Here is a 288,358-nt window from a genome sequence, read left to right as displayed (position 1 = left end):
AAAGGTTACAGGCAGTCAATCAACAAAGGTTATAGGCCGTCAATTAGCGCAATTCACAGCTCTGATGGTGCCACTAAAACATCTGCACATGGTGCCACGTAGCAGCAAATGCTCCACGACACACAGCTGGCAAATAATACGCATGCAAATGGCTCCACATAGTAGCACAAGCTGAAGGATCCACGGATGACATCGTCACTACACGACAGTCCCAGGCCACTAGACAACAGGCAGCAGGTGCCATTTCATTACAATACAAACAATAGCATTTCGTGCAATCAATCCACTCCAACAATCCTTTGGCAAGCCAACAAGCTGCTATCCTTGCGAAAATCAGATCTCAATCTGATACTCTCAATCGCCCACAATTTGAAAATTCCCAAGAACATCTATATAATGGTCAAGCTTCCATTCAACAAACCTCATTTCCTCATGAACACTTGCCTCCTCTCCATGCCTCTACTCCCAACTTAGCTACATCCACTAATGAACATAAACCTCGAAGGTCTGCTCATATAGCCGCAATGTCATCGACATCAAGCAATACTTCTCCTATGGCTCTCATTGTTACGACTCTATGGCCTCCATCTCCAGCTTCTCCATCAATGCCGATTACTCTATTCAGTACATCCGACTCCGACACTGAAGAGGTACAATCACAATCAACTCCGTGCTTCAAGAACTTACATGATCTTCATCTTCAAGCCAACATTGCTGTTGGCCAAGCTCGAGATTCACCTCCAATCACTATTCTCGAAGCTCCAATTTGTCCTATTGTTACTCAAGCACTTCAAAGTACTAAAGCCTCTCAATGGCAAGCTGCAATGCTTGAAGAATACAAAGCTTTACTTTTCACAATAACACTTGGAAATTGGTACCCCTTCCTCTTGGAGAATTTGCAATAAGCTGCAAATGGGTACTTCGCAAAAAGCTCAAACTAGATGGCTCCATCGATAAGTACAAAGATGGACTGGTGGCTCGTGGTTTTGAAGAAATTGAAGGCCTCCATTACGGACGTACATTCTCTCCTGTACTTTCTTTGTCCTCTTTACGGGTATTACTCTCCATGGTAGCTCATTTTAAATTAATTCTTCATCACATTGATGTTAATACTGCCTTCTTGCATGGTCACTTAGAAGAAAAAATCTATATGTCTCAACCATCAAACTTTGTTGATCCCAAACATCCTACACACGTTTGCCTACTGCATAAAGCTCTTTATGGTCTAAAACAGGCACCTAGGCAGTGGTACACTCGTATTCATTCTCACTTACTACACCATGGCTTTCAGAGGCTACAAATAGATCACAGCATTTATACTCTTCTTCAAGGTAACATTGTCATTATCTTAGGTCTCTATGTTGATGACATTCCTATTCTTGTCAACACTCCTCATGCAATGTCCAAAGCCAAATCTATCTTATCTTCATAGTTTGCTATAACAGACTATGGTCCTATGCATTACTGTCTTGGCATAGAATTTGAACAATCAACCATATCCATCAAAATGCATCAACATACCTACATTATGTCTATTCTCTCCCGTTATTCCATGCTAAAATGTAATCCCATGGTCACTCCACTTGCCCAAAATCTACAATTGAATCCATCCTCCTCCCATTCTCTTTCGATTGATTAGGATCATGAAATGGAGACCATTCCTTACATGGAAGCACTTGGATATCTCCCATATCTAATTACTTGTACCTGTTCAGATTTATCTTATGCAGGACACATTCTCTCCAAGGCCATGCATCAATCCACTTATGAACATTGGAAGCAACTCAAACGGGTCTTCGATATCTAAAAGCAACATCAAATGTGGGAATTTGTTTTACAAAAGACAGCAATGATTTTCTCTTATGAGCCTATTCTGATGCAGATTGGGGTGGTGATCTTGCTACCCAAAAATCTCTCACTGGTTTTATCATTACTTTAGCAGGAGGTCCCATCGCTTGGAGTACCAAACAGCAACACTCCATTGCACTTTCTATCATTGAAGCCGAATATGTGGCATGCAGCATGGCCACCCAGGAAATAATTTATCTGAAGAAACTCTAGGAAGACATCAGTTTTGGGTATCAACCTCAGCAAATTCCAATCTTCACCGATAATAAAGCATCAATCTCTGTCATTCAAGGACCAAAATTGAGCATTAGACTATGCCATATTGATATGAGATATCATTTTGTACGAGAATTAGTTGAAAGTTCCCATATCATCCTTCAATATGTACCATCATGTGACAATGCTGTTGATTTCCTCACCAAATCAGTTCCTCACTTAAATCACAAAATTGCAATGCAAATCCTTTGCATGATCTGATCGGGACGGGAAAACATTTAGCTGAATTGATGAATTGAATGTAATCCTTTTTTTATTTCTCTACAGATACCTATGGAATCCTTTTGAGGGGGGATGTTAAGATAAAGTTGTGGATAATGATAAAAGTTGGATAAGATAAGTATAAGTCAGTATGTGGACTAAAGGATCTCATAGATATCCACTTTATCAATATCTTAGATATTTAGAGATAAGGCTCACCTACCTCATTTAATGTACCTTGTATATATACAACCACTAGCAATGAAATGCACAACTGTAGTTCACTACCTTTTCTATATTGTCTCTATCTCTATCTCTTATTGTGCACATTATCCTCTTATCTTCAAGTTCTTGGTTTTCACTACACATCGATTGGAGTCTTAAAGCATTAACAAATCATGACTGAGCGCAAGGAATAGCAAAGAACCCTATGAACCAGCGGGGATGGCAAAAAATCGAGTGTACAAGCCCATCAGGCTAAACCCACGACGAGAGTGCTAGAGTCGTCTAGGCACTTGTTTTCTCACTCACTCAGATTTCCAGCCCTTAAAGTACAATTCAAAAGAGCTAAGAGCCTGATTTCGCATAGTGCATAGAAAAGTGCACATACATGCACACATGCACAAAGTGAGGGTAAGTTGAGGACTGGTTGTAATTAACAAGGAACATGCCCAGACTTAATAACTTGAAGGAACCCACCAGTAAGAGAAGACCCATAGACACTGAAGGTGATCGAATCCCCAAAAGTAGGACTAAGCAAAGAACACAGCCAAAAATCCAAAGGCAACAAGGACAAACAATATCATGGAAGTGGATCTACCGGGCCTTATCAACTTGATTGACAACTAGGTAGAACAGGAAGTCCTAGACATGGAAGAGGGTAGCTCAAGCCATAGAAGCAATGAGAAGCTTAACCTAGGAGACTTTCCTGAGGCTGTTCAACAGTTAGTGAACAAATACAATGCTCAAACCCGGCTAGAGTATTGCAATAGACCTGTAGAGGACATCAAAGCAAATCTTGAGAAGGAGAAGAAGCTAGCACGTATGGCACTGCAAGGCCTAGCCATGTACAACCAAGACCAATAAACTAGGAGTTTGTGCAAGAGCTTAGAAATGCGAGAGATTCAGAGAGTGCTAGCAGCAGGGAGAAACCAGTCGGAGAGCAAGAAAGCATTGGAAGGAGACCTCACACTGAGCGAGTTATTGATGAAGCGATTGCTAAATAACACGACAATAGAGAAAAGTGCTGCAGCATTAACAACGTCATTGCTAGCAAGGTTAGGGGTTAACCAAGGCTCTAAGAGCTAATCGAAAATTGATATGGTGGTGAAGCAACTTGACAAATACCAAGCTAATGACGACCTGTATAGCTTTGTGGAATATTTCAAGCAGGTTTTCGAGGCCAATGGCCTCACCGATATCCTACTCAATGCTCCCAAGCTTTCCGACTGTGCTTAGGCGACAAGGGTCGAATAATGTGGTACACGAGTCTACATGCTGCAGAGCGTGTCAATTTCAGTGGCTTGGAAAATCTATTCATTAAGAGATTTTCTAAACCAGATTACTCTGACAACCTACTAGTGTGACTTATGAATGTCAAGCAGAGAGAGAAAGAGGATATTTGAGATTATGAGACCCAGGTGAGGAGCCTCTTCAAGAGAATCCCAATGGGCGAGAGACCAACCCAAAGAGTGGTATCCACTAGTTTATGTCCTCTGACAAGGACCGTCAAGCCAAAATACAAAAAGCAAAATGTGCTGAGAGGGCTAGACAGTAGTTGGAGATTGTAAGTCCTTATTCTCCTCAAAGGACCAGCCCGTTGCGCATAAAACCACTATTATCTTGGACCCATAAGTTGATTCGATGACATGTTATGCGTACACCTCTTGTTGTATATGCAAGAGGTATGGGTCATAACTTGATGCATTTAGTTTAGGGCTAAGCGCCTTGTCTTTCCCCTTGGAGTGGAGCGTCTGTTTGTATATCTACCTTCTTCCAAGGAGAGATCTATATAAACAGGTTTACTTGATTTCTTTAGGCCAAGAGGGCCAGTTGTTTTGAGGTTTTAATGATCTATTTCCTTAGGCCAAGAGGGCCAGCTACTTTAAAGTTGGTAATGTTTGCTTTCTTTAGGCCAAGAGGGCCATTCATCTATTTGGTGAGGGTACAGTTAATGGTTTTCTGTTGTAGTGATTGTATCATATAGGTTAACGAAGTCATTGGAGGGAGCGTTTGTTGTGAAGGAGCTTCTTATGGCCATTCCAGGTGGTTTCGTCCCCTTTCCGAGTCTTTTCCCTTAAGCAATTAATGATATATGTGCGTGTAAGGGTTACTTTTTTTGGGGGGGACCGGCACTCGAGACATGAAGTCCCAGGATTAGGCTCTGTATGTTTGGGGGAGATCTGAGTAGTCATTGCCTCCTGCAAGGCATTGTCAAGCATTGTAAAACCTGTTTTAGATGGGAATTCTAGTGACCCTGTTCTATTGACCTGCTAGGCAGCCATTCTAGGAGTTCCTGTTAGTTGTGAGGCAGTTAGAGAAGCCTACTAAAATAATGATGGAAAGAGACAAAACCCTAAATATTTGAAAGACAATATATGAATATACAAAGGTGTGTAAAAATGGGTTCTAACCCCTATAAAAATAGAAATGGAAAAAAAAGAAAAATCATTGAGCTGTTGTTTATTGCCTTGCGAAGGCCTAGTAGGTTCTTGGGGACAGACAAGACCCAGGGCCGATGCCTTGTCTTCCAAGGGGTGGCATCTAGCTGAAAAACAAAGAGTATAAGAAGGTTGTAGTGAAAATAAAAATGAGCGTTAGAAAAGGATTAAGTGTCACCTTGCGTGGGCTTGGTAGGTTCTTGGGTACCGAGACAGGACCTAAGGCTGATGCCTTGCTCTCCTTGGGTCACTATGCTCAGCTCCCTCCTTTTTACACGCTCGAGAATGGAAAATAAGAGGCTAAAGACCCAATGTGTTAAAAGAAACTATTTTTTTATCAGGCTATAGGAGTCCTCGCCTAGTAGGAGCTCCTAGTTGCGTTGTCCTTAGTTAGGTAGGTAGACAACCACTTAGGATGACCTCTTTGATGGTTCTTTTTAGTTTGACTGTGTTGGAGTAGTTGATTAGTGACTAGCTTTTGACTTTCTGTCAAATTATGCTAGGCCTACTCCTCGTGGATTTCATGCCTTGGTTTTGATAAGGGGGTAGGGTGAGAGCTATGATGTGTTTTGTTGTGTATCTATTTTGTATCAGCTTGATGCTCTTTGTGGTTGTGTTTATGTGCAGATCTGTTTGTGAGATTCGACGAGCTGAGTCGCCCTATCCCGAGTCACCAATGACACATGATTTTTTATGCCGAGAAGTTCTTAAAAATAGCCAAAAATTTTAAATTTTAGGGAAAAAATAGACTTCATCGAAGGCGGCGGTGGCAATCAGTACGATTTTAAGCGGCAATGCTCGGAAATTCTTAAAAGACCCACTAGACGGCAATTGGTGAATTTTCATAATTATTTGGTGTATCAGACGAGACCCTGGGAGATGCCTGGCTGTGGAGGACTTCAAAACGGACACCCAAGATTTTTTGGACTGCGAATTGGATACCGGACGTGGGAGATAGGATGTCCAGGAGGCCAAGAACCAAAGGCAAGTGGCAATGGGACTTAATAAGTCCAAAAGTTATGACCTTTGGGGGGAGCCCCAACCAAAAAAAAAGATTTTAGGAGGGGGGGGCCGATTTTCACATGGACGTGCAAGGAAGGCGCCATCATTCCAATCATTGAGGAGGGCCTATGGGGGCTGTAAGCAACCCCCCCAACTGACTAGATGCCTGAGATGCACTTGATCTTCGCTCCCCATCACTCCGTCTCAGCACAATACCAGATTGCTTTCAAACCGAAGGTGGGCTAAAGATGGCAATGTGGAGGCGGGCTGAGCATCAAACGGGGCCTGGTTTGCAGACCCGCAACAAGTTTCAAAACCCGAAATAATAAAAAAATACACGATAATGGCATTTTTACAAAGGAAATGGCTCTTTTTTCGCATTTGATGGGGTTAACAATGTTCTTATGGGCTGAAAATTGATGGGCATGTTGTTTACTACTGGTTTTAGTCTTTCATAATAAAAAAACTCAAAAAATATACACTTAAAATGTGGGAAATAAATGGAAAAAACCTGAAAAGCATGGTTTTTAGAGGAAAATTGGGATTTTTGGGCTTAAAATGGAAAAAGCATGAAACAAAACACCAATAAAATTTACATGTTTGCTGTTCAAACAATCAAGAGCCATAGCTCTAAAATAATGCTACTTTTTTTCTATTTTAATTGATAATAAATAAGGAAAAATAGAAAAAAATGCTTTTTAAAAGGGAGAAAAATAGGGAATGGACGAGGAAAATTATGTATGTGTCTGTGAGTATTTAATGAGGATAAAGCATGAGGGTTTGCCTCAGGTTATCCACATTTATATGTTTTTGTGAGTATTTATTGCTTATTTCATGCAAAATACATATGAAATCGCCCCTTTACCTATGCAAGGAGGCAAAACCTTAAACGGTAGGGGAGGAGGGAAGTCTGAGTGTTGAAATATAATGTAAAATCCAATGTATTTGTTGCATTATTCATATAGGATGACGTTAAGTTAAATAAAGGGAAGTACAACACGAGTGTAAGGCTCGGTGTCCTCTCTCATCACACTAATTACACGTTAGTGTATGGAAACATGAAAAGAATGGATTTGCACAATGCACGAGGTTGTTTTCAATTGTTTGAGCACTTAATCAAGCATTTGCACAATACACATTTGCATCAAGCATTGTTAAATGGTATCAATTACAAGCTCCTGGATGCATAGCACTTGGTTTCTTTAGGACTTGACCCACGTAGAGAGAGTGAGCAACCCGGGTGTAGGTTTAGACGGTGGGTCCAAGGGGATGGATAGGTGAGGATCAGTGCATTCCTGGAACGATAAATATATTGGCACTAAGAGGGGAGTTTGTTTCAAATGTGTATTTATGTGGAAGTAGTATATCGAGGGGCCAATCCCCGAGATGTAGGAGAGCTGCAGTAGGGCCACGACAATCAGCCGATGGGGTGCCCTTGTGTCTGTGATATGTGGCATTTATTGCCGGTATATGTATAATCTCCCTCTGAGGAGATGGGAAAGGGAAAATTCATTGGATTACAGACTATAAATGCACAGTGATTAGTGTTTAGGATAGTGTATCCCTCGACAGATGCTCTTGGCCCACGAGGCCGTGTGGTGGGGTTGTCTGTTGAGTGCACGAGGTCCGGCTAGTGCCTTAGCCAGTGCCGGACCATTTTAGGTCCCATCAACAAGCAATGTGTAAAATTAGATGGTGGACGTTTTTTAAGCTGCCTTGGGTATTGTGTAACCACCCTAATGGCCCCCACATGAGGATTGTCCCATATAAATTAGTGAGAAAAGGGGATTTACAAGTAAACAAGTAACATGCACATGTAAACAAGTAAGTAGATGCACACAAGAACTACCCTTGACCTACTCTTAGTGAACGGAAGAGGAATGCATCAAGGTTACAACAGAAAACACATAAATCCAAGGCAAACTTACAAAGAATTCATCACATAATAATTTGTAGCCTTAAATCTATTATCCGCATATGGGATATCTATTTTGTAAACATCAATCCACAAAGGTACAACATAGCAAATCTCATCTATACGATGACAAGAGTTTGAACTCATCCTTCATGCATGTGGGCTTGAGAAAGGGGAGGAAGGAGGGAGTAAGATTTGCTCAACCTATGTCTTTTTGCAAGCTTGTGAGGATACATTGAGAGAGAGAGGCCAACCCACCATCCTCACTTTCACCTATGTCTTTTTGCAAGCTCGCAAGGAGACATTGAGAGAGAGGCTAACCCACCATCCTCACTTTCACCATTGCTCCTCATCTCATTTGTCTTCTAGTTGTATCTTCAATATAGGAAAGCTCCTTTCTCACCATATTCTATTTTCATCTTTTACACATGTCAAGGCCCGCTACAAAATGTGGCACATGTAAGTTGCACCTCCCAATCAACATCCAAATTGTCAATAAAAGTTTTTCAAATTTTTAAATCTACCTTTTTTGGAGATATTATTGGCCTGTGGTATGTCATAATAAAGAGTGTTAGTGGCATTTTTCCTCACCGCATAAATTTAAAAAAATGAATAGAAAAGGTTGCAAAATTGTTACAACAATTGAATAGTGAGATTACACCATACAATCTCAAGATCTTTCTCTATTTTTATTTATTAGCATTGCCTTTTAGGGCATATGCTTATACAATGGTGTGGTGATAAGATGGTGTAGGTCCCAAAAAAATTACCCAATATTAACTTTAGTTAAGTGGTTCACTTGGCCTTGAAATGTGTGGACATCTTGATTTTTGAGAAAGAAGAGTTTATTTTAAAAAATTAAAGAAAAAGAGTTATCTCTCTCTCTCTCTCTCTCTCTCTCTCTCTCTCTCTCTCTCTCTCTCTCTCTCTCTCTCTCTCTCTCTCTCTCTCTCTCTCTCTCTCTCTCTCTCTCTCTCTCTCTCTCTCGTAGAAAAAAAGGGCAATGCTGATGTGCATAATAATGTGCCCTTGTTTATTCATCTATCCACTTATATTTGCTATTTTTCCATTAGGAAATCTCCATGTGCGCGCGCGTGTGTGTGTATGTGTACGCGCGCATGGGTGCGTGCATGCGTGCGCACGCGCATGTGTGTCCCCACTTACAACAATGTGTTCCTCCATTATTTGCACTCTCTCCATCAACATGGCAACAAAAATTCAAAGCTAGCACAATAGCCTTGTTACATAACAACCTTCATCTCTCCTTGACCTCAACAAATGGCCATAGTTGCCAACCATGCTTCATAAATAGCATTATCACTCACCTTCGTCCCTCCATCTAGTGTTGTGCTTGGCAAGCTCTACATCACACAAATTAGGACTCTACCACACGTGAATTTGAGCCTCATCAAGTTTATCTTACAAAATTTCTACATCATTATCGTTATTTCAATATAGCAGCACCCATGGACTAAGGTACTTGCTTGTTCTGGAGGTGATTGCCTATGCAACTACATTGAGATAGTGTATCAACCTTCAATCAAGAAGTTCCATCCTAATGTTTGTCATAAGCTTTTGTGAACCACCATATTCAAACAATGGTAGTTGACTGCATATTGCCACAAGGCTTTTCTAAGAATGCTTATAGCCATGCCTATTAGTCCTCAACAATATTATTGATCCTAAGAACTGAGATCAACCTCACATGATTAATATCACCAAATGAGAACCCAAATACATGATCGCAACCAACGACATTGCTAATCAACTATCTAAAATATCCTCCATTGTAACACATCAATATATAATTTGGCTACAACAACCCACTGGTACAACATTAGTATATAAATATGCTAAAACAACTCTATATCTCGAATAAACTTAGACAATCTCCTCAATCTCAACTTAATGGGCCTCTCTAGAAAATTGTTAGATTCAAATGACAACAAGGGATATTATGCTTAATGTCTCACTTGTATATGGAGTATAATCTTTGCAAATGTGGTGTTTAAACTCTCTTCCACTGAGGTGTCCCACATAGGCCTTTACTACTTCGTGTTACTTTTGGTAATTCTTCAAGGGAACAATAGTCTTTGGTGGCTTCGAGCATTGGATCTCCAACTTAATGACTTGCGTTATCCTACATTCACTTAATAAAAATACGAGAGTGCATGCAATTGACATGCTTTAAACTCAATTAATAGGGCTTTGTCAGAAGAAGAAGTACCACTCACTTGAGTTTTGTTGTATTGATCTTGCTTGTGATTACCTCTATTTGACAGTCATCACTTGTAGGGTGTGTATGATTTTTACTTGTTTATTTTGATCTGTACACAATTATTGAAAGCAAGATTACACTCTAGTGCAGTGCAAGCATTGAGAAGCCATGGAAATTTTACTAGGAAGGATAAGTAGTGTGCAATGTCAAAAGTAGTATCATTCCTTGTCTTAGTCTACTAGCAACATGTAGCTCTTCTTCCGCTAGAATTTTGTTGAGCAAGGGATAGCCTAGCATAGTCCCACTAAGTTACTAGTACATGAGAGAATGTGGGGGCTACATAGGTTGGGTCTCTTTGAGACTGCCATATGGCTCATTGCTCCTCCAAGGAGAAGCTAGCTTCTAAGTTCAACCATTGAAGCTCAATTATTAAATCAATGTTTCTTGAATTGACTTCTTCCCGCTGTTTGTTGTTTTAACTCCTCTACCTTGGACAAGTCATATTGATAAACTACTTCATTACATGTAATTATTAAGCGGTGCTCTTTGGCTTTCTCATATAAGATATGTCATAGAAGATTGTCTAGAAGCCCATCATAGTGCTCGCCAAGATGTTCTTGATCCTCCCAAGTTAGTAGATATCCTAGGTATTTCTCATGTTCTTTAGGCAACGTGCACATGAAAGAGTGGATGTAGATTGTGTGAGCAACTTCAACCTAGCATCCAATTAGTGGTGTCCTATTTGCTAAGCAAGCTTGCTCTACTACCATTTCTTCTAGTGTTCTGACCATTTCTTTGGGCTTTAACCTGGTAGGAGGTTTAGGATGAGACATGCAAGATTGAAGGAGCATAGGATTGCTTTGTTGGGGATAAAGGCACGTGCCTAGTCACTCGTGTATTAGTTACACACTGACAGTACCCACATACTTGCACACCTATACACTATAGGTGGCAGGCACCCATCACTATCACTTATTCTTTATTCTTTCACTAACATTTGAATAAAGGGCAGGTCAGTCATACATTGTGACTATTAGAGTTCCCACATTGTGTGTGTGTGTCTCTCTCTCTTGCTCTTGCTCCTTCCACCATAGCTCTTGCTACTACTCCGTACTTCCACTTTAGGGCTCACTCCCTTCAACTGGTATCAAAGCCATCTTCCTCAAAAGCTTGAGCCTGACCCTGCATTACTTTAACTTGTGGAGAATAGCTTCATAGTTTCGATGGTAGCCACGGCTCAACTTAATGTTGTACGTATCGGTGCCTCTTCCTTTCCAAGCTTATCAGAGCTTATTGAGAACTCTTCCTGGAGCTCAGTAAAGATTATTTGGAGCTCTAAAAGTGCCTTATCATAGGCCACATCATCATCATACTTAGCAGCAACTAGCGTGCTATTTGCACTTGCATTTTTAGGGCATATATCAAATTCATTTTCATCTATAACAGCTTTTAATTACCTCTGTATTGTTCTTGCTCATTGCCTCTTGCCATTGGCAACCCTCTTGGGCATTATACACTCAGTTTGTGAGCACTTATTTTTGTGTGATCTACCTCAAAGTGATGTTGGCATCATGCTGAAATTTACAGGGCAGCACCTATAACTAGTATCTATTAATCCCTTGGACATGCTCATTTGATGCCTATCCATGCTTATGTGATGCTACCACATTAGTACATGATATGATTTTGATGTGAGATGACTTTGGGCTGATTAGAAAACTTCCTTTCCTCAATCTGGATAGAAATTTGCATGTTGTTTATAACAGGATTGAAACCTATTTTATCAGTGAAAGTATATGCTTATTGCTTTTGGGTGCTTACCAATTATTCCAGGTGATGTAGCAATGCTTAAGGTTCATCTTACATACTTTGCTATGCTTCCAGATTGCCTTTGAGCTGAGATTGGATCTTTAAAAGTTGACCTTGATTGTCATTCACCCTTATGTATGATTATTTTATGCTCCAGTAAAAGTGCTATGCAAGTTACTTGGGTTAGATGCTTTCATATATATGATACTTGGAACTTGGATGTATAGATGCCTTACACATGATGATTTGAGCTTTGTTTGCTCATCTGGCATTCAACTTTTTTGTTCCAATGGGATCCACTTATTGACATCTGGATATTACATTAAGCTTTTGGTTACATAGTTAAGCTTGAGGATTTTACACAGTGAGACCATGGGACTTGGTGACATGTACATGCTCATGTCATGCTTTATGTATGTAATTGATGCTTACTAGGCTAATGTGGCATTACTTTTGGGCCAGCACCCATCTCTACCATGATGTTGTCAGTGATGTATGCATATTGGTTGGTTATGTATTGAGCTTCCATTACATTACTCAATCTGTTGTGCCTCTAGTAGGTCTCTTCTATTACCTATGAGACCCACTCTATGCATGATGGTTATGCCTATGGAATGTATCTTAGTCTAACACACTTATTCTTTGACAGTTCTTGGTGCCATTTGCATATTCACTCACTATTATTTGAAGTTGTTCCCTAGCAGTTGTAGTTTGTCTTATATCAGTGATTGCCTCTCTTCATATTGATTTCTTACTAATATACTTCATCTTTAGTATGTTGTAATTGCAGTTTACTACATTGTTTATGCAAGGAGTCACCTTCATTGGATAGTTATTTGCATTGAGTTTGCGGATAGTTCATTACTTGGCTAGTACCCCTTTGTTTTCAGTTTGATCTGGTAGTGGATTTAGGACTATTTGCAGTACTTATTACAATAGCCTACTTTGACAATTTTGCACTTATTTTCCTTCATTATAGATGGTGGCTCGATTGATAGTGATATCTTTAATATTGACAAGTTGGATGGCACCAACTATAGCTATTAGAAGGCCCAAATCTAGCAAGTCTTAGTGCTAAAAATGTAGATCAGGCCCTTGAAACATAAGGGTGTCAAGCCCAAACTTATTGATGTAGATAATTGGGCTAAATTAGATGACCTATATAAGTCCACCATCATATTATCCCTCCTCTAAGTAGTTGTTCTATAATGTTGTCTCTGATGGGCAATCCACATGGGAATTATGGAAAAAGATTTGTAATGTCTATGACAAACAGATCCCTACTTCTCAGAGATATATTGGCTAGCAATTCATGGACCTTCGCATGAAGGAGGACACTTCTATGTTAGGATACTTAAATGAGTTTCATTCCATTATCAGTAATTTGTCTTCATAGGGAATTGAATTCAAGGGTACTCTTCTTCCCTTGTTTCTCTTGTTACACTACCTAAATCATGGGATATATTTCATACTACTATGTGTACCAACATACCTATTGATGGATTATAGTTGGAAAGATATAGAGGGTATACTCTTGACTGAAGAGGTTAACAATAAGAATATTGATACTTCCCGCACCTCTCATGCTTTGATAGTGTAGGAGCTCTCACTTAACTGCCAAGACCCATGGATTGCTTACTGTTTCGAGTGTTTCAAGCTAAGTGCAATGGCTTCCTCTCATATAGCTTTGTGCACTCTCACACCTACAAGTGTAGTGAGCTTACATTCATGCCCAATTGAGTTTTCCTCCTCCCATGAGCTCTCTGGTAGCTCCATGATCCAAGGTGCAAGCTCAAGCAAGCTTGATCCTCAAGCTCCAAGCTCCAAGCTCCAAGCTCCAAGCTCCAAGCTCCAAGCTCCAAGCTCCAAGCTCCATCGCCACATGTAATATAAGAGAAAATATGAAAATAGAAAAAGAAGAGAGTAGAAGATGGAGAGCTTCTCCACCATGGTCTCTCACCCTCACACACTCACTCCCTCACTCCCTCTCTCAAGCACAAGCACAAGCAACAACAAGAAGAAGAAGAAGAAGAAGAGAGCTAGTTTTGTCCACACACAATAACATGAGCTTCTTCATTCACTTTTTTCCTTTTATATATGTCGTACTCCTCTTTGGACACCCATCCCTTTTTTACATGACCGACCATTTTAGCCTAGGTCCTCTTTCACTATTCCCTTCCTATTTACATTGTTTCTTCACCTATGACCGTCTACATTTACAAATTATACTGGCCCTAGACTTTTAAATTTGCTCATTGTGCTTTTGGCCCTTTTTCCTCCTGTTTTTCCATTGGGCCACCTTTTTTTGCTTTGTCTTCATCATCGATCTGCATGGAAAACCTTCAACATCGATCCACCTTTTTGTTATCGCTCATATATTCAAGGATAGCCATACAAAAGAAAGGATGGAGCACGGCCCTCATTATGAGATGGGACAATACACAACTCTCGATTGTTATTCTCCTAGAAAACTAGTTCCTAGGCCCAGTTTACAGGATATTATTCTTTTCTTTGTAGGATCTAGACCTCACAAACTTTCTATGGCTTTGCTTGGAGTCTCCTTTGTGCTAACTCCACCTACTCTCTTTGCTCGCACTTCCTTTCCACAACTCTCTCAGTGGCTTGCTTAAAGTTTGGCCCTTCTTCTCTTGATGGTTTTGTTGGGGTTGCATTGGATGGTTGATCTTGTTGTTCTGGCTCTCCAAATCCTAATACCTCTAGCTCCTTGTCAAGAGCCCAACCTACCTTACGTACTGCCATTGTTGCTCTGTGCTACGTAGGCTAGTTTGTCATGTTTTTTCAAGTTGCTAAGCCAAGAATGCATCTCTTTCCATTTCCAAATCTACCAACATTGCCTTCCTCTCTTCTTTCACCTTTTCTAGTTGGCCTAGTAGCTCTTAGAAGTATTCATCATAGTTTGTCGACCCTAGCATGGCTAAGGGTATGGACATAGTTGAGGCTTCTACCCTAGCCTTCTTCAGGTCTTTTCTTGACTCTGCATCTACAGCAGCATGCCTGTTCATCCCTAGTAATGGGGTTCCTCCACTTGGTGTTGGGGCAAGTTGCTACATGGGGCTTAATGGGATACTACACCCATGCCACCACATTGCTTTGGTTCACCATTGTATCCATGGTTTCTTGTGTGGTGGTAGTGGTGGCAACCATGACGGGAGGTGGTGGGTCTAATGGAGCCTTCCCTTTGCCTGCCCCACTACAAGTCCTTGAGCTGCTTCTATTGCTATGGCACTGGTGCCTGGTGCATCTTCTAGACTCATCCTTCCCAATTCTTCCGATCGAGAGGTTTGCTCCGCTGACAATCTAAGGGAAAGAGCCATCTTCTCTCTTTAGTCTTTCCTCCTCCTCTTGTTGCTTTCTCCTTCATTCTTCTTCCAACCGTCTCAACTCTTCTTCTACCTTTCATAGGCGTTCCTCCTCTTCTTCCTGCTTCTTCTTCCATTCCTCCTCTAGCTTTCTTGATTTTTTCTGCCCAATTTCTAAGGCTTTGTCCTCTTCTGTTGTAGTTTTCTTCTTCTTGCTTGGGATTTTCAATATGATTTTTCCCTTCTCTCCCTGGCTCGATGTGACAAAACCCTCCTCACCTTGCTAGTTAATGGCCCTTTCTCTTGAACCCTTCTCTTGCCACCACTCCGCTTGGAGTTGAGCTTCTTTTTTCCTTATAGCTTGCTTTGCTTCTTCTTTCTGTAGCTTGATAGCTTCTTCATCTCCCATATTTCTACTTGTGGAGACATTGATGGGCTTTTTGTGACTGGGGAATGGTGCTACTCTTGAATGGGACATCTCTCTGGTGTCTCCCCTACTTGTTTTTTCCATTCCATCTCTCTCATGGCTTCTCAAATGATGGCCATCAGCAGCCACTGTAAACATCCCTCTTTGGTCTCTTTCCCTGTGTGTTTTCTAGACCTAATGCCTTCTCCACTATTTCAGGGCTAAGTGCAACTTCTATCCTTTTGGGTGAGCCTCCTTGCTTGAGGGTACCACTATTCTTTCTTGTATCAAAAGATCTCAAGAATTGAGTGCATTTGTTGTGGTCAATTTTTTTAGTAACCTTCTCTATGTATTTGTGGAGATTACATTGATCAACTATTTGCTTCACTACGTCTTCCTTGGTCACCATCTCTTCCAAATTGCTAACACGCTATAGTTTTTTAGCTAGTTGTAGACTTGTGTCTCAGTGGCCAATCGGTACTTATTGTGTTCTTCCTCTAAGAACGTAAGTTGTCCTTTCATCTTGAGTTTCTATTATGGCACAACAACTTACAATTAGCTCATTTGGGAGTGCCTTTTGCATAAAGAAAAAAAAAAATATGAACAAACACTATGAAATGGTGTGATATTCCAATATGGAATGGAATTTTTTTAAATTTCAAGCAGTCCACACATTCCAAACATGGATTCCATTAAAAAATTTCCTTAAGTACAAGTTCACTTTATCCCTCCTTTTTTTCTTTTGAAGTTTGGTTTGAAGTTTCGAAGTTCAAGACATGTTTTCTTTTCCACCTTACCCCCTCCCTCCTAGGATTGATGAAGATCCCTCCTAGAATTAGAGGATGAAGGGTGAAGGGCATTAATCACCTACTTGTTGTGCTTTATTTCTTCATGAGGAGCCAAGCATACAACTATGGGTTATACTCTAAGTTGGTGTGATGGTCCACATTTTGAGGCCTAATGCCTACATATGTAATGTAGGTCAGGACATTGGTTAGGAAGTCACCATAGTTCATCCTGCTAATGATGTGCAGTTCTTTGTCAGTCGGGAGTCAATCCAAATAGGGATGGGCCATAACATGCTCTTCTAAAGGTCAATTGTACGTAATGGCCAATACTCTGAAGGTAGGAGCCACATAGGTTGGTGGATCGTAATTAGAGGTTTTGATTGCACATCTCTACTCGACGTTGGTCATAATTTGGTAGCCATCTAGTTCCCATTGGAGACAGAGAGCATACCATTTTTGCATAAAGAAAGAGTTATAGTCGATTAACTGTTTTAGCTCTTCTAGTTCATGGATTGTTGTAGAGACTTTTCTCTTGCTATAGGAGATGAGCAACCGTTGTTTGAGAGCTTGCTCTTGAGAAATCTCGTTGGCAATCAAGTCCTCGGCCACCTCAGGAAACTTGATAAACATGAATTCATATTCCTCCCAAGTGCATGGCAAGGATCATTCATCCATTGCTAATGGCTTGTTTAGGAGACCTAAATCCAACCATTCATAGCTTTTAGTAAGCATGGTAAAGGTGGCATCCAAGTATCTCATGCAAGTGACTAGGTCATCCCTTGTATTTGCGACTAGGTCCGAGGCCAAAGTAAGGATAGATCTCCGCTCATAGGAGGGTCTAAGGCCTGCAGAAGGTTGGATTAGATAACTTAGCACTAATGTTTGACTCATGGGCCGGTCAGTGGGGTGTCTATTGGCCACTTGTGCGATGGTTTGGTTTTGCAGTGTAGTTGATGTGCTACTTTCTGCTAATGAAGTAGTTGGAACAATAGAAGTATCATGTTGAGTCAGTTCAGATGCAGTGGGATGCAATTTTGGTTGATAGACCTATTGAGGCGGCTCAATAGGTTTGGTTCCTTTTGGGTCAGTTTGTTTCTCAAATCTAATTAACTTATAATTTTGTGGAGATGGGCTGGCAAGCAATGGTTGAGGGACACGCGTGCCACTCATGGTGTTAGACAACCAAATCCAATTGTTGCCTTTGTAGTAGCCTTGAGCGTACAATAGGGCTTTCAGCACCCATCACGACTTGACCATTCATCAACTTCTGTAGTGCCAAATTTGTCTCCTAGGCCTAGGGCATGAGGTTCTAGGATTATGAGCTTGTGCGGGTCGGCTCTCCTAGACGATGGCGATCATCATTTGGGTACCCATTTGACCTGCAAGTTAGTGGTCTTAGGTGTGTTTACAAGGGGTTGCAGCAGGTTTTTTGTGGTGTGGTGGGATATATCACAATCCCCTCCTTAAGTTGGCATTAAGTTGCCCTATTGGTGGCACTACAGGCCTAGATGGACCTGCTTTGCCCTTGCTAAAAGCCGCCACTATATATCTGAACATTGTCAATGGTAAGGTGAATACGCTCTAAGTCGTAGTCGACATTGCAGTATGCTTGTTTCTTAAATGTATGTCTTAGCAGCGATTCCTTATCAATGGACTTAGTGTTAGGCAACACATAGAAGATCATTTGGTAGCCTTTTAGTCTCGAAAGAGACCACTACCCTGCACTTTTCTAGTAGTGTATAAGACTACCCTCCAAATGGGCTGAGTTTAGCATTAGTAGGTTGCAACTGGGGCTGACCAATGAGGGTCCAATGATCATGTGTGAGGATATTAAAGTCAACCTCCTCACTCGTCAATGAGCACATCAGAGGCATGTTGAGAGTGGAAAAAGACTGAATTTTTTATTGATTTTTGTTATTTTTGAGGTCTGAATGGTTGATTTTTTATGGATTTAGAGTGATGTATGATTGTTAATGGAAGTTTTTGAGAGTGTTTTGGATTATATTTATTATTTTTTTGAAGTTCATGATGATTTTTAGTAGAAATATGAAGTTCTGTAATGTTCTGATAGGTTCTATTGAGGTTCTTTTTGGTTTTGATACCTTCAGTATAGCCTCTGTTTTGTTCTGATTTTCTTCTGTATGAAGCATGGATTGATGATTGATGAAGGTTGAAATATTTTAAAAGCTTATTGAATATTTTTTGATAGTTTTGAATGGTTTTAGTATGAGTTATGAGGATTTGATGTTCTCTGATGACTTTCTGTAACCCTCTCTAAACCTTCTGTAGAGCCTTGTCTCTGTTCTGTCTCTGTTATGTTCCTGTTCTATTCTGTTCTGTAGATCTTCTATAAGTGTTCTGTAGAATGTATGTATGAATTTGGAAATTTTTTCTAACTTTTGAAAAGGATTAATCTAAGTTCAAACGAGCTAAAATAAATGGAAGAAGCAACTGGTGAAGACTGAAAAGAATACTGGAGTGACAGTGGCAGTAGTGAGATATAAAGGGTTACTGTAGTGGCTCTAGTGCCCTTTCATACCTCCCATACCTCTTGGGAGGTGCAACCAAGACCTAAGAAGGATTATTGAGAGCCATTATTGAGTATTGTATTGAGGAGATGATGTATTATTGATAGAGAGAAAGAGAGAGAGAGAGAGAGCCAGAGCCAATTCTATCAAAACAATATATCTGTATATGAGAGATTGAGAGAGAGAACTATGAAGACATTGAAGATGAATACTATGTGATTGATTTCCATTCAAAAATGGTGTATTCTTTTATTTTCTTTGTTCTATTTATGGATTCTATGAAGATGTTGAAGATTATGGTTGATTCTATCAAATCCGTGGAGATATCTACTATGATGCTGCGTGAAGGTTTGGTGTTCTTCTTTGTTTCAATCATCAAAAGAATGAAATAAAATCTTGTTGATGTTACAAGATAGATTTTCTTGCAATAGAATCCCCTTTTCCTTGGTGTCTCTCTTGGGGCTCCATGTTTTTGGTGCGCAGCCGAGGAAGCTTGCCATCAACAAGCATCAAAAGAGGCTGAAAATGAAGGAAATGACATTGCCAAGAAGAGAAGAATTCAATGGATGTTTGCAAAGTTCCTTCTTCCACTGAAGAGTTGGAGATTCTTATTATCAAAGCCACTTTCCACAATAAGTTCATCCCACATTAGCGAAAACATATTACCATCATGATGCAAACTTTATGCGGTTGACTATTTCCTCTTCCTGTTGAAGCAACAGAAACGTGCATCTTGGTGGCAAATTGTTTGGAAACAAACTGAAGAGCAGAAGCAGAGAGAATGACTATCCATGGAAGATTTGGTATTCATTGAGAATTTTCCAGACATCAACAAGTAGGAGATCATGAAGAAGCTTTAGGAGTCATGGTCTGTGGAGGTTCACGAAAACAAGAAGAAAAAGAGTTGAAATTTGTTCGTGGATGCTCAACAGCAAGATACGTGGGATGCTTGGTGTTCTGACAATCTTCTGTTTGTCCAATTAGCAACCCACTGAAAGTTGATAGACATAGTGTTTTTCACAACATACACTGTTGAAACCCTTAGAAGCTGGCATTATTATAATGATAGCATAACAACGATCCTAAGAAGAATGAGTTTTGATACTTTCAGAATGGAATATCTCCCCCTCTGTAGTGGTTTGAAAGCCGAATTCAGAGATGTTGAAAAGAAGGAAGTAGAGGAGATGTTAGCCAGAGAATCCCCCAGAGACTGAAGCCCTCTCTGATTCTATTCTGTTGAGTATTGAACAACTGGTTGGAGCCAAGCCCCTAATGAATGATACAATCAAGAGGCAAGCATTAGAACGAGTCCAGAGGTACGTGAGAAGAGAGAAGGCAAGAATCAAGGCTGAGAATGAGCTCACAGCGGAAGCCTCATTTGACGTCCTAAAAGCACTCTTTATAGAAGTCCCCATGGTGACTCAAGGTCCCCTTCCTAGTCATATTCGTCTTGTAAATATTGATGACATGCTAGCAAATGTAGTCCTATTGCCAATTTTTAAGGGAGAGTACAATGAAGACCCTGATCTTCATATAGCAGAGTTTATGGTAGCATGTGTGGCTAACAATGCCAAAACCCCTAAGCATTGGTTAGTAATATTCTCCGCCACTTTCAAGGGCGCAGCATTTCAGTGGTATGAGAGACAAGCAGCATGAACTTTTGGCACATGGGACGACACTTGAAGTTGGCCTTCCTCACTAAATTCAAGCGTGAAGGTTTTGAAGAGCGGATGCAAGAGAAGTTCATGAACCTAAGTCAGTCCTCTAGAGAAAGAGTAGAAGCTTATGTCTCGCGAATGGAATCCATCCTGACGAAATGGACTAACCATCATTTAGACGAAGGCATTCAGAAAGGAGTCTTCCTTAGAGGCCTACAACCAGAAGTTTGCAAGTTCGTGGAATTGAGAAGACCTGTCAATTTGCAAGCTGCAGTGGAAGGTGTAAGATTGTATGACGAAGTTGAAGCAAGGCTGTCAATGACTCTAGGAAGAGGAGTCTTACCTTCTCCCATTCCAGGAATGGTATACCCACCAAATGCAATTCCAGGGATAGTTTCCTACCCCTATCCCCAGATGCAAATACTACCGCAGTATAATGCACCTAAACCACTATGGTCGCCATAGACAATAGTGCCTCAAATGATGGTTCAACCACAACAACACTGGCCTCAAACAATTCCTCCAATGGCAACTCAACAACAGTGGAACCCTACCAACTGGAATCAACAACCCCAAGTCTCAATAGGAGCTCTGAATCAGAACCAGAACAAAGGACCCTCTGGATCGACCTAACCAGTGTATGCAGTAATTACCTAAGAGTGGACCTCAATCTTTCAGAAGAAGAACTAGTGGTCCTTCGAGACCTACTGAAAGAGAACTTAGATGTGTTTGCTTGGTAGTACAAAGACCTAAAGGGGATTGATCCCACAGTATGCAAACATCACATTGAGCTAGAGCTTGATGCCAAACCAGTGAGACAGAGACAAAGGCATATGAATCCTAATTATTCTGCTCTGGTGAAGGCTGAATTATTGAAACTTCTTGAAGCCGAGTTCATTTATCCCGTGGCTAATAGTTTCACCCATTATGGTAGTACCCAAGAAGAACAGGAAACTTCGAATATGTATGGACTTTCGAAATCTCAATTCGAAGATGAAGAAGGATCATTTCCCTATCCCTGTTACAGACCAACTATTGGGCACAATGGCAGGCCATGAGCCCCCTTGGATGGATTCAGCGAATATAACCAAGTCCAAATTGCAGAAGAGAGCCAATCCAAAACAACCTTCACCACAGAATGGGGGACCTATGCCTATAGAGTGATGCCATTTGGGCTCTGTAATGCTCCTGCCACCTTCCAACGAGCAATGATGGTTGTCTTTTAGAATCATTTGCATGATTTCATTGAGGTGTATCTTGATGACTTCTGTGTCTATAGCTTAATCTGTGAGCATTGGGGACACCTAGAGCAATGTTTTGATAGATGCTGAGAGTATGGGATTTCTCTTAACCCTGACAAATGTGTCTTTGGCGTCTCATCGAGAGTTCTTTTGGGCCATATTGTCTCTGCACAAGGGATTGCAACAGACCCGGCGAAGATTGAGAAGATTGCCGCCTTGACAGCACCAACAAACCTCAAGCAATTGAGAGGATTTCTTGGCCATGTGGGCTACTACAGAAGATTTATTGCACATTTTGCAACCAAGGCAGCCCCTCTGCACAAGCTCCTAAGGAAAGATACAGATTTTCTTTGGATTGATGACTGCGAAGGAGCCTTTAATACCCTAAAACAATGCCTTATCCAAGCACCTATCTTGCAGCCTCCTGATTAGACGAAGGAGTTTCATGTGCACACAGATGCATCAATTGAAGGGCTAGGTGCTGTCCTATGTCAAAAGGGCCCCTCTAAATTAGATCAACCAATATATTATGCAAGTCGAAAGGTCATTGATACGGAACAGAACTACACAGTGGATCTTGAGTGCTTAGCAATGGTGTTTGCACTAGAGAAGTTTAGACATTATCTATTGTCAACGCATTTCAAGTTTTACATGGATCATGGAGCCTTGTCCTTCCTAATGAACAAAGCAGATGTTAAAAAATGACTGATGAGATGGTTGCTCCTATTCCAGGAGTTTGATTTTGAAGTGGTCACTAAGCCTGGCCGTTCCCATGTCATGTCCGATCATCTATCACGGATCCCTCAAACTGCAGAAGAGGAACAGAATGATCCAAACCTTCCTGATGCTTCCTTATTTCTAGTTGAAACAGTTACTCCCTGGTATGCAGACATAGCCAACCTCTTGGCAACTCAATAGTATCCTCCTGGCATCTCAAGCCATGAGAAGAAGAAACTTCTGTTAGAATCAGTCCCCTACACCTTGCTAGGCGGTGCCCTGTACAAGAGAGGCAAAGATGAAGTTCTGGGAAGATGTGTTGCAGGGGATGAAATCGGCATAGTATTGAAAGCATGCCATGACAAACCATGTGGTGGACACTTCACAGGAGAAGCAACAACCAAGAAGGCTCTGTTAGCAAGATACTGGTGGCCGAACCTCCACAAGGATGCACATGACTACTATAAAAGATGTGATGCTTGTCAGCGAATGCGAAAACCCATCAAAACAAGTGCCATGCCACTGCAACCTGTTCTTCCCCTAAAGCCGTTCGAGAAGTGGGGGATTGATTTTGTGGGTCCCATTGATCCACCCACCAAATGGAAGCAGAACAGATACATCTTAGTATGTATGGATTATGTCACAAAGTGGTGTGAAGCTAAAGCCCTGAAACGAGACGATGGTAATAGCGTAGCTCTGTTCATGTACGAAAATATTATCACCCGTTTTGGCAGTCCCCTCGAGCTGGTAAGTGATAGAGGTACTCATTTCCTTAACAAAATCATGGAGGAGCTAACAAAGCTGTATAAGATCCGCCATCGCAAGTCCACTCCTTACTACCCCAGAGCTAATGGCCAAGTTGAAGTCACCAATCGCATCCTCTACTCGATCTGAAAAGAATGATTACCGCACATCGTCGCGACCGGGACGATTGACTTACAAAGGCCCTTTGGGCATACAGAACCTCTCATAAGGCAGGTACAGGACAAACCCCTTTTCAGTTAGTGTATGATACAGAAGCCGTCTTCCATGTCGAATTGGAATTGCCCCCACATGACCGTTATCTTGATGGTAATATGGTGAGGATTTCTTATGGATGATCAAGAAGGTGGATACTAAATGGGTAATCACTTCATTAATAAAGTATGTGCCTTGATCACTAACTAGTTTGATGGGGCAGCCGAATCGTGAAATCACCTGCTCCCAAAGAAACTTGGTCGTGGTCCTAGCATCATTCTTTCTAGTGGCATGAGCTTCAGCCCATTTCATGAGATAATCCGTGTTAAACCTCAAACAAACAAGGTGAAAAATCTAGGAAATCTAAAGCAAAAGACAAGGCTAAGGTGAAAGTGAAATGGAAGGCAAAGGCGCACCAAAGAAGAATCTGGAAACACACAAAGTGCAAAATGATTTACTTTAAGAGCGCCGAGCTCTCACCTGTGCAATTTGTAAAGGTAGATGGGTTGTAGGAAGGAAGCTAGGAAGATAGAAGGACAATGGAAAAAGGGCCTAGGCTACGATTGGCCATGTAAAAAAGGGGATAAGGGGATGACCGCCCAAAAGGGATTTAGGGTTTTGTATATAAAGTTGAAAAGTGAATGAGAAGCTTATTCTTGTGTGTGGCCAAAGGTAGCTCTCTTCTTCTTGCTCTTACTTGCTTGAGCTTGTGCTTGAGAGAGGGAGTGTGAGAGTGTGAGGGAGTGAGTGTGTGAGGGTGAGGGACCATGGTGGAGAAGCTCTCCATCCACTCCTCTTTTCTTTCCTTCTCTTCTCTTCTCTTCTCTTGCTCATGGCAATGGGCTTGAAGCGTGTAGCTTGAGGATGGAGCTTGCTTGAAGCTTACACTTGGATCGTTGAGCTATTGGAGTGCTCGGGAGAGGAGGTAACTCAATCGAGCATGGAGGTAAGCTCACTACACCCATAGAGATGGATAGTGCATCGACTATGTGAGAGGTAGCCATTAGTGCTCGGCTTGGAACGCTTGAAGCAATAAGTGGTCCATGGGTCCTAGTAGTTAATCACCTCTACATTTTGGTTTCGTTTTGCCAGGACCAATGGATTCAAGCCTTGAGCACTTGCACGCTTCAAATCGAGCATTGAAGTAGGGTTTTTCCTGAACGGGTGCTTGAGGTAGATAGGTAGGAAGTGAGGGAGTTTGAAGAGGTATTCGATCTCCTTAGCAAGTAGATTTATGGTTTTTTAGATTTGGAAAAGTAGGTTAGAGTAGTGTAGGTATTTTCTTTATGATTTTTTCTTGTATTTAGGTAGGATAGGAGCAAAACATTAAAGCACGCAGTAGCGTTTTATATTGTTGCAAAATAGGCTGAAACATGGAAAAGAAGGGTAAAAAATGAAATTTTGGGTTAAATATTGGTAAGGGGAGCAAGACTAAGGTAAATGCAGGCTAGGCAGGGTAATAACAGGCCAAGAGTGGCAGGAGAGACCTCAGTTTGCATTTCAGGGATTCAGGGAGCTAGAGAGAGAGCGAGAGCTTCATTGCATGGACCTGCTTCAATCTTTCTGTCGATGAGTTTTTTACCCACTAAAGATACTCCCACACACCTTCTCCTGCATTAGTAGCTAGGATTTGGAGATGCTCGACCAGTAGGAAGGCCTCGATCATTCGGCGTGACAAATTCTGTGCAAGTCTGGTGAAAAACGCGTCTCATTTGGCCCGCTGTCCAAGCAATGGTGATTCTGGGCCAAGTCCCAGAATCAGCCCTCAACCCACCTGACTAAGACCACTTAACTCGACTCTCAACTGTTCGGCCACTTGGCCCGCTTGACTCAGCCTTGAGCCATTCGGCCACTCGGCCCACTTGACTTGGACACTCATCCTCGATCCCCATCCGAGTCAACCGTTTGGACCAATTTTGCACTCGGCCCACCCAACTTGACCATTCATTCGGATGAACCATTCTGCCCTCGGCCATGATGACTCAACCCACCTGATTCAGTCCTTGAACAGTTATACTCAGACTGTTTGAGTTTGACACTCAGACCAATTGCATTCGGACCTGGCCATTCGGACGGGCTGAATCGGACATTCGACCCCTGCAATTCGGACCTATTGGGCCGAGTTTGGATTTTTCCAAATTTTAACCTGTAGACCCCGAAACTAACCCAGAGACCATACAGAACCAAAAGAACACCATAGATCTATCACTAGATTGAAATCTAGAGTAAGTAGTTCAAAACTTGACTACGAATGGTCCTTCAAATAGCACATGGCATTTACCATGACGGCCCTGCGGGCCGAGGGGGACTACCTCCTAGGACCCCTGCAAAGGGGGCTCTCCGCATCTCCCCCAAGTAGGTTGGAGAGAAAGCGCGCGTCATGATAGGTCCTCCAAATTAGATCCTAGTGTAGTAAGGGCTCTGCATAAGCATGGATTCTCACTTACTAAACAGCAACCAAATGCCCATACCCGAACAAAGACAAACAAAGACCCTAGAATCTCAATGGGCCAATCTAGCCAACAATGGCAAAAAGGTCATGCCACAAAAACATATATAGGTTGCATTTGGATTGCATCTAGTCAAAGTGGGATGCAACAACATCAAGCTACAACTGCGAGGATGACTAGAAATGACAGTCCTAATGATATATGCACCTTGAATGGCACTATACAGATGACCCAAGACATCAGTGGAGAATCCACGTGTGGTTGTGCAGTTGGGGACTCAAAGGTATGCATCAAAAGGCTTAAATTTATAAGCCAAGATCCGAAAGATGAAGACATAGTATCGCCTGCTTATCTTAGGGTCAAACTCACCGCAAAAAGAGAGCATAATGTTGATGTTCTCATTGATGAAGGAGCTGATTTTAATATCCTGACCTATGAAGCATAGACCCTACTAGGCCAACCAGAGCTCACACCGACTAATGCAACTCTTAGTCCTTTACGGGAGACACCCACAAGCACTTATAGGGAGTGCAAAATCCTTGTAACTATTGAAACAAAAAGCTTGCCCATCCTATTCCATGTTCCTCCAAATAATGCTAATTGTGGAAAGGAAACCCTCCTAGGAAGACCCTTTAAAAGGGCGACAAAGTGTGAGGCCGACTATGTAGCACACATGATACACTTGACACTATTGGGTGTAAGGATAATCACAATTTTTAGCAAGGGTGACATCATTAAACCTCGAGGGAAAGACAAGGAATGCTTTGACATACCAAGAAATCCTAATAACGAGAGCAAGGACTTGTTGGAAGAGTTGATACAAGTGCATGTTGTGAACAGAGAGAACCAATGAGTGAGGCCATGCTTGAAACCAGAAGGTTAGGAGACAATGCCAAGGATAGGCTTTGGACTTCCAAATATTGTAGAAGGCCACAAAAGAAGCCCAAGCTGTATAGACGGAGGTATAGATGGAGAACCAGCACAACGCCGCGATGGATATCCAAAGCAATGCTACATGCTCAAGGGTATTACACTAGTAACCGATGGATTTGGGTGCCAAAACCCCTAGCTAAACCACCTCTGTCAGATGAAGGCAGATCGTCTCAAGAGCAAAGAAGCACAAGAGGAAATCTAAATGAAAATCCAAGTCTTCACTCAACAAGGTTGGAATGATTGAGCCCCTCATGATTGAAATCAAGAAACCAAATGGACTATTCGAAAGGTAGATCCTCAGCCTAGCGTGCTTAACAAGCAGATATTAGATGTAATCATTGAAGGTGCACAAAAGCCACTAGTACCCAAGGAGCCTTTGATTTCCCAAGAGGATAACGAGCATCATAGGCGCAACATTTCTCATGGTAAGGTTGATTTCTCAACAAAGCAAATGGTAGAATCATCTAACAACCACGAGCAAATCTTCCAGCCAGTGTCAAGTCCACCTAGGAGTCCCAAGTCTCCTACACTCTCTTTCCCAAAACAGACACAGGAAGCACAACAGTAGTCATCAAATGCGGCTACTCAATTCCAAACTCTATCTCTATCAAAGTTTTCAAATGTCCAAGAGGGACACGACACCACCCTTAGCTCTCAGCCTAAGGATATGTCTGTGCAATCCATTGTGACTAGCTCACAACCTGCACAAGTGAATGCTCAAAGGGCAACAAAAGACATGACCACTTCCAATCTGCCTAAGGACTTGACACTGCAATCCACCAACAGTAGCCAGCCCACTGAACTAGCTGCTACTAGTTCCAATTAGGAACCATAGCACTCACAACCTTTGGCCGTGACAACGCCTTGCGAAATGTGTCCTTAGCAATTCACATGTGAAAGAGGTGTCGCAACCAACATCCTTGACGCCTCCAGCATTACTGAAGCACCTCAAGCCTAGGCTTAAGGAGAAATCTCTTGAAGGCCAAGGAGATGGCGCATCTGACCAATGAACTAGACATGAAGTGTTTGATGAAGCTTAATCACAAGCTGATCACATGTGCATACGTCCATGTGGACATGGGGAGGCCAACACTAGAGCACACAAAGCTCATAGCCGAACCCCTAACTTGGGATGAGCAACAACAAGTTTGCTCCCGTTATGAAACTATTGATAAGGAAGTCATAAAGGACATCCCAAAGGCCACAGCTAGAGAATTGTGCTTGATACCCTCACTCTATATTGCCCAATGTGAGATAAACAAGGAAAAGCTCGAAGCAATCAAGAAAAAAGGAAAAGGACAAGGCAACTTTGTGTAGAAACAGTACTCCAATCAAAGTTTAGAAGCCATAATTGGCCACTGACTAATGACACTCGCTGAGCAAAGGAAGCCCTTTGGACATCGATACACGATCCCACATACGTTGCCCCAACCTCATTTAGAGTGTTGAAAATGGTCCATGAGGTCTAGATTTCTGCCACTGTCCAAAAACATCCCTTGTACGATAAACTACTTCTAGAAGAAGATTTACATGTAGCTAGCAGGCTAGGAGTAGGGAGCATGGTACTTGATATTAGCGCATATGTATTTTGCCTCACTCAAGACCCTGCAATCCTAGATCTCTATGCTTCCTATCAATACAACCCTAACTTCTTCAACTGGTTCCATCCAAGCTTACATGACAGGAATCCTAAACTGTCTCTTAGTTCTACACTAGCGCTTCCCAAACCTCCTGTGAGCAAGAGAAAAACAGCTCTAAACCCAACACTTACACTAATAAGAAGCAATGGAGGCATGTTGCTATGGGTAAGGATAAGAGTCTAGAGCAAACACTCGATGAGGAGCAGTTGCCAATGCAATCAAATGAGGGGCTAAACAAAGGGGAATCAGCTGAAGAGCTAGATTCTCCAAAAAGAGAGGCAGTTGTACCCTCACAACCTAGTGAGGCTATTCAACAAGCTGCAGCTATGTTCCATGAGGACACACAAGAGAAAGAGAATGCTAAGGCCCAACCAAGCACATCAATGAATGACCTAGTTTAGGGTCATGAGTCCTTAAGGGATACATCGCAATTTCCCAAGAAAAAGAGGAGAAAACAACGAAAACAACGGCAATTGCTGGTGGTTGTAGACACCAAGAAGACTGAGACCAAGAGCACTGAAGAGCTGAGGAATAAAGCATCAAGTCCATCCACCAATGAATCCATTGCCATCTCTCCTAATGGCAGTGAAACCTCAAACACATCAGTGTTTTCTGAAAAATCAAAGCAACCATTACCATTAACGATTGCTTGCAATACTCAATCCACCGACAAAACAGAGATCGCATTGACCAATCAAGAGTGGATACAACACTGTCACAACAAGGTGACAAGACTATACCAGTCACATCCAAGAAGAACCATGACACAATAGTAGCAAAGCCTCAGGAGAAACATGAAAACCCTAAGGATATAGGCAATCCTAGCATTGACCAATCTTGCTCATCTAGGCCCGATCCCCCAACTATGCTAAAGCCTAGAGAAACTCTTAGAACCTTGCATGAGATAGCAACCGAGCAAACCTTCATAGAACATAGAAGTGTCACAGAGTGCTTGACTGAGTTGGACGCTAAACTTAAATTATTCATACACATCTATATCATTGCAGACAAGGGCACATTCCCTACAGAGCAATTTGAAGAATTCTTGTTGTCTTGGGAAGAGCAAGAATATCTTAACGGCCACTATGACACGCTCCTACATAAGTGCATACAACTCATCTCTAATGAGGAGGCCGGTAAACTATGCCTAACTGTGACATTCAACGAAGCACTTTGCCAATCAAATCTCTTAGTGATAGAGCAACTAAAGCGACAATCAAAGGGTCAAAGTCAAATTGAAAAACGTTGGTTTGAAAACCATGTTACATTGGACAAACTAGGAGCCTAGATTATGATGGCCAGGTCTTGGAGGAGTGATTGGCCAAATGGCGGTCTCAAAGAGACCCAACCTATGTGGCACCAACTTTCCTTCGAGTATTGACTGCCATTCAGGATATGGACTTAACCAAAACTAGCCATGAAAACTCTATGGTTGATAAGAGTCTCACGGAGGAGGAGTTACATGTTGCAAGTAGACTCGGACAAGGCACCATGCTACTTGATGCCGCAAAATATCTGTTGTTATTAAATAGCGAGTACTCGATGCATGTGCCACACTCCAGTATAGTCCCAAGTTCTACAATTGGTTCTTATCCTCACGAAGTGACATGGGTTCATAAATATGTAGATAAATAAACAATGAGTTTTGTAATAGTGTATAGATAATACCAACACACACAAGCAATGGTAGTCAACGCAGGGAGAAAATTTTGGGTTTGACAGGCTGAGCCCCTAGGGTCCTCCCCTCACCACACGGCACCGTCCCTCTACAGCAAATACTGCATGCCTCACCTCACCCCTGCTCATCATATATGCTTGATAATGCACTATTTAATCCCTTTCGTGCGAATGGTTCTATCCTACCTCAGGGCCTAACCCTTCGTTCACATTTTGCAGGTTCCCCCAGAGTAGCCGTCATGGAGTACACAATGCAACTAGCCTACAAGGAAGCTCTTTGCCATCGAAGGGAGCATACGGCACAAGCTTCTCCACCAGAATGCTATGTGCCTACCCTGAAGAGGTATGTGCTGAGACAAGGCCCAAAACGACACCTCCCAGGATGCAAGTCAAAAACTCCCTAGGCCAAGAAGAGGAAGGCACAAGGAAATGCCCAGGGGGTTGTGACCCCAGCCGTGCAGGCCCTCCCTAGACGCTTGGGCACCAGGTGCTCAATAGAGGAAAAGGCAGCTAGAAACAAGAAGGAATTTGTTGAGTTATTCTAGAGCATTCTTGATACCGCAGCGGCTAGGGACTATACCATTTGGGTCACATCCAATGTCTTCCCTACCCAACTTGATAGGAGCCCTCCGCCAGCATTGCCCCAGTCGCCTAATTACCTGAACTCACCCCACCTCATACAAATAGAATAGTCCCTATGTTGTATAAGCTTCTTACCAAATGCCATCTTGCCATAACTTTTTGTCCTTAAGTGGTTAAAGGGGCAGGCTCCTCAACTGTACAAACTTTCCTTACCTACTACTAATACATGTCGCGTCTTTAACAAGCACCAGTGATATGCATTGTAGTCAACACCATAGGATTTAGATAAATTAATGTCTTTTTGAGTTGCATCTGTCATTAAATTTGACGCATGTGACTTGCATATACTCTCACGAAGTTTCAAGTGGATGCAGGACGACACAGGTCTTTGTACGAAAGTGTTCAATGTCCAAATCACCTCCAGACCACCAACCTCACAAAGAGACATGATGGAAGCCTCATTGCCGAAAGAGAAAAGCACCCTTGCAGAACGCCCACACTGCATTTGATCATGGCCCAAAGCATAGTTATTGGCTACTCTCTCTTTCTGAGTCAGACTCTACATTCGGCTCACGACAGTTGTTACCTCAATTGTATCGACATCGCATGTCACAAGAGGTTTTGCAAAATCTCAAGTGTATCTCCCCATCCTCACAGTTGTTCCCCCAACAACGAGGCTAATAACACAATCGTCGTTGTAATATCCATTTTCACAGCCTTTGACTCTTTATATTTGTAGTAATGAAAGACTAATGGCCTCAACGTATCACAAGGGTTTATTTTTTAAAAAATTAAAAAAAAAAAGAAACATCAATAAAAGAGAAGAAAGAAAGAAACAACGACAGAAAAAGGAAAAAGCACTCACAATCACAGCACAACACCTAGGGGTCCTCAAATTAGGTGTGTCCAGTAACCTTGGTCGACTGGCTCCGTCCCTAGTCCCCTAGCCCTTTTCCACATCTCCCACAATTGTTTAAGGCACATCAAGGCCAGGACACACCTAGGAAGCTTGTCTCGCCTATGGTTAGACCTATCACCCTGACCCACCCGCACGATTACTTTTTTGCACTCTACTTCAGTACCATTGCAATCGATCGTGGTAAGCAACGCAGAAACGACCATGGAAAGTACACCGTACTTGTTGAGCAAGACAAGTAGCTACCAGCTACCAAAAGTTCAGATGTTGATGAGTTCAATTATGCTACATCATATTGTCACATCGCAAATGATGTCTCATGCACCTTCATGTGTACTTCTCAACATTGACAACTTTGCTACCAACTACCAAAAGTTAAGATGTCGATGAGTTCAATTATACTATATCATGTTGTCACAGTGCAAATGATGTCTCATGCATCTTCAGGTATACTTCTCCTCAACATTGACAACTTTGCTTCATCCAAAATTGCTACGAGGCACCAGACTAGTAGTCTTCTACCTACGTAATATCTAAGTATCCATGTGCATTCACATAATATATGCACCACAATCTCTACACAGTTTGGGTCCTCAAGTGCAGGACATTACTCTCGGCTCGCCTAGAGTTCATCGACCTATCTCCCAAACTAATCAAACTACATCATGTGCACGATAATAAGACTAGCACTAACCCCTAGGGAGCGACTATATGAGAGGTTTCCAATTGCAAGTATTAACAACTCCAATGAAAGTACCATCAGCTCTTCATCAACACTCAACTCTAAACTCTTATCTATTATCATCATGCAAGCCCACCAACGAATTGTCATGTGTAGAACCCCCAAAAACCAACACATGTGCCAGCCATTAGTGCGATTCCCAACAAAGAATTACCCTATCACCAACTCCAACAATCCTACCACCAGCCACCCCGGCCAAACAACGTGCCCCCAACAACCATTATCTGCACCACCACCAAAACTTCTCCAAGGCAAACCACAGATGTCCCTTCCACCCACGTCTTCAGTGCATGCCAAAGCCTACTACCTACGATGGTGAGTGCCATGGGATTGGCACTCATCTAAGAGGGGGTAATGTTAACCCCCTCAAATGAATAAGGTGGAAAATCTAGAAAATCTAAAGAAGAAGACAAAGCTAAGGCAAAAGTGAAATGGAAGGTGAAGGTGCACCAAAGAAGAATCTGGAAACACACAAAGTGCAAAATAGTCCTAAATCAAGGAGAAAGGCATACAAGAAAAGCACAAGTCAATACTTTTGTAAAAGAGCGCAAGGCACATTATGATTTAATTTAAGAGTGCCAGCGAGCTCTCACCCGTGCAATTTGTAAAGGTAGATGGGTGGTAGGAAGGAAGTTAGGAAGATAGGAGGACAATGGAAAAAGGGCCTAGGCCACGGTCGGCCATGTAAAAAAGGGGATAAGGGGATGACCGCCCAAAAGGGATTTAGGGTTTTGTATATAAAGTTGAAAAGTGAATGAGAAGCTTATTCTTGTGTGTGGCCAAAGGTAGCTCTCTTCTTCTTCTTCTTCTTGCTCTTACTTGCTTGAGCTTGTGCTTGAGAGAGGGAGTGTGAGAGTATGAGGGAGTGTGTGTGTGAGGGTGAGAGACCGTGGTGGAGAAGCTCTCCATCATCTCCTCTCTTCTTCTCTTCTCTTATCTTCTCTTCTCTTACTTATGGTAATGAAGCTTGGAGCGTGAAGCTTGAGGATGGAGCTTGCTTGAAGCTTGCACTCGAATCATGGAGCTACCGGAGTGCTCGGGAGAGGAGGTAAGCTCACTACACCTGTAGAGATGGATAGCGCGTCGACTATGTAAGAGGTAGCCATTAGTGCTCGGCTTAGAATGCTTGAAGCAATAAGCGGTCTGTGGGTCTTGCCGGTTGATCGCCTCCACATTTTGTCCTCCACCATCGAGCTCCATCCACCACAGTCGCATGTGCGCAAGAAAAGAGAAGAGAAGAGAAGAGGAGAGGAGAGGAGATGGTGAAGAGCTTCACCATCTCCTCTCCTCATGATCCCTCACTCCCACACACTCACACTCTCACACTCCTCTCTCAAGAGCACACACACAAGCAAGGTGAAGAGAAGAAGAGAAAAAGAGAGGACTCTTGTTAGCCACACACCCAAGAATGAGCTTCTCATTCACTTTTCAACTTTATATACAAAACCCTAAATCCCTTTTGGGCGGTCATCGCCTTATCCCCTTTTTTACATGGCTGGCCATGGCCTAGGCCCTTTTTCCATTGTCCTCCTATCTTCCTAACTTCCTTCCTATCGCCCATCTACCTTTACAAATTACATGGTTGAGAGCCTGTCGCTCTTAAATTAAATCATGATACGCCTTATGCTCTTTTACAAAAGTATTGACTTGTGCACTTCGTGTGTTTTCAGATTCTTCTTTGGTGTGCCTTCACCTTCCATTTCACTTTCGCCTTAGCCTTGTCTTTTGCTTTAGATTTCCCAAATTTTCCACCTTGTTTATTTGAGGGTTAATAATTTGTCACCACAATTCTGTACTTTGCCTATGAGTTTTGTGCTATGGGATTGATCGGCCCACTGAAGTTGATTTCCCACTTTTCAAAGGGTTGTCTTGCTATTAGCAAGGTCAAATCCATCATGTATCTCATGCTCACACATGCAACTTCATAATAATTTATTTTGCCCTAGTCTATAGAGTTGGCCGGCTATTAACTGATAGGGCTGAACCTTGAGGATAAGGCACTTTAGCTTAGCCTTCTCAATCAGTCTCTCAGGCAATCCATGCTCTAGGATTTGGCCTAGATCATCTAATACGGTGTTAGATCGGTCCCCCGAATAGGTCTCTCTTATCGGACATGCTAAAAAGGTGTGCATCTGGTAAGTCATATATGATGCCCTATTCAATTGCTTCTCTTGTGGGTATTCGAGACATATGGTCTACCATGTAGTGCTCCTTACCCTTGCGTACAACCATGTAGCCCATAGCTAGGCCTTCCCTCTCCTTTGTGGAGTAATTCATATTCGTGAGTTGTCTGCTAGCAAAAGCTCATAGGATAATCAAGATTATATTCATGAGGCTGGCACAAAACATCTCCCACAGCGAACTTTGATGCATCAATGTGCACATGGAATGTTATGTTCCAATTTGGGGCTTGTAGGAGATTGGTGCAGTCGTAAGAGTCTTCTTTAGTTCCTCCTAAGCGCATTGACATTCCTCGATCCACTCAAATGCAATCAACAATTTGTAAAGGGGTCTAGCAATCAATGCATAGTTTAGAATGAATCCCCGACAATATCCTATGTGTCCTAGGAAGAAGCAATGAACTCCCTTGTAGTTCATGGGTAGTGGTAAATCAATAATGACCTTGACTTTGAAGAAGTCAGTGGCAATGCCATTCTTAGATACTGTGTGCCCTACGATACATCCATGTTTTATCCATAAGTGGTACTTCAAGGGGTTCAAGGAGAGATTATACAGCCTACACCACTCAAAGACTGTGTAAATTTTATCTAGGTGTTCCCTACAACTGGAGTGGACACATAGATCATCAACAAATACCTCCGATTATCACCTAAGCATGTCTTTGAAGATGGTGCACATGAGGCGTTGAAAGATAAATGGTGTATTCATTGTCAATCCAAATGGCATGACTATGTAGGCAAATATGTCCCATTCTATCACAAATGTTGTCTTATGTCTAACATCAAGGTATACCTACAGTATTTGAGAAGCCATCCAAGAAACTATAGGCTTCCTTACCCGCTACTCTTTCGAGCATGTGCTCCATGTAGGGTAGTGGATAGTTATCACACACACTCAAATCTTCACATTCTTCTTTAGGACAATCACAATAGGTGACACCCAGTCTGTGTGCTCAATTTTGTAGATGAATCCGACCTTCAACAACTTATTTATCTCCTCCTTAATGGCATGTGCATGCTTTAGATTCATCAAGTATGGTCGCTACTTAATTGGCATTGCATCAGGAGTCATAGGGATGTTATGAGTCATGACCCTCAGATCTACTCCTTTTAGTAAGGACCAAGACAACACATCTATGTAGTCTTGCAAGAGAATGGTAAGATTAGCCTCCTCTTGCCTAGCTAGATCCTCAGCTATGAATGTGGGTTGAAGCTTTTCACCTTCCCTTGCTAAGTTGACCTCCTTGACCATAGCGGGCCCTTCTATTGGTTTGCTTGCCTATCCTTGCCTCTTAGCCCCCAGTAAGATCACCACCTTGTTTCCCTTTTGAACTTCGTGAAGTGCTTTGGTAGATCCTAGGGCTTCCTATGCTCTTTGACTTCTGACCCCTTTGATTGCCTCCTCTTTTCCTCCTTCAACCGCATGCGGCTTAGGTAGACTTGTGTTTGGTCTTAGGTGGTTGGGGTATCTCTAGATCGCTTTGGGAGCTCACTTTCAATTCAGAGTTAAGATTGAGAGTTAAACTCACAACTCTCACTAGAAGAAGGAGTCTCCCATGGTGGTGGTCGTCGTAGCTCTGAGGCCAATTCGGTTCTAAAGAGTAGTGCGGTACCTAGTTGAACTAATCTAGTTTACTCATAGTCTATTATACCTAGGTGGTCCAACCAAGTACACTCACATTCCATCCTGATAGCTCCTCTTTCAATCCTAAAGGCGTTGGCTTCCCATGGCTTGGAGTCCACTCGTATCTGTTTGATCACTTGACTATTCGTATCATACTCTATTGTTTTAGCCTCTTTCTCACTTTCCTCATCTGTAGGAGCAATAGTCTTCATACTCGTCATCCAAATCATCATATTCTGACTGCTGATCATCTCGGGGCTCCTCCTGAAAGATAACCTTGCATATCTTAACAACTTTCTCAGGCTGCATATGCATTTTGTCCTCATGGAACACAACATCATGGCTACGGATCACTTTTTCGAGCTTGTGGATCCCAAAGACGATATCCCATGTCACCTACATCTCCATAGCCAAGGAAAATACATTTCACACTTTTAGGATCCAGCTTATTGCATTTGTCCTTGGGCACATGGCAGAAGGCCTCACATCCAAAGACACGCAAATGAGCATATGAGGGAGGCTTTCCTGTCCATACCTCCTCTGTAACCTGGAATCAATACCATTGCAAGGTGACCTATTAATGAGATGCATGGTAGTAGAGAGTGCCTTAGCGCAAAAATGTAGTGGTAAGCATGCTTGGCTAAGCATATTGCGGACCCTCTCTTGGATAGTTCTATTCATACGCTCAGCCATACCATTTTGGGGAGGGGTGTAAGGGGCAGTCAATCGATGCTTAATACCCTGCTCATCAGAAAACTGCTCTGAGGCATGTGAGACATACTCACCCCCGTTATCGATCCTAAGGCATTTTAGCCTATGCTCAGTGAGAGCAAGCCAACGCTAAAAGACAACCGAGACATTAGATTTCTACTTTATGGGTAAGCCCAAACCTTACATGAATAATCATCAATAAATGTGACAAAGTACTTTGCACCCCCTAATGACTAACAAGCCATACATCTGAATGCACAAGAGCCAAACGATCATCCATGCACGCAATACCGGACTTTTTATGCAAATTCCTAGTATGCCTACCATATAAACAATAATCACATGACTCAAAATGCGAGTAGTCAAAAGGTGGAAGATACTGCAAAGTACTAAGAATTTTCATTCCCTTAAGCGACATATGCCCAAGACGAGCACGCTAGAGAGATACATGTGGGATAGAATCCACTAAGAAACCATGGTCAATAGTACCAAATACAACCAAGGGATAGAGGCTGCTAGATTTGACACCTCTTGCAAGAACAAGCCTGCCACCACTAGTTATCTTCCATGTAGAATCACCAAAGCATTTATGATAACCTACATCATCAAGTTGCCTAGTAGACATAAGGCTTTTAGTCAGTGCAGATACATGACATACATTATGCATAACAAAAGTGCTACCAGAGGAAAACTGTAGAGTGACATCACCAATGCCAACAATAGCAAGAGACTGATCATCACCTAAGCGCACAGTACCAGATACACTACGATAGGTATGAAATCACTCACGGTAGGGTGTCACATGAAAAGACACACCTGAATCCAAAAGCCAACACTGTGCATGCATAGATTGAGCCTCGGCCATCCTGAGAGGCATCACTTGAAGAGGCTGCTAAGATGTAGTCACCATTGGAATCCTTAGGTTGCATGACATTTATCTCCTCAATCTTTACGTTGGACTTTGCAGGTATAATATTGTGTTCATTGGATTTCTCCTACACTTTTTCTTTCCTCTTTTCTTTGCACTTGTCATCGCGCATCTTATGGCATTGCGGGTGTATGTGTTCTGCTTTCCCAAAATAATGGCATGAAAGATCAGACTTACATCCACACGACTTCTAAGATTCCTTCTCGTGATGATCATTATCTTTCTTGCCACTTCTGCCACCTCTAACGGATAAAGCATGTGAATTGTGGGAAGCATCATTGTTTTTCCTGTTAATTTCTTCGGTCAAAAGAGCACTCTCTACATCTTTCAATTTCAGCCCATCAAGTTTGTTGTTGGTACATATCGCAGAGTGCGAAATACATTCCAAGACTCAGATAAAGTGCCAACAAGCAGAAACAAAGGATGCAAATTATCCTGGAACTCAATTGATGCAGATTCTTCATGATAGAATAAAATTGGCTAAAGTGAGTAGATAATGGGGTCCCCTCCTTCATGCGGAGATCCATCAACTGTTTAAGCCAATACATCTGTGAAGTAGGGCTTTGCTTTGCATAAAGTTCCTGAATCTTTTCGCATGGATTCCATGTACTCTGATCTTCATCTTCAACAACATTATTATGGACCTCTTCAGAGAGTGATAAAATGATAGTGGACTTGCATAGTGCATCTAAATCAGCCCAGTGATCATCATCCATATTCTCGGGTTCAATATCTTTTTTTCTTAGTGGCTCAATTTGCAATGTTTGCACCAAAACCTGCCATATTTGAGACTTCCAATAGCCACAATTGGTGCCATTCAACTTGGCAATGTTGAACAAAGTCGTATCTTTGAGATGACTAGTCATAATGATTCAAATAGAGGCAGACTATGCAGAAAATAACATGCTATAATTAGCAGTAAACATACCAAAACCATTGTCAAAACAAGCTAAAAATAGGAGAAATTGCTAAAATGACCAACTATCCACCAAATAGTACTAAAAGTACATCAAAATGACATGATTATGCTCAATAAATATATCACAGTACGCATAAAATAGCTTGCTATAATAAATCATAGTTGTGAGAAAAAAAGAGTAAACAATGAGCTAACAATGATCCAAATTCAAGTATGATTTCCAAGTCAAATCCTGCATGAAGTGGGGATGTAACAAACATTGTAGCAGCCAAGAACCATAAGCCAAACACCCAAATACCTAACAAAGGTTGGTGTATGCTCAAACAGAAGACGGATCAAATCATCCCAAAAGCATCCAATGCAGACAAGTATCTATCAAGAGCATAGATATGTAAGGGATCCCAATCTCATCTACTCAAGAAGCTCAACTACATAAACCACAAGCTCTATAATATCCAAAGATAGCATGAAGCTTCCAATGGCACAACAAGATCGATGTCAATCGAGCAACCAAGCTCAAAGATAGCATGTGAATGCATAAGGCATCATGGAGCCAAGACCGTATATCAATGGAGCATCCATAGCAAGGTATCAGTCAATCACCCCCTATTATAACATCCAGTACATATGTAACAGTCAATGTCAAATCTGTAACAACCCAAATAAGCATCCAAGAGCTCCAAAAGTATGCAAATGAACACCCAACTAAAGCTCCAAGTGGCAATCAAACATAGACAATGTAAGGAGCATGCATTTTTGACACATGCATCAAAGCATGTATCGAAGTGTGAAGCATAGACCATAGGCATAATGACTGTCACAAAGCATGCCATTGTAGACTAATGTCAATCAAATGCTAACCAAGACGGAGCTCGATCAAAGCTCAAAAGGCATTCTGGAGCAATACAAGATATGTGCCAACCTTTGTATACATCCGTGTAGTCATATGAGTCACCCGGGAAGCACCCATGAACCCGGCTCCTCCATGAGATCCTTGAGGGTTTTGAGATTGGCATCTGGGTTACCAGCTAGCTCTCTTGTCAAATATTCAAGAATCCCTTGGATTTTGAGTCTGTTAGATGGGATAAGGGGACAAGTGTTGATCGATTGTTAGAGCTCCTTGCCATCGTGTAAAGAGTGGTAGTGATGGCAGGATCCTACTCTTCAACAACTGAGATGGTGTGACTTCAACATGTTGAGATGGTGTGACTTTGTGGGACTCACCAGCTACCCTGGCAGCCTGCTTATAATCTTTCTCATCATCTAAGAATAACTAATTGATGGTAGCTAGCACATTTATCCAATCCCACTCCTCCTCGAGAGGCAAGGGATATACTTAGTGCCACGTAGAAATTTCTAACTTGTACGTCTCCTTTCAAGATGGTAGTAAAGCAATGGTATCTAGGTCGACCAGTGTGGTCTTCCAGGTGTCCATCTCGACTCTCACAACTTTCGATTTGTTGCCTAAGAATATTAGACTGTTACCCCAATCTTCTATCACTCATGCATTTTGCATCTAGGGTCGGCCTAGTAGGATGTCATAGTCCACTCCCTTCATGATTGTGAAGATAATTGAGAACTGGACTCTAGCTATCCTCAAGGGCCAGTCTTTCAATACTTCGAATGGTCTAATGTTCATTCTGCTAGCCAGTGTGATATTAAACGTGATTGTCTCCACAGGTGGGTTACCTCTCAAGTGGCCTATAGGACCATATGGCTGAGCACACTGACTCCTACTTCCATATCTATTATTCACTTTCTCATGGTGTCTCCTAATGCTACAACAAGTAAGACTGTGTGCATTTGTGTACCTTTCCAAAAAGCATTTACGTGCAAAGACTCAGTCCCAAAGTTTAGGGTCAAGCTTGATATGTAAGTTACTGCGTCATGGTCAGGCAAGTCAGTTGCTCCAAGCTTGTCGGGTCTTTCTACCCACTACTTTAACACTTGCCATAATGTTGGGTATTGCCTAAGTAGCTCTCCCAGAGGTAGAGTCAAGGGGGGCTGATATCAATGTCATAAGGAGGTTTCCAACTGCTTGCTTTTTGTTAGGCTCTACACTCTTTTACCAGTGATCTTAACTAGTCTCCCTACCTGTGGCATGTAGGCTTTGTCTATGCGATGCTACATGGGGTGCGAATGCGTCTCTCAATCTTAAATGCATAGGCAAGACTAGAGTGCTCATGTTAGAGAGCTCATGGATCTCATTTTCTATATAGGTTCAACATCTTTTAGGTTCTCTTTGGCTTCTCTCACCCGCTCCTTGATCTTATCCACTGCTTCCAATTAGTGCCTTGGGTCGAGATACTCCCCAATCTTGGCACTCCCATTTTCTACCATTTTAGGAGTAGATGTCGACTTGCTTCCCCTTGGGTAATGTTGTGGCACTATCTGTCTTAAGTAGTGTAACCTTCATCTCAATCCTCTTTCTCCTTCTCCTTCGACTCTCCTTCACTATTGAAGCTGTGTCAAGGTTGCTAAGTCTAGGTAATGAGATACCGGTCTGCTTCATTTGTGCTTGGGTCATGATATTCAATGACATCATGATGGCCTCACCATCAAGTGTCACGACTCCAAACAACCTCAAGGGTACATATGGCACAATTGTTGAACTAGTGGAAGGTTTTCGCCCAAGGCACTCAATGGACAAGTGTGTGATCCCGCACTCTGGACATCTCAAGTTGGCTTTGTTTCAATTGGCTTGCTCCCTTTCGGGGCAGTGTGATGAGATATGCCCTGGGTGACCACAAGTTCTAGCATGCAATGGGTTCTTGGTTTTGTCCTTCTAAACCTCTACCTCTTCCCTTGCCTAACGCCATCACTAGCATTGGTCTAAAATCCATCAAGTTGGGGCTACCCTCTTCATTGAGTGAGGTATAAGGGTTCGTGCATGCTTCATCCTCGTTTGGTTCCTCTACGTAATATATCGGAGTGTCGTGGTGGATGGGTCATGATGGGTTTATGTGGTCTAGGTATTACTATAGGATCGATGTCCATCGTAGGGATGGATGGCTTTGAGTCGTTGGATACTGAGAGAGCTAATGGAGCCCCCCTCTTGAAGTGCGGCGGCATATTCCCTAGGTAATAAGGCTAATTGTACAGTTGCGGGTATGGAAATCGTCTTGGCAATTTGTAATGCATCATGTCGTGGCCAAACCTACATGGTCTTCACCTAGGATCCAAGCACTCAGCTGGGAGGCAATTTCCTCCACAATGTACATATTGCATGTAAGGTCGTGTGGGCCTTCTCATCATCTCTTGAAGCTTAGCCAACTCTAGCTTCATGTCCGTCAGCTCCCAGCTCTGGTCGATGGCTCTGATCTCGACACCCTTTTCCTTGTCTTGTGTGCTCTGGCTAGATCTCTCGCTAATGGACGTAGCTCTCTCTATGGATCTAGAGGCAATGCCATCTTGGGTCATGGTTTTGGAGCTTCTCTCATTGAGCAAGTCATCCATGTGTATGGCTTCTTCAAAGACCCTAGCTAGCACATCCCTTTGTAGGTTTGAGTTGCTCACCAAGGCCTTGTAGAGCTCTTTGCTTCGGATTCTACTTATAAATACAGTGGAGACCACTTGTTCGTTACATTATTATGCTATTGGGATTTTCTTAAAGAGACTTGCACATGGGTGATGTAGTCTTGGATATCCTCCTTATCCTCTTGGCTGACATTCATTAACTTGACGATGAGGTTGTCGGAGTATCCCACTTCAAAGAACCTCTTGATGAAGAGACTCTTGAGGTTATTAAAATTCTTATGTTTAGCATTGTCTAGGCTAGTAAATCACGTTTTGTCTCCTATAGGAAAAGTACAAAAGCTTATGCTCATTGAGCAAGGTCCGTGAGGCCGTTCGCCTTGTATACTTGCCTGAATTGATCCAAAAAAGTTGTATGTTAGGCTACTACTTGTCGAGTTGCTTAGAAACCACATGTATTTTAGTCTAGCTCTTAGAGTTTGGCGTGATTCCTAACCCTACTAGTAATGTAGTCGCTAAGGCTACTCCGCTTTTCTCTACAGCTGTATTGTCTAAGAGTCACTTGGTAAGAAGCTCTCTCAATGTAAGATCAGCTTCTAGAGCACTCTCCCTCTCAACATTTGGTCTTGTCCTCATTCTATTTTGGTGAGAGCTAAGACATGTTGGACCTTGTGCATTTCTATATCTTGTCTCAATTTCTGAGCATGCTGCTCTTAGTTACAGGCAGCTATGCTTTGCAGTGCTTTCCTTACCAACTTTCTCTCTTTCTCAAGAGCGGCTATGATGTCCTCGATTGGTCTAGCATGATGCACCATTTTGGTTCACAAGTCATACTAATTTACCATTTTATTGAATGTCAACTGGGAACTCTCCCAAGTCAAGCTCGTCTTCTGCAGGGTTGGTGCTAGCTCTCGACATGTTGGCAGTTTCCTAAGCAACTAGGATATCATTTAGATTAATTAGATAGGATAAAGTTACATCCCTAATCGTGTCAGTTCTCTTTCCCTTCTCCGTTACTTGACAGTTTGCAGTTGTTCGTTTCAGGTTCAAGTTCTCAAGTTGTATCTAGCTTCTCAAGGTTTGCTCCTATTAGTGGGTTTATTTCTTACTTAGATCCGGTTAGTGTGTCCTTGTTATACAAATGAATTTGTAATATTACATAAATTGGACACATGAGTGGTAGTGTAGACTTGTGCCAAATCAAGCTTTCTATCTTTCCTTATGCACTTCAAGTGTCTATGTGATGAAGTGTGTGAGTTCAATCATAATCAACACAAATAACACTTTCTTTGGTTAATTTTGGCTAGTTGCTATTCTCTTGTACAAGTGGCAACCACTCGTAGCAGTCCACTCTAGGTCCCTACTACATATTTGATGCGTGGTTTGAAGGATAGCAGGTTCATGTTGTCAGTTCAAACCTCTATTGGGATATGGTCAGTGACCGCAGTCGCTCCTTGAAAGGTGAGATGAATCAAAGCTTGCACGAGAGAGCTATGGCGGGAGAGCAAGAGCAAGAGAGAGAGAGACTCCCAATGTGGGAACTCCAACAATCACAATGTGTGACCGGCCTTCCCTTTATTCATTTGTCACTAAAAGAATAAAGTGATGATGGTGGGCGCCCGCCGCCTACAGTGTACAGGCGTGTGTATTGTCAGTGTAGTAATACACGGGTGGCTTGGCAAAGGTGCCTTTACCCCCAACAACCTCCCATTTAAAGGCAAATCTCCCCCACTAAGGAGTGAAAAGAAAAAGAAAAGACAGTACAACATGTACACATGTACAACATGATGAGGAAAGACGTCATCTCATCTTACGCCCATCAATCTCTTAAGGAAGGCAATATCTGGACGAGTGGCTATCATGGCATACATCAAACTACCCACGGCTAATGCATAAGGGATCTTGGCCATCTCAGCCCTCTGCTCATTTGTTTGTGGACAATCGGCGTGTGAGACCTTCACATAAGAAGGTAATGGACAACCAATAGGCTTCATGTCCTGCATGCGAAAACACTCAAGGACTTTATGAATGTACTCCCTCTATGAGAGATAGAGTAGTCCTTAATGCCTCTCGCTTAATGTGCATACCAAGAATGTGAGAGGCCTGTCCCAAATCCTTCATCTCAAAGCTCTTCTTTAGCTGAGATTTAAGAGCATCCAAATCATCATGAGCTTTCCCTGCAATCGTCGTATCATCCATATAAAGTACCATAATAAGCAATGAACCATCACGGGCTTTCTTCATGTAAAGAACGGATCCATAGCACTCTTGCTATAGTCCTATGATTGCATAAAGGCATCAAACTTATGATACCACTCCCTAGGTGCTTGCTTCAAGCCATAAAGACTTTTCTTCAACTTGCACACTAGGTGCTCCCTACCAGGTTCTACAAAGCCCTTAGGCTGCTTCATGTAAATCTCATCATGCAAATCCCCATGCAAGAATGCGGTCTTGACATCCATCTGGTATAAATCCAAGTCAAGTTGTGCGACTAAGACCAAAACCAAGTGTAGGGTGTGGTCATCTTGATCACAAGAGAAAAGATTTCATCAAAGTCAACTCCATGGTCCTATTTAAAACCCTTAGGAACAAGTCTTGCCTTATAAGCCAACTTGAGGTTTCCAGGGATACTTTTCAGCTTGTACACCCATTTGCATGGCAAATCCTTCTTGCCCTTAGGCAATGCAATCAAATCCCAAGTCACATTCTTATGCAAGGAGTCCATCTTGGATAGCATAGCCCTCTCCCAGGAGTGACTGTCACCCTTGCACATATCCTCATCATAGATGAGAGGCTCTCCTACATCTGTAACCAAGACATAATGCATGGAGGGCTCAAATCTATCAGGTGGACGTCTATCTCTAGTAGGCTGTGTCACTATAGGCTCTATGGCATGTTCAACATCCTGGCCATGTGTACCAAACTGCCACAGGCTGCTAACCATCTGGCTATGCAGGTTGTACTTGAGCATGTGGCTCCTCCTGGAATATAACGTGCGTATCTCTACTACCTTCTCAGGCTGCCTATGCATCTTGTCCTCGTGGAAGACTACATCATGGTTGTGGATGACTTTCCGTGCATGTGGATCCCAGAGACGGTAACCCATCTCATCTACATCTCCATAGCCAAGGAAAATGCATTTGACACTCTTAGGATCCAACTTACTATGCTTGTCCTTGGGCACATGGCAGAATGCCTCACATACAAAGACACGTAGATGCACATAAGACCGCGGTTTCCTAGTCCATACCTCCTCTACAACCTAGAAATCCAAACCACTGGAAGGTGATCTATTTATGATATGCACAGCTGTATTGACTGCCTCAACCCAAAAGCTTTGTGGTAGGCCTGCATGGCTAAGCATACTACGTACACACTCCTGGATGGTTCTATTCATCTACTCAACCAAACCATTCTGGGTTGAGGTGTAAGGGGCGGTCAACTGATGCTTAATACCCCTCTTGTCACATAGCTGCTCAAAGGCACGTGACACATATTCTCCCTAATTGTTAGTCCTAAGGCATTTCGGCCTATGTCCAGTTTGGTTCTCAACCAATGCAAGCCGTCTCTGAAACATAGCCAAGACATTTGACTTAAGCTTAATGGGATAAGCTTAGACTTTACGCGAAAAATCATCAATAAATGTCACAAAATACTTTGCACCACCCATAAACTAACAAGGCATGGGCCCATAGACATCCAAATGTACAAATGCCAAGGGCTCACTCATGCGTGTCTTACCAGACTTCTTATGCGTATTCCTAGTCTGTTTGCCATAAAGACAATGCTCACATGAATCAAAACATGCATACTCAAGGGGCGGTAAGTACTGCAAATCAAAAAGCATTTTCATTCCCTTCAAAGACATATGGCCCAAACAGGCATGCCAAAGAGATACATGTGGGATGGAACCCATAGACAAAACATGGTCAACAGAGGACCCATCAACTACAAGAGGATAGAGGCTACCAGTCTTGGCACTTCTAACAAGCACAAGTCTTCCACATGTGATCTTCCAGACAAAATCCCCAAAAGAGACATGAAACCCAACATCATCAAGCTGCCCTGCAAACATAAGACTGCGTGTAAGTGCAGGTACATGATGGACATCCTATAACAGAAAAGTACTACCGGTAGAGAAGTGCAGCTGTACATTCCCAATGCCAACAATAGTAAGTGACATGTCATCACCCAAGCGAACTGAACCAGAGACAATGCAATATGAGTGGAACCACTTATGGCATGGTGTAACATGAAATGAAGCACCAGAATCCAAAAGCCAGCACTACGCATACATAGAGTGAACCTCGCTCAATGACGTAGTATCACAAGAACAAGCTGCAAGTATGTACTTCCCATCGGAGTCCTCAGTCTGCATGACATTTATTTTCTCCATTTTCACACTAGATTTTGCAAGTACCATGTTGCGATCACAGGACTTTCCTGTACTTTGTCTTTCCCCTTCTCTTTGCGCTTCTTATTGTGCAACTCATGACACTATGGGCGTATATGACCCTTCTTGCCGCAATGATGGCATGCCACATTAGCATTTCTCCCACGAGACTTGTTGTGCGACTTACCACGTGACTTAGACCTAGACTTCTGCAAGTCTTTGCCACGACCATTCCCACAGTCATTCTTTTCATTACCATCTCTGCCTCTAACAGTCAAAGCATGCAACACATGAGAGGTATCCAAGTTCTTATGGTTGATCTCTTCCTACAGAAGAGCACTTTCTACATTAAACAAGTTCAAAGTAGTAGCAGAAGCACATAAGGCAGTGCGGAATACATCCCATGACTCACTCACAGTCCCAAGCAAAAACAATGGAGCAACTTCATCATTAAAAGTAATGCCCTGCAAAGTCAAGTTCTTGAGAATAGCATGGAACTAGCTCAAATGAGCAGACATCGTCACATTCTCCTTTATACACAGGTCCATAAGCTACTTCAGCCAATACATCTGACTTGCTGGACTTTTCTTGTCATAGAGGTTCTTGATCTTATCTCAAAGCTACTAAGCACTCTGTGCTTCCTCACCACATTGTAATGCACATGTTCAGTGAGAGACAAGATGAGGGTGGACTTGCATAACTCATCAAGCTCCATCCATTCGTCATCAGTCATAGTTTCATGCTGCTCTTCATTCAACCTTAGTGGCTTTATCTGCGATTTCTGCACCAATACCTGCCAAACTTGGCTCTTCCAATAGACATAATTCGTACCATCAAGCTTAGTGATGTTGAAGATAGCACAGTTAGTGGAAGAAGATGCCATACTGCAAGCTGAAACAGTGCAGACAGTTCAAAATTGCTTGCTGTAAATTGCTATAAACAACCAAAATACTACCAAAACCAAGGTAAAATGACCTCAAACTGATAGCTAATGATGCTGCCCACCAAGTACCATCAAAAGTACATAAAATCAAGATGATTCAGCATGAAAAATGAGTCACAGTCCATGCATAACTGCTTGCTATAATAAATTACAGCCAGGTACAATGAGAGTAAACAATAGACAAAATGAATGCACCAAGTCAACCATTGACTCTCAAAGCATAACCAACATCAAGCGGGCATAAATCAACATGTGATAGTCATACGGGCATCGAGCACACAACCAAGCATGTCGAATGAATTCGTCAGTAAGCCGGCACACCCCCTGTATAATAGGGCAAACTGTACACAATGTTGGTAAGACCTGACACAATTAGGTGTATGCTCAAGGAGTGCAAAGCCCAAATCTGCCCAAGTACATCTGTGAGGACCACTACATATCAACCATGCAACATCCAAGTGAAGATTCCAGTCTCAAGTATCCGAATGCTCAAGTAGTATAAACCCACCTACTCTATGTCTGTCAAGCATATCAAGACTCTCCCATTGACACAAAAACCATAAATGTCAAGCAAGAAAGCTCGAACAAAGCATGTAAGAGTGCACCAGTGACAAATGTCCAAGATCAAGCATCAATGAGACATCCCAAGCTTGTAGGCTATGTAGTATCCATACATAGCATCCATAGATATCAAGTACATTCAAAGTGTAACTCTGGCAAGCCAAGAAGTAGCCAAAGTAAGCCCCAAGTGATCAAATGCCAAGCCAAAGCAAGGCTCAGTAGCATCCATCTCCAAACAATGTAACTAGCATGTATATGATCCGAGAGCAAATCCAAGCTCTATGTCGATCCCTGAGAGTCATTACATCAATGCATACATCCGAGACATAGCCCGAATCCAATAGGCATTAAATATCGACTGAGAAGTATGATCAACCCTATTGTAAATAGCATGAAATCACTGTCCAAAATTGAGCTAAACAGTGCTCGATCCAAGCTCAAATCAATATCCAAGGCATAGGCAATATGTGGCATACTCCACACATATGGGTACATCATGAAGCTCCCAAACCATAGTCGTAGGCATTAGGCATAAACTTCCCTATAAATGCTTATTGTCCAGAACTGTATACAACCATAAACCCTGTGAAAAAATGAGCTATCAAGGCTCAAAGCATCCCACAAATTCTCCAAAGCATCAACATAAGGTCCAGGCACAATAATATCATCCCCGTAGCATAATACAAGCCATAGGCATAACAAAACATTATGTCCTGGAAGTATAATAGCAATCTGCCCTGTTTTCACAGTCAAGGGCTGAAGCTCAACATGTCAAAACCGAGCTCAAATCCAAAGGATGAATGCCGGGGTGGTTAGCAATCATTGCCAAGGTGCCAAAGACCATTACCAAGTTGTAGAGAAGCCTGGGAGTGAGGAGATTTGATTGGGGAGACATGAGTCCAAATAGGCGCAATCACACCTGCTGCTATTGGGTTTGCTGCTTCCTATGCTGAGGGTTATGGGGCATATGGGGGGCACCAATGGTGCTTAAAGAAGCCCACACAAGTGACCAACCAAGCCTCTTCAAGGCTAGTGCAAGCAGAGAAGCAATGGAAGCATACGAACATACATAAGTGGAAGAAGCCATGGCTATCGGGAAGGAGACCCAATGAGTGTAGGGATTCGATAGGAAGGTGAAGACGCCATGAACCAAGCTCGAGCAGTCATAAATCCATGATTTGATACCAGTTGAAAGGTGAGAAGGATCAAAGCTTGCATGGGAGAGCTATGGAGGGAGAGCAAGAGCAAGAGAGAGAGAGACTCACAATGTGGAAACTCCAACAATCACAATGTGTGATCAGCCTTCCCTTTATTCATCTATTACTAAAAGAATAAAGAATAAAGTGACGGTGATGGGCACTCGCCGCCTACAGTGTGTAGGCGCGGGTATTATCAATGTAGTAATACATGGGCAGCTAGGTGAAGGCGCCTTTACCCCAACACTCCTAGACTATCAAATCTCAACCCCTTGAGTCGGTTGACTATATTTCCCTATCTCTCACCTGGGGATCTCCTGGGATGTACTACATCTAGGGTTTGGCCCCTACAGGGTCTGGGGGAAGGTTAAAAACTGCCAGAAACTAATGCTTTATTCTCTTGTCCGATTTGTAGGTTTCAGTTTGATTCCCAGAATCAGGCGTTCGATTATGTGTTGTCTAATTCCTACGTCTGATTCTGGACTGTTCGAGTCCGATTGTCTGAATCAGATGATCAGAGCTATCCAATTTTGGCGGGCCAAGTGTTGTTTGATGATCGGATGATGCAATTATGACTTATCCAAATATGAAGATCGGTGACTTACCCAAGGGAAAAAAAATCAAACACTAACACCATAATCATTTACCCCTATACTTCCTTTCATTCATTAGCCAATGTGGAATATGTACATCACTCAACACATAGACTTACCCAATGGAAAAAAAATTAGACACTTATGCCATCATCACTTACCAAATGGAGAAAACATAGACACTGATACCATTGTCACCATCCTCCTTTTGCCAAGTGAAGCCTTAGCTACTAATACCACATCCATAGACCCATTGCACCGGGCCCTTATCTAGACCCATGTCCAACACCTCCTAGCTAATCATACTCCTCCACTATCCATCTTTACCAATTTTTGAGCTATGATCTTTTTGGTCGTCATCGTCCCCGCCAACCCCCCCCCCCCCCCCCCACCAAAAGAAAAAAAATAACCTCTTAGAGTTGCCCAATCCCAAGAGACCTTTTATAATTCATCAAAAGGGAAAAACCTATCCTTGGACAGAGGCTTCGTTAACTTGCGTCCTTCTTTGTACATGTTAAAACATCATTGCATAATTCAAATTTTAAAACTATGAGCTTTGGATAATTGTAACCATTCATAATGGTTAAATATGTAAAGAAAATTAACTTGATGCATATTCAACAAGATAGTAAATTACAGAAATTAAAACTAGCTCATGCTAATTCTACTTATGTAGCATTATTGAAAAATATGAATTTTCTTCATATTGGCTAACAATTATTTTTGGGTTCTATATTAAAATATACATTGTTAAGACGATCCATTTCTATGCTCGTTGGCATTGGGTGGTAAAATCATCTCCATATGTAGAAGTTTGTAACTAGCTAACATTGTACAAAGTCATTGAATGAAACAATCATGATATTATTACCATCGCTAGTGACATGAGTGTAGGTTTATCAACCCAATGGATCCTTGGTATTTATTGGATGTGCTTTAGTAATGAGCACATGTCTTGGTAGTTCATGTCATTTTATACATTTTCAATTACTTAAGCATAGTTGTACAAGTGCAACAAGAAGTTATAAGTGTGCCTAGAAAAATGTCTAAATATATTTAAAAATAAATTACATATAAATAATGTGTATATTCACATTCTCAACTTCTTTTGAGCTAGTAAACTTTTTAGGTGTATATGGGTGGAGACACAATATCCACTCTTGAGAAATAAAAAAACATACGTAATAAACATTCTAAAATCAATTTAGACAGTTTAGGTCAGCTTGATTTTTGTTCACAAATTTTGAACAATGCACTTGAAAACTATGGTCCTTATCTAAAGAGCAAGTCTTCCTTTTTAGTGTCTTTAATTTATATTAGAAATTTTTTAAACGTTTTGTAATGCGAGATATATATTATTAAAAGGTAAAGGGAAATACAACATCCCTAGGATGCAGCGTGGCCACTTAGGCCATAGAACTAAGTTTCCTATGAAATAGTCTGAAAGTCCAATGCTTGGATTTTAGAGACCTGAGAATAGCTAATAACTCAGACTTGAGATGAGCTAACATAGAGTCAGGGTTAACCTTATCCTGGGGTCTAAACAGAGCAGAATTCCTCCTGTACCATATGAACTTGATTACAGTCACTGAGACCAAGTTGATCAGTTTCCACAAACTTTTGTCCAGCCCTCCTCGGTCTGCAAAGAAGACAGTTGACATGCTAAATGAGCCTACCAGATTGGCCCCTTTAAGCCACTTTTTGACCTTCCTCCAAATCGGAGATACAAAAAGACAATCCCAAAACAAATGCTTTTCCATCTCTAGTAGTTTCGGGGCCCATCTTCAAGGGAGAGTACAATGGATACTATGATCTTCATGTAGCAAAGTTCATGGTAGCGTATGTAGCTAATAATGCTAGAACCCTTAAGCATTGGTTGGCAATATTCCCTACCACTTTCAAAGGCACAGCGTTTCAGTGGTATGAAAGACAAGTAGCAAGAACTTTTGGCACATGGGATGAAGTTGGCCTTTCTCATTAAATTTAGGTGTAAAGGTTTTGAAGAGAAAATGCAAGAGGAGTTCATGAACTTAAGTCAGTCCTCTGGTGAACGGGTGGAACCTTTTGCCTCTAGAATGGAATCCATAGTGAATATCTCTTGCTTGAACCCAAATTGACTTCTGAAATCACCTGTGATAGTGAGATAGAAGCATGGATGTATTGTATTCCCTATTGCATGGCCGTAGCAGAGACAAAAGAAGATACATATATAGAAGCAGAAGTAGAGGATATAACAAAGAGTCTATTCTTCTCCTACAAAGTCCCCACATAGACAGTAACATAGTCTAAAGAGGACAAATATGACAACGAGGAAGAAAACTATGAAAGTGGGATGGAAGAATCTATCCCACTCGTAAAAGGCACAAATGAGGAAGAAGTTCCAAAAGCCTCGGATGTAGAAAATACCATATTGTTAGATAGAATGACTCTTGTACCCTTTGGACTAGCTAATGAGCCACATCATATGCAAAACATCCATAAGAAATGGATTAGGTAGAATAAGCTTTCCTTCAGTAGTGGCTTTTGCCACCCTAATCCACCCTTCTCAAGAGAAGATGATGAGAATGCACCTTGCCAACCACCAGTTTGGTAGCTCAAACAGAACCTAGAAGGTTCATGTTCTACCATAGAATGCACACAATGGAGAAACATTCATTCTCTTGGCGAGACGAGCCCGCAAGGGGAGCTTCTTCAGAGCAAGCTGCTATCTGAAGGAGTTTAGTTTGAAGGATGGGGTAGCGTCCCAAATTTTTTTAAACATTAACCTTGCCGGTGCGACTGCCATGGAATGGACACAAATGAGTATCCGTGTTGCCCCAGCGTCCTTATCGCTGCGACAATTGGGCTCTAAGCTCCATATTCAAATTTCGTGTCTAAAAAAGTACTAGCTTTTAAAGTGAACGTTATAAGGTTGTCAACAAAGATCGTAGAATTAAAGCTGAGCTTCAACGGCCAAGTGAAGGTTCACATGAACACGACAGGCCTTTGAGTATGTAAGACCAAGAATGCCAATTTCGCGGCAAAAACAATCAATAGCTCTCTGATTTCTCAGAGTCGCTCTACCTATCATGATCCTGCCCGTCGGATGCAGCTAGCTTTACGGGAAAACTGATCACTAACTATGGAACCGCCCGTTCCTGACATCGAGGTTCATGTAAGATCGGCTTTCCTTTTACTTCTAGCTTTGTTTCTTTTCCTGATGAATTGTCTGCCATGGTCAGAATTCTTGGTCTAAGTTGAAACTAGCTTGGTTTGGCCAGAAAACATAGGAGCAGGTAAGCATCCTTAGCCCCGTGGGAGCTCGAATCTACCTAATGTTTATAGATCAGTTCCTGATTCTCATCGATAGTTATGGCCATTCTTAAAACAGGTCTAAATGCACAGAAAATAACTGTTGCATCTCTCAAGAAAGGATGGTTGACATTGTGACATCAAGTACCTCGAGTTACATAAAATAGGATGATTTTGCCGCTTTGAGCTCACATTGCATTGTGCATATGTTGGGACTGTTACTGTTTTAGCCATATCAATGTTCAATTTCATCCTTGATGCTTAAAATTGTGACATCTAGTACTTCGAATTAAATAAAACAGGGTGATTTTACTTTTTTGAGCTCACATTGCTTTGTGCGTGTGTTGGGGCTGTTACAGTTTTGGCCATAGCAAATGTACAATGTCATCCTTGATGTGGTAAAAAACACACTCATGTTTCTGTGGGTGTGTGATTGGAGGATTGCCAGGGGAAAATTGCTCAAGTTTGGGAAAGTGTATATCCATGCCATGCAGTAGAACAAGCCACACCTTAATACTGTCGATACTATGCATATTCTTTTCATTAAAAATTTTATTGGCTTTGGTCTGTTTTTGTTGACCAGCAGAATGTGAAGCATAGAGCATTGGCTTGGTGGCAACAATACATTTAACCATGCAAGCTATGATCTCATAGATGATCTCCCAAACATTATCTCCAAATTGATGTGTTGAAGTTTGGAATAGGTGTTTATGAGGCTTTGAGTACTTACACATGAATGTGGGAAAGAAATGTTGTCTTCAAATTGATGCATTGAAGTTTGAATAGGGATTTGTGAAGCTTTGGGTATTTTCTCCTGAAGTGTCTATCATGATATCAAATGTGACAAGGAACAAAACAATAATTCTATTTGGATGTGCTATCAAGCTGTTTCAAAATATAGTGACAGGGATGCACAACTAGATCCAACGGGCCAGTGACCCATCTGAGCCCCATGTTGTTACATGTGGAGATGGGGCTATAAGCTACTTCTCTCAAGATGATGGAACAAGAAACTCGATCATCATATACCGCACATTGAGGGTCATAAAAAATGATGTGAAACCTTGAAGTTGCAATGGTTAAGATAGAAATAAGATTCTTCTGGATGTCTGGCACATAGAGAATATTGTGCAATGTCAAAGGGGTGCCCAGAACATAGACAAATTGCACATGCTTGATGCCTTTAGTTTTATAAGAGGCATTGTTGGCACATGATTGTGCCCCTTGTAGGTACATGAGAGAGAGAGAGAAAAAAAAATAATGCTTTGCAAGACATGATGTGCTTGGATGCACCATTGTCGAGACTCGAAATAGCAAGTAGAAGCCACATTAGTGATAGAAAAACAAGTATCATGAATAGAAGGATCATATTGACATTGAATGAGAAAATTATAATCCTTAAAGTAAGTATAGTTCACGATCTCATGTGTGAGAGCAAGATCGGATTCTCTCTCATGCAATGCGCTTATGACATTCAATAATGTTGTGCCTTGTCTTTTGGCAATAATTATATCTCTTGGGTTTGTTGACAGGTTGGAAGAGGATGGACAAGCATGAAAGGATGTCTTCGATGGAAAATGAGTGGAAGCAGAAGGATGACCAGCATGGAAGTTTACTGATTTTGGACCACTAGACTTGTTTTTTTACTTTAGGTTTGGCCTTTCCACAATGATGGGTGGAGAAGGCACGTTTGGTCGCCAAAGTAGCATAGGAGTTGAGATGGCTTTGTTCTTTTTGCAACAAAAGAGACACAAGCTAATTGAAGATGTAGGTAACTTGGTTGCCCATAGTTAGCAACTGCAAAGTGGTGGCAAAACCTTGATATGATTCTACTAGACTATTAAGAGTGATGGAAACAAGCTAATTATTTGAGACCACTTCATCAATATTTAATAACTACTCATGTAGGCCTTTGATGTTGATGAGATAAGCGTCCATGTTACCCCTTTCTTCCATGCGAATATCTTCCAACTACTTATGAAGGTAAGCAATACACGCTTCATTGCTCACTTGATACAACAATGCAAGCTGATCCCATGCATCCTTGGTTGTCTTGTATGATTGGATATGTGGAATGATACCTCTCTTTACAGATAAAGCGATCAAGGCATGTGCTTTAGTGTCACGGCCATCCCATCGAATTTGCTCTTGAGTAGGAGGTGATGTGAAAGAGGGAGATGATTCAGCATCATGAGAGCCACCTCTCCATGTGGAGGTACAAGACAGTACCAGTGTTGGAAAAGGTGGCCTTTGCTTGGTGCCATTCACGATGTTCCATAAGTTATTTGTGACAAGAACATGTCATATCATGTAAGCCCATATTGGGTGATTGGTGTTGTCAAGCTTGCCAGCGGCACCAAGCACACCCAACAAATCATTATTATTATTGGCCATGAGTGGAAATCAACATTAAAACAATAATTTTCAAGTGAAGAGAGAATATAAATGCTTGAATAATGATGAACCATTGATAGATGAGATGTTGGCCACTATAATGGAGTCGAATAATATGAAGAGTAATAATATTCTATTGCTGTTTTCTTGCTGATTGAGGAGAGAGAAAAATATGCTGAAAATGATAATTTTCAGAAATAAAATATTACTTGAATGAGGTAGCAATTTGCAATATGTTGAAATCGGATATTAATGGCTGAAAATGCTCCGATAATGTGAACATACCTTCCAAGGATTGGCAACATCATTGCTGATTAGGTAACAACATTTTGGAGATGCATGGCAATAGGTGACTGCATTAAATGCAGGCTAGAGCAGGCAATAGGCAGATTTTAGGGTTTCCTCGCAAAGAAAATCAAACTTATCTTTGATATTCACTTTCTCTTACCTTCTCCAACCCATTCTTAAGAGATCTCAACATTTCTCAGCCATTTTGAGCAGATCTCAGCCATGGACAGTAGAGGAATCTCTGTTGTAAACCCTAAATTCATGTAGAAATTAGGGTTTAGCAGCCACCTCGGGACCCATATCAACAAGATAAGGCATTGTACACTGAAATTAACACTTGCAATTTGTTGTATTGTCAGGGATTTCAGATGCCTTGCCATCGATTGTAAATCTAGGGCAGTATTTGGCCAGTTGGGGTCTAGTTTTAAGCCTTGGGTAAAAATCAAGGGGCAAATTGCCCAATGTATTTGCTTATTGTTGAATCAGCAGGGGCTTTTGGATCAGCCAAGGCGATTATGAAATCTGAGCTTGCAATTCATCCATTGGCAATAAAGTTCAAGAAATACCGAAAAGGGGTGCCAGTTTTGGGGCCAATAGGGTGTCTACTATCCAAGATTGTTAAGGTAAATTGTGCATTTCAATTTATGTTTATTTGCTTATTGTTGTAATAAGTACTTGATCAGGGAATTACCACCCTTTCCAAGAAGCAAGGCTAGTTTCACTTGCATGAACTCAACATTAGCTGTGGCATTTCGAGCTCTTCATAGATGGATGTGATGAGGGTGAGCCAGCCAACATAGGCTTGAGACCAATAACTAGATTCCAAAGACCGTGAGAATTAAGCACTTATATAAGTTAAACCAAGTACTGATTTTCGACTTGTTAAAACAAGTCTTATCCATGAAGGGTGCGTAGAGTGGTGGAGTACACTTGGGGATTAACCCTAGAGTGCCCACCATGCATGTTGGATGTGTGCATAGTGGATCCAAAAATGGGTATGGGCTGATTGTGAATGGGCATGGTAGCCTCATGTGTAGCCCAAGAGGAGGGATGGAGACACGATAGGCAAAAGATGAAAATCCTTGTGCGGGAGTAATCTATGGAATGAGTGACAATGCACCATAGATAGAGAATGGAAATCCCTATGCTTGAGAGGCCGATGGATTCGGGGAGGAGGGGGAGAATGTTAATGTTTTGGGGGTAGTGAGGGGGATTCCCATCATGGTTGTCCTAGGATAAATAGATGTTCTCACTTGCAGGTGTGGGTAAGGCAAAGCATTAAAAGGGTGGTATTCCCGTTAACAATGTATTGGGGTTCAGAATGGCATTCACCTGTGGATAGGTGATATGTGGTGTAGAGAAAGAAAAGGAACTAGGAGCAAAGATAGATTATCCCAACCCTAGTGTGTTGGATGTAGATGTGGAGTGCAATCCTGAATTGTGGAAAGAAGAAGAAAGGAAATCTATGTTTTGATTAGAAGATGGAGGGATGGAAGGAGTTTGAGAAAGAGAACTACCAATACCAATGCTCAAATGAAATAGAAGTGTTAGATGTACCTGTGGAAGTTTATCTGTTTTGAGAGCCTCCTTAATTTACATTTACATACTCAACTTTTTTGTCATTATCCGGATCGTACATACCAAAAGAAAAAAATAGGGGAGGGCTTCAATTCAAATAACTCAAAAGGGTTAGATGAACTTGACACTAGGCTTGGATGTGATGAAGAAGATGGATTGCTAGTCGTCCTAGATGCCATATGCTCTCCTTGATTTTTAGGAGCAACTAACCTGGATGGATTAGGAGCAAGATTTTTAGGAGTTTGGAGGTGCGACTATACCTAATGCATGAGTATTCTTGGAACTCCTCATGTGCCATAAATTGTGTATTTAGCCAATAAGAAGAAGGTGAAGGTGGAGCATTGTCTTCCTCATCAAGTTCATAATGCCTCCTTAGGGTCTCCAATGATGGAGAAGCTTAATAAGACCTAGTATGATTCCAAGGAGTTTGGGACATTGTGAATTGGTTACGTGTTGTTGGTGTATCTCGCACAAAACCAAGCTCTCCACTATAGCTATATGATACTCTTTATAAGACACTAACTGTGATACCATGTGAAGATTAGCTAGGATTTGCACTGAGAAAACATAGAATGCACGAATGTGTGAGGGAGGACAGGATCAAAGCTTAGCACAGAAAACCAGTAGAGAGTAGAGAGTGAAGCACGACACCCAATGCGATAGACTGAAAGAGTATAAACTCAAAGTACAAGGTACAACCCTTAAACCTTAGGGTTGTAGGGGGGTGTTCACACTTGAACACGGTAAGTGCCCGTAAGTGTGTGTCATAATCACATACGAAATAATACCATATAAGTATGGGGGAAAAAACTTCTCCTATTACCGAGAGTAAAAAGTGCCCTAGTGTCCTACTGATCACCGACACTCCTACGTGAGCGTAGGCGTAGGTGAGGCGTGAGTGAAATACCTAACAAACCCCCCTGGAGTGAAGAGTGATCAAGAGTACAAGGATCATCCGCCACCAAAGGAGATCAAATTTAAAGCATGGCGAAATGCTTCAAATTTTTCATGAGAAAGAGCTTTGGTGAAGATGTCTGCCACATTACTGGTGGTAGGACAATAGACAAGGCTGATATCACCTGCATGTAGCCTCTCTCTGACAAAGTGATAATGCATCTCAATGTGTTTCGTGCGTGCATGAAACACTGGGTTCCGTGCCATTGCAATGGCACTGTGACTGTCAGTGAACAAAGGAGTAGGCTCTGTAACAGATACATCTAGATCAGCAAGCAAGCGTCTAATCCATACGTATTCAACTGTGGTAGTGAAAGCTGCCTTGTATTCAGCTTCACATGACGATGTGGCAACAGTGGACTATTTCTTGCTAAGCCAAGATAAGCAAGACGAGTCAAGAAAGAAACAATTGCCACTAGTGGAGTGATGTGAATCATAATCACCAGCCCAATCAGAATCACTGTAAGCATGTAATTGCAGTGGTTCCCCCTTGGCATAAAGCAATCCAAGAGATCTAGTATCCTGCAAGTAATGGAAGACACGCTTAAATCTTGCCAATGTGACATGCGTGGCTGATGCATATATCTGCTTAGGGCTTAAACTGCAAATTGTATGTCTAGCCTAGTGTTGCATAAGTAAATAAGGCATCCAACTGTTGGAGCATATGTGTGTATATCAAACAAATCACTCTCATCATGTAATGACAGTTTAAGTCTAGGTTCTATTTGTGTACAAATTGGCTTGTAATCTTGTAAGCCAAACTTCTCAAGAAGTTTACCAATGTATCTTGATTATGATAACCCAGTACCTCTAGCATCATGTATAAACTGAATGCCCAAGTAATAATGCAAAGACCCCAAGTCTGACATGTCAAAAGTTTGCTGCAAATTTTGTTTAAATGCTGAAATCTGATCAGCATGTGTCCCTGTAAGCAAGAGATCATCAACATAAAGACAAATGATCAGCATGGATCCCCCCTCTTTACATACGTAAAGGGTAGACTCAAATGAGCTGTTTATGAACCCTTGGCTAAGCAAGAAAACATCTATCTTTGCATACCAAGCTCTAGGAGCTTGTTTCAAACCATACAAAGCTTTTTTCATCTTGCAGACCAAGTGTTCCTAGCCCTCAACTGCAAAACCAATGGGCTGCTGCACATATACTTCCTCATGAAGTTCCCCATGTAAAAATGCAGTTTTAATATCCAATTGATGCACAATCCATCCATAATGAGCAGCCAAAGCAACCATAGACCTGATGGTCGTCATATGGGAAGTAGGAGCAAATGTCTCCTCATAGTCAATGCCTTTTTTCTGTGCATAGCCTTTAGCTACAAAGCCTTGCCTTGTATGTCAATGGATCCATCTGCATTCCGTTTCAGCTTGTAGATCCATTTTGTTCCGATGGCATTCTTCCCAAATGGCAAAGACACCTAATTCCATGTTTGATTCTTAGTGATAGAATCCAATTCAGCTTTCATTTCTGCCATCCAATGCACACTCTGTTGTGCATCCTCAAAACATTCAGGCTCTTCTTCATCAAGGGTGCTTGCTGCCATAACAAACTCCATGGTGTGTGCAATATCATGCATATGAGCTTGCCTTCTAGTACGACCAACCATGGGTGCATCCAGATGACTATCTTTCATAGTGTGTAAATACCATCTAGGCATTTGTCTTGCCTCTTGACTGTGCATAAGCTCTTGTTGAATTTCAGTTTCAGCACTTTGCTGAATATTCAGATCAGCCAATGGCTGATTTTTTGCATTTTCCAAAGGAGTAGCTGGCTGAACATTGAGTTCACTCGCTGAAACTCTAGTTGAATCTGTTGGGTGGAGTGGACAACGGAAGCAACAGGAGACGGAGGCAAGAAGCAAAGCGTGCTGCTGAAGTTTTTATTACTGAAGTGATGAAGAACACAAAAGATACACCTAATATAATGAAACCCTAACCTAACATGATGAAAAGCTAACTGGGTGTCATACATATACTAGGTGTCCCAACTGGAACTAGTACTAAGTGTACCATAGGTCCTAACTGATAATATCTAGGCCTACAAGGCACATACCAAGGAATGAGTGAGACCTATGGATAGCCCATAGAGTGGCCTACAAACCCCCCTCGACGGTATGAGCTGAAGTATCCTGGAAACGTCTCAAGATACCTAAAAGACTAAGTCATGGTTGCACAAATTCATCCAATGTGGATATAGCAACCTATGACTGTACAGAGAAGGCAGATCACGTAACAAAAGGGACCAAGTGTAAGGCTTGTCGAAAAGCTTCAAACTTAGGCCGCGGAAGAGCCTTAGTGAATAGATCTGCCAAGTTGTCCTCAGTGGGAACATAAGACAACTTGATGTCACCATCTGACCATCTCTCTCTGACATAATGATAATGAACCTCAATGTGCTTTGTGCGAGCATGAAACACTGGATTTCCTGCTATAGCCAAAGCACTCTGACTGTCAATATGGATGACGGTAGGAGCTGTCTGACCAACCAGAAGATCTGCAAGTAATTTCCGTAGCCAAACACACTCTACTGTAGCTGTGAAAGCTGCTCTGTACTCAGCTTCACAACTAGATGTGGCAACTGTAGCCTGCTTCTTGCTGAACCATGAGATGCATGAAGAACCAAGCATAAAACAATTGCCACTGTGGGATCTGCATGTATCCTGGCAACCAGCCCAATCACTATCAGTGAACTTATGCATGATAAGTGAAGTATCAGCCCTGTAGAGAAGGCCCAAGTATTGCGTGCCTTTGATGTACCTGAAGACACGTTTCACTGCATGCCAATGGTGATGAGTGGGACTCTGCATGTCTGGCCGAGTATGACATAGATAAAGCAAACAACCAATTGCCTGCTGATAGGAGGTAGCATCACATGGATCACTGCCATCTTCAGCAGAGAAATGAAAACCAGTCTCTAATGGGGTGGAGACAGGCTTACAATCCTCCATCTGAAATCTATGTAGAAGCTGCCCAATGTACTTCGATTGTGACATCACAATTCCCCCCTTAGATCAAGCAAATTGAATGCCCAAATAGTAGTGCAACTGGCCAAGATCAGTCATGGGAAAAGACTGCTGTAATCCCCGCTTGAAATCTGCAATTTTCTCGGGATGTGTGTCAGAGTGCAGCGGTGCGGAAGCGTAGGATTGAGAGAGAGAGAACGCAAAGAGAGAGAAGAGAGAGAAAGAGACAGTGGAAGATGAAGATCTGCTGTATAAAGTGTGCTGTATACAAAGATATGCAGATATGTACACGGGCGCAGTGCGCTGGACTGCGTGTCTCCACCTCGACGATGCAACCTGCTGTTCACCTCGAAGTCCGCTGCAGTCTACACTGTCTCCTGTCAGAAATCTGCGAACAGAGACGGAATCTGCGCGTGCCACCAGTCTGTAATTTGCGAGCAGAAAAGTGTACAGAAGACTGAAAAACTCGGCTATAAATAGCCAAGATTTGGGCGCCACAAATAAACCTGTCGGCTGCATTAAATGCATTAAATGCAGCCGACTGACAGGAACAGGTCGGACTGCCACGTGGCAGTCCGATTGTGCAGTCCGACTGCACCTGGACAGAATCTGTCCGACTGCACCTGGACAGGATATGACTGCTAACACCCCCTCTCAAAGCCTGGGCGGGGCAGAAGCCTGAGGGATTTGGAATGTCTCCGAAGTAGAGCTTGGAGAAGTGCCTTCATAAACAAATCTGCAAGATTGTCCTCCGTCTTGCAGTACTCCACAGTGATGGTCTCATCCAGAAGCTTCTCTCTGATGAAGTGGTACTGGATCTCTATATGCTTCGTCCAGGCATGAAAAACAGGATTCCGTGCCAAGGCAATGCAACTCTCATTGTCGCATTGCAGCAAAGTAGGACGAGTCTGGGGGCAGCCAAGCTCCTCCAACAATCGCCGAAGCCACACAGCCTCACATGTGGTGGAAGACGCGGCCGATACTCCACCTCAGTAGATGAAAGGGCTACCGTGGTGGGTTGCTTCTTGCTACTCCATGAGATAACACCGGCACCCAAGGTAAAACAGTAACCTGTAGTAGACCGCCTGTGGTCCACATCACCGGCCCAAACAGAGTCACTCCAACCTGCAAGTACAAGATCTGAACCATCTGTGCCTGCTGGATAATGAATCCCTAAATCAGACGTCCCCCTCAAATACCGAAGTATCTTCTGAGCAGCCTGCCAATGCACCATCTGAGGGTCACTCATAAACCTTGCCAAGAGCCCAACAACAAAACAAAGATCAACACGAGTGTTGAGGAGCCAAATCAATGATCCAATCAACTGACGATAGCGGGAAGCATCTGCCATGGGAGAAGCTGAATGGGAAGTGGCCTTCCAGTTTGGATCCATAGGAGTAGAAAGGGGCTGACAATCCTCCATCGCAAAAGAAACCAAGAGCTCCTGTACATATCTCTGCTTAGAGATGAAAATCCCCCTCTGAGATTGATAAATCTCATGGCCCAAAAAGAAATGGAGTAGACCCAAGTCCGTCATCTCGAACGTCCGATGTAAAGCTGCCTTTGTCTCTTGGACCTTCTGTGCATGATCACCTGTGACAATCAAATCATCAACATACAACATAAAAAGCACACAACCATCCTCGGAAGTGTGAACATAAAGCTGCGGATCGGCCTTAGAACGCCGATATCCCAACTGTGTGATTGAAGGAACGAATCAATCTTCTCGTTCCATGCACGCGGAGCCTGCTTGAGGCCATACAAGGCCTTCTTCAACCTGTAGACTTTCCCATCTGAAGATCCAAAGCCAGGAGGCTGCTCGACATAGATCTCCTCCTTCAAGTCACCATTGAGGAAGGCCGACTTCACATCCAACTGGTAGACAGGCCATCGCCTATGGCCAACCAGGGCAAGAACAGCTCGAATAGTCGCCATACGAGCAGTGGGGGCAAAAGTATCATGACAATCAATCCCTGGGCGCTGTGCAAAACCTTTAGCAACAAGGCGAGCCTTGTGCTTGTCCAAAGAACCATCGCTAAGGTACTTGGTCTTGAAGACCCAGTTGACGCCAATCACCTTCTTATTCGGGGGGTGTGGCACGAGTGACCAAGTGCCATTCCTCTCAATAGCCTTCAACTCGGCATCCATAGCTTTTTTCCATGGTGCGAACTGTAAAGCCTCCTTCAAGGAGGTGGGCTCTCGATCCTGCATAACACGGGTCATCAAACAATAGTTAGAGCAAACAAGCTCCGTAGAATGTGCCTGGTGCCTCCGTGACCGCCGCGGACCATCCTGCGGTTCCCACTCCTCAGGAACCCCCTCGATCCCTGAATCACGGAGTGTGTCACGGGCCCAACGAGGAGGAGGCCGGACCTCCCCTCGTCTCTCTCCATCAGCTGAAGACTCTGGGATATCCACCAGTGGTAACTCCTCGGGGGTGATCGGTGGAACAGTAGACTCTGTGCCAGAAACAGAATCAAAATCAAAAGGCGCGGGCTCCAAAGGAACTGTAGCGGGAGCCCAACTCTCCCCTGGATCTCCAAGAACGGGATGCTTTTCACTCGCTGGTATGGCCGGAACCTCCACAAACCGCACATGACTGGTGTACACATCCCGCTTGACGGGATCATACAAACGATAGCCTTGGGACTGGGAGCTGTAGCCAACAAATACCTGTCTTCGGGAAGCTGCTTCAAATTTATCACGATGAGCCTTGGGAATGTGAACATAGGCATCACACCCAAAGACCCTAAAATAAGAAACATCGGGCTTAGTTTCCAAGTAAGCCTCAAAAGGTGTCATCCCATCAACGGCCGAAGTGGGGGATCGGTTAAGGATGTGGACTGCAGTAGCCACAGCCTCGGCCCACAGAAACTGAGGTGTCTGTCAGTGCACACTGCGGTTCTTCCGTTCAAGAATGCCATTTTCTTGAGAAGTGTTGGTATTAGCAAACTCCTGGTGAATACCTTTATCTGCACAAAAACGAGCAAACTCATTAGAGACAAATTCACCACCCTTGTCGGATCGCAAGGTCTTCAATCGCCGGCCCGATCGGTTTTCCTCAAAGAGAAGCCAATCCTTGAAGTGAGAGAAAGCTTCTGACTTTAATGCCAAGAAATAGGCCCATGTCAACCTGCTGTAGTCATCTACGATCAACATGAAGTACGAGCTCCCTTGCAAGGACTCGTTCCTCATAGGGCCACATAGATCCATAGATACAAGCTCCATTGGTGAAGTAGACTGCCGCGAAGCGTTGTGGGGAATGGCATCCCTATGTTGCTTCCCACGAATGCAGGAGACACATGGTTGTTGGCTCACCACTATATCCGGCAACCCGTTCTCCTCATATCCGGATGATAGAACCTTCCTTGACCCACGATCAAGGACTCGCACCGAATCACTGTCAAACTCCACCAAAAGTCCAAGGGAGCAAATCTTATGAACTGACAGTAGATGATACCCTAAACCTGGTACATGCAAGACCTCTGAGATATGGGTACCACCACGTCCATCTGGAATAAGCTGCATCTCACCCCGGTCTGCAATAGACATTGAAGAGCTATCTCCAATGAGAATCTGCCCACGCGAGGGTCGCAACTGGGCAACACCATCTGATGAAGGAGTCATGTGCCGGGAGGCACGACTGTCAACGATCCACTCTCGAGCCTGGGGATCCGTCATCGCAGCATCAGAAGCATTCGATGTAGAGTCCTCAATGACAGCTAGATGAAGAAATGCAGCTGATGAGGGTGCAGCCACCGCTCCAGAATCCTTCGTGTCCTTCTTGTTGGTGTCCTTCTTGTCTTTGTTAGGGCAATTCTTCTTCCAATGGCCAGTCTTTCCACAAATATGGCATGTGGATTCTTTGTCCTTGTCCTTCTTTGACTTGTTACCCCCCTTCTTCTTCTTTTGCAGCTGATGAGGGTGCAGCCACCGCTCCAGAATCCTTCGTGTCCTTCTTGTTGGTGTCCTTCTTGTCTTTGTTAGGGCAATCCTTCTTCCAATGGCCAGTCTTTCCACAAATATGGCATGTGGATTCTTTGTCCTTGTCCTTCTTTGACTTGTTACCCCCCTTCTTCTTCTTTTGGTCCTTCCCCTTCTTCTGAGAGGCTTGACCTGTCAATGCCTCCGACTTGGAAGCATTCTGTCCCTTTAGCTGTTCCTCTTGGTCCAAGACCATAGGAACCAACTCTTCCCACCGAAGAGTGGACTCTCGCCCCGAAGCAATAAGGGCGGAGTAGAAAGCACCGAATCGTGGTGGCAACTGGGACAAGAGTGTGATCGCCATGTCTTCGGAGGAAATCGGCTTCCCCGCATTTTGAACCTGCATCTGAAGCTGTCTAAGCTTGTTGATGTGCTCCCGCAACGAAGAAGACTTGTTCACGGACAAGGTCCGCATTTGAACCTCCAAAGAAACCCGCTTCATTAGGGTCATCTGGTTATACATCTGATCAAGCTCCAGCCAGATCTCCCGAGCCACTGTCAAGTGCTCGATGTGAGCTATCACGGCTGTAGTACAAGATAGAAAAAGAAAGGAACGAATCTTGGCATTCAGTTTGTCCCAGTGAGACTGTGCCCTGGCCAACTCCGCACGACCATCGGAAGAGAGTTTGGACTCGTCTCTCACCGAGGGCCGGTCGATTTCCTCCTGTACAAGCTCCGCCAAATCATAGGACTCAAGGATGGCCAACATCATGACGCGCCAAATGCGGTAGTTGTCGCCATCGAGCTTCTGATCTGCGGGAAGAGCCGGTAAGACAGGCACCTTCCGGTCTAATCGTCTGGAACTCCAAGTCAATCTCAATAGACATCTTCACCTGTAATGCCTTCACAAACGCAAAAGCAGCCCCCTTTGACTGTGATAACTCAGCCTGCTAGGGCTCTTCCGCGTCCTGAAACTTCTTCACCTGCCGGAGGCGATGAAAAAACAAAACCTGCACTTGAAAGCTGAAAAACTCAAACTTTCTCCTCGTCAAACAGCAGTAAACAGCAGCAAATCCACCACCTGGACTCCTTTCCTGCGCGCCCACGCTCACTTCAACCTTGTTCCGAGGCGCAACCCTCCTGTCTGCCCTCAAACGCTGAAAACGCAGCCTTGTGTCGCAATAGAAACTCCTCTTCAGGTTGGTTCTGCACGCAGTCAGCCCTTTAACACTGCTTTGATACCATGTCAGAGTGCAGCGGTGCGGAAGCGTAGGACTAAGAGAGAGAGAACGCAGAGAGAGAGAAGAGAGAGAAAGAGACAGTGGAAGATGAAGATCTGCTGTATAAAGTGTGCTGTATACAAAGATATGCAGATATGTACATGGGTGCAGTGCGCTGGACTGCGTGTCTCCACCTCGATGATGCAACCTGCTGTTCACCTCGAAGTCCGCTGCAGTCTGCACTGTCTCCTGTCAGAAATCTGCGAACAGAGACGGAATCTGCGCGTGCCACCAGTCTGTAATCTGCGAGCAGAAAAGTGTACAGAAGACTGAAAAACTCGGCTATAAATAGCCAAGATCTGGGCGCCAGAAATAAACCTGTCGGCTGCATTAAATGCAGCCAACCGACTGTGCAGTCCGACTGCACCTGGACAGAATCTGTCCGACTGCACCTGGACAGGATCTGACTGCTAACAATGTGGCCCAGTGAGAATCATATCATCCACATAGAGGATCAAAATCAGCAAATCTGCCCCCCTCTTGCGGATATATAAAGTCACTTCTCTAGGACTATTCTGAAAGCCAAGGCTGAGCAAATGAGTGTGTATCCTGTCATACCAAGCCCTGGGTGCATGTTTCAATCCATATAAGGCTTTCTTAAACCGGCATACCTTGCGTTCAGACCCTTCAACCTCAGAGCCTGGAGGTTGAGCAACATAGACTTCCTCTGCCAAAAGACCATTGAGAAATGCTGTCTTTATATCCAACTGATGTACCTCCCAATTATTATGGGCAGCCAGGGCAATAACACATCTAATGGTGGTGATGCGTGAAGTGGGGGCAAAGGTCTCTTCATAATCAATGCCCTCCTGAGCATAGCCTTTGGCCACAAGACGGGCTTTGTACCTGTCAACTGAACCATCAGCTTTTCTTTTTACCTTGTATACCCACTTAGTCCCTACTGCATGTTTGCCTGCAGGCAAGTAACATAACTCCCATGTTTTGTTTGCATGAATGGAGTCCAATTCATCCTGCATGGCTTTCATCCACAATTCATTTGAGAAGGCATCTTTGTGACAAACAGGCTCCTCATCAAATGCTATAGCAATCAATGCATGAGCAACTGAGTTTGCCAAATCTCTTTTGGCTGCAGCTCTCGTACGGGCCTGCAAAGGAGCAACTAACTTGTTGTCCTTCAAAGTTTCAAAGAGCCAATGAGGAGCTCTTTTAGGCTGTCTAATATCAGCCAATTCTTGCTCTACTGCCTCTTCCACAATGTCTTCAGTAGCACGTGGCATCTGTGTCAAAACAGGTGGCTGGCCGGACTGTGTAGTAGGCTGTAAATGAGCATTAGGTGGAGGAGCATAACCCTGTGGTGCATCATCTGAGGCATCGGATCCAAGCAATGGCACAAGACTATCAAAAATATCTGAGACACCAAGTGTAGACTGCACTTTGCAGTCCCGCAAGGGCATGGAAGATGTTGTCAGAAGTGGAGCAGCGGTGGAAGCATAAACATGTGCTGAAATAAACTGCTGAAACACAAGACAAAAAGAGAAAAGAAAAGAACACGATACAGATGAGAACTCAGATGTATGCACGGGAAATGGAATCCATATATCTGAACACGAGACAGTCGCATACAACAGTGAGTCACTGGCTGCGTGGGCACTGGCACTGGCACTGGCTCTTCTCTACACAGAGTCTGCAGATGGTGAAGATGATGATACTGACTAAGGAGGAGCACTGAGTATAAATAGGCTGAAAAAGTGGGGAGCAATAATGCTGGTCGGACAGCATTAATGCTGGCCGACTGGTGCATAAAAATGCTCCACTGGCATAAAATGCCACACCAGAAAAAAACCTAAAATACCTAATAAAAATGCCTAGCCCACATTAAGCTCAGACTCACACATGAGCTGACAAATACTCTGCTAACACCCTCTCTCAGATCATGAGTGATTTGATACAATACAATAGTACAATGAAAAGGGATCAGAAACTATACAACATAGAACCACCAAGTAGAACCATGGATAACCAAGCAGTGGGTGATCAAGCCACCACCAAGGTGCCTCGGAGAGAACCTGATGTCGATGTCGATCGTACCAAACACTTGAAAATAGAGAAGATCATAGCATGTCTCTGTGTCCATCACCAATGTCTTGCAGTAGCATACAAGACCATCTTGTCAAAAATGCCTCTGAACAGATGTGACCATGGAGTCCCCGCCTTTGGCCAGACCGCCAAAGTGTCCCCTCATGTGAGCTCCAGACGAAAGTCTCCCGCTCTCTGTCAGATAACCAGCTCAGCATGAACCTGGATGTCAATCCCAGCTCCAGGATTTGATTCCGCCAGGTTGAAGTTGAAGCGTCAGGGACGTCCCTCTCTGGAACCTGTGCACCTGTATAAAAGTATAGATGAGGCGCGGCTGCCCCATCTGAACACCCGCTCACACTCCCTCTCTGGCACAAGAGAGTCGTGAGGGATGACCTCATCACCACCACTAGAAAGTAGCCGAGGAAGGGGCAACCAAGCCCTTCCCGCGATCCGAAGAAGAGGATCCCTTCCGAGCCTTGGACTTCACCTTGGTCGGAGGATTGGAGTTGGAGTCTGTCGAAGGAGAGGACTCATCGGTAGAGTCAACATCCCGCTTCGTCTTCTGCTCCTTCTTCCTGGAAGCCGCTAACTTCTTGCAGTCCTTCCGCAAATGTCTCTTCTTGCCACAGTGGTAACACTGGGCCTTCGACTTCTGCTTCCCGTCACCCCTCTCTGAAGCTACATAAGCCTCGCCTCCATAATGTGCCGGAAGCCGCCCCTGTAATCTCAAGGATGTCTCATGCTCAAGAAGCATCGAGGTCATATATGTAAAACTGATAGGAGTCGATGATGTCTGCGCCCGCAAAGCATTGGCCACTCCATCAAACTCCGGGGGGAGCTTGTAGAGGACTGTCCCGATGAGATGCGCCTCGAGGAGAGCAAATTGCATGTGCTGAAGTTGGTCCTGTACCTGCATAACACGAAGAAGAAAAGACTGAATAGTATCTTTCGGCTCAAACTTCATCTGCTGGAGCTGGCCATAAAGTGTGACTGCCCGCATGGTGGAAGGTGCCTCGTACATCTGCTGCAACTTCTGCCATACTTCAGGAGATGTCCTACAGGAGGTAACCGCCGGTAAGACCGCTTTAGAAATACACCGAAGCAACGCTGAGTAAGCACGGGCATCGTCCGAGTCCCATGTGAGCACCGCTTCCTCATGGTTGTCCTCATCAAAGTCTTCAGGAAGAGGAAAAGGACGGAGAGGTCGAGGAACAGCGCCACAGACGATGTACCATAACCGCTTCTGCACAAACCAAGCTTTCATGACAGCACTCCATGTGAGATAATCAGGTCCATGTAACTTATTATCAGTGAAAATGCACGGAGGAGCCATATGGAGAGGATAAGAAGAGAAGTAGAGAAGAGATGGAATGTAGAGAGGAAACACAGCCAAAACACAAGCACAGACTTCAAGAAAATGAGAGTTCACATGCAAGATAACCCAAAATCTGATCAATAGAAGACAAAATCTGCTGCAGAAAGTCAAAAAATCAGTCAAAAACTGCCAAAAACAGCAAAAACGGCCTGAAGTAACAGTCAGCCAGCCACGAGAGACGCCGAATCAGCAAAAACGCAGGCTGGAAACTGGAGAAAAACAGGTAGAAAACTGTCGCCAGCAGCTGCAGATGAAAAACGCAGGCAGCAGAGGGTGCGTAGGCAGCAGGCGATGGCAAAACTGCAAAAAACGCAGGTTGAAAACAGCCCCAAAACAGGTCGCCTGGCTGCGACAGCAGTCGTCTGATCAGCAGGGGTACAAAACAGTCCTGAAATCAGCAATAAAACACAGCAGAAACACACATCCTGAAAACTGATACCATGTCAGAAAAGGAGCAGCGGTGGAAGCATAAACATGTGCTGAAATAAACTGCTGAAACACAAGACAAAAAGAGAAAAGAAAAGAACACGATACAGATGAGAACTCAGATGTATGCACGGGAAATGGAATCCATATATCTGAACACGAGACAGTCGCATACAACAGTGAGTCACTGGCTGCGTGGGCACTGGCACTGGCACTGGCTCCTCTCTCCATAGAGTCTGCAGATGGTGAAGATGATGATACTGACTGAGGAGGAGCACTGAGTATAAATAGGCTGAAAAAGTGGGGAGCAATAATGCTGGTCGGACAGCATTAATGCTGGCCGACTGGTGCATAAAAATGCTCCACTGGCATAAAATGCCACACCAGAAAAAAACCTAAAATACCTAATAAAAATGCCTAGCCCACATCAAGCTCAGACTCACACATGAGCTGACAAATACTCTGCTAACAGATGTCTCATCAAAGATGACGCCTCAAAAGGTGTAATTTTCTTCAAAGCTTTGGTGGGGCATCTATTCAAAACATGGCAAGCACACATGACGGCTTCCATCAAGAAACTGTGAGGCAAGCTCTTTGCCTTCAGTATACATCTGGCTATCTCCATGAGTGACCGATTCTTTCTCTCTGCAACCCCATCTGCTGTGGAGTATAAGCAGTAGTGTACTGATGGACAATGCCCTTTTGCTTTAAAAAGGAATTCAGCATAGAGGACATGTATTCCCCCCCTCGGTCCGAACGGAGAGTCTTAATTTTACAACCAGACTAGTTTTCAACAAGAAGTGCAATAAAAGCCAAGAATGCATCATACATTTCTGACTTTTTGCCCAAAGAGTAGACCCAGCAAAATCGAGTAAAGTCATCAATAAAAGTCACAAAATAGTAACATCCTCCCAATGATTTTATCTGCATAGGCCCACAAACATCTGAATGCACTAATTGCAACTTGGCTGTTGCTCGAAAAGCAACATCATGGGGAAACGAAAAACGATGCATTTTCCCCAAAATACATCCTTCTCACAAGTGCTCAGGAGGTCTCTCCAATAGAGGTAATCCATCTAGCATCTGCTGACGCTGTAATAGCATCAAGCTGCCAAAGTTCACATGCCCCATCCTAGCATGCCATAACTCTGCCTGTATCATAGCAGGAGTAAGAGTGGATGTTAAATACGTTGATTGATCAACTAAAAGAGCATCCAACTCGTATAACCCATGACATAAGTGCCTGTCAAGACAAAAGTCATGTGTTCTTTGTCTCTTACTATGTATCGGTCATCATCAAATGTGACCTGCAATCCACAACGTGCCAAAGAAGAGATAGAGAGCAAATTCTTCTTTATGCCTGGCACAAATAAAGCATCCTGTAGGCGGAGAATAGAGCCATCAATGGCTGTGAGCACAATCTCCCCAATACCTCTAATAGGGTATGATGCATTGTTGGCACACTGTACAGACTTGCCAACTGGAGCTGCATGAACAGATGCAAATAAATCTCTGCGAGATGTAATATGTCTAGAAGCACCATTGTAAAAAAACCAAGTGCCTGCAGCCTCAGTAGAGCTGAATGCTCGATCTGCCCAAGAGGTGTCATAACTGCATGTGTAAAAACAATAGTCCGTGTTTGCAACAAAGGACGCGGACTCGGTAGCAGTGGAAGGAGCATTAGAAATAGACATTCCTGACTCCTTTTTCTTCCCTTTGGCAATGCACTTTCTACACTCAGTGATATAGTGGCTTAGCTTCTTGCAATAGTGGCATTTGTCCTTTTTGGCTTTCGTGCCCCCTTGTTTTTTGTTTGCCTGTGATGTGCCAGAAGTCCGAGAACTCTGTGGAGCATTCTTCACTTGGCTGCCTTTGCCCTTCTGTCTAGCCATAAAAGCCTGTTGAGATGTTGAGAGGCTATAGCATCCACACCACTATTCCTCCGTGTTTGCTTCTTCTCTAGAAGCAAACTGACTAACTGAAGAAAAGTGATTGGCTGCGCGGCAATCCTCATGGTAAGGTTTAAGGCCATATGATAAGCCAAGTACGGAGGAGGCAATGAGTTCAAAGTGGTAGATATCATCTGTGCATCCGAATAGTACTCATCAACATTCATGAGTTGCTCTCGCAAGTCCTGAATTTTGTTCAAGTGATCGTGAATAGAATCACCTTCATCCATTTTCAATGTCTCTAGCTCTTTCTTTAAGAAAGAGATGCGAGTCTCATTCTTGCTTGCAAACATATACTCCAAAGTTAGCCAAGCTTCTCGTGAAGAAGCTGCTGATCGAATGTGGGGGATGATTGATCGCTGAATTGCCAATGCAATCAGCGACAAAGCTTGTGCATCCCGTGTATCCCATGCTTTTTGAGCTGCTGTTCTTTGGGGAAGTGGCTGAAGTGGAGCAGGCTGAGGTGCCCGTGGTGCATGTCCTCCTGGAGGAGGAGTAGCTGGAGCCACAACTCTAGGTCGAGCTTCTTCTCCACTGACATAATCCCAAAGATTTTTGGCCACAAGTACATTCTTCATCATGAAGGACCAAAATGAATAGTTATTTTCATCCAATTTGTCCTCCTTGGATACATAGGTGAAAACATCTCCTCCCTGATTTGCCATGATTTTCAATTACCAAAAAATGCAAAAGAGCAATGTCGAAGCAGGACTACAGTGGAAATCTGAAAATTTCTAGAAATTGTAGGAAATAACTTTCTGCAATTAGTGTAGGTGCCCATGGTGCACGTCCTCCTGGAGGAGGAGTAGTTGGAGCCACAACTCCAGGTCGAGCTTCTTCTCCACTGACATAATCCCAAAGATTTTTGGCCACAAGTACATTCTTCATCATGAAGGACCAAAATGAATAGTTATTTCCATCCAATTTGTCCTCCTTGGATATATAGGTAAAAACATCTTCTCCGTGATTTGCCATGATTTTCAATTACCAAAAAATGCAAAAGAGCAATGTCAAAGCAGGACTACACTGGAAATCTGAAAATTTTCAGAAATTGCAGGAAATAACTTTCTGCAATTAGTGTACAGAGGTGCTCAAAACTGTCTGTTATGCACGCAGTCCAATGTGCAGTCAGTGTTCAACAACACTGTACTAGCAGGATCCCCAAAATTTCTTGCCTCCGGTTTGTCAAAACAGTCTGTTAGTGACTGTAACTCTAGTGCCTATGCGAATGTTCCCAAAAAACATAAAAGCCCCAAATTATTTTGATGAATGTTTCCAGAAATTGCATTTTATGTGTCCCAGACACGTTTGTTGACTTCTGTGTTTGTGGCGTGGGAACCCCTGCTTCCAAGAATTGCAGGAAATTAAAAATAAAAAAAAACCATAAAAATTGCACAAAGACGAGTTGACTGGAGGCGTTTCAGTCGGGCGAGACTGGCAGCGTTTCAGTCGGGCGCTTCAGGAGCTGGCGACGTTAGAGGCGGTGCTTCAGAGCAACGGGCGGGCAACACTCAGCAGGCGGGTGTCGCTGGTGAGGGGTGGCGGGAGTATAGACGGGCTGCAGGAGTGGGCAGCATTGTTGCTGGCGAGCAGGAGTTGCAAGAGATATGATGGACGTTGCAGGCAGCGTGACTGACAGGCGGCGCAACCAGGACAGGGGTGACTCATGCAGAGGCCTGCGTATCGCAGCTGTTAGAGCTATCGTTGCAGCTGGTGTTTAAGAGGCCTGGCGGGTGTAGGGCTACCTGCTGACGGACTGGTGGCTGCTGTGGCAAACCTGAAGGTCTGTGTCGGGACTAAGCAAGAAGCTCCACGGAGGCTGAGTGGAGCTGAGGAGAACTTGAGCTTCAGCTGAATAGAACCTGAGCTGAATAGAGCCAATGCTCTGATACCAAATGTGAGGGAGGTCAGGATCGAAGCTCAGCACAGAAAACCAATAGATAGTAGAGAGTGAAGCACGACACCCAATGCGATAGACTAAAAGAGTGTAAACTCAAAGTACAAGGTACAACCCTTAAACCTTAGGGTTGTACGGGGGTGTTCACACTCGAACACGGTAAGTGTCGGTAAGTGTGTCATAAGCACATACGAAATAATACCATAAGTCTGGGGGAAAAAACCTCTCCTACTGAGAGTAAAAAGTGCCCCAGTGTCCTATTGATCACCGACACTCCTATGTGAGCGTAGGTGTAGGTGAGGCGTGAGTGAAATACCCAACAGAATGCGACTAAATCATAATAACTCAAACATTAGTCCAAAAAACCCTAAATGCAAAACACAAAACTCAAAAATGCAAAAATAAAAACACAAATAGAGGAAGAAAGAGAACTCTGAAGTGAATGAATCAATGCTGTAATTGAAGTAAAGTGTGTACAAAAAACTCAAAGGCAGAGCAATGAATGTAGTCGGACTGTGACGTCCACCGGAGATGGATCTTGAATAATGCAACCTGTCAAAGGTTAGAGAGTGCTGAATGTGGAAGGGCAGTTGGTAGTGTCACCAAATTGCAGCAGTCCGGAGGCTGAAATCTGGTGTATGCAGCAATGTACCAGCTGTCAAAGGCTGAAAAGTGGTCACTAGAGCTGTAGACCACAGGAGTGATGTGTGCTGATGCAGGGCGGCCTGCAAAACAGCAAGATAGAGGCTGTTGACTAATGCTTGAATGCTGTACACGATTGGTTGCCTCACGATGCACTAAATTTGCTCATGATAACGATAATGGCTGTAGGACAGTTAAAAGAAACCACCACAATAGATGGGACTCTCTTGACCATGATAATCCTCTTTCACAATATCAACCTCTCCAAATCAGCATTGTTGCTGCAACAAAAGGCATGTCACCTCTTACAAGAAGGCCATGCCCTTTACAATATCATGAATTGATGTAGTTTCTAATTTGATGATCAGGCAAGCTTCTTCTATAGTCCACGAGCTCCACTCTAAAGTTTAATCAGCTGCACAACATCTTCAGCTATGAAGAAATGCTCTAAACGCAAAAAGCACAAAACCAATCAAGCACAGATTGATAAACACAAAACATAGTTAGGGTTGGGGTGAGGGTAACTCAAAGACACTGAACACAATGAATTAAAGAGAATGAATATCTAAATGCAAAAAGCACAAAACCAATCAAGCACAGATTGATAAACACAAAACATAGTTAGGGTTGGGGTTAGGGTAATTCAAAGACATTGAATACAATGAATTAAAGAGAACGAATAATGAATATACAGTGCTCATGCAACAAACACACTATGCAGTGAATAGTGAACCTTGAACTCCCGTATCTCTGGGATCAAGGTAGAGGTTATGAGTTGTAGAGTGTGCTGTACTTTGAATGGTTCCTGAATCGCAGCAAAGGCAGCCTTGGAGTGTCGAATAGCAGCAAATATAGATAAGGAAGGTTGGATTTGATGCATACGGCAGTGTAGGGGAGAGAAAGACTAAAAACGCAGGTACTTGAGGAGAGAGAAAATTGGCGACTGTGTAGAATAGGTAAACGCAAGTTGGCAGTGCTGGGTGGCAGGTGGAAATTGATGGTGATAGTGTAGATGCTGATGGTGAGAGTTGGAGGAGAGAGACTGACTGCAAACACAAGCTGGATGATGATGGTGATAGCTCCTACTAATGGCAACTGATGCAGATGATGGCGACTGGCCTTGGCAGTAGCAAACACAAATTTCCTAATGTTGGTGACAGCTCCAGGAGGTAGGTGATAGGTACAGAGGCTGAAAATAAATGCCAAATAATAGCAAATTGCGGTGGAAGGCTTTGACTACGATGTTCTCTGCAAACAGAGTGTGGACAGTAGAGATACGGCTCTTGAAACCTGCAAAAACGAGATTGAGGGCATCCAAATTAGGGTTTTATATATGGGACATAGTAACTCTTTAGGATTGCGTTTCTTTTTAAAATAAGAGGTTTTTTCATTAATTAAGCATACTTTTATGGAGAATATATGGAGAGAAAGGTAAAATGGGTAAGCGAGCAAGACAATTTGAGCCAGCATGCAAGCATAAGAAAAGAAGTGCCTTCAGAGACTGCTATATGAAATGCTACGAGTATAGTGGATCCAAAGTTGACCACTCCAAGGGTGACCGAAAAGGGATAAATGCGCACAGATGCATGTTTATATGAGTAGAATGCCAGTGCATGGGGTAATGCAAAGGAGGATGCAAGTATTCATGCTCATGTAGAATGGGATACAACGGTGCCACTTGGATAGTGCCCTCGTAGCGAAATTGTTAACTTGTCCAAGCGCCCTTTTATATTCATGTTATCTTGACATTGCGGATGAAGTTACTAATGTCCATAATACACACTACAAAATAAATAAATGTTTGAAAGTGAAAAGCTGCAAATATCATCACTGTCATTATCAAGAGAAGGAAACCGCCCCTCTTAAACTGGAAGGAGAAGTAAGAGGGAAGCGCTGGAGAAGTAAGAGGGAAGCACCTTCTCCCCGTCAATCGAAAGAAGTAAAGGAGAGTGTACCCAAGCCAATCCACAGTAGAAGATATTAGAGAATTGGTGGGTTGTTTGCCTTGGTCAAAAGATCTCCAAAATTGTCACTTGATCTCGGTCTTCAGATGACTTGTCAGTCCATTACGAAGTGCAACAATCATTCTAGGCCTCATGGTATGATTGTTAGAATATCAAGCTCCTGTTACTCTTTAGTCAGTCTTTCTTTACGTGTGTGACCGACATTAGCTGGATACAACTGTACACGTGTGTGACATTCAATAAGTCGGGGTATTTAGTGACTTAACCATAGTTAGTCTTGGTTAGTTATACCTATGTATGTAAGTCTCTTTCAGTGAGTATGATGGAAAAATAATAGAAGAAGAACAACAATGAGTTGAGGCTCATCTTTCACTCCACTCTGTCTCTGTATTAGAGCCTGAACGCCTGAAGCTTGAAGGCTTGGCAGTGGCCATTTGACATCAAGACATCAGATGTGAAGAAAACGTCATCAAAGGAGATTGTGCCTGCAGTCTGTTTTTTTGCAAAAGCTATATCTTGCTATAGAAATGGTTTTTGGAGAAACGGCCCGATGTACGTGACTGTTTCGATGTGGTCTACAACTTTGTAGAAGAAAGTTTTTTCTAATTCTTTACAGATTTTGAGATATTCAGCACAGACCTGAGCAGACTGGCTGTTTACTGCAGTAATTAGCAGGTGATTCTAGGGCACTAGTGGCTTTCATTCTAACAATGTATATGTCCTTATTATCATGCATTTGAGCATGATATTGGAGTGTTAAATGCTCAGTTTTGGAGCTTATTTGCAGGTTGAAAACAGTGAATTGGTTGCTGGAAACAATATACCTACATGATTGAAGTATTTGTGATGCTTATTTGCTAGTGACAAATGCTTGAATCATACCACTTGAGTGGTAGATGCTTTTAGGGATATTGTGAGTACTGAAAGTCCAAATTTTGGATTGATTTATTGCTGGTTATACCACGTATTGACTGCTATAGCAGTGGGCTGGCTGTATTTGGTACTGCTACTTGCATACAGTACAAACATTGATACTTGTATGGATATAATTTGTTGCTGGGATATTTTGCCACTACCATAGAATGTTTTGAACTGATTTGAGCTTGGTTTATGCTTAGTTGACTGTGTTTTTTCATTGTTGGAATACAGTTTACAGCAAGCACGTTGTCAAGAAAACTGTCCCGAATTGCAGGAAACTGTCCTAAATAGCAAGAAACTAGTCCTGAACTATAGGAAAAGGAGTCAGATACTTACAGGTTGTATACATCACTGAATACCTAAGCTGCAACTATGGCAAATGCTCAAGGTACTGACAATATCACTCAAATTGTGGGAGAAAAGCTGGACAACAAAAATTTTGCTTTATGGAAGTTCCATATGAAGAATTTTTTGGTTGGCAGAGGTTATTGGGACTTATGTACGGGTGATGAGTCTGAATCTAAAGGAGTTAGATACTTACAGGTTGTATACATCACTGAATACCTAAGCTGCAACTATGGCAAATGCTCAAGGCACTAACAATATTACTCAAATTGTGGGAGAAAAGCCAACAAAAATTTTGCTTTATGGAAGTCTCGTATGAAGAATTTTTTGGTTGGCAGAGGTTATTGGGACTTATGTATAGGTGATTAGGCTGAACCTGAAATGCATGCATGAAAGGAATCCGACAAATGATCAGAAAAGGCCTTATAAGTTATGGACTGAGAGAGCATGCAAGGTGTTACATTGGTTTTCCTTATGTATATCAGATACTATGGTTATATAGATTATTGGATATAGTTCTCCAAAGGATGCATGGGACATACTCATGAAGAATTATGGAAATGTAACATATGCAAGAAGGATCAAGCTAAAGCAATAGTTTAATAACATGTCTAGGAATGATAGAAGCATTCAGGCCTATACTACAGAGATCAAGAACATAACGGATCAGCTTGCCACCATTGGATCTTCAATGTCTGAGGATGATATGATTGTAGTGACATTGAATGGACTTGGCAAAGAGTATAAAGCATTTGATATGTCTATTTCTGTGAGAGCTGAATCCCTTGATTGGGATGAGCTGATTGCTTTGCTGCTGCATGAGGAAGTTAAGCTTGGACTGAATATAGGTTTTAGTACGTCTCAAAGCAGTCCAACTGACAAAAGATTCTTGATTATTGTAGGTACATGTAGTATATCATGCAGGCTCTTTTTCTTGTCATCAGGCATCAACAACGGAACAATTCCTGTGTGCTGAATGCCATGTTGGGTATCATCCCCAGTACACACATAACCATTTGAACCTACGACAGACATGTACGGAATAGCTCACGACCCTTGTAGTTGGTACATTCAGATATGTGTGGGGTCCGTCTCATAATGCTTCATTTGGTGGTGCTCGTTACTATGTATCCTTCATTGATGATTTCAACAGGTATACTTGGCTTTACATATTGAAACATAAGGTGATTTCAACAGGTATACTTGGCTTTACATATTGAAACATAAGGATGATGTGTTTGATGCATTCAAGGACTTCAAGAAGCATGCTGAAAATGAGTTGAGCTGTAAAATTTCATGTCTTAGATCAGATGGAGGTGGAGAATATGTCTCTAATTACTTTGACAGGTACCTTGCTAAACATGGGATCAGAAGATAGTTAACTTGCAGCTATACATCGTAGCAAAATGGTGTAGCAGAAAGGAAAAATAGGGTACTGATTGAATCGGCAAAGAGCTATGCTGAATGAGAAGAGTTTGCTAAATGGTTATTGGGCTGAAGCAGTAGTGATTGTTGTCTATGTGCTAAATAGAACCCCTACAACAGGGATTCATGATGTAATTTGATATGAGAGGTTGTATGGTCATAAGCCTGACATTTCACACTTCAAGGTATTTGGCAACATTGCACATATGCATGTTCCTGATGAAAAGAGGAAGAAATTGGATCTTAAAGCTATCAAGAGTGTGTTCCTTGGTTATGCACAAGACCGGAAAGCTTACAAGTGTTATGTACCGTCTACACACTACTGATGGATCAGCCAGCACTAGTAATGCTAAAAATACACCTATAGTGAGTACATCTATGAGTGGTCCTACAGGTGATGGGTCACCTACAGTAAGTCCTTGGTCAGGACGCTTGCGGAGTCGTACTTCTACATCCACTGACACGGATATGTCAGTGAGGGGGAGATTGGATAAGGGAAAAGAAAAGATGCTTGAGAATGTGACAGGTCCACTTACAGCAGGTTATGAGTCATCTAACAGCAACAGTTTGGATAGTGAGTTGGGCATTCTGTCTATTATGACACTTGGAGCAAGGCAAAGTCGTTATGTACTGCCTCATGAGAGGCAAGCTCAGAGTGAGCCACAGTTACGGAGATCTGAGAGAGTCAGAAAACCAGTTGACAGGTTTACATACATTGGTTATTCAGCCCGCCATTATGCATATATGGCTAGTGTGACAGGTTACAAAGAACCTACAAAGTTTAATGATGCAGTTACAGATGATAATTGGTGTGCTGCCATGAATGAGGAGTATGCAGCCCTGGCTGAAAATGAGACATGGGAATTGGTTGAATTGCCTGAAGGCAAAGTCCAAGGTTAAGTGCAAGTCAAATGGTTCGTTAGAACGCTATAAGGCCAGGCTGGTTGCAAAAGGGTATGCACAACAATATGGCCTTGACTATGAGGAGACTTTCAGTCTGGTGGCTAAAATGGCAATAGTCAGAACTGTCATTGCTTTGGCAGTATGCAAAGGCTGGAAATTATGGCAAATGGACGTCAAGAATGCTTTCTTGAACGGTGATTTGGTTGAGAAAGTATATATGGAGCAGCCTGAAGGCTATGTTCACACGGACTTTTCTACACGTGTATGTAAGCTGAAAAAGGCTTTATATTGACTGAAACAAGCACCTAGAGCATGGAATGCTCGGATCAACAATTATTTACAGCTACATGGATTTAGATTGGGTGATGCAGATCACAGTCTGTTCACGAAGAAGACAGATCATGGATATGTGTTTCTAGTGGTTTATGTAAATGATCTTATCATCACTGGAGATGATGAAGAGGGCATTGCTAAAATTAAATCATGTTTACAGGCTGAATTCAAAGTCAAAGACCTTGGTGAACTAAAGTATTTCCTTGGGATTGAGGTAGTCTCTACGCCTCAAGGTATATGGCTGCTACAGAAGCAGTATGCTCATGACATGTTACAGAAGTATGGTATGGCTGAATGCAAGCCTATGAAGACACCTCTTGATCAGAATGTCAAGCTGCAGATTGATGTTGGGAATGACATAGAGAATGTGACCATGTATTGACAGATGGTGGGCAACTTGATATACTTGGCTATTACTCGTCCTGACTTATGTTATGCAGTGGGGCTGATTAGTCAGTTCATGCACAAGCCTCGCAAACCACATTTAGATGCAGTCAGAAGGATCATGAGATATGTAAAGTGTATTACAAATTATGGGCTGTTTTATGCATATGGAAAATCCCTTGACTTGACAGGGTTTATTGATGCTGATTGGGCTGGTTGTGCCTATGACAGGAGGTCAACCAGTGGTTATGCATTTGGATTGGGCAGCAGTATGATCATTTGGCAGAGTAAGAAATAGCCTAATGTTGCATTGTCTAGTACAGAAGTTGAGTACTGAGGAGCTACCTTAGCGGCTGAAACTGCTGAAAGACTTGGGAATAGAGCTGGAAAGCAGAGTGAGATTGCATTGTGATAAGTTATAACCTTAGTAGTGTTATGTTGGTTAGCAATCCTGTCTACCATGCTAGGTCAAAATATATTGAGATTCACTACCATTTCATCAGAGAAATGGTTCTTACAAGGCAGATTGACTTGATTCATGTGAAGATTGAAGACTAGATAGCAGATATATTTACCAAGTCTCTTGGTAAAGAAAAGTTCATATACTTCAGACAACTACTTGAAGTTTATTAGATGGTTTGAGCTTGAGGGGGAGTGTTAGTATATTAAGCTCCCGTTACTTTTCAGTCAGTCTATCTTTATGTGTGTGACCGACATTAGCTGGATATAGCTGTACACGTGTGTGACATTCAATAAGGCGGGGAAGTCAGTGACTTAACCACAGTTAGTCTTGGCTAGTCATACCTATGTGTGTAAGTCTCTTTCAGTGAGTATGATGGAAGAATAATGGAAGAAGAACAACAATGAGCTGAGGGTCATCTTCTGCTCCACTCTGTTTCTCTCCCTCTCTTCCAACAATGACCAACAGCCTAGACATGTAGCCTAACTCACTGCAGAAGATGACCCTCTTGATCTCCACAAAGACATGAATTGCAAAGCTTATCTCTCTCTTGACGATGTTCTCCCACAAAGTTCAAATAGTTCCCCAGCAATCACAGCTCCAACTCTTCAAGCACATTGATTGTCAGCTTCTTAGCCTCACCAGAATATCTGCCAATATGTGGGTTACAACATGGCCCTCCTCAAAGCATGTCAATCCCTCCACACACGTAGGCAGCCTTGGCACGGATATCTCCCCTTAGAAATGCAAGCAAGCTCCCTTACCTTTGCCATTGAATACATGGGCAGAGTTGCCCCTCTGAAATGTGCTAGACCGATTTTCACACAAAGCCACCATCCGAATCATGCTGCTGACTTTTCCCCTAAATCAATGTTATAGTTCCTCTTCCAACCGGTGCCACCCCCTACCATCAAAACTTGATGATCCCTGTACCATAATAGCCTTCTCTAAGGCTTTTTTTATCTCCTCCCCAACATTTTTTCAAAACATAATATTTTTTTCAACAAAAGATATATATAGATTTCAAGGTAAAGTCCTCATCAAAATTTGCATGATGTTCAATATCCAGTACCTTCATAGTAATGACTACTATATTTCATAATTGATCTCATGGTTGCTAAAGTTGTTGGGCCATGCCAATGCGAATTAGCACCACTCACTAGGGGCAAATTTTCTTGCTCATTTGGGGTAGATAGAGACTACCAAAAAATTCATGACATATTTAGCTCTTCCCCAAGGTTTCCCACGAGTGAACATGCAGCATCATGACACTGTTGTATCCCTATATGAGTACTATTTTTTTTTGTACATCACCTTAGCTTCTTTTCACATATCAACGACCATCTTTTAGCGTGCCACACTTTGATATTTAGTGACGACCAGCATTGTACATGGTTTTGTGTTGTCATAGATCGATTTGGGCCTTAGAAGATGTTAATCTCTCTCTCTCTCTCTCTCTCTCTCTCTCTCTCTCTTCCCGTAAAAGGTAATTGTATTAATTAAGAAAAAAAGTACAAGAATACAAGATATAGGATGGCTCTAGGCCATCGTGTGTAAAATTAGAGACATCACAACGAAGGTACAAAGAAAGCAGAGTGAGTAAAGGAGGGCAGAAGAAACTACAATATGCCAAGTAAGCAAATCCTGTCTAGGAAGTATATCAGTTAACTCAATCAAGTCTAGCTGCCAATGAAAAAGCCCTTTCAAGTGGGCTATATGGCTCTGCATGCTTGATGAGGCATTAAAGATGAATGCATTCCTCATGGTCCATACATGCCAACAATCCTAGAAGCGCAGGAAAGGAAAAAGCACATTCATATTTGTCTATATGTGGTCTATAAAATTGGGATGTCCAAAGACCCAGTCCTTTGGAAGCATCGGTAGGCCAACCACTCGTAACCAAATGGCCAATAGTAGTGACCAAACCTTCCTCACGACCAAGCAGGTAAGGACCCGATGGCGGGAGGTTTCATGACAAAAAAAAGCAGCAACCATTGGAAATCCTTAGTGCGAAGAGTACCGAGGCAAGGGGAAGTGCACCAATCACCAAATGAAAACCTTGGATTGGAAAGGCGTTTTGTTAAGCCAGCATGTCATTGCCATAGATTTCCACCACGTTTAACCTTTTTGGAGACCCTAGGTAGTATTGCCTTTTTGGGCAAGCTAGTTCTTATCATGAATAAGCAAATGATATATTTGATTTGTAGAGGCACGATCCAAAAGGAGTCTACCATTAATCAACCAATCTTGCCAAGGGGCCTCTTGATTCAAAGAGGGGAGAGGCTGCATGGCCCGTAAAGAGTTGGATATGGCATTCTACAAATTGTGGTAGCCTCGGCGGACATGAAAGTGGCATCGGGGTGATCCGAAGGACATAACAGCCCCACTAATAGGTAGAAGAGCATCAACAATAGTGACAAGTCCCGGGCGCGCCATCTTATTCAACATCGGCCTTTGTTCCTCTTTGCCTACAAGAGAGCAGCTTCAAAATTGCTAGCAGTTCAGCTCTCAGGGAGTTAGCTGTCTCCCGATCCGGAGTTAGCTGAAGTGCTAGCTTCAAAACTGCTAGCACTTCAGCTCTCAGGGAGTTAGCTGTCTCCTGATCCGGAGTTAGCTGAAGTGCTAGCTTCAAAACTGCTAGCACTTCAGCTCTCAGGGAGTCAGCTGTCTCCCAATCCGGAGGTGGGTACCAAGAAGATTTAGCAAGGACAGATCTCTAGGTTTGGACCAAATGATTCTACATCATAGAAGACTTAAAATGGATAGGCTGTTTGGCATTAAGCACATGCACCATGAGGTAGAAATCTTGGTGTTCCCATGCTTGATACCCTAAGTCTCAAGGAAAAACTTGGCAATCAAGGACTAGAGCTGCCTACCCTCATACATGGTCTAGAATAATGACCAATGAAGAGCAATCATATGAGTCTCCAGATCCAAAACAGCCCCACAACACATTCTTTTGGGAGTGCGAACATGATGCCAAGAGATCCAAGAGATACCCATTCGAGTAGAATATTTTTTCCAAAGAAAAAACCGGACGGGTTGAGCGATTTGCTGTAAATGAGACTTCAACCAAGGAAGCAAGGGAAGGTAATATAAAATCATCAGTATCACGATCATCTGCGCTATTTTTAATATTGTGTGGAAAGGCCAATCTTGAGATTTCCAATACACAAACTAAACCATAATGCGTGAGGAGATCCAATCTATTAACATTTTGGGCGAAGCGTGCATTCCCAAAGGATAGCCCAAGTGCTTGAAAATAGAGTCTTTAAGCACTCCTTGACTTGCCAAACCAAGGCTTGGAGATCACTCTTAGTGCAACTTATAAGGGCTGACTTAGATGCATTAATGTGTAGTCCTAAGGCAGGGGCGAGTAAGTCCCACGTGGCCATTGCTGTTTACATGTTATCCGGATCAGCCTTAAGAAACATGAAGGTGTCGTTCGTCAAGGCGTGACACATCAATTGTTCATGTGAAGGGAGAAAGAGTCCGACACCTCACCACTAGCCGCTAGACGAGACAGAATTGCTAGAATAGGGTGAGTGACCAAGGTGAAGAACAAAGGACTATAGCGGGCAACCCAGCCTAATTGATTGATGAAGGGGGAAGGATATTGTGGAACTACCATTGATTAGTACAGAACTCTTGATGAGGAATCCATGCTAATAGTATTGATAAGTGCAGACATTCTTGGATCAAAACCCATGCCTTGCATCAATTGACCCAGGAAAAACCATTCCAAATGATCGAAGGCTTTTTCCAGGTCTAGCTGAACGGGCACCATTTCTTGCTTCCGTGTATTGAGCATAATCTATTCCGATTTGGACATTCAAGATGTGGTGTAGAATATTTCACCCTTTGATAAATCCATACTAGGTAGGGCAAATAATTTCCAAAAGATATTTGTGTAGTTTGTTAGCTAGGACTTTGGTAAATATATTATATACAGAGCCCATCAAGGAGATTGGCTGCCAATGCTTCAAGGCTGAGGGGGACGGCACTTTGGGAATCAATTTAATTAGACCGTACCTCCAAGAGGGCGGCATGTGTCCAGTTGTCCAAATCTGCTGGTATAAGGCTGTCAAAGGTGTGGCCAAGTGAGTGGCATAGGTCTCAAAAAACTCATGGGTGATACCATCAGACCTTGGGCTCTTGTCTGTAGGCAAATGCAAGAGGACATCTATGACCTCATCTTGTGTAATGTCCATATCCAAAGTGTTAGCAACCTTTGATGTAACTTGATCTTTAACCAGATCACAAAATAATGAAGGGGCTGCACCGATTGCATGAGAAATAGAGGACTGCGAACCAAGCAAGTCCAGGAAATTGGTTTTGCACATTTGCAGTGATCATTTCACCGTTGGAAGTGCTTAGATGGTGGATCGCATTCTCTCTAGCAAAGGAGGCATGAAGGCTGTGATAAAACTTATGCAACTGACAATTATTATCTTGCAGACCCTCTCATAGTGCAGCAAGTTTGGCCTAGTGGTATGATCTCTTTTGAAAAGTATCAACAAGTTGTGCCAATCTTGTGGAGATGGAAAGAAAAAGGGGATCTCGACGCGAATCCATCAAAATAGAAAGTGTCAAAACTAGGATTTGCTTAGCAGCTTGCAATCTTTGCTTGCGTAGAGTGGCATGATGTATTCCATATTGCCTGCGACCATTTGCACATTGCATATCAACTGATTGAGGGAAGCCGCCCCTTCGGATGGAAGGTCCAATAAAAATTGGTGTAGCAACTATTGCATATAGCCATCAAAGATCTCATGGCAAACGAAGGAGTTGGAATGCAACGGGACCTTGCTTAGAAGGGCTCAAAAAGGATCTACTAAATGCATGTGCCTCTCAAATACCATGGGGAAGTGATCAGAGAGAACATAGCCCTACAATACCCTGATTTCTAAAACCTCTGGTAAAAAGGAATCATTGTGCATAATGTAGAGCTCATCCGGGCGGCTCTAGGTTTCCAGATGTTGCGCCGAATGGAAAGCTTAGCTGTGGTCTAGAGGAGATAGCCAAGACTAGAGATCCTGTTTCCAAATTGCTGAAGCAAAGGCATTCTAGTCTTGGCATTCTAGGTCATCCATGAGTCCATGTCTTGAAGTTAAATGCGATGGGTCCACAGACATATTAAAATCTCCCATGATGAATCTAGGCCTTCCAAGGGAGAGGCATCCTATAGGCGGAGAATAGAGCCATCAATGACTGTGAGCACAATCTCCCCAATACCTCGAATAAGGTATCATGCATTGTTGGCACACTTTACAGACTTGCCAGTTGGAGTTGCACTAACAAAAGCAAATAAATCTCTGCGAGATGTGATGTGCCTAAGCACCATTGTCAAAAAACCAAGTGCCTACATCCTCAGTAGAGCTAAATGCTCTATCAGCCCAGGAAGAGTCATAACTGCATGTGTAAAAGCAATAGTCCCTGTCTACAACAAAGGACGCTGACTCAGTAGTAGTGGAAGGAGCATAAGAAACGGACATCCCTGACTCCTTTTTCTTCCCATTACAACATGGTTTTGAGGTCAAGGGCTGATTCACATCAATTGTGCTACTGTGCGAGTAGTTGCGGTCCCATGGAGTAATGAACTTATTGCGCTTGTCAAAGGCCAAAAACATCTGGGGGGCACACGTAATGACTCCTATTAGAGGTTGCCTTGAAGCTCGAAGGTGCACCACCAACACCTTGGGACAAAGGTGTGTCCTTATGGCACGCATAAGTACATAGGGCATTCTATGTGTCCTCCAAAGATCCAATTTTCTGAATATCATTTGAACTTTTTTTTACCTTTGCTGAGATTTCTCTCCATGGGCTGAGCATCTATATGCATAGCAGTACTATCCTGTTGAGCATTAGGAACCTCATTTTCCTGTGTTTTCCTCTCTTTTGGCTTCGGTACATTCTACCTTAAAGTGACCCACTTTTCCACAGTTGAAGCAATGTCTTGCAAAAACTCCCCATGAGCACCTATATGTATAGCAGTACTATCCTGTGGAGCATTAGGAACCTCATTTGCCTGTGTCTTCCTCTCTTTAGCTTCGGTACATTCTACCATACAGTGATCCAATTTTCCACAGTTGAAGCAATGTCTTGCAAAAACTCCCCATTTGAGATGGAATTGTAGTATGTGCAACTCCCCATTTGAGATGGAATTGTAGTATGTGCATACTAGGGGAATTGACCCATAGCTAGGCTGGGTGCTTGTGAGAGGTGTTCCAAAGCATGCACATTCTGTTTCTATTGCTAGCTTGAGTACTAGGAGGTACCAAAAATTTGACAATCCTCGACATGGCATCAAGCAGAAGGGAGTACACGGCCCGGAAGCCCTCCATTTCCACCCAAACGGGACATTCTTGCTTTATTGGGAAGCCCTCCACTTCCACCCAAACGGGACATTTTTACTTTAACAATTTTGTGAAGTCTACCATGGGTTGCCATGGGACAACATGCACCAGTTTACAGTCATAAAACAATGGGAGCTTACTTAAAAGAACCTCTTGTTGATGAGGGGATCGGAATAGGACCTCGTAAAACCCCCTTGTGCCCACAAAGATGTCCTCCACATAGTCTTCTTCCGCGACACTCATTAGCCTTGAACGTACCGAAAACATTGTCAGAATTCTGGCAGTAAAGAATAAGATGACAACTTTTTCATGGAAGGAGGAGAACAAGCTCAGCACATTTTTGTTTCCACGGTAGTAATGATGACATCACTCTCTTCAAAGGTACTGCAAGTATCCTAATTATGTTGCACATACTCCCCAAGCAAGGTGTTGGCAAATTCTAGAAGATGCTCCCAATCCAAGTCTTGAGATTCATCTGATTGCCATGCTGCTTGAGCATAAGACAAAGTGTGACCCATCTCTGAAGCATGCAGCATTGTTTGCGATTTCCCACAAGGCAACGCATTTGCCCCTTCCATCGGAGATGCATTTACGCACTTGGAACGCTTGACAAGGGGCTCAGCATGCTCAATGTCAGCATTTGGGGTCATTTCATCCTCCTCCATGCCTTGGGTCTGCAGATCTTGTATCTCTATGTGAGGACTCTCTCTCTCTCACTCTCTCTCCTCCCCCCCCCCCCGCCCCGCCGCCCCAAGGGTATGCACAGCACAGTAGCCTGCAAGAAGAAGTGCAATCCGAGAGTCCGGTCCAGCACTCCACACAGCCCACAGTCCCCTGGACAGATTGTATGGGTCTGCACCCAGCGTGTGCCACTCCCAGTTCCAAACCTGACCTGCACGAGCACTCAGCACTGCTGCGCATGTCTGCTACCCCGTGCCAGCAGTTGGAACCTGGACATGTGACCTCTTGAATTGGCAGTCAAAGTGGTTGCTGCTGCACGTACCTGTCCTGTGCTCACCTGCCCTATGCAATCTAGACTGCTGCGTGTGACTGTTCTTTTCCGGGAGTTGGGTCTGCCCTAATCTGCCTGATGGGGGACTGACGAACGTGCTGGTCTGCAGAAGGATTGGCGCCTCTGGCTCTGTGTCCTGCTTGTCTTGAACCCGTGCACAGGTATCTGGCAGCCTGCAGGGTATTCCAGCAACAGTCCTGCTGGTCTTCAACCCGTGCACAGGTATCTGGCAGCCTGCAGGGTATTCCAGCAACAGTCCCAGGCCCCAGGGCAGCGCAATCTCAAAGTGCTTCAGATGGGGACGCCAGGCAGGAGTGCTTCAGGTGGGGGGCACCGAGCTGTTGGTCTCTTTCTCCCTTGCTGAGTGGCTGTCAGGCGCTGCTACAGCCCAGTCCTGCATGACCAGGCAATAGGCAAAACACAGGAAAGGGGGGCGTAGGTCAGCTTGTGGAAGCATAGGTCAGATGGCAGTGATGGGGGGCCAGTGCACAGGCAACTCCATCACGGTTTGTCCTCCCTCTGTGTGTGTGTGTGTGTCCTTCCCCCCAGAATGCGTGATTATATTATATCAAATGAGTACAAAAGTCACATGGGTAAAAGAGCACAAGAGGTACAAAAGTCAGGGCAGGGTAACTGAATAGACAGCTCGATGCGAAGGTACTAAATCATCTTTCGTCAAGATATCAGCATGTTGAATAAGATCAAGCTGCCACTGAAGAAGTCCCTTAAGTTTCACAACATGAATCTGGATGCCTGAGGCAACATTAACAAATGAAGGCACTGCAAGTGACCCAAAGATGCCAACAACCCTAGAATCTGAGAAGATGAAAGAGAATCTTCATATGGGGTTGTGCTGGACCATGATATTTAGCCTATCCAAAGGCCCACTCAAATGGGCACACCCTAGTTCCCACCACAACATGCCAAATGTCAAAAGGACCCAAATTTTCCGATCAAAAGGATAGGAGGTGGCTCTGTGATGACGGGAGGACTCAATTGTAGTGGTACAAAAGAAACAATTTCCATTGGAAATGCCCTTGTGGTGAAGAGTTGATGCGAGGGGAAGACCACCGGCCACTATTTTCTAAATGAATACCTTACATTTGTATGGCATCTTGTTGAGCCATGCTTCATGCACACACACACACACACACACACACACATTCTGTATCCAACTAACACTTGTGTAACTGATTATCATTAAGTTTTCCTCATTTTTCTCATGTTTCACTTAGTTTCTTGTCACTACTTCGGGCACTTTAGGCACTAGCATGATCCAACACTCCCTTTGCTTTGCACTCTTTGCATCAGCACCTTCTTGCACTCTCTACACTTGCTTATCTCACCCCCGAACTAGCTTTGCTATAGCCTTCCTCAAATTCTGCTCTAGCAAGGCTCCAATGACAAAGAAGAGAGCATACTGTTTGGTGTGAACCCAATACTCTCATAGCCACTATGTATAAATGCAGAGAAACTAGGCTTTCTCTTCATGCAAATAAGTGTCACTTTCTTGTCACTAAGGGGACTTTGAGTACAGGCAACTTTAGCAGAGTTTTGGACCTCCATCATCCACTCCCTCCACGGCCAATGGGACCAGGTGCAGGGCGAGTCTCAAGCTCGTCAGGAGCTCCATTTTCATTTCATGCGCACTTGGGGTGGCCATAACCTGTTTTTCGCGATGCAGGCAGGCAGCCCCAGATGGTGATACACCCCTCCTCCATGGCTTCTTGCCCCCATCCCCCCTAGACCGCCCTGAGAGGCTTATACACTTGATATATCTGTCACTCTGCATCAGCTCTAGCTAGTCTGTTGAGAGCATGAGCACTTCCTTGTATTCAGGTTTTCTCTGAAGTAATATAATTAGCCACACTTTATTTGCAAAAAGAAAAAGAAATCATTCCTTAGGACACACAGGATATTACTATCACTTTCTTAGCTTGTATGCCCACATTACCCATCCTCTTTCATAACTCCTCGATCCCTCTACACCCTTTCATTGGTCCATAGATGCCAATACATCTTTCCAATGCTTTATGTAGATTGATATGCTGCTCATAGGCACCAATGAACAAAAAGTTGTAGAATTCAAGGCTGATCTGAGAGTGACATTTGAGATGTCAAATGGGGTATTGCATTTCCGTTTAGCCACTCAATTTGTGTAAAGTGCAAAGGGCATTTATATGCAACATCCAAGTATGTACAAAGCCTATTGAAATGGTTTCAGGTTGCACAATTGCAAGCCTATCACGACTCCCATGGAGCTAAGGCTAAAATTGTCTATGCATGATGACAGTCAACTGTGTGATGCCTTCATTTACAGCTAGGGTGTTGGATGCCTTATCTAATAATGCAATACAAGGCCTGATATTCAATATATAGTATCATAGTTGAGTAGGCCCGTGGATAGCCTATGGATGCAATATTGGCAAGCTGTTAAGTCTATCTTCTGTTTCTTGCAAGGCATTAAGAATTTTTGTTTGATGGTCCAAAGGGGGTGACTTGGATTTACATGTTTAAGAAGCATCTATGGTTGGCTCATAATCTTGGAAGTTGAGTACAAGGCAGTTTTCACAATGGCAATGGACCGTGTTTGTCTTCACCATTGATTGGGAGAGCTTCATGCACTGAAGGAGGGTTCTACTACTGTACTTGCTATTTCTGTATCGAGGAACCTTGTCTTTCATGCCCACATTAATACATTGAGGTACACTATCACTATGCTAGGGAGAAGTTGATCTATTGCCTGACACATGAAAATATGACTGATATATTTGCCAAGGCACTAACTTCAGAAGTTTGAAGCTTGTCACAAAGCTGTGAACTAAATGCCCCTTCGGTGATTGACAATAGTCCTTGTACACCATGACATTGGCACTACAGGGGTGTTAGAATCAGTAATGCAGTACTTAAGGCAATGACTGATGTATAAGTTAGTTAACAATGTTAGGGGCACTTTTTATCCTTATTTTCCTCCCTGATCACATTTAATGGTTAAGTGTGTGTGTGTGCACTCTAACCCTAGTTAGGTTGAGCGAGGGTTTCAGGACCCTCACTCTTGTTTACAATCTTCATCTTCCACATGAGGAACTTAGCTTCTTTACACTTCCTTCAGCTTCCATCTTGCTTCCATTTTGTCACACCGTTGTCAGCTGGCTATGGTTCTGCTACTCGGTTATTGACATCTATGAAATAAATATAATGTCATTTGTGTACAGAAAAATGAAAATGCAAACACTTCCTAATTGAAGTTACGTACTCTAGATCTTCCTAATGTCATTTGTAAAATCAGAAGTTACGTATTCTAGATCTTCCTAATTGAAGATAGTTAGATTGATTGTAGTATCACACTTCCTATGAGAAACATTGTTACTTACCCAATGTTTCATCTGCATCATAAGTATCTTTTCTGCTCTCGCAATTTATGGAGAAGTTGCTGCTTAATTTACTGCTATTAATAGCAGCATAAATTTTGAAGAAACTATTGGAGGATTTTTAACCACAAACCACTATTGTTTACAGTCATCCAGTCCCCCTAGCAGATTGCTATCACCAGAGCCATCAGGAACACCCGATCTGAGACGGCTTTCTGCACACAGGTATCTATGAGAAATGTATGATTAGGCATGATTCTGTTTGTGTTTGACTGAATGCTCAGCTATCTGATTTGCATTGTTGTTGTAAATCTGTTGCAGAAGTACAGCAGCATTTGGATTTGACCATAGGATGTTTGGCACAACTGCTGAAACTGAAATGGGCTTCAGAGATCAAGAACAAGCAGATCTTCAGTATACAGCTACAAGTTTTTTCCCTCTTAATGGTAAATCTGTGACATGTATGTTGTGTTACTATGTACTTCATGGAAGGTGGTTTGAGAAGTCACGAAAACTTGTGGTTATATATTATTCTGAACATACTCTTCTTAGTGTTTTGTCATCATACATGCCCCTGTAGCAGGATCAAGTCGATTAACATTGATGGAGGACAGTAAACGAACAGAACATAGACTCTTCGCAAACAGATCTAATCAAGACTGGTAGACCTAATCCTCCAATTTGCTGAATCCCCTCTATATGATTAAGTTCCTAATTTTCCTAGAGAAGCATTTTTTGTTCTGAATATTGGTGAGGTTGAGTAAACAATGGTATAAGATAGTTGGTGGATCTATGAATATTGTGCTTGTGTAGGTGCTAGATTTTAGATATATTGGAATACTCAATTTTAGGAGAATATTTCAGAGAAAATTATCACACGGTCTGTGTTGTCTTGAAAGTATGTAACCGCATTGTGTAACATTACTATGTTGATATACTTGTACTTGTTTTACCTGGAGTCTTATGAACAGGATCTTGCAGGGAATCTGACATGGGAGATTTTGATAACATATTAAATCCTGGACAGCCTGATTTTGCTACATCATCTATAAATGGTATCCGACAAAGATGCAGGTTATCTACTTTCTTCTATCTTGTTTTGTCCCTATAGTTACAAGGCTAATCAGCACTAGGTATGCCCTTTTGTCTCCAGGAGAAGAAGTTTCTATTGTTTCAACCTCAGCTCTGAGTCCATGGAACTAAAATACAACAGAACCTAATGCCTTGATAATGAATGAGTCTAGGAATTAACTGTTTCCCATTTGCTTTTGTATGTTATTTCACCTTCTACACACTTGTACAGTTTGAGAGTTGGGCATATAAGCTTCCTGGAAGTAACTGTTATGAGAACATTTCATGTGTACAATCAATCTATGCGCATGTGCACAAACAAATTCAAGATGTTACAAAAGTGTGCTGTTTGAGAAACTCCATATAGGTAGGGATGAAGCCTTCTGAAATAGGATCTTCAAGAGCTTTCATGAGAGGATCAATGGACTGCATCGTGCTGTGTAGCATCATCTTTCAGTAGGGAGGATATCCCATGGCCAGTAGCTGCTGCCTGGATACCATAACTTCCGGCCTCGGGATATCCTCCCTGCTGAAAGATTGGAAGTCCTTGGAGGGCACCATGCAAGGGACATGATTTCCAGAGCAATGGTTTAGAGGAGTTGCAGCTCTAGGATAGGTAAAAAAAGTTCAAACAATATTGTGAGTGTACAATGGAAGAGAAACACAAACACGGAGAGGAAAGAGGGGAGAGAGAGAACAAGAAGAGAAGAAATAATGCAACATAACAGAGACTTGTGATCAGGAAAAATTATACAAGCTAGTGTCAATTTACCAATACAGTATGGTGGAACCGTTGAACAGCACCCACTAAGTGGTAAGTTACACTGGTGCACTGCAGAGGTTGCAGGATCATCTGAACAAGGATGATGTTTTGGCTGATAAATCTGAAATGAATGCTGAATACAATGGCATACTGGTCAGTCCCTGTGTGCAGTGCAAAGCACCATTGAGGGCACAGGATCAGGATGATGATGATGATGATGGTAGCATTGGAGATGGAGAAGATAGGTTGGAGTCAGAGTGTGCAACCTCCAACATAGAAGAATGATCTGCCCCAACTGTGTGGCTGCCTATAAATAGCCATAAGTGACCAAAACTGGCTGACCAGCAAACAGGGGCATAAAATAATGCGGTCGGGGAAAATAGGGGCATGAAATAATGCAGTCAGCCGACCAGCTTGACTGGAGCGAAAAGTGCTGATGCGGACATCTAAGCAGGCCAGCTTGATCAAAATTGTTAGTATGGAGCTGCCTGATCACTGACAAGGCTGAATAAATTACTCCACCCATAGTGAACACACTTTCCACTCACGAAGAAAGAAATGCACACATTGAATGATAGAGAATAGTCAGAGCTCCAATGTCTTTGTCAAACTCTTAACGGAGCTCACAACTAGGAGATGGATGGCTGAAAAAATAGCAAGCTACCACCCCCTCTCAGATTCTTGGAGTGTCTAAAGACCCAATGACCTCATGTAATGAAGCATAGAAGTTTGTGGTAAAGGCTTTGTGAAGAGATCTGCTGCATTGTCATTCGTGGGACAATAGGCCACCACTAACTCAGAATCCATGAAACTTTCTCTGTACAAAATGATACCAAATGTTTGTGTGCTTTGTGCAAGTATGAAACATAGGGTTCTTTGCTAGAGCTAAGGCATTCTGGTTATCCATGTGCAATTGTGTGGGTTCTATGGAAAGCCAATCTCCGGCAACAAGCGACAGAGCCAAACTGCCTCTTGAAGAGTAGAAAAGTGCTCGGTACTCAATATTTGTAGAAGATAAGGCCACGATAGGCTACCTCTTAGTACTCCATGAGATAGCTCCCGATCCAAGGGAGAGAGCAAAACCTAGAGTGGAGCGTTGAGATTCCATGTCACTGCCCAATTTGAGTCACTCTATCTAGTGTTGAGCTAAAACATGCTTTACATCTGATTAGCATTTTTAAACAGCTCCAAAGACACGCTTAATTGATGAAAAATACAAATTTGGTGTGTAGTTCGAGAGAGTTTCAATGATCTCCCAAAACCTTAAATCTTGGGACACCCTTCAACATCTATAAATAGATAGGCTGCCCACCATTCAGTTTCATTCTTTTAGTGTAGATTTCAGCCAATCAGCCTTCACCCACATGGTGGTCTACCCTTCGCGATTGCTGCCACTCCTCCACTAGCCCTTGCAGTGTCTGGCACCTTCCTCCGTGGTTGTCACCCATTGTCTGGATTCCTCCTCCCTGTTGCATTCGGACTCCTTTACCATCGCCGGCACACAGTTTTCCTCCTTCAGCTTGCGTTTGGACATTCCTCTGCCAAGCAATAGTTGCCAATGGTCTCCCACACCTTTCGACAGTCTTCTGATGCTTGTGGTTGACATTCACCCTACCTGGTGGTAGCTGGCGACCTTCATCCTCATGGCGGCTCTCCTACTACTGCATTTGCAGCTTTTTGCTGCCACCCACATCATCAGGCATCATCTATAGTTGTTGCCTCAGTTCCCTCACACACTGGTGATTAGCCTTTGGTGTTTCCCCTACTCCACACTCAGATTGGTGGTCACAACACCTAGGATCCGTCTTTGGTGGACATCACTCTCCGACACTGCATTGCTCTACTGCCCTTGGGCATTCTATACACTCTTATATTCATTTACAACATTCATTCACTTCAGAGTTTCTTCTCTTTGTGTTTGAGTTTTGAGTGTTTGTGTTTTGCGTTTTTGGGTTTGAGTCTTGCTTGTCTTTATTTGAGTGTCTGTGTTTCAGTCTTGGTTGTATATGTTGTGTTTCCTCAGTGCAAACCCTAGCATATCTTCATGTCCAGCACAAGTGGCTCCTCCATATATGATCCCATAAGATCAATCCTCTATACATAGTGCAAAGCATGCAAAGCAGCTCTCTAGTGAGCTTGAGTAGGAGTTTTTATAAAATAAGACAATAATGCCACCACAAAAAGAGATGTCTGGTTGAGTATGGATGAGCCAGATCAAAGATCCAACAAGACACTTGTACTGAGTAGCATCTGGAAGGGGATTGCTGGTAGTCACCATCTTGGACTTTGGGTCCATGGGGCGTAAAATGGGCTTACAATCAGCCATACCAAGCTCCGAAAGAAGCTTGGAGATATACTTGTGCTAGGAAATCATATCAAAGTCTTGTCACAAAATCTATTGCATCCAATCCACCTATTTTGAGTTACTTCCTATAACAATAAAGTCATCCACATATAAGATGACCAAAGTACATCATCACACTCAACCTTGTAATAAAGTTTAGGGTCATGATTGGAACGATGGAAGTTGCTCTGTAGAAAGAACCGATCAATCCGTTGATACCGAGCCCTAGGAGCTTGCTTAATCTCCTCCTCTAAGATGTTGAAGAAGGTAGACTTTTATCTCCATTAGATAATCTGGCCAACAGTAATGGGCTACAAGAGCAAAAACAACCCAAATAGTAGACATATGGGTTGTAGATAAAAATGTCTCGAAGTAGTTAAGCCTGATCTTTGTGCAAATCCCTTGGCAACAACCCTAGCTTTGTGCTTGTCCAAGGTGCCATAAGCTAGATATTTGTCTTATAGACCCTCTTCACACCTATCAACTTTTGCTTCTATCGATGTGGAACCAAATCCGAAGTCTAATTATGCTCGATGGAATCAAGCTCCTCCTGCATAGCACAACGCCTTGCATTGTGCACAAGAGCCTCATCAATAATGGTAGGCTCATGATCTTGTAAAATCCGAGGTTAGTGCAGCCCTCCACTAGGTTCTCTTGGTAGTTGTGCTAGCTTTGCCAACATGTTGCCTTTACAGGACAGTCTTCTTGCTTGCCCTACTACTTCCCCATCTGCCTCATTCTCTCACTTTTCCCTTCTCTTCTCCCCTTTAATCTTCCATTAGGTGCTCCCTTCTATCTAGACATGGAAGCATCCTTAGACTCCTCTTCCAACATAGTAGCCTTTGTCCACTTTCTCCCCCAAGTTGCTTTTATCTCCCCCCTCTTCTACTCTCACTAGAATGAGAGATGAACTTAATGATTTAATTAAACTTTACCAATATTTTAAACTAAAATGAATTTTAAATTTGGTGCTTGTAGCTCTTGGCATGGTGACCATTGCATCAATAATGAAGGATTTGACACTAGGCATGCAATGAACAAGTGTATAGGCTATGTGGTACAAGGCAAAATGAATGAGGTGGGTGCAATGTGAAACTTATTAGAAATAGGGTGGAGGACCCTACACCTCCTATTCCCCGGAGGTCACCCATCCCCATATTTTCACACCAGTGGGCACTTAACTAGAAGATTCCCACAATTGGGAATGCTTTGTGAAATTTAGCTCAAATGTTGGTTGTCATGTTTAGGGTTTGGTAGGCCGAAGTGTAATGTGCATTTACAAACACTTCATAGTTGGTTGGAGACTAACACCAAGGTGACAGGATCATTGTGCACCAGTGTGGATGATTATTAGGTAAGGCTCATAGAGATAAGGGAATTTGAACATGGGTAAGGAAAGTAGATTATCTTGAGGTTGCAAAAGGCATCGTTCATTTGTAACTACAAAGCTCAGTTTGTTGCCTTGATCAATTGGTATGTTCGGCTAACCAATGCGCCACTAATCATGTGCAGAACTTAGTAAGCCCCACATGCATACTCTTAGAATATGGCTATGCCATAAGTGCCCAAACATATCAGAGACCATGCCAATGACACTGGCTGAAGTGTAACCGGAGGTAATAAGTTCTGAAGAACTTAATGTGTTTGCATTTAAGATAGAGCTTATTTTGCAGCCAATAAGTGATGATGGTGCCAAGTCTCATTTGAATAGGGAGTTATCACTGGACTTTTAACAATGGTTGGCTGGGTTATTATGATATGGAGGTTTTCCATACCTGCAGGTCTCATCCACAAATCTGACATTTATAGTTCACTGGTCTATTTTCCCAGTTGAGACTGGCTGATTGCCACTGCTGTGCTTTTCTTGCTGATTGATGACCTGACCTTTTCTCACTAAGCATTAAGCCAGAACCAGTGAGTGCTTACTAGATATTCTCCACTAAGCTCCTTTTCCTGCTGATTTGCTACTTGGCCCTTTTCTCAATGAGCATTAGGCAATGCCAGTTAAGCATGGCTTAGTGCAAATGGTGCTTCTGTGATGCTTTTCATCATGATAACCTTTGTATATTTTTTTGTGAAATTATTCTCTGGAAAAAGGTTATTGAGAGATTAAGCAATATGGCCATAACATCCCTTTATTGTGCCGGCAGTGCTCATCTATATCCCCTTTGAATGTGATTTTAATGATTTTGGTTCATTTTAACCTTGCTAAGCTCCATATGCTTCCACTTGGAAGTCAATCATCCAATGCAGTTCTTTATTTCCTTGTATTTTGTTTCCTTTCTTCAGTGTACACGAGCACATATGCTCGTAAATTAAGGGCTAGATGGAGGGAAGAGTAGTCCAAACCACCAAAAGAGGTGCCTATTGTGGAACAAAGAAAGTTTTTAGTAGTAACCAGAAAAACTACCATAATTATCTTAGTTTTTAGAGAATCTTTCTTCAGATTGAGACGAGGTAAAATACCGCTCATAGCATACATGACAAAATATGAATTTGCTATACCATCACCTTTTCATTGATATTTAATAGCTTAAGAATATCATGATTTTTGAAGTCCTGAAATAGATGGCAGATGCAATGGAAATCATCAGCTAAATTTTGACACACTTGATAAAGTTACATTTGTGTGGCTTATAGTGAATGAGTACATGTCTGATACATATTGAATGCATAAATAGAATTTCTGTCCTTACAGCACTGAGATTCAGAATCAAAGAGGTGACCATCACCAGCCAAAAACAATTGCTCAGTCTTGTGCTTCTGTGACTATGGGAATGGAAGATAAAGCCTTGAAACTTGAGACACCAAAAACAAATGACTGGGAGCTCCTGGCTACAGGTCTGAATTCCAATTAAAACATATAATAAAATAACCATGGGTCAAAGAAATGGCTATGTGAAGAAAACTTGTTGTACTGATTATCGATTGTTTCCTTTGCAAAATTGCATGGAAGCTTCTGGAATGGTTTCATGTGTCATGGCTAGGTTTAAAGGCTAAGTGACAAGAGGGGAGAAAAAGGGAAATGTAAAAAAAAAGTTGCAATTAGTGTAAAATGACATTCTTGTTAGAGAATGTAGTTGTGGTACCACCCAAAAAAAAAGGTGAATTCAATTCCCTAAACCACTCCTTCTGAACTGCATGCAGGTTTTGGGAGTACAGTACTTCCTAAAGAGGAAGAGCTAGCTGGTGAAATGCACACTAAATTTGTTGAACTTGTCGAGAAGGCTAGTAGCCAAGATAATATTGATGATTTTGTTCTCTTTTTCCTTTTAACATGAGATGTTTTCCTAGTTTCCAATAATCAAACCATAGATTGCACATACTTGTCATAAGGGGCTTATTGTTGTGGCAAGTGGCTTCCATGAAATTTGCAGGTGTTGTTATCTGAGACACATCTGCTCCGATTTTAGATTGATTCTTATAATATATGGCATTTTCTATGTTTTGAATCAGGATTGCATACTGGCCAGAAGGCCAACTGCATTCTTAGTCTTTTGTAGGAAAGGCTTCTAGTACTGGTACTACTGCTGCTATAGATGCTTCATTGTCCATGCTGCTGTTCTTGCTCCAGCTCCCCCTCCTCCTCCTCCTGCTGCTGCTGCTTTGCTACTGTTGATGAAAAAGTGAAACAGAAGTACCAAAGAGGTATGACAAAATGCACAATAAAGGGGTACAAGAAAAAATGAGGTGTGCAGCAATAGCTTTCAGCTGATGAACTCCCTCGTAGGTCTCTCCTACATGCAGTCAATCTCCTCTGAAGCAAAATATTTGGGAGATCTCTGCTGATGTCTAGCAATTATATCTCAGATTCTCCTGTGCAGTTTGGATCATCGGGTGGGGTCTTTCAGCCTTACTCATCTGTGTTTAGGTAAAGGCCAATGGCCAATAACTGGGTTGGCACCCCTTGTTTAGGTACACATTGTACAGTCATATATAAGTGAAGATAACGAAGAATAAGGGTACCATTTATTTTTGTACCCACATAACTCTCTTGTGTTCCTCTCTCTCTTTCAACCCTCTTGCACTCCATAGCTTCTACCACGCATTCAACCATTGATTTCCTCGCAATTGATATCAAAGTAGCATTTGGTGTTTGTGGGATCTCATGCTTGGAGTGAGGAGTACAAGGAGTGTGTTTGTTGCGAAGGTCGAGGATTCAAGCTTCTTCTTTGACATTGGTGCTTGCTGTTTGCACATTATAAAGGTATTATTCTCATCATCGGGCTCCAGATTTAAGTGAAGTAGGTGATTGAGCCATTGATTTGGGCAGCCATTAGTGGCTTGGATTGAAGCAAAACATGGACCACTGCGCACGACCCTACCTCGATAATGAATATCGTGTCCTCCATCCCGGCCTCATATAGAAGGTGGCAGCCTTGGCTGACTGCCTCCTAGTAGAAAGCTCCCCATGAGATACATCCAAGGTTGGGTGCTATACGGTGAAGGATGCGGCATGCACCTCTCCACTCGAGCTGCACCGCCTCACACGACCAAAGGTAGTGCTTTGGTGTTTCCAAAGGCTCTGGTGTGCAGTTCATACAACCTCCCTCCTGCATCTGGACAAGCTAACTTCCCACCGCCAAGCCTCCATGTGCCACGAGCCATATGAAATATGATACCCTCCTTAGCTTCCAACTATCCCAAAGGCGGCACCAGAAGGTCCGTCAGAAAGGCTCTGTGATGCTGTGCTCTGCCCAGTGCCTGGTACGAGATGGCGCCCAATCCATATCCTTCTGCATTAGTATGTGTCCGCCAATCTTGGCTCAGTACTCCAGGAACCTTGGTGGCTTCTTGGCGACCACTGTGGCCGGCCATAGCCACTCTCCTGGGTCCCACTCCAGCTCATCAAGTGGCCTGCCCTTCCAGATCCAGAGGCACCACTCCTTGAGAGCTCTTGCTAGAAGACAAAAGGGTCGAGCCACCATGTCTTCTCCTGAAGGCCAATCACCTGGATTCTCCTCCATGAAAGGACAACTATCCCCTTCTCCTGCTGCCCTCTGTCAAGGGCCAGACGCCCCCCCCCTTTACGGTGAAGAGGGTCCCAGGTGAAGTGCCGCCCACTGTACCTGCCACTTGTAGGGGGATGCCTACTAGTGAAAACCTAGCGGCCCATATCTCCTCGGGCTCTATCGGCTCTCGTCTCGGGGGAGCAAGCCACTCTTGAGAGGTATTGTTGCATCTATCGCCCTTCTCCTCAGCTCCACTCCTCTCTAGCAGCTAGATACTCGCTGCAGCAGCACCTCCTCGTCCACCATCCTGTACACCTCCCGCCATGTCCTGATGGTACGAGCTGGACCGGCCTCCCAGCCAGCCCATTGGATGTGGGGGGCGCTTGCCAATCTGTGCCCCTTCTCGATCTTTGACCTGGGGATTCTAGATTATCGGCTGACGATCTATCTCCTTCTGGAAGCTTGGGGGGCTCTGGATTAGGGCTGTATGGAGGCCCTGCCATACGTGGAGCAAACTGTGCAGGAAAGGTGATCTGGGCGGGGTAATCTGGGCTGACGTGAAGATCCATCTTAGGGACGGCCTCCACTCACCGCCAAGCCTTGGTCTATAGTCTTGAAGACCTTCCTGCAATAGGACCTTCCATGTCTGCCCTCGTGGTGTGAGGCCGCGAAGAACTAGCTTGCCCAGGCCTCCCTCTGACGGATGCCGTACGATGGTCGCCCAAGCCACCTTGGTCCTGGAATCCCTTGAGCCGTCTGACTTGGACCAAAGGAAATTCCGTACTAGGCGGTGAAGCTGCACTACACAGGACGAGGAGAAGCACCAACACGAGGCTATGTACCAGGCCGTCGCTAGGAGGACCTGGTTAACCACCAAGGCTCGGCCTGCTATTGAGAGGTGAGAGCCGTACTCTAGTAGGTCAGCTTTCTCCAAATAGAATCGAGGACTGGAAGAAACTGGTGGGCAGGAGTGATGTCAAGTCCCACCTGGAACCCTAGGTAACAGACGGTCTGCCCTTTGCTCAGCCATCTAAATCCTAGGTGGACGCCTCACTCCGTGCTAGAGTCCGGGTCTGTGAGAAAACCAACCGACTTTCACCAGTTGATTTTTGCTCCCGCTGCAGAACAGAACAACTCAAGAGCCAACCTCACTCTCTCTAGCATCAACTCATCGTCCTCTATGTAGAGTGCTGTATCATTTGCATACTCTGAGTCTAACAACTAAGTCTCCTCTCTCACGAGAAGTCGGAGGCCGCGTAATCCACTCACACGTGACTTGAGGAAATGAGACATCGCCTCTGCAAAGAGTAGGAATAGGTATGGGGCCAGGGGGCAGCCTTGCTGGACCAATCTCTCCAGTTGAAACTCCACCCCTCACCTACCACCTATGAGAACGGTGCTGGTGGCCGATCTGTAAAGCCTGGGGCAAACCCAACCTCACCATGGTGCCCTCCAAAAAATCCCAGTCCACCCTGTCCTAAGCTTTCTCGAAATCCAAGAGTAGTACGGCTAGTCTCTGCCCACTGTGTTGCACCCACTCTGTCGCCTCAAAGAAGGTGAATACATTGTATAGGATGCTCCTATCTTGGACAAAGCCTGTCTGTGTGTCATGGATGATATCTGGAAGCACGGGGCGTAATTGCCTACCAATCATCTTTGCCAGTGCCTTATAGGCCACTGACAATAAGGTGATCGATCTCCACTAGGAGAGCTCCAACCAGTCTCCCCCTTTGGGGAGAAGACTGTTGGGTATTTCACTTACGCCTCACTTATGCCTATGCTCACATAGGAGTGTCGGTGATCTGTAGGACACTGGGGCACTTTTTACTCTCAGTAGGAGGTTTTTTCCCCCAGACTTATGGTATTATTTCGTATGTGCTTATGACACACACTTACGGGCACTTACTGTGTTCGGTTGTGAACACCCCCCTACAACCCCAAGGTTTAAGGATTGTACCTTGTACTTTCAGTTTACACTCTTTCAGTCTATCACATTGGGTGTCGTGCTTTACTCTCTACTGTCTACTAGTTTTCTGTTCTGAGTTTCGATCTTGTCCTCCCTCACATTTGGTATCAGAGCATTGGCTCTGTTCAGCTCACGTTCTACCCAGCTCTGCTCAGCCTCTGGGAGCTTATTGCTCAGTCCAACAAGCTCCTCGCCTTGACAGTGCTTCGCCACCAGTCGTGTTGCGACCAACGCCCTGTCCTTCAGCATTTCGTTCAACAAGTCCACCAGCGCCAGTTCCACCTCCAACGAACCAGCCCAAGTTGTGCAGCCCCTGTCTGGCGCCCTTCCGCCTAGGCTTTGCCTTCCTGTCCGCCCCTTGTGCTGCTTCCACCAGGTTGCTCTGAAGCCCTAGCCCTTCCAGTGCAGCCCTTGTCTGCGCTCTCCTGCCTGCATGTGAGAAAGGCCGCCGGTCAGATTGCAACGATCAACCTCCCTCATGTCAATCATAGTCAAGCGCTAGCCCGCCAGTCGTCATTCGCCCACCAGCTTGCCTACGACGCCTGCCGCCAATCAACCCGTCGAACACGAGCTTGACGGCTCTGCGCCAGTAAACCATAAAAATTTTTGGGTTTTTTTTTAAATTTTTAATCTCTTGTAATTCCTGGAAGTAGGGGTTTCCACGCCATAGACACAGAAGTCAGCAAACGTGTCTGGGACACATTAAATGCAATTTCTAGACACATTCATTAAAATTTTTTGGGGCTTTTATGTTTTCTGGGAACATTGGCATACGCACTGCAATTACAGTCACTAACAGACTGTTTTGACAAACCTGAGGCAAGAAATTTCGGGGATTTTGCAAGTACAGTGTTGCTGAATACTGATTGCACGTTGAACTGCGTGCATAACAGACAGTTTTGACAGAGTGCACCTCTGTACACTAATTGCAGAAAGTTATTTCCTACAATTTTTGAAAATTTTTTAGATTTCCAGTGTAGTCTTGCTTCGACATAGCTCTTTTGCATTTTTTTGGTAATTGAAAATCATGGCAAATCAGGGAGGAGATGTTTTCACCTATGTATCCAAGGAGGACAGATTGGATGGAAATAACTATTCACCTTGGTCCTTCATGATGAAGAATGTACTTGTGGCCAAAAATCTATGGGATTATGTTAGTGGAGAAGAAGCTCGACCTGGAGTTGTGGCTCCAGTTACTCCTCCAGGAGGACATGCACCATGGGCACCTCAACCTGCTCCACTTCAGTCACTTCCCCAAAGAACAGCAGCTCAAAAAGCATGGGATACATGGGATGCACAGGCTTTGTCGCCGATTGCATTGGCAGTTCAGCGACCAATCATCCTCCACATTTGTTCAACAGCTTCTTCACGAGAAGCTTGGCTAACCTTGGAGCAGATGTTTGCAGGCAAGAATGAGACTCACATCTCTTTCTTAAAGAAAGAGCTAGAGACATTGAAAATGGATGAAGGTGACTCTATTCAGGATCACTCGAACAAAATTCAAGACTTGTGAGAGCAACTCATGAATGTTGATGAGTACTACTCGGATGCACATATGATATCTACCACTTTGAACTCATTACCTCCTTCATACTTGGCTTTTCATACGGCCTTAAACCTCACCATGAGGATTGCCGTGCAGCCAATCACTTTTCTTCGGTTAGTTAGTTTACTTCTAGAGGAGGAGCAAACACGGAGGAATAGTGGTGTGGATGCTATAGCCTCTGAGCAGGCTTTTATGGCTAAATAAAAGGGCAAAGGCAGCCAAGTGAAAAATGCTCCGTAGAGTTCTGGGACTTTTGACACATCACAAGTAAACAAAAAACAAGGGGACATGCAAGCCAAAAAGGACAAATTCCATTATTGCAAGAAGCCAGGCCACTACATCACTGAGTGTAGAAAGCGCATTGCCAAAGAGAAGAAAAAAGAGTTTGGAATGTCTGTTTTTGATGCTCCTTCCACTGCTACCGAGTCCGCGTTCTTTGTTGCAGACAGGGACTATTGTTTTTACACATGCAGTTATGACACCTCTTTGGCAGATCGAGCATTCAGCTCTATTGAGGATGCAGACACTTGGTTTTTTGACAGTGGTGCTTCTAGGCATATTACATCTCGCTGAGATTTATTTGCATGTGTTCATGCAGTTCCAGTTGGCAAGTCTGTATAGTGTGCCAACAATGCATCGTACCCTATTGGAGATATTGGGGAGATTGTGCTCATAGCCATTGATGGCTCTATTCTCCGCCTACAGGATGCTTTATTTGTGCCAGGCATAAATAAGAATTTGCTCTCTATCTCTTCTTTGGCATGCTGTGGATTGCAGGTCATCATCTATTTTATGATGATCGATGCATGGTGAGAGACAAAGAACACATGACTTTGGTTTTAACATGCACTTTATGTCATGGGTTATACGAGTTGGATGCTCTTTCAGTTGATCAGTCAGCGTATTTGACATCCACTCTTACTCTTGCTATGATACAGGCAAAGTTATGGCATGCTAGGATGGTGCATGTGAAATTTGGCAGCTTGATGCTCTTATGGCGTATGTAGATGCTAGATGGATTACCTCTATTGGAGAGACCTCCTGAGCACTTGTGCGAAGGACGTATTTTGGAGAAAATGCATCATTTTTCGTTTCCCCATGATGTTACTTTTCGAGCAATAGCCAGGTTGTAGTTAGTGCATTCAGATGTATGTGGGCCTATGCAAACAAAGTCATTGGGAGGATGTTACTATTTTGTGACTTTTATTGATGACTTAACTTGATTTTGCTGGGTCTACTCTTTGGTCAAAAAGTCAGAAGTGTATGATGCATTCTTGGCTTTTATTGCACTTGTTGAAAACCAATCTGGTTGTAAAATTAAGACTCTCCGTTTGGACCGAGGGGGGGAATACATGTCCTCTATGCTGAATTTCTTTTTGAAGCAGAAGGGCATTGTCCATTAGTACACTACTACTTATAGTCCACAGCAAAATGGGGTTGCAGAGAGAAAGAATCGTTCACTCATGGAGATGGCCAGATGTATGCTGAAGGCAAAGAGCTTGCCTCACAGTTTTTGGATGGAAGCCGTCATGTGTGCTTGCCATGTTTTGAACAGATGCCCCACCAAAGCTTTGGAGAAAATTACACCTTTTGAGGCTCGGAACAGCCGGAAACCTTCTGTTGGACACTTTTGTACCTTTGGGTGCCTTGCATATGCACATATTCCAAAGGTACTCAGGAAAAAGTTGATAAGAAGGTTGTTAAGGGCATTTTTATGGGATATAGCAGTGAGAGCAAGGCTACAGACTCTATGATCCTGTTTCTAAAAAGGTGTTTGTCAGTAGGGATGTACTATTTGATGAAAAATCAGAATTGTTCTAGTTGGTTTAGACACATATCAGGCTGCTTGTGATGTATTTGAAGGGCTGTTGCCTGCTGATCATTTGTCTTTATGTTGATGATCTCTTGCTTACAAGGATACATGCTGATCAAATTTCAGCATTTAAACAAAATTTGCAGCAAAATTTTGACATGCCAGACTTGGGGTCTTTGCATTATTACTTGGGCATTCAGTTTATACATGATGCTAGAGGTATTGGGTTATCACAGTCAAGATACATTGGTAAACTTCTTGAGAAGTTTGGCTTAGAAGATTGCAAACCAGTTTGTACACCAATGGAACCTGGACTTAAACTGTCATTATATGATGACAGTGATTTGCTTGATATACAGACATATGCTCTAGCAGTCGGATGTCTTATTTACTTATGCAACTCTAGGATAGACATACAGTTTGTAGTTTCAGCCCTGAGCAGATATATGTATCAGCCACGCATGTCACATTGGCAAGCTGTTAAGTATGTATTCCGTTACTTGCACGGTACTAGATCTCTTGGATTGCTTTATGCCAAGGGGGGACCACTACAGTTACATGCTTACAGTGTTTTTGATTGGGTTAGTGATTATGATTCACGTCACTCCACTAGTGGCAATTGTTTCTTTCTTGGCTCATCTTGCATATCTTGGCTTAGTAAGAAACAGTCTATTGTTGCCACATCGTCATGCGAAGCTGAATACAATGCAGCTTTCACTACCACAGTTGAATGCGTATGGATTAGATGCTTGGTAGCTGATCTGGATATATCTGTTACGGAGCCTACTCCTTTGTTCACTGATAGTCAGAGTGCCATTGCAGTGGTACGGAACCCAGTGTTTCATGCACGCACGAAACACATTGAGATACATTATCACTTTGTCAGAGAGAGGCTACATGCAGGTGATATCAGCCTTGTCTATTGTCTTACCACCAGTAATGTGGCAGACATCTTCACCAAAGATCTTTCTCGTGAGAAATTTGAAGCATTTCGCCATGCTTTAAATTTGATCTCCTTTGGTGGCAGATGATCTGTGTATTCTTGATCATTCTTCACTCCAGGGGGTTTGTTGGGTATTTCACTCACGCCTCACTTACGCCTACGCTTACATAGGAGTGTTGGTGATCAGTAGGACAGTGGGGCACTTTTTACTCTCGGTAGGAGAGGTTTTTTCCCCTAGACTTATGGTATTATTTCGTATGTGCTTATGACACATATTTACGAGAACTTACCGTGTTCGGGTGTGAACACGCCCCTACAACCCTAAGGTTTAAGGGTTGTACCTTGTACACTCTTTCAGTTTATCACATTGGGTGTCGTGCTTCACGCTCTACTGTCTACTGGTTTTCTGTGCTGAGCTTCAATCCTGTTCTCCCTCACAAAGAGTGATAAGGCCTGCTGAGAGACTCCTTGGCATCTGTCTTGAAGTGAAAATCTCTTGGAAGGCCATCAATGGGGGGTCCTTCACCATCTCCCAGTAGGTGGTGAAGAAAGCCTTAGAGAGGCCATCCTGTCCCGGGCATTTCTGCCTGTCCTGTGTATGGAAAGCCTCCTCTAGTTCCTTCTTTGTGAAGGGGGTTGGAAGGGAGCGTCCCATCTCCTTTGTGACGAGGGACGGGATGTGATCCTAGACTTGTTGTCTGCATCGCTGCCCTCTAGTTGAGGCTGTCTCTTGTTGGAAAAGGCGTTTATAGTAGTCGGTTGCAATCTCCATCACCTTGTCTGGGCTAGAAAGAGTCCTCCCATACTGATCTTGAAGGCTGGGTATCTGCTCTCTTAAGGTGTGAGGCTGGTGCACCTGGAAAAACTCCCTGCACATCGTATCTCCCTTTCGTGCCTAAAACGTTGCTGAGGTGCGGAAAGAGAACTTCGAGCACCTATCCTCTAAGCTAGCAATGGCTGCTCACGCGCACTCCTCCTATGCGTGGAGAGTGGTGCCAACTGCCCAATCTGGCTTCTACGAGAGCCTCCCCACTCTCCCACATAAAACCTGTCCAACCACTCCAGCATGACTCCACCTAGTCGCCTGTATCCCCAAGAGAAGTCCAATGACCTTTCCCTCCTGTGGAAGGCATGGTCTCTCCAGGCATTGCGTGCTCCTATTGCTAGTAGAAAGACCTCCCATGCCTCCTGCTCCTCCCCAGCCATTCCCTGGTAGTTTCTGCCTCTGCCTTGCTAGTCCTCCAAAGCCTCCAGGTTGTTGAAGTCTCCTCTAATGATCCAGGAGTCCACCTTTGGGAGAGCCTCCGCGATCTCCACCCAGAACGTATTGTGTGCCTTGACCTCTGTAGGGGCATAGACCTTGAGGACTCCAAGGCATGAGTCCTCAATATCCAGTCTAATCCATAGAATCCTCCTTGCTACTATCGTCTTGTGGTCTCGTACACAAGCAGTGAGACTCGGGCTGATAGAGGTGCATACGCCTCCACTCCTGCCGTGGGCACCTATGGTGTGCTCCCAGAAAGTGCGTGAGCTACCCTGGAGTATCTTCCCTATCCGTTGGGCCTGGGTGGGCGTGAGCTTGTGCTCTTGGAGAAGTAGAATGTTGATCCGTCCTGCAAGGGCAGGCTGCAACTCGTGCCGAACAATCAACTTCCTGGACCCACGTGCCCCACTGTAGTGGAGACCGTTCACATTCCAGGATGCAAGGTGTAAGCTCATGGGGAAACCTTTGATTGACCGAACAGACACTTGTTCTGTGTGGAGGCTGTTGATGAGGAGGAGAAACTATGGTGCATGCCAATACGCTTTGCCGCAGGTTTGGACGGTGAACTCCAATCCCCCATGGTGGCCCTCGGCCCAGACCGTAGGGGTGTTAGATGCTCCAGGTGGTGGTACTATCAATGCATCTATCAGCCATGCTGAGAGTTGTGACTCTGTACACTGCTAGAAACGGGCCGCCTGTGCCAGGGGCCACTCGATCACATTCTGCGGAGCTCTCTACTGTGGAGGGCCTCGAAAGATAATGCTCAAGTGTGGGACCTCTGCACCAGCTCACCAGTTAATGTCCTTCTCATCAACTGGGAGATGTGGTCCTCCACTTGACTCTTTAACTCGTCCTCTATCTGTGTCGTCGTCCAATCCCCTGAGTGAGAGGACTGAAAGAATAAAGCGTAGTTTGGTCCATCTGGTGGTGCTAGTAGATGGACCTTGCCCCTCCTTGACTTATGAACCATGAAGTTCCCCACCTCTAGAGGTAGTGGGAACTCTCCGCGCTCCGCAACTCTTAGATAGGACCATGGGCCACTGTCGAAGAACTCTTGTGGCAACAGCTGTGCCTGTCTCGGGAAGGTGTGACGGGCGGCAGGAGCAAATGAGCCGGTGGCTGTGTGGGAGTGGAAAACAGCTGGTGCGAGGAGGATGTAGGCATGAGTGGCTCATCACCTCCTGTGGGAGGAGGGGGGGTGGGTCTGGGGGGATCACCTGAATCGGGGGGAAGTTGGGGGGAGGGGTGTGTGCTCAGCAGGGGAAGTGGTGGGGGGGGAAGAAGATCGAGGGATGGTGGGGTGGTCGGAGATATGTGTGGCGGGTGTGTGGGGGTGGGGGGGGGGCTGGTGGCCCTGGTAGGGGGGGCCGTGGGCCTGGGTCAGTGTAGGGGGGGCATGGGAGGTGGGGGCTGTGGGCTCTCAGGTGGGGTAGCCGGTGGCGTGGGCGGTGGATGTGGGCGCTGCGGTCATGTCGGGTGGGGCAGGCAGGGGGGGCTACGGAGTGGTTTGCCGGGGGGGGGGGGGGGTTCGCTTGCCCTTCTTCTCCCTACTGTCGAGGTTGCGTCTGAGCTCGCTGCGGTCCCCCCCGCTGTTTCCCTCTCTGTCGTCTCTGGACCCGTGTGAAGCCGTCAGTGTCCACTTGCGGGCCTGTCGACGGAGCGGCCTTGGCTCCGAAGCGCGTACAGTCTGCGGCCTAATGCCCAAAGTCATGGTAGCACAGGCACTGCCCTGGTTGCCCAGTCACAGTGACCTGCTCCCTAAAGGAGTGACCTCTTGCCTCAATCTCCAAGAACTTGGGTATACTCTTTGTGTCTTTCACGGCCACTTGTACCTTGGGGACTCTTGTAGCTGTCACTGCATTCGCGAAGGAGGCAGGAAGAACTATGCCGAAGAGCCGTCCAAAGTCCTCCACTAACTGGTGGTACTCTACCGCCAGTCCGGGGAAAAGTAAAGTGACTAGGTGTTTGAGAAATCTGTTGTGGAGCTCAAATGATTCCACTATGAAGCCGGTGTACTAGGGAACCATGTGAATGACCCCCTTCGTGGAGGCATAGGGCGAGCTCTCCCCTAACTCACGAGCTGGGTCCGTAGAGGTGAGACGAACCATGAAGATCCCTTGGCCCACGAGGACTGCCTCCACGATCTGCACTGTGCCAATGCATAGCGTAGAGTGAAGCCCATCCTGAAGCTAGGCCCTGGAAAGAGTGTCCTATTACTTGTCCAAAAATCACCGTTTCTTTAAGCTCTAGCTCTATGGCACGGACGGCCAAGAGTTGTTCCTCTAAGAGGATAACGTGCAAGGTGTTTGATTGGGGGGCACTCGCAGAATGCACAGGCGTCTGACCAAGGGTTTCCATTGCGCAACCCTGTTGAGGACCTACCAATCCTATTGAAAAAGGGGGGGGGGGGGGGGTGTTGCTACAAGTGGAGAGAGCAACGGTATGGGGGTGGGGGGTGGTCGATGGCGGGGGGGGAGATTACTCTCTTCGGGCCGCGCAGTAAGTCCTGGTGGCCAGCCGGGGGGGAGGGGGGTGGCCACAACGCGCTTGCTGCCAAGCTGCGCAGGGTGGAGGGAGAGGGATGGCTAGGTGGCGGGAGGAGGAGGGGGCGAATGCTGAGGAAGGCCCGGGGGGGGGGGGGGGGGCTCTGGGTGAGCGCAATGGAGGGGGGGTAGAGGAGGTGTTGGTGAAAGGGGGGGGGGGGGGGAGCTGATGAGAGCTGGTGGGAGGGGGGTGGGCGCAGCGCACCTGCTGCAAATAGCAGCGCAGGGTGGAGGGAGAGGGATGACTGGGTGGCGAGAGGAGGAGGGGGCGAATGCTGAGGAAGGCGGGGGGGAGCTCTGGATGAGCGCGATGGAGGCGCAGGGTGGGCACGATGGCAGCGGAGGCGTGATGCGAGGGCAGCGTTCGTGATGCGACGGGTGGCTCTTCTCTGTACTTTCTATGCTGTAGGATAGTCCCATAGACAATGTCTCTACGTCTCCTCTAGCTCACCACCTCTTGTGCATATAGCCACATCACATGGCATATTAAGGAATGGGTCCCTCCAAACCTAGTGTCATTGATCCTTCTGTAACCTCTAAAGGGGTATTCTCCAATAAGTCTAGTGTTTATGCCTATTTATCAAGTAGGTGGTTGGGTGTGGGTCAATGTATCACCTCCTCTCGCAATGTGTCACTACTCTCCATCCTTTGTGGCTACAACACCATGTGAACTTTATTTGGTACAAGTCCTCTCTCTAAAGGTGACCGTTCTTCACTATGAGTGTGAAAGTCATGTATCGACTAATTGCAATGACCCCAAGGAGCATGTCTCCTTTGGAGAAGAAACTGATCTTGATCTAAGAAGTGTCTATATATGTCCTCCATTCGCAAAGTACTCCCTTTGTCATAGCCTCAACCATAATTTTGCCACCTTTGAGGCCCTATAGACTCTGTCTCTGAATCTCCTACTATGGCTCATAAATGCAAACGAATCTCCCACTGAGAAAGCAACTTGCATGCAAAATCTTCTCCAAGATAGATAAGTTCTGTTTCCAAGAGTGTGATCCAACTTTGATTGCAAATAGTGATTGAAGAGAGAGGCTACCTCCTCTTCTCTTCCACTGTGGTTGATGGTAGCTGATGAAGGCCAAATGAAACTGATCTCCAAGTTTTGATGATGGCAATTGTGAAATTGAACTCAAAGCTCCTCCCTAGGTCTGTGGTCTTAATGTCTTGAAAGATCTAGTGAATGCTAGGCTCTCATGGTCTTGTGTAGGTAGGTGCAGCAGTTTGAAGATTCCATTGCAAACGTTTCTTCCAAGGCTTCTCCCCTAGAAGAATGGTTGGGATGGGGCTTGAGTGAGTGGGCTGAGCAGCTTGTTAGAGCTAGAGTTAGAAGGCTTAACTTGTGTTCCATTGGTATAGTACAATTAATTAGGTTGGGAATGTCAGATTCATTTCACAAAACTAGAACTTCAGCACACACCTCATTCTCGAGTGGACCATACAACTTGCCTTTCCATCTAAGACATTCTGCTCAATACTAATTAATCATTCCAATACTGTGAAAGAGCACAACTGATGTCAAGGCAGATCCAAACAAAATGTAACCACTAGGCCTTATTTACAAACAAATAATGTCATTGTGATTGTTGTTAGTTTAACAATGAGTTATGACAAAAAATATGGTTAACTTAGAGTCATTAGATAAATAGAATACAGAAAGGAAATCAATAGGTGGGGAAGTAATACCAAGGCCTACTGATCCCAAAACTTCCGTTAAAGAAAGGATATATCAGCTCACTAGATTCTGTAGAAAGTTGAGTAGCCATTGCAACATGAAAGCTATCGTATTTGTGTGTTTGCAATGAAGCTGGGGAAAGGGGATGCTTGTTGAAGAGTTTAAATGGGTTTCTCTTATAATATGTCACCATAAGGGAAGCAAAGCTTGTCTTCTACATGCTTTGTGTTCTACTATATTACCACAGGGGAGGCAATATTTTGGGGTCGCAAGCTCGTTACCTACATGCCTTGTGTTCTAATATGTCTCCATGAACAAGTAGCTCAAATGAAAACGCTAGTGTCATGTTGCGAACCAACATTTTGATGTTTGATTTGCGAGATGCTAATTGTGTGACTATAATAAATGCCAGAATAATCTTTGTATAATGCAGTGTTATGGAGGACAGAGGGCTCTGTTCTTTTATAAATGATTCCTTTAATGATAAATTAAGAAACCATACTGCTTTAAGAACATCACTGCAAACAATAATATGTTCATATTGAATAATAAATGATAGCAGCATCTCTTAGGTGCCTTGATTGTTTAAACATTTTTTGACTGGTTAAAGGACGTGTTTCAAAATAACACTGTTTCTTGCTAACAGGTCACATCTTGGCATGGAAATTCACCGTTAAACGTCTCAAGCTCTGTATCTATACCACTGAAAGGGTGTAAAGCCACTCCAACTAAAGTAGAGCTTCAGAGAAAGGTTGAAATTCCTATGTTTTCCATCATTATATGTCAAAGAAAAGTAGTTCAATGTAGAAATGCTAGCTTGAATTTCCGTACGTGACATTTTGCTAAATCTACATTGTATGTGCTTCCTTGACTGATCCCTTTTTGCTCTAATATTGACATCCTCGCTGTGGGCATTAAAAGGTCCTAGAATGCATTTTCAACCTTTTGCCATGGATGCATCTCTCTATTCTAAAAAGCACTAGAATCCTTCCTTGATGAGTTTGACCATAACTTTTGTAAATTGGTTTGTGCAACTTTTCTTGTTGGCTGAGACCTAGAAAAACTTTTCAAGTTGACCAGTAGATACTGGCATGTCCAGTTGTTTGCATGTATCTACCTCTTTGCATATTACATAACTCTAGCTATGTGAGTAATCTAGTTTGAAATTGGGCAACTTCAGTCAAGAAAGAAATCTGATCTTTTCAGAGAAAAGAAAATTCTATTAATGAATGCAGGGAAAATGTCCCAAGGCAAAGTACAAAATAACCCTGTAAAAGATTCTCAAAACATTAAAGTGAATCTTCGTTGTGAAGGTTGAGGACTCTAGCTTCTTCTTCGACATTGCTACTTCTTGTCCGCATCTTGATATAGGTATTATTCTTATCACTGAGCTCTACATCTAAGGCAAATAGGTGCTTCATCTGGAGGAGCAATTGAGGCTCCATTTGGGGGTTTCCATAGCCCAATTATCTTGCATCTGAGCAGCCATTAATAGTGATAATTAATGCAAAATAGCTTCAGCCATCTATCCATTTTGAATGGATATAGAGCATACTATAAAAATCGTAGATAGCTATGGTAGCTTGACAACACTTCAATATTTTTTGCCATAACTTTTGCATATGATATCGGATTGAGGTGGTCAATAGCTCAAAATGAAGGACATGATGAGAGCTATGGATTTGAGCAATCACAGAGTTGGTGCTGTGTAGTTTTCAGTTCTCTGTTTCACACAGATGCAGTTTGCATGTACTTGGAAGTGGCTATTTTATACTTAGAAGATAGCCAAAAGATGTGGAAAAGCTTGCAAAAAATTTATATGCCTTTGTCTTGCATTTGTTTTATGCTGGTTTGATATATGGATAACTATAGCTTGACTTTGGAGGTACTCTGTTTGTAGTCCATTGGTCTATTTTGAGCTTGTACTTAGGTATATCTTGTTGTTTTTGGTGTGCATACATACTTTTGTCATTATGGTTTCTTCAACAAGTTCAAAAAATGCATTGTTCAATATTGAAAGGCTTGATGGTACGAACTTTTCATATTGGAAAGAGCAAATATACAATGTATTAGTTTAGAAAAAGTAGGTGAAGTTGATCAAATTTATTGGGGTTAAGCTTGAGGACTTGGATACAAATGTATAGGAGGAATTGGATAAGTTGATATGCTTCACAATTACTTTGACACTAAAGCTTTGTGACATGTATTAAAAAGAAAGTGCAGTCTCATAGGTTGATTGATATTGAAATGGTAGGTGTGTCCTCTGGAGCTAGTGTTCCAAATTTTTTCCACGAGAATGAAGAATTTTTCTTTGTTGTTTGTGAAATGCCAACTTTAGAAGTTCCCCAAGCTTTCAATGGAATGCACTTGACAATGATCTTAGGGCTGATATAAATACAAGTAATATTAATGTTGAGATGGTGGATGGGCAACGCAGGAAAAACCACCCTGTGTTTTTTCTTGAAAATGATGGATATTGTTTTATTCTTCGTGAAATGCAAATCTTGGAAGTTCGTCCATTAACAACTATTCTTCTTTATCAAGAACCACTTGTACATACCATTGGAACATTGTGTGAGATTTGTGAGCATTACATAGGCAAGTTATGGTACTCTGAAACGAAGAGCGTACACTCTCTTTTGATGGGGTAACATTATTCTAGAGGTGGAAAGGTACTTTTACCATCTTTATCCAAAGCATTGACTCTAGCCTTGTGAAGCAGTGTAGCTACTGTGCAGAGAGGCATGCAATATTTTCTGCTGAGTGATGCCTAGCGTGGGATTTATATCTTGAGGGGCCCTCCATTGGCATGTAGTTAGCCAGGGCCGCCACTTATTACTGTATGAGGTTGAGATGCATGATATTATTTTTCTTATTGAGGTAGGCTCTTGTGCTATAGTTGGCTTGGAGGCACTACCCATCCATTAGATATTAGAATTGACAGTAGAGCGTTTGGAGTTGTGGAGGATTATTGGGAGCCTCACAGTTTGGCACAAATGGAAGGCATGTTGTTAGTTGGTTTTGGGAGGCGAGAGTATCTGTCCAACTTCTCTCCTTATGTTTCTTTTTTTTGTGAAGATAATTGAATCAAGTAGCAATATTTACATCAGACCATGAGGTTAGCTAAGAAAACAGAACATACACAAATCAAGCCGAAAGGATAACACATAAATATCACACAAAAAGGGCAGCTGGAGTGGAGTGAACAATATCCAGCCAGGGGGCAGCAATGTCAAGAAGAACCAGATCAGCTGAAACCATAGAGGAGATCTTTCATAACAACAAACCACGAATACGAGCCACATGATCATGGATGCCCGAGGTAGAATAAAAAGTAAAGGCATTACGAGTACGCCAAATATGCGAGAGTGCTATCCATCGAAGGAAATGAAAAAGGCAAGAATAATTTGATTGCAAGACGGACATATAAGGCATCCTTCCCATAATCCACACACGAGCTGAAATTTGCTGCTTAGTTGTTGAAGACCACACATGGAAAACAAAACTCCAAATCTGTTGAGCAACAGGGCAAGAGATGATGCAATGTCTCTTTGCATGTAGTGCAAAATACATAGCGAGCATGGGAGATCTTGCGATCACGCAACACATACCTAGCTGGAAGACCCCTAATAAGCAACCTCCACATGAACACTTTGCCTTGATAAGGAACCTTAGGCTTCCAGAGTTGGAGGAATCTTTCATGTCATGTCCTTTAGTTGTCCCAAATATGCCATATTTTATTGGTCTTTCTAGTGACCCATCTCTTGGCCTTGACCATTTGATGATAGATTTGATTAGCCGACCTTTTCTCAAAACCATCAGGAAGCACAAACATCCAATCCTGCCAAGGAGACGATGGCTGTAATGCAGGCAATGGATAGAACCTTAGAAGCTTCTCCTGTAAAGACGACCAAATATCATGCATCTGAAAGTGCTAATGAATGTATTAGAAAGAATAAAGATGGGGCTGCCCAGGAATGACACCATCATGGACTGTTTGCAACCCCAAGCGAGCCATCCGATTAAACGTATCTCGCTGCAGTCTTTATTAAGCTAATCCAACAACCTAGAGGTAGTCAACACTTCTCCTTGCAGAGCAAATTCTCCTCATGAAGATCAGGAGGGCACCAAATTGTTAAACACAAAATCTCCTGCCAGGATGCAATCAAATGAGAAAGGAGAAAAGACTGGGAGACCTTCATAGGCCTCATGGAGTTCAGCATATGAAGTGCCAATCTCAAAGAAACCATATGGAAATTAACATCCAATAAAGCTGCTCCCTACATCCTTTTAGGAGTAGTCACATGCTGCAAAGAAATCCACACCTGTCGCGAATGATTTCCTTTCTTTTTCCACAACATGAAGTGGATAGGCTGAACCAGTTCCAAAAGAGATTTCTTAGTCCAAGGAAGTAAGGGCAAAAAAAACGAGACCATACTAATCATAATGCATTGAGCAACTTTAAGTCTGACCTGAAGAGGCCAGCCTGGAGATTTCCAGTACATGAACTGACTATGTATATGGGATGATATCCAATCAAGCAAGGCATGGGGAGCTACATCCACACCAATAGGATAACCTAAGTATCAGGTAATATCTCCTTTAGAAATCACTGCTCCTTGCCAACCAAAAGCTTGCAAATCACTTTTCGTACAAGAAATCAGGGTAGATTTCTGAGCATTAGTACGAAGCTCGACGCTAAAGCAAAAAGATTCCACGTAATCATTGCCCGATTAACATTAGTGTGATCAGCCTTAAGAAACATAAAAGAATCATCAGCCAAAGATTGACCCTAAAGTTGGGCCCCACTGTGGGAAGAGACAAACCAACAATCTCACCTTGATCAACCAACTTATCCAACAATGAGAGCATTGGGTGAGTGACCAAGACAAATAGCAAAGGACTGAGAGGGCAGCCTTGCCGAGGAGAACGGGACAAGGCAATTTCATCTATGATCCCCCCATTAAGTGCTATATGAGCCACAACACCTTGACTAATGGTATCAACAAGAGAGGTCATGAGAGGACCAAATCCCATGGTAGACATCATCTGCCGCAAAGAAAGATCAGTTGACATGGTCAAAAGCCTTTCAAGATCAAGTTGAAGCATCACAACTTGCTGGCTTGAGGCTTTGGCATAATCAATCCCCAGTTGAACGTTCAAAATGTTATGCATTATATTCTGTCCCTTAATGAGACCATATTGATGTGGATGAACCAAGTGCAGGAATACTTTCTGCAATCTATTGGCAATGATTTTTGAAAAGATTTTATACAAAGAACCCATAACAGAAATGGGTCTCCACTGTTTCAAAGAAGTCGGAGAAGGAACCTTAGGCAACAACCGAATCACAACAATCTTCTAGTTTGAAGGCATCCTACCAGAATTCGAGACTTCCTAACATAGGCGAGTAATGGGTCCTTAAGTTGTTCGACATGGGCTAAAAATAGCTCATTAGGAAGCCCATCCCAGCTAGGGATTTTCCTACGTGGTAAATGGGACAGCACATCCTCCACTTTAGCCTCTGAGATATCAGCCTCCATCAAATCAACCCATTCAGGCTTAACGTGATTACTTACCAAGTCACGAATGTATCGACAAGCAGAGTGAACAACATCAGAAAGAATCTCCTGTGGACCCAACAAAGATTTATAATAGTCGATGCACATTTGAATGATGGAGGCACGTTCAATAACCATAGAGCTTGCTCATCCAACAAACACATAGTATTTTCCCGAGCGTATTTCTGATGTAAATAAGCAAAGAATTGATGAGAGTGACAGTTATTATCATGCAAAGCTTCACTCGGGACAGCAATTTGTATTTTGCATATTTCTCTTCCTCAAGAGATTGAACTCTACATTTCAACCATTCAATGCATGTTTCCAAGTCATTAGTAGTATCCCCTGACTGATATAGAGACAATGAATGAGCCAACAAAGTTTGGGAATGCTGCAATCATCCCTAAAAAAAAGCCAATGCTTCCATACCTCTAGATAGGACCCTCAAGCTAAAAGAAGCAATCAATTGCTAGATACATTCCAATAATTGATTTTGCATAAGAAAAGATTGATTGAAATGTAGAGGCAAACGAGCAAGCAGAGCCTTAAAGGCATGAATTGGCCTATGAGTAAAATCCAAAACCAAGGGATAGTGATTTGATAAGACATGCTGTCGCTCCACCCATCTATCAATCATTGCGTGAAGAAAAGAATCGCTCCATCCACCTATCAATCATTGCGTGAAGGATGCATCTAAGACCACATGTCTTGTTTCAAAGACACAATTGCCGGTACATCCCAAGCCCGCTGCTCAGGGCCATCCATGACCGAGTGTGGTGAAGTCGCGTGATCTGCTAATACACATACATTAAAATCACCCATAACAAAACCTTGACGAGCCATGAAAAGGCAGTGCAAGTCCTCCTGTAATTGACGGCGTTCCCGAGCAGTAGAAGGAGCATACACACCCACCAGCCACAAAACCTCACCGCAATGATTGCAAGGAAGATGTAACAACCAACATAACTCCAGATTTATGAGAAAATTGATCACTAAAAAACACTGTATAATTCCTTGTATACATAAGAAGAACATGCCAAAGCATGTTGTTTGTGCTCCACAGTATGAAAAACATCCCAATTACCAGCCAACACAATTTTCCACAACCAATACTGCTTATTGCCCAAAGAGATGCCTTTAACATTCCATAAAGTGAGTGTCATGATAAATCACAAGAGAGAAAACTATTGAATCACCACTTTCCCTTTCTCTTTAGCATCCATTGCTTTAGCAGCTTGAAAACTCTCCATCTCACTACGCATCACATCTACAAGATCTACCCTCTACAAACAAGCAATCGAAGCACGAGAAGGGAATTGCTGTTGCTAAGAAGAGGAGGCAGATTCCGACCAACCGAATGCGATACACGCTTAATACCAACTTGGGAAACATCCTTATTTCCATCATCATGTCCATGTTGGGCGAGAGGCACAGGAGCAACATCTTGTTGCTGAGTCATCGGCTGGGGATCATGCTCTTGCATATCTATATCAGGGTCCAAAGAACGTTGCAATATCTCAAGGCTTCTATCACATTCAGAAATAAAATGGCCCAGTTGGCTAGATCAAAAGCAATGTCCAGCAAATGTGCCCCATTTGAGCTCAAAAACCAACATCTGTAACCCAAGACCCTCAAAGAGAATTTTGATTGGCCGAGGTTTCCCTGTGTCCCAAACCATACAAGCCCTGTTCCTATTGCAGGCGGCAAAATGGGGCTCCACCAACACCTCACCGAGGGATCTCAAAACCAAAGGAAGGAGTCGCCAAAGACGCACATGAAAATTAACCACCTGCACCCATATTGGGCATGCCTGCCTAAGCACCTCCTAAAACACAGCCATAGGCCTCCATGGGACCATATGTACCAGCCGACCAACTATGAACAAAAGAAATATGTTGCATAATGCGAGCATGCACAATGCACATCCGGAGCACAAAAAAGAACCTCAAGAAACCCCTTGGGTCCATCATAAATCTCTTGCATGAGAGGGGCTTGCACTTGCCTTGAAACATCATCATGATGTGCATCACCACTCACAAGCATGGACTGTAGCCAAGTGCGAATCCTAGAAATCAAAGGAATCCTTCCTGTAAAATAAAGGATGGCTGCCCTCTCATGAAAGGCAGCGATCTGCTGTAAAAGTAGGTCAGTTCCCATGACAGCAACCACCGGTAAAGAGCTCACTTTACCCTCATTGGTATGAACATAATCCGACATAAGATTGTTGGCAGTGGCAAGCATAAATTGGAAAGACACATCAGTCTGTGAGCAAGAAACAAGGACATCTTGCTGAGGAAAATTCGGAGCACCTAGAGCGAGTTCATCAACCGTCATCTTATGGCATTTTCCCGTCTAATCCCCTTCCATCAACTGCCCAAAATCAATCATCAAAGAGTCACCATCCGACTCCACTGATCCTTTCTCATCCCCATGCCCAATATGCTGGTCAAGAAAAGCCACATCAATACCATTTGATGCCTGCATATTCGCCATATCAAAGCTTAACCTTTGGGTGCTGTGCAGAATGTGTGTGTGTGTGTGTGTGTGTGCGTACAAAGGTGGGTCTGCTCTTTGTGTCTGTGTGTAGGGGCAGGTTGCACACGCAGCAAGAGGAGGTACAGTCTGCAGTCTCTGCACCAATAGCCTGCTGTCCTGGGCACAGATCTGTCCTTGTTGATATCTGTCTATCTGTCTGAATCTTTTGCTGCCTTTTCCTAGCCTGTGTAGGGTCGCAGTCTGCAAGCACACCCTTTGATCCTGACAATTCAGGGTTACTCTGTGTGTGTGTGTGTGCGCACGCAAGTCTGTGGCATGATGGTCAGGGATTCTGTCTGCTGGGAGATTGCAGGGCTGGTACGGTGTGCTGCCAGGCAAGTCCTGCTGATCACTGTTTGACCTGCAGAAGGGCGGCACAGTAGGAGAGGAGGGTTGGTGTCACAGGCCTGCAGCAGGGCGCCGCTGGGCTGGCAGACAGTTAGGCACAGGGAGGGGGGCAGTCAGACTTCGCAGATCAGCAGGGCAGAAGCCCCACATGGTATTAGGGCAGAGGTAGAACTTCTGCGCAAGCAGGTCGAGACAAGGGCACCAGTCATCGCACTTCTCCCTGTGTTTCTCTCTCTCTCTCTCTCTCTGTGCTGTATTTGGTGGCTTGTCTCCTTTGCTACTCTTTCTTTCCTATGAAGCAAGGGTTTTCCGGAGTCCTCCTTCATCTTGAAAGGAGGGTGGAAGAGGCCTAATAACACGTCTCCTCTGATGTGTTTCGGGGTAGTTTGCTACAATGGTAGTGTACCATATTTTATCTAGAACTTTACCATGGGAGGCCATTGTGTTTTTAGAGCATAAATCACCCTTGCACCAATGGGATCCTGATGGCCCAAGGAAGAGAATCAAGTGAAGAGGTGGAGACTGTAACCCTAATTGACAAGTGCCAAAGGTGCCTCTTTGCTACTGCATCCACAAAGGTCATGTCCCTTTGAATAACACACCCAAAAGATTGTCCCATCTGGGCAATGTGGGTTATGGATTACTTGTTGTGACTTGTGATAGCTGTGCTAACCCTGAGCATGGAAAATTATTGCCCTCTATCCACCTATCCAACAAAGCCAATGGTCTGAACATCCAACAAGCCAGTGGCCAGGGGTGCCCTGGACTGCTATGGTGTGCTCAAGCCGACCCTAAAACACTCCTTCCCAAGTGGAACTACTTTTGTGACCCTTGCAAGGGTGCCTATGAGAGCTGTTTGTATCTTGTCCTTCAATAAGTGCAGTGGTGGTTTGTCACCTACCAGTTGGCACGTTGGAGATGATGTTGCCACTCTACCTCTGATGTCCAGCTCTACATCAGGATCAAACCTGATCTACAGGAAAGCATTGAGCGTGGAAGCTGCATAGCCTGCACTGGAGTCCCCTGGGAAAGAAGAGGGATTGACTACTATCTAGCGAATCATGTTTTCTCCTTCTTTCTGCTGCTTTGTGGATGCCTGCAATCCATGGGTCTTTGAGCCTTGCCGAAGGGGGGGAGGGGTGGGTGGGGGTTTTGGGTTTGAGGAGGAAAGGGTGGAGGCAACTGCATGAGGGGAGGGGAGGATCAAGAAGAAGAGGGCAGCCACTGCTTGATACAGGGCTGCCAATGAAGAGCCACCTGCCCAGGGGTTTTGGGGTGGGGGAAGGACTGAGGCCGGAAGGGTGGAGGCAACTGCATGAGAGGAGGGGAAGATCAAAGATGAGAGGGCGGCCACTGCTTGATATAGGGCTGCAATGAAGAGGGTGTGGAAGCCTTTGGTAGGCTACAGGAGAATAATAAGAAAGGGGCAGGCAGGGGTGAAATTGAGGTGGCGGAAGTTGACAGCATTGTTGTACAGGTCCCAGGCAGGAGCTAGCAGGTGGGGCAGGGGCTGGCAGGTGGTAGAACTGCCACAAGCTGTGCATGAGCAGATGGCAAGTGAACTGGCAGGTGGTGTGGGAGGATCTGGCAGGTGGCGGGATGGGCTGGAGAGAGGTGAAGGCTATTGCAGGGATGGCGGGAAGGCTGGAGAAAGGGGCTGGGAGCAGGAAGGTTTGGCATCACCCAGGAGCTGCAGGCACTTCACAGCAGCAACAGGGAGCTTCAAGAGCTAATCAACAGAGAAATGTGATTGAATGTGTTTTTGTTCCATAACATAAGTTCAATGGGTTATCAAGTCCTTCAAAATGATTGTGGGAAAACTCATCTTTCGGATCAATAACTTGTTCTGGGTAACTTCAAGAAGTTTTGATTTAATAGAGTATAAGTTCAATCTTTCTCCGTAACGATGGTTTTTGAGTAAACTGCAGCTTGTTAATGCAGAAACCCCAGCTATTTTGAAATCTTATTTACCTGTCAGAACATCCTTTTTGTGATAGGTGCAAGATTTAAAAGGGCAGCTTATTTATGAAAGAACCCAAAGGCATGCTGTAGGTCAAAAACTGAAAGAGTTACGACATGAACATGAAAAAGTTTTGCAACAAAAGCAAAAGCTTTGGGAAAATAAGTTCCGAGAAATTCAGAAGGAGAAGAACATGTTATCTATGCGGCTGCAGGTTATATCTGCTCTTATCTGTAGTGTACGAGTCATTCAAAGTAGATTGATCTGAGAGATTTCTGCTGCTTGGTGATAAGCTCATTATTTTCTTTTTCACGATATAAAATAAATGTTACCCTGTTACTAGTTCAACCTGCAAAATATATTAATTTGGATCCTATAAACCCTTAATTCTTTTGAGTGTTTTACTTTTTTTTTCTTCCTTTGGGCGTACAGTTCCTTTCAGCTTTCTATGTGAGACAGAATGTTACCTCTGGTTATGTTGCTTAAATGAGATGAGGGCCTAAACTTGATAATTTGTGCATATACATAGACATAGATGCATCTTCTCAGACCTCATCTCAGATCAATCTGGATAGCTGAATACCTCCAGTAAATGACATCATATTTTATACAAAATGCCTTTTAATCTCCAAGAAAGATAAATCTATTAATAACTACCTTAGCCATAGAAATTCAGGATAAAAATACAATATAAGCCCTCTAGATGGCAAGACGAGATATCTAAGCTATTCGCTCACAGGAGTGTGTCTAGTACATGGGATGTGCAAAAAGCCCAATCTGGTAGCCTGTAATGTCAGACCATATGCAGATCCGAGCAGAACAAGGTGCCTAAATTCCAAAGAGCAGAAAATGCATCTCTCCTCATACATGCATACTCTCCATGTATCCTCTTACATCTATGTTGGAGTGTTAATTATCTCCATCCAAATGGTGGAAAGATGTAGAAAGCTCTTCCTGTGTAAATGGCTTGACTGCACCTCACTGTCTGGATGTATCAAGGTATGAACATAGCGATCAGCTCCCATTTTGAAAATGATCTAGTCCAGGCTGTCAGAGTGAAGTCTACCGTAGGATTGATTGGCATATGCTGACCATATGATCCAAGTGGAACAGGTGTGCAAATCCCAAATAGCAAGAAATGCCTCTCTCCTTCTCATATGCCCACGTTCACCCTTTATCCAGTGTGAAAAGTCTCCTCTTACAGGTCCGTTGCTCTAACTGGCTAAAGTTTCTTTTGTGAAAGAATAAATTCCAATGTTGTAGACTTAGATGCAATGGTAGGCTGCTCCAATGGTGGACCAGAGGTTGCCATTCCATGCGCTTGAGATGTAATGCTGTGCCAAGAGTCTGCAAGTAACAGGCCTAAGGAAGGCTGCTACAAGGTGAGGGAAATACGAGGAAGGCATAGCAACACAGGATGAGAAGGTTAGGAGGGGTACAAGAAGGAGAAGAAGGGGAAGGGGGTCGACAGCAAGGGTTAGCTGCCACCACTGCTGAAGGGAATGACATGCAAAGATGGCAGCAGATTTGGCAGTGTATGGTACATATAGCAGCCATGAGAGGCAGGTGGAGGTGGCAATAGTATCAAGGAGGGGAGGTGTTCTGGGAAGTACAATGTGAAATGGAGAAGGGGTGGCATGATAGGGGTGAGGAGGAGGAGAATAACATGAAGGCGAAGGGAGGTGGTGTGATAGTGCAAAGGCAGTGCATAATATTTTTGAGATGTTTTGTGGGATCTTTGCTAGTGGGAAAGTTCTTGCAAGAAATAAAAATTGCCACCTCAAAGATTAACAGATGTAGAGTAAATTTTGAAGATGTCATCACTTTATAGCTGTCATGATTCTTGATCATAATGTGAAATTTGGCAAATACTTTTGGCTGTTTGGCAGATGCTCTTCTCATCATTATAGTTATCTTACTTTGCATGGACCAAATTTTGGTCCTTTGGACAATATGGACAGGATGCAACCATGCCCAGTTCAGGCCTTCATCTTTTGAATCTCTCATTTTCCCTTGATTCTTTGATTTTTGCATTGTTTTGTATTTGCTCTATAGAAATAAGAAAGGAATGGCTCCCTTAAATCTCCTTGTACTTGCATGCTAGATGCCTATTCATGATTCGAAGTACTGTCTCCGAAGTCGTTATCATACTCTTAGCTAGGACATTAGAAGACCATCAGATTGTTGGAAAATGACAGCCAGCTATGGAGGAGAGAAAAGAGAGACAATGAGAGTGTGCTGAAGCAAAAGAGTTGAGTGTACTTGCTGAACTGAAAGAATGAGAATATAAGGTACAAGATAGGTCTAAGATAGACCTAGCTCCTCTATCTCTAAGAGTGGTGACACAACTTATAACTTTAAGTTGTGTTCACACTAAGAACTGAAAAAGAACTAAAGATTAAAAGATTGGGTATTGCCCATGGAATTGGCAAATTCTAACACTCCCCTCTAGTGCCAATGTGGTAAATTACAGGAATGATCGATTACCAAAGGCTAGCAAGTTTAAAGACTTGCAAAAAGCCTCAAACTTCTCATGAGGTAGTGCCTGGTGAAAATGTCTGCAACGTTTTCTTGTGTAGGAACATACATCAAGCTGATCTCTTGTGTATAGCATCTCTCTTTGACATAATGGTAATGCATCTCAATATGTTTCGTGCTAGCATGAAACAAAGGATTTTGTGCCACTGTAATAGGACTCTGACTATTAGTAAATATAGATTAACCAACAGTGTGTGCGACCATACACATTCCACTATTGCCGTGATGGCTGCCCTGTACTCAGCCTCATAGAACGAGGTAGCCACTGTAGGCTATTTCTTGTTTAGCCATGCAATGCATGAACAACTTAGAAAGAAACAATGTCCACTAGTGTGCTGCCTAGTGTCTGCATCACCAGCCTAATTTGAATCACTGTAAGTGTGCAATTGCAAGTTTGCCATCTTGGAAAATAATAATGTATGTGATTGAGTACCTTGTAAGTATATGAAGATCCGTTGAACAGTAGTTTGCCAATGAATATGCATATACCTGCTCACCTAAGATACTACATATCGAATGTTAGGGTGTGTGTTGCAAAGATAAATAAGATAGCCAAGAGCCTGGCTATGAACTGCAACATCATACATCTCTTCACCATCATGCATAGATAGCTTTAGGCCTAGCTCCATAGGAGTGCCCATAGGTTTGCAATCTTGCATATTAAACCTACGTAACAACTTATCCATATACAATGACTATGACATGATGATACCATGCTGATTTTGGGTGAACTAAATCGCCAAATAATAGTGTAGACAACCCATATTTGACATGGCAAATGCATGTTTTAATTCAACCTTGAAATCTGCAATTTTTGCTTTGAAGGTCCAATGAGCATCATGTTATCTACATAAAGAATGATAATTAGCAAGTCCCCCCCTTCATTCTTAATGTATAGAGTGGGAGCAGTTGGATTGTTTTTGAACCCTTTGCTAGCCAGATATGCATAAATTTTACAGTACCATGCATGAGGAGCTTGTTTGGGACCATAAAAAGCTTTGTTTAGCTTGCATACCATATGCTCTTTCCCCTTAACCACAAACCTTGGATGTTGTGACACATAAACATGCTCATGCTTTCATACTGTACTGCATCTTCCACTGCATGTGGCAAACCATCATCAATACCCTATTGTTTAGGCCTATATGGTGCAACACAACTTGTTGTATTATGTCAGTGTGAAAGCATGAACATGTTTATGTGTCAAACCATCATCAATACCATGTTGTTTAGACCCATATGGTGCAACACAACTTGCTGTATTATGTCTATCTGGCCATTTACTACAAGCACGAACTCCAAAGAAAGTGGCAAGAGACCCTCAAAGACATCACCAATGTCATGGCTGACACATTTGAAACTGATCATATGAAAATGTCTTTAGTGCCTTACTGGGTGCACAATTCAACACATGATTTGCACGTTGGAGGCCTTTTAATCAAAATTTATGAGGTAGCCCCTTGCTTTTGAGCATACAACAAGTCATCTCCATAAGAGTGTGATTCTTCCTTTCAGCAAGACCATTCTGCGGAGGAGTCATTCTAGTAGTGGCTTGACGATTCCGACATGCTGTAAAATCCGACCGAAGAGCTCTATCTGACACGTTGCTGCCCACGCCCCCGCCATTGGAACCGTCCCCCACACCATCCCCCATCCATCCCCCCCCGGTCCCTCTCACTTGATGTTGCCCCCATTGCGCTGTTTTCCCCCCCTCTCTGCACATCGCTGTCCCCCATCCTCCGTACCACCATGTTGGGCCTGCGTCCCTCTCATCCTCACCTATACGTTGCCCCCCCGCCCCCCTGCCTACAGCCTATTTGCAGGGTGACCCCCGCCTGCCTGTATCCATCCGCGCTGCCCCCTTCCCTCCCCGCCCTGGGTTTCTTCTCCCTCGCCACCCCAAGCAGACGTTCTAACCCCTCCACATTTAGTGACGCCACTTTGACCCCCAGGCACGCTTGGCCTTCACCTTGTGGCGCTAGGCCTCCCAACCGTGCGGCTCCAGCCTGACGCAATCACCCGTGGTGCCTGGTGCCTCCACCGCCGGAAAAATAGAAACCCCCCCCCCCCCCCCCCATTGCTCCCTCCACTTGCAGCAACAACACCCCCTCCTCTGGTAGTATAGTAGTGTGCTTAGTAGGTTTTTAGAAGGGACACGCAATGGAAACCTCTGGCCAGACGCCGGCTCATTCTGTGAGTGCCCCCTAGTCAAACACCTTGCGCGTAGTCCTCTTTGAGGAGCAGCTCTTAGCAGTTCGTGCCATAGAGTTGGAGCTAAAAGAAATAACAATCTTTGGTCAAGTCATAGGACACTCCCCCTCCAAGGCTCAGCTTCGGGACTGGCTTCACTCCATGTTGCACATCAGCACGGCGTAGATCATGGAGGCGATTCTCATGGGGCAAGGGATCTTCATGGTACGACTCACCTCGGCAGACGCATCCCAGGAGTTAGTGGCCAGTTCACCCTATGCCTCCTCGAAGGGAGTCATTTATATGGTCCCTTGGTACAGTGGTTTTTACAGTGGAGGCATTCGCACTCCACAACAGTTTCCTTAGACACCTGGTCACCCTACTCTTTCCCGGACTGGCGATAGAGTATCGTCACCTTGTGGAAGACTTTGGACGGCTCTTCCGCACTGTCCTTCCCGCCTCTTTTGCGGATGCAGTGACAGCCGCAGAAGTCCCAAAGGTACGGGTGGCAGTGAAAGAGACAAGGAACATACCACAGTTTTTAGAGATTGAGGCAAGCGCACACTCCTTTAGGCAGTAGGTTATTGTGACAGGGCAGCCTGGGCAAGCAGTGCCTGCGTTGCCATGATTTTGGGCATCTGGTAACAGAGTGCACATGCTTTGGAGCCAAGGCAGCTTCACCGATAGGCCGATAGGTGGATGCGGACGGCTTCACACGGGTCCAGAGACAGCAGAGATGGAAACGACAGGGGGGCCGCAGCTAGCCCCTCAGACACAACCACGGTAGTAGGGAGGAGAAGGGCGAGCGTCCCCCCCCCCCCCCCCCCCCCCCCCCCCCCCGCCCCGCGCAGAACACCACGTGCCGCCCCACCCTTCTTCTCGCCCCACCTGGCAGGACCACAGGCCTACACATCCACCCTCTGCAGAGGCATCACAGGCGACCTCACCTGAGGGCCCCACATCCCCCATACCCACACAGAAGGTGAGGACCCCCGTACACCGATATCCTCCACCCACTGGTAGTCTAGCCTCCCCCCCCTCCCCACACAGCCACGAGCTCCTCTGTCCATCCCGCCCGTCACACTTTCTTGAGACAGGTGCAGATGCTACCACAGGAGTTCTTTTGCAGTGGGCCGTGGTCGTACCTGAGAGTTGTGGAGCGCGGAGAGTTCCCGCTACCCCTGGAGGTGGGAAACTTTGTGGTATGGAAGTTAAGGAGTGCCAAGGTCCATCTACTAGCACCATCGGATGGATCAAACTACACTATTTTCCTTCAGATGTCTCACACAGGAGATTGGACGTGGACCCAGATAGAGGAGATGAAGAGCAAGGTGGCAGATCACATCTCCCAGTGGATAGGAGAAGGTGGATTGGCACTTTTCTCCCAACAGTGGACAGGCTGCATGATGGACATTAACTGGTGGGCTAGGGCTGAGGTCCCACATTTGAGCATTATCTTTCGAGCCCCTTCGCAGTGGAGAGCCCCGATGGATGTGATCGAGTGGCCCCTGGCACAGGCAGCCCGTTTCTACTAGTGCACAGAGTCTTGCCTCTCAGCTTGGCCGATAGATGCCCTCGTGGTACCACTAGGTGCATCCATCACCCCCATGGTCCCGCCCGAGGGCTACCATGGGGGAATGGAGCTCACCATCCAGGCCGGGAGCGAAATGTATTCGCATGCCTCATAGCTCCTCTTCCTTGTCAGTAGCTTCGACACCGAACAGATCTCTGTTCGGTGAATCACAGGTATCCCCATGAGTTTACATCTTGCATCCTGGAATGTGAACAGCCTCCACTATAGTGGAGCACGTGGTTCGAGGAAGTTGATTGTTCGGCAGGAGCTGTAGCCTGCTGCCCTTGCCAGACGGATCGACATCTTACTTATACAAGAGCACAAGTTCACTCTTGCCCAGGCCCAACGGGTAGGGAAGGTACTCCCGGGCAGTTCACACACTTATTGGGAGTACGCCATCGGTGCCCATGGCAGGAGTGGATGCATATGCACCACTATTGGCCCGAGCCTCACCACCTGTGTACGAGACCATGGGACGATCGTGGCAGGGAGGGTTCTATGGATCAGATTGGATATTGGGGACTCGAGCCTTGGAATCCTCAATGTCTATGTCCGTACTGAGGTTAGGGCACACACCAGGTTCTGGGTGGAGATTGCAGCAGGACTCCCAAAGGTGGACTCGTGGATCGTTGGAGGAGACTTCAACAATTTGGAGGCCTTAGAGGACAAGCAGGGTAGAGGCAGAAACTACCATGGCATGGCTGGGGAGGAGCAGGAGGCATGGGAGGTCTTCCTACTGGCAGTAGAAACACTTGATGCTTGGAGAGACCTAGCTTTCCACAGGAGGGAGAGATCGTTGGATTTCTCTTGGGGATATAGGCAGCTAGGTGGAGTCTTACTAGAGCGGCTGGATAGGTTCTATGTGGGAGAGAGGGGATGCTCTCGCGGAGGCCAGGTAGGGCAGTTGGTGGGCACCACTTTGTCCGATCACTGCCCAGTTTTCCTCACACTTGACCCCCCACCATGTGCTCTAGATATGCGATCCTATCGTATCCCTAACTCGATCTATAGGAGGGAGGAGGTGAAGAGAGAGATTGAGCAGATTTGGACTAGGGAATGGGGCAGGAGGGATCGGATCGCAGAAGTTGTAGAGGTCCTAGCCGAGTCGAGCAGTATTTGCTAGGAGACAACCTTATAGGCTAGGCAGTAGAGCAGGGAGGAGGAGTGAGCAGTCCGATGGGACCTAGCAGCCACGTAGAGATTACTATAGGAGGCACCAGGGGATCCCATCCTCCATGCACAGGAGGTGCGCGCACGAGCAGCCATTGCCGGCCTAGAGGACAGGCGCTCGGAGTTCTCATTCCATACCTCAGCAGCATTCTGGGCGCGGAAAGGAGACACAATATGCAAGGAATTTCTCCAGGTGCATAAGGCCCGTACTTCAAGAGAGGAGATACGCAGTCTTCGTGATTAGTATGGGAGGACTCGTTCTAGCCCAGACGAGGCGATGGAGATTGCCACCGACTACTATAGGCACCTGTTCCAGTTGGAGATAGCTTCAGCTAGAGGCCTTTTTCACTACCTACTGGGAGGTGGTGAAGGACCCCTTACTGCTCGCCTTCCAGGAGATTTTGACTCCTTGACGGATTCCAGGTAGTCTTTTGGCAAGTCTTATCAGTCTCCTCCCCAAAGGAGGAGACCGGTTGGAGCTATCTCAGTGGAGACCGATCACCTTGTTTTCAGTGGCAAATAAGGCACTAGCAAAGATCATTGGTAGGCGATTCCGCCATGTGCTTCCAGACATGATTCATGACACACAGATAGGCTTTGTCCAGGATAGGAGCATCCTTGACAATGTCTTCACTTTCTTTGAGGCGACAGAGTGGGCCCAACATAGTGGTCAAGCATTGGCTATACTACTCTTGGATATCGAGAAGGCCTATGACAAGGTGGACTAGGACTTCTTAGAGGGCACTATGGTGAGGTTGGGCTTCCCCCAAGCATGGATCCGCGGGGTCTCAGCACTTTACAGATCGGCTACCAGCAGGGTTCTCATAGGTGGCAGGTGAGGGGAGGAGTTCCGATTGGAGAGATCGTTTCGACAGGGCTGCCCCCTGGCCCCGTTCCTGTTCCTTCTCTTTGCAGAGGCGATGTCTCACTTCCTAAGGTCACGTGTGAGCGGGTTACGCGGCCTTCGACTTCCAGTGAGAGAGGAGACGGAGTTGTTAGACTCAGAGTATTTAGATGATACAGCACTCTACGTAGAGGATGATGAGTTGATCCTAGAGAGAGTGAGACAAGCTGTCGAGGTGTTCTGTATTGTAGCGGGAGCGAAAATCAATTGGCGAAAGTCGGTTGGTTTTCTTACAGACCCAGACTCTAGCATAGAGTGGGGCGTTCACTTGGGATTTCGATGGGTGTACAAAGGACAGACCGTCCGTTATCTAGGGTTCTAGGTGGGACTCGACATAACTCCTGCCGAATAGTTTCTTCTAGTCCTTGACTCTATTCATAGGAAGCTAACCTACTCGAGTACCGCTCGCCTTTCCCTAGCAGGCCGAGCCTTGGTGGTTAATAAGGTCCTCCTAGCGATGGCTTGGTACATTGCCTCGTGTTGGTGCTTTGCCTTGTCCTGTGTAGTATAGCTTGGCCACCTAGTGCAAAACTTCCTGTGGGCTAGGTCAGACGGCTATACTACACAGGACAAGGCGATTAGTCTCAGGCTGGCACCATTGATGTCAGATATTATACACCCCATTCAGACATGATTTTTTCGAGAGCACAGCATCTTGGACAACATCTTCACCTTCTGGGAGACCACAACTTTGGCTAGATCTAGGAGGCAAGACCTTATTGTGCTCCTTCTCAACTTTGACAAGGCATATGATCGTGTGGATTGGGAGTTCCTGGAGGGCACAATGCTGAGGATGGGCTTTCCGGAGCAGTGGGTCAAGGGTGTAGCGGCTCTCTATTCTTCAGCAAATAGCCAGGTCATGACTAAAGGGGCAAGAGGAGATAGATTCAGCATCCATAGATCAGTTAGACAGGGATGTCCACTTGCTCCGTTCTTGTTTCTATTTGTAGTAGCAGAGGCCATGAGTTCCTTCTTAAGAGACAAATTTACAGGTATCACAGGCATCAGGCTACCCATCCTTGAATTTGAGGAGCTTCTTGATGTGGAGTTTAGTGATGATACAGCAGTTTACTTGGATGGAAATGAGGGAAACTTTAGAGCGTTTGTAACAGCCATGGAGACATTTTGCAGAGCATCAGGAGCACTAATTAATTGGCACAAATCCTTTGGATTTTGGATATGCGACACTAGACAACGAGAGTGGCGATCAAATGAGGATTTCATATGGGTTCCCCGTGGGACCACTGTGAGATATCTCGGATGCCATGTGGGGATTGACATTACCTCAGAGCAACAGCTGGCACCCCTCCTTTTGAGCATCAAACAGAAGTTTTTATATTGGAGCTCGGCGAGAATGTCGTTGGCAAGAAGAGTAGTTGTTGCCAACCAAGTTCTTCTTGTGACCATGTGGTACATCACTTCTTGTTGGGCATTCTCTAGGTCGTGTACGAGCTAGGTGAAACACCTCATCAGGAACTTCATTTGGTCAGGAGGAGATGGGAGTCCTGCCAGAGTGAAGGTGGCTTGGGATGATATCATACAACCTAGATCCAGAGGAGGATTGGGGATCATAGACCTAGATAGTCAGAGCAAAGCCTTATTGGTCAAGCTCATTGTTAGGTATCTGCTTCCAGGAGAGGAGCCCTAGAAGAAACTTCTGATGGGGAGGCTAGAGGACTTGACACCTATACATGGAGGACCATGGCAGCCCAGCATTCATTGGATATTTCATGAGATCAGCACCAGAGATTTAGGGAGGAGCTTTGAGGTCAGATTTGCAGCTGGCATTATTAGAGCTTGGAGATTTGTATCTCCAGGGCTGCACCAGCTCCCCCCGACTACTATTGAAGAGAAGAGGAGACAGCCTCTTCTCTTTAATCATTATTTGAGATCAAAGTCGGGCCACACCATTGGGCAACGGACACACTTATCATGGGGGAGATTCTCTTTACAGGTCACTACATCAGTGGGGGACTGGTTTGAATTTTAGGAGTTACCACACGAGACCCAAAGGTAGAGATTACATGGTCTTAGGGGAGCCATGGCTATGATTGAGTGGGATCCAGCGAAGTGGGTGTGGAGAGATCCGGAAAGGAAGTGAAGAGCCATAATCTCTTGAAAGGCTGAGTGAAGGCCTTTTTTGATAAGATCCCAGTAGCTCACAAAGAAGGATTTATCTAGTCCATCTTCCCCCTGGACACTTGCCTGAGGGTAGTGCCCGAAGTGCCTCCTCGATTTCTGCTCATCCTATCTGTAACCACCCTCTACGTGCTCTGCCAAACTGCTTCTCTATCTCTCTCATATCTAGGGGGTCTAGTGGTGGATCCTAGTAGGGATGTATAGAATTGTGTGGCCACTTGCCTCGCCTCCCTGTGCAATGGATCCATCACCTCTCCTGAGTCCCTGAACACCCTGTCTAAAGCGTTCAGGCCTTGTAGTGCGGAAAAAATCCCTATTAACCCTGTCCCCAGATTGGGTCCAAAAAGAGGCTCTTGCATGAAATATGTACTCTGATCTAGCTTCCTTCATGGAATCAATCTCTGCCCTAGCGGTATGCATCCTCCCAGCTATCCATTTGCATCCTGGCCGTCTCTCCTCGTCCCTCTGTAAGGCAACCAAAGATGCCCTAGCAGCTCTTTCCTTGTCCCTCTGACGCGTCTCAGGTCTACCACCTCCCTCATCCTTGAAGGAGGTCTTTGGCGTGTCTTGGGGAATTCAGCTGCGAGATGTCCAATCATCCTGTAGGCAAAGCACTGACCAGGGAGGCCTGTATAAGAGATTGGCTGGATAAGAAAGCCCCTGTGAATGGAGGGAATTCTAATATTCTGGGGAAGGCATTGCAAGGATTTTGTGGGTATTATCACTCGAATTGATGGGTATCTATGTGGGCCTTTTGAGACTGCATCAGCAAAAGTCCTATCCCTTTGTATGATGTGGCCGAATGCACTGCCAATCTCAGAAAGGTATGGCATAAAATACTCATCAAGGCCAAGAAAAGAGATGGTGATGGTAGTTCCATCTGCAAGCAATGAACAGTACGGGCCCTTGATCTATCTGTCAAAGTATGCTACTGAGGTCCTGACATCAAGCGGGCTGGTAGCAAGCGCTATCTCCATGTGCTCGGGTGAACTGAACTGGAGTCTGAAGCATCGCTTTCCAAGGGGCACCACTCGCATGATCCTTGCTGGGGTGCCGGTAAGAGCAAACAGGATGGAGTCCTTAAGACTGTGGATAGGCGGACGATCTCCAACCATTCTACAGGCCAAGGATGATGCTTCTAGGACTGTCACTCTCTCCGTGAGTGCCAACTCTGTGTCAAAGCGGATCAGTGGGAAGGCATCGGCTGAGTGTATGTGGGGGGCTACACTGGAACCCGCTGGGGATGGTGGAGGACCGGCTGCAATCTTGGGCGATACGCTAGCTCCGTGTGTCAGTCATGCGGGTGCTTCCTGGTCTGTTGGCACAAGGTATAGCCGCTGGTCTGCCTGTTGGGGTTGTGCAGGGGAAGGGGAGATGGATGTTGGTTGTGCAAGGAATCTTACGAAGGCTGCAAGGGTGGATGAGAAGGCTGAGGAAGTGTCCATGGTTGCGAAGTGAGTGGTTGCTGCCAGCAAATAGCTGATGAATTGATGATGGTTCTTGTCGGATCTAGCCCTCTTGCAATTCTACACAAAAAAAGTCGTTTGCTTGGCCTAGGGCGGTGTGCGCCTTGGCAGGGCAACCAGATAGGAGGGGCGCAGGGCAAATAGGACATGTGCAGCAGGAAGGGCGCAAGCACAACAATGTCAGGGTAGTTCCTGCAGGCTGCGCCTTGTCACTGATGTCTTGCTCTCACGTGTGTGCTTTGTCTCTGATGTGGGCGAATGTCTTGGACAACCTTATTTGATGGCTGTCCAGTATCACCCTTTTGCTGATTTTTTGCATTTTGTTTGACCTTTGTAACGCGTACCCTTAAAAGTACAAATTATAGCAACTTAATGCCGATTTTTACCAAAGTTTATTGAATTTCTCCAAAATGTTTTGCTCAATTTGACAGTAACAGCAATTAAATGCTGTTGTAGCACTTATTTACTATCTTGGAATGCGTGTCGGACAAAAGCCCCAAATTTCTTCCTAAAATTTCAAAGAAATTGAAAAAAATTCTACCTTACAGCTTGAATATCTACAGTAATGTCACCTTGGGATGTGTGCAAACAGGGAATAGCAGCTAGAATCTGCCTCTGATGCGTGCCATAGCCTCTAGGATAAAAGTCCCAAATTTCTTAAACAAATGTCCATGAATTTGTGCAATGTCGGTGTTTCCAATGAAGATTCACACGTGGGATGAAAAAACCCCAAATCTTAAAATTAGGGTTTCTGCATTTTTTTAGGGTTTGCAGAAAATGGCAGGCAGGGATGAGAATATGGTGGGAAGAGGTGAGAAAATAAGGAGTAGAGCTGAAAATAGCTGCAGCTCCTCCAAAATAGTAGCTCCTCGGGTTGCGTGCAGGTTGCATACAAGACTGCACGTAGGATTGTGCGTAGGGTTGCATGCAAGCTGAAAACAGCAGCAGCTTGTCCTTTTGTTCCTCGGGCACAGAGGTGTTTGACAGCAATAGGACCTTAGGCAGGGTGGCATTGGCTGATGCTGGCTGAATTGAATCCGCGCGTAGAACTTGCATTGAGAGCAAATGTTGGAAAATGACAGCTAGCTATGGAGGGAGAAAAGAGAGACAATGAGATTGTGCTGAAGCAAAAGAGTAGAGTGTACTTGTTGAACTGAAAGAATGAGAATGAAAGGTATAGGATAGGTCTAAGATAGACCTAGGTCTAGCTCAACTAGAGTTAACTGACTGTAACTCTAACTCTAAGAGTCGTGACACAAGTTATAACTTTAGTTGTGTTCACACTAAGAACTGAAAAAGAACTAAAGACTAAAACATTGGGCAGTACCCATAGAATTGGCAAATTCTAACACATGTGGGCTCTCCTCTGTACCTCCTGGCCCTTGGAGTGATTGCATAAGCAGTGCCTTCCTATCTCCTAATGCAAAGAATAGTTGGCAAAAGCTATCTGGACGTTGGCATAGCCAAAAGCATGTGCCAACTACCAAACTCTTGAGTACTGTTTACTATAAGAAAATAAGGTCTTCCTAAAAGTGCACTTTCAGGTGACTTAAGGGCATGTGAGCTCAACTGATCTAGCTGCTGTTGCACCAACGCTGCTTGATCTGTGAAGCCTGTTCACCCTTGCAGACTTATTTCCTGTTAGTGCCTTCTGCCGTTTGACCTTTCACCTCCTGCTTGTCTCTTGTATGGACGCCTTCTGTCATCTGCCCCTCTCCCTGCCTCTTCTGCCATCTGCCCTCTACCTCAAGCTCCTGTGATCATTTTGGTGACTGGTCACTCCAACCACCTGTCCCTTACCTGCAAGCCTACCTGCCACCCTCCATACTCTTGCCACCATCCTGGTCACTTCCATCATCTGCCCCTTGCTTGATCGTGAGCATCATGCCTTTGCTCGCTAGCCTTTTCCCACTTTCTTTCAATGGCTGCCACACCTCCATTGGCAGCCCTCATCCAAGCAGTGGTTTCTGCCTTGCTTCCTTCCCCTCAGGTGATGCCACAAGATTAGCAAGCTTAGATACACAAAATGCACAAGAACCCATACAGCAACAAGATGGAGGGCACACGGCCCTCACAGCTGCTACAGTTGATACTTTCTTGCACATCAGGTTGATATAGAGCTGGACATAGGGTGGTGGCCTTGGAGGCCTAATCTCTAGTATGTTGACTGGTATGTGACTAACCATGAGCGTAGTCCTTGAAGGACGTGAAAGAGGTAGCTCTCACAAGCATGCCTGCTGGGGTTATCAAAGTAGCCCTTTTAGGGAAGGGGTGCTTTAGGGTCAGCTTTAGCACACCGGAGCAGTTTGAGGTGGCGAATGCCACCACTTTGTTCAATGTTTAGACCATAATGGCTTTCTTTAATAGCGGAGTACAGGGAAGGCGTTATTTCATGCTTTAAATTGGCACTGCAGTCAACTCACTTTCTTGGCCTAGACAATTTCTTCCTACCTCACATAGCCTAGATTGGTTGATCTTTTGGAAGTGTCATTCAAGGGATAGCACCTTTACACATCCAACAGCGAAGGGGTGCCCTTACTACCCATAAATTAAGGTCATGGTTTCCACTTCCTCCACTGGTTCCCTCTCTTGGGCCATTTGGATCCCCTTGATGTATAGAGGTTCCTTTTCTCGAACAATATACTAGTGTTTGACCTGCAAGATGGTAGGCCACCTTGTAGTAGCTTGTCCCGTCACACATTAGAGGAGACATGTTATTAGGTGTCATCCAGCCTCCTTTTAGGATGAGGGGGGAGGACCTTTGCCTTGTAGGAGTGTGAGAGCACCACATAGGAGATGAGCTGTGAAATAGTGGAAATCATGTCATCATCCTCAACCTTTGATCCAATAGAAGCAAGCTGATGTGTAATGGTTTTAATTTCTGTGGTATAAGCTTGTATGCTTATGCCATTTCTTGATATGTTATTGAACTATTGCTTCAGCCAAATTTTTCGTGCATGAGTGACATTGCCATAGTTTATCGTAAGAATCTCCCATGCATCCTTTGGAGTCTGACAATTAGTGATTTGCATGGCCATAGCATCTAATATGGATAAGGAGAACCAATGCAGAACTTTATTAGCTCTTTTCATCCATTGCTGATGAGCAATAACATCTATGTCAAGCTTAGTGCTAGCTCGCTGCTGTAGGATGTCGAGAAAACTGGACAATAGAAACTTTGCTCTTTGGAAGTTTAGAATGCAAAACTTCCTGGTTCGAAGAGGTTATTAGGATTTATGTACTGGAGATGAAGCTGAAATGAGATTGCCCAATAGAAGCCCTACTCCACTCTCGAAGCAACATTCTTCCTCAATCAAATGTGCGGATTCCAATTGAGTTGTGTGGCAAACTTGTAGTGAGCTCTTCGATACTCATAGCAAGCTCTAAACGAATGATAATTTGGTTAGGGTAGTCAATGCCATGGTGAGGTCCATCTCATAGATGGTCTCAACTTTTCCCCCAAGGCATGGCCAACATTCTTGAAAGCCCTCATAAAAGAGGAGCTTCCAAGTCTATTTGCCTAGTGTGAGCCCTTTGATCCCTAGCTTGCTTTAAAGGCTGTGGCTTTGGTACTCTAGATGAATAATCCCCAAGCCTCCCTCTAAACAATGCTTGATGATGATCTACCAAGCCACCTTAGCACAGGAATTCCTAGAACAATCTAGACCAAACAAGAGGAAGTTCGAGACTAACAACATAATTGAGCAACACATAAGGGAGAGAAACAACCATGAAGCTATATAGCAAGTCATTGTTAACACGACCTAGGTGACCACTAGAGCTCAGGCTCATAAGGAGAGGCAAGCTGTACTCTAGTTGGTTAGCTCCAACTGGATAGAGTCTAACATAGGCATAAATTGCTAGGCTAATGTGATGTTGAGTCCCACCTAGAACCTAAAATATTTAGCTATTTGTCCCTTCCTCATCCATCTAACACCCCTTTCAACTATCCAATCAGTGCTAGAGCCAAGATCTATAAGAAAACCAACTCACCTTTGCCACTTGATTTTTGTACATGCTACCATGAAAAGCACCTCCAATGCCTTCCTCTCTCCACACCAACAGCTTGGGGCGTCTCAATCTAGTAGCTCTCCTGAGGAAGTAGGACATCGCCTCTGCAAAGAGCAAGAAGAAGTAAGGAGCTAAAGGGTAAGCCCTATTTGCCACATCACACTTGATAGAACTCTGCACCTTGTCTCCCACTCACAATCACTCAACTACTACTAGCCCACATAAGTGCTAAGACCCCATTAATCCATTGTCGAGAAAGCCTAGCCAGGCAATTGTAGCGTCCAAGAAGTCCAAATCAACCCTATCATAGGCCTTCTCAAAATCCAAGAGAAGCGCCACAATCCTCTTTCCACTTCACTTTTTAGTCTTATAGGCATGTTTTACATATTTTCTCATTCTAGATGAGAGACACACTGTCATTGTATGTATTGCTTTGGTCTCATAGGCCACATTGGCCTTTTAGAGACATTAATATATATATATTTTTTTGGTGTGAAGATAATTGAATTAAGTAGCAATATTTACATCAAAACATTAGGTTAGCTGAGAAAAACTGAACAAACACAAATCAAGCCGAAAGGCCTCTAAGACCATAATACACAAATATCACACTGAAAGGAATGTTGGAGTGGAGCGAACAATATCGAGTCAAGGAGCAGCAATGTTAGGAAGAACCAAGTCAGCTGAAACCATAGAGGAGATTTGTCATAACAATAAACCATGAACATGGGCCACATGACCATGGATGCCAGAGGCGTAATAAAAAATGAAGGCATTCAGAGTACACCAAATATGCATAAAGCTGTCCATCAAAGGCAATGGAAAAGGCAAGAATAATCAGATTGCAAGGTGGATATAGAAGACATCCTTCCCATAATCCACGAACGAGCTAATATCCGCACTGTTGAGTCACGGAGGACCACACATGGAAAACAAAACTACAAATTTGTCGCGAGAGCGAGCGAGAGAGAGAGAGAGAGAGAGAGAGAGAGAGCGATGGATCGTCGGCAGCCTGAGCCCCCGTCCCCGTCGCCTGAGCCCCCGTCGTTGGCCTGCGTCCCCGTCCTCCGTGCCCTCGTCGCCTGAGCCTCTCGGCCCCCGTCGCTTGGGCCCCCGTCGTTTTGGTCTGCGTTCCCGTCGTCCGTGCCCTCGTCGCTTGAGCTCCTCAGCCCGCGTCGCCTAGGTCCCCGTCGTCCGTCAGAGCCCCCGTCGTCTGCGCCTCCATCGCCTGAGCTCCCGTCCTCTGCCCGCGTTCCGTCAGTTGCTGTCGGCTGCTGCTCGTCTGAGACCGCAGTTGTCCTGTCCGCCCCCTGCCCTACGCCTGCTGCCCGCGGGTGCCTGCCCCCTCCATCTTGCGGTGCCGTGACAGGGAAAGGGAACCCTAATCTGGCTGCACGTGCCTGCAACCCTGCTCGCCTCCGAGATCTGATCTGCTCTTGTACAGAGAGAGAGAGTGAGAGAGGGAGAGAGAGAGAGAAGAGAGAGAGAGAGAGAGAGAGAGAGAGAGAGAGCCCTTCGGGACTTGCACAGAGCGAAAAAGAGAGAGAGTGAGGGAGCGAGCGAAAGCGAGAAGACAGCAGTATGGCTGGCCTGGATATGGATTTTCTCGACCGGACGGTGGGAGCCCTTGGCCCTGATTCCGATACAGAGGAGCCGGAGGATATGGTGCCATGCACGGAGGAGCCGCCTCCAGGTTCTGAACTGCCGCCTGCAGGCAAACGCTCCAAGCACACTTCAGACGAGCCAATGGGTCCTCAGGACCGTTCCTATGCGCAGGTTGCCTCTGAACCTGTGGATTCGCAGGAAATTGACTGGGAACATCTGCTGGACTTTGCCAATACTCTGCTTGGCGATTATGTCCAGCATAACAATGATACTTTCTCTGCTGCGGCTGCGGATGATGTGCTGGAAGCCACGGTGGACCCAAAATCAGTCTTGCGGTCCTTTTCGGTGTTTTATGACCGTGCAGTTATACTTTTTTTCACCGGCAGGATCCCAGTGCTCTCACATATTCGCCAATGGATGCACCATTTACTGCAAGGGGAGTGTGTTGAGGAGATATTCCTTGGACCTCGCGGTTTTTATGAGGTGCTGTTGAAATCGGAATCGCATCGAGCTGAGCTCCTGTCCAAGTTGCCACTATTCTTTGATCGCTGCTTAGTCCATGTGGTACCATGGCGCCCTATGGCTGACTTCCAGCGTCTGCTTCAACGAGAATGCCCGGTGTGGGTGGAAGTGGAAAACTGTCCAGCGGTATACTGGCCATTGTTGAAGGACGCGATGGCGGTTGTGGGCACAGTGCTGGTTCCCCCGAGCCTCAGGGCTATGAACCGAAACCGTTTATGCATGCTATGGGATACGGCCAGGAAAAGGCCTGCGTGGCTTCGCCTCAATTGTTCAGGCATGCATCCTTTGCATTTTCGCCTGAAATGGGGCAATTTTGCCGGACACTGCTTTTCATGTGGTAAACTAGGACATTTTGTGGCCGAATGCCCGGAACGGCAACCGTCTTCTGAGGAGGCGCAGGTTGTGCAGCCCAAGGATGACATGGTGCTCGATGCCCCGGCACAGGAGACCCTTCAGCCACCTACTGTCATGGATAAAGGCAAACAACAGGTCCGGGGTTTGGATTCTCCTAACACTGACTGGATTGAGGCACGACAAAAAAAAGGTAAACAGTTGGACGCAGGCCTGGCAGATGCTGGGCCTAATGCTTCTCTGGATTCTGTGCGCACGTACACGCGCAGGAAAGACATGGTCACCTCACAGCAGGATGCGCGTGCTATGGCCTCGTCTGCCCCCCGTTATCCGTCTTCAAGGAAAGGCTATTCAGCAGGCCCCAAGGGCCCACCTGCTAAGCTGGCATTTGATGCAAAAGGTAATGTGATTACACCTTGGGATAGGCGTTATCCCCGCCCTACTCCCAAGGCAGTGGATTTCCCTTCTACCTCTAAAGCAGGTCGCCCGAATTTGTTTGCAGTATTGGCTGATTTTCTGGATGAGGGTGTCCTGGATGCCCTCGCGGAAAAGGTGCAATCGAGGCAACAGGCGCCTCGTTCGTGACTTCCTTTTTTGAAAATATATGAAGATTGCCACGTGGAATGTGCGAGGCATTTGCTCTCGCCATAAGCAACATACCATGTGGTCTGTCTTGCATGAGAACCAGTGGGATGTATTGTGTGCAGTGGAGCACAAAAGTCACGGTGAGGCAGGAAAAGTTGTGGATTGCCATGGATTCCGTCTGTTTTATGCAGGGACACCTGCTAAGCACTACTCGGGCGTGCTGATGATTGTCCATGAGAAATACCAGCCTGTTCTTGTTAAAAACGATGTGCACGGCCGATTTCTGGTGATCGAAGTCTTATTTGAAGGAGAGATTTTATGGTTGCTGGGGCTCTATGCTCCGAATGATCCCGCATCCCGACGGGATCTATGGTCGACTTTGCAGGGCTCCATGGCACTTGGTCGCAGGGGATTTTTGATGGGAGATTTCAATATGTGTATTGACTCTTCTCAGTCCACCTCAGGGCATTCGGTCATGGATACGCCAGAAAGCCGGGTGTGGAACTCCTTTGCTTTGCACGTACTTAAGCAAGATCTTTGGTCGTGGCTTCACCCTTCTGTTTCAGGTTTTACTTTTCATTCCGCACAATATGCGACCACCTGGTCGCGACTGGACAGAATGTATATCATGCAGGGGGATGATTTTCTTCCCGAGATGCTGGAGATGAAGGTCTTGCAGCAATATGCGTTGTCAGATAATTTCCCCCTCCAGCTTGAGATGCGGGCACAACCCATTGCACCTTTTAGGCAGTTGCTGAATAAGCTCCCTTTACGCTTCAATTCCTCTTATTTGAAGCATCCAATTTTTCAGGGTTATATGCAGCAATTGATTGAGAGGTTCTTATTGGACTTCGCCTCTGAGGGCTTGGCTTCGTTCGCACGCCTGCTCTCTAATGTGCAGCGGGTTGCTCGGCAGTATGGGATTCATAATGCCTCTCTTTGTCGCCGTCGTCGACATGCAGCAGAGGACTTATTGGCCTTGGTCCGTTCCTTGCTCCTGGGCTCCCCAGATGATGATTTTCTACTGTCCCTGGAGAGGCGTTTGGCCCATCTTATTCAAGTATTTAGCTTGAAATCTTATCAGCAAGCCAAGCTGCAAAACTTGACTGACACATTGCAAGATAGTGCCTGCCAGTCTCATAAGTTCTTTCGCGCCTTGCATGCTTCTCCGGCCCGCGAAAATATGACGCGACTCCAGGATTCGGAAGGTCGCATGGTCACTGATCCGCAGACCATTATCGATATGTGCAGAAATTATTTTATGGATCTTTTTGGTTCCTCTTCCTTGCCGTCCAGCCAGGTCATGCATGCCCGCTCGGTCTTCTATCATCTGGTCCACCAGCAGGTTCCATTTGATATGCAAGCCACTTTGGAGGCGGATATTTGCGAAGAGGAGGTTATGGATGTCTTGTTGCACCTGCCTAAGGATAAAAGTCCTGGTTGGGATGGTCTCACTAATGAATTTTTTGAGCACTCGGCCACGCAGTTGGTAAAGCCTTTGGTGGTCATGTTTCAGCAGGTTTGGGAAACAGGGGTCATGCCTTCTTCATGGAAAGAAGGCCTTATCAAACTGATTCCCAAGGTCCCTTCGCCGTCAAAGCTGCAACACTGGAGACCAATTTCGTTGATGGGCGCGATGTATAAAATCTTTTCCAAAGTGCTGGCAAATAGGCTTCACAAGCACCTTCCAGCTATTGTGCACCCTCTCCAGTACGGTTTCATTAAGGGCCGCAACATTTTGCATAATATCTTAAATGTGCAAATGGCTATTGACTATGCGCGGCACTCCAATCAACAAGTGGTCTTGATTCAATTGGACCTGGAAAAGGCGTTTGATTGTGTGGACTGGTCTTTCCTTGCCGATCTTATGTCTGCTATGGGCTTTGGTATCCGGATGTCTCGATTGATTTACACCATCAGTACTGAGGCTTCTTCAAGAGTTATGCTTAATGGTGGGGTTACAGAGCCATTTGTCCTTGCACACTCGGTCAGACAGGGTTGCCCTTTGAGCCCTCTCTTCTTTGCCCTGGCGACTCACCCGGTCCTTTCAATGTTATCCTCCATGGCGGCTTCTGCCCAGCTGGCAGGGTTATCTCTTCCTTTGGGGCAGCACTTCATTAGCCAATCTTTGGCTGATGACTCCTTTATGATTTTGCAGGCGGACAGGGACAACATTCGCAAGGCATTAGATGTTTGGACGCTCTTTGGTCAAGCCTCTGGTCTTCGCATCAATGCCTTTAAGTCGGCCATTCTCAGTTGCACGGAGCCGGATTTACAGTCGTTAGGCTGGCAGGGCCAGGTGGTTTCCCGTGGCTCCATTGTCAGGCATCTTGGATACCCATTGGGGGTGGATGTACCGCCAAAGGACCTGCTGGAGTGGATTTCACAAAAACTGGCCGCGAAGTTTATGTATTGGAAGTCGCAAGCCTGGCCGTTCCATGTCCGCCTCAAAGTGGCTCAGACAATTATGCTACCAATGCTGACGTATTTCCTGCCATTACTGCCATGGACGCCCACTACTTTGAAGGCTCTCACCCATCCCATTCGTTTCATGCTATGGAAGAAAGATTCACTACAGGCAGGCATTTCCTGGATTTCATGGTCACATGCATGTACCCCTAAGCGCATGGGTGGTGGAGCTATTTTGGATGCAGAAACTCATATGCTGGCTCTTCGTTGGTCTCTTTTTCGTGCCATGTGTGCGGATCATCACCCGTGGACCATCATAGCCCGTTATTTTCTTGAGGATAGCGGGCTCCGCCAGGGCAATACACGGCTTCGGGCCTCATGGTGGCATGTCCTTAATGTTGACTCTCGATTTTCCAGTCCCTCTTCCTCTTTGTTACTGCACTTGGTCGGATCTTGGAAAGTGGTGCTCCAAAAGACCCGTTGGCATCCTGTAGGGGATCGCTTGCAGACTAATTCTTTCCAGCTGGAATTGTTGGCAGTATCCAGATTACTTTCATGGGAAGATAAACATCAGCTCAGACCAAGATTTAATCGCATGGCCCGTTTGGGTGTGACTTCGATTGCGGATGCTACCCTTGCTACTCGCAATGTCCTCGCATCGTTTCGGACTGCTAGGAGACTTTTCAGGATCCCGCGCGGATACCGTGATTTATGGGAGAAGCTTTCGTCGGAACTTCAAGGTAGGCAACCCTTTCCTGCCCTGGCTATGGATCGCCCTTGGCAGGATTGGGACCTTGCCGGCCGGTTGACTCTGGAAAAGGCCTCTACTAATCAGGTGTATCATCTTCTTATTAAAGATCACCAATGGCTGGGTGTGAAAGCTAATACTGTTTGGGGCCTGCGGAAATCCTTGTCATGGTAGCAGGCAACGCTGATGGAGGGGTGGCAGAATAGGGCACCTTTCAAATGCAAGGTCTTTCTGTGGCGGGTAATGATTGGTGGTCTTCCTCTTGCCTCGGCCCTTTCCAAGCGTCGAATCTCGAATGGCAATTGTTTCTTCTGTACCACTACGGCGGAATCGGCCCGACATCGTTTTCTTTCTTGCCCGCTCGCCAAGAATATCTGGTCTCTCCTGTCCCAAATCTGGCGCACAGTGGTGGGGTCCTCACTGACTCCTTTTGATTGGGTTTTTGTGCGCCCAAAGTATCCCACGCCGCCACAGTTACATATGAAGATCTTATTTTCCTTTTTCAGATACTGGGGATGCTGGCACATTTGGACCACCCGAAATGCTTTTCTCTTTGATTCGGCCTCTAATGTACCGCGACATATTGCAAGGCTTAAAGGGCTCTTGCATTGGCAGCTAGATCTCATCAGGCACTCTGACTTGCTCCCTCGGGAGGATTTGCATTCCTGGCATTTGGCAATTGCCTCTGGGTCCTTGCCATGATTGGTGTAGCTTTTCTAGTATACTAGTCTGGGGATTTCCCACACGTTGGCCTACGGCCCTCGTGTCTCTTGTATTCGTGTAATCATGGAATCTTGTACTTTTTCGTAATTAATACAATTACCTTTTACGAAAAAGAGAGAGAGAGAGAGAGAGAGAGAGAGAGAGAGAGAGAGAGAGAGAGAGAGAGAGAGAGAGAGAGAGAGAGAGAGAGAGAGAGAGAGAGAGAGAGAACGATGGCGGGAGCGGGAGATGTCGCCGCCTGTGCGTGCCGTTCGACCGACCTGCGCCCGTCGCCACGTCTGCTCGTCGCGCTTTGTCGTTGGCAGTCACGCCTGACCAGCCCGCCGTCGCACCCTGCGCCTGTCGCCCGTCCGTGTCACCCCTGTGCCCCTCGTCAGCCGTCCTTTTCAGACCTGTGCCTGTCATCCCTCGCCGTCTACCCTGTGCGCCAGTCCCGTGCCCGTCGCCCATCCGCCATCCGCGTCAGCCCTGCGCCCCTCGTTAGCCGTGCCCCCCTCCTCAGCCGTGCGTCCCTCGTCAGCCCTGCGCCCGTCTTCTTCAGACCTGCCCCCGTCGTCCCTCGTCGTCGGCCCTGCGCCTGTCGTCAGACCTGCGCCTGTCGTCGGCCATCGTCAGTCGTCATCAGACTTGCCCGCTACCAGACACTGCCGATGGACCCGGTCGCACTCAGACTCGCCCGCCTGAGAGACAGAGAGGAAGAGAGAGAGCGCGCCCTCTGCCTGGACGTTCCGTCGCCCTTTGCCTGCTGCCCGCCCTGATCTGCCCGTTTTTTCCACCAAGGGGCAGCAGCTAGTCACACCCAGGTTGCCACACAGAGCACGCGACACAGTGAGCCAGCAAAGGGAACGAGCCCTTCTCTGCCTGCGGACGTGCCTTCTCTGCACAGCGGCCATCTGTTTCTGCGCACGCGCTTCCCAAGCTTCTTCGTCAATCCAGTGCCGGGTCCGTTTTGCCTAAGAAAGAGAGAGAGCGGCCTGGGCATTCCTACCTCCCGTGAGATCTTCATTCGGCCTCTGACCGGTATACGCAGTGATACAACATGGCTGGTGTGGTCCTGGATTTTATAGACCAAACGGTGGCAGCGCTTGGTCCGGACTCTGATACCGAGGAACCCGACGATATGGTTCCGTGCAATGAAGACATGCCCACTGCTCCTGACTTTCAGCCTGCAGGCAAACGCACCAAGCACACTTCGGAAGAGATAATGGATCATCAGGATCGTTCCTATGCTCAGGGTGCTTCGGATTCTGCGGACTCTCAGGATGTTGACTGGGAGCATTTGCTTGAGTTTGCCAACACTCTACTTGGCGATTATGTTCAACATAATCAGGAAGTCTTTTCTGACTCTGCACCGGAAGATGTTTTGGAAGCCACTGTCGACCCCAAATCTGTCTTGCGCTCCTTTTCAGTATTCTATGATCGCGCTGTGATACTCTTCTTCACTGGTAGAATCCCCCAGCTTTCCCGTATTCGCCAGTGGTTGCACAGTCTGCTACAAGGGGAATGTGTTGAAGAGATTTTTGTGGGGCCCCGAGGTTTTTTTGAGGTGCTGTTAAAATCTGAGACGCACCGTGCTGCTCTCCTGTCTAAACTGCCTCTGTTCTTTGATCGCCGTTTGGTCCATGTTGTACCATGGCGCCCAATGGCAGATTTTCAGTGCCTGCTGCAACGGGAGTGCCCTGTATGGGTTGAAGTGGAAAATTGCCCGGCTGTTTACCCTAAGCCAGCAGATATGCCGTCTATCTCCAAATTTGGTCCGCAAAACTCTTTTGCCGTGTTGGCAGATTTCTTGGATGAGGGAGTCCTGGACATTCTCACAGAAAAGGTCAAATTGAGGCAAGCTGTGCCTCGTACCTGATTTTCTTTTAAAAACACATGAAAATAGCCACGTGGAATGTGTGAGGAATCTGTTCTCGCCACAAGCAACATGCCATGTGGACTGTATTGCATGAGAATCAGTGGGATGTCTTGTGTGCTGTTGAACACAAGAGTCACGGTGAAGCCGGAAAAGTTGTGGATTGCCATGGCTTTCGTTTGTTCTATGCAGGGACACAGGCCATGAGTTATTCTGGTGTGCTCATGATTGTACATGAAAAATATCAGCCTCTTCTTATTAAATATGATGTGCATGGCCGCTTTGTGGTGATTGAAATTTTATTCGACGGAGAGATTTTATGGTTACTTGGCCTCTATGCTCCGAATGATCCCTTATCTCGCCGGGAGCTTTGGCATACTTTGCAGACTTCCTTGTCACTTGGCAGACGGGGCCTCTTCATGGGGGATTTCAATATGTGTGTTGATTCTTCGCAGTCCACATCGGAGCATTCGGTAATGGACGCGCCGGAAAGCCGCAGGTGGCATGAGTTGGCTCTTTCTGTTCTTAAGCAAGATCTCTGGTCCTAGCTGCACCCGTCTTCTACAGGGTTTACTTTCCATTCCGCTCAGTATGCAACAACATGGTCGCGGTTGGACCGCATATACATCATGCAGAATGATGATTTCCTCCTTGAGATGCTTGAAATGAAAGTGTTGCAGCAATATGCCTTGTCGGACCATTTTCCTCTGCAGCTTGAGATGCTCGCACAAACCATTGCACCTTGTAAGCAATTTCTGGAGAGGCTCCCTTTGCGTTTTAACTCGTCTTATTTGAAGCATGCAATCTTTCAGGGTTATATGCAGCAATTGATTGATAGATTCTTAATGGACTTCTCCTCTCAGGGCACTGCTTCGTTTGAACGATTGCTCTCTAATGTGCAGCGGGTTGCTCGGTAGTATGGAATCCATCATGCCTCTCTTTGTCGACAGCGTTGGCAAGCAGCGGAGGACTCGCTGGCTTTGGTTCGTTCTCTGCTGGTGGACACTCCAGATGATGCATTTCTATTAGCACTGGCAATGCGTGTGGCTCATCTTATTCAAGAGTTTCAGTTGAAATCGTATCAGCAGGCCAAATTGCAGCATCTGACGGAGACTTTGCAAGATAATGCGTGTCAGAATCATAAGTTCTTTCGAGTCCTCCATGCCTCTCCTGCTAGAGAGAATATGACTAGACTCCTGGATGTAGAAGGCCACCTGGTCCTTGATATGCAGACTATTGTGCATATGTGTAGGAATTATTTCATCAACCTTCTTGGTTCCACTTCTCCACCTTCAGCCCAAACTACTCAGGCCTGTTCAATTTTTTATGACCTGGTCTGCAATCAGGTTCCGCAGGACATGCAAGCTACTATGGAGTCAGATATTTGTGAGGCGTAGGTTTTGTTACACTTGCCCAAGGACAAAAGTCCTGGCTGGGATGGTCTTACCAATGAGTTCTTTGAGGTTTTTGCTACCCAACTGGCGAAACCATTGACGGTTTTGTTTCAGCAGGTGTGGGAAATGGGGATTATGCCTTCCTCATGGAAAGAAGGACTTATTAAACTGCTTCCAAAGGTTCCTTCGCCATCTATGTTGAAACATTGGCGCCCAATTTCTTTAATGGGTTCTATGTATAAAATCTTTTCCAAAGTAATGGCGAATCGGCTCCACAAGCATCTCCCTGCCATTGTGCATCCTCTTCAATATGGTTTCATTAAGGGCCGAAACATTCTGCACAATGTATTAAATGCGCAACTGGCGATTGATTATGCAAGGCATTCTAATCAAGAGGTCGTACTGATTCAATTGGACCTGGAAAAGGCTTTCGACTATCTGGACTGGTCTTTTGTTGCAGAGCTTATGTCTGCTATGGGCTTTGGTGATTGGATGTCTCGAGTGATCTACATCATCAGTGCAGCGGCGTCTTCGCGAGTCATGTTGAATGGAGGCGTTACCGAACCATTTGTCTTGCCTACTCTGTCAGACAGGGGTGCCCTTTGAGCCCTCTCTTCTTTGCCCTTGCGACTCATCCGGTTCTTTCTTCTGGACAGCATTTCATTAGTCAATCCTTGGCTGATGACAGCTTTATGATTCTGCGTGCGGACAAGGATAACCTTCGCAAAGCATTGGATGTTTGGGCTCTCTTTGGTCAGGCTTCCGGTCTTCGCATCAATGCGTTGAAATCAGCCATTCTCAGCTGCACGGAGTCGGATTTGCAGTCATTGAACTGTTAGGGTATCGTTGTGCCTCGTGGCTCCATTGTCAGGCATCTTGGCTACCCCTTGGGTGTTGATGTTCCCCCAAAGCAGCTTTTACAGTGGATTTCTTAGAAACTGGGGGCTAAGTTCCTGTATTGGAAGTCTCAGGCTTGGCCATTCCATGTTCGCCTCAAAGTAGCCCAGACAATTATGTTGCCGATGCTCACATATTTCTTGCCCTTGCTGCCCTGGACTACTACTACTCTGAATGCTCTGACTCAGTCTATTCGTTTTATGTTATGGAAGAAGGATTCCTTGCATGTAGGCATTTCCTGGATTTCTTGGTCACATGCGTGCACCCCCAAACGCATGGGTGGAGGAGCTATTTTGAATGCCCAAACTCACATGCTGGCCCTCCGTTGGTCTCTTTTCGCGCCATGTGCTCAAATCATCATCTGTGGGTCGTTATAGCCCATTATTTCCTTAAGGAGCATGGGCTTCGGCATGGCAATACCCAAATCGAGAGTTCTTGGTGGCATGTTCTTCATGCCGATTCTCGGTTCTCCAGTTCCTCTTCGTCACTGCTTGCCCATTTGGTATGTTCCTGGAAACTGGTCCTCTGGAAGGCTCAGTGGCATCCGGCGGAGGATCGCTTAGCTGCTAATTCTTTTCAACTGGAATTGCTGGCAGTCTCGCGGTTACTTTCATGGGAAGGTAAACAAGAGCTTCGACCACAATTCAACCATATGGCACGTTTGGGCTTAACTTCAGTCGCGGATGCCACTTAGCAGCTAAGCAATCCTCTGCCGGATGCGACTGGCAAGGGCTCAGTGGCATCCGGCGGAGGATCGCTTAGCTGCTAATTCTTTTCAACTGGAATTGCTGGCAGTCTCGCGGTTATTTTCATGGGAAGGTAAACAAGAGCTTCAACCACAATTCAACCGTATGGCACGTTTGGGCTTAACTTCAGTCGCGGATGCCACCCTTGCCAGTCGCAATGTGTTAATATCGTTTCGTACAGCCAGGAGGATTTTCAGGATCCCTCGTGGATACAGGGATTTATGGGAACAGCTTTTGATGGTGCTCAAGAGCAGACAACCCTTTCCTGCCCTTGCTTCAGATCGTCCTTGGCAGGATTGGGACTTTGAAGGCCGGCTGAGTTTAGGCAAAGCTTCCGCTAACCAGGTCTATCATCTTTTGATTAAAGATCATCAATGGCTGGTTACTAAAGCTAATGCTCTATGGGGATTGCGTAAATCCCGGTCATGGTGGAGGGCAACTGTGATGGAAGGGTGGTTGAACAAGACACCCTTCAAATATAAGGTCTTTCTTTGGAGGGTGATGATTGGGGGTCTTCCAGTTGCTTCGGCTCTTTCCAAGCGACGAATATCCAACGGCAACTGTTTCTTTTGCACCACCAGTGTGGAATCCGCCCATCACCGATTTATTTCTTGCCCTATCGCTAAGAAAATATGGTCGTTCTTGTCAGCCGTTTGGCGAGCGGTGGTTGGTTTCTCGCCAAGGCCCTTTGATTGGGTCTTTGTGCAGCCCAAATACCCCACTCCGGCACAACCACATATGAAGCTTGTGTTTCACTTTCTTCGATATTGGGGCTGTTGGCATAACTGGACCATTCGGAATGCTTTTCTTTTTGATTCCGCCTGTAATGTTCAGCGGCATATTGCTAGGCTTAAGGGTCTCTTGTATTGGCAGATAGATCTTCTTCAGCATTCTGACTTACTCTCCCGGGAGGACTTACGTCCCTGGCATATGGCAATTTCCTCTACGTCTTTGCCATGACTTTGTAACTCTTAGTACTGGAACCTATTCACATGATGGCTTAGTGCCATCATGTATCTTGTAATCAAGTAAACTTGTACTTTTTTTCGTAATTAATACAATTACCTTTTACGAGAGAGAGAGAGAGAGAGAGAGAGAGAGAGAGAGAGAGAGAGAGAGAGAGAGAGAGAGAGAGAGAGAGAGAGAAGCGGGCGATGGCGGATCTGGTGCCCCCCTGACCACGCGACGCGATTCCGGTGTTGTGGGAGACTTCTGACCTGCGCGTGATTCCGTCTGCTTCGTCGTCCACCTCGTGCCTGTCATCTTTTGACCTGCTGCCCCGTCTGCAGATGCCGCCTATTGTTCTGTTCCTTTCCGCCTGTCTTTCACGAGCAGTGGGGCACAGCGCAGGGAGCGACGAATTGTTCCGTCGACAGAGCGGACGGGGTCCACGCCACAGTCTGCCAGGCCACGGCGTTTGCAGCAACAGCCTGTGTATCGCGCCCTCTGCCGTTGCCCTCATCAGCGCCAGCCTGTGTATCGTGCCCCCTGCCGTCGCCCTAATCTGCGTCAGATCCGCCGCTGGTCGGCTGCTCTGCGTCAGCGTGGAAGTTGTGGTCGGCTGCTCTGCGTCAGCGTGGAAGCCTGTTGCAGCCGCGTTGAAGCCTCACTGTCCTGTCGCTGCAGCCGGGTGGTTCCCTGCTTTTGCAGGTCTGCGGGACTTGCACAGAGAGAGAAAGAGAGGGAGTGAGGGAGCGAGCGAAAGCGAGAAGACAGCAGTATGGCTGGCCTGGATATGGATTTTCTCGACCGGACGGTGGCAGCCCTTGGCCCTGATTCCGATACAGAGGAGCCGGAGGATATGGTGCCATGCACGGAGGAGCCGCCTCCGGGTTCTGAACTGCCGCCTGCAGGCAAACGCTCCAAGCATACTTCAGACGAGCCAATGGGTCCTCAGTACCGTTCCTATGCGCAGGTTGCCTCTGAACCTGTGGATTCGCAGGAAATTGACTGGGAGCATTTGCTGGACTTTGCCAATACTCTGCTTGACGATTATGTCCAGCATAATATTGAAACTTTCTCTGCTGCGGCTGCGGATGATGTGCTGGAAGCCACGGTGGACCCAAAATCAGTATTGCGGTCTTCTCGGTGTTTTACGACCGTGCAGTTATACTTTTTTTCACCGGCAGGATCCCAGTGCTCTCACATATTCGCCAGTGGATGCACCATTTATTGCAAGGGGAGTATGTTGAGGAGATCTTCCTTGGACCTCGCGGCTTTTATGAGGTGCTGTTGAAATCGGAATCGCATCGAGTTGAGCTTCTGTCCAAGTTGCCACTATTCTTTGATCGCCGCTTGGTCCATGTGGTACCATGGCGCCCTATGGCTGACTTCCAGCGTCTGCTTCAACGAGAATGCCCGGTGTGGGTGGAAGTGGAAAATTGTCCAGCGGTATATTGGCCATTGTTGAAGGACGCGATGGCGGTTGTGGGCACAGTGCTGGTTCCCCCAAGCCTGAGGGCTATGAACAGAAACCGTTTATGCATGTTATGGGATACGGCCAGGAAAAGGCCTGCGTGGCTTCGCCTCAATTGTTCTGGCATGCATCCTTTGCATTTTCGCCTGAAATGGGGCAATTTTGCCGGACACTGCTTTTCATGTGGTAAATTAGGGCATTTTATGGCTGAATGCCCGGAATGGCAGCTCCTGGTGGCATGTTCTTAATGCAGATTCTCTGTTTTCTAGCCCTTCATTATCTTTGCTTGCTCATCTGGTATGTTTCTGGAAATTGGTTCTCCAGAAGGCTCAGTGGCATCTTGCGGAGGACCGGTTGGCTACTAACTCTTTTCAACTCGAATTGTTAGCAGCCTTGCGATTACTTTCTTGGGAAGGCAAACATGAGCTCAGACCAAAATTTAACCGTATGGCACGCTTGGGCTTGACTTCAGTTGTAGATGCCACCCTTGCTAGTCGCAATGTGTTGATATTGTTTCGTATAGCCAGGAGGCTTTTCAGGATCCCTCGTGGATACCGTGATTTATGGGGACAGCTTTTGATGGTGCTCCAGAGCAGACAACCCTTTCCTGCCCTTGCTTCGGATCATCCTTGGTAGGACTGGGACCTTGCAGGCCGGCTGAATTTGGAAAAGGCCTCAGCTAACCAGGTGTATCATCTTCTGATTAAAGATCATCAATGGCTGGTTACTAAAGCTAATATTGTATGGGGATTGCGTAAATCTCAGTCATGGTGGAAGGTAATTGTTATAAGGGGCTGGTTGAACAAGACACCTTTCAAATGCAAGGTCTTTCTTTAGAGGGTGATGATTGGTGGTCATCCTCTTGCTTCAGCCCTTTCCAAGCGTCGAATCTCCAATGGCAATTGTTTCTTTTGCACCACCAATGTGGAATCGGCCCGTCATCGATTTATTTCTTGCCCTCACGCTAAGAAAATTTGGTCACTCTTGTTAGCGGTTTGGCGAGTAGTGGTTGGTTTCTCGCTAAGCCCTTTTGATTGGGTTTTTGTGCGGCCCAAATATCCCACACCGGCACAGTCACATATGAAGATCTTGTTTCACTTTCTTAGATACTGGGGCTGTTGGCACAATTGGACCATTCGGAATGCTTTTCTTTTTGATTCAGCCTCTAATGTTCAGGGACATATTGCTAGGCTTAAAGGTCTCTTGCATTGGCAGGTACATCTCATTTGGCACTCTGACTTACTCCCTTGGGAGGACTTACTTCCTAGCATATGGCAATTTTCTCTGCTTCTTTGCCATGACTTTTGTAACTCTTTTGTTGTTTAGTACTTTATAAATATAACATCCATTAAGAGAGAGAGAGAGAGAGAGAGAGAGAGAGAGAGAGAGAGAGAGAGAGAGAGAGAGAGAGAGAGAGAGAGAGAGACTCATGGATTCTTGGTCGCATGTATGTACCCCTAAATGCATGGGTGGTGGGGCTATTTTGGATGCCCAAACTCATATGCTGGCACTCTGTTGGTCTCTTTTTCGTGCCGTGTGCTTGGATCATCACCTGTGGGTCTTTATAGCCTGTTATTTTCTTGAGGATCACGGGCTTGTGCATGGTAATACCCAAATTCGGAGCTCCTGGTGGCATGTTCTTAATGCAGACTCTCGGTTTTCTAGTCCTTCATCGTCCCTGCTTGCTCATTTGGTATGTTCCTGGAAATTGGTTCTCCAGAAGGCTCAATGGCATCCAGCGGAGGACCGCTTAGCTACTAATGCTTTTCAAGTGGAATTGTTGGAAGTCTCACGATTACTTTCTTGGGAAGGCAAACATGAGCTCAGACCAAAATTTAACCGCATGGCACGTTTGGGCTTGACTTCAGTTTTGCAGATGCCACCCTTGCCAGTTGCAATGTGTTGATATCGTTTCGTATAGCCAGGAGGCTTTTCAGGATCCCTCGTGGATACCATGATTTATGGGAACAGCTTTTGATGGTGCTCCAGAGCAGACAACCCTTTCCTGCCCTTGCTTCGGATCATCCCTGGCAGGACTGGGACCTTGCAGGCCGGCTGAATTTGGAAAAGGCCTTAGCTAACCAGGTGTATCATCTTCTGATTAAAGATCATCAATGGCTGGTTACTAAAGCTAATACTGTATGGGGATTGCGTAAATCTCAGTCATGGTGGAAGGTAACTGTGATGGAGGGTTGGTTGAACAAGACACCTTTCAAATGCAAGGTCTTTCTTTGGAGGGTGATGATTGGTGGTCTTCCTCTTGCTTCAGCCCTTTCCAAGCGTCGAATCTCCAACGGCAATTGTTTCTTTTGCACCACCAGTGTGGAATCGGCCCGTCATCGATTTATTTCTTGCCCTCTCGCTAAGAAAATCTGGTCACACTTGTTAGCGGTTTGGCGAGTAGTGGTTGGTTCTTGCTAAGCCCTTTTGATTGGGTTTTTGTGCGGTCCAAATACCCCACACCGGCACAGTCGCATATGAAGATCTTGTTTCACTTTCTTAGATACTGGGGCTGTTGGCACAATTGGACCATTCAGAATGCTTTTCTTTTTGACTCAGCCTCTAATGTTCAGGGACATATTGCTAGGCATAAAGGTCTCTTGCATTGGCAGATAGATCTCATTCGGCACTCTGACTTACTCCCTCGGGAGGACTTACTTCCTTGGCATATGGCAATTTCCTCTTCGTCTTTGCCATGACTTTTGTAACTCTTTTGTCATTTAGTACTTTATGAATATAACATCCATTACGAGAGAGAGAGAGAGAGAGAGAGAGAGAGAGAGAGAGAGAGAGAGAGAGAGAGAGAGAGAGAGAGAGAGAGAGCGTGTGAAGCGATGGCAGATCTGGCCCCCCCCTTGACCTAGTGACGAGCTTTTGCCCTATGCCCTTGCGGGAGATCTCCCTGTAGACGAGCGTGGGGCTGGTTCTACCGCCCTGACGTCAACATCAAGCCTTGCCTCGACATCTCACCTTGGCGACCTGTCGCACTGCTGCTTCATCGGATTTAATCGCATCTGCCCCAGCGCCATCGTCTTCTGCCTGTCGTTAAACAGGTAAAGCCTATTTGTCCTGCAGCTCTGCATCCTCTGTGTTTCCACAGGCTTGCGCCTTGGATCAGCAGCGTCGCTGTCTGAGGAGGGTCACGCGCAGTCTTCTTGGTCCTCTCCCCCTTTTCTGATACGCAGTGGGTCACGCCTACCTGCCTTGTTAAAGCCCTGTGCATCGACCTACTCCTGCATTCCGTGCACATACTCTCTTTTGCTCGACCTACATATTTGGCATCCCTTCTGCCTGTGGCGTCTGTGTGAACGACTAAAGGAGAGAGAACTCCTTTTGCACCTACTATTCTGGCGGAGAGGGTTTCCACACAGGGCCTGCAGAAGTCGCTCTCAGCCCAGATCTGGTGGGACGCAGCCTGTTTAGTGTACAGTGACACGCCTTGTGATCACCATCTACTTCTATAATGGTGAATTTACAGGAATCCAATGGTATCGATATGGCCCTTGTCGATCAGCAGATTGGGCAAGGGAATGACAAAGACTTCGTCGATCCGGATGGTGATTCCTCGGCTGATGAACTCGGGCCGTTGCAGGGAAGCAAAGAGATGGGCAAACGTCGTAGAATGTCGGATGAAGAACCAATCTTGGGCTCGAATTCGTCCCAGCCAGAGGTTCATGTTTCCTGTTCACAACCCAATGGTTCTTTACAGTTTATGCTGGCCACTTCCAATCATCTTATGTTAGATTATGTCCATTGTAATGAGGATAAAGCTAATGCACTACCGGATGGGGAACAAGTAGTTGCAGTCATGGGAACTGACCCGGTTTTACAACGGATAGCTGCTTTCCATGAGAGGGCAGCCGTATTTTATTTCACTGGAAGGACTCCTTTGATCACCCGAATTCGTGCTTGGCTACAGTCTATGCTTGCCAATTTTGAACAGTGCTCCGTAGATGTTTTGGGGCGTATGCAGGTCCCCCTGGTGGAAGAGATATATGATGGCCCAAAGGGGTTCTTTGAGGTTCTTTTTCATTCTGCAGAAGTACGGGCTCTTATTATGCAACACATTCCGCTGTTTATGGATGGGCAATTAGTTCATGTAGTCCCTTGGAGACCCTTGGCTCAGTTTCAAGAGGTGTTGAGACAAGCATGTCCTATTTGGATAGAGGTGGTGGATTTCCCTGCCCATCTCTGGAGACTCCTCCCTCTGGTTTTGAGATCCATTGGGGAGGTTTTGGTAGAACCTTGGTTGGCTTCCTGCAATCGGAATAGGGCATGTATGCTTTGGGATATAGGGAAACCCTACCCGATGAAGATTCGCTTTGAGGTTCCAGGTTTACAAACATTGGTCTATGAGCTGAAATGGGGTACTTTTGCAGGACACTGTTTTCGATGCGACCAGTTAGGCCATTTTATTTCAAAATGCAACAAAAATATGGAGGTAGGGCAATGTCCCATGGACCCAGATATGGAAATGCAAGACCATCTCCCTCAAGAGATCTTTCAAAAGCCCGTGGCTGATCATGAGCAGCTTTCCCAACAAGGCCGGGATGATGGCCAGAAGGTTGTTTCCCATGGTGGTGGGGAGTGTGCTTCACATGCAGATGGGCGGGATTTGCCTCTTTAGGAGGATTCCTTGGTTACTCTGGTTCGTCTTAATGCAAGACAGGATTCTCGCCCCATGCCTGCCCATCTTCCGCCGCCCCCTATTACTCAAACCTTTCAACGTAGAGGAAAGGGGCTTTATATGAAACCCCAATCTTCGCGTACTTTGGCAGTAGAAGATAAAAGGCCTTCTGATTTTGCCTTGTGATTCGATTCGCGTGGGAGGCTTGTGCCTCCTCGGGATGGTTTCCGCTCCCAGCACCAACACTTCCCTTCCCGTGCTTCCATTGCCGGTTTGCAGAAGGCATATCTTGTTGATGTTATCTGAGGTGAAATGGAGAGATTCCAGGCTGCCAAAGCTATCGATGTAAAAGGGAAAGGAAAAGCGGCAGCTCAGTAGTTCTTTTCAATTGTGATTCATCATGAAAATTGCTGTGTGGAATATGAAAGGCATTTCTTCGAGCAGAAAACAGTATCGGTTGTGGAAAGTGGTGCGAGTTGGAAAATGGGATGTTTTCTGTGCTGTGGAGCATAAACGAGATGCTTTGGCTGGATCTTCATATGTATATAAGGATTATGGAGTTTTCTTTAGTGGTCGTCCTCCGCACAGATCGGGAGTTATGTTGGCTGTCAAATCTTCCCTACAATCATTGTTGGTCTCTCGAGACCCACGTGTCCGATTTTTGATTCTCGAAATAACTTTTGAGGGTGAGGTTTTGTGGGTGGTGGGCGTGTATGCTCCTTCTAATGTAAGGGAATGTCGTCAGCTTTGGGAAGACCTGCACTGCCTTGCCATGGCTCCGTCCAGGCTTTGTTTGGGGGACTTTAATGCATGTGTTTTTGAAGAGCAGTCGACCTCTCCGCATTCAGTTATGGATGGTCCTGAGCGACAGGCTTGGGACGCTCTTGCAGCAACATCTTTGAAACAGGACATGTGGTCCTGGATGTATCCATCACAAGTTGGATACACTTATCGTTCTTGTTAGCATCCAAACGCTTGGGCCCAATTGGATAGGATATACATCAGTCAAAGTGACTCTTTTCTTCCTGCAATCATCGATTTGCGCATGGAAAAACAACATGTTTTGTCAGATCATTACCCTTCGGTCTTGGAAATGAGCCACAGACCTGTTCATGCATTTAAGGCTCTCCTTGTCCAGCTCCCTCTTCGGTTTAATCAATCTTTTTTGCAGCACAATCAGTTTTTGGAAGGTGTTCAGCAACTGATAGCCTCTTTTAGCTCCAAGGTCCTCTCTACAGGGATGGAAGCATGGGCGGTTTTCAGGGATAATGTGGGAGTGTTATCCCGACAATATGGTATTCAACATGCTTCCTTCGTTCGAGCTGAATTGCAGCATGCTCAATCCTTTTTAGCTCATTCCTTGGCTCTGTGTCAGACTAGGGACTCTAGCGATGACTTACTCACATGCATTGAATGGCTGAAAGGCAGGGTCCAATCTCTTCAGGAAGAGGAATATGCAAAATATAAACTGTTGGCCAAAGCTGAAGCTGTACATGACAACAACTGTCAAACTCATCAAATTTTTGCTCGTCTGCATGAGAAATATGCCCAAGAAAATATTGTGCACTTAACAGATGGTTAGGGTGATATGGTGACTGATCCTACCTCCATTATTCAGATGACTGTTGACTTTTATAGGGCCTTGTTGGGTCCACAAGAGATTCTTTCCGATGTTGTTCTCTTGGCTCGAACATATATTTGTGACCTGGTTAGTAATCAGGTCAAACCAGAATGGGTGAATCTAATGGAGGCTGATATTTTTGAAGATGAAGTGGAAGAGGTATTGTCTCACTTGTCTAGAAGGAAAAGTCCAGGTTGGGATGGGCTTCCTAATGAGCTGTTTTCAGCCCATGTGCAACAGCTTAAGGACCCATTAACACGCTTGTGTCAGCAGGTGTGGAACTCTGGTATGATGCCTATGGATTGGAAGAAAGCTGTCATCAGATTGTTGCCCAAGGTTCCGTCTCTGACCTCTTTTGAAACAATGGAGTTCCATTTCTGTTATGGGATGGTTATATAAAATCTTCTCTAAAATTATTGCCAACAGATTGCAAAAAGTTTTTCCGCTCCTCATTCATCCACGGCAATACAATTTTATTAAAGGTCGGAATATTATGCACAACATTTTGAATGTTCAGCTCAGAATTGACTATGCCAAAGCATCTAGCCAGCAGGTTGTTATGCTTCAGCTGGATATTGAGAAGGCTTTTGATCATGTCAGCTGGTCTTTCTTGCGGCAATTAATGTCTACAATGGGTTTTGGGCCCCATATGATTTCTCTAGTTGATACTATCAGTCAGGGTGCTGTGGCCCATATTTCTCTTAATGGAGGGATTACTGAGGAAATTGCCTTATCCCGGTCTCTTCGGCAAGGCTGTCCTCTTAGCCCTTTGCTGTTTGCTTTGGTTACTCACCCCATGCTCTCATTACTAGATAAGTTGGTAGGTCAAGGTGAGATAGTTGGCTTAACTCTTCCTGGCGGTGACCAGCTTGTGGGTCAATCTTTGGCGGATGATTCTTTTATGTTCCTTAAGGCGGATGGTATTAATGTTAATCGGGCAATGGTGGCCTGGAATCATTTTGCTTTGGCATCGGGTCTTCACATTAATACTTAGAAATCTATCCTTCTCTTCTGTACGGAGAATGATCTGCTGGCCTTGGGCTGGAATGGAATTACGGTCACAAGGGGCAATATAACCAGACACTTGGGATACGCTATTGGTGTGGAGGTTGCTCCTTGAGCCTTGTTGGATTGGATGGCCTCCCGAATTCATGACAGTTTCATGTACTGGAAATCCCAGAGTCGGCCATTACATGTTAAACTAAAAGTGGCTCAATGTATAATGATCAGTATGATCTCATTCTTTCTGCTACTACTTCCTTGGACAAAGAAGTCTATTTTGGATATGGTTCAGCCTATCAGATTTATGCTCTGGAAAAAGAAAGGCAATCGTTTGGGACAGGTATGGATCTCCTGGCCACATGTGACCACTCCGAAAAGGATGGGGGGTGCAGCTTTGTTAATTGTCAATTTGCATATGGCCGCTTTGAGGCTTTCCTTGTTACAAACTCTATGTACTCAGTGTCATCCTTGGTCAGATATTGCTAAATTCTTCATAGAAAAAACGGGCATCTCTCATGGTAGCACGGTTATTCATGCTTCCTGGTGGCATGTTCTTAACTCTATGAGGCCTTTAAAGGTCTCCCAGTCTTTTCTTCTTTCTCATTTGATAGCTTCCTGGTAGGAGATGCTTCGTCTCGCACTTTGGCATCCCCCGGATATTCGTAAAGATGAAAATTCGCTACAAGGAGAAATACTGGCTTGCTCAAGGTTATTGGATTGGCCACAAAAAGATTTGCAGCGTGACAAGTTCAATCGGATGGCTAGGTTGGGGTTGAAGACAGTCAGTGATGGTGTTATTCCTGAGTAGGCCTGTCTTTATTCCTTTAGGCGTATTTGTCAGTACTTTTGGGTGCGCGTGGATACGGGAACATTTGGTCGTCTATACAGGACACTCTTTAGAGGTTTTTTCCTTTGCCTGTATTACAGCCTTCGGATCCTTGGCGTGACTGGATGTTTGTGCTTCCCGATGATTTTGGGAAACGGCCAGCTAATCAGATATATCATCAGATGGTGGAAGCCAAGAAATGGGTCATGGGGAAAGTGAATAGATTATGGCATCGTAAGGACAGTAATAAGAAGTGGCGGGAAAGATTTATCCAGCTTTGGAAGTCTAAGGTCCCGTATCAGGGAAAAGTGTTCATGTGGCAGCAGCTGCTCATTGGGGGGCTTCCAATGGGTGAAGTGCTTTGCGCCCGAAAGATCTCCGCTGGGCGTTGTGTTTTCTGCACTACGTGTGATGAGACATTGCTTCACCTCTTTGTCTCCTGCCCTATTGAGTGACAGATCTGGAATTTCATTTCCTGTGACTGGTTTTCAGTGACTCAGCACCGCCTATTAGTTCGTTCGTGGATTATGGGAGATATGTCCTCTATGCCCTCTTTAAGTTCAGATTGGTCCTGCCTATTTCATTTCCTCAGATGGACAGCCCTGTGGCATATATGGCGTACTTGCAATGCCTTTATTTTTGACTCAACATCGGGCATCCATGGGCATGTGGCCCGTGTGCGAGGAATAGTCTTATGGCAAATCTCCTCTATGATGTCAGCAGACCTGGTTCTTCCGGATATTGCTGCTCCCTGGATGGCGATTGTTCGCTCCACTCCAACTACTCCTGTGTGATTTGATAGTACTGTTCATGTAATAGGTTCTGAGAGAGTGAGAGAGTGTGTGTGTGTGTATGTGTGTGTGGGAGAGTTTCCCGGATGACCTGATGGTCTGATGTAATGGAAAGTAAGAGATACACAGTGAGAATGCTGACTTGATGGTCTGATGTAAATATTTACTACTTAATTCAATTATCTTCACGAAAAGAGAGACTCAACATCGGGCATCCATGGGCATGTGGCCCGTGTGCGAGGAATAGTCTTATGGCAAATCTCCTCTATGATGTCAGCAGACCTGGTTCTTCCGGATATTGCTGCTCCCTGGATGGCGATTGTTCGCTCCACTCCAACTACTCCTGTGTGATTTGATAGTACTATTCATGTAATAGGTTCTGAGAGAGTGAGTGTGTGTGTGTGTGTATGTGTGTGTGGGAGAGTTTCTCGGATGACGTGATGTTCTGATGTAATGGAAAGTAAGAGATACACAGTGAGAATGCTGACTTGATGGTCTGATGTAAATATTTACTACTTAATTCAATTATCTTCACGAAAAGAAAGAGAGAGAGAGAGAGAGAGAGAGAGAGAGAGAGAGAGAGAGAGAGAGAGACGGGCGAGAGCGTGGGCGATGGCGGATCTGGTGCCCCCTGTCTACGACGCGTTTCCAGTTTGGTGGGCAGGAGTTCTGTCCTGCGCGCGCTTCTGTCTGCTGCGACCTTCTTCTTCCTGCGCCCGTTTTTCCTTTCGACTTGCTGCCCTGTCTGCAGGCGCAGCCTGCAGTCTGCCCCTATCGTGCTTGTATCTCGACCTGCCGCCCTGCCTGCAAGCGCCGCCTGCAGTCTGCGTCCCTCTCGCCTGCAGCCTGCCTCACGTTCGCCTGTACCTCGTCTTGCTGCCCTGTCTGCAGGCGCTGCCTGCAGTCTGCTTCACTTTCGCCTATCTTTTGTGACCACGGGGGTGCAGCGCAAGGAGTGCCGGGCGTCCACAGAGCGGACGGGGTCCACAGGACAGTCTGACAGGCCGGGATATTTGCAGAATCAGAGACAGGGAGCCCTTACCTGGCAGTGCGTGTCTGCACCTCTGGGCAGATCAGTGAGCTGATCTGCTCCTGTGCACACAGAGAGAGGGAGAGAGAGCGAAAGAGAGAGAGAGAAAGCGAGAGCGTTGCTCTTGGCTGTGCCCCCTTGACAGAGAGAGAAGACAGCAGTATGGCTAGCCTGGATATGGATTTTCTAGACTGGACGGTGGCAGCCCTTGGCCCTGATTCTGATACAGAGGAGCCGGAGGATATGGTGCCGTGCACGGAGATGCCTTCAAGTTCTGAACTGCCGCCTGCGGGCAAACGCTCCAAGCATACTTTTTACGAGCCAATGGGTCCTCAGGAACGTTTCTATGCGCAGGTTTCCTCTGATCTTGTGGATTCGCAGGAGATTGACTGGGAGCATTTGTTGGACTTTGCCAATACTCTGCTTGGCGATTATGTCCAGCATAATAATGAAACTTTTTCTGACTCGGGAACTGATGACGTGCTGGAAGCCACGGTGGACCTGAAATCAGTCTTGCGGTCTTTTTCGGTGTTTTATGACCGTGCCGTTATACTTTTCTTCACCGGTAGGATCCCAGTGCTTTCACATATTCGCGAGTGGATGCACCATTTATTGCAAGGGGAGTGTGTTGAGGAGATCTTCCTTGGACCCCGCGGCTTTTATGAGGTGCTGTTGAAATCAGAAACACAGCGGGCTGAGCTCCTGTCCAAGTTGCCATTATTCTTTGATCGCCGCTTGGTCAATGCTGTACCATGGCGCCCTATGGGAGACTTCCAGCGCCTGCTTCAATGAGAATGCCCGGTGTGGGTGGAAGTGGAAAATTGTCCGGCGGTCTATTGGCCATTGTTGAAGGATGCGATGGCAGTTGTGGGAACAGTGCTGGTTCCCCCAAGTCTCAGGGCTATGAATCGAAACCGTTTATGCATGTTATGGGACACGGCCAGGAAAAGGCCTGCGTGGCTTCGCCTCAATTGTTCTGGCATGCATCCTTTGCATTTTCGCTTGAAATGGGGCAACTTTGCAGGACACTGCTTTTCATGTGGAAAATTGGGGCATTTTATGGCCGAATGCCCAGAAAGACAACCGTCTTCCGAGGATGCGCATGTTGTGCTGCTTAAGGATGACATGGTGCTTGATGCCCCGGCACAGGAGGCCCTTCAGCCACCTAATGTTGTGGATAAAGGCAAACAATAGGTCCTAGGTTTGGATTCCTGTAGCACTGATTGGATGGAGGCACGGCAAAAAAAAGGTAAAAAGGTGGATGCAGGCCTGTTCTGGGCCTAATGCTTCACAGGATTCCGTGCGCACATATATGCGCAGGAAAGAAATGTTCACTTCACAGCATGCTGCGCGTACTATGGCCCCGTCTGCCCCCCGTAATCAGTCTACAAGGAAAGTCTATACAGACGGTCCCAAGGGCCCACCTACTAAGCTTGCATTTGATACTAAAGGTAATGTGATTACACCCTGGGATCGGCGTTATCCCCGCCCCACTCCCAAGGCAGTGGATTTTCCATCTACCTCTAAAGCAGGCCGCCACAATTCGTTTGCAGTATTGGCTGATTTTCTGGATGAGGGTGTCCTGGATGCTCTCGCGGAAAAGGTGAAATCGAGGCAACAGGCGCCTCGTTCCTGATTTCCTTTTTTTGAAGATATATGAAGATAGCCACGTGAAATATGCAAGGCATTTGCTCTCGCCATAAGCAACATGCTATGTGGATTGTCTTGCATGAGAACCAGTGGGATGTATTGTGTGCAGTTGAGCACAAAAGTCACGGTGAAGCAGGAAAAGTTGTGGATTGTCATGGATTCCGTTTGTTTTATGCAGGGACACATGCTACGCACTATTCGGGCGTGCTGATGATTGTCCATGAGAAATACCAGCTTGTTCTTGTTAAAAATGATGTACAGGGCCGCTTTCTGGTAATCGAAGTCTTATTTGAAGGAGAGATTTTATGGTTGCTGGGCCTCTATGCCCCGAATGATCTCGCATCCCGACGGGATCTTTGGTCGACTTTGCAGGGCTCGATGTCACTTGGCCGAAGGGGTTTTTTGATGGGAGATTTCAATACGTGTGTTGACTCTTCTCAATCCACTTCAGGGCATTCGGTAATGGATGCGCCGGAGAGCCGGGTGTGGAATTCTTTTGCTTTGCACGTACTTAAGCAAGATCTTTGGTCTTGGCTTCACCCTTCTTTTTCAGGGTTTACTTTTCATTCCGCACAATATGCAACTACTTGGTCGCGGTTGGACCGAATGTATTTCATGCAGGGGGATGATTTTCTTCCTGAGATGTTGGAAATGAAGGTCTTGTAGCAATATGCATTGTCGGACCATTTCCCCCTCCAGCTTGAGATGCGTGCACAACCTATTGCACCTTTTATGCAGTTGCTGGATAGACTCCCTTTATGTTTCAACTCCTCTTATTTGAAGCATCCAATTTTTCAGGGCTATATGCAGCATTTGATTGAGAGGTTCTTATTGGACTTCGCCTCTGAGGGCTTGGCTTCCTTTGCACGGCTGCTCTCTAATGTGCAGCGGGTTGCTCGGCAGTATGGGATCCATCATGCCTCTCTTTGTCGGCGACGTTGACATGTAGCAGAGGACTTACTGGCTTTGGTCTGTTCGTTGCTCGTGGATATCCCAGATGATGATTTTCTCCTGTCACTGGAGATGCGTTTGGCCCATCTTATTCAAGCGTTTCAGTTGAAATCTTATCAGTAGGCCAAGCTGCATAACTTGACTGACACATTGCAAGATAGTGCCTGTCAGTCAGTCTCATAAGTTCTTTCGCGCCTTGCATGCTTCTCCTGCTCGCGAAAATATGACTAGACTCCAGGATTCGGAAGGTCGCATGGTCACTGATCCGCAGACCATTGTCAATATGTGCAGAAATTATTTTATGGAACTTCTTGGTTCTTCTCCCTCACCTTCTAGCCAGGTTACGCATTCCCGCTCGGTCTTCTATCATCTGGTCCGCCAGCAGGTTCCACTTGATATGCAAGCTACTTTGGAGGCGGATATTTGCGAGGAGGAGGTTATGGATGTTTTGTTACACCTGCCTAAGGATAAAAGTCCTGGTTGGGATGGTCTCACTAATGAATTCTTTGAGAACTCGGCCACGCAGCTGGTGAAGCCATTGGCGGTTATGTTTCAGCAGGTTTGGGAAATAGGGGTCATGCCTTCCTCATGGAAAGAAGGCCTTATCAAACTGATTCCAAAGGTCCCTTCGCCGTCAATGCTGCAACACTGGAGACCAATTTCTTTGATGGGCTCGATGTATAAAATCTTCTCCAAAGTGCTGGCGAATCGGCTTCACAAGCACCTTCCAACTATTGTGCATCCTCTCCAATATGGTTTCATTAAGGGCCGCAACATTCTGCATAATATCTTAAAAGTGCAAATGGCTATTGACTATGCGCGGCACTCTAGTCAGGAAGTGGTATTGATTCAATTGGATTTGGAAAAGGCTTTTGACTATGTGGACTGGTCTTTCATTGCAGATCTCATGTCTGCTATGGGTTTTGGTACTCGGATGTCCCAATTGATCTATACCATTAGTGCTGCGGCTTCTTCAAGAGTTATGCTCAATGGTGGGGTTACAGAGCCATTTGTCCTTGCACGCTCGGTCAGACACGGTTGCCCTTTGAGTCCTATCTTCTTTGCCCTGGCGACTCACCCGGTCCTTTTAATGTTATCCTCAATGGCGGCTTCTGCTCAGCTGGCAGGATTGTCTCTTCCTTTGGGGCAGCACTTCATTAGCCAATCTTTGGCTGATGACACCTTTATGATTTTGCAGGCGGACAGGGACAACATTCGAAAGGCATTAGATGTTTGGACGCTCTTTGGTCAGGCCTCTGGTCTTCGCATCAATGCCTTTAAATCAGCCATACTCAGTTTTACGGAGCCTGATTTACAGTCATTAGGCTGGCAGGGCCAGGTTGTTTCCCGTGGCTCCATTGTAAGGCATCTTGGATACCCATTGGGGGTGGATGTACGGCCAAAGGAACTACTGGAGTGGATTTCACAAAACTGGCGGCGAAGTTTATGTATTGGAAGTCGCAAGCATAGCCATTCCATGTCCGCCTCAATGTGGCTCAGACAATTATGCTGCCAATGCTAACGTATTTCCTGCCATTGCTGCCGTGGACGCCTACTACTTTGAAGGCTCTCACTCATCCCATTCGTTTCATGCTATGGAAGAAGGATTCACTGCAGGCAGGTATTCCGTGGATTTCATGGTCAGATACATGTACCCCTAAACGCATGGGTGGTGGAGCTATTTTGGATGCGGAAACTCATATGCAGGCTCTTCGTTGGTCTCTTTTTCGTGCCATGTGTGTGGATCATCACCCATGGACCATTATAGGCCGTTATTTTCTTGAGGACAGCGGGCTACGCCATGGTAATACACGACTTCGGGCCTCCTGGTGGCATGTCCTTAATGTTGACTCTCGATTTTCCAGTCCCTCTTCCTCTCTGTTACTGCACTTAGTCGGCTCTTGGAAAGTGGTGCTCCAAAAGGCCCGTTGGCATCCAGTGGGGGACCGCTTGCAGACTAACTCCTTTCAGCTGGAATTGTTGGCAGTATCGAGATTACTTTCATGGGACGACAAACATCAGCTCAGACCGAGATTTAACCGCATGGCCCGTTTAGGTGTGACTTCGATTGCGGATGCTACCCTTGCCACTCGCAATGTCCTCGCATCGTTTCGGATTGCTAGGAGCCTTTTCAGGATCCCGCGCGGATACTGTGGTTTTTGGGAACAGCTTTTGTCAGAGTTTCAGGGTAAGCAACCCTTTCCTGCCCTGGCTGTGGATCGTCCTTGGCAGGACTGGGACCTTGCAGGCCGGTTGAGTCTGGAAAAGGCCTCTACTAATCAGGTGTATCATCTTCTCATTCAAGATCATCAATGGCTGGGTGTGAAAGCTAATACTGTTTGGGGATTGCGGAAATCGCAGTCATGGTGGAAGGCAACGGTGATGGAGGGCTGGCTGAATAGGGCACCTTTCAAATGCAAGGTCTTTTTTTGGTGGGTAATGATTGGTGGTCTTCCTCTTGCCTCGGCCCTTTTCAAGCGTAGAATCTCGAATGGCAATTGTTTCTTCTGTACCACTACTGCAGAATCAGCCCGACATCGATTTCTTTCTTGCCCGCTCGCCAAGAATATCTGGTCACTCTTGTTGCAAATCTGGCGCGCAGTGGTGGGGTCCTCACTAACTCCTTTCGATTGGGTTTTTGTGCGCCCAAAGTACCCCACACCGCCACAGTTACATATGAAGATCTTATTTCACTTTTTCAGATACTGGGGATGCTGGCACATTTGGACCACGCGCAATGCTTTCCTCTTTGATTTGGCCTCTAATGTACCGAGACACATTGCCAGGCCTTAAGGGCTCTTGCATTGGCAGATAGATCTCATTCGGCACTCGGACTTGCTCCCTCGGGAGGATTTACTTCCCTGGCATATGGCAATTGCCTCTGGGTCGTTGCCATGATTGGTGTAACCTTTTTCGTGGACTAGTACGGGGATTTTCCACACGTTGGCCTAGGGCCCTCGTGTCTTTTGTAATCATGTAATCATGTAATCTTGTACCCTTTTTTTCGTAATTAATACAATTACCTTTTACGAAAAAAAAGAGAGAGAGAGAGAGGATGACGATGGTGATGGCAACCTGTCGTGACTGTCCTGCACCGACCTGATCCATCGCGCGCCGTTTGCATAAGGTCTGTGGGTCCCTTTCCCTGAGTGCCCGAGCAAGAGAGAGCATGAGAGAGAGGCGACCAGTTATCCTTGTTTGGGAAGCGACCTGCAACCTGCGTTTGGGAGAAAGGGCGGTTCAGGAGACCTGCGTTCTCTCGCCTGCCCAACCTATCATCTGCATCCCCTGCCGCTAAGTAGTCCGTCGTCTGGTGCTGGATACTTGCCTCTGTGGCACAGGTAGCTCGCTTGTGTCCCTGCGACTGTTGGCTGGTTGGAAGGTCGTCAGACTGCCGATCGTGGCTCCCCTTTCAACCTGCGCAGACTCAGTTCGTGACATCTTGTTCTACTCCTGGATAAGACAGAGAGTGAGTGAGAGAGACTGTGTGAAGGCTTGAACAAACAGTGTACAGTAAAGATTTGCGCAGAAGGCTTGAAGTACATCAACCTGTAGAAGGTGATAGATTCAATTCTGATCTAGGACAGACATAGGCAGGGTTGGAAGAAAGTGTGTAATAAGCATAAAGCTTCGATATGGTAAACTTGTAGGTGTCTAATGGTATCGATATGGCCTTTCTAGACCAGCATATTGGGAATGGTGATGATAAAGATTTGGCTGAATCAGATGGTGATTCGTCAGCTGAAGATTCTGGGTAGTTAATGGATGGGGATGAGATCAAGAAACGTCGCAAGATGTTAGTTGATGAACCAGGTGTGTGTGCCTGAATTCGCCTCAGCCAAATGTTCATGCTTCATGTTCTCAGACTGATGAGTCTCTTCAGTTTATACTGGCCAATGCCAATAATCTTATGTTGGAATATGCTCATGCCAATGAGGGTAAAGCGAGTTCTTTACCGGAAGGGGAATAGGTGGTCGCTATTATGGGAATTGATCTGATCCTACAGCAGATTGCTGCCTTTCATGAGAGGGCAGCCGTCTTTTACTTTACAAGAAAGAATCCCTTGATTACTAGAATCCATGTTTGGTTGCAGTCTATGCTTGTCAGTGTGCAGGTGTGTCAGGATGATGCTTCAGGGCAAGTGCAGGCCCCTCTCGTGGAAGAGATTTATGATGGTCCGAGGGGTTTTTTTGAGGTCCTTTTTCGCTCCCAGGAAGTGCGTGCTCATGTCATGCAACACATCCCTTTGTTCATGGATGGTCAGTTAGTGCATATGGTTCCATGGAGACCTATGGCGGAGTTTCAGGAGGTACTTAGGCAGGCAGGCCCAATTTGGGTCGAGGTGGTTGATTTTCCGTCACATCTTTTGAGACTTCTACCTTTGGTTTTGAGATCTCTTGGTGAGGTGTTGGGGTGGAGTCTCAGTTGGCCTCTCGTAACATGAACATGGCCTGTATCCTTTGGGATACAGGGAAACCTCGCTTGCCGACTAAAGTTCGTTTTAAGGTTCCGGGGTCGCAAACTCTGGTTTATGAGCTGAAATGGGGCACATTTGCTGGACACTGTTTCAGATGTGGCCAATTGGGACATTTCATTTCCGAATGTGATAGAAGCCATGAGGAATTGCAGCGTTCTATGGATCCTCACATTGACATGCAAGACCGTCTTTCCCAGCAGATGGTTCAGCAGCTAGAAGTTGATCTTGAGCCGATTGTCCAGTAGGGACAAGATGATGGAAAGAAGGTTGCTACTCAATCTAGTCTTGAGTGTATATCGCTTTTGGTGGGTTGGAACTTGCCCCCTCAAGATAATTCTTGGGTCATGGTTGTTCCACGTAATGTTAGACAGGAGCCTCGGTCAACTCCTACTCACCCATCTCCATAGCCTATCACTCAGACTTTTCAATGCACAGGTAGGGGGTTCCATATGAAACCTCAACCTTCACGTGTTCCTGCGGACTGGTCCGATTATAGCAATCGGATGGGCTGGTCCTATTCTGGGAATCGGACCCAGCAACAACAGCTTCCTTCTCGTGCTTCGATTGCTACTTTGCAAAAGGCAGACTTGATAGATTGATCCAAAGCGAGATGGGGAGATTTCAGGTTGCCAAAGCAGTCGATATAAAAGGGAAAGGGAAAGTATGTGAGGAGGGAGGATCGAGGTGCAGCTGAGAGTGCAGTAGACAGTGTGAGAGTGAGAGAGACAGAGTGAAGCACGACACCAAGTATGTGAGGAGGGAGGATCGAGGTGCAGCTGAGAGTGCAGTAGACAGTGTGAGAGTGAGAGAGACAGAGTGAAGCACGACACCCAATACAATAGACTGAAAGAGTGTCAAATGAAAGTACAAAGTACAACCCTTAAACCTTAGGGTTGTAGGGGGTGTTCACACCCGAACATGGTAAGTGCCCATAAGTGTGTAACATAAGCACATAAGCACATACAAAAATAAGACTATAAGTTTGGGGGAAAAAACCTCTCCTACCGAGAGTAAAAAGTGCCCCAGTGTCCTACTGATCACCGACACTCCCATACGAGCGTAGGCGTAAGTGAGGCGTGAGTCAAATACCCAACAAACCCCCCTGGAGTGAAGAGTGATCAAGAGTACAAGGATCATCCGCCACCAAAGGATATCAAATTTAAAGCATTGCGAAATGCTTCAAATTTGTCACGAGGAAGAGCTTGGTGAAGATGTCTGCCACATTACTGGTGGTAGGACAATAGACAAGGTTGATATCACCTGTGTGTAGCCTCTCTCTGACAAAGTGATAATGGATCTCAATGTGTTTCGTGCGGGCATGAAACACTGGGTTCCGTGCCACTGCAATGGCACTCTGACTGTCAGTGAACAAAGCAGTAGGCTCCGTAACAGATACATCCAGATCAGCTAGCAAGCGTCTAAGCCATACGCATTCAACTGTGGTAGTGAAAGCTGCCTTGTATTCAGCTTCACATGACGATGTGGCAACAATGGATTGTTTCTTGCTAAGCCAAGAAATGCAAGAAGAGCCAAGAAAGAAACAATTGCCACTAGTGGAGTGACGTGTATCATAATCACCAGCCCAATCAGAATCACTGTAAGCATGTAACTGCAATGGTCCTCCCTTGGCGTAAAGCAACCCTAGAGATCGAGTATCCTGCAAGTAACGAAAAACACGCTTGACAGCTTGCCAATGTGACATACGTGGCTGATGCATATACCTGCTCAAAGCTGAAACTGCAAACTGTATGTCCGGCCTAGTGTTGCATAGGTAGATAAGACATCCAACTGTAGGAGCATATGTATGTATATCAAACAAATCACTATCATTATGTAATGATAGTTTCAGTCCAGGTTCCATGGGGGTACAAACTGGCTTGCAATCCTGTAAGCCAAACTTCTCAAGAAGCTGCCCAATATACCTTGACTGTGATAGCCCAATACCTCGAGCATCATGTATGAACTGGATGCCCAAGTAGTAATGCAAAATTCCCAAGTCAGACATGTCAAAAGTTTGCTGCAAATTTTGTTTGAATGCTGAAATCTGATCAGCATGTGTTCCAGTGAGCAAAAGGTCATCAACATAAAGACGTATAATCAGCATAGATCCCCCTTCTTTACATACGTAAAGGGTAGACTCAGATGAGCTATTAAGAAACCCCCGACCAAGCAAGAAAGCATCTATTTTTGCATACCAAGCTCTAGGAGCTTGTTTCAAACCATATAGTGCCTTTTTGAGCTTGCATACCAAATGTTCTGAGCCTTCAACTGCAAAACCAATGGGCTGCTGTACATAAACTTCCTCTTGAAGTTCCCCATGTAAAAATGCAGTCTTGATATCCAGCTGATGCACTGTCCAACCATAATGTGCAGCTAAAGCAATCATAGATCTGATGGTCGTCATACGGGAAGTAGGAGCAAATGTCTCCTCATAGTCAATGCTCTTTTTTTGTGCGTAGCCTTTAGCTACAAGCCGTGCCTTGTATTTATCAATGGATCCATCTGCTTTCCTTTTCGGTTTGTAGACCCATTTCGTTCCAATGGCTTTCTTCCCAAATGGCAAAGACACCAAATCCCAAGTTTGATTCTTAGTGATAGAATCTAATTCAGCTTGCATTGCTGCCATCCAATGCACACTGTGTTGTGCATCCTCAAAACATTCAGGCTCTTCATTATCAAAAGTACTTGCTGCCATAACAAACTCCATGGTATGTGCTGAATCATGCAAACGAGTTTGCCTTCTAGTACGACCAGCCGTGGGTGCATCCAAAGGACTATCTTGCATAGTCTGCAAATACCATCTAGGTAACTGTCTAGCTTCTTGACTGTGTGCAAGCTCTTGCTGAGTTTCAGTTTCAGCATTATGCTGAATATTCCGATCAGCCAATGGCTGAATTTCTGCACTTTCCATAGGAGCAGCTGGCTGAACATTAGGTTCATTTTCTGAAGCTCCAGCTGAATCACCAAAAGTAATGGGCAGCAGCCCTTCAAAAACATCACGGGCAGCTTGATATGTGTCCAAACCAGCCAAGGATAATTCTGATTTTTCATCAAAAACAACATCCCTGCTGACAAAAACCTTCTTTGTAACGGAATCATAGAGTCTATAGCCTTTGCTCTCATTGCTATATCCCATAAAAATGCACTAACAGCCTTGTTGTCCAACTTTTTTCTAAGTACCTGTGGAATATAGGCATAGGCAAGACACCCAAAGGTACGGAAGTGGCCAACAGAAGGTTTACGGTTGTTCCAAGCCTCAAAAGGTGTGATGGCCTTCAAGGCTTTGGTAGGGCATCTGTTCAAAATATGGCAAGCACACATGACTACTTCCATCCAAAAACTATGAGGCAAGCTCTTTGCCTTCAGCATACATCTGGCCATCTCCATGAGTGACTGATTCTTCCTCTCTGCTACCCCATTCTGCTGTGGAGTATAGGCAGTAGTGTACTGATGGACTATGCCTTTCTGCTTCAAAAAAGAATTCAGCATAGAGGACATGTATTCCCCCCCTCGGTCCGAACGGAGAGTCTTAATTTTGCATCCAGATTGATTTTCAGCAAGTGTACTGAAAGCCAAAAATGCATCATACACTTCTGACTTCTTTTTCAAACAGTAGACCCAGAAAAAACGTGTAAAGTCATCAAAGATGTCACAAAATAGTAACAACCGCCCAATGACATTGTTTGCATAGGCCCACAAACATCCGAATGCACCAACTGCAATTTGGTTGTTGCTCTGAAAGCAACATCACGGGGAAATGAGAAACGGTGCATTTTCCCCAAAATGCATCCCTCGCATAAGTGCTCAGGAGGTCTCTCCAAGAGAGGTAAGCCATCTAGCATCTGAGTACGCTGCAAAAGCATCAAGCTGCCAAAGTTTACATGCCCCAAACGAGCATGCCATAACTCCGCCTGTATCATAGCAGGAGTAAGAGTGGATGTCAAGTATGCCGACTGATCTATTGAAAGAGCATCCAACTCATATAAACCATGACACAAAGATCCTGTCAAGACCAAAGTCATGCGTTCTTTATCTCTAACCATACAACGGTCATCATCAAATGTGACCTGCAAACCACAACGTGCCAAAGAAGAAATAGATAGCAAATTCTTCTTGATCCCAGGCACAAACAAAGCATCCTGTAGGCGGAGAATAGAGCCATCAATGGCTGTGAGCTGAATCTCCCCAATACCACGAACAGGGTATGATGCATTATTGGCACACTGTACAGATTTCCCAACGGGAGGTGGACTAACTGAAGCAAACAAATCTCTGCGAGATGTAATATGCCTAGAAGCACCATTGTCAAAGAACCAAGTGTCAGCATCCTCTGTAGAGCTAAGTGCTCTATCAGCCCAAGAGATGTCATAAGTGCAAGTGTAAAAACAATAGTCCCTGTCTACAACAAAGAACGCGGACTCACTAGCAGTTGAAGGAGTAGTAGAAACAGACATTCGTGACTCCTTCTTCTTCTCTTTGGCAATGCGCTTCCTGCACTCAGTGATATAGTGGCCTAGCTTCTTACAATAATGACATTTTCCCTTTTTAGCTTGCGTGCCCCCTCGTGTCTGATTCTGTGATGTGCCAGAAGTACCAGAACTCTGTGGAGCATTTTTCACCTTGCTGTTTTTGCCTTTCTGTTTTGCCACAAAAGTCTGCTCAGAGACTATAGCATCCACACCACTATTTTTCCTTGTTTGTTCCTCCTCTAGAAGCAAACTAATCGGCTGAATAAAAGTGAGTGGGTGCTCGGCAATCCTCATGGTGAGGTTCAAGGCAGTATGAAAAGACAAGTACAAAGGAGATAAGGAATTCAAGGTGGTGGATATCAACTGTGCATTCGAAAAGTACTCATCTACATTCATGAGCTGCTCCCGCAAGTCCTGAATCTTATTCAAGTGATCCTGCATAGAATCACCCTCATTCATCTTCAAAGTCTCTAACTCTTTCTTCAAGAAAGAGATTCGAGTCTCATTCTTTCCTGCAAACATATGCTCCAAAGTCAGCCATGCATCTCGCGAAGAAGATGCTGAACGAATGTGAGGGATGATGGACTGTTGAACTGCCAAAGCAATCAGCGACAAAGCCTGTGCATCTCTTGTATCCCAAGCTTTTTGAGCTGCAGTTCTTGGAGGAAGTGGCTGAGGTGGAGTGGGCTGAGGTTCCCGTTGTCCACGTGCCCCTTGAGGAGGAGTAACGGGAGCTACAACTCCCGGTCTAGTTTCCTCTCCACTAACATAATCCCATAAATTCTTAGCCACTAATACATTTTTCATCATGAATGACCATAGCGAATAATTGTTTCCATCCAATCTGTCTTCCTTGGATACATAGGTAAATACATCACCTCCCTGATTTGCCATGATGACAAATTTCCAAAGACAAATGAGCAATGTCAAAGCAGTAAGGGCTGGAAATCTGCAAATTTTCAGAAATTGCAGCAAGCACACTTCTGCAATTAATGTGCAAGGGTGTACTCTGTCAAGAACTGTCTTTAATGCACGCTTCCCAAGGTGCAAACAGTGCTCAGCAACATTGTAATGTCAAAATCCCCAAAATTTCTGCCAAAATTTTTGTTACAAATACCCCAGAATGTGCATTTAATGTGTCTCTGTCATAGACACAAGCACGTGTCCCAATGCGAAAAACTAATCCTGCTGCTGCACGAACTCCTGTGTTTGAAATAAAAAATGTAAAATGTTACCTCTGCAGAATTATTGCAGTTGACTGACGACGGGCACGGATCCCGAGGCAATGTCTGCGCACAGGAATAGGACGCGCGTAGAGACTGGCGGCACGCGCAGGGACTGGCAGCGCCTAAGCAGGCGGCAGCTGCAGTTGGCGGCGACTGCAGGAGGCACGCTGGGCAGAGTAGGCGGCGCTTGGACTGGCGACGTTTGCAGGTGGCTCGCTGGTACAGAGGAGGTGGCGCCTACAGTTGGCGGCGTCTGCAGGAGCAGTGTCAGCACGTAGGTACAGGTGGTGCGCGCAGGTACGGGTGGCGCGCGCAGGCAGATGAGGCGGCGCCCAGGATTGGTGGCGACTGGAGACCTGGCGACGGGAGCTGGCAGCTGGGGCAGAAGGTACAGTCGGGGGCTGCAGACTGCAGACCTGTGGCTGAGCTCAGAGCTGAGGTCTGATACCAAATGTGAGGAGGGAGGATCGAGGTGCAGCTGAGAATGCAGTAGATAGTGTGAGAGTGAGAGAGACAGAGTGAAGCACGACACCTAATAGAATAGACTGAAAGAGTGTCAAATGAAAGTACAAAGTACAACCCTTAAACCTTAGGGTTGTAGGGGGTGTTCACACCCGAACACAGTAAGTGCCCATAAGTGTGTAACATAAGCACATAAGCACATACAAAAATAAGACTAAGTCTGGGGGAAAAAACCTCTCCTACCGAGAGTAAAAAGTACCCCAGTGTCCTACTGATCACCGACACTCCCATATGAGCGTAGGCGTAAGTCAGGCGTGAGTCAAATACCCAACAAAGTAGTGATTTAGTAGTTTCCTTTTTTGTGTTCCATCATGAGAATTGTTTTATGGAATGTTAAAAGCATTTCTTCGGGTAGGAAGCAATATCCGTTGTCGAAAGTGGTGTTAGCCGGTAATTGGGATGTATTTTTAGTGGTCGTATTCCACATAAATCTGGAGTTATGTTGGCCGTCAAATCTTCATTGCAACTATCTTTGGTTTCTCAGGACCATCGTGGCATATTCATGATTTTGGAAATCCTATATGAGGGAGAGGTTTTATGGCTAGTGGGTGTGTATGCTCCTTCTACTACTCGTGAATGTCGCCAGCTTTGGGATGACTTGCATTGTCTTGCCATGGCTCGTCAAGGCTTAGTTATGGGTGATTTTAATGCATGTACATTTGTGGATCATTCGCAGCACTCGGTTATGGACGGTGTCTTGAGCCATAGGCTTGGGACGCTCTAGCAATTGTGTCTTTGAAATAGGACATGTGGTCTTGGATGCATCCCTCTAAGTCAGGATATACTTATCGTTCTCTTTAGCATCCAAACACATGGGCCATACTGGATAGGATTTATATTTGTCAGAGTGATTCTTTCCTTCTTGCAGTCATTGATCACTACCCTTTGATCCTGGAAATGACACACCGTCCTGTTCATGCCTATAAGGCTCTCTTGGCTCGTTTGCCTCTTCATTTTAATCAATCCTTTCTGCTACAAAATCAGTTATTGGAATATACTCAGCAATTAATTGATTCATTTTGCTCTAGGTTCTATTTGAAGGGATGGAAGGATGGGCTGTTTTTAGGGATATTGTGCGTGCGTTATCCCGACAATATGATATTCAACATGCTTCCTCTTTACGTGCCGAATTGCAGCATGCACAATCTTTGTTGGCCCATTCGTTGGCCGTGTGGCAGTCGGGGAATACCACTGATGACTTACTTACATGCATTGAATGGTTTAAAGGCAGAGTCCAAACTCTACAAGAAGAGGAATATGCTGAATACAAATTGCTGTCCAAAGCAGAAGCTTTACACGACAATAATTGTCAATCTCATCAATTCTTTGTTAGATTGCATCAACAATACGCCCGGGAAAATATTGTGCGTTTGAAGAATGAGCAAGGTGTTATGGTGACAGATCGTGCATCCATCATTCAGATGTGTGTCGATTTTTATAAATCATTGTTGGGCCCACAAGAGATTCTTTTTGATGCTGTTCACTCTACCTGCAAATACATTTGTGATTTGGTTAGCAACTAGGTTTTGCCAGAATGGGTTGACTTAATGGAGGCTGATATTTTGAAGGATAAAGTGGAAGAGGTGCTGTCCCACTTGCCTCGAAGGAAAAGCCGTGGTTGGGATGGGCTTCCTAATGAGTTGTTTTCAGGTCATGTTGAACACCTTAAGGATCTGTTGACTCGCCTCTACCAACAAGTGTGGAATTTTGGTGTCATGCCTTCAGATTGGAAGATTGCAGCCATTTGGTTATTGCCTAGGATTCCTTCTCCAACCTCTTTGAAACAATGGAGACCCATCCCTGTTATGGGCTCTTTATATAAAATCTTCTCCAAAATCATTGCCAATAGATTGTAGAAAGTATTTCCACATTTGCTTCATCCACGTCAATATGGTTTTCTCAAGGGCCGGAATATAATGCACAACATTCTGGATGTTCAATTGGGAATTGACTATGCAAAAGCTTCAGGCCAACAGGTTGTTATGCTTCAGCTTGATATTGAAAAGGCATTTGATCATGTAAGTTTGTCCTTTTTGAGGCAGCTAATGTTCACAATGGGTTTTGGGCCACGCATGGTTTCTCTTGTGGATACTATTAGCCAGGGGGTAGTGGCTCGTATTGCACTTAATGGAGGGATCACCGATGAAATTGCCTTATCTCGGTCTCTTCGGCAAGTTTGCCCTCTCAGCCCTTTGCTGTTTGCTTTAGTCACTTACCCGATGCTTTCATTGTTGGATAGGTTGGCTGATCAAGGCCCAAATTCCTTTATGTTCCTATTTGTCTTTGATCATAGAATATGATTGCCTGTGAGAGTCCTGTTCAAGTGTGCTCTAGAAATATGAAATTCTAGGCTCATCTTGAAATTTTCATAGCCTTATACCGGACCTTTGTTAGTGGACCAGTATCAATGACCCAAGAGATTGCCCTCAAGTGAGTATCATAGTTTGAGTTGTACCATGGAAGACCATTTTGAGGGCTCTTTTCCGTAGCTCTTGGGCCCTAGACAATCCCATAAGCAGTGCCTCTATGCCTCCACTAGCTTTGCCAATTTAGCACAAGCTAATTGGAATTCGCCATAACTAAGCCATATGCCAAACTTTTGTGTGCAACTAATCAAAGGAAGGGTAAAAGCTTCATAGATCTAAATTTTTCCATTGAGCCTACTTTGAAAGTTAGTCAAGAAGGGGTGAAGAGTTGCCCTATTTATATTAATATTACTAAGGACCACTCTGATCGTGCCCATTTGAATCCTCCTCCCAAGCTCAGGTATATAGAAAAATGAGGTCACATGGTTAGTCAGGAAAAGGATCTCTTTGTACTCACTCCCTTGAATCCCATTGTAGTCTTTGGAGAGGTCTCCTTACACACATCAAGTGTCTCCATCAATCCATCATACAAATAATCAGGTATCGATCTCCATACCATCTCATATCGCAACGAGCCATTACTTTAATCCTCTAACAAGAGCAAGCTGTGAATTTGATTGGTCCGAATCCTCTCTCATAAGTTTGCCCTCCTGCTTCATTGTGAAAGTGAAGATAGTCTCTCTACTGGTCATAATCATCCATGTACTGTCTCTATCCTCTATTTAGGAGGCATTCCTTCCATCACACTCTCTATCATGCTGTTAAACCTGCACTCTGTAGGGCAGCCAATGATGCTCTGGAAGATCTCTCCTTCTCTAAAAGACCCTCTCTTCTCTTCCTGGCCTCCTCTCTGGAGAAGGAACTGATCTCTTGTAAGCTCTCATACAAGTCACTAGCTGCTTGTCCAACTGAGAAGGGTATGGATCATCACATCTGAGTGACCGATTCTCTGAGATCATCCTCATACAAGTGCTCTGGAATCTTGACAGTGGAGTGGGGTTCTCCGAATCTCTCAAAGAGAAGTAGCTGAAACGGAGATTGGTCTGAGAGGTTCATGCCAGGTATGATGCGTGTTAGGCTGCCCTTGTGGCAAGCCCAATCGTCCACATAAAATCGGTCACAATCCTAGAGAAAGTGCTGGCTCCTACTGCCCTGTCTCTCCTAGAAAATTGGAGTGTGAGGCTATGGACCTGCCAAACTCTGCAGTGAAGCATGGGTCCTGGCCTTTGATCTGAAATAGTAACTTCTCGTATAGGTGGCCTGTTCTCTGCCTCTAATAGTTTCCATGTATCTGCCTCCTGTGTCATCAAGAGCCTCCACCATATTAAAGTCATCCCCTGCTATCCAATGATCCACTTGTGGGAGAGACAGTCCAAAACTGTCTTCTATCTCGCTAGCCATTCAGGGCGTAAATGACCAGCAAACCAATAACTGACTCCTCCACTCTCACTGAGACCCAAAGAGCTCTCTCCGGAATCACTATACCCCAGTCTTGTACCGACTAGGTCTAGTATTCCCCAGCATATTTGCATACTCCCGCCTATAGCCTCTCGCGACCATTGCCCAATAGATGTGACTTTGGTCCACTATTCCCCAGCATATTTGCATACTCCCACCTATAGCCTCTCACGACCATTGCCCAATAGATGTGACTTTGGCCTGGCAGTAGCTTCCTGGAGCATTAGGATATCCTCTTTACCGAGAGATGGTACCCTTGCAACATGAGAAAATCAGCTGCTCCTCTTACTAATGCTCTATGCAAATCTTGCCTCACAAGGCTCCGGCCCTGCCTGAAGTGTCGTCCTTTGAAGCCTCATATATTCCATGCGAGTATCCTCATGGAGTGTGTCTCAGTCTCTTAAGACTGGTGTGGCCCGTGGCTTTGCCACCGTGCCTATCTCTATGGTCTCCTAGCATACACCATCTCGTGTTCTTTGTGCTACCTCTGCTATTGCAGGGTGTAGTGCGGGGAAGTCCTTGGAGTAGACGTCTGATTCCTCTACCTCTTGCTTACTCTGGTGTCTCCTCACTCTCTCCACCTCACGGGGTGTTGAGTACCTGCGATGGGATCGGCTTTGGGATCTCTGCTTTTGGTGAGGTAGAAATCCGGGAGACGGTGGTGTATCTGCAGTCTGCTGCATCTCCTAGGTCGCTGTTGGTATCATTGCTTCTATGGGCTGTGCCTTGTCTATCTGCTGTGCTGCTGTAGTTTGTGGTGCTGCTGTGATATGTGGTGCTGCTGTAATCAAGTTCTGTGGAATCTCTAGCTCTTGGATAACCAAGAAGTGGCTATGGGAGCTGTAGGAGGCTGTGGTGGCACCGTATGGGCTGGTGGTCTAAGGTCCTTGATGACTGTCTGCCATCCCTTTTCGTCACTCCTCCTCTGTGCCTTGAGTCGTTGAGTGAGGTGGAGCATGAAGGTGCATTCGAGTTACGTGGAGTAAGGGGTGGAGTGGGGAGTCTGACAGAAAGAGGAGAGTGAGAAGCTGTAAGAAATCACACTTCTATTATTCAACTTTGCACCGTATAATGTCATTTTCCCTTTCACAGAAAGGAGAAGCAAGAGAAAATCTTCTTTCATCTTTGCCTCCAACATTATACCTTTAGAGAAAGCAAAAAATATAGGTAGAGAATTTGCTCAACCCTAGAAAGCCTCTAGAGAAATCGCATGGTTGGACGGCGAGCACAAAGTATTGGTAGATACAATATCTAGATAAAAAAGGGAGAGTCTATGGAAAACTAAAATGTCTCTGGTAAAGCGAAAGTTACATGCAGTGACATAGTACATCATGTAAGTAATTGAAAGATATGAAAGTCATAGTGCATGCTATATACAAAGTAGTATTTGGTGTGTCCCAATGTCTATACAGAAGTGTGTCTATGCATAGAGGTAGTGAGATTATCCTTAAGTCACATTGCAGCTTATCAGTGTGTTCTGCAGTAAGGAAAGAAAGCATTAACCCAACATATGAAATGAGTATAAGTTGATAGATGCCTGGATTTACAGGAACCACTTTTTGCTTTAAAATACCATGCATATTATACACATTTTGTGCTTTTGTTGTCCTAATAACTGGACACATACATCAATTGGGTATCTCCCAAATAAAATGAGCATGTAGAAGGTAAATATTAATTTAACCAAAAGTTCCCTTGACTATGAGACCAAAATATGTTTTCTATAACTTGTTAAACACATGGTCTAGCCTATATGGAGCCTTCTCTGTCCACCTTCAACTTTGTATGATGATTTTGGGAAATAATCCTGGCAGGTTTTGTTACAAATGCCTGGGCCATATCGTTGAAGATTATCTCAGTAGATTGTGATGATTACTGATCCTTAGTGATCCGTATTATGTTCTTTGGAACTCTTTGTTGACAGAAGCTTGCTTCGGAAAGTCCCAAAGAACTTCTGCAACGAGGAAGAGAGATACACCTGACAGAAGATGAGATAAAGCACTTGCAGCAGGAAATTGCTGAACAGGAATCTCTGATTAAAGGTTATCAGGTACTCTCAGATATTGTCAACCGCTTAGTAGCAAACACTTTCTTCTTTACAAAAACAAACCATAACTCTTCAGGGAAATTGGCCATAAGAAATTTTATACTCTAGGTGGTTCTAGATGGAGGCAGATTTTAATTACGTGAATCCTATATTTCTAGATAGAAAATGAAAGAGCTGTGCAAAAACTGAAGGAGATCCGGGCAGAGGCAAAAGAAAGGGAGCGCTTACTGACGGAGGAGAATGCAAATCTTGCATCTCAAATATCTTCTCTGAAAGTTTCAGGGACTCCAAGGGTGTCAAATGCAGGACTTTATACATCCTTGCATGAGTCCCTAAATCTCAAAGCACAACTTCAAAATGTTCAGGCCAGAGAAGAAGTCTTAATAACTGAGCTAGATAAGGTATACACGATAAGTTATATGGGGATAAATCTTATGTGGCATAAGTATAAGGCGTTTGCAGTTAAACCAACATATGCAACAATTTGCTTTCTTGTGTGATGTGTTCTCCTCTGGTAACCAAAAACTGACTTGAGAAACTTGAGTAGTCTACATACCTAGTACTTTGAAGCCTTGAATGGTCAACAGTTAACAGCTGACTGATTAATTTTTTGGTACTTTAGAGAATACACTAACCTTGGCTGAAAATTGAAGTAGATCTTAGGTTACGGGTAGATTATGTCAAGCCAATTGTTTTTCAGGATGTGTCTTACATAAGGATGCTTTAGTATGTGATGGATTTTCCTGTTTGCACACCCCCCTTATCTCTCCCTCTCCCTTTCCCTAAGCATCTTCTAATTCATTGCAAGACATATTAGGTATAGCTTAGTTGAGCACCACGACTACGATATTGCCAAGAGCTGAGTACTTGTGTCTGTTCTCATCCAAAAAATCGTTATCCAATTATTTCGTTTCATGATAAACAACAACAATATTTTTAATACAAGTTATCAATCTATTTGCACAAGCCTTTTAATGTAGTGATGGAGTAATACAAGTTGTATCTCATCAATCTATTTGCATAAGCCTTTTCATGTAGTGATGGAGTAATGCCTTAAAGGTAGCTTTCCCTTGCACTAGGTCGCAATGTATCTTGTATATGTACCTCAGCTTGTATATTTCTTCTTGTACCTGGAATTGTACAACCGTCATTGTAGTGTTATGTTAGGATTTAGTAGCATACACACACTTACACACTCATAGTGAACAAGTGAACAGCAAGAGAGGCGAATTGTTGGAAGGACACATCGAGTATGTGAGAATGATGATGAAAGCACAATCCTAAGGTACTAAACGACACCCACTAATGGGCTCACAATAAAAAAACCCTTCTCCAGCTGAAAGGTAAAAGATGCCCATGGATAAGGGAGCGTTCACACCAGAACTATGGAGGAACACGATAAGTGTGACAAAACCAACCACCACCACCACCACCACCACGCCCCGAGTGAATGATATGAACATATACATCGAATGTGTAGATCAATCCCCAAATGGTATTAAGTTTAAAGTCTTGTGAAAGGCTTCAAACTTCTATTTAGAGAGAGCTTTTGTAAACACATCTACCACGTTGTCCTATATAGAGGTATCATAGTTGCACTCGTACGTAGTACGAACTGGTTTGTACTGTACCGTACGAATTCGTACAAAAAAACAAGCACTTTTTTTTTTTGGTGGCGTGGTTATTGTTGTTGGTGGTGGTTTGGGTTGTTGACTATTGTTGTTGTGGTGATGGTGGTGATTTTGTAGCCTTGATCGATCAACCAAGAAAGGGGGTGGAAGCTTGATTAGACTCCTCATACATGTTTTGTTATGATTTATCCTAGAGCCAAAGGCCATACATAAGGTATTCAAGCAATTCCAAACGTTTCTAATTGATGTCCCATCATTTTTCACAATATGTTAGTGTCATCAATAAATAAATTCAGCACCATTTGAGAATCATCAAGTAGCTTAATCCTATTGATTTTACCTTTGTTCACAGCTCATTTTGCACCACCCAACCCAAAGCATTAGTACACATTGCTAATAAAACTAGGACAGAGGATAGCTTGGCCTAATGTACCTTCTGAGAGTACACGAATTAGTGAATGTACCATCGGTAGCTACTTTAGCCTTAGCAATGCCAAACAAAACCATAACCAAATTCATAAATCTTTTACCAAAACCCTTGGTGGTTTGTTTGGTAACTGTTGGTCTCACAAGTCATTTTGGCCTCTTGTAGACGTTAACAAAGCATCTCATGTCATTTCATCTCTTTTTTTTTTTCGTAATGGATATGTCATTTCATCTCTCTCTCTCTCTCTCTCTCTCTCTCTCTCTCTCTCTCAACCTTCTCTCTCAAGCATACATGCCTCTTATTTGTATGATCATTTATGTATGATGTATCCACTCCTATGTATGTACTTGTAAGTTGTAGCGCATGTTGCGCATGTGGCATATGCCATAGAGATTTTGGCGTGTTACCCTCAAGTATTCATATTATATACTCCAATAGCATTGCTATTTAGACTTTAAACATCTGTTCTATCATCTATAGTTCAAAATAATGAAGTTAAATTTTTTTTTCGTACTAATATCACATCTGTACCATACCGTACCATACTTTTTGTACGTGACAACTATGAGGGGTATAAACCAAGTCAATCTCCTCTGCATGGAGCCTCTCTCTAACATTATGATAATGCACCTCAATGTACTAAGTGTGAGTATGAAATAATGAATTCCTCACAACTACCATGGCACTCTTATTGTCAATATAGATAAGATTGGGTGACTACTATCCCACACTAATATTGACCAAAAGGCATCTGAGCCATACACATTCCAATGTAGCTGTGAATGCTACCCTGTATTCAGCTTCACAGCTAGATGTGGCCATTGTAGACTCCTTGCTCAACCAAGAGATACATGAATTACCAAGCATGAAACAATTACCACTAGTGGATACCTGTATGCCAAAATATCCAGCCTAGTTATTGTCTTTGAATGCATGCAAGCAAAGAGAAGTACCTTTAGGATAGAAAAGACCTAACATCTGATTGTCCTTAAGATAGTGAAAGACATGTTTGATTGCTTGCCAATGTGTAGCACGACAGCTATGCGTAAAGTCCATTAACTGAGAGACCCCAAACTTAATATCTGGTTTAGGGGTCTCTCAATTAATAGACTTTATGCACATGCTGATAGAGAGAAGAATCAAATGGATCTCCTCCATATTCACATGTAAACCTATGACCTCTCTCAACTAGAGTAGAGATAGGCTTGTAGTCTTGCATGTGAAAATGCTCAAGGAGCTGCCCAATGTCCTTAGACTATCGCAAAACAATGCCCCCCTCAATTGTAGAAAACTGTATGCCAAGATAATAGTACAAGTGGCAAAGATTTGTGACATCAAATGCATGTTGCAATTTATAAGATTATTCCTATCTTTGTAGACACAAAAAGCATGCTTTTAGTGTGTGAATCACTAAAACCAAGAGCAATCAAATATGCATGTAACTTTTCATACCATGCCCTAGGTGCATATTTCAAATCATAGAGGGCCTTATGTGACCAACATACTTTGCCCTTCGAGCCTTTTTGAACAAAGCTAGAATGTTTTGTCACATAAACCTCCTCATGAAGATCACCATTTATAAAGGAGTCCTCACATCCAACTGATGCAGATGCCAATCAAAATGGGCAACGAAAGCAATAACACTACGAATGGTAGTCATATGTGAAGTGGGTGCAAACATCTCATCTTAATCAATCCCAAGCTGTTGGGCAGATCCTTTTGCAGACATGCCTTTTAGCGATCAATGGTACCATCAAATTTTTGTTTTAATTTGTAAACCCAATTTGTGCCTATAACACCCTTACTAGGAGGCAAGCCACATAACTCCCATGTGCGATTTACTATGATAGAGTTAATCTCTAACTATATACTTGCCATCCAATGCTCATCCTCTAAAGCATCCTATAAAGAAACAGGGTCCTCATTGCATGTAGTAGCTACAAGTGTCTACTGTATGAAGTTACCTTGTGTATAACAAGTGGCTTCTCTAGTTCTACCGGGAAGTGGAATGGATAATGTATCCAACAACCATCTAGGGACTATTTGACCTTCCTAGATAGTAGCCCTCTCATCGGCCACTTTATCATCAACAATGTCATAATCAATGGGCTGAAAATTTTGTTGTTCAGCATGTGTTTGTGCTGATTTTGCTACTGTAAACCCTCAATAGGTTGTTGGAATTGATCAAAATATGGTGCACTTTGCTGAAAATTTGGTAATAGATTGTCAAACATACGGATAGGCTTCATATTGGGTTGACTTTTGCAGTCCATGAAGGACTGACTAGCATGTTCAATGAATACCACATCTCTACTTGTTTGTAGAGGGTTGATACAAGTAGTACCCTTCACTTTTTTTACCGTAACCAACTTCACGTTTGTGGTACCAAAGCATATGCTAAACAACCAAAGATAGGATTGTGTGACATCCAAGCCTCCTAAGCCATACATTCAATCAATGCTTTAGTGGGGCTGCGATTCAGCACATATCTTGCACCCATACTAGCACCAAGCCAAAACATTGGGGGTAGCTTATTTGTGAGAGCATCCTATGTGCCATGTCCATTATGGTTTGATTCTTTATTTAGCCACATTGTTGTATAAGGCATAGTATACTGATGTTTAATGCTTGTTTCAGCCAAAAAAGAGAACTCTCGTGAAATGTATTTGCTCCCTCTTGATATATTTGGAGAGTAATCACCTTGCATCCACTACCATTTTCAGCCAAGGCCAAGAAGGTTTTAAAGCATGCAAACACTTTTGATTTATGCCTCAAAGCATATGCCCAACAATAAATGGTCATGTCTTCGATGTAGGTAACAAAATATGAGTATTCTTCGATGGATTTGACATGTATGGGTCCACAAATATCACTATGCACAATCTGTAATTTCTAATTAGCACATATAAATCCACTTTTGGGAAATGAAGCACAATGCATTTTGCCAAGTACACAACTCTCACAAACCTTATCTCTAGGTGCTTTCAATGGAGGGAGATTAAACACCATATTTTTACTTGCCAAGTGAACCAAACTCATTAGGATGATGAAACTGAGCATGCCATAACTTGGTGTCATCCATAATGGTGGCATCAACCTATAATGCATCCTTTGAGGCTCTCCTCTCATATAAATCAAGCTAATGTAGGCCATTGTACAATGTCCCAATGACAATGACGGCATCCCCATCACTACAGTCATAGATATCGTATTGATCCATGTGGAATTCAACCACAAAGCTAGCATATGCAATGGCTGAAACCAAAAGCAAGTTCTTCTTTATGCAAGACACATACAAAAACTTTTCAAGTATGATAATTTTCCCATATATTGCAACAATGGGAATCTGTCAAATACCTTGGATTGCATACGATGGATTATTTGTACATACAACTAATCTCCCCTTTTGTACATTTGCATATGATACAAACAAGTCATGAAAGGATAATATATGCTTGGAGGCACCACTGTCAAAACACAATGTATTGTTGTTTTCAGCCCACTAATAAGCCATGTGCACGAGAAAAAGGATCATACGAACAATGCACAACAAAAGCATAAGATTAAGCAAACTTGCTAAATGTGCCATTGCATCCTTCACACTTGGTTTAATTTTCAGCAATAATCATGTTTGCTTCCTTTTTTCACTTGCAATCCTCTTTCCTCAATAATATGCTCCATCATTGGAATCCTCAGTTTGACATAGAGACAAGGAATGAGCTAATAAGGATTGAGCATGCTGCAATTCAGCTCGAAACGAGGAAGCATACTGAATACCATATTGTTAGGATGACGCTTGCACATTATCCCTAAAAACCACCCATGCTTCCATCCCTCTAGATAGGATCCTCGAGGTAAAAGAGGCTATCAGTTGTTGATTACCTTCCAAAAACTGATTTTATTGCAAAAAAGATTTATTGAATTGAAGAGGCTAATGAGCAAGGAGGGCCTTAAATGCATGAACAGGTCTGTGGCTCATTTCCAGGACCAAAGGGTAATGATTTGACAAAACATGTTGTCTTTCCACCCGCATATCGATGATTGCATGAAGAAAAAAGTCACTTTGGCAGATGTATATCCTATCTAGTTTGGCCCAAGTGTTTGGATGTTGAAAAGAACGATAAGTGTATCCAGCTTGTGATGGATACATCTAGGACTACATGTCGTGTTTCAAAGATGCCGCTGCAAGAGCGTCCCAAGCCTGTCTCTTAGGACCATCGATTACCAAATGCAGAGAGGTTGCTTGATCTACAGAAACACAAGTATTAAAATCACCCATAACAAAGCCTTGAGAAGCCATGGCAAGGCAGTGCAGGTCATCCCAAAGCTGATGACGTTTCCTTGCATTAGAAGGAGCATACGCCTACAATCCACAAAACCTCTCCCTCAAATTATTTCAAGAATCAAAAATCGGCCACGAGGGTCCTGAGAGACCAACGATGGTTGTAGGGAGGATTTGACAACCAACATAACTCCCGATCTGTGCGGAAGACGACCACTAAAGAAAACTATATAATTCGTATATACATATGAAGATCCAGCTAAAGCTTGCTGTTTATGCTCCATAGCACTGAGAACATCCCATTTTCCAACTAGCACCACTTTCCATGACCGATACTGCTTGCTGCCTGAAGAAATACCTTTCACATTCCACAGAGCAATTTTCATGATGAATCAGAAATGAGAAGAACTACTGAACCGCCACTTTCTCTTTCCCTTTTACATCAATAGCCTTGGTAGCTTGGGATCTCTCCATTTCAATTCGAATAACATCAACCTGATCTGCCCTCTTCAAGTTGACAATGGAAGCACGGGAAGGGAAGTGCTATTGCTGGGAGCGGAAAACATCCCGAGGAGGCACAAGCCTCCCACGCGCATCAAAGCACAAAGAAGAATTAGAAGGCCTTTTATCTTCTACTGCCGGAGCATTGGAAGATTGGGGTTTCATATAAAATCCCCTTTCTCTCCGTTGAAAGGTTTGAGTGATTGGGGGCGGCGGAGGATGGGCAGGAGTGGAGTGAGAATCGTGTCTGGCATTAGGTCGAACCACAGTGACCTAGGAATCCTCCTGAAGAGGCAAATTCCGCCCACCCGCAAGCAAAACACACTCCCCATCACCGTGGGAAACGTCCTTCTTGTCTTCATTACGACCATGTTGGGAAAGGTGCTCAAGATCAGCCACGGGCTTTTGAATAGTCTGCTGAGGAAGGTGATCTTGCATTTCCATATCTGGGTCCATAGGGCGTTGCCCTACCTCCATATTTTTGTCACATTCCGAAATGAAATGGCCCAACTGGCCACATCTAAAACAATGTCCTGCAAAAGTACTCCATTTCAACTCATACACCAACGTTTGTAACCTTGGAACCTCAAAACGAATCTTTGTTAGGCGAGGTTTCCTTGTATCCCAAAGCATATATACCCTATTCCGATCGTAGGAAGCCAGCCGAGGTTCCACCAAAACCTCCCCAAGGGTCAAAACCAGAGAGACGAGTCTCCAGAGATGCGTAGGGAAATCCACCACCTCTACCCAAATTGGGCATGCCTGTCTCTACACCTCCTGAAACTCAGCCATGGGCCTCCAAGGGGACCACATGAACTAGCTGCCCATCCATAAACAAAGGAATGCGTTGCATAGTAAGAGCCCGTACTTCTACAGAACGAAAAAGAACCTCAAAGAACCCTTTCGAGCCATCATAAATCTCTTCCACCAAGGGAATCTGCATACTCCTTGAAACATCTTCGGAGCATTGTTCAAAACTGACAAGCATAGATTGCAGCCAAGGACTGTAGCCAAGCACGAATTCTGGTGATCAAAGGAGTCCTAGTAAAATAAAATATGGCTGCCCTCTCATGGAAGCAGCTATTTGTTGTAAGACGAGGTCAGTTCCCATGACTGCAACTACTCGATCCCCATCTGGTAGTGCGTTAGCTTTATCCTCATTACAATGGACATAATCTGACATAAGATGATTGGCAGTGGCCAGCATGAACTGTAAAGATCCATCGGGTCGTGAACACAAAACATGAACCTCTAGCTGAGACAAATTCAGGCCCAAGACCGGTTCTTCGATCGACATCCTACAATATTTGTCCATCTCCTCACTATCCTGCAACGCCCCAAGTTCATCAGCCAAGGAATCACCATGCGGATCAGTGAAGTCTTTGTCATTCCCTTGTCCAATCTGTTGATCAAGAAAGGCCATATCGATGCCATTAGATTCCTGCAGATTTGCCATAGCAGAAACAGATTCCGAACACAGAATTCTCTCTCTCTCTCTCTCTCTCTCTCTCTCTCTCTTTTTGTACAGGGACAGGTCTGCTCTCTTTATCGGTGCACAGGGGCAGATTGCACGTGTAATAATGTCTGGTCCGCAGGCTTTGGATAAGGGCGCTCAAAGGTGTGCAGTAGACTGCCTGGACAACATGTCGATTACTGCCTAGGTGCGTGAAGGCTGACCACGCAGAGGCAGGGCAGAGGTGTCCCTTTGCCTTACGCAGGGACTGTGATTGAGGAGCAGATCTGGGCACCAGACAAAACGCTGATTGCACAGCAGAAGTGGTTGCGACAGATTACATGCATGCAGGGGCAGGGCTTGCAAAAGGCTGGCCTCAACACTATCTCCCACGGGGTCTTTAAGACCCCGGGGAATTGGGATCAACGGCTATGGTTGAGGCAGAAAAAAGGAGTGCATCTTGACCTGTACTTTTTAACAAAGTAAACCCAGATGACATAAAAAACTCGCCCACCACTAGTAATCCCAACCAATCGAAAAAGCGACGACCAAAGGTAAACCCATCCAATCTTGTAAACGCAACCAGCCCGGCGGAATTGATTGCGTGGGCTGCCAATGCAAGGAGACGATAGATTCTGTGGTGCCCACCTTTAATGGGGCATTCAACGAAGCCGCTTATAGGGTCCCGAAGCAAACTAACTCTAATACGAGTTTTTGGATCGTAGATCAAAACTAAACCTAGCCATTGTGGTAAACCCGGCCTTCGAAGTAAACTACGCCAACCTGGAACCGAAAGCCGAAAAATCTCGGTATAACTCGTAGAAACTCTCGGTATAGCCTGCAGGAAACTCTTGCACACAGGGCGCATTCGTGAGATATTTTTGAGAGAGGTCTGAGGTCCATATTGCTACCAAATACGAGCTTACGACATCATCTGAACGAAGGTTTGAGGTCGTTTGCCATTTGCTGCTCATGGCTTCCACAATAAGGTGCACATCTCTCTCTCTCTCTTTCTCTCATGTTTGCATTGGACGCATTGTGACATTGGCATGATGTTTTGGTTGTACGTACATATGTAGTGAACACGCATGGATTACGGAAAGTGACATTGAGATCGATGATCTTGACATCGAGGAAGAAACATCAGATGGATCATCAAGCGATGAGGTTGAGATGCTTGATTTCTTTAGTGGAGACAATGATTTGGCACCACAAGAAAGCACTATCAATGCACCAAGCCTAGCTACCTATACCTCATCGAAGTACTTCTCTTTCGATAGAGAGATTTACGACTTGATGGTCAGTGATTTGAGCGGGCAGAAGGCATCACATTGGAGGTGCTCAAGCGACTCCATAGGAGAGAGTTGCTCGACATGAAGAAGTGGAGAAGGATCAGATGTCTTTGCATTGGTAGAAATGACGATGGACACATTATATTGGCCTTGAAATCAGAGCCATCGTTGCGCATTGCATGTATAGAGATGTGGGAGAGCCTATTCCTTGAAAATCACATAAACAAGGTTACAGGTGCTCACGAGGGTATCAATGTCACAATTGATTCCATCAAATCCACGTGGTGTACTGACTTGAGAAGGCATGGCATTCCTCTTGCGTATGTGAGAGATCTCATCGGTGGGTGTACTTGCAAGGTGTCCACAAGGCCCTATGGTTATGACAGCCCATTTCTATTTCATGGGAAGGTTCTGGAAAGAAGAGCACCCATCTTGGAGCTTACTACAGATAGATCTCTTGTTGAGTGGAGGCTTCAAGAAATCATGCTTGAACACAAAGTTAGGTTGGGCAAGGTTCGCTCGACCAAAAGCATGGTTTAGGGAAGACAATAGTGGAATATGCATGTCATCGTAGTGGTAGAGCAACTCGAAAGGGCTCCCAAATCGGTAGGTTGTGAACCTCGAAGAAATGTGGTTGCTCTTTCAAGGTGCAGATCGAGTACAAAGGCGATCTCCATGATGTCACTATACGGGTCCATGAACCACACGAGGGTCATGTACCTGGATCTCGTGCTGACTTGTATCACTTGTCGGTGCATCCATCTTTGATTGATTGCTGCAGGGATGACCTGTTTGATGTTGGGACATGTCGCCACGTCCCCAAGATGAGCCTAACCAAGGAGCAGTTTCATTTGAAAAATGCATCTCCGTTGGATCTTGTCATTTATAGGTTCTTCATGATACCAAGGGAGGTGGAGACACTATCATACCAAATGCGAAATGAAGGTATGTTACCTTCTAAGCCATTGCTCTATGATATTAGGTTGCTTTTGAGTGTCAATGTTCTACGTGTCCTGTAGGCAAACTTTCGAAAGGTGATTGGACAGCAATGTATTTGGAGGCTCTCCATCTACGAGATCAAAACAAGGTATTTGTTATATTCTCATTAATGTTTATACGCTACGAAAATTAGTATATCTATTTTATAGTCTTATCTACATGGTCCTTTACGTACTCTATTGCCAACCATACAATCCTCATGCAAAAGAGGACAAGGACAAACCATTCGTACAGATAGTCCAGGACGAATGGATGTTAACAATGCTTGGGCAATTGATAGCACATTCAAAACCAATGTGTTTGGTCTTCCGCTTTATGCGGCAGTTTTACCAAACCAACATGGGGTGGGTATCCCTATTTGGTTTAGGCTATGTACTAGTGACAATGGGTCAAACCAAGAGATTATAGCTTTGGAAATCACCATAAGACTAGTTGTCTCTAGGATGGAAGATATTCGCCCTGCTGCCCTGGCGATTGATAAGTCCCAGCCAGAGCTGGAGGCGGTCTCGAAGACTGTTCTGGAGAATCCTTATTGTTGGACCACTGGCTACCTTGGTGGCAATAAACGTCAACATGCATGCCATATTATTCTATGCTGGTTCCACACAAAGAAAGCATGGGTTGAAAATCTTTTGCCACAGGTACACCTTTTCATAATCGTTTTACTTTTAAGCATTATCTTTTTGTGAATTCCGTGAGCTTGACAGTGAGTATTTCACATGTTCTTGCGTGAATCAAGGTCCCTGCAGATAAGCATGATCATGTGTATGCCTCTTTGTCCAATCTTATGCATTGCGCTACAGAGTCGCAGTTTGATGATATGTTTGAGTAATTGTTGCATCATTATTCCGCTCATCCAAATGTGGTCCGACACGTTACCAATGGATGGTGTGGGAAAGATTGTATTTGGCGTGCAAGATGGCCCAAGTTTAGTCGCATGTTTCCACATGGTAATGTGGACACAACCAACCTTATTGAGAGACTTTGACAATATATCAAGTACACTCAACTTGATGCTAGGATCAATAGGTCCATTTTAGATTTAGGATCAATGGGCACTTGGGTCTAGAATGGGTGGATCGGCGTTGGAGTTTTTGAAGCAAAAGCAAGAGATAGATAATGTGGTCAATTTCCATTCTATTTCCACATTTCACCTTTCCTTGAAATGCATTGTTGTCTTATATGTGTTTGTTATGCCAGCTGATTTTGAGCGCTTCAAAGTCTATGGGTCAAGCAAGAGTCATACGGCTAGATTGGCAGTAGGGGAGAAGATTCTTTAGCGGTATGAGCAAGATCCCTTGTCTGTTCAAGTCATTAATGAGGGGATCATGCTGTTTAAAATGGCGAACACAACCCAATATGCAAAATGGTATCATGTAAGTGTACAGTCAAACTACTGTGATTGCCCTGATTGGTCGACTGACTGTAAACATCTTCATGGTTTGAGACTCACCTTGAAGAGCCATTTTCCTCGCGTTCATGAGGTTCTCCCCTTCATCGATAGTGCGCATGCCTTTGATGATAGGAAGGAAAGACCAGGTGGCGATGAAATCCCATGATTGGAGAGACCAGGTTCCGATGGTGGTGTGCAGGAAGGGGATCTCGTGTCCTCCATCACAGACTTTAGAGGGCTCCTTCAGAGGATCGAGGATGGGATTCCATTCTACACACCGGTACAGATGGATGCTTGCATGTGCCAATTGGAAAGTGCTAAAGAGTCTCTTGTTCACATGTTTACTCCATAGGAGATTGATATGCCTAGGAAGGGCGGGATCTATCAGATCCAAGAAAATATCAAACAGACACGCCTGAGGTTTGGCAAGGATCATCGTCCTCGTCTAAACCATGGGGGTAAGTCCTCATGGCAACCCAAGTGCCCATCTATCGTAGGTGTGTTAAGGCGCAAGTATCAACGAGGGAGGGGCCGTGTGAGGTTTAGCCCAAAATCTCGGAAATATTGTTGTCATTGTTGCACCAAAACATTTTTGGTGGACCCTCTGGCAGTGTATTTATGCCATACTTGCCATGCATTGCTCATGCATTGCTCTCTCTATCCTTGCGGTATGCTTCTCGTCGAGCGGGATCTATCTTGATCGGCAGGGCGGTGCGACTGTATAGTGAGTCCTACATTGACACTTGTAGTATTTTTTATTGCACCTACACCGGTGAGAACGAGGAGCGACAATTTGCTCTCTCATTCTCGATGGGTCCACGATCATGGAAGTTTTGGCATCTAGGTTCAGGATGTTTGTATTGTACACATGATTGCCCATTTTAGTGGAATCCCATTGGCGTCTCATTGTTGATTTTGGCGTCTCATTTTTACATCTGTTCTATTTATTGTATAAGAATTCTAAACATGAGAAACCTTGACATGAAAAACCTTAACATAAGAAACTGGAATCCAAACACTAAAGCCTTAACCATTACCCCAAGTCATTAATCCCGAAGTATTAACCCTAAACCATATCATAAGATCCTAAAGCATTAACCATGTGCTCGTTGTGTGAGGATGTAAAGATGTTTGTTGCTTTTATTGCATTCGTTCTATTCATTGACATAATAAACCATGACATAAATAACCTTGACATAATAAATCATGACATAGAAAACCTTAATACTAAAGCCTAAACCATTACCCTAAAGCATTTATCCCAAAGTATTAATCCTAAACCATAGCATAAGAGCATTATCTTTAACCATGTGCTTGTTGCGTAAGGATGTGAGGATGTTCGTTGCTTTCGTTGCATTTGTTCTATTCATTGACATAATAAACCTTGACATAAAAAACCTTAACATAAGACCCCGTGGAATCTAAATACTAAAGCCTAAACCAAGATCCTAAAGCATTAACCCTAAACCATTAACCCCAAAGCATTAACCCTAAACCATATCATAAGATCCTAAAGCATTAAGCAGGTGCTCGTTGCGTAAGATTGTGAGAATGCTCGTTGCTTTCGTTGCATTCGTAATAAACCTTGACATAAAAAACCTTAACATAAGAAATTGGAATCCAAATAGTAAAGCCTTAACTAAGATCTTAAAGCATTAACCCTAAACCATTAACCCCAAAGCATTAACCCTAAACCACATGCTCGTTGCATAAGGATGTAAGGAAGTTCGCTGCTAGCATGGACTCTTCGTTCTATTCATTGCAATAACCATAAAGCATAACACAAGAAACCATAAAGCATTAACATAAGAAAAATTTTTTACACCATTCTCAAACCATAAAGCATTAAATCCAAACCATAAAGCCTTAACCAAGATCCATAAGAAACCTTGACATAAAAAAACTTAACATAAGAAACCTTGCATAAGTATCATTTCGTAAGAGACCATAAAGGCTTAACCAAGTACGGGACAACAACCAAAATCTGTCACAAGAATAAGTATATGACAACAAGTAGTTCGATGAGTAGTCTTATGTAATCCATGTCGCATAACATAATCCATGGCATAATCCACGTCAAGTACTCATAATCCATGATAAGCGAGTCATAATCCCTGACAAGTATATGACAACAAAAAGTACTCATAACCATAACATAATCCATGTCTAGTACTCATAATCCATGACAAGTGAGTAGTCCATGACTGCCACAAACCAAGTACATGTCCACAATCGAATAATCCACACAAGATCACCTCTCTAGTACTTCAAGTGTCCACTGGTGAAGGTCCTCCTTCAAAGATGTAACATATGTGGCATTGAACCATTTTCTTATTAACTGCAATACGATAAGTTGATTATGGATTACCAAATGCACACTAGACCATTCAAAGTCGTATAGCGAAAGGCAATTATACCAGTATAGCCTTACCCAGTTTTTGGTTGGTTTCTTAACGACGCCACTCTCGATGAGTAGTCTTATGTAAGCCATCACGTAGAATCCACAGTCTATTGCATTTGTTTGTTGAGGGGCCTGTGAAAAGAAACACTTCATCTTTATGTGAATAACATTATGTTACATTTTCTAAGTGACAACATTGCTTTAACACTATAGTGGCGCACCTTAATGTGGACGAGCTTCATTTTATCCATGTCCAGCAGAAACTTGGCACACTCTAGGTCTGTACAACGGCTCGATAATGCAAACACGGTCCTAAAACACACACTAAAGCAATGAACAGAATACACATGTGACACAACATATTACATGGATGCTTATAGATTGATAAGATACCTGTGTACATAGGGTAGACACTTTGTGAAATCAGTGCATCCCAACAAGTCAAGATATAGGATGGAGCCTTGATCACCAGGTAATTTGTCAAATCTTTTTAGCATAGGATTGAAGACCACAAATAGGCGCCAATGTGATATGTATATCAAAGATTGCTATTAAACTCAGTGCATCAAGGGGCTATGATTTGTCATTTCCATTAGGTATGCATGTAGAAACTACAAACCTCACAAGTATTGGAAGAAATATAATGTGGCTCTCGTGGGATCGCAGCTATCAAAGTAATTTCTCAATGACACACCATTGTCTTGTGGCTCGACTATATTGATGTATCCATGAAACATATATTACGTACGTGCTTTCTTGGAATCACATACTCCATCCAACTATGAATGAAAGCCAAAATTAGTTTAGTAAAATAATAAAATCCTAAGACCTAATCATTAGACAACCACCAAGAAAGCTGTAATTAGTTTAGTAAACTTACATGGTGAATAAATGCATAGTACAGGTGGATGCTTTCTCTACGTACTGCAATGCATCCAATAAAGTATGGTCGACATACACATAGAGTTTTGAATATAGAGTCATGAACTTGGTATGTACGGAACTTTTTAACCTGAAATGATACTATAAAGCAACCACACACAATGCAACCAAGCATAACTACAAGAAATACAACATATAGAAAGCATTACAATTAATAAGAACACACCTTGAGGTGGATGGGTTATGGCGTTGTAGGGCGTCGTGCTTGGTTGTATTGTGTGTGGTTGCTTTATGGTATCATTTCAGGTTAGAGAGTTTCGTACATATCGAGTTTGTGGCTCTATATTCAAAACTCCGTGTGTATGTCGACCATGCTTTGTTGGATGCATTGCGGTGCGTAGAGGAAGCATCCACCTGTACTATGAATTTATTTGCCATGTAAGTTTACTAAACTGGTTACAGTTTTCTTGGTGGTTGCTTGATGATTAGGACTTGGGGTTTTATTATTTTACTAAACTAATTTTGGTTTTCATTCATAGTTGGATGGAGTATGTGATTTCAAGAGAGTTCGTACGTGATGTATGTTTCGTGGATAGTCTGTGGTTTCCATACATCAATATAGTCGAGCCACAAGACGATGGTGTGTCATTGAGAAATTACTTTGATGGCTGCGATCCCACGAGAGCTACATTATACTTCTTCCAGTACTTGTGAGCTTTGTAGTTCCTATATGCCTACTTAATGGAAATGACAAATCATAGCCCCTTGATGTGTTGAGTTTAATAGCAGTCTTTGATGTACATATTATATTGGCGCCTATTTGTGGTTTTCAACCCTATACTAAAAAGAGTTGACAAATTACATGGTGATCAAGGCTCCATTCTATGTCTTGACTTGTTGGGATGCATTGATTTCATGAAGTGTCTACTCTATGTGCACATGTATCTTATCAATCTATAGGCATCCATATAATATGTTGTATCACATGTGTATTCTGTTCATTGCTTTTGTGTGTTTCAGGGCCGTGTTTGCATTATCGAGGCGTTGTACAGATCCAAAGTATGTCAAGTTTCTATCGGACGTGGATAAAATGAAGCTCGTCCACATTAAGGTGTGCCACTATAGTGTTAAAGTAATGTTATCACTTAGAAATGTAATATAGGGTTGTTCACATAAAGATGAAGCGTTTCTTTTCACAGGCCTCTCAACAAACAAATGCAGTAGACTGTGGATTCTACATGATGGCTTACAGAAGACTACTCATCGAGGGTGGCGTGGTTGGGAAACCAACCAAGAACTGGGTAAGCCTATACTGGTATAATTGCCTTTTGCTATGCGACTTTGAATGGTCTAGTGTGCATTTCGCAATCCATAATCAACTTATCGTATTGTAGTTAACAAGAAAATGGTTCAATGTCGCATATGTTACATCTTTGAAGGAGGACCTTCACCAGTGGGCACTTGGAGTGCTGGAGAGGTGATCTTGTGTGGATTATTCGGTTGTGGACATGTACTTGGTTTGTGGCAGTCATGGATTATGAGTACTAAATGTGGATTATATTATGGATTATATTATGGTTATGAGTACTTTTTGTTGTCATGCACTTGTCATAGATTATGACTCACTTGTCGTGGATTATGAGTACTTGACGTGGATTATGCCATGGATTATGTTATGCGACATGGATTACATAAGACTACTCATCGAACTACTTGTTGTTATGTACTTGTTGTTGTGACAGATTTTGGTTGTTGTCGCGTACTTGGTTAAGGCTTTATGGTCTTTTATGTAAGGATACTTATGCAAGGTTTCTTATGTTAAGTTTTTTAATGTCAAGGTTTCTTATGGATCTTGGTTAAGGCTTTATGGTTTGCATTTAATGTTTTATGATTTGAGAATGATGCAAAAATGTTTTCCTATGTTAATGCTTTATGGTTTCTTGTATTATGCTTTATGGTTATTCCAATGAATAGAATGAAGGGTCCATGCTAGCAATGAACTTCCTTACATCCTTACGCAATGAGCACGTGGTCTAGGGTTAATGCTTTAGGATCTTGGTTAAGGCTTTACTATTTGGATTCCGGTTTCTTATGTTAAGGTTTTTTATGTCAAGGTTTATTACGAATGCAACGAAAGCAACGAACATCCTCACAATCTTACGCAACGAGCACGTGCTTAATGCTTTAGGATCTTATAATATGGTTTAGGGTTAATGCTTTGGAGTTAATGGTTTAGGGTTAATGCTTTAGGATCTTGGTTTAGGCTTTAGTATTTGGATTCTAGAGGGTCTTATGTTAAGGTTTTTTATGTCAAGGTTTCTTATGTGAATGAACAGAACGAATACAACGAAAGCAACGAACATCCTCACATCCTTACGCAACGAGCACATGGTTAAAGGTAATGCTCTTATGCTATGGTTTAGGGTTAATGCTTTGGGCTTAGTGCTTTAGGGTAATGGTTTAGACTTTAGTGCTAAGTTTTTTATGTCATGGTTTATTATATCAAGGTTTTTTATGTCATGGTTTATTATGTCAATGAATAGAACGAATGCAACGAAAGCAACAAACATCTTTACATCCTCACGCAACGAGCACATGGTTAATGCTTTAGGATCTTATGATATGATTTAGGGTTAATGCTTTGGGGTTAATGGTTTGGGGTAATGGTTTAGACTTTAGTATTTGGATTTCAGTTTCTTATGTTAAGGTTTTAGATGCCAAAACTTCTGTGATCGTGGACCCATCGGGGAATGAGAGAGTAAATTGTTGCTCCTCATTCTCACTTGTGTACGTGCAATAAAAAATACTACAAGTGCCAATGTAGGACTCACCATACAGTCGCACCACCCTGCCGATCAAGATAAACCCCGCTGAACGAGGAGCATACCGCAACGATAGAGAGAGCAGTGCATGGCAAGTATGGCATGGATACACTGTCCGAGGGTCCATAAAAAATCTTTTGGTGTAACAATGAGGACAATATATGTGAGGTTTTGGGCTAAACCTCACATGGCCCCTTCCTCGTTGATGCTTGCGCCTTAATACACCTATGATAGATGGACGCTTGGGTTGCCATGAGCACTCCCCTCGTCGTTTGGACGAGGACGATGATCCTTGCCATGCCCTAGGCATGTCTGTGTGACATTTTCCTGGATCTGATACATCCCGCCCTTCCTACGCATGTCAATCTCCTGTGGAGTAAACATGTGAATAAGAGACTCTTTAGCACTTTCCAATTGGTGCATACAAGCATCCATCTGTGCCCGTGTGTAGGATGAAATCCCATCCTTGATCCTCTGAAGGAGCCCTCTAAAGTCTGCGATGGAGGACACGTGATGCCCTTCCTGCACACCACCATCGTAACCTGGTCTCTTCAATCCTGGGATTTCATTGCCACCTGGTCTTTCCTTCATGTCATCAAAGGCATGCGCACTATCGATGATGGAGAGAACCTCATGAAGGTAAGGAAAATGACTCTTCAAGATGAGTCTCAAACCATGAAGATGTTTACAGTTAGTCGACTAATCAGGGCAATGACAGTAGTTTAACTGTACACTTACATGATACCATTTTGCATGTTGGGTTGTGCTCGCGATTTTAAATAGCATGATCCCCTCGTTAATGTCTTGAACAGACAAGGGATCTTGCTCATACCGCTGAAGAATCTTCTCCCCTGTTGCCAATCTAGCCGTATGTCCTTCATGTCATCAAACGCATGTGCACTATCGATGACAGGGAGAACCTTATGAAGGTGAGGAAAATGACTCTTCAAGATGAGTCTCAAACCATGAAGATGTTTACAGTCAGTCGACCAATCAGGGCAATCATAGTAGTTTAATTGTATACTTACATGATAGCATTTTGCATGTTGGCTTGTGCTCGCCATTTTAAACAGCACGATCCCCTCGTTAATGACTTGAACAGACAAGGGATCTTGCTTATACCGCTGAAGAGTCTTCTCCCCTGCTGCCAATCTAGCCGTATGACTCTTGCTTGACCCATAGACTTTGAAGCGCTCAGAATCGGCTAGCATAACAAACACGTATAAGATAACAATGCGTTTCAAGGAAAGGTGAAATGTGGAAATAGAATGGAAATTGACCACATTACCTATCTCTTGCTTTTGCTTCAAAAACTCTAGCGCCGATCCACCCATTCTAGATCCCGATGACGAGTCACTAACAAGGGCGTGGAGCAGATCTAAAATGGACCTATTGATTCTAGTATCAAGTAGAGTGTAGTTGATATATTGCCAAAGTCTCTCGATGAGGTTGGTTGTGTCGACATTGCCATGTGGAAACATGCGACTAAACTTGGGCCATCTTGCACGCCAAATATAATCTTTCCCACACCATCCATTGGTAACGTATCGGACCACATTTGGATGAGCGGAATAATGATGAACCAATTGCTCAAACAGATAATCAAAGTGCGACTCTGTAGGGCAATATGTAAGATTGGAGAAAGAGGCATACAATGATCGCACTTATCTGCAGGGATCTTGATCGCACTTATCTGCAGGGATCTTGATTCACGCAAGAAGATGTGAAGTACTCACTGTCAAGCTCACGGAATTCACAAATTATAATGCTTAAAAGTAAAACGATCATGAAAAGGTGTACTTGTGGCAAGGGATTTTCAACCCATGCTTTCTTTGTGTGGAACCAACATAGAATAGTATGGCATGCATGTTGACGTTTGTTGCCACCAAGGTAGCCAGTGGTCCAACAATGAGGGTCCTCCAGAACAGCCTTCGAGAGCGTCTCCAGCTCTGGCTGGGACTTATCAATCACCAGGGCAGCAGGGCGAATATCTCCCATCCTAGAGAGGACTAGTCTTATGGTGATTTGCAAAGCCATAATCTCTTGGTTTGACCCATTGTCACTAGTGCATAGCATAAACCAAATAGGGATACCCACCCCATGTTGGTTTGGTAAAACCGCCGCATAAAGCGGAAGACCAAATACATTGGTCTTGAATGCGCTATCGATTGCCCAGGCATTATTCTTTGAGTACCTCTTACTCATTTGCAACATCCATTCGTCCTGGACTATCTGTACGAATGGTTTGTCCTTGTCCTCTTTTGCATGAGGATTGTATGGTTGGCAATAGAGTACGTAAAGGACCATGTAGATGACACTATCAAATAGATGTACTAATTTTTGCAGCGTATAAACATTAATGAGAATATGACAAATACCTTGTTTTGATCTCATAGATGGAGAGCCTCCAAATACATTGCCGTCCAATCATCCTTCGAAAGTTTGCCTACAGGACACGTAGAACATTGACGCTCAAAAGTAATCTAATATCATAGCGCAATGGCTTAGAAGGTAATATACCTTTAGTTCGCATTTGGTATGATAGTGTATGCACCTCCCTTGGTATCATGAAGAACCTATAAATGACACGATCAAATGGAGATGCATTTTTCAAATGAAATCGCTGCTTGGTTAGGCTCATCTTGGCGATGTGGCGACATGTCCCAACGTCAAACAGGTCATCCTTGCAGCAATCAATCATAGGTGGATGCACCGGCAAGTGATACAAGTCAGCATGAGATTCAGCTACATGACCCTCGTGTGGTCCATGGACCCGTATAGTGACATCATGGAGATCGTCTTTGTACTCGATCTGCACCTTGAAAGGGCAACCACATTTCTTCGAGGTTCGCAACCTAGGGATTTGGGAGCCCTTTCGAGTCTCTCTACCATTGCGATGACATGCATATTTCACTATTGTCTTCCCTCAACCATGCTTTTTGGTTGAGCGGACCTTGCCCAACCTAACTTTGTGTTCAAGTATGATTTCTTGAAGCCTCCGCTCGACAAGAGATCTATCTGTAGTAAGCTTCAAGCTGGGTGCTCTTCTTTCCAGAACCTTCGCATGAAATAGAAATGGGCCGTGATAACCACGGGGCCTTGTGGACACCTTGCAAGTACACCCACCGATGAGATCTCTCACATACGCAAGAGGAATGCCATGCCTTCTCAAGTCAGTACACCGCGTGGATTTGATGGAATCAATTGTGACATTGATGCCCTCGTGAGCATCCGTAAGCTTGTTTATGTGATTTTCAAGGAATATGCTCTCCCACTCCTCTATATATGCAATGCGCAATGATGGCTCTGATTTCAAGGCCAATATAATGTGTCCATTGGCATTTCTACCTATGGAGTTGCTTGAGCATCTCCAATGTGATGGCCTTTTGCTCGCTCAAATCACTGACCATCAAGCCGTAAGTCTCTCTATCGATAGAGAAGTACTTCGATGAGGTATAGATAGTTGGGCTTGGTGCATTGATAGTGCTTTCTTGTGGTGCCGAATCATTGTCTCCACTAAAGAAATCAACCAAATCAACTTCATCGCTTGATGATCTATCTGATGTTTCTTCCTCAGTGTCAAGATCATTGATCTCGATGTCACTTTCCGTAATCCATGCATGTTGACTACATATATACGTACGACCAAAACATGATGCCAATGTCACAATGCGTTCAATGCAAACATGAGAGAAAGAGAGAGAGAGATGTGCACCTTATTGTGGAAGCCATGAGCAGCAAATGGCAAACGACCTCAAACCTTCGTTCAGATGATGTCGTGAGCTTGTATTTGCTAGCAATATGGGCCTCAGACCTCTGTCCAAAATATCTCACGAATGCGGCCTGCACCCTATGTGCAAGAGTTTCCTGCAGGCTATACCGAGAGTTTCCTATGGGTTATACTGAGAGTTTTCGGCTTTTGGTTCCAGGTTGGCGTAGTTTACTTCGAAGGCCGGATTTACCACAATGGCTGGGTTTACTTTTGATCTAAGATTCAAGAACTTGTAGTAGAGTTAGTTTGCTTCGGGACCCTACAAGCAGCTTCGTGGAATGCCCCATTAAAGGTGCGCACCACAGAATTTATCGTCTCCTTGCATTGGCAGCCCACACACTCAATTCCTCCGGGCTCGTTGCGTTTACAAGGTTGGATGGGTTTACATTTGGTCGTCGCATCAATACGCGTGGAAATTCGAGACACCGTTCCCTGTTCAACCCCCAGTTTTCCGATTGGTTGGGATTACTATTGGTGGGCGAGTTTTTTATGTCTTTTGGGTTTACTTTGTTAAAAGGTAGAGGTCAAGATGCACTTCTTTTTGGGCCTCGACCGCAGCCGTTTTTTCCAACTCCACCCCGTGGGAGATAGTGTTGAGGGAAGGCTGGAACGGGCAAGGTGGATGCACAAAAACACGGTACTCTGTTCCAACTGCGCAAGAAGAGTAGGTCGAGGTGGAATGGTAGAAGCAAGAGACAAAGAGCACCGTCGAGCGTGGTTACAACGAACCGGAAAGGTAGGTGCAGAGGAAGGAAAGCGCAAATGACGTTGGGCTTTAGCGTGGATCCCCACATGAGACTGTACCATTTGGAGCTCATTGTTACTAGATAGAGCTCTATGTTTTACACATAGCTATAGTTAGTTTCTTTTGTTATTTTGCTTTGTGTTATATACATATTTTGCCCAGACAGTTGTACCATCATACACATGATTGTAACTCATGGTCTCATAGGTCATTTTGGTCTTTTGTAGACGTTAATATATCATTTCATTTCATTTCATTTCTTTTTTTTTTTTCGTAAAAGGTAATTTCATTTCATTTCTCTCTCTCTCTTTCTCTCTCTCTCTCTCTGACGGGCGAATGCTGTGTGACGGGCAAATGATGACAGGCCTATGACGGGGAAATGTTCACAGGCCTGTGACGAATGCTGTGTGACAGGCGAATGTTGACGGAATGCTGGTGGGTGTGACAGTTGCTATGTGATGCTGGCGTGACGTGTGACGCTGACGTGATGGACATGACGGGACGTCGCGTGACAGATGAAGCTTGCTTAGCATGACGGATGTGTCTATCGTGATGAGTGACGGGACCAGAGGGAACTGTGAGGTCCGTCCTCCAAGAGACGGCAGTCTGCCAGGAAGGACGACAGTCTAGCATGAATGCTGACATGAAGGAGCTGCTCTAAAGAGTCGCGTTTTTGTATAGGGGGACAACCCCTGGCGAATGTATTGATGCACTGGCGAATGTATTGATGCACTGGGTTGTGGACTAGGCTATGATGCATTGACTTTGATTTTGATCATGTATTGGAGTATGCAGTAATGCACTGACTGGGGGCTGCAACTTGTATTTCTGCAGTGACTATAAACAATGTGAAGGCATTTGTGCTCGTAAAAGATTACTGGACTTGCAAAAATTTAGTGAGGGATTAGGGAAACCGTGGAAGTTTGTAGGAATCACAGAAATTGCTCTGATTTGACAGTACAAAGTACAACCTGAGTGGCTTTGCACACAGTGTGTGAGAGATGGATAATGTAGACAAATGCAAGCGTCAAACTGTGGAAAATGAATATCTGGGAGACGAATCTGATCAAGAACTAACACAATTGTCCATGGAAGCAATGTTCAACACCCCTTCTAAGAACACACGGTACAAGACGTATGGCTGTAGGGTCCATGATTGGACCGTCTCCCCGCATCTGACAGGCATGGAAAGACCTCACGCACCATGAATGAAAAAAAAAACAAAGAAATTCATCTCATGATTCGCTCTGAACTATGAATTATGAGACAAGAATTGGAGAAAGAAATACGAGAGTAGGTCAAAGCCGAACTGATAGTAAATTAGAGGGCATAAATGCAAGACATGCAGATAAAGATTAAGAATGACTTACATGCACAAACACTGTCCGAAATGCACACGCTGGAAATTGAAATACTGAAAGTGGTAGATGCCTACAAATATGAAATCTTAGAATTGGGGGAATAATTGAATACATGTAAGAAAAAAGAAATGAACGTGCGAGAAGAACTACAAAAAGAGAAAGAGGCTTTGGAGGCATGCGAAAGGGAGGTTCACTCATGGGCAGAGTGGCAAAGACAACACAGAAGCAAATAGAAGCAGCCAGCCCATGGATTGAGGTAGTAAAAATGAATAAGGGAACATCAGTGAACAAGACTAAAGTAATAAAGGCTACCTTGGAAGAAGAGGCTAGGAGACGGGCTAGGGTTTTACATGTATGGGTAATAGGATGGGAGGAGAAGAGCAGCCCACAAGAAGATGCTAAGACACTTGCTGACAAAATTGGGGCTTTAGATGTACCTATCGTCAATGCTTGGAGAGTGGGGAAAGAGGACAAGGCTCTAATTCTTTGCTTTGGGGACATAGAGAAAAAAAAAGGCCTTCCTCTCCAAGAGGAAAGCCCTCAAGGGTGATAAGATTTATTTGGATGAGGACCTTACCCCAGCACAAATAGCGCATCGTAGAGAACACATACCCAAGGTATTGGAGGCTCGCAAAGAGGGAAAGTGGGCTGTTTATAGGGATGGACAAGTCATCATCACGGACAAAAGGACTTCATGACGGTACGAGGCCTATGAGACACTTCGGATGTCAATAAAGAATTGTAATGGAGCCCTATGCTTGGATGCTGGTTACTTTGAAGATAGCTTCCGAAACATAGATATAGCAATGTACACAGAAACACACCAATGTAAAGGTAGCTGACTACTAGACGTGCGGGGATACATGTGGGAAAGTGCATTTCGCCCAACAGTTAGAAAACCAGGAAGCACTAGGGGTTCTGGAGGTGTGGTCATACTATACCGGGAAGGCCTCAACGGGATAGTGCAAGTAATAAAAAGAGATGATGATGCGCGATATTTATGGATTAGGATATATGCAGGAAGGCCACGAGGATATGTTTATCGCAATATGCTACTTTTCTCTTGCAAATTCTACCTATGCTACACGAGATGGATCTCCCTTTGATGTACTTTATGAGGATATCATGAGATATACTAGCATTGGGGACATATTATTAGTAGGAGATTTCAATGCACGCATTGGAGATAGATAGAGTGACTTTTATATGCATGATAATGCCATGTTCAAAGAGATCGACATAGATGAAATAGGCCTACGCAGGAGAGCCCGGGATAATGAAGTGAATACCTATGGGACACACCTATTGACTTTGGGAAGTGCACAGAGACTAGCCATCTTTAATGGTCTACCACAATGGCCAAGATCTAACAATCTGACATTTTGGAATCACAAAGGAGGGGCAAGTACTGTGGACTACTTGATAGGCTCGCCAACATTAATACCGAACATCCAAAACTTTAAGATATCTAAGAGACCAGTTGGCATAGCAGCAGATCATGCTATTTTGACATGCATGCTCTCTTGTGTACATATGAAACATGAAACACCATGCCTCCCTAAACATTCCAAATACTAGTTTATAGAAGACACCTCACACATCTACAAAGGTTCTTTGTAGACCAGTTTACATATATTGGACTTGAGTAAATCGTTGGAAGAATACACACTCTAAAGATATTCATAGATCACACTTTAAAGATTAGATCATTACAATTTACATGTAACATGATAATAGATATACATGAATCACAAAAACACCTAGAGGCTGGATCATATTCATGAATCATGAAAAAAAGATACAAGAGTATAAAAGATAAGTTGATAACTAATGATCCATAAAACACCACGGGTGATGGTCCACTGAGTTCTCAATCAATGACCATAAACATAAATGATAAGACATAGTCACACAAGAGAGCATCAGGCTGCAGCGTGAGATGGTCATAGCTTCACGAATTAGAATCACGATTCACAGGCTACAACCTACAACCACACGAAAATTTGAGAGAGAGAGAGAGAGAGAGAGAGAGAGAGAGAGAGAGAGAGAGAGAGAGAGAGAGAGAGAGAGAGAGAGAGAGAGAGAGAGAGAGAGAGAGAGAGAGAGAGAGAGAGAGAGAGAGAGAGAGAGAGAGAGAGAGAGTTATATTAACGTCTTCTAAAGACCAAAACTGGCCTATGAGACAAACTGTGATACAACTGATGAGGTCCAGCTATCCAAAATAAAAGTGTTGAATGAAAAGCTAAAAACTGGAAACTGAAAATACGGTGCTGTGAGTGTGATAAGTGTCGTGTATGTGTATGTGCGTATGTAGCTCTGGTACTCCAGATAATGGCTATAAAAGGGGAACAAATGTCGGCTGTGATAGGGGAACAACTGTCGGCTATGATAAAGTGGTGCGATGTGTATATGTAACAGATGCAGGGAGATATACTATCCTAGTAGCAGTCGTCGAAGTCGCTAATAGCAGGTGATCCCTCCTGGATGCAGGATGTGGTACATCGGCGGTGGAGAAAGAGCAAACTGGAGATCTGAGATCCAATGTGTCGAGTGCCGTCGGATCTCAGTCTGCTGTCGATGTAGATCAAGAATCCTCCGGATCTCCTGTCGGTGTGGCTGTGGGGTACGAAACCCGCGGATCCTCGTGCGGCGTCGGGTACGCTGGTCCTCAGCCTGCTGTAGTGTGAGCCCGGAGGTCTGGCTGGAGGCTGGTACAGTAGCTCTCACTCTATCTGTCTGAAAGAACTGTGTAATAGTCGTCTGGGTGGGCCCCTCTCTGGGTAGCCCGGAGGTCTGGTTGGAGGCTGGTACAGTAGCTCTCACTCTATCTGTCTGAAAGAACTGTGTAATAGTCGTCTGGGTGGGCCCCTCTCTGACTGGGACCCGCTGTGTGCTCTGCTCTCTGATGTGCCATGCCTCTCCCAGAAAACGGCCAAATGATCTCTGATCCATATCAGTCATACATCCCTGAAGTGAGCTGCTCAATGTGTATCTAGATCTCAACTCTGAGTCCTCAGTCGACAAAGGAGCAGGCCTGACAGAGTGGAGAGAAAAGTCGACTGGAATGTGGGAGTCTGGGGGCGCTCACGTTCGCGGGCCAAAGTTTTGCCCCAAATCGCAGTCTGCAGAAACGCCGTTTCTTGGGCGTTTTCGTTTCTAGAAACGTTGTAGCGTTTCTAAAACGCCAGAAACGGCGTTTCGTGTAACTATGCATCCTGCTGCCCTCTGTCAAGAGCCAAACGCCCCCACTCTTGCACTGTGAAAAAGGTCCCAGGTGGAGCGCCACCCACTCTTCCTGCCACCTGTAGGGGGATGCCTGTTGGTGAAACCCTCGTGGCCCATACCTCCCCGGGCTCTATCGGCTCTCGTATCGGGGGAGCAAGCCACTCCTGAGGTATTGCTGCGTCTATCTCCCTTCTCCTCAACTCCACTCCTCGCTAGCAGCCTGATACTTGCTGCAACACCTTCTCGTCTGCCATCTTGTACACCTCCCGCGAAGTCCTGATCGTATGAGCCAAGCCAGCCTTCCGGCCAGCCCACTTGATGTGGGGACGCTCGCCAATCTGTGGCCCTTTCCGGTCCCTAACCTGGGGTTCCAAATCACCGGCTAACGGTCTATCTCCTCTTCGCAGCCTGGGGGGCTCTGGATTAGGGCCTTACAGAGGCCCTGCCACACGCAGAGCAAGCTGCGTAGGAAGGGTGATCTGGGGGAGGTGATTTGGGCTGACATGAAGGTCCATCTCAGGGACGGCCTCCACTCACCGCCAAGCCCCGGTCTATAGTCCTGAAGACTCTCTTGCAATAGGACCTTCCAGGTCTGCCCTCCCTCTGACCAATGTCGTATGATGGTCGCCCACGCCTCTTGGGCTCTGGAATCCGTGGAGCCGTCTGACCCGGACCAAAGTTGCATTACGCAGGAGGAGGAGAAGCACCAACACGAGGTGATGTACGAGGCCGTTGCTAGGAGGACCTAGTTAACTACCAAGGCTCGCTCGGCTAGTGAGAGGCGAGCCGTGCTCTAGTAGGTCAGCTTCCTCCGAATAGAATCGAGGATTGGAAGAAACTGCTGGGCGGGAGTGATGTCGAGTCCCACTTGGAACCCTAGGTACCAGACGGTTTGTCCTCTGTTGACCCATCTAAATCCCAGGTGGACGCCCCACTTGTGCTAGAGTCCTGGTCTGTGAGGAAACCAACCGACTTTCACCAGTTGATTTTTGCTCCTGCTGCAGAACAAAACACCTCAAGAGCCAACCTCACTCTCTCTAGCATCAACTCGTCGTCCTCTATGTAGAGCGTTGTATCATCTGCACGCTCTGAGTCTAACAACTTGGTCTCCTCTCTTACTGGAAGTCGAAGGCCACATAATCCGCTCACATGTGACCTGAGGAAGTGAGACATTGCCTCTGCAAAGAGAAGAAACAGGTACGGGGCTAGGGGGCAGCCTTGTCGGACTGATCTCTCCAGCCAAAACTCCTCTCCTCGCCTCCCTTCTATGAGAACCCTGCTGGTGGCCGATCTGTAAAGTGTGGAGACCCCAAAAATCCAAGTGTGGGGGAAACCCAACCTCACCATGGTGCCCTCTAGGAAATCCGAGTCCACCTTGTCATAGGCTTTCTCAAAATCCAAGAGTAGTACGACCAGTCTTTGCCAACTGTGTTGGGCCGACTTTGTCGCCTCAAAGAAGATGAGTACATTGTCAAAGATGCTCCTATCCTGGACGAAGCCTGTCTATGTGTCATGGATGATGTCTGGAAGCAAGGGGTGTAGTCGCCTACCAATCATCTTTTCCAGTGCCTTATAGGCCACTGACAATAAGGTGATCGGTCTCCACTGGGAAAGCTTCAGCCGGTCTCCCCCTTTGGGGATAAGAATGATAAGGCCTGCCGATAGACTCCCTGGCATCTGTCGTGAAGTGAAAATCTCCTGAAAGGCCATCAGTAGGGGGTTCTTCACCACTTCCCAGAAGGTAGTGAAGAAAGCCTTAGAGAGGCCATCCTCTCCCTGGCATTTCTGCCCGTCTTGTGTATGGAAAGCCTCCTCTAGTTCCTTCTCTGTGAAGGGGGACTAGGAGGGAGCGTCCCATCTCCTTTGTGACGAGGGATGAGATATTATCCTAGACCTGCTGTCTACATCGTTGTCCTCTAGCTGAGGCTGTCTCTTGCTGGAAGAGGTGACTATAGTACTCGGTGGCAAGCTCCATCACCTCGTCTGGGCTAGAATGGGTCGTCCCATACTGATCTCGGAGGCTGCGTATTTGCTCTCCTGACGTGCGAGGCTGGTGCACCTGGAAAAACTCCCTCACATCATGTCCCCCTTCCGCGCCCAGAAAGCTGCTGAGGTGCAGAAAGAGAACTCAGAGCGCCTGCCCTATAGGCCAGCAATGGCTGCTCGCGCACACACCTCCTGTGCGTGGAGAGTGGAATCCCCTAGTGTCTCCTGTAATAATCTTTGTGTGGCTGCAAGGTCCCACCGAAGTGCTCTCTCCTCCTCCTAGCTCTGTTGCCTGGCCTGTATGACTATCTCTTGGTAGATTCTGCTCGACTCAGCTAGGGCCTCAGCAACCTCCTCTGTGATGTGGCCCCTCCTGCCCCACTCTCTGGTCCAAATCTGCTCTATGTGTCTCGTCACGTCCTCCCTCCTATAGATCGAGTCAGGGATTCGACAAGATTGTGTATCTAGGGAAGATGCTGGGGGATCTAGTGTCGGGAGAACCGGGCAATGATCGGACAAAGTGGTGCTTGCCAACTGCCCAATCTGGCCTCCCTGATAGCCTCCCCACTCTCCCACATAAAACCTGTCCCCAACCGCTCCATCAGGACTCCACCTAGTCGCCTGTATCCCCAAGAGAAGTCCAGCGACCTCTCCCTCCTGTGGAAGGCAGGGTTTCTCCAGGCATGGTCTGCTCCTACTGCAAGTAGAAAGACCTCCCATGCCTCTTGCTCCTCCCCGGCCATGCCCTGGTAGTTTCTCCCTTTGCCCTGCTGGTCCTCCAAAGCCTCACAATCCAGGAGTCCACCTCTAGGAGTTCTTTCGCGATCTCCACCCAGAACCTGTTGCATGCCCTAACCTTCGTAGGGGCATAGATATTAAGGACTCCAAGGCACAAGTCCCTAATATCCAATCTGATCCATAGCACCCCCCCTGCCACTATCGTCCCGTGCTCTCATACACAAGTTGTAAGATTCGGACCAATAGAGCTGCATACGTCTCCACTCCTACCGTGAGCACCTATGGCGTGCTCCCAGTAAGTGTGCGAGCTGCCTGGGAGTACCTTCCCTACCTGCTGGGCCTGGGTGGGGGTGAGCTTGTGCTCCTATAGAAGTAAGATGTCGATCCGTCCGGCAAGGGAAGGCTGCAACTCCTGCCGAACAATCAATTTCCTGGAACCACATGCCCCACTGTAGTGGAGGCTATTCACATTCCAGGATGCAAGCTGTAAGCTCATGGGGAAACCTGTGACTACCCGAATAGGCATTTGTTCGGTGTGGAGGCTGCTGATGAAGAGGAGAAGCTATGAGTCAGGCAAGTACACTTTGCCGCCGCTGAGGACGGCAAACTCCACTCCCCCATGGTGGCCCTCAGCTGGACCATAGGGGTGATAGAAGTTCCAGGTGGTACTATCAATGCATCTATCAGCCATGATGAGAGTCGAGACTCTGTGCACTGGTAGAAACGGGCCGTCTGTGGTTGGCAGGGGCCACTCGATCACATCCCTCGGAGCTCTCCACTGTGGAGGGCCTCGAAAGATAATGCTCAGGTGAGGGACCTCGGCACCAGCCCACTAGTTAATATCCATCATGCAACTAGGCCACTAGTGTGCAAACAATGCTAGTCCTTCTCCCATCCATTGGGAGGTGTGGTCCGCCACCTGAGTCTTCAACTCTTTCTCAATCTGTGTCGTCGTCCACTCCCTTGGTGAGAGGACTGAAGAAAAAAGGTGTAGTTTGGTCCATCCGGTGGTGCTAGTAGATGGACCTTGCCTCTCCTTGACTTAAGAACCACGAAGATCCCCACTCCTAGAGGTAGTGGGAACTCTCCACGCTCCGCAACTCTCAAGTAGAACCATGGGCCATTGCGGAAGAACTCCTGTGGCAACAGGTGTGCATGTCTCGTGAAAGTGTGACGGGCTGCAGGGGTGGATGAGCTAATGGCTGTACGAGAGGGGGAGGATTGCTGGTGCAAAGAGGATGTAGGCGTGTGTGGCTCATCACGTCTTGTGGGAGGAGGGGGGGTGGGTCTTGGGGGGATCGCCTTAACTTGGTGCGGATCAGGGGGGGGTGCTCAGTACCGGGGGTGGTGGGGGGGAGGATGATCGAGGGATGGTGGGATGGACGGAAGTACATGGCGGATGTGGATGGGGGCTGGTGGTCCTGGAAATGGGGGACTGTGGGCCAGGGTCAGTGGGGGTGGTGGGGGGGAGGATGATCGAGGGATGGTGGGATGGACGGAAGCACATGGCGGATGTGGATGGGGGCTGGTGGTCCTGGAAATGGGGGACTGTGGGCCAGGGTCAGTTGGGGGGGGGGGGGGGGGGCATGGGATGTGGAGGGAGATGGGTGTGGGGGCTGTGGAGACTTAGGAGAGGTAGTGTGTGGCACGGGTGGTGGATGTGGGGGGCTGCGATGCTGCCGGGTGGGGCGGGCTGTGGAGTATTTTGCTAAGGGGCGTTGCATGCCCACCTGCTCCCTACTGTCGAGGCTGGGTCTGAGATGCTGGCTGCACCCCCCTGTTGTCTCCCTCTCTGTTGACTTTGGACCCATGTGAAGCCATCAGCGTCCACCTGCGGGCGTGTCAGCGGAGCCACCTTGGCTCAGAAACGCGTGCAACTTGCTGCCTGATGCCCAAAGTCGTGGGAGCGTAGGCATTGCCCTTGCTGCCCCGTCACAATGACCTGCTGTCTAAAGGAGTGCATGCTCGCCTCAATCTCTAGGAACTGTGGGATATTCTTGACCTCTTTCACTGCCACCCGTACCTTTGGGACTCCTGCAGCTGTCACTGTATCCGCAAAGGACGTAGGAAGGATAGTGCCGAAGAGCCATCCAAAGTCTTCCACCAACTTGTGATACTCAATCACCAGGCCGGGGAAAAGAAGGGTTACCAAGTGCCGAAGAAACCTGTTGTGGAGTACAAACGCCTCCACAATAAAGCCCCTGTACCAGGGGACCATGTATATGACCCCCTTCGTGGATGCATATAGTAAACTGGCGAGTAACTCGCGAGCTGCGTCCACCAAGTTGAGCCGGACCATGAAGATTCTTTGGCTCAATAGGACCGCCTCCACGATCTGCGTTGTGCCGATGCGTAGCGTGGAGTGTAGCCAGTCCCGAAGCTGGGCCCTAGCTGGGGAATGTTGTACTACCTGACCATAAATCGTTGTTTCCATTAGCTCCAGCTTCTTAGCTTGGATGGCTAAGAGCTACTCCTTAGAGAGGACTACACGCAAGGTGTTTGACTGGGGAGCACTCGCTGCCGGCATTTGACAAGAGGTTTCCATTGCGCGTCCCTTCTGAGAGAACTACCAATCACGCCGCGGTGCTACCTGAGGGCGGGAGTTGCTGCAGATGGAGGGAGGAACTGGAGGGTGGGGGGATCAATGGCGGGGGGGGGGGGGGGGGGGGGGCACTGCTGTGTTTGCTACGAATGGATCCGAGGTTGCATACGGGGGAAGTGCGCCGGGGGTGGGGGGTGGGCAGGAAGCGAACTGTCTAGGCCAGGTGGTGGGGGGGGGGGGGGGCGGGGGGCAAACGTCAAGGCGAGGAGGCAAAGTGGTTAGGTGGGGCGGAAAGTCGTGGAGGCAAAGTGGTTAGGCAGGGTGGAAAGTCGTGGGAGCGTAAAACGTCCCGCGATCTAGGAGGGGCCGTGATCAGGCAAAGCAAGGGGCGTGATCACGGCTGGGAGCCGTCGCAATCAAACACAGCGGGGGGGTAGAGACCTTTCGATGTGACGGTGCTGAGCTCCATTGTGGAAAGACCTTCACCATTTGGAGTACTACATGAAGATATTGTGAGATATGCAAGTATTGGGGACATACTACTAGTGGGAGACTTTAATGCTTGAAGAGGAACTGAGCAGTCCGCCTTTTATGATACTGAACATGAAATGTTTAAGGAATTGGCATTGGATGTCAGGACATCTCAAGATAAGGAGATGACAGCATATTGATCCCATCTGCTAGCTTTGGGAAGTGCTCACGGATTGGCTATATTCAATGGCCTATTAAGATGGCCGGGAGTGGATGCTTTCACTTGTTGGAAAAGCAAAAAAGAGACTAGTGTGGTGGGCTATGTAATGGGCTCGCGAGTGTTAATTTCAGAAATTAAGCATTTTGAGATATCTGATAAGCCGATCAGCATAGCGACAGCATGTGATCCTGAAATTCACTCTAGCATGTAGTTAGAGACAAGAAACATGCACACATTCCCGCATTATGAATTTCTAGAGCAAACGTCGCATATCTATAGTGATGCAGTACGAGATGGCTTAAGTCAACTAGACCAACATGAACCACTAGAAGATGTCACTAGATCTCTAGCGAAGGTTTTACATGTTGCAGCTTTAGAGGCATTCCCATGTAAGATGGGCTCTACTGCAATACACAGTTGTACTGCCCTTCAAAATGCTTGATATAATGATGAGTGCAGACATACTAGGACCCACCTACAGAGGGATATTACACTAGGGACATGCACATATAAGCATGCACAAAATGTCTTTCGTCGTCTTGTGTGGAAAAAGAAGAGAGATTATTTAGCCAAACTAGAGTTAGAGATGTATCATTTCTTTTCTAGTAGAGACAACAAGAAGGCATGGAGGAAATTTCACGGGAGACAACCCCCAATTCCGTTGACATCACCTATGGTATGGCACGAACATGGTAGGGCACTATATGATGTTCCATCACAAGAGCAGATACCCTATCCATCAAACTCTAGGCCAACACAGTGTGGTTTCTTTACGGAAAAGATGGTGAGATATGCCAGTTGGAGGGTGAAGAATGGGAGAGCATATCTTTGTGGTAGAGCATTTTGCACATGCATGCTATGCATTGGCCCCTATCTTGGCAAATCTCTTCAATAGAGTCGTATGTGGGGGGTTTCCAGTAAGTTGGTGTGACCACACAATATTGCTGATTTTTAAGAGTGGAGATCCATTGGTTGCTAACAACTACCGCACTATTATGATTGGCCATATGCTAGCAAAGATATATGCCTCTATTGTCGAGCATGAGTTGAGTTGGTGGGATGAAACAAAGAAAATACGGTCTATAGGACAAGCTAGTTTCTGCCATGGATACAATACGCTACACCATATATTCATGCTAAGGGCCTTGATTGAGGAGGGACGATCACAGAGGCAAAAATTTTATTGTTGTTTTGTGGACCTCTGCAAAGCCTTTGATACTATGCCATGTGCAAGACTCATGCAAAGGTTGCGATCCATTGGGGTCCCAGAGGATATGCAGTGGTGTATTTATGCATTGTATGAAAATGTGACAAAGAGAGTACGAGTGCATGGACGCCCAACAGACTTAGTGTCTAGCACGGTGGGTGTAAATCAAGGCTGTCCCCTCTCTCCTTTGCTGTTTGGACTGTACATTGACAAGATTTCTAATTACATGCAGAGATGGAGTGGTATGGGAGCCAGCTTGGCTGGGGTACTGATACCAATTTTGTTATATGCTGATGATATGGTGCTTATCTCAAATTTACCAGAGGGACTACAACGGCATCTGGATGCATTGCATGTGTTGTGTGAAGATAAAGGTCTCAAGGTTGATCTTGGAAAGACTAAAATTATGGTCTTTAACACCTCGGCAACTTGGGTGACACGCTCAGAGCACCACTTTATGTATGACGGTCAGCCTGTGGAAATGGTTAGACAATATGTATACCTCGGGGTCACTTTCAAAGGGCCATAGTTTTCATGGAAGGAGACTTCAGAGGCTAGGCTTGCACGTGCATATGCACTTTTGGGTACTCTAGAGCGGCAATGTGCACACAGTTTCAAGAGCCTCGCACCGAATTCTAGCTTTTTGACACTTTAGTTATGCCCACACTACTTTATGGGGCAGCCATTTGGGGCCCAAGCCTTTATCATTCTAGAGGGATGCCACTTATGGACTGTGATGGACCGGAAGCACAACATTATGATGGCTGGGAACACATGGAAAGACCGTTGGTCATGATGATAGCATGTATGATGAGGGCAAAAGCCTCAGTACCACAAGAGATCATCTGGGCAGAATTGGGCGCTGCACCCATGGTAGTTGAGGCATTATTCCAAGCAATTACTTTCCTCCATAGGATATGGCAGCTCCCTAAAGACCGATATCCTAGACTAGCTCTGGAGTCTTCAAGACAGCTTGCAACAAGGGGAGATAGATAGTGTTGATATGCACATATGAGCATGTGGCTGAACTTACATGGCATGGGTACAAATAGATTGCCACCGTTCGATTACAGCCTCAATTGCCCTACTTTGAGCCTCAGTCGTGCAGAGCTGAATAGTGTGATCAGAGCAGACATCACTAAAGTGGAGACAGAAAGGACTTGGTCCAAGCCCCCCTTCCCATTAGGCACGAAAATGGCACAATACCAATGTCACTTCTTGCAGCTTTCTCATGACGGTTTCATAGTGAGGCCGAGATACATGGATGCTCAACTTTCCCATGGACTTCGAGCTGTTATTGGCCAGATTCGCACCTCATCGCATCAGTTGATGATTGAGATAGGTTGATTGAGCCATATTGCAACCAATGAGAGGATGTGCCAGCTTTGTGGATGGGTAGCAGAAAGGGAGGAGCACTACATTTGTAGATGTATTGTATACTATGATATCCGAGGCCGCTATCATTGCCTCTTTAAGGAGGGCTTTGGACCACTAAGATGGGTGATGGACTATGAGGACCAAAGATGTTTGGGCCTTTCCTTACTGGAGCTCCAGCTAGGCAGAGCATTATTGTTACGGGATAGGAGACGACCCTAGCGTCATCCACCCCTCCTGAGAGTAGTTACTGAATATTTCAGCATAAATGAACCCCTAGCCGGTACCACCCCAGACACTATGTTTCCTACTGATAGGTGTTGTTGAGATACAGCATCAAGTGGCATCACAGTTGATAGAGCTACAACGTTACCCAGAGCACGACGCCCTAGAGCATCTACTCAGCAACATAGGTGTGCCCATATGCATCACATTCACATCACGATTGCTCGTTACAGAGGCAGATTGGCGCGGTGACTTAGTCGGAGGTAGTTTGCACAGTCTTGTTTGATTCCTTGGACTGAGGGGGAGATACTCTACACTTTTTTTGATCATTTTAAACTTAGTTTTTTCCAACTTTTTCAGTTTCCATACTTCTCATTCCAATCTACCATGTAGACCTTCACATAAATTTTATCTCTTCTTCTCTCATGAGAGATGAGGATACCAGTTGTATTGGTTATGGTCTCATAGGCCACTCTGGCTGTTTAGAGACGTTAATAGATCTTTCTTTCTTTTTTAGTGAGAACAATCAGACTAGCCCAGAGAGACATTTATGATCACTAGGATTGCATATAGAGGCCATTGATGATGACGATATCATGCATGATCAAGAGTAAGTCATCCGCCCGACAGCCTGTCATTAGAGCGGAGTTGGGGGCAGCACCTATGGTTGTGGAAGCAGTCTTCAAATCAGTGACCTTCTTACAGAGGCTATCTTAGCTCCCGCACTAGAGACATCCCAAATCGACATTGACCTCTAGAAAGCTAGCAGCGATAGGTGAGAGGGAATATTGGTACCTGCATATGGCGACTTGGATGAGCTTGCATGGGATGGGCATCCCCCTTAATCGATTTGAGCTGAATAGTCCAATGTTCTGAGAATTGAGATAGGAAGAACATGGATCCATCTGCCTTTGCATCTATGATTGAGGATGGGCTTTTATGGATTTATTGTCTAAACCACAGTATGTGGGCTGCTATTGGATAGATTCACACCTACTCCCATAGGCTGAGAATAGGTATAGGCAAATGGAAAGATATTCCAATAGAGGACAGGATATGTTAGCTCTGTGGTTGAGAGCTTGAGACAAAGGATCACTACATATGCAAATGTAAAAGAAGGGAGTTTGGGCACCAATATCAGTATTGTTGCCTCTTCTGTGAGGGCTTTGGACTTTTCAGCCATGTCATGGAGTACAAGGATGAGATGTCTAGGGATTTTTCTTGTTGAGCTCTAGAGACACTGCACAACATTACCACGAGACAAGAACAGCCCATCGTGAGGTACCCATGCAGAGAGTAGTGATAGATTTTTTTCCATGGGTGAGGTTCTACAACCACTACTAGTTCAACAGACATAGAGTCATCCTGTGAGCCTGCATCTACCCCACATTGTGGATTCACACTAGACAGTGCCATTGCAAATTTTTGAGCACGATAATTGGGTCCAAGACTAAGGACCCACACCACAATTAGATTAGTGAAATCATTGCAAGGCTTAGGAGACTCATCCCTTGGCACATCAGCAGAGCGGCCCTAGGCCACATCATAGCTAGGATCACGTACTGACTTTGGGGCCAAGACCTAGGGTCCCATACCATAGTTAAATTAGTGCCATCATTGCAAGGCATAAGACATTCATCCCTTGGCACATCGGCAGAGCAGCTCTAGGCCACATCATAGTCAGGATCATGTACTAACTTTGAAATTCAGAGAGGCAACTACAGTATCTAGTTATATTGTACATGCAGTTCTTTAGATACTAGCCTTATACGGGGATGCAGTTTTTCTAGTTTCATGATGAGATGACAACAAACAAAGATGTACATTGGTTGTGTCTCATAGGCTACATTGGCCTTTTGTAGAGCTTAATATATCTTTCTTTCTATGACTTGTCTTCCTTTTTTGTAAAAAATAATCAAAGGCCTTCTCTAGGTCTAACTATACAAGAACAACCTCCTAATTTGAATGCTGCACATAGTCAGTACCCATCTGTACATTTAGAATGTTATTCTTGCCCTTAATGAAGCCATACTAGTTTGGATACATAATGGTAGGGAGATGCTCATAAAGGCAATTAGCCAACACCTTGGAGAAGATCTTATGCATGTTGCTCATCAATGAGATTAGTCTCCAATCATTGGGCATTGAAGGTGAAGGAGCCTTGTGGATCAACTTAATACCCAATATCATTCTCCAAGACAGCATGAATGTTAGTAGAAAGCTAATCCCGGATCAGTGCATAAAACATTGAATCAGCATGGGCAATTTGATCGGAGTGGGGCTGCTGCAAACCAAGAAGATCCATAAAATATTCACTACACCAATGCACCATAATCTGAGGATGTGTAACCATCTGATTGTCAGCATTCTGTAGCATACCAAATTCTATTGTGCAAAGGATGTATGCAGCCCATGATAAAATGTATGTGATTGGAATACAAGCCTTCCGTCAAAACCCATGATAAAATGTGTGTGATTGGTAGGAGTTAGCCTCCAAGACTTTTGTCAAAGCCTTAATCTTGGCCTGCTGATAAGAGTGCAGCTGACTGCTTAATAAGATCAGCCAAGCATGAAGACAAGGGTGTCAAAATGCCTACAGTCACAAAATCACTCTTTAGAGCAGTGACATTCTTGCAAAGACTATGGGAGCTCCCACACTGGAGGGACTCTAGATTGGCATTGACCTCATCTAGATAGCAAGGAGCAGAGGGTGAGAATGATTACTGAAATTCACAGTTGACCATTTGGATGAGCCTACGTGGCTTATATATTGACTGTCTTCCACATTTTGGCTATAGTCTTGATTGCCCTACACTTTTGTGTAAGCTGCTAGAGCCAAAACCAAGTGATCAGAGCTGAAATCTTGAGGATTGAGACAAAGGGGACATAGATCCATCCACCACTCCCTCTAGGATCAATGATGGAGCTCTATTGGAGTCACGTCTTGCATTTCTCTATTGATGGATTCATTGTTCAGCCATAATACATGGCACGCATCTCTCCCATGGCATATGGGCTGCTATCAGTTAGATTCACACCTCCTTCCATAAGCTACAAATGGGGACAGGCAGATGGATAAATACCCTTGTGGACGATAGGATTTCTAGCTCTATGATGGACAGCTTGAGATGGAGCACTCTATATGCAAACATACAGTATGCTATGACATATGGAGACAATACCACTGTCTCTTTCACAATGGTTTTGGATGCCTAGGTCCCTTCCACTTGGAGCTTTAGAGGAGTGGTGCAACACTATTGTGCTATTGTGAGATAGGAGGCCAGCTCACCCGAAGGATCCTACACAAAGAACAGCCACATACTTTTCCATAGTTCAAACCCTATTGATTTTATTAGCCCAGCAGAGGCAGAACCACCCCACTAGACATCCTCCATCCCATGTGACTCTGCATGCCACGGAGTCACACTAGATAGAGCCATTTCACTCTACCTAGCATGATGACCTCCCCTATTAGGACCACCACTGAGGAGGAAGCACCGCAGCCAGATCAGAGCTATCATTGCGAGACACTGGAGATTTCCCATGAGGTACATCAGTCGAGTGGTTGGGGACTGCTTCAAAGATGATGTCATGCATAGATCTTAAGATCAACAATTACTTCCTAAGGCCGGGGAAGAGGATAGTGATGGTAGTGCCATCTCTGAGTGAGGTTGGAAGAGGATGGTCAGTGCCATCACTAAGGGAGGCTGGAAGAGGATGTTGATGGCAGTGCCATCTCTGAGTGAGGAATAGTCCTTGCCCAAGATCCATATATCAATGAAAGCCATTAAAGTCCACACACCCACTGGGCTGGTGGCCAGAACTGCCTCAGATTTCTTGGGGCAGCTGAATTGAACCTAGAAACACCCCTTTCCCAAGAGTGCACTCTATTACTGTAATCTTGGCTGGGCACCAATGACCACTATCTGAATGGAGTCCTTAGATGGATAGAGTGATGGTTGGTATCCAACCAAGCAATACGCTAGATATGATGCCTCTAGGGTTTCCATTCTGTCTTGATGCAGCAAGCTCTGTATCAGGATCAGAACCAGTAAGCGAGAAAGCCTTGGCCAAGCATGGGGGCCACACTGGAGTCCCCTGGTGAAGCCAGAGGACCAGCTCCTTGTGAGTTTTCAAATGCAATTGGGGTATTATCTCTTGAGCCATGTGCAATCCTTGGATTCCACTGATGGGATACATTGCTGAGGGGGAGGGAAAGATTGAAGAAGAAAGAGATGAGGCTGACGAAATCAGATGAAGAAGGGCTGCAAGACAGGAGGGAGAAGCCCATGAAGGAAAGGGGGGACAGGGAAGGGAGGCGGGGAGGAGAAAAGAGTAAGCCAAGATGAGGCAAGAATAAGATAGGCGAGAGGTATGATTGGATTTTCCCTGAGCCATTGTAGAGGACTTTCTCCCTTGAGAGCAGCCAACCTGGGAGATTAAAACATCCATGTTCTAATATTTTCCTTTTGTATATGAGTTCCTGTCATGATTTCACCTTTGTTTTCAGCCAGGACGAGTTTGTTCTTCTTGGAAAGAAAAAGTCAAGTAGATTAATTTTTCCTTGTTTCATAACATCTTGGATGTACGAGTGCTGTCCTTCAATGATCTTTGTCTCTTTTGAAAGTGGAGATAATTTTTCTGATTCTCACAAATTAACAGATACATGATTGTGCTCAGTTAATGTAATCAGTGGAGAATGTGAATAATGATTGTATGAAGCTATATTTATGTCAGCTTGTAAAAGACCGCTCTGTTTGGCTTAATGAATTAGTTGTTGTGGGGAAAGAGAATCATCCTGTAACAATTCAAAAAGCATTTTGCAGCTCCAAAACCACAACAAAGATTTGGTTGATAAAGTCAAGCATTTGGAGTTTTCTTTAAGTGTTCAAGAAAGGATCACTGCTGAAGGTTGTAAAAACTCATTGGAGAAGTCATACAAAATTAGGGAAACTGCTAAAAATGTTTCTCCAGACATGAAAAGGGACAAGCTTCTAGAGACAGTAGAAGATAATGAAATGATTCAGGTAATGATTACAGCAAACTAAAGTTTCACATTTTTTGTAATTGAACAAGTGCTTAGGGTGTTTGGGGTTATGTAGTCTGAATGATATGGTGATAGGAGATGCATCAATATACTTATGTTTGTTCACTTTCAGTTTGCTTTTTGTAGAGTTTCTTCTTATTAGGCTCACAAGTGCTTAGATTATTTGTGATCATTTAGTCCGAATAGTTTGGAGGATGGGAGAAGGAATCATGATATGTTTATCCATTTGAGTTAGCTTACTGCAGAGTCCGTGAGAAGAGTCTTCTTATTAGCCTCTCGCCTTTCAGGCAGTTCTTACACAGTCATTCCTACTAGGATATTTTCCTTGGTTTCAATGAACAGAATTCTTGATATAATTTGGGTTCCTATTGTCAGTAGGTAACTTTGCTTACATTTAACCTCATTCTTCCCTTCAACCTGGTTTTCCATTGAACAAATAATTTCTCCTAGTTGATAAAAACAAAGACCGAGGTGTTTGAATATCAGATGGAATGTAAAGGTGTGAGGATTGTCTGTGCTCTTCCTGCTACTCCTAGCTGACCATGCTGCGAGAAAGTTAGGTTATATGATGATGAGGGATGGATAATGATCCCATTCTGTAATCATGTTACCCTGCCTCTCAAACGCATGAAGGGTACTGCAGCTTCCCAAATGGCAACTGGTATTCAATTCAAGTGCCTTGGATATGATCCCGATATTGTTGCAATGTGTGTATATAATAGAACACTCCTTGGAAACAAAACTCATGACTCAATTTTGTTGCCATCTAGGATGCCAAGAATATGGAAGAGAGAGAGAACTGTAACCAGTTTGATGAGCTTCTACAAAGGAAAATTAGTGACAAGTATCAGAAAGAAATTCAGAGTCTGCAGAAGAAGATGGAAAGGATGAAGCGTGATCATGAATTGCAAGTAGCAGGACTCAAGCAGCAACTCCAGCAGAAGAGCTTGGCAGCTGCAACTTATCATAATGGCTCTGAGCAGGCAACGCCCAGAAAGGCTAAAGACCTTGAAAAACAGGTATTATGAGTCAAGGTCAAAGATCTTGACTCAAATTCAGGGTTATTTTCTCTACACCAGTCTGTGGCAATTGTCTTCAATAGCCATTGATTTCTTTAGTTTCTAGAACCAGTACCGATTAACAGAATCTTATACAGATTGATCAGATTCGATCTTTCTATACAAAGAAAGTCAAAGAATTGACAGAAAAACTGGATGCAAATAAAAAGGAGAAAAAACAGGAAAGCAACGCTGGTTATTCTATGATGAAAAAAGAATTATTGCCCCACAAGGTAAATGCAAATTCTTTGCTTTTACAAAATGATAAGCAAGGCATTGTAGCTGTTTGGTCAGTTTTCTAGGCCTCTTCATTTTGACTGAGGTGTTTATAAATTGGATGCTCTTTCCTTGGAAGAGAAGGATATCCTGCTTGGGTTATTTTAGGTGTGCAGCTCTGACCTGATGATATTTGTACCAAGGTTTAAGAGTGTTGGTTAAACAATAGGATGCACAGTCTATACAAAGCAACTGTGCAAAGTACATTGCAAAGTAATAACTGAGGAAGATTATAACTTGTGTTTGATTCAGAAAAGAAGATTGTACTATGGCATGGTACAGGTTGTCTGCTGTGCATCATCTTGGCAATCATAACAAGTGTGTCAAAAAGCTGTAGCTTTCCCCTTAGCTCTTAGAACTTGTTCTGGGTGCACTATCTCTCTAGGGAAGCAAGGCTGTGAATCCTCCTGTGACTCTAGCATCTACAGCTCTCCTGGAGGACGACTTTGGTCCTGAGAAAGTGACCCAGAGGTTAACATAGGAAGATATTTGCTTCATTGTTTCACCCTGGTAGGTGAAATGTGGTGCTATGGTGATCCAACTAATTGAGGTACTAAAGTTCATAATTTGGTCTTTCCTAGATTCACAAACACATTCCCCTTTGTACAAGAAGCATGGAGGGCATCAAGATTACACTATAATCTCTTAGCAGAATATGACATCAGCAAAATGTCATCAGCATCTAGCAAGACAGGGATAAACACTCCTACAATAGGTGCTCTTGGTCTGCCAACCCTATCAATGAAATCACTGATCTCATCAATGTAGTCCAAACAATGTGAGTAAGATGGGGCATCCTTGCTTCAGCCCAATCATCCTTTGGACTAAATCTGACATCATACCTGGTTCCCATCCCTTGCTTTTCAGTTACTCATAAAGTGTCAGCATCTCCCATATCATCCTTTTTTTTATGTGGCAATTTGTATTATTCAAAAGAATTTTACAATGAAGTACATGTGCTCAACAATCTAGTTGGAGCTGCCTTAAAATCACAAAACAATCATATATACAAGCCTCACAAGGCGGTTTGGGGAGTATGGGGGAAAGAAGCCATGGAGGGGAAATGTATTGCCACCTAGGGTTGCCTGCCAGCATTGTGAAAAATAGATCGTGGCCACCCTAGGTGAGCATGAATTGTTGTCGGAGCTCCTGATGAGCTAGAGACTCGCCTTGTAGCTGGTCCCAATGGCTGCAAAGTGAGTAGATGGATGTCTAGAGCTCCATGAAGGTCACATATACTACGATGCTCTCACCACCAAATATCATCTAGCAACATGCCTTCCAAATGTGCCGCGCTGTGAAGCTCCCAATGATCTCCCAAACATCTAAGTGTGATGAGCTCTAGTACTTGGTAGCTGGGTACTGCACCCTGGCCAACCACAATGTAAGAGAAGGTCTTATCGTGCATCTGTGCCTTGTACAGTAGGTGGCAGCCCTAGCTAACTAAGTGCCACTAGAAGGGCCCATATGATATACACCTCAAGCTAGGTGCAATTTGATCAACAAACTCTTCTCCACACTAGCTAGGTTGCCTCGCATGACCAAAGACAATGCTTTGGAGTCTCCAAACGCTGTTGTGGGTAGAAATGAAGTTGGACACTCTCCTCGGTCATTGGCTATCCCGTAAGGGTCGCCAAAAGGTCCGGTGAAAAGCATCCATGATGTTGTGCTTTGCCCAATGTCTATTGCATGTAGGTGTCCAATCCATATCCTCTTGCATTAGAGCATGTTTACCAACCTTGGTTGTGTAGGACAGAAAGCATTGTGGCTACTTAGCAACTAGTTGTGTGTGACCAGAGCCACTCTCCTAGATCCTACCCTAGATTATACACACAAGAGGAAGCTCGCTCAAGCTCACATGAAGAGAGACACGAAGAGAGATGGAGTCCAAAACGTTTTCTTATTGGTTTCTTCTTCTTCTTTCACACACAATACAATGTATACAAAGTATAGATAAGACACAACAGGAAAGTGGCCTACTAAGTCAAACAATGCATAACTGACTATAGTAATCGACTAGCACTATAACTATGCTAGATATATGTAGTTGCAACAAACCAAATATAATAAGTGATAAGTCAGTGGTGGCCATGTGAGGATCACAATGACCATTGATGTACAAAGTGTAGACGTGCGGATCCATCTAATCAGGTGGTCCATCATTAGTGTCCGCACGTGCTGAGCTTGCCATCTCAATGCTCCCCCTTAACCAACTATATCTCTGCAACTCCAAGTAAGGTTCTTTGCACCTGATGCCTTTGAGAAAATGTTAGCTATCTAATAGTTCGTTGGCATATACCAAGTCAATCTCTCATGCAAGCACCTTCTCTCCCACAAAATCATAATGTGCCTCAATGTGTTTTGTCCTAGCATGGAACATTGGGTTCTTAGCTAACTGTATGTTGTTCATGTTGCCACAATGAATGACAACTGGACCATCTCCTTACACATCCAAATCACCCAATAACTTCTGTAGCCATACCACCTCACATGCTGCCATAGCAATACCTCTGTACTTGATAAAGCAATTGTAGATTGGTTTTTGCTATTCCACGTAACTATTGCACTATCAAGGGGAAACATGAATCTGCTGGTAGATCTTGTGTCGAACATGCTATTAGCCCAATTTGCATATGTATATCCAAACACTCATATATCCTTACCTACCTCATTAAAAAGTCCATAATGTAAAGTGGACTTTATATATCTCAATATGTGTCTAACTACATCCAAATGAGGCTTTCTAGGCATTTGCATAAACTGACTAACAAGGCCAACAGCATAACTCAAGTTTGACCTTATGATAAGCATGCAAATCAGATTCCCTACTATTCTCCTGAACATAATAGGGTTTTCTATCTCATCCCCAAAATCAGTACTCAACTTCACATTTTGCTCCAATGGCACTGAGAGAGGCTTCTACATTATCATACAATACTTGGACAACATATCCAAGCCATATTGTCTTTGGGATAGCCATATACCATTATCACATTTGATCACCTAAATACCAAGAAAGTATCTTAGCTCACCCAAGTCCTTCATTTCAAATTTCTTCTTCAAAAGGTCCTTGACTTTAGTAATCCCACACTCACAATCACCTGTAATAATCAAGTCTGTTGGGTTCAACTCACGTTTACGCTCACAAAGGAGTGTTGGTGATCTTCAATAGGATATTGGGGCACTTTTTACTCTCCGTATATGAGAGGTGTTTTTCCCATATTTATTTCTTTTATTTTATGTGCCTACGTTACATAGTTTTAAGCAATGGCAAGAACTCGCAAGATGTAAAGGCAAGCCAAACCAAGGGTGACTTTCTTTCTTTAGATGAAACCAAAGAAAGAGAACCCATCTAGCAACAACTTCCTAAGAAAAATAGATTTTGCACACACTGCCAAAGATTAGGCCATGTGTACGAGGAGTGTCGTACTAAGGCCCAAGGTCTTCCTCCAAATAAACCTCAACACATCACTGCGACTGCCTCCACTCCTATTGGTAGTCCAATGGGGCTACGCCTCCCGCTCCTTCCCCATTTGCTCCTTCCACCCACTGGACATATAGCACATAGACAGCCTTAGTGGCCATCCTTCTCTACTCCTGAGGGGTTGTCTAATTGGTCTATGAGTCCCGATCCCATTGCACTTTATGCATCCACTTCACATCCACCTCCATCTAGGGCTGCCTCACCACCTCGTCAGGTGTTTCATTAGGAGAGCCCTACTAGTGGGCATACATGATGGTGACCACATTCTTTGATTAGCTCCATCTTCGCATTCTTAGGTCTTTAGGCTATTGAGTTGAACCCATAAGATTTTGTCCTTAGATTTTCATTCCCAAGTCTTCTACTACATTTACTCCCACACATGTAAACATTTGCATCATTGCATTGTTTCTTTAGTTATCTTTTCATTTCAGTTTTTTTTTTTTTAAAGCATCTAACTATTGACCTCTGTACTTGTAGATCTTCATCTCGTTTGCAGGGTTTTGTTTAATCAGTATAGGGCTAACATGCAGATTGGCATGAGTCTTATGCGGGCTAGAGACTTGGGATGCACACCATTCCATTCATGGTTTCATCATCCTGAGAGTTTTTCTCTTCTACCAGTATGGAGGCTTCCCCTCCCAATGTGGATCTTGTAGCATCTCTCTTGATGCCATCATGGCAGTGATTTCTATCTTCTTCTTCCAATTGGGATGCTTCCTCACATCATGGTTCTTGGCACCACACGAAGACCGACCCATCCGGCTCCTCTTCCTCCTTCGCCATCGACATTCACGGTGAATAATTTCCCCACAAGGGACACTATCCAAGTGGCACGTGTTGCATGAGCATTTCACAACATGTAGCATATTCATTGTGGAAAGCATCACTAGATGAATCCTAAGCTATTTTCACTGGTGGTTTGCATACCACACCACCATTACTTTATCACTCTTCCCTTGTCATCGATACCCTTGCAAGTGGTTGGGTGGCTTGCTTGTTTTGTGATGGTTTGGACCCAACCATCCCTTCTCATTCTCTTGTATAGTATAGTTACTTAATCAACTGCAAACCATCTCTCAAATCACCTTTACCAAAGGAAGTAAAAAACACACACACAAGAAGTAAAAAAGTTCATTGTGGTTTAATCCGCCTTTGTAGGACTTGGTAGGCCACTGGGCAGCTGATGAGCACCCTTTATCTGATCCTTGTCCTCTTTCAGGTGACTACTTAGACTCCCTTGGTAGGATAACCATCGGCTGCGTAGTCTTGGTAGGCCACTGGGCAGCCATTGTGCACTATTTGTCCGATGTCGTGGCTACTTTGGGGTGGGACGCCTTGGGCCAAACTAGGTTGGCCTTCCTTTCTAGTTGTGTTTTGGACCTGAGAAGGGGTGTTGAGCTAAAAAATGCATTACATGCTGATTAGTCTCTAAAACAACCCCAAAACATGCTTATCTAATGCAAAACGCAAAAGTGGTGCGTGGTTCGAAAGAGTTTCTATGAAACCCTAGTTTGGGACACTCCATCCACATCTCTAAATAGAGAGGCTGCCCCCATAGTCTTCATCTTTTTGTGTAGGTTTTCACTTTACCGTGCAGAGTTCAGCCATCAGCTATCTACCGTCTGTTTTCTAGCCATCATCAACGGCAGTCTGTCAGTATCCAGCTCTCGACATCCATTGCCCTGTTGTTTGTCATCACAGCACTTGATCAACCTGCATTTTCAACATCTGGTGCCAAGTGAAAGGCTGCCATCTCTCCACCAAGTGAGTGCTACAATACTTGTGTTTTTGTTGTCCAACAGGTTGACTATATCAACAAACACCTTTGTTGTCACGTAATAGTTCTTTGCCTTAGGTGATCAATTTTCAGCCTTCTCTAGTCATACACTACTGCGTTTACTAGATTTCAGTCTCCGACTACTATGTTTTGTTGACCAACTTGCTGCCCTTCATTATTCAGCACACTCTCATCTCTAGTTGGTGGTTACAGCACTTCAAGATCCATCTTCAATGGATGTCACTCTCCGACACTAATGCTTTGCCCTTGGGCACTCTATACACTCTTCATTCATTTACAATTTTCATTCACTTTAGAGTTGTGTTCTTTCTCTCCCCTTTTGCTTGCATTTGTTTCTGTGTTTGAGTTTTGAGTTTTTCTTTTAGGGTTTGAGTTTCGTTGTGTTTTTGTCCTAGTCATATACTCTATGTTTCCTCAATGCAAACCCTAGCAACTACTTCTCAATTTTTTTCACACCCCTAGTAGGTGAGTTAAAATGGCCTAGACAACCCATTCTCTCTAGTGCATTTTTGCCCATCCTATGATTGGAAAGCCTGGAAAAGCTTCTCCTTATTGAAAGGAGAAAGGAGGGATTGTCCCATCTCAACTCTCACTAGCAATGGGATGCAGTTCCACACCTATTGCTTGTACTGGATCACCTAAGTTAAGGCGTCTCCTATTGAACAAGTTGTTTGTAGAAGTCAACGGCGGCGGGTGTGTCCCATTAGCTCCTTAAGACATGAGCAAACACTCCCATACTGGCCACGAATTGTGCAAATCTAACCACCGAGATGTGCAGCCAGTACATCTAGAAGAGCTCTCTATACATAGTGTCCCCTTTTCGCGCCAAAAAAGCAAAGCCATCCATTCCCACAACTCTTAGGTGTGGGGGGCAAGATTGTTAGAAGACTCTTGTAGCAACCCATGAATGGCTATTAAGTCCTATCGAAGGGTCCTCTCCTCCCAACACCATTGTTGAGCCTAGAGGGATGCCTCCTGATGAATCCTCCTTGAATCCATGAGGGCTGTGAGAGAGAGAAGAAAATTTCTTGTGTGTCTTACTCACCTCCCAACCAAATATACCCTCTTCCCACCTTCTAATCGAGTCTCTAGGACCTGTTCTTGCCCAATTTAGCAAGAAATCTGAGGGTATTCCCCGAGCATCAGACCTTGGCACTTCTTGCCCTTGTCTAGGATACACTAATTAATGGCCATCTTGGGCTACTTACCCGGCTAAGAGAGAAGAAAATTTCTTCTGTCCTACTCACCTCCCAACCAAACATACCCTCTTCCCACCTTCTAATCGGGTCTCTAGGGCCTGTTGTCATGGTGCATCCGACCGGTGTTCCCAAATAGACAAGTCCTTGCCAATTTAACAAGAAATCTGAGGGTATCCCTCGAGCTTCGAACCTTGGCACTTCTTGCCCTTGTCCGAGACACACTAATTAATGACCATCTTGGGCTACTTGCCCGACCGAAGATTATTATGTTTGACATTCTCTCCCCCTTTCAAAAAATCATTGTCCTCAATGATTAGTGATGGGAAGTGTCATCAAATCAAAGTTTCTGATTCCCATGTAGCATTAGTAACTGGTAGACCCTTCCAGGCAACTAGATACTCATGGAGAGTACGATTACGCAACCGTTTCTCTCTCCGATCTAGTATCTTGTCTGGTCCATGGTCAACAATTGAATCCTATTCCTGCAAAGGTACGATACCATCAATTAGATTATCATCACGTGAGATATACTTTCTTAATTTGCTAACATGAAACACTGGATGAACAAGACATCCAGGAGGAAGTTCCAATCCGTAAGCTATATCACTTAGCTTCTGAATAATTTTCCACGGTCCACAATATCTTGGAGATAACTTTGGACATTTGCCAATCGATAAACTAGACGACTTGGTTGGTACTTGGAAAAAAACTTTTTCTCCTAATTCAAAGATCCTACTTGACCTTTTCTTATCTGCAAAATGCTTAGCCCTATTAGCAGCTTGCTATAACTTAACTTCTGAATAATTTTCCACGGTCCACAATATCTTGGAGATAACTTTGGACATTTGCCAGTCGACAAACTAGACGACTTGGTTGGTACTTGGAGAAAAACTTTTTCTCCTAATTCAAAGATCCTACTTGACCTTTTCTTATTTGCAAAATGCTTAGCCCTATTAGCAGCTTGCTATAACTTTGCTTGAGCAATTTTAATATTAGCCTCTATGTCAATAAGAAATTCTGCCACAATTGGGCATTTCTCATTTGACCTTACTGTACTAGGAAAACTTGGATTCATTCCATAATTTATTTCAAAAGGAGACAAACCTGTCGCCTTATGAGGTCTGTTGTTATACGTAAGTTCTAACAAAGACAAATGCGTATCCCAATCTGTTTGTTTATCAGATACATATGCGCTCAGCATGTCTTCTAGTATCTGATTAACTCTTTCTGTTTGACCATCTGTTTCTGGGTGATCACCACTTGACATGTTTAAAGACACGTTTAAACGACCAAAGACATGATGCCAAAAATGACTAGTAAACCTGACATCCCTATCAGACACAATGGACGTAGGTAGACCATGCAACCTAAACACATGATCAATAAACAAATCTACGACTTATGGAACTTCCACACTTTCGCGAGTGGCTATAAAGTGAGCCATTTTACTGAAGCGATCCACTATCACTAGAATGGTGTCTTTTTGTCTCTGGGTTCTAGGTAAGCCGACAATGAAATCCATAGAAATACTTTTCCAATTAGATTCTGGAATTTGTAATGGCATTAGGAGATCTAGTGGCTTCACCCTTTCTGCTTTATTAACTTGACATTGAAAGTATTGTTGGACATATTGGCAAACATCCTTGGCCAACTTTGGCCACCAAAATGTCCTTCTAACAATCTGTATGATCAATACCAGGATGTCCTACACAAGGCATATCATGGTTATCAAACAAAACTTTCTTTCGTAGTTCTCGTGCACTAGGAACACAGATCTTGCCTTTTCGTTTAAGAAACCCATTCTCAATTGAAAGGCTCTTAAATGAACTTGCCTTATCAGAAATAACAGTAGGTAATGAAACAGAAGTATCTGGTCCATTCCTAATCAAAGAGTCTCGTTCTATGGCCTAATAAATTTTTGCCGTATAAGAGTCCTTTAACTGTGCTTCCTTTATTTCTTGAAGCAATGAGCTTTCTAAAATTGTAAAGCTCATTTGATACATTATACAAGATAATGCATCAGAAACAACATTATCCGTACCCTTCTTGTATAGAATTTCAATATGAAATTCTTGCATCATTTCAGCCCTGCCTTCTTGTCTAAGGACTACACCTATCATGATGCTACTTGCATCTGTTTCTAAAACAAATGGTTTCTGAGGATCAACTATCTTGAGAATAGGGGCAGTAGAAACTACTTATTTCATAGCCTCAAAACTTTCTTGTTGCACTAATGTCCACACATAGTGCACCATAGCTTGCAACAAATCTGTCATAGGAGCAGCTACATACGAGTATATGTATATAAATCTTCTCCCCTTAACAATCCCAAAAAGGAACGAATAGCTGTTTCATTTTGGGGTGTCCGCCAACTAAGTATAACAACACTCCACTCGGCCACTAGTCTCCGTCCGCGACCTGCCATTCCATTGCTCCAACAGACTCGGCCGCCCAGTCTACGTCCACGACCCGCCGTTCCACCCCCCCTGTTGGTCCCTCCCCCCTGCCCGCCTTGCTGTCCTCGCCATACCCACCCCCCGCCCTGCCCCCCCCCCCCCCCCCCCCCCCAAGCGCGTTGCCTTCGTTCGTGAGCTTGGTTCAATCCGTGAGGTCCAACACCCCCACCCCCCCCAATTGCCAAAAACAACAGCTTTGCCCCCCCACACCCCGCCATTGTCCCCCCCCACCCTCCAGTTGCTCCCTCTCCTGCAGCAACTCTTCCCCCTCAGGTAGCATCGTGACGTGATTGGTAGTTTTCTCAGAAGGGTCGCGCAATGGAAACCTTTGGTCAAATGCTGGCACACTCAGAGAGTGCCCCCTAGTCAAACACCTAGCGTATCGTCCTCTCTGAGAAGCAACTCGAGGAGCAGCTCTTAGCCGTCCGAGCTAAGAAGCTGGAGCTTTAAAAAACAGTGATTTATGGTCTGGTAGTAGGACATTTTGCCATAGCCAGGGCCCAGCTTCCAGAGTGGCTTCACTCCACTCCACACATCGGCACAACGCGGATCGTGGAGGCAGTCCTAATGGGCCAAGGGATTTTCATGGTCAGGCTTAGCTCGGTAGACACAGCTAGTGAGCTATTTGCCAGTTCACCATATGCGTCCACGAAGGGGTCATATACATGGTCCCTTGGTACAATGGCTTTACTATGGAGCCATTTGCACTCCACAATAGGTTTCTTCGGCACCCGGTCACCCTTCTTTTCCCTAGCGTGGCAATAGAGTATCGCCAGTTAGTGGAAGACTTTGGACGGCTCTTTGGCACTATCCTTCACAGATGCAGTGACAGTTGTAGGAGTCCCAAAGGTATGGGTGGCAGTGAAAAAGGTCAAGAATATCCCACAATTCCTAGAGATTGAGGCGGGCGGGCACTCCTTTACGCAGCAGGTCATTGTGACAGGGTAGCCAGGACAATGCCTGCACTGCCACGACTTTGGGCATCAGGCAGCAGGTTGCACGCGTTTCGGAGCCAAGGTGGCTATGCTAATAGGCCCGCAGGTGGACGCTGACAGCTTCACACGGGTCTAGAGAGGACAGAGAGGGAGATGGCAAGAGGGGCCCCCCACATCCACCACCCGCGCCACATCCCCCACATCTTCAGAGTTCCCACAGCCCCCACACCCACCTCCCCCCACATCCCATGCCTCCCCCCCCCCCCCACTGACCCTGGCTCACAGCCGCCCATTTCGAGGGCTACCAGTCCCCCCCCCCCCCACCCGCCATGTACCAGCTTCCATCCCACCATCTCTCGATCATCCTTCCCCCCACCACCCCCTGTACTGAGCACCCCCTCTGATCCGCACCTGGTTCAAGTGATCCCCCCCAGATTCCCCCCCCCCCCCCTCCTTCCACAGAAGGTGATGAGCTACACACGCCTACATCCTCCTCGCACCAGCAATCCTCCCCCTTCTATACAGCCACCAGCTGATCCAACCCTGCCGCCCGTCACACTTTCCCGAGACAGGTACACCTGTTGCCACAGGAGTTCTTCCGCAGTGGCCCATGGTCCTACTTGAGAGTTGCGGAGCGTGGAGAGTTTCCACTACCTCTAGAGGTGGGTATCTTAGTGGTTCATAAGTCAAGGAGGGGTAGGTCCATCACTAGCACCACCGGATAGACCAAACTACACCTTTTTTCTTTAGTCCTCTCACTTAGGGGAGTGGATGACGACACAGATTGAGGAAGAGTTGAAGAGTCAGGTGGCGGACCACACCTCCCAGTGGATGGGAGAAGAAAGACTAGCATTGTTTGCATAGCAGTGGCCTGGTTGCATGATGGATATTAACGGGTGGGTTGGTGCCGAGGTCCCTCACTTGAGCATTATCTTTCGAGCCCCTCCACAGTGGAGAGCTCCGAGGGATGTGATCAAGTGGCCCCTGGCACAGGCGGCCCATTTCTACCAGTGCACAGAGTTCTAACTCTTAGCATGGCTGATAGATGCATTGATAGTACCACCTGGAATATCTATCACCCCTATGGTCCGGCGGAGGGCTGGCGGAGGGCCACCATGCGGGATTGGAGTTCACCGTCCAGACTGCGGCAAACGTTACTTGCATGCCTCATAGCTTCTTCTCTTCATTAACAGCCTCTACACCGAACAAATGCCTGTTCGGTCAGTCATAGGTTTTCCCATAAGCTTATACCTTATATCCTAGAATGTAAATAGCCTCCACTACAGTGGGGCACGTGGTTTCAGAAAATTGATTGTTCAACAGGAGCTGCAGCCTGCCCTTGCCAGACGGATTGACATCTTACTTCTATAGGAGCACAAGCTCACCCCTACCCAAGCCCAGTGGGTAGGGAAGGTACTCCCAGGAAGCTCGCACACTTACTGGGAGCACGCCATAGGTGCCCATAGCAGGAGTGGAGGCGTATGCACCTCCATTGGTCCGAGTCTTACCGCTTGTGTATGAGACCACAGGACGATAATGGCAGGGAGGGTGCTATGGATTAGATTGGATATTGGGCACTCGTGCATTGGAGTCCTTAATGTCTATGCCCCTATGGAGGTTAGGGCACGCAATAGGTTCTGGGTGGAGATCACGGATGGACTCCCAAAGGTGGACTCCTGGATTGTTGAAGGAGACTTCAACAACCTGGAGGCTTTGGAGGACTAGCAGGGCAGAGGGACAAACTACCAGGGCATGGTCAGGGAGGAGCAAGAGGCATGGGAGGTCTTTCTACTTGCAGTAGGAGCAGGCGATGCCTGGAGAGACCCTGCCTTCCACAGGAGGGAGAGGTCGCTGGACTTCTCTTGGGGATACAGGCGGCTAGGTGGAGTCCTGATGGAGCAGTTGGGGACAGGTTTTATGTGGGAGAGTGGGGAGGCTCTCGTCGAGGCTAGATTGGGCAGTTGGCGAGCACCATATTATCCGATCATTGACCGGTTCTCCTGACACTAAATCCCCCAGCATCTTCCCTAGATACACGATCTTGTCGGATCCCTAACTCGATCTATAGGAGGGAGGAGGTGACGAGACTGATAGAGCAGATTTGGACCAGAGAGTGGGGCAGGAGGGACCAGATCGCGGAGGAGGTTGCAGAGGTCGTAGCTGAGTCGAGCAGAATCTGCCAAGAGACAGTCATACAGGCCACGCAGCAAAGCTGGGAGAAGGAGAGAGCACTCCGGCGGGACCTTGTAGCCACACAGAGATTATTACAGGAGGCACCAAGGGATCCCACTCTCCACGCAGAAGAGGTGCACACGCGAGCAGCCATGGTTGGCCTAGAGGACAGGCGCTGAGAGTTCTCTTTCTGCACCACAGGAGCTTTCTTAGCGCGGAAGAGAGACAGGATGTGCAAGGAGTTTTTCCAGGTGCACCAATCTCGCACCTCAGGAGAGCAGATACGCAGTCTCCAAGATCAATATGGGAGGACCTGTTCTAGCCCAGACGAGGTGATGGAGATTGCCACGGACTACTACAGTCGCCTCATCCAGTAGGAGACAGCCTCAGCTAGAGGACAGCGATGTAGATAGCAGGTCTAGGATAACATCCCGTCCCTCGTCACAGAGGAGATGGGACGCTCCCTCCTAGACCCCTTCACAGAGAAGGAACTAGAGGAGGCTTTCCATACACAAGACGGGTAGAAATGCCTGAGAGAGGATGGCCTCTCTAATGCTTTCTTCACTACCTTTTGGGAAGTGGTGAAGAACCCCCTACTGATGACCTTTTAGGAGATTTTCACTTCAGGATAGATGTTAGGGAGTCTTTCGGCAGGCCTTATCAGTTTTCTCCCCAAAGGGGGAGACCGGTTGCAGCTTTCCCAGTGGAGACCGATCACCTTATTGTCAGTGGCCTATAAGGCGCTAGCAAAGATGATTGATAGGCGAGTACGCCCCGTGCTTCCAGACATCATCCATGGCATACAGACAGGCTTTGTCCAGGATAGGAGCATCCTAGACAATGTATTTACCTTCTTTAAGGCGACAGAGTGGGCCCATCACAGTGGGCAGAAACTGACTGTACTACTCTTGGATTTCGAGAAAGCTTATGACAGGGTGGACTGGTATTTCCTAGAGGGCACCATGGTGAGGTCGGGTTTCTCCCAGGCTTGGATTTGCGGGGTCTCGGCACTTTACAGATCGGTCACTAGCAGGGTTCTCATAGGTGGTAGGTATGAGGAGTTTCGGCTAGAGAGATCGGTCCGACAGGGCTTCCCCCTGGCCCCGTACCTGCTCCTTCTCTTTGCAGAGGCGATGTCTCACTTCTTCAGGTCACGTGTGAGCGGATTACATGGCCTCCGACTTCCAGTAAGAGAGGAGACCGAATTGTTAGATTCAGAGTATGGAGATGATACAACGCTCTACATAGAGGATGACGAGTTAATGCTGGAGAGAGTGAGGTTGGTTCTTGAGGTGTTATGTTCTGCAGCGGGAGCAAAAATAAACTGGCAAAAGTCGGTTGGTTTCCTCACAGACCCGGACTCTAGCACGGAGTGGGGCATCCACCTGGGATTTAGATGGGTGAGGAGAGGACAAACCGTCCGGTACCTAGGGTTCCAAGTCGGACTCGACATCACTTCCGCCTAGCAGTTTCTTCCAGTCCTCGATTCTATTCGGAGGAAGTTGACCTATTGGAGCACGGCTTGCCTCTCACTAGTCAGCCGAGCCCTGGTGGTTAACCAGGTCCTCCTAGCAACGGCATGGTACATTGCCTCGTGTTGGTGCTTCTCCTCTTTCTACGTAATGCAGCTTCGCCGCCTAGTGCGGAATTTCCTTTGGTTTGCGTCAGACGGCTCCACGGATTCCAAGGCCAAGGTGGCATGGGCCACCATTATACGACATCGGTTAGAGGGACGGCTTGGGATCATAGACCCAGAGTATTAGAGTATGGCCCTCTTGGGCAAGCTAGTTGTCCACGGCCGCACACCGGGAGGGCAGACCTGGAAGGTCCTATTGCACGAGGGTCTTTAGGACTGTAGACCGAGGCTTGGCAGTGAGTGGAGGCCGTCCCTGAGATGGATCTTCATGTCAGCCGAGATCACCCCCCCAGATCATCTTTCCTACGCAGCTTGCTCCACATGTGGCAGGGTCTCTGTAAGGCCCTAATCTAGAGCCCCCCAGGCTGCCAGGAGGAGATAGACCGTCAGCCGATGATTTGGAACCCCCAGGTCAGGGACCGGGAAGGGGCACAGATTAGCAAGCACTCCCACATCCAGTGGGTTGGTTGGGAGACTGGCCCGGCTGGTACCATCAGGACATGGCGGGAGGTGTACGCACCGTCATATAGCAGGCACTGGGCAGAGCACAGCATCATGGAGCCGTTCCGATGGACCTTCTGGCGCCGGCTATGGGACAGCTGGAGATCGAGGAGGGTATCGTATTTTCTATGGCTGGTGGCACATGGAGGCTTGGCAGTGGGAAGCTGGCTTGCCCAGATGCAGGAGGGAGTTTGTAAGCGCTGCACACAGCAATCTATGGAAAACCCAAAGCATTGCCTTTGGTCGTGTGAGGCGGCATAGCTCGTGTGGAGAGGAGTATGCCGCATCCTTCACCGCATAGCACGTAGCCTTGGATGTATCTCTTGGGGAGCTTTCTGCTGGCAGGCGGTCGGTCAGCCAAGGCCGTATTCATCGAAAGTTAATAGGGCAGAAATTTTAATGAAGCATCGTTGGCGCTGAGGCCATGCGATTCGGGAAGTTATTATGATTCACTGCATTACCGGGCAAGCCCGCATCGGCCTTTTATCTAATAAATGCGTCCCTTCCAAAAGTCGGGAGTTGGTGCACGTATTAGCTCTAGAATTACTACATTTATTGGAGTAGCAAGGTAGCATCAAAGAACCTATAACTGATTTAATGAGCCATTCGCAGTTTCACAGTACCAGAGAGTTTATACTTCCACATGCATGGCTTAATCTTTGAGACAAGCATATGACTATTGGCAGGATCAACCAGGTAGCTATCTTTCGTCACACGAGCAGCACCACTGGTGCACGTTCCGACTCCACATTAAGTGTGGCTGCGGGGCAAAAAGGCACGACCTCATCACCAATGTGTTGTTCTTGATGTAAAGAGAAAGAGGGGAGGAGCACGAAGGCTTGAGAGTTTACGGGGAGAAAAAGAAAACGACAAATGGGGATGGGACGAGGGTAGGAGCACGAAGGCTCGAGAGTTTACGGGGCGAAAAAGAAAACGACAAATGGGGATGGGACGAGGGTATGCTTTCGTTTCCCACTGTGGACAAAGCCGCACACGAGCACGTGCATTGGCCATTGCCACCACCACGCACAAGGCATGCTCCGCATTGTCCTATTTGTCACATTCCGAGCTCGTGTCAAGTCGAAAGACGATGGAGACGCTCATGCATTCCACCGTTTCGCGTCAACAAGAGCCCATCATGAGGTGCACTCAACCCCACCGAGAACAAGCCCCGCCGACGAAGGCGCACCTCGATCACATCGTTCCATCGGTTTCGGTCCATCCGTATCGATACAAGCCGCACAATATTCACGATGAGATTCGCCGTTAGCATTGAGAACCATGGAGCTTGAACACGATCTCGCCACCAACGAGACAAGTGTTCAAGGCACCGCACTTCGCTCCTCACTGCCTAGTGGGCACATGTTGGCCGCCATGACGCGACGTCCTCACGAGGATCACCACAAGTCTCTTTAGCCTAACCGTTCGGCGGGGGATACATGGCATTTACTCACGAGACACTCCTCGTGCAACAAGATGGATGCGGGGACCATACGCCTTACCTCACCCTCCCTTGGATCTCCAAGGAGTGTTTCGATGGAGCAAGCACCACTACCCTCATAGGTGCAATCGGCTCCAACGGCAAGGCATACCTACAAAGCCCGAAATTTTTTTTTTTGGGGGGGGGGGGGGGGGGGGGGGGGGCGGGCGCGTTGCGACATGGTGTGGCGTGTGTTGAGGGCGGAAGGGGGGGCCGAATTTTGGTTTGGGGGGGGGGGGAGGTCATGTTATGTTGGGGAGGGGGAGGGGGGCGCGTCGCGTCGTGTCGTGTCGGGGGGGGGGGGGGGGGGGGGGGGGAGGGATGTCATGTTATGTTGGGAAAATGGCAAAGGGGGCGTGTCGTGTCGTGATGTGTTTGGGAGGGGGGTCATTTTATGTTGGGGAAAGGGGGAGGGGACGTGTCGTGTCGTGTCGTGCCGCATTGGGGGGGGTGTCATGTTATGTCACGTCATGTTGGAGGGGGGTGTTGTGTTATGTTGGGAAAAGGGGGAAGGGGGGGCATCATATCGTGTTGTGCTGTGTTTTTTTTTGGGGGGGGGGGGGGGTCGTGTTATGCTAGGAAAAAATGGAGGGGGACACGCCCCATCGTGTCGTGCCGTGCTCTGTTTGGAAGGGGGGGGCTATGTTATGTCATGGTGGGAGGGGGTTGGGTGCCATGACATAACATGACCCCCCCTTCCAAACAAAGCACGGCACGACACGATGGGACGTGCCCCCCTCCATCTTTCCCTAGCATAACATGACCCCCCCCTCCCCCCTCCCAAAAACACAGCACGATACGATGCCCCCCCTTTTCCCAACATAACACGACACCCCCCTCCAACATGACACGACACGACATGACATAACATGACACTCCTCCCAATGCAGCACAACGCATCCCCTCCCCCTTTCCCCAACGTAAAACGACCCCCCTCCCAAACACATCACGACACGACACGCCCCCTTTGCCATTTTCCCAACATAACATGACATCCCTCCCTCCCCCCCCCCCCATGACACGACACGACGCGACGCGCCCCCCTCCCCAACATAACATGACATCCCCCCCCCATGACACGACACGACGCGACGCGTCCCCTACCCCTCCCCAACATAACATGACATCCCCCTCCCCTCAACACACACACACGCCATGACGCGACGCCCCCCCCCCCCCCCCCCCCCCCCGCTTCCAAAATTCGGCCCCCCTTTCCCTCAACACACACCACACCATGTCGCGACGCGGCCCCCCCCCTCCCTTCCTCAACACACACCATGTCGCGACACGACATGCCCTTCCCCCCCCCCCCTCCAAAATTCGGCCCCCCCTTCCCCCCTCAACACACACCACACCATGTCGCGACGCACCCTCCCCACCCCAACCCAAAAAAGAAAATTCGGACTTTGCAGGTATGCCTTGCCGTTGGAGCCGATTGCACCTATGAGGGTAGTGGTGCTTGCTCCATCGAAACACTCCTTGGAGATCCAAGGGAGGGTGTGGTGAGGTGTATGGTCCCTGCATCCGTCTTGTTGCACGAGGAGTGTCTCGTGAGCAAATGCCATGTACCCCCTGCCGAACGGTTAGGCTCAAGCGACTTGTGGTGATCCTTGCGAGGACATCGCGTCGTGGCGGTCAACATGTGCCCACTAGGCGGTGAGGAGCGAAGTGCGGTGCCTTGAACACGTGTCTCGTTGGTGGCGAGATCGTGTTCGAGCTCCATGGTTCTCAATGCTAACGGCGAATCTCACTGTGAATATTGTGCGGCTTGTATCGATACGGATGGACCAAAATTGATGGAACGATGTAATCAAGGTGCGCCTTCGTCGACGGGGCTTATTCCCGGTGGGGTTGAGTGCACCTCATGATGGGCTCTTGTTGACACGAAACGGTGGAATGCATGAGCGTCTCCATCGTCTTTCGACTCGACACGAGCTCGGAATGTGGCAGACAAGACAACGCGGAGCACGCCTCGTGCGTGGTGGTGGCGATGGCCGATGCACGTGCTCGTGTGTGGCTTTGTCCACGATGGGAAATGAAAGCATGCCCTCGTCCCATCCCCATTTGTCGTTTTCTTTTTCTCCCTGTAAACTCTCGAGCCTTCGTGCTCCTCCCCTCTTTCTCTTTACATCAAGAACAACACATTGGTGTTACCCCACAGCCACACTTGATGTGGAGTCGAAACGCGCAGCAGCGGTGCTGCTCGTGTGACGAAAGATAGCTACCTGGTTGATCCTGCCAGTAGTCATATGCTTGTCTCAAAGATTAAGCCATGCATGCGTAGAGTAGCTCTTCTGAGCTATGAAGAACCACTAATCTAGAGCCCTTGTCCGCTCATCTGGAGGGACAAAATTATTATAAAACAATGTCTTAAATGCAATCCAAATAGACGGCTCTACATGATCCTACTCAATTTTCCGCCACCAACGGTGAGCGGCATCCATGAGATTATATGTAGCTTGCTGTATCTTTAAAGCATCCATATGAATATGGCATAACTTAAAACACTGCTCCCATTTAGAGAGTCACTATTCCACTGCATCTGCAATCCTTTGTGCCACCGCACCATTGAACTTAGGTAGCTTAAGGTCTTTAAGCTGCCACTTAGCTTCTGGCAACGGAGGAACGACTACGGAGGAGTCATGTACAACTTGTGTGTCAGGCATACATGCATCAGATAAACTCTCATCTAAAGGTCTCTTGCCTTTATCCAAAGCATTTTGAGTTAAAATTTGCATTTGTTCAAGCAAGACTTGCATAGTGCCTTCCAAACTAGAAAGACGATTATGCACATCACTAGATGAAGAGGGCAACTTGTCATCATGTATAAGAGGTTCTTCCTCTACATCAATGTCGTTCAAAGGCATATCTTTAGTGCCTGACACGACTGATTAATTGATTTTTTATTTTTTTTGGATTGATAATTCAAACCAACAAAAGTAAGGCAAACGTAAATGCAATGTACTTTCAGAAAACTGCTATGTTTCCGCACAAGTACTATCCACAAGAAGCATACATGTCAAAAGCAAGCCTCTTTGTACATTTCGAACAAAAGTGCAAAGCTGAATAAGTCACCAAATCCTCTTTGAACCATGATAAACATCCAAATGCACAGAATCCACACTCTCAAGCATACATAGACGCACTCAAAGTAGTGTATTTTAAGCCCCAAAAGGTAGAGATAGTGTGTATCTGGCACGAGGAAAGCAATTTGAAATGTCCTCACCAGTCCTTGCGAGTCAAAACCAGAGGTCAAATATGCTGAAATTTGATACTCATCGATGCAAGAAAACCACAGGAACTGACAGCACTTGAATCAGAGTCCGTTGGAGCCCAAAAAATCCCAATGTTTTGCCCACCTCAAGAGGTCACTTTGGCGCGAAATTTCGGAAGTGCTCCCAAGCTCAATTGGTGATGATAATACTTCATAAGCTTGTCTTCAAATCATTCTCGAAGCTCATGAAATCGGTTTGCAATTTGGATGCCGTACCAAGAAGTTACAGATCTCAGAAAATGTGCTCAGAAAGAGGAGAAAACACCCTTTTTTTTTTATAACAAGGGGATGGAGGGCTCACAAGCTTGGTAAAAAGGGGATTCTATCCCACATACAAAGTGCCACAAGGAATTTACCAAGAATAAAAGGTGAAAGGGAGATGGTCATTCTCTCAAGTAAAAGAGAGTGAGATCTCTTGTGTGATGGAGTGTGCCTTGGCCTTGGTGGTGCTATTGGCTGCGGCTGCTGCTAGCTCACGTGATTGGCTCATTGGGCTGCCGCTGGGCCTTGTAGTGGGTGCCGCCACCTGCAGAGAAAGAGGCTTTTCACGCTGTGCTGTCTTCTGTGGTGTGTTGCAAAGATGCCTTCATGTTGCCCAATCCTGTGCACTCTCACGACTGCAGCATGATCTCACCTATGTGGCCATAACAAAAAACCCCCAAATCTCTTTTTTTTTGGAAACCCGTGAGCTCTGATACCAAATGTGAGAGAGAGAAGAAAATTTCTTGTGTGTCTTACTCACCTCCCAACCAAATATACCCTCTTCCCACCTTCTAATTGGGTCTCTAGGGCTTGTTTTCATGGTGCACCCGACCGGTGTTCCCAAATAGACAAGTCCTGCCCCATTTAGCAAGAAATCTGAGGGTATCCCCCGAGCTTCGGACCTTGGCACTTCTTGCGCTTGTCCAGGACACTAATTAATGGCCGTCTTGGGCTACTTGCCCAGCCGAAGGTTATTATGTCTGACAAGGGCCGTTGCTACCTTCTTTGCAATCCCTCGATTTTTGCTCTTTCTCTAGTCCAAATTTGAACAATCTGTATTCTCACCTCTTGAAGCTTATAAGTCGACTGTAGGATAAGATAAGAGGGATCAAGGGCTAAAGCGAACCTCATTAAGGGTGAGGAGAACTGGAGGATGATCTGATAAGGTGGTCACTGCCAGCTATCCCACCTGCCTTTCCCATGTGCTGCTCCACTCCCCCATAGAGAACATGTCCAGTCACTCTAGAAAGATGCCAATCAGCTGATTCTACCCCCTGAGAAATTCAAGGAGTCATTGTGCTTGTGAAATGTTAGGTCCCTAAGGCATCACGAGCTCCTACTGGAAAGGTAAAAGCCTATGAGGCCTCCTGTTCCTCATCTACCATACTGCAGAAGTCAACGGATTGGCCCTATTGATCCTCTAAGTGTCCAGTTGGTTGAAGTCACCCACAACAATCCAAGAGTCCACCTTTGGCAATCAACTCTCAAGCCACAATCTCCAGCCAGAAGCCCATACATGCATGGACCTTTGTAGGTGTATGGACATTGAGAATCCCAATGTTCGAATCTCCAATGTCTAGCTTAACCTCTAGGACAGTTCTCCAACAATCATCCCATGGTCCAACACGCAAGATAGAAGGCTCAAGCCAATTATAGTACACTTCAGTCCTACCATCGGTGGCAATAGAGTGCTGCAAGTAGGTAAGGCATGGCTTGGGAGTGCATTCCCCACTCAATTGGCCTGGGAGGGGTTAATCTTGTGCTCATATAGAAGAAGAATGTCGATATGTTGAGTAAGGGCTAGCTATAGCTCTTGTCGCACAATTAGCTTCCTAGGACCTCTCACCCCACTATTGTGGAGGTGGTTCACGTTCAAGCATGCTAGTTGTATGCTCATGAGGAAGCTGTAGGGTTTGCCAAACAAGCTCTTGCTTGGCATATTCAAAGACAAAGAAGAAGGCGAGCTTTGTGTTATACATTGGCACTTGGTAGCAGGCTTAGGGTGTGAGCTCCACTCCTCCATGGTGTTCCAGGGGTAGAGAAGGGTAGTGTTCTCTCCATGAGCCACTACAAGGGCCTCCAAGAGCCAAGTTGTCAAGTGCACCTCTAAGGTCTAGTAATATGGAGCAATGTGGGCAAGAGGCCACTCAATCACGTCCAACGGCTATCTCCACTACAGTGAGGAATGGAGGAGGATATTAAGGTGTGGGAGCTTTGTACTGAGCTTCCAATTAATGTCCATCATGCACCTTGGACATTGCTCTAGAAATAACTCCAGCTTTGGCTCTCCAAGCCATTATGATACATGGTTAGACATCTGGTCTCTGAATACCTCCTCCACCTAGGCATGTGTCCATCAGCCACAGTGGGAAGTTTGAAGAAAGTAGTAGTTCGGCCCACTGGGAAGGGCCAGTAGATGTGCCATGCCACTCAGGAATGTGTAGATCATGAAGATTCCAAAAGTGGCAACTCCCCCTAATGCGCAACTTTCACATATGTTTGAGGACCGTAGGGATAGCACTCCTGTGGTAGGATCTCAATGTGTCCTGGAAAGGTGCAGCTTGCTGATGGGATGGAGACGTTGGAAGCATCACAGGAAGGGCTGCTTAGCTGCTATCAAGGGGAAGATATATGCACATTGCATGAGGTTCATCACTCCCTATGGGTGGAGGCTCAGGGTGGGGGGTGCTGGAGGGGGAAGTGGGGGGGGGAGTGGTTGGACCTAGGGGGTGGAGGTGGATGTGCAGTGGTCGAGAAAGGGGTAGACATGGATATGGAGTGGTCGAGAGGGGGGTGGGGTGTTCTGGGGGGCAGGAAAAATGGGGGGGCGTGTGGTGTGTTGAAGCATGCGCAATGTGGCCAACTGCCCTTGGCTGAGGCTGTCCGGGCTATGTGGTCACTAGGGCCTTGACTGCCTCTTGCCCCAACATCACTAAACTCTAGTGCACCTATCATCCTTTGCATGTGCACATCCCTGCTCCATGCTTTAGCTTGGAAGTATGTAGACTTGGAGGCCCAATGCCCAAACTCACGGCAATGAAGATACTATCCAGGCCACCCTGGCACTATAATATGCTATCGGAACTCATGTCTATCTATCTCAATCTTCAGGAACATAGGGATCTTCTTTAGGTCCAACACCACCATCCATACATCTAGTACCCTTGCACTCACCATTGCATCAGTGAATGAGGGGGGAGGACTGTGCCAAAAAGGCACCCAAAGTCCTCCACCAATTGGCAGTACACAACTGCACAACTAGGAAAGAGGAGGGTGATTTGGTATCATGGAAATGTGTTATGAAGCACAAAGCTCTCATTCATTGAACAACTGTACCATGGAGCCATATAGATAACTCCCTTTGAGAACATTACCAAGGAGCTATCAACTAGCTCCTATGCCGCATCCGTAGAGTGAGTCCCACCATGAAAACGCCTTGCCCCATTACCACTGCCTTTACTATCTATGAGGTGCGAATGTGCAGGATAGAGTGAAGACAATGTCAAAGATTCGCCCTGGATGGAGGGTGGCATCTGAAGATTGTGGTCTCCTCTAGTTCTGTTTCAGTGTCGTGAACTAGCTGGAATTCTTTCTTGGTGAGGATAACATGCAGGGCATTTGACTATCAGGCACTCGTCAAGTGCTCTAGAGTCAGACAAGAGGTTTCCATTGTGCATTCTCCAATGACCCACCCAAGTGCACAGCAGGTCCTGAGGGGGAAAGCTGCTATACAGGAATGGAGCAGCTGTTGTTCAACCAATTGGTGGGGAGGAAGAGGGTTGGCGAGAATCAGATGAGGCAAGCAGGTGTGTGGCAAGGTACTGTAGGTTTGCCACTACACCATAGGTTTGCATGAGGCAAACAGATGGTGGCATTAGAGTTGGGCTGCAACTGACAGGCTGGGGGGTTCTGGTGGACAAATGCGAGTGCAGCCAGGTGCGGTAAGGAGAAGGTGCAGATGGTGCAGGTGGTAGATGGCACGGTTGGCAAAATGGCTGGGGGTGGCCTAGAATATCTCCCCTATCATCTCTAATGACATTCCTATATCTTGGAGATGATGTAGCAGTGCGGTTTGTTGTATTGTGCCAAATGCCTTACAGAAGTCCACAATGTAGCAGTATGTCCTCGTCTCTATGTCTGACCTCCTTATGTGATCACCTGTAAGTTAAATGGTTAGGGACCGACTATCCGCTTAACTCATGCTCAACAATAGAAACAAAAATCTTGCCCCATGTACAAACAATCATGATTATCCTATAATGGTTGGGTTTTATAGATTTGCCTGACTTATGGGTTGGTACAACAATATTGGTGGCCCAACAAGGGGAAACCCCTCACATAGGGCTCTATTAAATGTGTGCTAGCAAGGGAGCCAATGATCTCTAGCACGTGCAAAATGGATTCCCACTAGCTCCATGCACCATGTTAGTGTGCATAAGAGGCGTTGTAGTGGGATGAAGCTCTAGGGAATGAGGAAGAGGCTCTTTGTCACGTACCTAATAAAGGGAGGACACATGTATGCCAAATATTTGGTGAGGTGATGCTCCTCCAAGCTTCCTTTCAATCTTGACCTACAAGTAGCTAGTAGAACTCCTCAATCTTGGCAAAGTGGGCCCACCTTTTTGTCTGATATGATGTTTAAAGATGCGTGCAACTCATTGTGTGTGAATTTCCCTATTGTGACCTCTTTAGGGAGTCGTGCACCTATAGTGTAACACTTGTACTGACTGTTTTGTGGCACAATCCCTTGCGCTGGTCTAGATCTTTCCTCTTTGTGTGTAAAGGTTGTCATGCTTGATGCATGTAAAACCCCCACCACGAGGAGAAGTGAGCTCTTCACTTTTGGTTCTGGTGTCAAGAATCTGCCATATATGTGGTCAATGTATATATGACTAGTGGCTCGTGAGAAGCCAATCCTCTTACGCCGAGTTGGGGATGTAGCATAGTTGAGGGAAAAGATGGAAATTGAAACAGGAATGAAAAAAGAAATGACATTGTTTCAGGAAGGGAAACAATAATGCCACTTCATGAAGCGATGGGAAAGAAGAGGGGAAGAGGGGGAGATGTGTAAAGAGAGAGAAGGATAGGAAATTTCTAAGAGAGGAAAAGCAAAAGAGTATGAGCGTCTTGGAGGGATAGCAAGGTATCGGCTTATCATAGCCTAAATCCATGTTCATTTTCACAAATTTTCCTCTTGGCATTCCAAAGCCTAGAGAAACATGTTTCAAGATTCCTTGAACTGTTTCAGAGTTTTTGGCACCTCCAACAGGCATTTCAGGGGTTTCCCACTTCTATAGGATGTAGTGTTGCTATTGTGTCAGTACATACATGTCAGGGCTAGGGCTAGGTAGGCCTGGTCTGCCCCCACCCTCAGGGCTCAACCGGAAACTGTGAACTAGAGATCAAAGGCACTAGGAAGAAAGAGGTCATGACACAGTCTATTGTGCTAGCAGCTAATGATGGCTATCATGCTATGCCATTAAAAATGGGAAGGCTGTGTGCTCCTTTTTGGTCAGTAAATGTCCTCCATATGCTGTGATGTGTGCCATATCCTGTAAAGTCCGCCCACATCTTCCATATCTGATTCCTAACATACCGGCTCTGATGTCTCAAATAAAGGGTCTTGTTGGCTTGTTGTGTGCCTTGAGATCATGACCTGTAAAATTCTCTGTAAACAGCCCTGCATATGTCCTCACAGAACCATTGCAATTCCATATTGCTATCCCTGGTCTCATAGGCCACCATCATTGGGTACATTTCTCTGTTATGATGGCCCTCCCATCTCGGTAGACAGCACACTTTCCTTCCTGCCTTGCCTTTATAATGTGTGGTGCACACACCCTTCTATGTGTCACTTGGGTTGTGTGAGATTCCCATCGCCTTACATGATTCGGACCATCTTCTTGAGGTGAGGACCCCTCCTTCCATCCCACAACCCACAAATGTAGGGCTCTTATTTGCCTTCCTTTTTCCTTCTCACAAGTATCATTGATGATTGTACAGGGACTTTTTCACTGCCTGGCAACCTCAATAATTTCCTACATCTCCACTTGCTTTTGTGTTTTTTGGATCACTTCAGCCCACGTGTTTGCCTTATTGACGATCCACTCCTCATGCTCCTTGGTGGTCTCCATTTGGTCCTTTATCAAATTCAGCTCGTTGTTTATTTATGGTTGAATTACACCTTTGAGTGGTATGTGGGTTTTTAAGCCTTGATATTTCTGTCTCAACCATGGCAATTTCAGTCTATATACACACAAACACAGATGTACATATGTATGTATGTATGTGTACAATCATAAATATAAATAAATATATGTATATGGGACTTGTAATGTTCAAAATACAAATATTTTTACAATGTTGGCAGGGGCTTAGAGGATGCTATTTTTAGATTTGGATGTGATTATCATCACTTTGGAAAGTTTTATCGTGACCAATAGTTCCTTTAGGTGCTAGTTACATTAAATAGAAGCTGTACGAGAAGAAACTATTAAGCTGACTAGTTCCTTATACCAGATCACATCAGGCAGAAGCTGACGTCTTGTAATACTTTTGGGTCTTCCCCTTTCTGTAAGAGTTAAAATTGGCCAATCAGGTCCTTGTGACAGCATGGTACATTTCTTCTTGCTGGTGCTTCTCAGCTTCTTGCACTTTTGAATTGTGATGCCTTCCAGATTGAGTGTGGAATTGGGCATCATCAATCCCAAACTATCAGTCATGCCCTTTGTAGTCAGGAGGCTCACTATAGGCACACTTAGATTCTTCCTCACAAGGGTCTGTAGAGATGCTAGCAATGCCTTGATCGAGGTTGGAGGATGTCCTTGAGATGCGCTGCCTTGAAGACACTTTCCTGTTCCCTTGCTTTTGTAGTCTCTTCAGTATTCTGGCAGAGATTCAGTAGGAAGTTGGATCAGGAGTTCCCCAAGCACAGCATTTATGCTGCTACGGCCATGAACTGAATTGCCTTGGAATATATATTGAGAAAGGCTAGGAGATGCGCAAGGTTCCATCTCCTAGCCTCTCTCAATATCTAGTCCATGGGATTTTGGCACCTTCTTTCACCTAACACCACATATGGTCTGGCATTACAGCCCCTAGATTGGTTGTCCACTCAATTATTTTGTTTATGATGTACTTAGCAGCCCTATATGTGGCCTTCTCTGTACTTTGTATTTTACATCAGGAGGGTTTTTATTCAAGGTGTCATTAATACTATTTTCTCTTCTTGAGGAAGAAAAAGGGGCAAAGTCCCACAAATAGGAGGAGGCATGTCGGGTTTAAAACTGGCAGCTAGAAGTTGTTAGTGATGGGGCAGGTGGGAGAAATCCTACTGGGCGTTTTTCCAGGCTAGTGGATCAGAGTATCACATTGGATAGGCAAAATGTTACTTTCCTCTTTCTTGTATGTTCTTTTGCATAAGGATTGTAGTAGAGGACTCTGATCTCAACTCTGGTAATGTTCAATGTACCAAATCAAGGATGGAACTTGAGCATTTGTGTTAGGTATATGAATCATCTTAGTGACTCTGTATTTCAGGAGTTAGTAAAAGCTCAGGAGCGCGTTGATATGCTGGAGAACACTCTTGTGGAAAAGGAAGCAAGAATAGAAGAGCTGAAGAAAATGATTCTTGATGTAAATGAAGGTGATAATTCAACTGCAATGTCCCAATCTATTCATCCTTCATAAACCATGTTTGATATAAACACTGTCCAGTTTCCTTCTTCAAAAGTACACCATTTACTGTTTCTGGAATTCCAATCTATAGGCAACATTAGCTCCCAATACCCATTTGATATCTCTAACAAATCACTGCAAACAAAAACTTTATTGTAGGACCAAGAAACAAAGCAGATGTAATAAAGGTCATTGAGGACTCTACCAGTCCAATGATCTCAGAAGTCCGAGTTCAATCGTGTGTGGATTCCACTTCTGAAAGACCAGTTGAAAGAAAGGCCGTAGAAGGACAGGTTTGCATAGTATATACTTAATGCATTAAAAAGTTACCAGTTACTTTCCTTTTATGAACTAAAAATGTCATTTCAGATAGAAGCTGTGTTAAGCCTGAAAAAGAGGACCATCCTATGAGCAAGAAACTAATTTCTTTAACAAACCTTTTACTGCAAGAAAAGAGATTTCTATTGAAAACCAGCTCAGTCAAACAAACCGAGTTCAAAATACAGGATACACCATATAATTGACAACAATGACAATCCAAAAGAGTATATCTTGGAGCTGTCATGGCTCCATAACACCAATCTGGTGTTCTATCACATGAGACCATGTGTGATTCTAAGAGGAACAAGATGCCCAAATCCTATATATCAAGCAAAGCATCTCACCTTGTCCTTCACCTTGCAACCTCTTTGATCTCCCGTGGAAAGAGTGGATGTTTTCTATCAAGTCCCCTCATAAAAAGAGTCTCTGCTGTAGATATATTCTAGCCTGCCTACATGGCTGGAAGATCAGCAGCCAAGATGATTGATCTGGTGCAAATATTGCATGCGTTTCTAGTAACTAATAGTCCCAGAATTCCCACCAGATTAGCTATTTCAGATGATAGGATGATCATTCGCTTATTCTCTCCTCTCTTGGTTTCAGTTACCTATGTGGATTCTGTCTACAGAGAGCAAAGAGTGGTTGCATGGCATCAGCAGTCATGGTACATGGACCCTAAACACTCTAGTTCTTCCTGGCTTTGGTAGCCAGTGGCTACATAGATGTGTATCAAAGATACATAAATCATTAAGAGGTATACGATTCAAGAAGTATTTCACCCTATTGTTAATCTCTTGAAAAAAATTTCAAAAACAATCTGGAAAAACAACATCTTACACTGGTCTAGGTAAAGATTTGTATTTCACTCATTTCAGTTTAACAAAGGCATAGAAGTTGAAGTAGAAAATCCCAAGGAGAAACAGATTTGACTATATTTTCATGAAGTAATAATGACCCTCAGTGAGAACAGTTGGAACTAACTTAGAAAGTCAATTAAAAAGGGAGCATTTTGTTTAAAGCAAATCTTTATTACTCTCAGCTACTTTGTTCTGATGTAGCAAAGGTCTTTGATAATTGTGGAAGGTTCTATACATTGTCTACTGAAAAGCTAATCCAATAGATACTTCAAACTTTAATGCCTGACAGGAAACGATTTCCCAATGCCTCAACAAAACACAAGCAAACTCTCAAGGAATGTTACAGAAAGATATGCAGAAAGAACCCTCCCCTTGTTCGAAAGGAGACCCTAAAGAAACTTTGTCTCTAGGTATTGATGGCAGCAAAATCTGGTTATACATATGTATATGCTCAACTAAGGGCTTGCTTATTCATGTTTTAGTGTACTACACACATGCCCGCTTACATGGGCAACATTTTTTATTTTCAAAATAGTTTACCTCTTGATAGACTTTATTATAGATAAAGTATATGATATACTCTTCTGTTTTGTAAAGGTTGCTGAAATTGGAAAATAATCAGATGTACAAGAGGCCATTTGGCTACTATGTGAAAGCCATGCTCTCACCAATGAAAAGAACACCACCCAAGAAAAAAGTCATCAGTGCGCTAGTAGGGAAAAATAAACTTCTTAACTCCCTTGAATCACTAAGAGTAAAAATATACTATACACACTTGACATGTCCATTGCGCTTTGCCAAGCTTGACAACCTCGACTGCAGGTCCACCATTGAGGTGCCTATAGCACAGTCAGATTAGAGCTATCTTTGCAAGTCACATGCTGCTCACCCTCACCCCAAGGTGCATCAGTAGAGCAGCCCTAGACCACATTATAATCAGGATAATGCAGTCATCTTGAGATCCAAAGAGGCAGTTGTACTATCTAGATATCTTGTACATAGAGTTCTTAGATTTACAGATTTTAGATACTAGCCTTACACTAGGATGCATTTTAACCATTTTTATGATGAGATGACATCACACAAGACTCTCTCTCTCTCTCTCTCTCTCTCTCTCTCTCTCTCTCTCGCTCAAAACAAGTAATTGTATTGATTACAAAAGAAGTACAAGATTGTTGGCTATGACTCACGCCTACGCTCATAGAGGACTATCGGTGATCTGCGGTACACTAGGGCACTTTTTACTCTCCTTATGAGAGGTTTTTCCCCCCAACTAGAACGTTGAAATCTTACATTTTGCCTACCCAAAACACGATGCCTGAGTCTCGTGATGATGCAAGACAAGCACTGCGAAAGCTAGGCATGGATTATAATTGCATTCATACTTGCCCCAATGATTATGTTCTCTTCCGGGGAGAGTTTGAATTGTTGGCCACATGTCCTAAGTGCAGTGCAAACAGGTATCGAAATGACTTGCAAGGACAGATTATTTCGCACAAGGTTTTGAGGCACTTTCCACTGATACCGCGTGTTCGTCACATTTTTCGGACCAAGAGTTTTGCAGCATCAAAGAGATACTAGTGCAACATGTGTTCATGCATAGAGAGCTGTGTTTGAAACCTGGATCTTCAAAGCTTCCAATGCATAGACCAAATTGTAAGAATTTGATTCTTAAAGTTTTTCCTTTCTTAAACATGGTTTAGGTTTTTCCATTATAATATTTGTTTATCTTGTAGATGTCTATCCCTCTAATCTTGAGGAATGGCAACCAGTGGAATCTATTATTGATGTTATTGATGTTATATATGGTTCAATTGGAGAAGAAATGTATAGAGGCAGAAAGAAGACAGAGCTTGCAGAGAATGGAATATTCTTTTATGACAATTCTTATGTTATTCCTATGCGACATTGCCAATGGGGATCAATAAAACTCCTTCCTTTGCCAGATTTTTCAAGCTTTGAGTGGCCTTTGCCAAGTCCAGCTACTAGTGAGAGCTATAGATGTAAGATATTTTCTGAGATCCAGAAAGCACTAAAATCTAATATCTCAAGTAGGCTAAGCAAAGTTACTTTATTTATGCCTATTAATATATTTATTGATTTCTTCTCTAATATGGAGATAAGAATAACAAAACCATGCTTTTAGTGAAGAGACTAACATATGATCATATCATACAATTTGTTGATGAAGGATGGGATATAAGGACATGCTTATAGTGATTCAGATTGGCATCTTGTGAAGCTTAATACAAGGTAGCTTTCACTACCATAGTTGAATTTGTATGGCTAAGACGTTTGTTGGCTGATCTTGATGTATTTGTCACGGAGCCTACTCCTTTGTTTACTGACAGTCATAGTATCATTGCAATTGCACGAAACCTAGTGTTTCATGCACACTCGAAACACATAGAGGTCCACTACCACTTTGTTAGAGAGAGGCTACATGTAGGAGATATCAGCCTTGTCTACTATCTTACCACCAGTAATGTAGCAGACATCTTCACCAAAGCTCTTCCTCATGACAAATTTGAGGCATTTCGCAATGCTTTAAATTTGATCTTGTTTGGTGGATGATTCTTGTATGCTGATCACTTCGAAAGAGTCGTGGTGAGAGGCATCCCACCAACGATCACTTACCAAAGAAAGACCTTGCATTTAAAGGGTGTCTTATTTAGCCAACTCTCCATCATAGTCATCCTCCACCAAACCTTAGATTTATTCATACCCCAAGTTGCATTGGCTTTATCAACTAGCCAATGATGATTCTTAATCATGAGATGATAAACTTGGTTAACTGAATCCTTTTCAAGGTTAAGACAGCCAAGAAGATCCCAATCCTGCTAGGAATGATGAGGAACATGTATAGGAAAGGGTTGCACAAGTTGCAGCATCTTGTCTAGCTGACCCCACAACTCATGATATCCACGAGAAATCCGATAAAGTCTCTTGGTTATGCAGAAGGACATGAACCTCCCATAGTTGATAAGAGTGGCATTAGCAATAGAAGTCAAACCTAGACGTGCCATACGATTAAATTTGGGGCAATCCTCCTGTGTTCCATCCTAGGAGAGTAGCTGTGACGTAGCTAGCAACTGTAGTTGGAAAGAATTAGCCATCGAGCAATCCTTTGCATGGTGCCAATGGACCTTTCAAAGAACCAAGCACCAAGAACAAACCAAATGATTCACCAAAGAGGAGGAATGTGTCGAAAAGTGGGCATCAAAATTAAGAATGTGCCACCATGAAGCCTATATGCTAGTATTATCGTGGATGAGGCCCTGATCTTTCAAGAAAAACTTGACAATAAAGAACCAAGGGTGATAATCAATGCACAAAGCTTGAAATAGTGATCAGCGAAGGACCACCATGTGAGTCTTCACATCAAGAATAGCTCCATCACCCATACTTTTGGGGGTACAAGTATAACTCTAAGAAATCCAAGATATTTCTACATGCAAAGAATCCTTCTTCCACAGCATGAAGCGTACATGCTTCGTAAGGGCATTTAGAGTGGTAGTAGTCCGAGGCAAGAGTGGGAAGACGTGAGTATTGGTAGCATGATGGCATGTGCAACTTTGAGACGCATGTGGAAGGGCCAAGCCTAGGATTTCCAATAGACAAATTTTACCTCTATCTTTTGTGAAATCCAGTCCAACAAAACTTTGGGCTGAACATCGACTCCCAAGGGACACCCCAGATGTCTAACAACACTGTCACAAGGTATGATCAACCCTTGCCATCCCAGGGACTGAAGATGAGGTTTAGTGCAGCCGACAAGAGAGGACTTCCCAGCATTGACATGAAGACTAGAAGCATGACCAAAGAGATCAAACATCCAATGCCTTATGAAGATTGTCCCTTTCTGCATTAAGGATCATGAAGGTGTCGTTGGCCAAAGATTGAGTAATAAAATGTTGTCAGAAAGGAAGGGACAAACTAGACAGCTGCCCAGTGGCTATCATAAGAGATAACATAGGACTAGATGAGTTGCCAAAGCAAAAAACAAAGGACTCAAAGGGCAGCCCTGTCTGACCGAGCGTTAAAGGGGAATGGGATCAGTGACACCACCATTTCACATCAGTTGAGAGGATGCATCAGCATTGATCGTGTAGATCAATTGGGACATGCACGGTCCAAATCTCATAATATGCATAAATTCCGCAATGAAGGACCAATCCAAATTATCAAATGGCTTTTATAAGTCATACCACATTTCGATTAGAATGCTTGGCATAGTTGATCCCCACCTCTACATTCAGTACATTATGTGATGTGTTCTTGCCCTTGATAAATCCATGTTGTTTGGGGTGCACAATATTAGGGAGGTACTTGTGGAGGTGATTGGCCAAGACTTTGGAGAAGATTTTATACATTGATCCCATTAGAGAGATGGGTCTTCAATGTTTCAACATGAAGGGAGAAGGCACTTTCAAAATCAATTTAATGACTCCTTTCATGATGCTAGCATAGATCCTATTTCCCAGACTTGCTAGCACATGCCAAGCAAGGGTTTCACCAAACTAGTGACATAAGTGTCATTAAACTCGTCAGTGAGGCCATCCCAACTAGGACTTTTATCCATGGATAAATGCAAAAAGTTGCAGGAGGGTTAGAAATTTGTGCAGAAGGGGTCTAAGCTGAGACAAGAAGTCTAGAAAATAGTTTAGTTTGCGGATTCGTGACCATGTTGCCCTTCGGGTTCTAGAGTCTAACCATATTCTCCCACACAAGGGAAGGGTGCAAACCCCGAAAGAATTTATGGGTTTGGCACAAGGCATCTTGCAATTTTCAATCAGAGATCTCAATTTTGCTTATTGGTAAGATCTTAACTAGAATTGTTGAATAAGATCAACCAATCTTGTGGCCAATGGGGGTAGAAACACATCATCTAGTGACTCAAGAAAACAAACCAAGGCTAGGAGTTCCTCTGCCACTTACTAGCACTGTTTGCAAAGGGATGCATGATGAATACCATACCATCAAGCAACCTGCTACACATTACGAATCAATTGCTCAAAGTATTGATTGCCGCTTACTGGAAAGTTTGGGTCGAGCGGCTGTCCTATGTAGCCATTAAAAACCAAGTGTTTCAAATGAGAGAAATTAAAGCGCAAAGGAAGCTTTTCCAAGAAATGTGCAAAAGGTGCAATAGATTCCACAAGCATCTTAAATTGTAGAGGAAAATGATCTAATAAGGCATATTGATTCAAGACTTGCATATCCAAGATCATGTTTGTAAGTACAAGGCCTAATAGTGCCTAGGGCTTTCCTTGCTTTACCTTGAATGCACAAAGAGAACCTCTTTTAGAGACAAGAGGATAACATGTTTGGACCCACCTAGATAGGGGGATACTTAAACTTCCTCACCATGTTGAGCACTAGAGCTCCTTCCCACCCACGACCACATATCTTGTCATAGATAAAACATGTCTATGAAGGGTCTCCTTGGAGTAAACAATAACCATACATTGCCCTCAGGCCAAGACAACGACCCAAAAGATCTATGTTGTTATTGCATGCCACAAGAGATGCTTGCCAAGGCACAATCCTCCTAAGGTTTTTGTTTGGAGGGTTGTTATCGGAGGCCTCTCTACTAGTGATATGGTGTGGTGATACAAGATTGCTTGTGGCCATTGTGTCTTTCATACTATATGTTTGGAAACTACATCTCATCTTTTTGTTCCTCTGACAATAGTTTTGGGATTTTCTTTACAGGGTTTGGACTCCAGTTATATTGAGTTTTGGTGGATTTTATTTCTAGGGTTTGGATTTCAGTGAGATTGCAAACAATTGCTAATGGAGCATTGGTCTTGGGAAGGCTACTCTAGATTGACATACTGAAGCTGCAACATTGTCATTTATTTCATTTCTTGTGTTAATTTGGCTTTGATAGATCTAGCGTACTAGAAATACTTTAATCTGTCACCCAATGTCTAGAATTCATTGGGCCACATTAGAGCCTTATTGTTGTGGCAAGTGGCCTTCTATGATGTTAGTGGGGTTTCTCATCCACAATGTGCCTGCTCCATGATGAAAATATTTCCACACAACTTTTATCATTGTGCATGCATGACGATTCATGATACTCTTCCTATTCAAGGGCTTAAACAAGTTGTCTTTTTCTTGCTAGTAGGTTTCTGACTTTTTTGGGTTTTGTTTTCTAGTGGTGAATATGGTTTTTGCATGTTGGCTAGACGACCTCTTGCACATCTGACAACTTTTTAAATTTATGAAAGATTTTTCTTTTTTTTTCTTTTTTTTTTGGGGGGGGGGGGGGGGCGGGTGGTGGGCGGGCAAAGAGAGAGATGTATATATTTTTCAAAAAAAATTCACAAAAGAAAAAACAGACATGTCAATTGTGCTGATACTTGTAAAGCAGTTGATGAGATGCAAAAAGTCAAGACAAAAGAGGACATGGTGGGAGGAGCAAGGTAAAGAATAATCAGTTCATGTACATTCTTTAAAAGGAAGTGCAATCTTGGTTCTAATGATGAGAGTGTTTGTAGATTAAGAAAAGAAGATAGTGTAAATGACCATGAAAATTAAGAACTGAAGCCCATTACCTTGCACTGAGCTGCAAATGGAGTCAAGTTTCTAAGTGAAATTATTTTGTGATTAATACTCTATGTTATGTAGGAAACCTTATGATTTAAGGTTCTGCGCCTTTAAACACAACCACATCATTGAAATGATTCATCCACCTCAAAACTATGTGAAATAAGTTGGAAATGGAAAACAGAAGTCCGATAACTTGGGCTATAGTACACATGGAGGATACTCAAGTTTCCAGGCACACCCTTTTAAAGGTATGGCACATCATAGAAATTATTCATACACCTTCCCAAAACTTGGGTGTCAAATGAAACAACCAAATAAACCAGCATCAGCGGGGCTGCTTGTTGATTATTGGAAACCTTATACTTCCTGGGTTGTGCCCCTTCCTAAAGACCATGGCTGCAACTTGGAGGATAATAGCTGAGCTAACAGACAGAGGCCCAATATCCACATATGAGGACTTTTAAGAGAGCCACTCCTCACCATTGGCTAGCATCTAAGTTGGATCCCCACTCCAAACCACTCACAAGCAGAGTTGACCTGGGGGTGTTGTTACGAATGGGAGTTGATTGTTAGTATTATCGTCTGGCGTATTTGGACCGCAAGAAGTGAAAGTCATGCGATAGCTCTACTGGGCGTCTTCACTAAAGAGACTCTCTTGAGGATCTAGATAGATATTATACATGCTCTTCAAGGGGGATGGGAGACATTGTGGGGCAGTTCTAAGTGGATGAGTAGTAGGAGAAATGCCTTCTTGCAGACTTGAGATTCCCACACCACCTAGCGCCTCACAGCTAAGCTCATATGAGCCACCAACCATAAGAAAAGAGAAATCTTTCTAGATTTGAAACCGTCGTTTAAAATCCTCAAAGTCTTTAAAAGAATGATCCCAGAATCCCTCTCTGTGCCGATGAGTGGCTATTGGTTATGCTTTGCTAATACTCAAATGAATCCTCTTCCAAAGCCTGGTGGTATAGCTAAAGAAGGCCACATTGCCTGGCCTATTAAGGAATGGATCCCTCCATACCCACTCCCCTAGATCCCATTGTAAGGGGCTCCTTAAGCCTGGTGTCTCCATCTATCTATTAAGTGGGTGGTTGGGTCTGGCACAATTTACCATACCACCCTCCCTCACAACAAGCTATTATCCCGATCCTCTGTCTAGAGCAACCACTGGACTTTGCCTAAACCAAGTTCTTGTCCTAGCTGTAGTCACGATGACCCCAAGGAGGATGTCCTTGAGAAATGGTTGTATCTGTTCCCCCCCCCCCCCCCCCCCAAAAAAGAAAAGGAGGGACTCCCTCTAGCATGGCCTCTATCATAAATTTGGCACCTTTGAGACCCTACCTTCAGATCTCCTTTGGTAGCTTCTAAAACGCAACCTAATCTCCTAATGAAAAACCAACCTACATGGAGAACCTCACTTAGGATAGGTGAGTCCTCTATCCGAGAGTAACTCCAATTCCAGATAGTGATTGACAAGGAGAGGTTGCCTCCTCTTTACTTCGACTATGGTTGCTGGTAGCTAATGAAGACCAAATGATACAGATTTCCAGGCTCCGATGATGGCAGCTGCAAATGTGACATCAAAACCCTAAGTCTCTTGTCTTGATGTCTTGGAAGATCCATGGGCTGCCATGGTCCTCTAGGTTAGGTGTATTGGACTAAAGCCTCCATTCTTTCCACAGCTTCCTGCCTTAAAGACAGCAAAATTGTTGGGGATCTGCTGAGATCCTGAGTCTGTAACAAGCAGGGATTAGGCTTTGCACGGTAGATAATGTACTTGCTCCAGTGATGCTTATGCCTCATATCCAAGATCTATTGGTCTCACCACGCCTACTCGGAATTGCAGTGGATTGTGCCTACTTGGCATTCACTGCACATCTCCAATTTACCGGCATGCAAACCCATCGTGCAACTCACCAACATCTGAGATATTTCTTCTCTGGAGAGATAGAGGATATCTACTCAGCAGAGATCTTCGGCCTTTCATATGACTCAAACCCTGATATTCCATTATAGGAGCTCACCCAACAGTTCAACGAGGCTCTAAACACAGCAGCAGGTGCAACATTTCCACTCTCACAGCCTACACAGAGAGCCTCCATCAGGGTCATACCTCGAAACACTCGGTATGATGACAAGTGCTGCAAGACCAGAGCTCACCTACAAAGAGAGGTAGCATTGGGATCCACCACCCCACAGACAGACACAGCTACTGATCAGATGCCTCATAGCTTTTACAAAGAACCAAACAAAGATATATTTTTTTGTAGCCTCAGCCTTGAATATCTGAACATGCTGATTCTCTTTGGCAATGTACAGTTTCTCTTGTTACATGTCAGAAACTTTCTAAAATTTTGGCCAACAAACTACCCCTTAAGGACTCCTACGAAGATGTATGCTGGATATTGTTCCTTCAAATTCTATGTTTGCCACAAGGATTTCTCCTGCTACCTTTCACAGGTCTGGTGCTTTAACGAGACCTCTCCACACATGTTTTGGCAATGTTCACATTCACAGGAACCTCCATGCCTACAGAAGCTTATTCAGGGGTGTCCATGTCCACAAGCGATTTTTTAGGATTTCTTTTGAGATTTTTGAGATTGCACTCACCTAGAGTTTCAGACACTTTTGTACATTGATAGTTAGCACAATGTTTTTCCACCAAAAAAAGTGTGTTGCTCTCATATTTATTCATGCAGTCTGATTTCCAGATTTTTTTGCTTCTTCTGCAGACTTCCGGCTGTGCAAACAAATGCCAAGTTAGTGCATGATGCACCTTATCAATCCTCTGGATCCCCAAACCTTCCAGTAAGCATGAACTTTCTGCACATACAATGTTTGAGAAGTTTGTCAATTGTAGCAGGCGGAAATGATATTTTAAATTGGACTCGCAAAAATGACATTACACTGGTACATGTTGGTAAGAGGAGAGTTCATAACTGCATGTCATCATGGACAAGAATGGTCCTGATTGGAAAAAGTTCACCCCAGTACCAGTCAGGAATAACTTTCGAACAATCATAGTGATGAGCTTTTGAATATTGTTTTAGCATAATAGTTTTGCAGTCATCCCAACAACTTTTTAGAATTCACTCATTGCCATTTAGCTGAGTATAAACATAGATATTTGATCATAAAATCCATCATGAAATCATAGACACGCATTCTATTGGCAGTAAAGCAGTCAGTTATTATCCTCACTGTCTCAGAGGTTCTGCAGACATATGAAGGGAATGTAATAATCCATGGAGATACTGCTTTAATGGTAGAGTGTAGATTAGCCACTCTTTGGAGATTCACCTAATCAGTCCTATTATGGTTGAAGGTTCTCCTAAAGTGCTGAAGCAAAGCATATCTTTAATGAGAGGTATGGCTTTCAATTGCCTTTGTAGAAGCACTTTATGGGCCTGAATGCATGGTCAGGGTTGGTCTCTCTCTCTGTATGTGCCACATTGAAAACAGAAGTGTGGAGATAGTCAGCTGGATTTCAATTGGCATTGTACTTTCCAATACTGAAGATGATATGCTGCGCACAGATCCCCATCTCATGTACACCATACCAGAGGAGCTCCTTAAGATCAATGTGAAGAATTTTTTATGAAATATTCTCATTGAAGACAAGTTTTATGGCACCTGTAATTGCTGCCAAATCTACAAGTAATGCCATCTGCTCATGATATCCTGCCTTGCAGCTCAGCCCTTTTTAAGCTGAAGAAGGTGCATTAAAATTAAACCTTCATTAGGCTCATTAAATAGCTCCAAATCTCAAATGCACAAGCAAACTTCAGTGTCCCATAAGCAAGACCCTAAACTTTGGTTGGTTCCCTCTCTATACATAGAGACTCTGCTAGGTCACTTGCATCCCTTTTGCCATCCTGGTCTCTTCAATCTGCCATCATCAACAGGTGCTGCCTTGACCATCTAAACACTACACACATCGGCATTTGCTTCCAATTGCCGTCACCATCACTCCAACCCCCTTCACAACTCCTCCAGCCCTTGTTAGAACATTTCCAGCTGCCGCCCTCATCAGCGCGACCTGATGGAGTGCTGCATTTTCATCCATACAGGCCACCTTCTTGTTTGTCATCTAGGGGTCATCCACACTGCTGCATTTTCATCAGATCAAGCAGCCCACCTGCCATCCTTCACTGTTGCCTATCACCATCAGTCATATGGGCTGCATTTCACAGTTTTCAGCGCTCCCTCATCATTGCTTAGCTGCTGGTCTGATCTGTCAGAGTGCAGCGGTGCGGAAGCGTAAGACTGAAAGAGAGAGAACGCAGAGAGAGAAGAGAGAAAGAGACAGTGGAAGATGAAGATCTGCTGTATAAGTGTGCTGTATACAAAGATATGCAGATATATACACGGGCGCATTTCAACATGACAACTAGCTCAAAATGTTGTAGTAAAGAGGACCCAATGTGCACTCCCATTTTCATAAGTTGATCTTTGTGATTCATTTATATAGAAGGTTTTTTCAATTGTTGCATTTTAAGAAAACCTAGATACATGGTTGGTAGATGTTTTTTTGGATACAGCCATGATGTGAGACTTTGACTTGATATGCTCTGTGAAAATCGTGTGCAAGTCTAATCTTGAAGGGCACAAATGCAATCATTTCTTATCATACTTTTGCATAGACCTCTTACTCTCTGTTTATCTTTGTAGTCATTCAATGTTGCCTCAATAAGCTCAAAATCAGATCCTGTATAATTTCAAGTCAAGACTCTCACAAATTAATCTCCAAAATGATTAGAAACTAGCCCTAAGATACATATACGAAAGTGATTTTAAAACAAACCCAAACCTTAGTAAAGCTCAACTCTTTCATAAACCAGTAAATATCCTATATGAAAATAACATTTTTACATCATCACGCGCCAGATGCGGTAATTGTTGCTATCGAGCTTTTGATCTGCGGGAAGAGCCGGTAAGGCAGGCACCTTCCGGTCCATTATCGTCTGGAACTCCAAGTCAATCTCTGTAGACATCTTCACCTGTAATGCCTTTACAAACGCAAAAGCAGTCCCCCTCTGACTGTGAAAACGCACCTTCTTCACCCGCCGAAGGCGATGAAAAAACAAAACCTGCACTTGAAGACTGAAAACTCAGCCTTCCTCCTCTTCAAACAGCAGCAAACAGCAGCAAATCCACCAACTGGATTCCTTTCCTGCGCGCCCACGCTTGCTTCAGCCTTGTTCTGAGGCGCAGCCTCCTGCTCGCCCTCAAACACTGGAAACGCAGCCTTGTGTCGCGATGAAAACTCCTCCTCAGGTTGGTTCTTTACTCAGCCAGTCCTTCTACACTGCTCTAATACCATGTCAGAGTGCAGCAGTGCGGAAGCGTAAGACTGAAAGAGAGAGAACGCAGAGAGAGAAGAGAGAAAGAGACAGTGGAAGATGAAGATCTGCTGTATAAGTGTGCTGTATACAAAGATATGCAGATATATACACGGGCGCAATGTGCTGGACTGCGTGTCTCCACCTCGACGATGCAACCTACTGTTCACCTCGAAGTCCGCTGCAGTCTGCACAATCTCCTGTCTGAAATCTGCGAACAGAGACGGAATCTGCACGTATCTCCAGCCTGGAACCTGCGTACAGAAGTGTGTAGGCAGACTGCTGAAAACTCGGCTATAAATAGCCAGAACCTGGGCGATCATAAATGGCAAGTCGGCTGCATTGTACTGATACAGGTCGGACTGCCACATGGCAGTCCGACTGTACAGTCCGACTGTACGGCCAGTCTCTGATCTGCTAACATGATCCTGGTGACTGTTGATAAGGCCACCCTGATTGCCACGGCATTATCCATGCTGTTAGTTGCTGTGTTTTGAGTTTTTCTGCAGCACCTTCTATCCCAACTGGTGGCTACTACAATCAAGTTCCATATCCAGTGGACAACACAATCTGACACCTCCCTCGGCCGGCTCCACAAGAGCTATCGTTTGTCGAACTGCTCTGCCTTGAGCATTGTGTACATCCATTCATTCATTCAGCATACATTATGTATTCAAATCATCTTTATTCTTCTCTACCTTGTGTTTTGCAATTTGTTTGAGTTATTGTGTTTTAGTCGTGTTCATACATTTTGTATTTTCTTAGTGCAAACCTTAGCATAAATTCACACCTTTGACCCTCCTGATTGCTCCTCCCTTCCACTCCTCAGCCCTCCTGTCTGCAGTTCCATCTCTCCTTCCCTCCATTCTATATCTCTTAGCCACATCTTCCCTCCTTCCTGCAAGTTTTCTCACCTTTTATCGTAATTGTCTCATGCTCATTGCCATATTGAGATCTCTAGCTCTGTTCTATGGGAAAATTTATGTAGTGTGGGGCTCCCATGGTCCTTCAAACAGTCTACTTCGTCCCATTCCAAGGCTTGATCTCCTAACCAGATTGATCTCCTAAGGTGCTAGGGCTATAACTGCCAGAGACAGCTCCACTGAGCTACGTTGTATCGACTTTTATTTGATGATCAAGACCAGTTATATAGTGATAACCATCACAACAGGACCTTAGTCTCCCCCTAAAGATCAGTTGAAACTAATCAGATAGCCTCCAGTTTTGATGGGTGAGGAGCCAACAGCTCCAGTGTAACAACTTGCATTTGATAACCAAAAGCAGTTGTGCAGTCATAACTATTGCAACAGGATCTTCGTCCCTCTGGAAATCTACTGAAACTCATCAAGTAGCGCCCAGTTTGGTTGGGTCAGGAGCCAACATAAAGCCCACAAGACTTCTGTGAGCTCATAAAACCAAGAAAAAAATCTCAATAGCTGATGTGAGTCTCCTTTGGATGGCTGATGTCTTTCGAACATATGTCCTGCAAACTCTACATCTAGTATCTATTTGAGGGAGATGGACGGCTGAATGCCTTTGATGCTATCCTCCTAGACTCACAAGGAAGTTGCCCACAGAGCCATAAACAGAGGAAAAGGAAGAAACAAGTGGGCAGCCTTGCCTCATTGAACTAAATATGATGAATTTATCTGCCCAAACTCCTTGAATCAAACTTGACTGTGAACTGCCAGGTAAAGCCAGAGACCCCTCTGTTCCAATATCCATGAGAGCCAATCCACATCATAGTACCCTCTAAAAAAATCCAATCAACATTGTTGCATGCCTTCTGAAATTCAAGGAGGAGCATTTCAAAAACCTTGTGCCTAAGCGTAATGCATCAACTGATCTAGAGCCATATGTTTTCGGAAAGATATTGTCAAACAGCACCACTGCTGAGTAAGTCCAGTCTTAAGAGGTCTGAATGAAGTTTAGAAGATGGGTTGAAACCTGCAATTGGTGTGCTTTGGCTAGAATCTTGTCAGCTGTCCCTGGCTGGTGTCAATTTGTCTCTTTCATTATTTGGGATGAGAAGAAAACTTACATTAGGACAAGGTCTACTGCTACTCTCATATCAATGATCCTGAAAAGCAAGAAATTCTTGCTAAAGGCTCTACCAGAATCCATGAAATAACAGTATCGAGCCTCTGAATAGCTCCTCATTCATAGGAGCAATAAGGGAAACGCTCAACTCTTATACTGTGGCCTCCATACAGTACTTGTGGCCTATATGACTTTGCTTGATCTGCCATTAGGTCCCTACAGAAGTCTGTGGGGCCATCTCTCTGGATTGGGACCTTGGAAGATCCTCTACAAGCTTAAATTTATTTCTTAACTTCTTGGTCCCCTCGTGTCAATGCCCCAGGTCCATTGTCTTAGAAGTCCTTTGTGACTGTTTCCCAGCCTGTGTCTAGAAAGCAGCTTTGGCAGTTCGCAGACCTCTTTATACCCCTTATCTCAAGGTGAGCAGCATTTAAACATTGCTTGACACGCAGACTGTTAGTGGTCTCTTCTGGAAGCCAGGCTATGTCTCAAGCTCCTCTCTGTCTTTTAAAAGAGACTCTAGCTGGCTCTGATCTAGCATTGATCTGCTTTAGCCCATTATCTACATCTCTAGCCACATGAAACTCACTGAACTCTAAGCTTTGCCATATGCTCCCTAACTAGTCTGCTAGTCTATGCGATATTATCCTCTTTGAAGGGACTCTCTCAGATTTGGACTTTCGTCCTCTCCTTACCTGGCTAAAGCACACATGCAATACGACTTGTTGTAGCTATATAATACCAAGGTATTTTGAAGAGATTCAATCTATCTAATGTGTCAATTGTGGAAAAACACCTTAATAGCTATAGCTGAACTTCAATAAATGCCAAGGGATTGTTCCTTTGACATGAAACAACTCCTGCCCACAAATGGAGTGTTCTATGCAGCCCGTCAGGCACCTCCATCTGGCACCTTACTGTATGTATCAAATGCTTCCACCCACTAGATCCCCTAGCAGCTTCCAATCATTGTCACTGTGGGATTACACCAAATATCAAACAATAATACCAACTGGATGCCAACTACATCAATGCAGAAAGTTTACAAGATTTTAACAAAGATGATCACTTAGAAGTCCAGCATATTTTACCCAGCACCCATTTCTTGCATGATGTAGCTACCATTAAAGTACCCATCCTGGAACATAGTGACCAAAAAATGTGTTTCGTCCTGGCGAAATACGAAACGCCGAAACACACGAAATGTTTCATTTCGTTTCGCGAAACAAAACAGAGTATGAAAAGATGGAGGAGGTGATTGGGCACACAAGGAGGGTGGAAACAATGGTAATTGTAAAAGAAAAACAGTCCCCCATGTTCTTTTTAATAAAGAAAAACCTTTCTTTTTAAAAAATTTCACAAATTTTTGGTCGCAAAATGAAAAAGTTTTTAAAAGAGTTTCTTTTATTAAAAGAACATGTGGGCTGTTTTTCTATTACAACCCACATTTTTTCTTTGTCCTCCTCCATCTCTTCCTACATCACCTCATCATCCTCCATCTCCACCTCATCTCTTCCTCCTCTTCGTCCTCCACCTCTTCCACACACTCCACCTTCCCCTCTGCCTTGGGCCTCTCACCTCAAGCGAAAAGGCCTCCTCACAAGGTTTTCACTCATGAACATCAGTTTCTACTTTCACTTTGCATATGTATTATATGTATGTTGTAACCTATACATTTTGATTTGTGAGTCGTGAATGCTAATTTCTAAATCAGTAGGTGAAATGGATGTTTTGGTTTTAGGCCTTTGACTTTTAACTCTAGGGTTGAGGTGGAATGAACATTTTCATTTTATGGATATGTTTTCTTCCTTATTTTTCAAAACCTCGAAACTTCAAGGTAGCTAACAAAACGAAACCTCGAAACACAAAACAGGACTTCTTTTACATAGCAACGAAAACAGTGGTTTAAAAGGGCATTACCAGTGTTGCACATGGTATTTATTAAAGTTCTACAGTTGCAAAAAATGTTGGTTCTGATCTGTGATAAGTGTGGCAATTTTGATATAAACTGGTGACATAAATAAGTAGCAGCTTTTAGAAGATGACTGAGCTTAGACAATGAACTTAAGTAATTTTCTTCTTGATGATTTTTTACAGTTAGAAATCTTGCAACAAAAAGTTTCAGAAATGGAAGCACGTCAAAATCAGAGAGAACTGGAATGGCAAGCTCTGCTGATTGAAACAAAAAGAATTTTGAGTTTGGAGCATGACATGGCTGAGAGGAAATGGGAATTGGCAATGGAAGCCAAAAATGCAGAAATTGAACAGTTTAAACTAGAGTTGGATGCAATTTTAGAGGCTGCAATAAAAATTCAAAAGAAACAGCTAAAACCTTCTGCTCTTGAATATCATGGTCAGGTATGGTTTTCATTACCTTTCCATCAGACTTCTGCAGTTTGGTATGTCCAACTCTCAAAATTTGAGTCCTAACAGGTGACCATTGATTGAAACATTTCATCCCTTGTAGGGATGAGACTGCACCTCTAAATAAAATATTCTCGTTACTTAAAAAGAATGGTTTCTTATTATTGTATGTTTACTTGGGATAAAGACATGAGTAGCCTCTATGAAACGCTATTTCCACATTTTGTCACAGCTGGTGTCAAATCTTTCTATGAAACAAAAAACTGTTTGATTAACTCAGGCCAGATTGAGCGAGTACTTAGAAGGTTTGTGCATGAAAGCAAGACTTAGCTTCATAAAGCTGTTTCCAATAACTCAGATGTTTTGCAAGTTTGAGTAATATTCCGATAGTCACCTTCATACACAGGTTAGGGAACCTTCCGAAGCACAGATATTCCGAACTAGCACTGGAGTCATCTAGACAGCTGGCAGCACGAGGGGATACAAACTGCTGGTACACTCAAAACTAGCACATGGTACACCTAAGTGGCATGCATATGGATCATATCATGCATTTATAATACAAAATGAGCAAGAGTGAGCTCGACATGATCATCAGGATCCACTTAAATCAGCTACACAAGGATTGCATGTGGGTCATACCGACAGAGCCACTAAGGTTTTTTAATTAGGGAGAAAACAAGGGATCCTCTAGGTACTAGGACTTACATACTGGGGCTTGCCATGGGTTTTACAGTTGCTAGTTCCTATAAAATACACACTACAGGCGATCATTGCTGGCCTCACTGGTACTCACCTGATTGGTTGCATCCAAGAGAGCAACAGCAGGACTAATGCCGATATGAGGAGTGGCAGAAACTTAAGTGTGATTGTACTTTTCTTGTTCCTTGGTACTTTGGAATAGTAAGCATATGCTATGTAGTGGTGACATTAAAAAAGCCACCTCTTTGAAGGCTGTTAAAATGTTTCTGCTAGAATTTGAAGGCTATGAAAATTTGTCAGCAGGTGCAAGACCAAGAGAATTGGGCCAGGAAGCAAACCATTCTTGGAGCGTGAGGGTTACCTCAATCCGAGATGCTCCGAGCAACTTGGCCTCTCTCGGGAAGGGCAAAAGCCACTTAGACAGTCCCGTTAACGAGACATAATGTAACAAGGCTTGGTGCATACGAGCTCAAGCGCCCACCTCTCTCTCTCTCTCTCTCTCTCTCTCTCAAAGAATTCTAAAAGGGTATTGGACTCTCATGTCAAATTTCTATATTATTTCTGATTTTGTATTATTCTCGTGTCATGGATAAAATAAAAAAAGAGACGAGAGAGGCCTGACAACGTCCTAGACACAATCCCATACTGGGCTAATGTGCCATAGCATTGGCAGCATCCTAGGGGACTTTCCGGCGGTCCATTTTTGAGACGCACCAGATGCAATCATAGCCATTGTGGTGTGTTCTGTAACTTTTGCACCCAACTCTTTCTGCTCATTCCAAATTTGGGATAGTTTGTTGGGTGGGAACGTGCAGGCATGATACATCAGCAGGCCGTTGGCAAAAGGGGCTGCAAGAAGGTGCTCCTACAACTCTGTTTCGTGTTGCCGGGACTAAACTGTTCAGTAATACTTTTGTATATGTATTAATAGGTAGGGTAGAGAGGAGAGAGGCTCTCAAGATATGTAATGTTAGCCATGCATCACATGCAAGGCCCAAATTTGATAGGGCGCCTAATACTTCGTATAACCACCAAGTCATTGTAGTAGTATATTTCAGTTATCCACTTCAAGCCATTATCAAGATGCATGTACAAGTTTTGGCTACTCTACCAACACAATCCTACACATGAGAATGTGTGTGTGTGTGTGTGTGTGTGGGTAATATCAATCTAAAATGGGCATCACACACATTTGAAACTCACTTCATACATATTTTGTACCTCATTTTTACACTCCAAACACATCACATGTGCAAGTAATAAAACATGCCCTTTTTTCTCTGTCTAGTCTAACAACCTTAAATGGACTTTAGACGTAACAACTTATCCACCATTCAAGGCTAATGATTGACCAAAGGTATCACACACCAAACTTTAACTATGTCATTTGAAGTATACTCAACTTATCAAACCCACACGTGCATTGAACAAGAATGATACAACGTATTTCATGTTTGCACATGGGACTCTTAGATCTCATGCGATAAAACTTGTATATAAATATCAAAGTGAATTCCACATTAAAATCAATAAGGCACATGTAGACTTGTCTTCTCCTTGTTAATTATGAATGTTGTATAAAGCATATTACTTTTAGCATTTAAAACAAGGGTTTGGTTAGGGAATGATTTAAGGTTACTCCCATCTTTTGCCACCACCGTTGAACTAATTATTGGCATGTTATAAGAATGCATTTATCACCCATTTTCTCTCACATGCAACATCGTATTATGAGCCAATAAAAAGCTCACATGAACAACATGAGATGACACATGTTTATGAAGGTAGGGTAAGTTGAGAGGGAGATGTACATGCTTGATTTCTAGTAAAAATCACATCTCTATACATACTAGTTGCAACACTTAAATGTATTATCATGGAACCTTGAGTTCTCACCAAAGGAGCTTACTTACAAGAGGAAATTTTTATGACCCCCTTTTTCCTTTTTTGCATTTGCTTCGTGTTCTCGTGTAGAAGCCATAGCCATCATGGCAAGTAAGGAAGAGCATATATCCTTTGAAAAAGACTTGAGGGGAAAATTTTTACATTAGCACAAAAGATGTGAACTATCCATTATCAATATTTGCTCAACATTATTTGGGGTCAAGATTTCACAAAATGCAAATTTGATGGTATTAAACTTTAACTAATAGCATTGAGTGTTCTCATTACCCTTGAAATCCCATTGAAAAGAAGTTATTTATAAAAGCCCCATACTACCAATATGGCAAGCCCTCATTTCAAGAAACTATGAAGCATTTAAAAAGAGATTAATTATTCATTGTCAATGTTTTACTTTAATGTGAAGTCAGTTGTATTAATTGTAGTAAAATATATATGGCCTTACAAAAGGAGAAGCAAGCTTCACGAGCTTAGTATCTTAGCTAATACTCACAACTAATAGAAAGTCAAGCTTCAAGAGAGCTTTGAAGCTTAGCATGATAATTTTCCAATTGAAGTCTTTAGCCTTAACCCTTAGATGATCCAAAACACAAGCACAAAATTTTCCAAAATATTCAAATGGATCCATAAGAATCTATGACTTCCCCTAGAATAATAGAAAATTCCTCTCTACTTGCATTTTTATGAAGATTTTACTTTTAATAACTTATTAAATCCCAAAAGGACATTCTCCCTTTTGCTGAAGTACAATTTCGAAGTAATGACATCATGCAGCTGAGCTCAAAGTAACTAATGTTAAGTCTCCTTCCATAGCCTCCTCACCAACTTGTAGAATTAGAATTTGTGGGTTGTTTTGGTTTTTTAGCCATTACAGAGAGTAGCAAGAATCCAACTACTTCCACCTACCAATTTTCTCTCTAGTCAGAACATTATCGATCAGCACCCTCCATATGAATAAATTATTGCGCTCAAAGAGGGTTTCATTCCAAGAGGCTATAACCTCACTTTCGAGCTTCTTAATTGATAGTACGAGGAAACTTGATCTTAAAACCATAGGCTCTTAAAATCTAATTCTCCTTGGGATTATCACATGAATAGGTTGAAACTTAGCCACAAGGGCTTGATACTTATCCATTTCTATTTAAAGCTTGCTCTAGGTCTCTTGACATTCTAAATAACATTGCAAACTATTAGCCCTTTAAAAAAGGACAGTACTTTCTTGGAACTATGTTAAAATAATGATTTATCATGCAAAGTGGTTATCGTAGTAAACTAGATGGACAAGTTGAGAGAGAAATCCCCTTTTTTCAAGGGGATGCCAAATCATGTGACAATATAATCTTCCAAGTATCAACCATTAATTGTTTTGTGTCAAAGATCTTAGTCCTAAATTGACTATCCCAAAACAAAAGCTTGTTAAACCAATGTAAATTCAGCCAACACCCTCTTCTTAACTAGCAATGTGAACGAGATCCAAGGTCTCATTAATATCACCAGAGGTTAGTTTGAAACTTGTAGCTTCTATAATTATTTCAAATCAATGTAAATTGCTCTTTTTGCCAAGAATTTAATGTTAATTATGGCATGAATCAATATGCCAACAAATATTGTGATAATCACTATGAAAATAATATGATTTTTATTTATTATTTTTCTTGCATTTCCATTGTCTATTTCCTTCATGATTCGTGACTTGTTATGATTCCTAACTTGCGTGCATACAATACTAATCAAATTATACCTAATAGATAGATAAGAGAAAAGTGATGTGTATTTGTATTATGGCAAGAAAATTATTAGATGGATTTATATGAATTAGTTATTTAGAGGAGTGCAATTAGTACATAAGAATTAATTATTTTTTGATATTTCATTAGCATGGAATAATTGTTTCCTTAGGCACTCCAACACAAGGATATTATATGCGCACATTTATTTATTTAGTTGTAAGCTTTATGCAAGGCCTAAAGGTCTACATAACTATTTTTCTAAACCTTAGAATAGGTTTATTAGATGGGAATTAGATATTTCTATGCAAAAGTGTGGTGTTCATGTAAATAAAGAAAAGATCTCCAAAAATGCTTTTTAATTATTTTTTTGCATAAACGTTTAATGTAAATCCATAAATACATGTATGGGAGACATGCTCACCATACATGGGGGGAGATTTTGTCCAATGCTTATATTGTGCACTTTATCTTTTTTTTTTCCTTCTTTAATTTGTGTTCTCTTCAATTTTTTGTTAATATTAGTCATTGTATGATAAAGAGCAACAACATTGGTCTTATAATAAGATTATTAGTTTGCACATCAAGATCACAATGAAGCCATCTATCTATCCTTAGGAGTCATCAATATCCTCACATCAAGCTATCATCAATTACTTGTTGGATCAAAGCTCTATCCTTGGTTGGAGGCAATAAAAGTCCCTTTCATTGCAATTGCAAGAAGGTGGAACAACACCTAAAAAGTTTCCAAACTACTATTTTGAAGAAAAACTACAAGATTAAGAAGAAACCACTCTCTAAGTGGTTTTGAATCCCAATAGTGGTTTCTTTCTATAAGAGGAGATAGGTTGATTGGAGATTATTGATCTAATAGCTCCAACATTACTATTTCAAAACCGCCTTTCTTGGCCTCTAAAGTTGCCAACATGCCACTATTTTGATTGCATGCCCATGATAAACTCTACTTATTTTATTCTTCAACAAAATGGTGTCGATGATAAAGCTGTTATGTTTATTAAAGCTTAGTAAGTTTTTTTTTTAATAAAGAACTTTTTTTTAAACAACGATTGTTTTAGATTAAAATAAGGGGACAAGGGCCCTTCTCCATAGCCTTTATTAGGCTCTTATTTATGATTACATACCATAATTTTCCCTTTCAGTTCAAGCTTTGTTCTTGTGCACTAAATTGAAGGCTCACCAAAAGATTGTTATTTTTGTGGAATCTATTGCAATTATTTAGACCTTCTTGAGCAAAGAAATTGATTGCAAGATGGCAAGATTGTCAAATAGGGATGAAGTTAACATGGAATCACTTCTTCCAAGATTTCTATAACAAAATGACCTTCTATAACATAACTTACATAATTTGGCTAAAGGCATGAAAGTTTTTCAAGAGTGTGAACAACACCCAACTCTTAAGATGAGGATGATCACATGAATCGCATCATATGAGGTGTCTTCAAAGCATGATACATCAAGAATAACCCAAAAATTTGTTGTAATCTTTTCAATTTTCTAAATTTGATGGCAAAAAGAATTTAAAAACTATTTTGCCTTAGTTAAGCCAAATCAACAACTACTTCAAATGAAGAAGCTTGTCTAGAAAAAGATAAAATCTAGTGTGCTTCCAATTACTTGACGAACAAGGCATCACTTTGGCGAAACATCCTTTGCATAGCTCTAGTCGATGAAAAATATGGAATAAAGTTGAAAAAATCGAAAAATCCTTCCTTCCACCTTAGTTCCATCTTCATGCAAGGTAAAATTCAGTGTTGGATTTACAATTCCCTCTTCTTTTAGTCGACTTTGTTCATCTTTGTCAATTCCACCACTCTTCCATCACTCTTTCCATTGAATGGTTAACACACTCTCTCTCTATGTACATATCTCCTATCCTTCTGTATGTTAAAAGAAAGCTTGAAACAAGAGTCAAGTTGCTGGAATTGATATGATAAACACTATACTCAATTGTAGCATAACATTAACCAAGTAAGGCATTTAAAAGAGACACTTCAAAGCATCAACAAGATAGATATGCTCAAGAGGGAGGGGTATCACATGTTACCTACAAAACTGAACATATAGATTATTAGGGAGAGCTAGCTAATCTAACCTACATTGCAAGTGTCAAAGTCAATAGCCAGTTGACATCCTTGTCGCCCCTAAAAGAATAAGTTTACTTCGCTTATGTCCATGAGGCAAAGAAGGTCAGAGAGGACTCACATCCACGATGAGAGTATGCAAAGAAAGAGAACAATTGATAGCTTGGAATGTTAAAGACCTTATTCATAGGTATTTATAGGCCATCAAGAGGGGGAAGAAATTTTTGAAATAAGGGGTTTATTTAGCAAGGAGGGGTAGGTTGTGGTAACCAGAGAGAGAGTTACCATAGGGTGTTACTACAATCTCAACATGACAAGGGTAACTAGTGTGTATGCTAAGGGTTTAATGTAGATATCCAAATATATGTTATAAAAGGACTATGTCAAAGGGGTGAGGTACATTGGTATGCAACAAAGAAGATATGCAAATAACCTATTCACATAAACGTAGGGAAAGAAGAGGGGTACATCATACATTGAGAAATCAATGTCTAGGAAGGGGTAAAGGGTTAGAGAGAACTTACATTATTGGATAGGGGGTGAATTTAGCTCTTTGAAAAATAGGGTTGTTATAGAAAGTAGTCAACTATATATTAAGTTGAGTATAAAATGTATAGATGAATATATCATTAAGGGCTAAGGAGTATCAACAAGCTACATCATTCCGCTAAGAACCGCCATTGCCCAAGGGGGATGATCATGTGCAAAGGAACATTCGGGGACTCATGGTATAGCCATGGAGAACGGCAATGTATGTTTGTGTTTCATTGCCTTGGGAGAACCCCCAGTTAGGCAACCTTGTTTTGGCTAGCAAGCTCTCAGCAATGATACTAAGTAAAGCATATCATAGCACTAAGCCATGCACCATAGTCAAGATACAAAGAGAAAACTCATTTAACAATCTCAAGGGACATTTTCTTGAGCGAGATTATGAAGCATGTGGTCCAACTTTTCAATTTTTAGTGAAGCAGCAAATTAATTAAACAAAAATCATATCAACAAATAAATAAATCCGAAACAAATTATGTATTACTTGAAAAATGAATTTTATGATACCATAACATGTTTTTTCAAGAAAGGGGGTAGGGGAGGATTGAGAAAACTAATCATGGGCCAAAGGGCCAGCCAGTTTAGCAAAAACTGCATGCATGTGAACCACAATGGATAGCATACTGTAAGTCCATGAAGGAGCCATACTTAGTCACCATGAGGAAGGGAGGGGTACTATAGAAACTGTAAGCCCATTACGAAGCCATACTTAAAGAGCAGGATAATCATACGCATTTTAGTGAAAGAACAGGCCAAGAATGTTAAAACAGAGGATCCCGATGATGACGGGCAAACAGCCATAGAAAGAAGAAACAGGCAGGCGAAGAGATCAGGCGGCGTATGGCCAATTATACATAAGGAGCGAGGTACAAGGACTGTGCAACCCTGCAAGTAATTGTGGGTGAGAGAGAACGAGAAAGGCACAAGAATACACACAGTCGTGCAAGTCACAGAGAGGGAGAAAACCCCATGGCAGTCAGGCATCACATAGCAAGGACGGGTCCACAGAAGACCATCCTTGTCATTCATTGTTGCAGGATGGGAGCAGGTAGCGCTATCGAGGGGGCCCCAACACCACCTTTGTCAACCCCATCATGTAGACTATACCACTAGAAGGATCAAGAGAACTAGTTTACATCTACATGTATATTGGACAATATATTCAGATTACCAGAAGACCTTCTATACATGTATGTGTGCATATAAGACATTTTCTTCAAATAGGGGGGATAAGCTGGGATTAGGTAGTAGAGGGGATGCGGAAAATACTACTACATAGGAGGAATTATGGAAAATTACATTGAGAAACAATAGTGGGGTATGGATTATGGAGAGTTGTGTTTGAGAAGAGAATACATTCCTTTTGTTGATCAAGATCTCAGGGTATAAAGTCTTGATACAATGTTAACAACCTGTCCATACAACCCACCATCATCCCATATCGCAGGGATTATGAAGGGGAGGTGATATACCAAGGCATCACCTCTCTTCATAGGAGTGATCCCAAAGGTACACACCAAGATGGTTCTACAAAGTGTTCGCAATTATGCGAGGTCCAGTTTCATTAGTGGTAGATCAACATTTGCATATCTTGAGATAAGTTGCCAAAGACATGCTTTTTCAAAGCCGTTGTTAGCAAACCTTTGCACCAGTAACCGAATTTGTGTACAATCATTCAGGGCAAACACATTGGATGATTGGAATAACTTGGGAAAGGATAACCTTGTGAGACCAATCGGATGGTCAATTGCTGCTTTTATGAATGTAGCATATTTGAAGGGTAGTTTGTCCTTGTCTTATGTCTAAATGGATGGGAAACTGGGTAGGCAATTGAACTGCATATTTCGAAAGTGGGTGGCAGAGGAGATGAAGTGACCACTTTTGAAAAAGTGAATGGAGTTCTCTAAAGTATCAAAGTAGAATGGTGCTCCTAGGGATAAATAGAAAAAATGGATGTATGGTGTTAGGAGAGAAAGACAGTAGGATTTGGAATGTTAACTAGGAGGAGGTCATCATGGAATCTATAGGCATGCAAGAAATGCATCAAGATATCAAATTCATTGGCCATGGCAAGCTTTCCACAAAAATCATATCAAAGAAGCAAAGATAAAGATTGCACCATATGGGGTAGCAGCTAAAGCCCATGGGTATACCATGGCATTGCCTTTTAACTTTTCTTGAGAGTTAGATAAAGGTATTATCAAATAATCCAAGAATTTAGGGCAAGACATTCATCTAGAGTAAAAGTAAGCTATCTAGAGTACTAGCATTGTTGGTCCAATGGCCATTTTCATAGCTAGGTCAAGGGCCAAAATTTTTGCTTTGCTTTTTTTGGAGGCAAGAATAATTATTTTCCTGATGAACTTGGCAAGGCCAAATTTTCCATAATGTGGGATATTCTCATAGCCTTTTTTAATGTCAATGAAGCAACAACTGAAAATTGATATTGGGAGATTGATGAATGCCTCTTGGATTGTGTGTGTGTGTGTGTGTGTGTGTGTGTGTGTGTGTGTGTGTGTGTGTGTGTGTGTGTGTGTGTGTGTGTGTGTGTGTGTGTGTGTGTGTGTGTGTGTGTGTGTGTGTGTGTGTGTGTGTGTGTGTGTGTGTGTGTGTGTGTGTGTGTGTGTGTGTGTGTGTGTGTGTGTGTGTGTGTGTGTGTGTGTGTTGCTTTACAGGAACCTGTTCGAGCATACAATCTTATGAAACTGGGAATTAGGTACATACAAGATGTGGTGAATGATCGGGGATATACCTCTTATGCATTGGGAATGCATCATAGGTTTATATGGAAGAAAATTCCTGATTTACTGCATCCCTTTCTACCAATTCCACCTATGCTTGATACAAACAGGCTTATGGATTGGCAATTACAGCCATCTACTACATGCATTCATCATGTCTCTCTTTTTGTCTTAACTTCCATCAAAGAATACAAGCTTCTTCAGCCTACCCCATGGATTCAACAGCATGCTAATTCTCTATGGCACTTAACGAAGTCTCTTGCATGGTGGCGGAAGAATCTTAGGATGCTCTGGAAGTGTAAAATGCCACTGAAACAAAGGCTTTTTCTTTGGAGATGTTTGATAGGCACACTGTCACAGTGGGGGTCACGCTTGCTAAACGTCACATTGCATCATCCACATGTCTGAGATGTTTGGCTCCCTCAGAGACCGTCCCTCATTTATTTTGGCATTGTCCTTGTTCCACGATCCTCCTCAAGAGAATTTCATATTCGCTTCGACTTCGTTTCCCGAGTCATAGCTTTGGGAAACATTTCTGGCTCTTTGGCAGATTTATGCGTTCTTTGTCTCAATACTCGCTCTTTCTTTTTTGGGTGAGATATTGGGCTCTTTGGACAATCTGGAGTGATCATAATCTGGCATACTTGGGTCGCCAAAATCACTAGCAATATGAATCCTTCTGAGCCTCACTACGGCAATCTCTATATGATGCCAGCTATGAGGGTGACATGGACGCTTCCTGTATAGAGCTTTTCTTTTTATGTTTCTGATAGTTTGGGATAGCCCCCTTTTCCGGGGGTCCCTAGCTTGTAAATTTGTGAGCACATAAATATACTGCACTAGATATTACCAAAAAATGTGTGTGTGTGTGTGTGTGTGTGTGTGTGTGTGTGTGTGTGTGTGTGTGTGTGTGTGTGTGTGTGTGTGTGTGTGTGTGTGTGTGTGTGTGTGTGTGTGTGTGTGTGTGTGTGTGTGTGTGTGTGTGTGTGTGTGTGTGTGTGTGTGTGTGTGTGTGTGTGTGTGAAAGAGAGGGAGTGTCTGTTTTTGTGTGTATAAAGAGTGAGATAGAGAAAGAGAGGGAGAGCATTTACACACACGTGCGCGTGCACGCATTCATACACATATATATGTATATAGAACACAGCAAAGCAACAAAGTCTCAATTGGATACACATGCTCTTGCATCAAATTAAAGAACAAAGAGATTGCTTAAGGAGATTTTGCAACATGATGGAAACTAAATTAGTTAAACTTGAAAATAAACTACAAGAAGACATGCCAATAAGAGCATTACAATCTAATATAAGGGAGCCAAAGGATGAGAAAGAAAAGAAGGAACAAAAGAAAATGAAGAGTTGGACTAACACATTTAGATTATCTAGTTCCATAATGAGTATCAATGCCCTAAGTATAGACAAATTAGCTACTCCTACTATGAGTGCTATCATTTATTAAAAAATAAAAAATGGAAAGTTTATCCAAAGAAGATGATGATGATGAATACATTCTGTAAATTACAATTGTTAATGAAAATTTTGGGAATCTAGGGTGCCAATCAAATGAACCATCTACTTCAGGAGAGGTATCAATTTCTTCTCTTTAGAATATTCTCTTGATGACTATCCTTATTTTGGCCAATGAAGATATTATTTAGAAATCATGAAGTTTTCCTATGAGAATGACTCTTGGAGATAAAGAGAATGAGTCTTGGAGATAAAGGACTCTTAGAATCTAAGAGAATTTATATTGTGCATTCAGCCTAACTTACCTCTTAGAATTTGCTAACTGTAGAAAATCAACTTGACTAACCTTCAAATGAGAAGGTAAAGGATAGCCAATAGGCTTACCATCCTGCATATGGAATCACTCGAGTACTCTATGAATGTACTTTTGGGGCAAGTAAAGAAGTCCCTTAGAGTGATTGTGTGTAATGTATATATCAAGTATGTGTGAGGCCTTATCTCATGTCTTTCATCTCAAAGCTCTTGTTGAGCTAAGTACCTAAGATATCCAACTCGACATGAGCACTCCCAACTATAAGCATATCATCAACATAAAGCACCAAGAAAATACGGCTATCATCATGGACCTTCTTTGTGTATCTCATAAAGACTCTTCTTCAATTTGCACACTAGGTGTTCCATGCCTCTTTCCCATAAAGACTCTTCTTCAATTTGCATGTAAATGTCCTCATACAAGTCCGCATGTAGAAAAGCCATTTTGACATCCATCTAATAAAGGTTCAAATCTAATTGAGCAACCAAGGCCAGAACCAAGTGTAGGGTAGTCATCTTGATCATTGGAGAGAAGATCTTATCAAAATCAACTTCCTTTTCCAAATTAAATCCCTTGGTAACCAACCTAGCCTTAATAACCAATTGGAGAGAAGATCTTATCAAAATCAACTTCCTTTTTCTAATTAAGACCCTTAATAACCAATCTAGCCTTATATGTTGGCTTGGGTGACCAGGAGTACTCTTCAACTTGTATGCTCATTTTCATAGCAATATAAGCTTTCCATTAGACAAGGAAACTAAGTCCCATGTATAATCCTTTTGTAGTGAATCAAACTTAGACTACATAGCCCTCTCCCAAGAATGAGAATCACCTCCACACATAGCCTTCTCATAGGTAAGTGGCTCAACAGAGTCTATCACCATGGCATAATTAACAACTGCAACAGGCTATCTCACTAGGCTGGCTATGTTGTGACAAGAGGCTCCTCCTAAAAACTCACCCTATGAATCTCAATCACCTACTCTAGTCTCACATGCATCTTATCCTCATGAAAAATAACACCATGGCTACATATAACTTTCCAAGCCTGTGAATCCCATCTAAGAAACATGTATTTGACAAACTTCGAATCTAGCTTATTGTGCTTGTCTTTGGGAATATGGAAGAAATCATTACATCCAAAGACTCACAAGTGTACATATGAGGGAGGTTTCCCACACCATACCTCTGCAACTCTACCACCAAGAGCAATGAATGGAGATCTATTAATGAGATGCACAACAATAGTAACTGCCTCAACTCGAAAGTGTTATTGTAAGCCAACCTAACTAAGCACACTATGGACTCTTTCCTGAATAGTCATACTCATGTGCTCTATAATACCATTTTGAGGCGGGGTGTCTGGGGTGGTCAACTGATGCTTGATACCCCTCTCATCACATAGGTGCTCAAAAGCCTTAAGAGACATATTCATTCCCATTATCAGACTGTATGCATTTCAACCTATACCCATATAAGTTCTCAACCATGGTGAGAATGCACTGAAATGTAGATAAAATATCCAATTTCTTGCTTAATAGGATATTAACAACCTTATGTGAAAAATCAACATAACAAAATACTTCACATCACCTAAGGATTGATAGGGCATGGGGCCACTAACATTTGAATGAAAGCAAAAGGCACACACACATGCGTAGAACCATTCTTCTTATGCAAATTATGATTCTATCTACCATAAAGATAATGATCACATGAATCAAAACAAGAATAATCCAAGGGCAAAAGATATTATAAATTGCAAATGAGTCAATAATTTTATTCCTTTCAAACGGGTCAATGCGTTTATTCCTTTTAAGGACATGTGCCCAAGGAGACGATTTTATAAAGATACATGTGGAAGATCAGTCATATCCAAAACATAGTTAATAGACCTAGAAACAAGAAAAGGATAGAGGTTGCCAACCTTGGCATCTCTAGCCAAAACAAGACTGCCACAATGATCTTCCATGAAGAATCAGCAAAGGATACATGGCACATATAATCATCCAATTGTCCAACTGAAATAAGGATTTTTGTCAAAGTTGGGACATGAGATATATCATGCATCACAAAAGGAGCACTAATATAAAACTGCAGTCTAACATCACCTATACCAATGATATCCGATACAATATCATCTCCCAATCTGACAAAACCCACAATAGTATGATAACTATAAAATTAATGGCAATGTGGGGTAACATAGAATGAATAGCCAACCTTGAGAGTAAGTGGACAATGCATCAATCAACTGAGTAGCATCAAGAGATGAAGTTGCAAGAATGTAGTCATCAGACTATTATACTCCAATGCATTTATCTCCTCTATCTTCACATTGGACTTAGGTACAACCTCAATAGACACTGCGTTTTCCTGTACTTTTCCCTTACCTTTCTCATTTCATCTATCATTGTATATTTTATGGCACTGCAGCCTAAAATGACCCTATTGCCCACAATAATGATATGTCAAAGGGGATGGTATGATAACTATAAAATAAATGGCAGTGCAGGGTAACATAGAATTCTCATGACTAGATTGCTGTGGGAGCTTGCTCTGATGCCTTCCCCACTTGTACCAACCAACTACAAAATGTTACATTAATGTAGATCCCTTTAAAACGTTGGTGCATTCATAATCTCGATTGAGATCACATTAATGTTTAGTACATGAATTATTGTCTCCATGAACCTGTATAGTAACCAATTTGGACCATGGTTTTGGAGGGAGAGCATTGGAGTAATAGCAAATGCAGCTGAAAGACTTATTGCCTATTTCTATTACATTTCTTTCCTATTTGAAAGCATGTGATGAGAAGCCTTCTTTCTCTCCCTCTCAAATGCAAGATGTTTACTCTCCCTCTCGCTCTCCCTTTCGCTCTCTCTTTCGTAAATGCGCGCAAAATAACGCGCTCGGGTTTCGGCCCGCGTTTTTTTCATCTGAGTAACGTCGCTATTAGTGTCACATTTGCAACGCTAATAGTGATGCAAATAGCGACACCGCTATTGCTCCTCACAAATGGCTGCCGCTATACCCTCATATCCTTGTAGTGTAGCCCTATAAGGGAGCATCCTCTTGCTTCCTTACCCAAGGGTGTTGAGACGATATTGGTAGCGTGTTGCACCATCTTCGAATTGCCCGTTCCTTTGTAAAAGCTTTCTCAATCTAATACATCTTCTCACTTTCATTCTCAAAACTCTCTTCACTCTCTTTCCTTGCAATCATGTCGTGTCGTGCCATGACCTATCGTGCCATGCCGTGTCGTCTCATGTCGTGTTGTGCCAAAGTAAGCTTGGGGATATTTACCTTACACATTCTTCGTGTGTAACACTTGGTATCAGAGCTCTCCTCACGTGAAGGCAGGACCTTCAACGAGCATGGGAGTGATCACAAGGAAAAGCTAGTTGTGTTTCATAAAAAATGGGTGGACGCAACAAAAATAAAAGTGCAACTAGAGAGGAATGAGATGAAATTGAAAGGTGAGAAGGATCGAAGCTTGCACGCGAGCTATGGCGGGAGAGCAAGAGCAAGAAAGAGAGAGACAAGAAATGGGAACTCCAACAGTCACAATGTGTGACCGGGCCTTCCTTTATTCAAACTGTCACTAAAAGAATAAAGAATAAAGTGACGTGACGGGCGCCCGCCACCTGCAGTGTGCAGTGGCGGGTACTGTCAGTGTAGTAATACACGGGGCGGCACGGCGGAGGCGCCTTTACCCCCAACAACCTCCCACTTAAAGGCGAATCTGCCCTAGTGAGAGAGAAAAGAAAAAGAAAAGACAGTACAAATGTACATAGGTACAAGGGATGAGGAAAGGCGACATCTCATCCAACGCCCATCAACCTCCTGAGGAAGACAAAGCGCTCAATAGTGAGGCTCTTCGTGAGCAGATCTGCAGGATTCTCGTCAGTGGAGATCTTGACAAGGTCAACAGACCTGTCCTCCACGACACCACGTATGAAGTGATACCTCACCTCAATGTGTTTCGTCTTCGCATGGAAGACCGGATTCTTAGCCAACTGAATGGCACTCATAGAATCCGAATGCAGTGTAGGTGTAGCATCAATCCCAAGGTCAGCAACTAGACGGCCTAACCATATGGCCTCCTTGCAAGCCTCAGTGACTGCAACATACTCGGCCTCAGTGGTAGACAAAGCCGTACACTTCTGAACCCTGGACATCCAAGAGACAGCCCCTCCAGCATAGGTGAATACATAGCCAGAAGTGGACTTCCTACTATCTGCATGTCCTGCATAATCGGAGTCAGTGTATCCCACGACCCCTGTATCCTGGCTGCCATAGCAAATACACATATCTGCTGTGCCCTTCAGGTACCTCATGATACCCTTCACGGCATCCCAATGTCTGCTGCCAGGTGTAGCCATATAGCGTGCCACAACACCAACTGCATGCGCAATATCCGGACGAGTGGCTATCATGGCATACATCAAACTGCCCACGGCTGAAGCATAAGGGATCTTGGCCATCTCAGCCATCTGCTCATCTGTCTGCGGACGATCGGCCTGTGATACCTTCACATAAGAAGGTAATGGACAACCAATAGGCTTTACGTCCTGCATGCGGAAGCGCTCAAGGACTTTATGAATGTACTCCCGCTGTGAGAGATACAAAAGCCCCTGATGCCTATCGCGCTTAATGCGCATCCCAAGTATATGTGAGGCCTGTCCCAAATCCTTCATCTCAAAGCTCTTCTTCAGCTGAGATTTAAGAGCATCTAGCTCATCATAAGCTTTCCCGGCTATCAGCATATCATCAAGATAGAGTACCAAGATAAGCAAACTGCCATCATGGGCTTTCTTCGTGTAAAGACACGGATCCATAGCACTCCTGCTGTAGCCCTGTGACTGCATAAAGGAATCAAACTTATGATACCATTCCCTAGGTGCCTGCTTCAAGCCATACAAGCTCTTCTTCAACTTGCACACTAGGTGCTCCCTGCCAGGTTCTGCAAAGCCCTTAGGCTGATCCATATAGATCTCATCATGCAAGTCCCCATGTAGAAAAGCCGTCTTGACATCCATCTGATATAGATCTAAGTCAAGCTGTGCAACCAAAGCCAAGACTAAGCGCAGGGTGGTCATCTTAACCACAGGAGAGAAGACCTCATCAAAGTCCACACCATGTTCCTGCTTAAAATCCTTTGCTACCAATCTAGCCTTGTATGCCGGCTTGGGGTGTCTAGGGGTACTTTTCAGCTTGTACACCCACTTGCGTGGCAAAGCCTTCTTGCCCGTAGGCAAGGCAACCAAATCCCAAGTCTCATTCTTATGCAGGGAGTCTATCTCAGACTGCATAGCCCTCTCCCAAGAGTGACTGTCACCCCTGCGCATAGCCTCATCATAAGTGAAAGGCTCTCCTGCATCTGTAACCAAAACATAATGCATAGAGGGCTGAAATCTGTCAGGTGGACGTCTGTCTCTAGTAGACCGTCTCACCGTAGGCTCTGCTGCCTGTCTAACTGCCTGTCCAACACCCTGGCCCTGTGGAGGAACTGCTGCAGGCTGTACTACTGGCTGTGCTGGAGCTCTAGGCTCCTCCTGAAAGATCACTCTGCGGATCTCAACCACCTTCTCAGGCTGCCTGTGCATCTTGTCTTCATGGAAGACGACATCATGGCTGCGTACTATTTTCCGCGCCTGCGGATCCCATAGGCGATAGCCCATCTCTCCTGACTCACCATAGCCAAGGAATATGCATTTAATGCTCTTTGGATCCAATTTACTCCTCTTGTCCTTAGGCACATAGCAGAATGCCTCACATCCAAAGACACGGAGATGCGCATAAGAGGGTGTCTTACTAGCCCAAACTTCCTCTGCAACCTGGAAATCCAATCCACTGGAAGGCGATCGGTTTATGACATGCACTGCCGTACTAACTGCCTCAGCCCAAAAACTCTGGGGTAGGCCTGCATGGCTAAGCATAGAGCGCACATGCTCCTGAATAGTCCTGTTCATGTGCTCAGCCAAACCATTCTGGGGTGGGGTGTAAGGGGCGGTCAACTGACGCTTAATACCCCTGTCATCACAAAACTGCTCAAAAGCATGTGAGACATATTCTCCCCCATTGTCAGTCCTAAGGCATTTCAGCCTATACCCAGTCTGGTTCTCAACAAGAGCAAGCCAACGCTGAAAGACTGCCACGACATCGGACTTTTGCTTTATGGGATAAGCCCACACTTTCCTAGAAAAATCATCAATGAAGGTAACAAAGTACTTCGCGCCACCCATAGACATGCAAGGCATAGGCCCACAAACATCGGAATGCACCAATGCCAAGGGCTCACTCATGCGTGGCCTACCCGATTTCTTATGCGTAGACCTATTCTGCTTACTATAAAGACAATGATCACACGAGTCAAAACGTGCATAGTCCAAAGGCGGAAGATACTACAAACCAGATAACATTTTCATTCCCTTCAAAGACATATGCCCCAAACGAGCATGCCAAAGTGATACATGTGGAATAAAGCCCACTGCCAAAACATGGTCTATAGAAGACCCAGATACAACAAGAGAATAGAGGCTGCCAGCCTTGGCGCCTCTAGTAAGCACAAGTCTGCCTTTGGTAATTTTCCAGGCAGAATCCCCAAAACAGACATGAAACCCTGCATCATCCAACTGTCCTGCAGACATAAGACTGCGCGTAAGCGCAGGTACATGACGTACATCCCTGAGCAAAAAGGAACTACCAGTGGAAAACTGCAACTGAATATCTCCACAGCCCACAATATCAAGAGACCTGTCATCTCCAAGTCTGACTGATCCAGATACAGTACGGTAAGAGTGAAACCACTCACGGTAAGGCGTCACATGGAAGGACGCACCTGAATCCAATAACCAGCACTGTGCATACATACTAGATGTCTCAGTCAAGTGTGAAGCATCAGAAGAACTAGCTGCAAGTATAAACTCATCACCACCATCGGACTCCTCAGTCTGCGTGACATTAATTTCCTCAATCTTGACGCTAGACTTCGCAGGTACTATGCTGCGATCAGAGGACTTCTCCTGCACTTTATCTTTCCCCTTATCCTTGCGCTTCTCATTGCGCAACTCATGATACTGTGGTCTAATATGGCCCTTTTTCCCACAATGATGACAAGTGACATTTGCATTGCACCCACGCGACTTGCCACGAGATTTAGACCGACCCTTCTACGAGTCACGGCCTCGGCTATTACCACGGTCATACCTGTCATTCCTGCCTCTAACTGTCAAAGCATGACTACCACGAGAGGCATCCAAGTTTTTGCGATTCACCTCTTCCTGAAGAAGAGCACTCTCAACATCTGCCAATTTTAGAGTAGCACTAGAGGCACAAAGAGCAGTGCGAAATACAT

The 288,358-nt window shown here is 44.4% G+C and overlaps 1 protein-coding gene and 1 long non-coding RNA gene across 15 annotated transcripts; both read left to right on the top strand.

Moving 5' to 3' along the window:
- Window positions 1-52,806: 52,806 nt before the first annotated feature.
- On the top strand, window positions 52,807-271,441 carry LOC148030242 (uncharacterized). Of its 14 annotated transcripts, none has more exons than XM_087686524.1 (22): window positions 52,813-53,160; window positions 92,641-92,717; window positions 92,814-92,938; window positions 93,076-93,154; window positions 93,474-93,566; window positions 99,369-99,511; window positions 99,818-99,897; window positions 114,025-114,129; window positions 123,820-123,996; window positions 182,965-183,090; window positions 183,246-183,488; window positions 223,863-224,063; window positions 224,854-225,102; window positions 225,240-225,374; window positions 251,874-251,979; window positions 252,171-252,304; window positions 253,479-253,599; window positions 259,566-259,620; window positions 262,483-262,558; window positions 269,230-269,490; window positions 269,903-269,989; window positions 270,502-271,440. In XM_087686524.1, exons 1-21 carry the CDS (start codon window positions 53,128-53,130, stop codon window positions 269,954-269,956), a joined length of 2,673 nt encoding a protein of 890 aa, XP_087542650.1. In that variant the 5' UTR covers window positions 52,813-53,127; the 3' UTR covers window positions 269,957-269,989; window positions 270,502-271,440. The 14 variants fall into 14 exon arrangements, 11 of the variants coding, with proteins under 11 accessions (XP_087542653.1, XP_087542654.1, XP_087542651.1 ...); XM_087686519.1 differs by having other exon boundaries at window positions 93,073-93,154; XM_087686521.1 differs by having other exon boundaries at window positions 93,073-93,154; window positions 270,499-271,440.
- LOC148030243 (uncharacterized) lies at window positions 199,385-200,115 on the top strand. Its single transcript, XR_015692152.1, has 3 exons — window positions 199,385-199,459; window positions 199,548-199,649; window positions 199,788-200,115. It is a non-coding gene; the product is annotated as an uncharacterized LOC148030243 (long non-coding RNA).
- Window positions 271,442-288,358: the final 16,917 nt, after the last annotated feature.

Source organism: Lygodium microphyllum, chromosome 10 (genome assembly GCF_053477565.2).
Source record: "Lygodium microphyllum isolate KBCC chromosome 10, Lygodium_microphyllum_v1.1.10, whole genome shotgun sequence".
Lineage (NCBI taxonomy): Eukaryota > Viridiplantae > Streptophyta > Polypodiopsida > Schizaeales > Lygodiaceae > Lygodium > Lygodium microphyllum.
Note: the sequence above shows the minus strand (reverse complement) of the source record. Positions and strands in the feature narration are given on the sequence as shown.

Excerpts from the sequence above, each read along its gene's own strand:
- LOC148030242 (XM_087686519.1), top strand. The coding sequence starts at position 53,128 with ATGGAACCGCCCGTTCCTGACATCGAGGTTCAT. Across the intron at positions 93,567-99,368 it reads GGTATCCGACAAAGATGCAG|CACTGAGATTCAGAATCAAA; the intron begins GTTATCTACTTT and ends CTGTCCTTACAG. Across the intron at positions 252,305-253,478 it reads GAAAGGCCGTAGAAGGACAG|GAAACGATTTCCCAATGCCT; the intron begins GTTTGCATAGTA and ends AATGCCTGACAG.